Source organism: Ambystoma mexicanum, chromosome 1p (genome assembly GCF_040938575.1).
Source record: "Ambystoma mexicanum isolate Mex_15411 chromosome 1p, UKY_AmexF1_1, whole genome shotgun sequence".
NCBI classification, from domain to species: Eukaryota; Metazoa; Chordata; class Amphibia; order Caudata; family Ambystomatidae; genus Ambystoma; species Ambystoma mexicanum.
In genome coordinates this window covers 215,037,518-215,325,875 of record NC_090921.1, presented here as the reverse complement: position 1 = coordinate 215,325,875, position 288,358 = coordinate 215,037,518, and the positions used below count along the sequence as shown (strand labels likewise).

General features: G+C 47.7%; 1 protein-coding gene across 1 annotated transcript; it reads right to left on the bottom strand.

The window, feature by feature from the left end:
* Nucleotides 1-210,907: 210,907 nt before the first annotated feature.
* MBLAC1 (metallo-beta-lactamase domain containing 1) lies at nt 210,908-211,835 on the bottom strand. Its single transcript, XM_069646391.1, has one exon. It carries the CDS (start codon nt 211,698-211,700, stop codon nt 211,062-211,064), a length of 639 nt encoding a protein of 212 aa, XP_069502492.1. The 5' UTR covers nt 211,701-211,835; the 3' UTR covers nt 210,908-211,061.
* Between the last annotated feature and the right edge of the window lie 76,523 nt (nt 211,836-288,358).

Genomic DNA, 288,358 nt, shown 5'->3' with positions numbered 1-288,358 from the left:
AACATTTCTATTGTGTCAACTTTGGCCTGGACGTCAAGCACCAACTCTGCTCCCCATAGTGACACAATCCCTGAACATTAGGTCAGTGTGTTAGAGACTTTTAAGCATGGGAAAAATCCAGATGGGTCATGTGACAAAGTGCACTTGCTCATCACTAACTTGGTGATAATGTTGGCTATTAAACTCTTGCCGTATTGTTGTAGGGTGATCTTCCAATGCACCTTATATGGAGATAGGTGTAGGTGGGTACACAATATACAGCTTAACCCTTCACTTAAAACTTGACCCGCCTTTTACCTGTCTCCAAACCGTGCTCTCCTGGGTTCTAGATCACCCTGGTGTACCTCGCTATGAAGGTGGTAAGGGTACGAAGATCGAGAGGTTAGGGCAGGCAGGTTCCCCAAATACCCCTAAGAAGAAAACCCAAGGTTAGAGTAACTGGAGCACAAAAGGAGAGGCGGACAAAAGGATTGCTGGTGTATGGTTCTTTTTAGCTGTTAACCGCTTACTTATATACTTTTCCGGTACACCAGCAGGGTTTTGTGAGTTTTTTTACAAAAAGGGGCAAAGCACAAGTCCCTATACACAACTTAAGTTCTCCTATGTAGCTGCGTAGCTAAAAAATATGACACAAAAATATAAAAAGAGTCCTTTAAAAATATCAGTGTCTTTAATACATTATATAAAGTCTATACACTGCACTGTATTAAGAACTATTCACAATGACCTTACTTGCAGGATAACCTGACCAGGGTTGTCGCAAGGTCATTGCTGCTGTTCTCTGGTTCTCCTTTCCCCCTACGCTCTACAGTGGTGGTTCTTGTGGCAGTAGGCGGCAGGTAGCAACAGCAGCAACAGTGTGGGGGTCCCCCAAAGTCTTTGTCGGGCTGGGCTGCTTATGTCAGGTGCAGCCCAGCACTTAGAGGGAATGTAGGGGGCCCTACACTACTCACACCACCTGGGCCACATCTGCCAGGTGTGGCCCAGGGAGGTCTGGTGCACCACCTGTAAGGGAGTAGGCCCTTATTTTTAAATTAAGCCCCCATGAGGGCTAAAACACATTTAAGGCGCTCTTCAGCTATGGCGAGCACCAGCAACTAAGAATATGTGCCCCGGACCCCAGCAATCAGTGGTCACCTGGAGGGGCAGCACAACAGTATTTAAAGTGCTCTCCTAATAAGGTGAGTGCCAGCATAGAGGCCCGGACTGCTGCGGTCATCGGCATTGAGCAATCGTGCCAGTGACTGTTTTTTTCTCTTTAGAGTAATAGTACTCTTGCATACTCACGTGAGAGGCTCCCCTACTCTAATTAATTTCCCGTTCTTCCGGGAACCCGGCGCGGCAGGCGTTGGGGACCCCATTTTCATTTTTTTCATTTTGGGATCCCCAGCGCGGCTCACGGGCTGGGGATGCTTTCTTTTATCCCCCAAACCGAGGGTTACAGTATTCTATTAAAAAAGAGATATGTTGGTTCATGGGTAATGTCAATCACAACTAGGAAGTTACCAATCAACATAACTTTTCATGCCAGTGTGATGAAACCAGTTATTAGACTCAGACACGAAGCGTTCATGGTTTTGTTCAAAGACGTGTTAAAATAAAAGGGGGTGGAGAAATGCCTCTCTGACCCTGCACTAGAGGTGTTTCCCTACCTAAAACAAAACTAAAGGTCTGTCAGGGTCAGAATGTCCAAAGTAAAACCGTCCCGTGACCAAAGTACTGTTCTGGCCCTCACACTCTAACAAAATAAACTCTAAGGTGAAAGGGATAATGTCTTTGGCCGTGCGTGATGAATACATCTGCCAGTGGGTGCTTCTTTTCCCTTGGATTTCTCCTCCTTCTGTTGTAGATGTAAACATATCAGTTTCTTGAGTTTATCTTGCTTCACAACACTGCTGATACATAAAACCTGTCACTTTGGGTTTTCCTTGTCAGAATACCTGGTGTACTCTCCTGCCAGGTTGTACTCCTCTTCTCTTCTTGGTTTCGCTTTGCCTTTTTACTAGTCCTGATTGTATGCTTCTCAAGACCCCTTTAACATAAGGTGTTTCCTATACACTCTTCAGTTTTTCTTTGCCTGGTATACTCTCCTGCCACGACTTTCTCAAATGTACTTTCCTGCAACTGCCTGGTATACTCTCCTGCCAGGGCCTCCTGAAATGCACCCTCTTACAACTGCATTGTATACTCTCCTGCCAAGGCATTTTCTTGTGTGGGCTTCCTACCCACTCCGAAAGGTAAGATTTCTGTATATTCCCTTTATATGATACGCTGTTTGTCTGGAATATTACTTTGACAGGGCTATTCTCATATATGTATTGCATACACTCATCACTTTGAAATTTCCTGGCTTTCGCCCTGTTTTCTCATTAAGGAAAAGCTCACAACTTCTTTCTCTCTCGTTTATTTCATGTGCTTTCTTTGCAGTAATTAGCTTTTGGCAACATTGGCCATACACCCCAGTGACTCTGCTTCCCTTGCTGGGGCTCACCGGCTCTTGCGGACGTGTTTCTTGTGTCTCATGGTAAGCCGGTGGCAGGCATCCAGTGATGCTTCTCGTCTTGCCACCTATATGTGGCTTCTCACTCTCTCACAGTTGGTGCTGGGCTGCTGTGCCCCGAACTGAGTGTCATAAACGTGAACGCCATCCCGTAACAATTGCGATTGCCCGGAGCCATTTTCTGGCTTCTGGCATTCCTGCAGCAGTGTGTTTTCCCATTCAGTAAGCCTTACTTTATGAGCCGGTTGGCTCTATGACACCTTTTTCAGCCCTTCTGTTTCCTGGTCCGACCCGAGAGCAGCAGATTTCTCTCTCCAGCAGCAGCGTGCCACAGTCAGCTGTGACTGGGGTTTAAATCTCCCGGTTACAAGTACATGCTCAGAACAACTAGAGCGCAGCCTGTACTCCTGGTCTTTTCCGATCTGCATTACTCGGCCTTTCTTCCTCGTCTCATTATTCCTGTGATTATGGGAATGGTAGTCCATCTTTGTGTCTGTTTTCTCAGAAGTCTTTGAGGGCAGGTTGGTTCTGAGTAACTTGTAAGAAGAGTATGAGAAGATTCTTACATGCATTTTAGGGCATAAGACAGATCTTGATGCTTCACATGCAGGTCTTGTTTGAAGGTCTTCAGTGTCTTTCCTAGGGAAATGAGGGAATAGGACAACAATATGCTATGAGAGCATGGTGTAAGGATGGGGAATTCTCAAGAGAGGAAGGGGAATACTATGCCTTGTTTGATGGTGTTTCACTACTCCTTGGGAGGCTGTCTACCAATGTGATCCGCCCTCATATAGCCACGCTCAGGATCAGGTAGCGGCTGCCGTCCCATGGCCACATGGGGAGAGGTCACCACCGGAAAAGGGGTGATGACACCATTGGATTCAACACAAAAGGCTGTACAAAAGTTGTACAATGATGTGCTTTAGGCAGTTTACTAGGCACTAGACTACTTTGAGGGGCAGAAAGTCCACTTCACGGGGGACATGTGGGTCAGTGACGAGAGCATTGACTACATGGCTCACACTGCATGACCTTCACTTTCCTTGGCAGTCAAGAGGAGTCTGGACCCCTTACCAATCTTAGAGACAAGAAAGTGCATTCAGTCTGGCAGCTGGTCTCAATGCATGCAAGAAGTTGAAGGCAGAGGCCAAAGGGTGTTTGGCATCTTGGAGAAGGTGGGAAAAGTGGTAAGGCCAATGCACTTATAGGCAGATATTGTTGCTACTGAAAATAGGTCACATACCTCTGCTGCTCCAACAATTGCCACGATGATGCAGGTTTCTTGCTTCGAGCAACTACTTCACCCTGTGATGGCATCTTTCATCAGCAATTACCAGCCCATGGAGGATTTGAATGCCATGTGCCAGAAGCTCAGTGCACACTTTAGCTGGGCATACAGTACAAGGTAGTGCATTCACTTGCAGGTATGCCACAGACAGCCACCCCGTTGAATTCTACTTTGTTCATATTGGACCGGCTAAATTAACAATACAGTGCCATCACCGATTATTTCTTCAGTGACAGCCGAGCTTTACATGGGGCATTCCTTACACAGTGGGAGCTGCTGTCTGATGTTTGCTGGACGCTATAACCTTTTGAAAAGGTCCCATGTTTTTTAGCCTTCACGGTGTATCACTCAATGAGGTACTTCCCCTGGAATATCTGCTATAACTCTACCTTTCAAACATGACAAGTGCCGAGGATTCGGCTGGCGAGGTGGGTATAAAGCAGCTGGTTAGTGATGTGCCGTCAACATTGCGTGAAGAACTAGGTATAGCTTCAAGCAAAGAAACACTGAACACCTGCTGGCCTGGTTTCTTCACATATGCTTCAAGATGGGTGTTCAGCTGCATGAGCGCTCTGAGAACCCAGCAAGAACGAGACACAATAGAGAGGTGCAAAGATTCACTGATGCAGCGGGTGGAAATGAAATTGCATGAACAACAGAATCGAGAAGAAAAGACACGCCACAACAAGAACATTGTCTTCCTCGTCACAAGGCTAGTACATTTCTCTGGTCTTCTACACCTTCTTCTGACCCATCTTCTGGTAGTGATATAGGCTGGAGACAGAGAGCCTGTGGGATACAGTCCTCAGTCAATCAGGGACCCTAAATGTGGATGGGTTTAAAAGAACAGACAGCAGACCTTCATCAGCTCAGCAGGTGGACGCACACCACCTATACGACACATCTCATGTGTGTAGGGATGATGCTCCACTACAGTACTAGTTCTGTAAACCGTCTGTTGGGCCAGTGCCACCTGTGAGAGTTGCCATAGAATTCTACAGCTGCCCCTCTATCAATGTTCAATCTGATCAACTCTTCCATGCTGACTGGGCAATAGCATCTGGCCACATAAGAAGCTTGGTGGTGGCCCCTATTAATCAAATAACCTTAATGAACCAGCCCATCTTTGAGGAAGACTATAGCAGGTCACCTAGCCATAACCAATGCACCAGCTCCGACGATGACGACTTGTTGTTTACTAAAAATCGCACACTAAAAGTGACGCAGGGCGGTTAAGTGGGGCATGTGGTTGTGAAATGGATAGCTCTTGTGACTGACCACTGGTGTTGTTGAGGTGTGACAGTCATATTATGAGAAGACATTAGCATTTGCTTTATTATTTTTTTGTTCTTAAGTTCTGCTCCTTGGCTCTGGTCCTGCTATTTTAAAGCCACAGTAGTGGAGAGCTACTTTTCAATAAGGCCGAGATCCACCAACACATGCATTCTTTTGGTTCTCCCGGATATCAACATCAGAGAATTTTGGGTCCCCCCTGAGACTCCAACAGCAGAATGTTTTGGCTTTTTCCTAAACTACAGGAGGGAGACACAGACATACACCTTTTTTCTAAGGCGTGTAGGGCCAGGACTGGGGATAAGGTCAGACCAACATGGGAATAAAGAGGAGTATTTACAGGGAGATGTCAGCCAGCATAAAGACAGTGGCAGTGGCGGAAAGATGATCAGGAGGGGGTGGGGAAATGTTGGTAAGTCTAGGAGCCCCATCCAAGTGTAGGGGATGGAGTTGGAGAACCAGCTTAAAAAGCAGATATGTTTGAGGTGTTTTAGGTGGGGACAGGTTCCAATAATAGGGTTGTGCCTGGAAAGGCTGATGCTGGTGGAGACGTAGTCTGCACATGATGCTTCATATTAGTGCTATGCATTCTAGACCTGCATGGCCACCAGTGCAACCCCCTGCAGGGAGTTCCGAAGTTGCCTGATGTAAGATACTATCAAAGCCAGGTCGAGAGATGTGCATGCAATTTAGAGATGAGACTGTGCATGGTTTTGTGTCACATGAGTGACGCGATATAATGTTTTGTTCGTGCTATTTCTACAGACGTAGAGGAAGATACACCCTCTGCTATCTATCTACAGTATTTTTGTTTTATTGGCACTGCGTTCCCAGACAATGCATGTGGCGTCACTACCCTTGCAGTGCCAAGATTTGTAGGTCGGACTGTCGGACACTTCACCACTGCATTATATTTGCTGATGAAAAATAACAAACAGCTAAAGGTGAAATGTCCTATTTTGGTACGGCTAATCCAAGGGAGAACATTTGTATTGGTTCTTAGAGTTTTAAACATGCACACCTTTTAACATTTTCAAAATACTATCAGAAGAAATATCCTCTCTTTAAAAAACAAACACATTTTTTTGGTTGTCATTTTTAGGGGTGGAGGGGGCAACAATGCTTCCCATCTGGGGTGCAATCTGGTGTAAGACCGGCCCTGGGTTTGAATCCCGGCAAGGCCCACTCAGCCTTCCATCCTTATGAGGTCTATAAATGAGTACCAACACTTGCTGGGGGATATTGTAGGTATATTTGTTCTATATAAAGCGCTTAAGCGTGAGTGCTATATAATAACACATCATTATCATTTGGCCTCATACATCTGCTTGCAGTCACAGTAATTTGGTAATATGGGCCTACACACACTGAGCTTAACGATACATATGGCGATCCATTCTTGTATGAAATGTATACCACATTACAGTGATATTGTAACCATATTTATCATAGTTTACTTAGGAACAATGCTATGTGATGCCACTTCCTGTTTTGTCAAATGGTGAACGGTTATGTTCCATCGCTTCCGGTGATGTCTCTTCAGGGTGGGGTCAAATTACATCACACCCTGTGATGTCATTAGAGCTCAAGGGTCATGTAATGTCACTTCTGCTATCCCTGGCATTTTGATAAAATGACGTCCCTGCAGTTTAGCCTCTGATGTTGCCGTTAAGTCCTATGGCAAGCATCCCCAGCCAAACTTAATTCAAAGAGCACTCAGTACAATATTTCGTGCAACAACATTAACTTTTTTTCAATAAATATTCAATTTGCATTAAAAATTATTCAGCCAGCACGGATCTACTAATTGAATGAGCAGCCAAAGTTTGCTCCAACTTGCGCCACACGTTCAACCCCTAACTCAGGGACTTCTTCAGGTGAAATTTACAAACATGTAAAAGGGCTTTTTTATTTCTACATTTTCTGGGAGTCTATGTTCTGGGAGTCTATGTTCCTAGTCATGTGACTGTCGTTCCAGCTTCCTCAACTATACCTGCCCAATGCAGGCGGCCATCTTTGACTGGCTATAGATTCGTCGCAACCATTGTATTTCCCTTCTTGTTCATGCATACAATCAATATAACATATGTAAATTGTGTCAATGCTGTACTCTCATTCAAGAGGTTTTTACATAATTAGTTCTGTCCATCTGCCCTCATGGCCAAGTGGCCAATTACTTCTAATAAAATCGTGAGATCCTGCGGTAGAGTTTCAGACTACTCAATTGTATCCAAACAAACATAAGCGATGGACACTTTACCCAGTAGGACATTCACCACTCAAATAGTGATGTGATCCTTTTTCCTGCGAATTGTCTCTGCCCATATTACACAGTACTGCCCCAGTGGGTTAGATGGATATGCCTTAACCAATCAGCCGGTCATAAAGTGCTTCTGTGCGATAAGGTTCTAGCTCTAGTGCTAGTAAAGTGCTAAATCGCTGTGCAAATATATTAATATTTGCACCATTAAAATTCAAACTGTTGTAACATGCTCAGTGTCCAGTGCTATCAAAGTATGCAAAGTTGCAGGTAAACATCATCAAATTTCTTAATCTAAGGTCTAAGAAATTTAAAATAATTATTTCATTAATCCAACATTTCCTTGTGAACATCATCAATGTTTTTAGATTTTTCAATATATAGACTAAGAACATGAAAAACACGTATTTCATTGGTCGAACATTTCTTTAAGCGTGTATTGCCCATATTGATAAGTCTACCCAATGCCAGATTGCTGTTTAAGGTGGCATCAGGGTTCTATAATCTGTTCTATGTTCAACCTTCTAATAGATGTACAGATAGCTCTTCTCCCACATTGTGACCCTTATTTCCTTTAGTATTAAATATCACTATTAGCCTAGATTCTAGATTGCATAGTTTTCTTTCTCTGTACCATCTTCATTTATGCATTGGTATATGTGGCAATGCAAAGAACCGAATCAGTGAAGCATCACTCTTATGTTTGTCTGCAAAGTGTACAGCTAACGGGTAATTTCCAACCATATTGAGCATGGCCCTATAGTGTTGCAGAATACGTATCTTCAATTGGCAAATTGTCGAGCCAATGGACATCTGCTCACATGGCCGTACAACTGCATACACCAAAGAAAAAGTATGGTATGGCACGAATGAAAAACATTTTTGTGAGCATCAAGCAGAAGATTACCTGCCTCACGAAATTTCATATTAGTGCCATACCATACATTTTCTTTGGTGTATGCAATTGTATGTTCATGTGAACAGATGTACATTGGTTTGACAATTTGTCAATTGATGATATGTATTCTGCAACACTACAGGCCAATTCTGTCCAGGTCCTCACACTAAAACTAATTCTCTGAGCTTCAAAGTGCACAAATGTTCAAATCCAGCACTAAAGTAAAAATCCAACCAAAAAGATCCAAGTGGCAATATTCACAGTTCCAGAGAATTACTGCCTTCCACCGTTTCATTTTCTTCCAAAATAAAATGTTTAACCAGAAAATTAACCAACTTCCTTGTAACTCAAAAAGACAATACATTCCTCTTGAGGGGTTCATGGGTCCTGAGGAAATGGCTCCCTTCCGCAGGATTCCTTTCACATTCACAGTTCCAGGGAAGGATTCCTTTCACCAGTTTCCTTTTCTTCAAAAATGAACAGTTCAAATAAAGAATAACCAAGTTCCTTGTAACTCAAGGACAACAGGTGGTCCAAATGGCTCCTTTCCCCATATTTCCTTTCACATTCAAGGCATTTCAAAATATTAAGGGTATTGTCTTCCTTGTTAGTCTCTTGTCGGTGTCTTACACTTTGGTTACAGTTTCCAGACTCACAGGTCACCTGGTATATTTCTCTGCCAGGCTCTTTTTCACATTCATAACACTTCACAATCATAAGGGCATGGTTCTTCCCTGAGATTCCATTCTTACTATTATTCATCACACATTCTTGACTGTGCCTGTAATACTCTCCTGCCAGGTCTTAGTTGCACACTCTTTCAGTTTCTTGCAAAATACTTGGCTTTTCCTGTTATACTACTCTGCCAGGATTTTTATACAGTTTCTTTCAAACACTTGACTTTGCCTGGTATACACTCCTGCCAGGACATTTATGCAGTCTCTTTCAAACACTTGGCTTGGCCAACCCTTGGTATATTTTGTTACCAAGTCATAACATGCAATGTATCCCTGGTATCAGCTCTTGGTCCCTGCCAAGCTTGTACTGAGGGTTCCAGGCCCCAGTCCCACTGGCTAAGGCTTTCTTTCTGCCTCCTAACAGTGGTTCGGCATCCTGCCCACTGTCCAGGGCTTTCGTTCTGCTCCCCGACAGTGCTTTTGGCATCCCAACCCTTTCCCTGGGATCACCGGTTTTCTCTTTGTGCCTTTGTGGCATTGCCAGCTCCAAATCAGATATTTCTCCAGCTCTCGTATTGCTTTCTGCCCTTGCCGGCATCAGGTGCTGGGGCTTTGGACAACTTTCCAGTCTCTGCAGCACTCCGGAAGCATGGCTCACATTCTTGTGCTTCTTTCCGGTCTCCACGGAGCCTCCTCAAGCGCGTTGCTCCCTGTCTGGCTCTCTTGCTCTGTGTAGCTGCTTGGCTCCGGCTGGTACTTCGCTCTGCCCTAAGCTTGAGAACTCCATGCTTCTCATCCTGGCATGGTTTTGAATTGGATTTCACAAGTGACTAGACCGCTGACCCTGTTTCGCATTAGGAGTAATCCTCTTTCCTCCTTGCCTCTTCCACGTCTCAGTTGTTGTTATACTGTTCCTTATGTGATGTTGGGGAATACTTGAAGCAAACATGGCAAGTGGTTGCGGGGGAATATTGCAATAAGCCATCAAGGTAGGAGGAAGAGAGAGAACATCCCTAAAAGGGAATGGGGAGAATGTGACTTTCTCTGACGAGATTGTGCCAACCCCCTGAGGTTTGACTCCCCCATGTGGTCCTCCCTCATAAATCTGCTTCCAAGATCAGGTAGTGGCTGCTGTCCCCTGGCCCCATGAGCAGAGTCTACCTCAGGGAAAGGATTGATTACATCATCAGATTCATCATATATGTTTTGTAAAAAACATATGTGCGTGATACACTGTTATATTAAGATGTTGTACTCATTGGGAGAAAAATCAAACGTGGATAAAAAAAAATCATTTCCTACATTTACTGTTAATCGAATGTATATTGTCTTCAACTTTTCTTAATTTATTTTCAGACTGTTACATTTATGAAAGGGAGACACATTTTGCACGTGTAGAAAGTAGTATAGTGGTAGCATGGATGTATTAAGTAATTACATAGGTGATGGCATGTTTTCGGTGTATTATAATTAAGGAATATTTGTTTTGTGTGTTCATGTTTAAAGTAGTTAGATACTCATTGGCGTATTTTCACTACATATTATTGTAATTGTGAATTTAAAATGTAAATAAATTACTACATTTGGGGTTTAAGGAATTTCAAGTAGGCATTTGTTAGATTTGTTGGTAACCTATGTTTTTGAGTAGTAAAGTGGCATTACATTCAAACTTGCTTTGTCACCCCGAGTGGGACGGGTATGCCCAGACGTGGGTCCCGTGCCTGCTGGCCCTAGAGACCCAAGCTACTCCTCACTGATGAGCCTCAACAAGGGCGAAACATGTTTGGGGATGCTTGTGGTCTCGTGCAGAAGGGATGTGACCTAGCAGTTCGGGCTGGTCTGCCCCTTTTGGGGTGGGGCCAAGCCTGATTTGCATATGGTCTTTCCCCTTCTGTAATGGCTTGGCAGGCGAAGAACGGTGGTCTGGAGGGTTGCCCAGAACAACGCCAGTGGTTAAGATTCATTCTAAACCTTCCAGCCATCACCTCTTTGTTTTTGCTTTGTCACCCCGAGTGGGACGGGTATGCCCAGACGTGGGTCCCGTGCCTGCTGGCCCTAGAGACCCAAGCTACTCCTCACTGATGAGCCTCAACAAGGGCGAAACATGTTTGGGGATGCTTGTGGTCTCGTGCAGAAGGGATGTGACCTAGCAGTTCGGGCTGGACTGCCCCTTTTGGGGTGGGGCCAAGCCTGATTTGCATATGGTCTTTCCCCTTCTGTAATGGCTTGGCAGGCGAAGAACGGTGGTCTGGAGGGTTGCCCAGAGCAACGCCAGTGGTTAAGATTCATTATAAACCTTCCAGCCATCACCTCTTTGTTTTTGCTTTGTCACCCCGAGTGGGAGGGGTATGCCCAGACGTGGGTCCCGTGCCTGCTGGGCCTAGAGACCCAAGCTACTCCTCACTGATGAGCCTCAACAAGGGCGAAACATGTTTGGGGATGCTTGTGGTCTCGTGCAGAAGGGATGTGACCTAGCAGTTCGGGCTGGACTGCCCCTTTTGGGGTGGGGCCAAGCCTGATTTGCATATGGTCTTTCCCCTTCTGTAATGGCTTGGCAGGCGAAGAACGGTGGTCTGGAGGGTTGCCCAGAGCAACGCCAGTGGTTAAGATTCATTCTAAACCTTCCAGCCATCACCTCTTTGTTTTTGCTTTGTCACCCCGAATGGGACGGGTATGCCCAGACGTGGGTCCCGTGCCCGCTCTGCCTAGAGACCCAAGCTACTCCTCACTGATGAGCCTCAACAAGGGCGAAACATGTTTGGGGATGCTTGTGGTCTCGTGCAGAAGGGATGTGACCTAGCAGTTCAGGCTGGATTGCCCCTTTTGGGGTGGGGCCAAGCCTGATTTGCATATGGTCTTTCCCCTTCTGTGAAGGCTTGGCAGGCGAAGAACGGTGGTCTGGAGGGTTGCCCAGAGCAACGCCAGTGGTTAAGATTCATTCTAAACCTTCCAGCCATCACCTCTTTGTTTTTGCTATTACATTCAAACCAAACACTTCTTTTTTTCACATATGCAGTATAGTGCCCTGAAGTGGTTGTGGCACCAGTGTGGTATATTATGTCTACTGTTGGGAAGGTTTTAGTGCCATCTGCATTGTGCCTTACAAGCATTAATATTACATATTGGTCATATGAATCTTTTTGTGGAGAGATTGAGCCTCATCAAGAGTTGGGTGGTATCTGCCTGGGATACCGCCCAGGCTAATAGAGATACCGCCAACTGATCCGGCGCTATTAGCGCCAGATCAAGGGTTGGGCGGTAATGGGCATTCCCCATTCTCCATTGGGTCAGCTGGACCCAATGGGGCATTTTCGGCGCAATTAGCGTGCGCTAATAGCGCTGCGCTAATTGTGCCTGAAAATGGGTTTTAAGTTGCCGCATTTACCCCCAGCTAGAAGCTGGGGGTAAATGCTGCCAGACTCGTGATTGGGTGGACCCTTAAATGTGGCGGTAATAGCGTTACCGCTGCATTTAAGGGCTACCCCCCACCTCGTTATGAGGCCCATTGTCTGAATTGCAAAATGAGCATAATATGCCATGATTTGCAATTTGCAGAAGCTGTTGAAATGGAATTGAATTACAATTTGGTATAACTACAATTCATTAGGGATATGCTCTTGTGAAACATGGTTGCAGAGACTAAATATATGTTGCCATGTTTATGAAATGTGTAACATTACATTTTTCGGGATGTGTTTTGTCTCTAGTATTTGTTCTAAGTACATTAGGAATTCCTGTGGATCCTACTGTGTGCGTATGGTGAATTTAACCATTCATGCACTGTGGACCAATTCCTGTCTTACCCCTGAGACACTGTATATAGTGTGAGGGTTGTTAGTGGCATTTCTGTGCAGGATGAACATTTGTAAACTGTGATCAATCCAATGGAATCATCAGTAATTCCTAGGTGGTAGCCTCTTCCCATGTAGCAAGGAGATGGCATCCGCTGCCTAATCCTGACCATGGGTACGTCTATATGAGAGAGAATTACATGGGAGGAGATAGCAAGCGGGGAGATGTCATGGCTTCATTGGATAAGATACGGTATACCCTATTTCCCCATGAGGAAGACTCCCTGTTGCCCAATACCCTAATGGCCTATTGCCATGCATCTGTTCCCCCCTACAGGGAAAGTAAATAAATCTTTTCCCAACACCGTTTAGGCCAAACTACCATTGATAACCTGAAGAGTAAAAACTCAACAACAAAATCCTTTAGTTCTAGTTTTATTTCATGTAGGGCTGATCTTGCATGTGGAATCATTAAGAAAAACCCTACAAGGATAGTGCATCAGAAACCACCAATGAACTTAAATTCCCACAACCACCTAAATACTGAGATGAGGAGGATGAAGGAATTGATAAAAAGCAACAAGCGTAATGAGCGTGCCAGTTGTTGGATGAAAGCACCTGTGCGTGGGACTTTAAAAATGTGAACGAAACTATGAGAGAGAGAGCACAGGAGAAGACGTGGCATCTCCAGTAACGGCAGGAGCTGCTGTGCATAAGCTGGAGGTGCGAGTCAGTGTGCGGCAGCTGGACACACGAGCCAGTGTGCTGAAGCTGGAGACACAAGCCAGTGTGGCGGAGCGAGAGAGCTAGCCGACAGAGAAGGGCAGAAATGTGGTGCGAGCTAGGCATGCTGTGGCGACGCCAAGAACCGCAAGAGGGTCCACGGGCGTCCGTCAGCCAGGAGAAGCAGCATTGTCCTTATCGGCAGCATGCAAGAGCAGAGCTGCGAGAGATGCTGGAGACACGTCAGAGCCATCCTGAGTGGGAAGCAAGTGGCATAAGTGCAAGCAAGCCCTAAAATGCTACAGAGAGCCGGTGATTCTCCCAGAGCAGAGTGTGGACTCCGGGGCATTTCTGCAACCACACCAAATATATTTAGAACATTGTGAAATTACGGAAAGTGAAATGACAAGAAGATTGTTTGTAAATTGAAAGGGCAGAAGAATTTGAAAATTGTGAAATCACGGAAAGTAAACTAACAAGAATATTGTTTTGTGAATTAAAAGGGCAAAACCCCAATAGGAAATGAAAGTGAATGTGAGGAAAAGCTTTAAAGAACAGTGAAACAAATAGATACCCCAAGCCACTAAGAAAGGTATATGCTTCTTTTAAAGAGCAATTCTTGCAGGGGAGTACACCACACAGTTGTGAATGGAAGAGAGGTCTTGGTAGGGGAGTTACACCAGGCAGTTGTGAATACAAGAGAGGTCCTGGCAGGATAATACACTGGGCAATTGTGAATGCAAGAGAAGTGCTGGCAGGAGAGTACACTAGGCAGTTAAAAGTGCCTAGTGTACCTAGTGTAAAAGTGCATACAGAGTCATGGCAGTGGGGTATACCAGGCAAATTGCAAACCTACAAGTAGTGTCAAGATGAAACTGTATTTGTTAAGCCAAGAAGGAACTTGTGTTATAAGAAGGAACATTTTGTTAAAGGAGAATTTAAAAGGTTGAACAGCTTTTATTCAAAAGGATTGTTTTGGTCCAAGGAAGGCATAAAGAACTGCTAGACCCAGAGTCATTTGTAATACCAGTGAAGAATCCAAGGGAAGAGAATCACCCACTGGAATTAAGATCTTTTCCATTTAGGAGAACATTTACGTTGGAGCCATTCTATTTTTAGTTAAGAATGCTTTTTGCAAATACCAGGTTAAAGAAATGTCCTTTGTCACATTATTGTTTTATTTGTAGGGTGAGGGTCAGGATATAATGTTTGGACACAAGGACAGCATTTGATTTATGACATCCTGACAAAGACAGAGCCTTAGTTTTTGGTTTTAGGTAAGGAGACTTGTCTTTAGAATAGGGTCAGAGATGCATCTTCCAACCCATTTAAGTTAATAAAAGTCTTTAACCAAAAACATGACAACTTTGTGTATCACTTTCATTTCTAGCCCTTCAAAAAACACAGCTGGTCTGAGCCATTTCAGTAAATATTGTCCACCATTGGTGGCAATTGGAATAGAAGATTGATTGCTTCGTTTGCAAAGCAATACACTACAGTTTTGTTGCTGAATTTAAAAGGACCACATAATTTTGTCTCTGGTTTGAAGGACCTGTTTATTTTGCTGGGATTATGGGGAGATCTGCTATGGGTTCTGTTTGTAGTAGTTGTCTTTTAAAAGCTATTTTAAGGTACAGGGTACATTACCAGATGTGGAGTGTACAGTTCACACAGCCTGTTGTATTCTAGGATGCAAGGAATGTCAGCAGTGGCGTTGTTTGCATCAAGGTTAACCTATGATAGATCAGTGGGTGTACGAAGGCGTGCTACGTAACTCATACTTTCTTTGATGACTTTGCTGTCAATGTCAACAAATGCGTGGTTGAGGATTAAACCTTGTGAGCTATGAATGGTAACAGCATATGCAAGAAACAGAGAGAATGGTTCTATGCGTACATACATATCATGCTGTGGTGCGGGTGATTTATTTAGTTTGTTCAAGTTTATCAAAACTGATGATGACAAACTGGATATTGTTTTCGTTTGCATATGTTTGGAAGGCAACCACTGTTCAAATTGCTCCAATGACTAAACCTTGTTCTATGTCAAGTTTCTGTTTCAGCATCACTTTGCAGTTTAGGCACAGAGTTAAAAGTTTTTCCAATCCAGCTGTGTTTGAGGTACATTTTCCTAGGTTATTTTGTCATGTGGTTGCTTGTTGACACATAGGGAGGGTCATGCAGTGTACTTCTCCTTTGTCTGTGATGCTGATATGGACTATGGGTTGCATCTCTTTTTTCAGCATTGTTGTGTTGCATTAGTTACAGTTTGCAATGATTTGCATTAAGCACATGCATTTCTGATTTGATGAGTTCATGTTTTCATTACATCTGGGCAGATGTGTTTGATTCATACAGCTCATGTTTTAATCTACTTTTCTAGGATGACTTTGTGTCTTCAGTAAGCGCAAAAGTTCAAATGCTTTTTAAAATATGAGCATATTTTAGATCTGCAGACTGCTGCATGTTTTGTGCAAGTTCTCTGTAGCAAAAATGATATGATATGATATGATATCATATGATAGTTTATTTATATAGTGCCTATACACAATGTGTTCAGAACGCAAATGCATCTCTGTCCGTAAATTGCACTTTGTGCTTATAGAAAGTGTCTTTTAATCTCCAACTTGCATACTGCAAAGACACTGCTTTTTAAGGATTAATGTGCCAGTATATTTAACTTCCGAATGAAAGTGGGCTTGCCTGACACTGCCAGTGTACTTAGTGTTCATACATTGGCTGAAATACAAAAAACCTTCTTATACATAATTACCTCAGTAGCAACGTCTATACTGACAATATCATGTTGCCATATACCATTGGTAAAACCATGATAGTGTGGTGAAGATAATAACGTATGCCTACCTCGTGGGTGTAAATGGTGCTCATACAGGATTTACTTTCACGGAAGGCTGTCGGCGTGTGTTGCCGTGCTTTAAGCTGACACTGTTAATAGAGAGTTGTGTCAAGAGTCTCTATGTCCGAAACCTGCTAATGTGTACACTTTCTTTGCTAAATTGAATACCGACTTACTTGTCAATGGCTGTGTGTAGTCGTGCAAGGTTCTCCAGCGTCTCCGCCTCTCAGCAAGAGTGTTGCCCTTGGTGACGAGACGCTAGGATCTCAGGCTCGTTCAAGTACTGCAACCTCATCGCGTAAAGCGCGCTGACATGTCGGGATGATGGATAGTACTCAAGGTGGTCTTGGGAGATGTAGTGTCTGAAAAGGGGGAAGTGAAAAGTGGTTACCTCCAAGAGTGGACTTCAGTGGTACATTTTATCAGAATTAGGCAAAGGGGTTACAATATAAATTGGATGCTGGTTGCCTACAGTGTGTATGCATCTCGTTTAATGATAATGATCCTCACTCGTGTAGCCGTACATGATTACAGGTGATTATAGAATGTTAGATCATGAGAGGCAGACACAAGGGCACCGCAAGTATGTTTCTGTTTCACCCTAAATACGTATGGTTACTGTCTGTCTTATCTGCTTGAAAAAACATTGTGAATATGTGTCATGGTGATAAGCACATGGTTCACTGCTCTCTCGCCATGTATCCGATATTGCCGCATTTTAACAATGCGTGTGAACTCACTGTGGTTTCTGTGTGTAAGATGTACAATTGCAAATAAAATGGAAGTTTGTGGACAATTGATGTGAATTTATGTTCATGCCGTGCATGTCAACACAAAAAGGGTAACCTTCAAATTAATAAACAGTTATTAACTGAGGGTAGTTACTGCTCTAAATGCCAAAACAAAAACTCTTCTATTATGCTCTCTAATGCTGGTAACCATACCATGTTGATTGTTACGCAGGTCCTACTCATTACTCATTTGTTACTACATATCTTAACTGATGCATGTGGGCTACCTGATTCTTACCATTGCTACATTATTACTCAAAATACAACGAAAATGTCAACAAAGTGTTCAAAAAAAAAATGTGTGCATACCATCTGCTGTTCATCAGGGCAACACATTAGTTGTGAAAAACAATACAGAACCTACTTGCTGCCTGTTTGTCACTTTCTCACATTCATTTTCAAAGTTCTAGTATAGAGTGTATGTACAATACACAGTGTTGCACTTTGCAACATATTAATTACAGGAAACAATGCAAATCCAGTTCTTCGTTTAGGCCTGATGGAGCGACAGAATCAAGTTTGTCGATCCAAAAGGGCTCCCGTTGTTCGAGTCTCTGGGTGAAACTCATACACAGATTTTCGGTGCTGATCACTTCAAGTATCTGAAACCGGATCTGTGATAGCTGATGCTTACATTCTTGGAAATGCCTGGCAACTGTGGAATGTCGATTATTGGTCCTTATATCTGATGTATGTTAATTCCGTCGTATTTTGGCCTTATGACTGGTTTGTCCTACATATGTAAGCCCACATAGGCATTTGATGGCGTAGCTGCAATTGTGGGTGTCGCAGGTTGCATAGTCTTTCAGTATTTTTTTTCACCAGTCTTGGAGTGTGTAATGACATTCCCGTTTCTTACATTGTTGCAGTTATTGCATGCAAGACACAGGTATGTTCCGGGGGATGTTTACTTGATTGTTTTTTCGTTGGATCCGATTGAGTTTTCACAAGTAGGTCTTTAAGATTGTTGCTTCTCTTGAATGCAAAGATTGGTTTTGAGCAGAACTGGTTTGTGAGTCTTGTGTCGCATGAAAGTAATGGTCAATGCATACGAATGTTTTTTTTTATCCTGGCAGAATGTATACTGTATTTGGTTACAAACACTAGTGGTGCTTCGATATCGGTCTTTTGTTCTCTAGGTATCAAAAGTCAATTGTGTTGTTATCAAAAGTCAATTGTGTTCATGGGTGTTGACTTTAGTTCTTGCCTCTGTTAGTTCTGCCTCATTGTATTCTCTGGCTTATTTATTGGGAGTAATTTTTGGGAGTATTGATGATGCGTTTTACTCTTAAAAGTTGACTGAAAGGTAAACATTTTATAGTTGACTAGCTGTCCCCGGCAACGCGTTGCTCTGGCTCAGTCTAGTTAAATGGAAAAGAAAGAACAGAGAAAGTGCACGTTTCTAATATGTTTAATTTCACAATGCTTGTGGGTAGTTTTTAATAGTTCTCCAAGTTGAGGCAGTTTAATTTTCATGGCGGCGCAACACATTCCTTTAATTTCTTCATTAAATTTCAGAACCTTGCAATAAGGACAAACTTCAGTCATGGTGCCGATGAAAACATGCCGGCTCAAACTATAATCATCAGCTCTGGGTTGTACTGGAATGCAAGACGATTGTAATCGTGTGATTGCTGAGCACGGAGTCGTGTTTGACGCTGATCTGCTGTTTCTCGTTGATGTCTTTCAGCCACACTCAGCCTGTCGCGTTAATTCTGTTGAGAACGAAGCAGATCTGAAGCTGGAGGACACGATCGCTGTGCTCGCAAACTGTGCATCCTGAATTCTGGCTGCATGTCGCTCTGCTGCATCTTCGGCATGCATTTGAGCCATTCTAAATCGGAAACATTGAAATGGAATCGTAAAATATTTAGTATAGAGTGTGTTGCTTTTATGTCCAACAGATGGCACTGTTTTTCAGTAAAATAGCCTGTCGCGCTCATTCAGTTTCAGTTTCAACCACGCCCCACATCCAGTTTTCCACCTTATACCTCACATCTGGGGCATTGCGGGCAGCCCTGTTTACCGGCTGCAGCAGACCCCTGCACTGTCGGAGAGGACGTGGAGGAGTGCGGACCGGGAACAGAGAGGCTGCGGGGCGCCTCCCGATGTGGTAAGAGTCCCGTCTTTTCGGATGTTTGTGATGCCTGTCCAGTGATAGTTCGTCCCACACGGAGGTCAGGATGACAGACCCCAAGAACCAGGAGGCTAATTTTATATCAAAGCAAGCTCTGAGGGGGTCAGCAGACACCATGGCCTTATCCCCTACTACTAATAGGGATCGGGTGCTGGAAGTCGCAACTCTCAAGGAGCGCAGGAGATTGCGAGTGCTTAGCAAGCATTGCAAACCCCCTCCTAAAAAAACGATACATGTACCACAAATCAATATGGAAATAACTGGCCCTAAAATCCATCCGACAGCACTATTGTCTACCGATGCACCACTTTTAGCAACAGTGGAGAACCCTGCAACTACACAATCCTCCACTCTTCAAGAGAGAGCTATGTCTAACCCATATCAATCGGAACCCATAAGCCTTTCCACTAGTCCTTCCCAATGGTCCGAGCATATGGCTAACATTGCCAAAGAACTTCTGGCATGTAAAGACCCATTCGACCTCGGCATACTGGCAGAGGCTTTGAACAACTGGGCCTCTAGCTCACGGCTGCCCATGGTGAATACAGCCTCCCAGACACTCGGGCCCACCTGTACAGGCGTCTTGCCACAGCTTTCCTTTGTAAATGTTTCTTGTCAAGCCACCATTCAAAAGGAAATTACAGATCAAGGGTCCCAAACCGATTGGGGCAATATGGACACACCCAAACTTATTGGATCAGTCAGTGACTGTAAGGAAAAGGTCCCTATTCCTAAGATAGCGAGTCCACTGGAAAGTTCTCCCTCGATGCCGCGACGTGGGTCGAACATCGCACACAAAGAGGAAAGTCAGCCATTAAATCTGAACTCCAAACTGAAGAGAACCCTTTTTAGGAATCTACAACAGAACAAGCTACACATGCCAAAGGTAAAGGACGCAAATCTACATGATTTCGTATAGGATCATAGAAACTTTATTATAACCAATGTCCAGAGGATCGAAGGCAAAGAATCCAAAGAAGCCTTGCGTAACAAGGTTCTAGCCTGGTTACGTCAAAGAACAGGACCAGGGGTGGTTAGACGCCTGGACTTAATCATCACACGGAGGATAGATCAGAGCGATTGGTGCTCACAATCTAATAGTGATTGCATCCTAGTTGGATGTGGGGATAGCACCCTACCTACCTTTCTTAAACGCTGTAAATATCTGCCCAAAGGTGCCACGAAATGCAATTTGATTCTTTAAATGCCATAGTCTTTCCTTTTATTGCTATTCTGCTGTTTAATGTATGTTATACAGTCTTCTCTGTTAAGAGCCTGCTTTTTATCACCATTGTTCCTGTATCTTCTCTGTTTTTGTTTTGGGCTTCTTGTTAATCGTCGTGTTGTTTGGATCTCATGCCAAGATGTCTATCTGTATGTATTATGTAACATTGTTCTGTTTTTTGTGGCACCTATAAGCCATTGGGTACCCTGTGCGCGGTATAAATAATAAATCAAATCAAATCAAATCATTCTGTTGAGAACGAAGAAGAGCTGAAGCTGCAGAATGTGATCGCCATGCTCGCAACCGTGCATCCTGAAGTCTGGCTGCACGTCGCTCTGCTGCTTCCTCGGCACAGATTTGAGCCATTCTAAATCGGAAACATTGAAATGGAATCGTAAAATATTTAGTATAGCATGTGTTGCTTTTACGTCCGACAGATGGCGCTGTTTTTCAGTAAAATATTTGGTATAGCGTGTGTTGCTTTTACGTCCAACAGATGGCGCTGTTTTTCAGAAAAAGCATGTTTTTATCTGTCACAGGTGTGACATCTATGTATAGTAGGTATGTAAAAACACGCGCCTATTCGAATGCAACGTTGTGTCAAATGTTCAAAGCAATCAGTGAAGAACTTTCGGAGATTTAAGATTTTGAACAAACAAACATTTACATTTTTATTTATATAGATGGTGGATGAAAACTCATTCTGAGCAAAATGTTATTTCTGTCTGTAGGTTTGTGATAGATGTTTGTGTCGAAATTGGGAGCTTTGGGTGTAACTTGTACATCCAGGAAAGTGCAATCCTAGGTCGCCGATCTCTGATTTGAATTGGATTCTGGCATCAATGCAATTGAGAAATATAAAAAATGTAGTCAGAGTCTCAAGTGTGTCGTTTGAAATGAAGAAAATATCATCAATGTATCTTCCCCAATGTTTAATGTACTTGTACCATACGGGATGATGTAGGATGTGATCCTCCTCCAATTTTAACATGAAAACATTGTCATATGCCGGGGCCATCATTGACCCCATCACTGTTCCACTTGTTTGCAAATAGAACATTTTACCATGTTTAAAGTATGAATTTTGCGCAATCATTTCCAGCATAGTGATGATGAATTCTGCCGAGGCACCGATATTTTGTTCGCTTAGGAGTATCCATTCTACTGCTTGCTTGCCTAGATCGTGAGGTATTGACGTGCATAAGCTACACACGTCTATGGTGACCAGGATGTCATTTGGTTCAATTGAGATGTTGTGTATTCTGTTGAGAATATCGGTTGTGTTTTTGATATGAGCAGGACATTTCTGAATGATTGGTTGAAGGATCTTATCTATATATGTTCCCAACGGTTGTAGTAGTCCATTTGTAGCTGCTACAATGGGTCTTCCTGGTAGATTATGTAATGTCTTATGCATTTTGAGCAGTAAATAGAAATGAGGAACCTTTGGATACTATGATGTTAGAAAAGTTCTGTTTTTTCTGAGTTCCAATCATTGTATTCTGCTGTTATCAACATGGTATCTATCTGTTCCTTAATTGTTAGCATTGGATTGCCTGGCAACAACTTGTACATTCCTGTGTCACTTAATTGTCTTTGGCATTCTTGTTCATAGTCAGCTGTGTTCATTATTATAAGTGTGCCCCCTTTGACAGCCGAGCAAATCATAATATCATCGTCCTCATACAAATTTCTGATTAATGCCATTTTGCTTTTGCTCAAATGCATGTATTTTGCTGCTTTGAATTAGATTTTTCTCAAGTCCTTTAATATTGCCTCATGGAAAATATCCATCGTTCTGTGTGATACTGGCAGTGTATAAGTACTCTTTGGCTGTAATTCAAGATATTCTGTGTCTGATTGCTGTTTTTCCATCTCGATATCAGCAAAGTGTGACTTCAACTTCAATTTTCATATGAATTTGAATAGTTCGACTTTGGTATCTTGCCAACCCAGGAAAATCAAAAATAGTGGTATTTATAAGGGTGGGAAGAAAGATCATGTGCTAACAGTGGTCACTGGATGGTCAACGAATTCCAAGAGTGGAGGAAACAACACACCTGGGCTATACAGTGTATGCACCACCGACCATTGCACAAGTAGAAATGGATTTAAATGGGAAAATCATGCGCTTGGTATCCCAAATGAAGAAACTTTCAGTAAGATATTGTAAATTCTCAATCATTCCCCTAATCAAATACTACATAGCTAAAGTGGTACCATTGATCCTTTATGGATTAGAGGCTATAAATGGTCCTTGGTCTCCTACAAGGTCTCTCAACCTCCCGTCTAAGGTATGAATTGGGGTTCAAATCTTTGGGTACTTTAGCTGTTACTCACCGGTGAGAGAAGCACGTGACAACAGACCAGGATTTCGACTGGGCATTTGCTTGAAGAGTTCGGGTTGGAGCCTCCACCCGAACCTCCTCTTTGTGAGGGTAAATAGCTCTTTACAATGATATGACCCTCTGCTGTATGGGATACCAGACAAAGGGACTGATCACTCAAAAGAGTGGGGAGAACGCACCGCCACGGACCCAGCTGCAAAGAAAGGACAAGAGGTGAGTTATCAGGTAGGATAGACCCATTCCTCCCCAACTTCCTATTCTCCAATGGAATACCTTATCAATTTTCCCCTTAACCAATGAGAGACTGGAAGCAACCTACAGAACAGAAGAAAACATTAGGTACTCATCTAATGAGGAAAATTAATAAGAATGATAGACTTGAAGCAAGGCCTTACCACTGGTGGAGGTAGTAATGGTTAAATGAGTCCAGAACACAACGAAAGTACAACACAAAAAAGTCGGATTGGTTAGTAAGGTAACTATTACAAAGTAGGGGATTGCCCCAAATGTGATACAGCTATTGAGGGGGTCTCAAATAGTCAACCAAAAAAATACAAAAGCTGTAAAGCAATGAGTTAGTGGACTATAGTCTTAATTTGCATAGTTAATGATCATGGTATCAAAAGATATCCTCAAGTTCTTCCTTAAAGCAAGTAAAGATAATCTGAGGGAATCGAACACAATGTAAAGCCAATGTTATAAAAACATTTTTAAAGGTTTATTTAACAGAAAAAAGAGCATAATTTTTCATACAGTCATAATAACAAATTGATATACAGTTACAATGAAAGCAAGGTGCATGTAAAAATTCAAGCACCAAAATTTAAACTATTGAATGAAACATAGACAAAATGTTCAGTACATATAAGCAAAGGTATCTATTAACAAATTTGCCAAACTATACCCGGGCGGCAGGAGGGTCGCGATAGATTCTGGGTGGTGCATATGCAGCAGAGCGTCCCAAAATGCACTTATCCCTGGAGACTCAATTCAAGAAGAGAGTACAGTCTGTGAGACAGCAATCAGGAAATATGCAGTTTAGTCTTACCAGTGTTGCTAGATGAAGTGCAGGGGTTATCGCAATTCCAGGAGACGAAGTGCACACCAGGGCTGCAGGTGCAAGAGTTTGGCAGTCTGCGAGCAGGTAAGCGTAGCGGATGCAGGGGTGGCCAGTCAACAAGAGCACAATCAATGGCAGGAAGTCCTTAAGCAAGCCAGAAGGTTTGGTACACGGACGGGCAGAATTCAAAGACAGAATTGCGTAGCAGGAAGACCATTTGGCAGGCAAGAGGGCCTGGTGCACTGTCCGGCGGTATCCAAGACAAAACCGAATGGCAAGAAGTTTGTGAGCAAACAAGAGGGTCCGGTACACAGGCGGGCGGTATTCTAAGCAAAATCAAATGGCAAGAAGTCAGTGGACAATCAAGAGCGTCTGGTACACATGAAAAATAAGAGTAAGCAAAAAGGACACAGAAGTAGTAACTTCAAACAGTGCCGGCTGTAACTATAAACAGAAGCAGCGTTCTACGAGCCACCACAGATTAAATGAACAAGGAGGCGGAACCATAGTAAAACGAGGCTCCCATGCTTATGCATCTGAACTACACAAAATTACAGGTTTTCTGGGTAGTGTAGTTTAAACAGCTAATTTCCATGGCAGTTGCCATTGTGAATAGAAAGGTGCAGAAAAGCGCCGCACACCCTTGTGGAGAGCTATAACTCTCCTGTTCTTCTTGTAATGAGTGTTTGGGGGGTCCCTACTGTTTTTTACTAGGAAGGGAGTCCAAGGCGACCCGAGGCAAATGCTGGAGTAAGTGACGAGGAGAACGTCGGGTTGTAACATTAGCAGACTGGAAGTTAGTCTCTCTTTATCGGTTAATCAAAACATCACAAGCACATACACTGTAGGCAGATGTCAAAGATCATCTTGAGCAATCTAAATCAACTACATTGACGAATTTGGATTCCAGGGTAAGCAAGATTCTTTTGAGAGCAGATACAGATCTCGAAAAACCGGTTGCTAACCCATTGAAAACTAAAAAAGCACTAGAAAGAACAGACTGGATAAAAACAATTGAAGGAATGTATATCACATCTTTGGAAATCTTGCTCTCAGTGTATGATAAGAAACTGGGGTTTGTTCCAAAATATCGCAAGAAATTTCCCAACTGGAGGGTGAGACAAAATTATCTAAGGGTTCGTCTAAATCTAGTGCATACTGGAGAGGTTCTCTCTTAATTGGGGAAAGGGGAAGATGATCAAAAATGGTGTTCTACTTGTAAAGTCCCTAGAAAGCCGACATTAAGACATTTACTGATGGAGTGTGAGGGTAATTGGGATACAAGAGTAACTCTCCTACAAATATTTGTGGATAGAGAGGATGGTATTTTGGCAGAAATGTTTTGGGACAGATGGATTGCTGGCCATAAAACAGCTCTCACGATAAAAGTGATACAATTTCTCCAAAAATGTAATGTTATCACTTCAGCTTGATTTCTGTTTCTCTATTTTTTTGACAGTGTTTCTTCTTCTTGGTTTTTTTCTCTCGCTCTTGCATCTACTTTTTCGGACCTCTACAACATTCCTTGCTTAGTTTGGATGGTAATTACCGTGGCTTGGTTAGGTTGGGGGGCTGTTTAGTTTATTTTTAATGAGTAAATTATGTTTGATTGAAGATGGCAACTGAAAGTAATATGTATTTGTTGTTTTAAATGAAGTTGTGTAAAAAACTAATTTGGTCAAGTCACAATAAAATCAATTTAAAAAATGTTGTATTCTCACGCCACAGCGTGTGTGTGCTGTTTGCTCGGATCAGCGCCTCCCTGACTGCGTGCTCCCTCCCAATTCCTTATCGCATGTGCCTCGCGCCCCCCTTCTCCAGCCTCCTGCACGCACAAGCCCCCTCTGCTCTTCCTCATTGACTGCCCTGGTTTGCATTGTATTGCTTTGGGTTCTGCTGCATTCTTCCTTCTTTTAGGTTTACATTTGTCGGCTGCTTTGTTCTTTTGTATATTGTTCTGTGTTCTGCTGTGCTCCACCCTCCTCTAGGTTCTCTTTTTAGTGACTGCTCTGTTCCTGATGCCCTAGTAACCTGATTTGCTTACCGGACTGCACTGCCACCTACCTTCTCAGTCATCTGACCCATGAAGCGTGAGTCAGTGGAGGCTTTCGCCACCACTTTCTCTCCCCCTCCTCTGTCTGATTCACATCCTGACACAGCACGTTCCATGCTCCACTCTTCTATCTCTGATACTTTTGATGTTCTTGCACGGGACAAGGTGGATCTCCTGAGCACAGCACACACTCAAGCTTTCCCAACACTAGTCGACAGTTCTGCACCAGTTATCAGGTTCTACAATGGTTAAGTCTCTTTTCAGTAAAAGTCTCAAGCCTCCGAGGGCCTGATGTATTTAGCAAAACAAACAAACAAAAAGTTCCTTTCCAAATGAACATTGGGGTGATGACTTTCCACCCCTGGATCTCCCTGTCTCGGGCTCAGACTCCTAGGCTTCCCTCAATCGGGCTCAGGTCTGTCTTTCGGGATCTCCCTCTGCCAGACTCGGATCCCAATACCAAGGGGGACAATCCACTTCCCATGGTCTTACAATACTTCTTGTGTTCGCAAATCTTAATGTCTTTTTAAACAGTTCTTCAGACTTCGCCCCTTTTTGTCAGCCTCCCTCTGCCGGGTTCACTCTTGTCAACTTCTGCAAAACAGTTCACTGTGGACATGCCTCGGTCGTGTTCACTCCTGTCAACACACTGTTCATAGGGACGTCAGGCCTCGCCCCTTTTTGTTAGCATCGCTCTGCCGCGTTCCCTCTTGCCAACCTTTGCTAAACAGTTCACTGCATTTCAGGAATTTAGACTTCGTCCCTTTTTGTTAGCATCCCAAGGCCGGGTTCACTCTTGCCAATCTTTGCAACTCACTGTTCATGCGCTAATTTCACCAAGTGGGATTCATTTCCCTTTCCTTCACAGTCATCTGTCTATCAAAGACTTTCTATGGTACAGAGGATTTTACAAGATCTCTTTATGACCACTTTGACCTCTTTTCGCCTCTTCCCAAGGCCTTCTGGTTCCAGTAGTTTCTACCATCAGGTGATCACCCAGGATTTCCTGCGTAAGCACCCACCTGGTGCAGCACTCCTCCGCTGCTGGTTTTCTCCCTTTTTCATCAATAGTATCTTTAAGCTTTTCACAGTTCAAATCATCCATTTGCTACATTTCTTTCAAACAGTTCGGTTTCTTATCGGCTCTCCCCTCGACTCATCGGCTGTGATGAACCGTTTAGCTTTCTTTTTCTTTGGAGTCAAGGTTGGTACCACAGAGACAAGCATCTCTCCTCGGCTTGGTAATCATTGGAGGAGGGTCTTGTGTACTGTTGACAACTGCTGCACCACACGCTGGCTATTGTTCGTGGTCTTATGATCCCATCTGCAGAGGGCTCACGGGTCTTCGTTGGAATGGGCAAGGTTGCTTCTCTCCTTGTCACCCTCTCGGTATGCGCCGACTTTCTCCTCCTCTTCAGCTGCCGTGCTGAGTTAGCTCTCACATCTGCCTTGCTCATTCTGTGATCTTGTGCTCCACCTTTTAGCCCTCGGGGAAGGGAAAGGACTGTCAGGTGTGTGTTTCTGGTCAATTGCCTGACTTTACTTGACCCTTGTATTGGGACATGTCAGGTAAACGGCTCTGGTGTTAGTCTGTTGTATATTGTGTTGTGCAAAAGTGTTTGTGTCGGAAAGGGGGGGCAGTGTTTTGGAATATCCTACATGGTAGGATTGGGAAGAGGTGTTGAAAGAAAGGGGATACTAGATCTCACCCGTCGGTGTCCAACTCCCAAAGGACCCCATCCAGGTTATCCTCCCTCACTGGTCCACCTCCAGGAACTGGATCCAATAGCGATGGCCGTGTCCTGGCCACCTGGATAACAGATCCCCGGGGACTAGCCAGGGAGACACCGTCAGGTTTCTCACAGGTCTGGCAACTGCGCCTAGACCGAGGAACCTTTCCTTGAAGGAAACCAAGGGAAGTCAAGAGGCCAAAGCTGGTCAGCCTAAAGATGTTTGAGTGATAAAAAGAAAAGGCAAACTAAACAAGGTGATTTGACTGTGAATTTGTGGCCTGAAGAGCTGCTTATTTGGGGAAGGGAAACCCAAGATCTTGTGTGAAACTGTGTTGAACTTGGGGAAGGGAACCCCAAGACCATTTGGTGGAACTGCGTTGAAGTTAGGGAAGGGAGCCAAGAACAAGCCTGGAGCCGGAAGAAGCTGAGAACTTTAGTTTGAACACTGTTTCTTTGTTTGCTGACATCCCTACACATTGTTCAGCTTTAGTTTTGAGAGAAAGTATACGTTTTGGACACAGACAGACTTTTAAGTTGAATTTACTGACTCAGACTAGCCTTAGTTTATTTAGGTAGGTAAATCCCATTTTAGTATAGGGCAAATTAGGCCTTAATCCATCCTGACATTTGAGTTAATAAAGATCTTTTGTTTGAACTTTGAATCTGTTGTCTGCGGCCTGCTTCATGATACCTTCACAGTTCAAATTGCGCATGTTTAGAAGTTGGTTTTGTAGTTTTTTTAAATTTATTTAGTTAGTTGTTTCATTCTGTTTAAAACTAATATAAAGAATTTTCTTTTTAGTTTGGATGAGATTTCCATCTCCCAAGCCTCTCCGAAGGAAAGGAACATTGTCTTGAAAAATAAAGAGATTATCTGAAAAGACTGGACCACTGCCAAGCTGGTCATAAATGCCTTTATCCCTGAACTGACAGCTAAAGAACTAAAGACATCAGATGCACTGTTATTAACTATAAAATGTATAAAGAGAAAAATAAGTATTTTAAAAGTGACATAGGGACTGACAATTTTGCCCATAGTTCGGAAACGGAATGTACCAGCACAATAATTATTTTTGTATCGCTTACAGCTTGAGATGCCCTATTTGGTGATATAAAAAGATTTTTTGAATGTGACTTTTAATTATGCGAATAAGCCAAATTTGTGTTTTGAGGCACAAAAATGGCGCACGTCAGTGTATCATATATCATAGCACCCACAGGGACAAGCCCATCACTTTGGAAAATAATTTGAATGTAAATTTAGGATTGAGTTAAATGGACAAATGTGAGAGGGAGCAAGGACCTCCTCCCTAATTGTGCTGTTTTTGGGAGAGGGATGCCTGGCCTATTCTATCCTTCTTTCGTCTCTTGGCAGAGAGTGGCCCTGGGTGGCCTGCAACTTGAAATTTCCTTCCTGCTCCCAGTAAACAGCATAGTTTGGCATTGTGACTCCATGAACCATGGATAATTGTTCTCCAGTCCTGGGCTATCATGTATCAAACCTGTGCATTCTGGGAGTTGTAGTCTTTTTTTAAAATAAAAAACTATATTAACATATGTTGGGCTGGTCAGGAAAGGTGATTATAAAGGTTTCATGTTGCACGCACCGTATTGCTAACTGCGGGTGGCGGTGAGCTGGGCACCATGTTGCATTTTCATAGGTATCAAAGTGTAGCTAATTATGTATTAATTTAGGCAATACTTTAAGGTGTTATGAAAAGTGTTAAGATTAAGGGGTCGATTCATGGAACAAACGTACGCCGAAAATCCCAGCGCAAGCAGGCGCAAGGAGGAGCAAGCGTGAGAAATCAAGCGCACGCGTGCAATACAAGGAAGGCGCTGCGCTAGTTTCCCGCTGGTAGTGCGCCAAATCCATGCATGTCGCACACGGGCACACACGTCATCAAACGGCGTGCGCTATGCGCACATAGCGCGGCACACACAACAAAAGTGGGCGGAACAGTGGGCGTAACATGCAGAATGGGGAACAACACGTGAAAAAGAAGGTGTAACTGGGGAAGTACTGCAGGGAACTACACGGAACGCCCACACGCACGCGAACAACCCGTATTCATGGATTCGAATACGGGAAACCCGCGCATGGCAAAAGACGTGCACAGGCGTCAACGTGTCCGCCACACGAAGGCAGACGGAAGCGTCCCCGCGCACAGTATAAAAGTGCGCGCAAACAACAAACACGTATATCCAGCTACGATGAATGCCCCATTTGTCGCAGCACTGATCGTGGGACACCGCAGGAGGAGGAGACTAGCCAGGGCACGCATTTTCTCACCACGGACAAGCCTTTTTGGGATGCCTGACGACCAGGTCTACGGCAGGTATAGGTTTCCACCCCACATCATCCTAGACCTGGTCAGGGAGTGGGAAGATGACCTTACATCACCCACCCTTTGCTCCCAAGCATTGAGCCCCTTGGAGAAGGTGCTCAATGTCCTGCATTTTTTGCCCACTGGGTCATTTCAGCGGACCACTGCCATAGTGTGGGGGGGTCTCACAGGCCACGCAGTCACGCTGCCTACACCAGGTCTTGGCAATCATGACAGCGCGCCCCTCAGTCCGCAGGCACATATACATGCCCAGAACACCTGCAGAAAGGCAGGCCGTGGTCCTGGATTTTTACAGGGTGGCACACTTCCCCAAAGTGCTCGGTGCCATAGATTGCACCCATGTGGCCCTACGTCCACCTAGGGCCACTGAGCACATCTACCGAAACCGCAAGCACTGGCATTCCATCAACGTGCAGGTGGTATGCGATGCAAAGGGAATCATCACCTCTGTCTATGCAAACTACCCTGGCTCCACCCATGACAGTTTCATATACAGAATGTCTGCCCTGAGCCGGGCCCTGGAAGCTGGGCAGCATGGTGACACATGGCTCCTAGGTGAGTACAAATACCTGTGCACATGCATGCAAGTCACACACAGACAAATACCCAAACCCTAATAATCTCTACTATTATCACCTCCCCAGGGGACAGTGGCTACCCTCTGAGCAACCACATGATGACACCAAGCTGGAACCCCACCACCCCACCCCAGGTAAGATACAACACGGCCCATATTGCAACCAGGGCCATAGTGGAGCGCACATTCGGAGTGTTCAAGTCACGCTTCCGCTGCCTTGACCGTTCTGGCGGGCAGCTACTCTATGCACCCCCAGTAGTGTGCAGGATCATTGTGGCAGCATGTGTCCTGCACAATGTTGCAACACGGCAGGGCATACCGGTGGACATGGTGGTGCCCCCACATCTCCAACCACAGGCACAGGTGCTGCCCATGGGAGGGGATAGGGCACGTGGCGAGGAACCCCGGACCCAGCTTGTGGCCACATTTTTCACCTAAACTCCCACCCCTGCGGAGTGCACACAGGCCTGGCACATACCAGGTGACAATCGATGATGACAAAGAGACAGTCAACTGTCACAACCTTACCACCCTGAGATTGTTGCCATGGAAGTGCCACATTGTGTGCATCCCTAGCTACTTAAACACAAGCTATCATGTGTGACCAAAAGGCACACATATGATATATGATATGATATGATATGGCATTTGTAACACGCCTATACACAAGTGTTGCAAGGAGCAACGAGGCAGGGAGGGGGGGAACAAGGGAAGACAGACAATGATCCTACTAGGCCAGGTGTCATTTAGATTGCGCAAGTGCAGGGGTAGGTGGAAGGAAAAAGTGCAAGGGGAAGGGGAGGGGGGGTGCAGTACAGGGTAAGTAGAATAAAAAATAAATAGGCCAGCTGGTTGCAAGTGCAAAGGTAAGTGCAGACAAGTGCTGTGAAGGGGGGGCTGTAGGGTTACAGAGACAGTCCCGCAGTCCAGGGGTTGCCAGGGAGGCAGTGCAAGTGGAGAGTGGCTGGGCCAGGGACCGAGGTCGGTGAGAGTGGCCCAGTTGCAGATTCAGTGCAGTTTCAGTGAAGAAATTAGCAAGGGAGAGAGAGAAAGCAGAAGCAAAGAGGAAGGTGTTGAGGTGCTTCCTGAAGTGGAGATGGTTCTCCTCAAGTTACAGGGAGGCAGGAAGGCCGTTCCAGAGGGAGGGCCCTGTCGCGGAGAGAGATCTATCCCCAGCTTGTTGCTTCAAGAAGCGGCTGACCCTGACATGCAAGGTGTGAATCACACACACCTGCAAATCAGGCCATGACCATCACTGTTATGTCACTCAAACCCTCCCAAACCACAACGTGACATGGCAAGCAATAGCCATACACCAACACAGTACCAATAAGGTACACATTGCCATGTGAAAAATGTAAATTGGCATCAGACAATGATGCCTGACATGGAATCAGATGAAATGACTGACCAACAACCTCCCACCCAAAATAAGTCATTCCCAAATGCATCACAAAAGTAGTAGCTGCAACATAACAAAGAATGCCTGTCTACATGCACATTGTGCATTGCAGAATCAACACTGCAGCTTCTGTGTGCTGTGTCCAACTCCTGCAACACACTGCTTAGCGCACAGCACAGTGAACAGCCATTGTGTGTGATGCACACCCTGAGCATCACATCTAAGCGACAAACCACATCAAAAAGCAAAATAGGCATGTACAGGATCCATAATTGGTCACAGAACATGTGCTACAGGGACACAGTGGGCAGCAGAAGGCAAACAGAGTGTACATGTGGATATCGAAGGGTGGTTGTACATGTAGTGCATCATAGTGCGAGTGTGCGGGTCAGCAAGGACATGCACTCAACATATGCATGTGCAATCAATTGACCATCAGTGTCCTCTACACATCACATGTGAACATTCACCATGTGTACACCCCAGCATGTCAAACCACAACTATCCCCTCACACCTGAAAGGTAAATACAACACATGAACATGCATTGATAAGCAGAACACATCATGTACATAGGATACCACAATTACAATGTCAGGGTTCCTATCACACTGCAGGGCAAGGCAACTATCAACAACAAAACACCCCCCCTCCCTCGCAAATGACCATGACCCACTGAACAACTGCACCTGGGTCATTGAGCCTTCAACCCTCAATTTCACCTGACCACAGGATCACCATTCCCCTTTGTCACCATCTCCCACCTTGTGTGTCAAAAGTTGCCTGCACCCTCAGAGTCCACCTTCATTTGCATAGACACAAAATCCAAGGCAGAAACATGAACCTGAACAGCCTCCAGTAGATGACCTGAAGTAGCAGTACCTCACAAAGTCCAAGTACTACCACAATGATGTAACAACCAAGGTAGCACAGTAAAACAATGTCACAACAGGATGTGAGCCATGTGTGGTACATAACATACAATGATGCACCACGAATGGATGTGTACTGTCACATCTCCCGTGTACAGGCGCAGGAGTGGCATGAAACAACCAACCCCACCGTGGCCTGGGTGCCTGCAAGGCCAAACTCACACAGGCCTCTGAGACCCTGGTGGGGAAGGAGGGTCAGGGATATGCAGTTGGGACAGCCGTTGGCATACTGGATAACTGGAATGAGGGGCAGGAGAGGGGAGTATGAATAACACGTGAAAGTAGGGAATGCACTAAAATGGAGTACTTGCATTAACACATACACAATCATAACAAACTTGTGCATCATTGTGAGGGCCTTCCGGAGTCCAGGCGCAGGAGTGGCACGAACCAACCACCCCCTCTAGGGTTTTGGCACCTGCAAGCTTGGGGCTTACACAGGCATCCGCAACCCCAGCGGGGAAAGAGGGTTAGGGAACGTTGGTTGGATAGGTACGGGAAGCAGGAACACCGGGTAGAGGGTACAGGGTTTAGAATTGGATAGGACTCGCGGTGATTCATGGAAAAAAAACATACCAAATTGAATTACACATTCATCCATGCAACAGTGCACCCCCCAGCAAGCCTATGTAGAGCAGTTTGAAAGAAAAACAACAAGACACTCGGCTCTGGTTTTGAGTGCTGGCCTCCTGCCTGTGCACTCTCAGGTCCGGTTACAGGAGCACTTCAATGCTGCAAAGAGAGCCACAATTAATAATCTGTGCGTGCCCATAACACACAAACACACCACCAAATATGCCCCATAGCAACAAACTACTGTACAAACAGACAATCTGGTGTGGATGCTTCGTACCCATACGTAACATTCCCCCTGTGATGGTTCATACACAGTCAATGCACTAAGTCAGGCGCCGGTGGGTGCGTGGCAAATGGAACACCAATGTGTCACGATTCACACAACATGCAATGTTATCTGGGTAAGCAGACAGACGCATATAGCAAGGTATGACTTCTGAAAAAGTCGTGTCCCACCATGACCGTTAAAAAATAGGCAGTGCATGTTTCAAAATGTACATGGAAATGAAATGCACTGCACCCGAGTCTGTCCCTTGCTGTATGTCCCTGTGAGCTGCTCTTTTCCATGACTCGGAAGGCAGCATGGGTGATACAAGTGCCTCAATGGCCCTGCAGGTGCCCCACACAACCTTACAATCAACTAGCCATCAGTCCGCCAACACATCTGAGCTGTATTGTGTGCTTCAACACCAATATTCGTCCAAGCTCACCCTCGGTGCTGCTACTAAGCCTGCATGTGCAACTGGCCTGGTGGAAGCTTTGCTGTGTTGTGGCCCCCCTGTGCTGCTCACCTTGCCTGGAGTTCCTTGGAACACGTCAGCAGTTCTAGGATGTAGGTCTGCAATCCCTGAGCCTCTGTTTGCGCACACATGTGCATGTGGGCACCAACAAACTTGTCCAGAATCCAGAAGTCAATTGGGCCATGTCTGCTGGCAAAGGTGGTCTGGAGGCTCATCCCCCTGCAGAAAGGGCATGAAAGACATGATTAATGCTTTAGAGTCATCTGTGTGTGTCTCTTCTCTTCAGGAATCTCATTACTGGACCATGTCAGAGACGTACATCAGAAATCACAAGATCAATCCGTCTTTCACATCCAAAGTGTGGAACACACTACCTACGGCATGAATTGCAACAAGCACGTGTACAGTAAAGATAAGAAACATACTACACAATGCACAGCAATGAATGTACACATTAATCATGAAACACCCCATCTACCAAAAGCAGAACAGTGTTCAATAACACCACAATCATCCCCACTAGAGGTGTTAACACAAGTTACACAGCACCAGACATGCCACAGATATGACAGTCCAAAGCCCTTGTGTAATAGGCTGTTACACCGAACCATCCTTGCGAGCCCATGGATAAGGGAGGCAGGAGTGGAATATGTGAGTCAAGGACCGCAAGCAGCAAACACATACACAAGACAAGCCTGAAGGGCCCAGCTGGAACAGACAGTGGATGCTTTCAAAAGCCACAAAGCACTGCACCGTCACATGAAAGCACAATAGACAAGTAATTTTAAACTATATTAACTAATTACACTAACTATGAAAAACCTACATTACCTAATTAAGCTAACTATCAAACAGAAACTTAACTAACTAAACTAAAAGAAAAATCAAAAATGGCCACATACGACCCGGGGTGGAGGGGAGGCACCCAGGAGGGGGGAGGTACAGGGTGCTGCTCAACACCCACATGCAATGATGCTGAGCCAAAAAAAAAACTTCCATGGGCTCAACGCCTGCACAGCCCTACCTATGTGGGAGATAGATGGTCTTCTGAGTCTGGCTCATCCTGGAAAGGAGAACGTGGCACAGTAGCCTGGCCACGCCTAGCTGCAGCTTGCCCCTCGATGGCAGCAAGTCTGCCCGACGGGTGAGCCTGGTTCTGTGTGGCGATGTAACGTAGGTCTGCATGCAGAACCTCACGTGATACACGTGCTTCCTCTTGCAAGGTAGCACGTGTAACACGGAGTTCCTCCTGCAAGGCCTGGCTGGACAACCGCTGCACCTCCCAGCAAGCCTGTAGCTCAGCCGAGATGGTACGCTCAAGCTGTGCAAATCTCTCCTCTGCCCGCTGCCTCTGGGACATCATAAGGACACCCAGAGTGGATTTGAGGGAAGCATACTCCTCCCTCAGGGCATCCATATGCGCCTCTGCGTAAGCAGCAATTGCTTGACACAGAGACGACATGTCAGCCTGGCGTGCCCTGTCTGAGGCCACCATGCTCAGCCTGAGCGAGCGGGCCGTGGACCGTGCTGCCTGCTGCTGGAGAAGCACCTGCCTAGCAGGGGGGAGCACAGATCGGGCCACACGCTCCATGCTCTCAGCGATGTTCTCCATTGCTGCCCCCTGCCGTTCTGAATTGGAAGTCATGTCTTGCTCCCACTCAGTATACTGTGGTTACGCGCAGTGACCGCGTTGCTGGGCTTGACCGCTGCGGGACCCAAGGACCGGGTGTCCTCGCTGTGATGGCACCGCCCGCGGCTGCACAACTACATGCCCCCGTCGACGTGATGGCCCAGGCACATCAGTGACTGGTGTGGAGGGTGACCCTGCGTCCCGATCCACCACGGGCGGAGGAACCAAGACTGTCTGACCCCTCAGTGCAGGTGTCGCGGACAGAGGAGTGTCCACATCAGAATCACTCACCCCTGACACATGGACTTGATGCTCATCCAACTCGACATGGACGTCAGAGTCGTCATCAGGGCTGGACTCATAGGCAGCCAGAGACAAGATGGACTGTAGCACTTGGGGGTTTTCGTGGCCTACCACCCCACGACCCCCACTTGTGCCGGGTTGATGTATTGGTAACAACCCTGTGTCTGGCATGACAACACCATCCTCCGCCTCCATTGCGTCATCACCTGAAAAATAGAAAGAAAAAAGGTCACTAAACATGTCAGAAGCACACAACACACACACACACCGACAACAAACACATCAGGCAGACCTGTGACACACAAAATAGAACCTGGCATGCATGCTGGGTCAACTTTGAATTGCTTCTGTGATCAGACCTGTTGAAAGGAGGCAGTTTGCATAGAAGTGGGTCTATGCAGTGTAGCAAATGTGTATGTCACTCACTACCTACATGTACAAGGACTCCATGGTGTGTGTCAGGAAATGTGAAAGCAGTGCAAGGTCAAATTCAGGCGTCACGTGCACTGTGCATTCAATGAGTAGCATATCTACAAGCAAAGCACCCCACCACCCAAGTACAAAAGCAGGGATGCCTACCATGGTATCAAAAGGCTGACCATAGACCTGTGTATTGACAGGCAGTGTTGACTGGCATCAACAGCTTAATGTGATTCAAGTGACAACACTGCAAATGATGATGGGACAGTAAGCACGACACATGATGAAAACTCTGGAGGCCGCCCACGTGTGAAGAAGACACTACAACAGTCGGACAGAGCCATTGGCCATTAAACAGGCTGAGGCCTGTGACCCACACAGATTGTCGGACCCTAAACATGTATGCAACGCAGTACTGAGCCACAGTTGACATGGGAAGGCTGATGAGATGCCATGCAATGTATGTCACCCAGGACTTGTATTACAGTGATCATCCAGTCAAGGACACATAGGGGCATGCATGCAATGCACATGGAGCATGAATGGGCACTCATGTCCCTGCGGGGCATCTGACCTATGCACAGTACAAGTGAGATACCCTGCATCAAGTACTAAGGCTGTACCACACAGCATATGTCTGGCAGATTGTACGCTGGACGTTAGCATGTACACAGGACGCATGAACAGGAAAGTACACAATGGCAAGATTGAAGCAGACTAGTGCAAAGATGGAACTGGGGTGCAGAGTGGCGGAGGTGGGGGCAAGGGAGCATGACTACATGGAGTACCCACATGCAGGCAGAGGACACATGCACGTCAGTCATGCTATGACATTGTGCCTGGGCTGAGAGGAAGGTCACCCCACGCCGCATGCAGAAGGGCCAGTGAGCTGGAACATGGACCGGAGGGGTATACTGGTAACCAGCATGTGAGTAGGGTGCAATTGTGGTGATGCAGACAGTCCCCGTCTGCTCCACATGTCCACCATCCAGCAGAGCAGACATGCATCACGGAAGCATTGCATTACTTACACATCAGAACCATGTACACGTCACATGTAGTGGCAATCATGCACAACACATCCCACAAGTAAAACGCACATGTCCTCAACAAACACGCATCAACACTCACTGGACTGGGCATCAAAGTCCAGCATCTCTCCCACTCCTTCGACCGATTCAGGCGGTATGAACTCCGCAACGAGTGACTCATGCGGGGTGAGCTCTTCCTCCTCTGGTGCAGGCCCACCGCCAGTCACCAGAGTCAAGTTGTAATTTGAGGCACGCTTAGCCTTAGCGCTGCGTTTGAGGTCATTCCAACGCTTTTTGCACTCTTGCACCGTGCGCACCTCATGGCCGAATGAAGTGAAATGTTCTGCAACATGCTTCCAGTGGGTGTCACGGTGGGCAGCCGTAGTCTGACTATTGGCACCCACTATTATGTCACGGCTGTGGCCCCGCACGTAGTCCACGAGGAAGTCCAGTTCCTGCTTGCAGAAAGGCTTCTTCCTCGATGTGCAGGAGGTCGTGGCTGTGTGTGGGGTCCCAGCCTGTGCTGCAGGTGCAACCTTCCTCCTCTTGGACTGTGGCGCAGACCCTGGCTGGCTAATGCCGCCCTGACCAGTATGGCCAGTGGGTTCGGTGGATTGAGCCAAGGGAGTGGCAGGTGGAGGGACGACCAAAGGCCTGACTTGTGTCAGTGGCAGCTGGGTGCCCTCTAATGGACCCTGCGCAGCAACATCCGCTGTGGCAGGGTCATTGACCGCAACGGTCCTGGTTGGCAGACTCACAACCGGGGTGTTGTTGGGTGCATCTGCCCCTGCACTTGCCAACACCCGGCTGTTCGGGGCAGCAGATGACATAACTGCCTCAGGGACACGTGTCTTGGTCAGAGCAGCCCTGCATGCCCCTACGGTATCCCTCCTGGCCTGTTGTAAATCTCCCAAGGGCTCCTCAAGTGCCAACGCAGCCTGAGCTGGCAGATCCTGAGCCTGGGTGACGGTGTCCACAGCTCCACCTGCAGCTACCACTACCCTTGGGCCCGTGGCAGTCGATGGAACGGACTGCTGGGTCACACGGGCGCCAGTGCCAGATGCAGAAGCTGCATCTCCCGGAACCACAGGGGGTGGTGGCATGACTGCACCGACACATGGCACAATAATGTGCTCAAGTGGCACACCCCTGCCTCTTCCCCCTCTGTGGCAGCCCTGGACACCCTGGAGTCCCCCTACTTCCTGGTCACCACGGCCATGTCACCGACCACGCCCACCACGAGGAGCACGCCCAGCTGAGGCGCCCCTCACCTTTGCTGGCCTCCCAACCATGGCACAGATGGAGTAGTGCCGGCACAGATGGAGTAGTGCCAATGGGAGGTGTACAGAACAATTGACCTGGGCAATTGGGGTGAAGGGGGTGGGAAGCAAGATGTTGACAGCCCCCCTGCACCTGCAAGGCTGTATGTGACCCCGGTGATGTAGTGACGGGTCACGCAACGCTCAAGCACCCCAAAACTGCAGTAAAACCGTGCCCACAACCCTGCAGCCTACGTGCGTGGAATCAACCTCCCGCAGTATGCGGTGGAACCCAGTAACACGAATAACGCGTACGCGTGGGACACGCAGGCTACTATGACCTCGAAAATGGGTGCGATACACAGGGGCACCCGCAGTGGGAAAAATAGCGTGTGCGACTCACCGTCTGACTAGCGCGATGCAGAAAAACACGCGTAGCCAATACCCCCGCCAAAAGAAGAGATACGTCCTTGATAGCTGTGAAGTTGTGATGGCGCGCGAAACAACAGGAAGAAGCAACACACGTCGGTCTCCATGAAAGGCACGAACAGCGAGCTGCTGGCCCCGCTCCCCTTTAACCCGTGCTGAGGGAAAAGCCCGCGCGCGTCACCTCACTTACGCGCATGGGCCCTTTCCTCGGATTACATGCATTCACATGCGGGCGTGCAGTTTTTCACGCGCGCTGAACCACTATGCTAACGTCACGAGGGAAACGGCCGCGCACGCCCGCACACATCATGTCACAGAGGCGTTGACGCTTGAAGGGCCTTTGGTCCAATGAAAGCGCGTACGAGTGCTGACGCGCTTACACGCTAGGGGTCTTTCCTCGAATCACACGCTGACGTGCACATTTTTCACGTGCCAAATCACTTCGTATCAAGCTGGCCACAAGTTCACACACGGAAGACCACGCTCCTGCCCAAAAGGCCGAATCACTGCCCCCCAGAGCCCCGAGCACGCTCCCACCTGCCATCTGCTGCTGCCTGACTGCCTGCTGCCCACGTGCCCTGCTATTTGCTGCCTGCACATCAGCCAGGGGTGCAGTTGCTGTGACCACCCCTGCTGGAACAGAAGACTCCCGACTGGGATACCATCGCTCCACAGCCCAGCCCCAGGACCCAGTTGCCCACCCACTCCTGCCTCTGGGGTTGCCATGTCGGGCACTACACCATCTGGCACCACTGGCAACCCCCAGCCAGAGAGGCAGAGGGCCACCAGCTTCACTGCCACCGAAGTTGGTGTCCTGGTGGAGCAAGTCCTGGGGCAGTATGATGCCCTCTTTGGAAGTTCCCGTGCCGACAAGGAAGGACGGACTCGGATCTGGACAGACATCGTGACTGCCATCAACGTGGAGGGGGTGGCAGTCCGAGACTTCCAACATGTCAAGAAGCGCTGGGAGGACTTCAGGTCAAGGACCCTCAACAAGGCCCGGCGTCTCTTGAAGGCAGCAGATGCTAAGGGGCACCGGGGCCACCTGTCGGAACAACAGATGAGGGTCCTGGAACGCATATGCCCAGCGATCCACGTCCAGGTCCTTGAGAGGCAGACCTGTCTGGAGTCGAGCGGTAAGTGTACATGCATACTGATTGGAAGCTGTGCATGTGGTGGTGTGCCAGTAGTGTGCAGGTTGTACATGTGTTTTTCTAGGGGCATGTATGGATGTGTATGTACAGGGCTGTGAGGCAGACACATGCAAGTCCTTTCATGTGTGAGACACATGGATGGTGTATGTGTGGGCAAGCATGCAAGCCAAATGCAGATGTGTGAGCACACATGTTTGGATTACTGTGTATGTCAGTTGGCATGGTTGTGGTGTCACACATGGATGTTGGTTCCAGCTGCATGTATGTGCATCGTGTACATGTGCATGTGTGTCTATTTGACAAGGGTGCAACAATGATGCAACATGGATGCATGTGACCCTGATATGTGGAAAACTGATTTTCAGATGTGACATGGATGCTGATCTCAAAACTGCGAGAGTTGGCGGAGGTGTACACATGCATGTAAGTGTGGTGCACTCCCTGTGTTTCATGTGATGTCTGGCTCACCTTTGGCTGCTCATGCTGTTGTATGTGTATGGATGGTGCTGGCTGTTGCAATATGGCTGTGGAATAGCTCATGTGTGTGAGTCAAACTGACATGTGTGTTGGGGATTGTGATGCCATGTCTGAAGTTTGACAATGCCACTCATGTGGAACTGTCATGTGTGTATAAGTCCATTGTACAGTGCCCTGATGCCTGTGTTTTATTTCTCCCTGCCTGCAGCGTCAACTGATGAAGAGGGCGGAGAAGGTGCTGTGGAGCACAGCGGCAGGGATCGCACCGCCAGCCGGAGACGCAAGGCCCGGCTCCCCTCCCAGGTTGTCATCTCGTCGGGGAGTGAGGAGTCCGGTGTCCGCGTCCCAGGCCGCAGCTGCCGAAGGGAGGTCCAAGAGGCGGAGGTCGGAGTTGGACTCCTCGACAGCAGAAGGGGCAGCTGAGACCCCACAGGGCCCAACAGAGGAAGATGGCATGGAGTCATCCAGGTTGGTGGGGGGTTTGGTGGAGGAGGGGGCCGTGCAAGGGACAGAGACGGGGTCTGGAGGTGGGGATTCCACTGGTGCTAGTGGTGCAGTGCAGGACCAGGGACAGGAGGCAGCACAGGCCGCCGCGGAGGTGCCTGTGTGCAATCCTGTCCCTGATCCTGTCACTGCATTATCTTGCACCAGCAGGGCTGCCTACGTCCAGACTCGTTCTCAGGGAGGGGATTGGCTTACACCAACTGGCCTTCCTCTCCCTGCGGATGTGGCTATCTGGCACCAGGTTGAGCCTGTCCTGGGTGGGGTGGTGTTGTGTCAACGTGCCATGCGAGGTGACCTGCAGTCTTTTCATGAGGAGACTGCACGTCTTCTTGCATGGTTCGTTGACCGCGGTGACCCACTGGGACAGCTCACCATGGCCGGATTCCTCCGTTTCCTGGACCTTGTTCCGACCCCCTCCTCAACTGAACCCCCTATGCCCCAGTCGTCCTCCATGCCATCTTCCCACCCATGTATCACCTGAGTGCCCTGTGGAGCTGCCTCTGACCCTGCGGCCAGGCTGGTGGACAACATATCCCTACCACAGTCGGGAGTCGGACGTCCAGCAGGGGTGGCCACCTCCACAACTGCACCCCAGCTGGAGGAGGATGTTCAGGCAGCAGGAGCCAGGGCACAGGCAGCAGCACAGCAGCAACAAGGTGGGGGCCATGATGGCTCGGGGCCTTCATCATCGGAGGGGCAGGCATTGGCCAGAGGGCAGGAGGACCCTGGACGGGAAGTGTCTTCCGTGTGGCAGCGGTTGGGCCATGTGATAGATGCAGAGCGGCAGCGGGCGGAAGAGGCACGGCTCCGGGACATTGATCAGGAGTTTGATGATACCCTGGCCCGGGACATCCAAATTGAGCCGTCAGACTAGCCCACTGCCCTTGTAAATAGTTAGATAGTGTTAGGTTTCCTTTGGTTTTTTCTTTATTTTGGACCTTTAGGACAATGGACCACATTTTGTATATAGTTTTTTTTATTAGGTAGGAGTTTTTGATAGGTTTCATTTCTTCAGTTCACTTTTTTCTTGGGATTTCCCCATGGAGCAATGGTTTTCACTTTTGTTTTGTCCTTGGATTTCATTTTTGGAACTGTGACTTTGGACACCTTTCCTTTGGATTATGATTTATTGTTTTTCATTATTTTACAGACATGCAGCTTTTCTTTTTTAATTTCCATTGACGTTTGTTTGATTTTAATTCCATTCATGTTGCTTTTAATACATTTTTTTCATCAAACTTCGATGTGTGGTATCATCTCATTGGTTTTATGCATGTCATGATATGGGTTTTGACATTCACTTGCACCCATTGTGTGTATGTGACGGACATGTGTTCATTTAGATACTTGCCATTGGGGTTGTATCATGTAATTGGCATTTCTAAGTGGGTGGATGCAATACTTGGATGGGTGTTTGGCATGTGGAGGCTGCCCATAAGGGCCAGGGATCTAGATTGTGATGACATGTTGGCTGGGGGACATGTGTCGGGGCCTGCTGGCAGGTACCCCGCCCTGCTTGGGGGGTGGGGTTGCAGGGGGACATGAGTGGGACATGAGTGGGGGCCTGCTGGCAGGTACCCCACACTGCTGGGGGGTGGGTGTGCAAGGGGACATGAGTGGGGGCCTTCTGGCAGGTGCCCCACACTGCTTGGGGGTGGGGGTGCAAGGGGACATGAGTGGGGGCCTGCTGGCAGGTACCCCGCACTGCTGGGGGGTGGGTGTGCAGGGGGACATGAGTGGGACATGAGTGGGGGCTTGCTGGCAGGTGCCCCACACTGCTGGGGGGTGGGGGTGCAAGGGGACATGAGTGGGGGCCTGCTGGCAGGTGCCGCGCACTGCTGGGGGGTGGGGGTGAAAGCGGACATGAGTGGGACATGAGTGGGGGCCTGCTGGCAGGTGCCCCACACTGCTGGGGGGTGGAGGTGCAAGGGGACATGAGTGGGGGCCTGCTGGCAGGTGCCCCACACTGATGGGGGGTGTGGGTGCAAGGGGACATGAGTGGGGGCCTGCTGGCAGGTGCCCCGCACTGCTGGGGGGTGGGGGTGCAAGGGGACATGAGTGGGACATGAGTGGGGGCCTAATGGCAGGTGCCCCACACTGCTGGGGGGTGGGGGTGCAAGGGGACATGAGTGGGGGCCTGCTGGCAGGTAGGTACCCTGCACTGCTGGGGGGTGGGTGTGCATGGGGACATGAGTGGGACATGAGTGGGGGCCTGCTGGCAGGTGCCCCACACTGCTGGGGGGTAGGGGTGCAAGGGGACATTAGTGGGGGCCTGCTGGCAGGTGCCCCGCACTGCTGAGGGGTGGGGGTGCAAGGGGACATGAGTGGGACATGAGTGGGGGCCTGCTGGCAGGTGCCCCACACGGATGGGGGGTGGGTGTGCAAGGGGACATGAGTGGGGGCCTGCACGCACCCCTGAAATACACGTACCCTGCTGAAATTGCGTGTGAAACTTCCTGCGCACCCCTGATATACACGTACCCCGCTCGCACAGGGCCAATCGCGTGTGAAACTTCCTGCGAACCCCAGTAATACACGTACCCTGCTGAAATCGCGTGTGAAACCTCCCACACATCCCTTATATACACATACCCTGCTGGAATCGCGTGTGATACTTCCCACATACCCCTGAAATACACGTACCCTGCTGAAATCGCGTGTGATACTTCCCGCGCACCCCTGGAATACACGTACCCTGCTGGAATCGCGTGTGAAACTTCCCGCGCACCCCTGAAATACACGTACCCTGCTGAAATCGCATGTGAAACTTCCCGCGCAGCCCTGTAATACACGTACCCCGCTTGCACAGGGACAATCGCGTGTGAAACTTCCTGCGAACCCCAGTAATACACGTACCCCGCTTGCCGTGGTGGTACAGGGTTAGCGCAGCCCTTTGCGCTGGATTGGGGATTTTGATGGCTTTTCCCTGCGCGAGGGGCGTTCTTGGGGGCGTAACTGGCGCTGCTGCAGGGTCGCTGCGCCACTCTGCGCCACGGCTGGTTTTGGTAGCTGAAATCCATGAATACGCTGTGCGTGGAAATTGATTTTAGCGCACGCGGCTGGCGCAGAGATTCGCTCGCGCACACTGTGCACCAGCCGCGTGCGCCACTTGTGCGCTAAATTCTATGAATTACCCCCTAAATCTTCACAGGTTGTGTCTTCTCACCATCAGACAACAGGAGAAAACGGCGAGACTACCGACGGTCAGCCCAAGACACAGCTTCTCCACGGGGATCTCATTGATATTTGTGCCTTTGTGCGTCACTGGAATGAGCAGCATTTCCATGGGACGCATAGAATAATCTACACGACTCCGACTTCCGTGAAGGTGGAGGGCAACAAGAGTTGGATCCACTCATGGATACTCAAAGGGATACCGGCAGCCCTCCACCTGCACAGGAGCAGGAGCAGGCGTAGAAGTTAAGAAGTCCTAAGGATTCCCCGTTCGTTTCAGTGTTAAGGGGGGTGCAAATAGAGATCTGGAATTTAAATAATTTTTACGTAGGAAAAAGAATGTCTAAGATTGTAAATTGTGTCAAAATTAATGTTGTTTTTTTGGTCCTTGGGTCATCATGCCTGATTATTGTATAAAAAGGCGAAATTGAAAATTGCCAAGTTTTATAAAGTCTGAGGAGAAAATGTTAAGAGTAAAAAGAAAAGTCGATAATCTTTTTGATAATGACGATGATGAATGAAATCCTACAATGAATGCACATGGTTTCGCAGTGGATAACATATGGTATACCTATACAAGGATGGTGGGGAGAGAGAGATCTGTAGGATATTGCTACATCTGCTCTCTCATTCCCCATGCTTCTGGTGTTCCAAGGGTATTTATTCCGCGTGAGGTAGAGGTAGCATATGTGCTGTGCCTAGTGCACATAGCCCCATATAGGGTTCAATGGCAGTTTAAAGGACAGTCAATTACGGTATCAATCATGCCAAGTGATGATGATTTTTAAGTTGTTGAGCATGCAGAACACACAAATATTAGGTGTTCAATTGACCCTGGATGGAGCTATTTTTTCTAAAAAATCTTTGAATCTTTGGGAGCAAGGAGTAAAGAGTTGCAGAACAGGAAGAATGAGGGGATTCTCCGAAAAATGGGTGGTAGGAATAAATCATGATGTTGCTCAAAGAGCCTGAAAAACCTGTTAAGATAGAGACACTTACCCATTTTTCTCTGTGTTTTAATGGTGATGGCACGGTGCCTGCTGGCAGAAATGGCAACTGCAGCCACAAGCTTCACATCGCAGACCTGGCTGGAGGTATGGCTGCTCTCCTAGCCAACCATTGGACCTGTGGACAGAATGCGTACAAACAGTTGACTCCAGCCTGGCGAGTGTGTGCAGTTTCTCTACCATTCATGTGCCCGTTCTCGTGAACCCAAAAGAGCACCTGATTTTGGCCCATTCAATGCCCAAAGGTACATCGTGCCCCCTTTGTCGCCTGTGCCTCTTGCATCCCTTTCACCACCTTATATGGATAAATTAAAGACTATGCTTGACAATGAAAAAAACCACAAACAATTGCAAGGCAGGAGACGATCAAAGTAACTTTCAACAGCATCATCACAGGCTTTAGCAGACATTCCTGATTGATATCAGCTGTTTAGCCACACCAAGATTTTCTTTGCGGCACTCCTGGTGCCCAAGCAGTGGCCAATGCCAAATAGCTCCAGATGAACAGGTATGAACTCCTACTCTTTATGAACACATCTGAGTCAGCGTTCAGTGCCATTAGGGGAGAATTAAGGGCACTCAGGGTTATGACTGTGCAAAACCACTATATACTCGACCTCCTAACAGCAATGGAAGGTGGAGTATGCTGGAAGATAGGGAGAACCTGTTGCACGTTTGTACCTCCCAATAGCACTGAAAACTGGATACTTACCAGCACTATTGCTTCCCTATATAAACTGAAAGTGATCATGGACTCAGGGGCTGGGATCACCAATGACTCATGGATTGACTCTCTGTTCTCTTGGGTGCCTTCTTGGTTGAGCCTCGCTGCAAAGATCATGTTACTTATTTTTGTCTTTTTTCACATTCTGTTTTGTTCTTGTCAATTGCTCCTATGGTACTGTTCTGGCCAGGTACGAACAGATGCTGCCATGTGTACCGTAACCGGGCCAGGACTATGGCCACCACCACTTCATCCCATATGGTTACTCAAACTGAAGGTGTCTTGTGTCCTTCACCACTTGTGCAAGTATCTAGCAATGGTGCGAGTAGTTTACTGTATAATGACAATACCTGGAATATGTTATAAGCATGTGAACATACACAGGCAAAACCTAGCAGATGATGGTAACTTGTACATGCAACTGCAACACTAGACAAATAATGGGGGTACATGGGCATGTAATTTCAATACCTACAGTATGAACAAAGAGACCATTATCGCTAAATGCAAGCCAAAACGGTTGGCTTTGTTAATAAGTGTGTGCTACCTGTGCATTGTCACCCCCTGAGATCTGCGAGAAGAAGTACTCTGAGATCAAGTGTGGATTTAACATGGTTTTTATTTATTACAGCACACCGTTCACTTCTGGGTCTCCCGTAGTCCGGTGTCAGTCCTGGTCGATGTTGCTTCACAATGACCGTATTCTCCCCCCCGACCAGTCACCCTTTCAATTAACTGGATGGGTGTAAAGACCGGAGGGGGGTGTCTGTACTTCTGCTCTCTATATGGTAGAGGAGAGGCACAGAGGACCTCAGCCAAAATTCTCTATTATTGGTGCGTGGTCGAGCAATCAAGGCCTAGCTTCTCAGGAGGTGATGTGGCTGGTTCTTAAGTACAGTGTAGTCCCCAAGCCCCCACAAAGGAATGTCCGCACACTGTATTAGTCAAAAGTCAAAGTGGGCGGGAGCGGTCGGGAGTGGTGTTCCTATACTTTTTATTTTTCAGTTTCACTGTTCCTATACTTTTATTTTAAAAAGAAACCGTTCCGGAACAGTTTAGTTTTAAAATAAAAGTGTAGGAAGAAGTTGAAGCTTGCACTTCAGTGCACTGCACTGCACATTTTCTTAAATAATAGGTGTGTTTGTTTGGGGGTTTGGACTGTGTGTGGGAGAGGGCGCAGCGATGGGGTTTGTGCAGAGTGGGGCAGACTGGCAGGGAACATAGATCCACTACTTCTTTTCGTACACTTCAACCACTGGTATTAGTTAAAACACAGTCTTTATATAATTAATATTCAATGTTATGTACAATATCACGATAACTCACTTTTGTACTCAGCTATCTATAATGGCAAATATACAGTTCTACGTGATACCACAATTACTATTAGATCTCTTTAAAGTGCATCAACTGGACGGTTAAATGGCACACAAATCAGTTTGTAACAGAAACCAACAATAGAGGTAAGAGATAAGCAGTTAGTGAGAACAATTGGCAGAATACTGGCCCTGCTACCGAGACACATTTCTGTGTGGAGATCCCCCCACCTGGGCAACCTGTAGAATAAAGAAATATCACAAGCCCAGTCCATATATCGTTCACAAGAGACTTCCCAATAGTTCTCCAACCCCAAAGTACCTGGCGTTGTAGCGTTCCTCATCGGGGAATCAACGGCCCTTCTTGAGTGCCCTCCATTTAAGGCAGGAGTCACGGGTCGTCGAACGTCCGATGGAGAACAGGGTGAACTACGGTGGTGAAGTGGCAGCTTTGTTCCTAGCGGTGCTCGTCGATGACGGAGCGTTGGCGTCCTGCAAGGAGGAGGCGTGCGGGGAGCCTCGGTAACGATAGTTCTGGACCACAAAGAGATGATGAAGAACTGTGGCCCAGCAAGGGTGTCGAGTCGTCAGTGTCTCTGTGGTCTTTAGGTGCCGGGAAACCCACCAGCGATGCTCCTCGGCGCGTCGACGGTCAGGCCTTCTAGAGCGGGATAAGACGGGCGACGATGCAGATGAGAGTGTCCTTGGATCAAATTAAGTTCTTAGGCAAACAGGAGAGCTGCGGCTCCGGTCGGCGACAGCGGTCGTCGACGGTAGCAGACAACAGCCCGGGCACTTCTCCTTGGGATTCCGCAGCAGTCCCCATCTCGGGTCGGCAGCCTGTCGAAGGTCTGTCTACCAGGGAGCTTTGGCAAAGATCAGCTGGTGCACGATGGTCCCTCGTAGCTCGGTAAGATGGCTCCTTACCAGGTCCTCTCTGGGTCAGTCCTTGGAGGGACAGCAGCTTTCAGATTGATGAAGGAGAGCAACAGCAATTCTTCTCTTCCAGCAGGGCTTCAAGGTCAAGCTTCAGTTACTCCAGTTACTCGTTGTAGTGGACTTCAGCTTCTGAACACGAATTCTAGCAGTGAGAGGGCCCCAGATATTCTGCTGGGTCACACTCGGGCAACCAATCGGTCAGAAGGGCATTCATGCAGGCAGGCAGCCAATCAGGTGCATAGTGCATTCAGGCCATTCACTTATCTCCAGACACTCACAACAAGTTCTGTGTATTGGGACAAGTACCCAGCCATTCATCACTCCACACTGCATTCATACCAGTTTCGGGCAGGGCTATCTCAGTCATTGTGTCAAAACACCAGATACTAGACATCCACAACACAGAATGCGTATTCGTCACACACTCCATTCACCCAGGTCCCACCCACAGGCGTACCCACAACATACAGTCATTGGGAAGGCTCCAGCCAGTCTGGTCAGCACTTCACAACCACACCATATATGGAACTTCCACCCAACAGCCAGTCAGGGGGAAGGGACAGAGTCAGGGCTTCCCAGTACTTTGGGGAAACAAGGTAACAGGCAATAGAAAGCAAGAGGCCACAGGGGCCATCTTGTTTCCTATCAGGAATCAACTGATTCCAATGGCAGGGCCTGGGTATCCCAAAATGGAGGATACTCAAGGCACCTGTCAAATTCAGCATGGAGCTGCCACCAGCCCATACCCTGCTCTGTGGGCCACCTACAGGTACCCAAAAACATACACTAGGGGCACACAGTTGTACCCCCACCCATGGGTGCCATAATGGTATGCCATGGGTCTGTTCACCAAACCAAAAGAGAGAGCTGCACTGCCAGGAGTCCCATATGAACCCCTGCACAGAAAACATGTCAGAAAACACGATAAAAAGCAGTAAAGGACAAGGATACGGAGGCCCTGTCCGTCCGATGCATTTCCAGCATCACACTGGGTGTCCCCTTAAGAAGGAAAGGCCCATTTTTGTTTATGCCAGAGGCTCCCTCGGTGGTGGCGTTCCACGCTTACCCTAGCTGGCCCACGCAAGTTTTCCTACTCCCTCGGTGGCAGCGTTCTGCATCAATAGTCACCTGTTCAGGCCGGCTTAACCTCTCCCTCAGTGGCAGCATTCCGCCTTTAGCATAGTATGTTCATACAGGCTCAACTTCTCCCTCTGTGGTGGCGTTCTGCATTTAGCATAGCATGTTCATACAGGCCCAACTTCTCCCTCAGTGGCGGTGTTCCACATTTACAAATAGTCGAGTTATGCCTTCTAATTCCTCTGTTAGTCTGTTTTCTTACAGACTTTCCCTGCTCGTTCAGTAGGCCCACCGAAACGCTTAACCGGCGGTGTTCGTTTCCGTGTTCTCCTCTTCTACTCACTCTTCCTCGCCTCTCTTCTCCTGCAGCCCAGACACAGCCACCAAAAAAAACAAGGCTGTCCTTAATATAACGTTTCTCCCCAACGTTCACACCTGTGCTGGCCTCTCCACTCCCTCGCTGTCATGCCAGCCACACCCCCTCCAGATTAACACCTGCCTCGACTTTCTCTTGCATGCTGTGCTCCTTGGCCCTGGTGGACTGTGTCGCTCTCCTTATGGTGCTCGGCCACTGCATCCTCACAGGTCCCTCTCACCAAGCCCTGACATTCGGGAAGGTCATGAGCTCGAAAAAGAAAATCTACCTGAACCATCAATTTACCCAGCCGATGAATAGTTGTAAACGAGAAGGGTTGCAAGGCCAGAAACCAGCACAAACTCTTGGGATTTTTTCAAACTTATTTTAACTAGCAGGCATGGTCTGACACCAGGGTGCACACATGCCCCAAGATATAGTATTGCAGAGACTCAATAGACCACTTAACAGCCAAACACTCCTTCTTAATGGTGGCATAGGACTGTTAATGTGGCAACAGTTTCTGACTGCTGAACAGAATAGGTTGTTCCAACTCATCCTTGTTCTGGAACAGTACGGCTCCCACCCCTACTCAGGATGTATCCATGTGTAGAAAGAAAGGCACCAAATAATGAGGACAATGTAGAACGGCCTGGTCAGCCAAGGCTTTCTTCAGACTCTGAAAAGCATGTACAGCTCCTTTTGGTTCTCCGTAGTTTTCGGGGTCCGAGTAGTCTGTAACAGATCAGTGAAAGGTACCACCAAAGTCAAAAAATGGGGAATGAATCTCCGGTAGTATCCCACGGACCCCAAAAAAGCCTGGATTTGCCTGGCATTGGCAGGAAATGGTAGTTGTTTATGGCCTCTAGTTTGTCTTGCTAAGGCAGAATGGTACCCTGTCTCACGTAGTATCCCAGAAAATTGGTATGTGACAACGCCACTGATGTTTTCTTGGGATTAATATTGGAACCGGCTTGCTGTAACATCTCAAACACAGCCCGCAGATTCTGCAGGTGTGTATCCCAGGATGTGCTTTATACAAAAATGTCATCTAGATATGCTGCCGCTTACCGTTCATGTCCTTCTAATATGGAATTCATTAGAGGTTGCAAAGTTGCAAAAGCCCCATACAATCCAAATAGAAGTACTGTGAACTGGTATAACCATGAGGGTGCAGCAAAATCTGTCTTCTCCTTATCACTCGGACGTAGCAGGATCTCCCAATATCCCTTTGAGAGATCAATGTGTGTGCGGTACCTGGCTGTGCCCAGCTTATCCAGGAGATCCTCAATTCATGTCATTGGCTAGGTGTAGAACTTGTTCACCTCATTCAGTTTCCGGAAATCCATGCAAAACCTGATGCTTCCATCCGGTTTTGGCACCAACATAATTGGGAGCACCATTGACTGTGCAAGGGCTCTATTTCCCCCATTTCCAGCACTGATTGTATTTCTTGGTTGACGGCTTGAATTTGGGCCTCAGGGATCCTATATGGCGACAATCTCACTGTGGTACCCGGCACCGTGTTTATTTCATGGTAGGCTTTCGTGGTCCGTCCCGGTAACAATGAGAAGAACTTCTGAAACTTCTGGGGGAGTTTGTCCAGTCCTTCCATTTTCCCTGGGTTAAGGTCTGAATTGATACGTGGGGCCTCAATCCCCAGTGCATCTCCACAGAGGAGTTGTGTTCTGTGCTGATGAGTGCTATCGTAGGTGTCGGTTCCACCCACTTCTTGAGGAGGTTCACATGGTAGGTTTGCACCGGGAATCTTCTATCCTCCTGCCGTACTTTATACGTGGCGGGTCCTAGAACTTGATCTATCATATACAGGCATCACCAGGCAGCCAACATCTTGTTCTCAGATATTGAGATTAAGACCAGGACACTCTGACCCACCTGGAAGCTCTGCAATTGGATTCCTTTGTTATACTTGGCTTCTTGTAGCCATTGGGCTTGCTGCAAATGAGGGTGAACAATGGCCTGAAGTTTCTCAACCCTTTCAGCCAATTTGTGAGCATACTCTGTCAGTGGGAACTCTTGCTGGAGTTGATCTTCCCATTCCTCTTTCAGAATATCCAGCAGTGTTCTTGCCTGTCTGCCAAACAACAGTTAAAAGGGGGCGAGTCCTGTGGAAGATTGGGGTGCTTTCCGAAGGGTCATGTGGGGTCATGAGGTACTAGTCGATCCCTGATGGTCTGGTTATATCTCTCCACCAGACCATCTGTTTGGGGAAGGTAAACTGAGGTTTTGAGATGGTCTATGTGCAGAGGTTGGCACACCCGTTTGAGGATGGTGGACATAAAGTTAGTTCCTAGATCCGTGATGACTTCTTTGGGAATTCGCAATCTAGCAATGAAAGGCACTAACACATCACAGAATTTACTGCTTGGTGATGCTCGGCAGGGGAAATGCTTCAGGGTATCTGGTGGCATAATCCACAATAACCAGCAGATACTTATGTTCTCGACTAGAGGAGTCCAGAGGTCCCACGATATCCATCCCGATCTGGTGAAATGGCTCTAGAATCAGAGGCATAGTTTGTAGCAGGGCTTTCGGAATGTTAAATCTATTTTTCTTTTGACATTCACTGCACTGCTGCCAGAACCGCAGGGTTTAACCGTATGCCCCGGTTCAAAAAAATCGGGCCAGGATTTTATGGATAGTCTTTTCCGAGCCCAGATGTCCCTCCTCTACCTGTATATGAGCTATATCTAAGACGGTGGGTCAGAATTTGGCGGGTACCAGTAACTGTCTAAGAGGCTCTTCATCAGCTTGTGGCAGCACCCAGTAGTATAGCCCTTTGTCCTTAGAAAAATAAGGTCCTTGCCCTTTTCTTTCTCCCTTGGTGTCCAATCGTGCATTCCTTAGGGACGGATCCAATTCTTATGCCAGCCGGTAATTGTCGCCTTGATCATCTATTCTCCAGTCCATGGCGACTGGCATCATCACTTTCTCATGCCACCGCTTCTGCAATTCCCTTTTCTCAGTGCAACCTTTGTTGGGTTGGTCTGGTCGTGTTTCGACAAACTCGCCATAAAAGGGGGAGCTACCCAACCAACTTTCTTCTATTCAGTGTATCATTTTAGGCCTTTAAGCCACATCAGATCCCACCACCAGAGGTTCAAGGAGCACAGGTAGCACGGTTGCTCTGATTTTTAATTGTTGCCCAGCCAATTTAACCTTGATCTATTTGGTCGTATGCGCCTTTACATGCCCATTCACACACCTGATCGCAATCATTCCCCCAGTACTTTCGTTCCACCTACCAGGTGTGTGCTAATGGCAGTCTGCAAACTTCTGGAATCCACCATTGCTCTCATCGTTATTCCGTCTACTTCCGCCTCACAGGTGTACGGATACTGTGGCCTTTTTGGGCATCGTGGCTCAACTGGGTAATTCCCAACCTGGGGTGTGTGTCAAGACTTGATGGTCGTGTAGGCGATGATACCTCTGTCCCCAAGTTCCACTCGAACAAACAGTAATTATACTGTCCGAGCAGCCCTTGAGACCACAGGTGTTGAATGTCGTCAACCAGAATCAGGAAATGCCGGAAGATGTTTCCCCTGACCACTGTAAGGCAAACACGTGGGTTAGATAACAATTACACCCTGTGCACAATCCTAAATGTTTAACTATAAAGGAGCTTACCCTGAGTGGTTGTCTGGAATGTGATGTAGGTGTCTGTCTGAGGGCCGACAGGGTTGACAACAAGGTTGAAGCCTGGCAAACGTTTGATGGACGGAATCAACACCTGATGCAGAACCTGGTACTGTGAGGCAAACAAAGTACGTGATGCAAAGAGTTCAAACCAAAGGATAATCCAATTGCAGTCCAGGAGAAAAGCCAAGGTCGGGTCCAGGGGGAGCAGTTCAAGACAAGGTACCAAACAAGGGAAATCCAAGAGGCAGTCCGTGGGAATAGCCGAGGTCAAAAACCAGGAAGAAGCAGATCCATGCGAGATACAAGAGCAGCGTCCGTAGTCCAACCAAGATCAGCTGTGAAGCGTGGATGGAAGTTCGCGCGTCACTTTTGAATGCTCGCTCCAGTGATCACGTGACTTACACACGTGATAGGCGTACACGCGATTGGACGCGTGGAGGAAGAACGTCCAAGCGTCGGCAGCGGAGACGCGGAATGCTTATGGCGCGTCTCCACGGCAACCGCCAATGCAGGAATGGAGAGCGATGCATACCCCAGCGTCGCAGAGTTCGGCCAGCCCCCTGTCGGCAAACCTGAAGGCGAGAGTGTGCAATGGTGCGTGTAATGCCTTGTGGTGTACAAAGATTCTGCCGGGATGCAATAGGGGGGCTTGTGGATGTGGATGGGGGCGTGACGGAGCCCCCCCTCAAAGGCCCACGACCCCGTGGGCATGAAGGGTTCTCCCTGTGGAACCGAGCCACCAACAATGGAGCATGGACGTCAGGAGACGGAACCCAGGACCGTTCCTCCGGACCATAGCCCAACCAATCAACCAGGTACTGCAACTGTCCCCTGACAACCCGGGATCCCAAAACAGCGTTAACCTCATATTCCTCCTGGGAGGCCAGCGGAACAGGACCGGGAGTGGACGATATGCGAGTGGCATCAGGGCAGGGTTTGAGAAGGGACGTGTGAAAAACAGGGTGCAGCCTCCACGAAGTGGGGACAGCAAGACGGTAAGCAACCGGATTCAGGACCTTGGAGACCCTAAATGGGCCGACGAAACGGGGTAGTAGCTTACGCGAACCCGGTATGCGCAGGTGACGCGTAGACAACCACACCCGATCGCCCGGTGAGTATGAAGGGGCCTCCTTTCTCCTTTTGTTAGCGGCTGTCCGCATCAACTCTTGTGCTTCTCGGAGATGGACAAGGGTTTGAGCATGTACAGAAGCGAGATCCCGGGCACAGTCGTTTGCCGCCGGATTCCCGGTCTGTAGGGAAAAGTCAGAATCAGAAAAAGGGAGAGTACGTGGATGCTGGCCATAGAGTGAGTAAAAAGGAGAGAATCCAGTGGATGAATGCATGGTGTTGTTGTAGGCAAATTCTGCGTAATGTAGAGAATCAAGCCAGGTGTGTTGAAACTGTAAGGCTAAACAACGTAGGTATTGTTCCAGGGCCTGGTTAACTCTTTCGGTCTGACCATCGCTTTCGGGATGGTAAGCCGATGAGAAACGTGCGTCAATACCCAGCAGTTTGGTAAGGGCCACCCAGAAACGTGACGTGAACTGTGTTCCACGGTCTGACACAATGACACATGGCAGGCCGAACATACAGAAAACAGACCTGAAGAACATTTGAGCCAAAGAAGGAGCGGTGGGGATACCTTTACATGGTATAAAGCGGGCCATTTTGGTATATGAGTCCACTACTACCCAAACTGTGTCAAAACCTCGAATACGTGGTAATTCAGTTATCAAATCCATGGACACCGTATGCCAAGGTTTTGGGGGTATAGGCAGGGGCTGTAGTAATCCCAATGGATGGCCTCTCTGTGTTTTGCACTGTGCGCATATAGAGCAAGTGTTGACATAAGACTCCACATCTCGTCGCATCGAAGGCCACCAGCACCAGCGTTTCAACAATTCCAGGGTTTGTCGTTGACCTGGGTGACCATTGATGAGAGCATTATGGGACCACTCCAAAGCCTGGTTACGTATATCAGTGGTGGGTAGGAATAGCTTCCCTTGAACAAAAGGCAAGCCGTCTTGTATGTCAGGATCCCAGTCAGCTAGTATCTGGGGACGTTGTGCAACCCATTGTCGAATAGCAGTCAACATAGGTGGGGGTGGTGTGCAAGCACAAACTACATGGCCTTCGCCTAGAAGCATTTCAGGATAAGAAGGAAGGGGTACCCCCCCGGGTGAACGAGACAAGGCGTCGGCTTTTCCATGGATCGTCCCAGGTCTATGCTTGACCATGAAATCATAGGCAGAAAAGAAAAGGTGCCAACGAACTTGTCTACTGTTAACACATTTCAATGACGCTAGGTCCTGTAGATTTTTGTGGTCAGTGTACACAGTAGTTTGGTGCTTTGCTCCCAGGAGATGATGTCTCCAGACCAGCAAAGCATCCCTGATAGCTAGGAGCTCTTTTTCGGTGACCGTATAGTGTGTCTCGGTCGGTGTGAATTTCCTGGAATGGTAGGCCACCGGGTGTAGCGCTCCGGTGGAAGGACATGATTGGGACAGAATGGCTCCCAAAGCAAACGAGGAGGCATCTGCTTCCACAACATACGGGAGTTCTGGGTCCGGGTGTTGCAGGACAGGAGCCGTGGTGAACGAGGTTTTGAGGGTATCAAAGGCTACCTGATGTTTAGAGGTCCAGTCAAACAACACCGCAGGACTGGTCAATGCGTTTAGGGGTGCCACAATGGAAGAGAAATTCGCAATGAATCTCCGATTAAAGTTAGCAAACCCCAAAAAAGACTGCAGTTGTTTCACAGTGACAGGGATCGGCCAGTCTATGATAGCTCGGACCTTGGATTGGTTCATAGTCAGCCCTCCAGGGGATATATGAAACCCCAGGAATTCGACTTCGGCTGTGTGAAATAGGCATTTTTCAGGTTTGGCATATAAGGAATGTTGCCTAAGTCGTGTGAGTACTTCCCTAACATGAAGGACATGCTCGGCCATAGTCTGGGAAAAGATTAGTATGTCATCTAGATATACTACGACATATATGTCCAGAATATCATTGAATATGTCGTTTACGAACCGTTGAAAAGTGGCAGGGGCATTACAAAGGCCAAAAGGCATCACCATATACTCATACAACCCCTGACGGGAGCAGAATGCTGTTTTCCACTCGTCACCAGAACGCATACGGACCAGATTGTATGCTCCCCGTAGATCCAACTTGGTATATACAGTAGCATTGGTCAACTTGTCTAACAAGGTCGATATGAGTGGGAGAGGGTAGCGGTTTTTTATGGTGACCGCATTCAGACGTCTGTAATCTATACATGGACGGAGGTCCCCCTCCTTCTTCGGAACGAAGAATATGGGACTGGCCACAGGGGATGAAGAAGGCCTGATATGACCTAATTGCAGAGCATGACCTATGTATTCTTTCAGGGCCATTTCTTCTGATGGTGACAGTGAATATATGCGCCCCTTGGGAAGCGTTGCCCCATTGATCAGATCAATGGGACAATCATAAGGTCTGTGGGGCGGTAGTGTTTCGGCAGAGGCTTTGTCGAAAACCGAATGAAAATTGTGGTATTCCGAGGGTACCCCTGACATAGTGGCTCCCACTGTGTGTGCCCCTTCAGGAGGATTCTCAACCTCTATGCGTAGCCCCCCGAGTGCCCTTGCGGGACTGATGAAAACACCGTCGTCAAGTAGACAAAAATGTTGGCATACCTCAGATTCAAAAAAAACCTGACCAGAACCCCAATCGATGAGAGGGTTATGTTTTTTCAACCAGGGAAGACCCAAGATTATCCCGAACTGAGGTGTGGATATCAGATCAAAGGAAGTTGTTCCTTATGGTTGCCCTGGATGGTCACGTCCATTAGGGTGGTTTGTTGCTTGATCGGACCGGATACGAGGGAGGACCCATCCACTGTCTGGACCGGTTCGGGATGTATTTTGGTTACTAAAGGAAGGTCCAGTGATTTGGCCAACGATATGTCAATGAAGCAACCAGTAGCTCCTGAATCTATGACAATGTGGACTTCATGTGAACGCTCTTTAGCTGGTTGAAGAACCGCTTGAACGATTACTGGCCTTATTGGACCGAATGAAGGAGCCCCGGGGTTAACAACCGAGCTCGCCTTGTCCCCCGTACTCAAGGGCGAGCTTTCTGAAAGCCCGAAGCCTTGTTCTTTGGACGACGAGGGCACTCCTTGACAAAATGTCCACTGAGACCACAATAGAAGCATGCATTATCGGTTCTTCGACGCTCTCTTTCAGTTTGGGTAATAGGACTTCGGAGACCCCCTATTTGCATGGGCTCCCCAGCACCTTCTGGGGTAGAGGGCAAGGATTTCACAGAAAGGCCCGACTCCATCCGGCGTTCAGACTTCCGAGCGTCTACTTGTAGGGCTAGGTCTACCAGATCGGAATAGATGTCAGGGAGGGAAGGTACAACAGAAAGAGCGTCCTTCATAGCGTTACATAAGCCTTTGTAGAACACCACGGCTTTCTTGTTTTCTGGCCATGAGGTTTCAGCTGACAACTGGTTGAAATGTGTGATGTATTCTATCAAAGACTGTCTGCCTTGGGATAGCTCTAGCAGCTCCAGGTCCCGGGACTGGGTTTTATACCTGGTGTCAAATATTTTTGCCAACTCACTCACCAGGAGGTCGAAATCATAAAGGGCTGGGTGATTGCTTTCAAGGAAAGGATTAGCCCAAGTAGCGGCAACCCCGGACAGATGGGAAAGCAGAAAGGCGGCTTTCGTGGTGGAATCATGGAAGACTAAAGGCCGACAAAGGAAATGAAGCTTACATTGATTGATAAAGGTACGGTATTTTCTGGGGTCCCCCTGGAACTTCTCAGGGGGTGCCAAAGGAAACTGAGAGGGCAATACCACAGGAGTAGGTGGTGTGGGTGGTGCAGAGGGCCCCGGGGTAAGTGGTGCTGGGACCCCAAATTCGGCATCTGGCTGTAATGGGTTGCGGTTGCTCTGGATGTTGTCTAAGCGATGATGAATAGCGGTCGTGGCAGCCGCCACTTCCGTTCTAAGAGTTGCGACCGCTTGCATTAGAGCAGCCACGGGATCCCCGGCAGCGGATTCCATCGCCTGAACGACCAGAAGAGGCTTCACAGTCTGTCAAGACTTGATGGTCGTGTAGGCGATGATACCTCTGTCCCCAAGTTCCACTCGAACAAACAGTAATTATACTGTCCGAGCAGCCCTTGAGACCACAGGTGTTGAATGTCGTCAACCAGAACCAGGAAATGCCGGAAGATGTTTCCCCTGACCACTGTAAGGCAAACAAGTGGGTTAGATAACAATTACACCCTGTGCACAATCCTAAATGTTTAACTATAAAGGAGCTTACCCTGAGTGGTTGTCTGGAATGTGATGTAGGTGTCTGTCTGAGGGCCGACAGGGTTGACGACAAGGTTGAAGCCTGGCAAACGTTTGATGGACGGAATCAACACCTGATGCGGAACCTGGTACTGTGAGGCAAACAAAGTACGTGATGCAAAGAGTTCAAACCAAAGGATAATCCAATTGCAGTCCAGGAGAAAAGCCAAGGTCGGGTCCAGGGGGAGCAGTTCAAGACAAGGTACCAAACAAGGGAAATCCAAGAGGCAGTCCGTGGGAATAGCCGAGGTCAAAAACCAGGAAGAAGCAGATCCATGCGAGATACAAGAGCAGCATCCGTAGTCCAACCAAGATCAGCTGTGAAGCGTGGATGGAAGTTCGCGCGTCACTTTTGAATGCTCGCTCCAGTGATCACGTGACTCACACACGTGATAGGCGTACACGCGATTGGACGCGTGGAGGAAGAACGTCCAAGCGTCGGCAGCGGAGACGCGGAATGCTTATGGCGCGTCTCCACGGCAACCGCCAATGCAGGAATGGAGAGCGATGCATACCCCAGCGTCGCAGAGTTCGGCCAGCCCCCTGTCGGCAAACCTGAAGGCGAGAGTGTGCAATGGTGCGTGTAATGCCTTGTGGTGTACAAAGATTCTGCCGGGATGCAATAGGGGGGCTTGTGGATGTGGATGGGGGCGTGACAGTGTGTCAAACTGCTCTAGCTCCATAGGTTCGGTTTTATTCTTCTTCGGACAAATTCTAGCTATCTGCCCCCATTGCCCACACTCATAGCACTGCGGATTCCTGGGTGGGAACCCATTGGTATGGTTCGCCAATCCTCCCTCCGCCTCTCGTTTTCGGGGAACAGCGTTAGCCCCCCTTGCGATTCTAGGTCGTGTTGGCCTGGCAGGGATCAGACCCAGGCCTCGATTAGTTGGCCCATAAGATATTACCCGTCCATGGCCAGCTTTCTGATATGCCAAGGCTATATTAACTGCTTCTGCCAAGCTTGGCCAATGATGTTGCTTCACCCACCTTTGCACTGGTATCGGCAAACCTTACACAAATTGTTCCAGGACGATTCTCTCCGCCATCTCATTGGTAGTCCTGGTTGCCCTCTGGAGCCATTATCTGCCAATTCCTTCACTCAGTAAAACAATTGTCGGGGCGTCTCATTTGGTAATAATTATGTCTCCCAGAACGTGACCCAGTAGGTGGCTTCATCGTGGCCAAAGTCTCTCCAGTACTACTTTCTTCATATCTACATAATTAGTATCTCCTGTGGGAATGGCAGCCTTGTAGATGCTCTGCATCCCCCCCGTCAACAAGGGGGAAATGTATTGGCTCCATCTCTCTTGTGGCCACTGTGCATTCCTTGCGACATGCTAACAATTGAAAAAGAAATAGTATAATTTTGAAACACAGTGGCAGGCACTTAAGCCTGTTCCCTTACAATGACGGTATCTACTAGCTGCGCTTGTTGCACCAGCAGTGCCTGTTGAAAGGTCTGTCTACCCGCCTGAGCCTGCTGGCTCTATATCTGTATGGCATCCTCCAGTTGCTGCTGTTCTTCCGTTAGGGCTTTCAGTATGGCTTACATGGTGTTCTCTTCTCAATCCCACCGCTGCCACCACTTGTTACCCCCTGGGGTTTGCGAGAAGAAGTACGCTGAGACCAAGGGCCTCATTACGACCCAGGCGGTAAGTTACCGCCTGGGCCGTGACTTTACCACCATGGCGTAAACTACGTTTACGCCATGGTGGTTGGCGGACTTACCGCCCCATTCCGACCTTGGCGGGGCGGTAAGTCCCCAATCCCCATTTACCCTTCCCCATTCCCATTTTTGCCCCATAGGGCATAATGGGAGTGGGGAAGGCGTTAATTACGCCACCGTAAATTAGGGTGGCGTAATTAACTCCATGGTCCCTTAGCGCCATGGATTTTAACACCTGCTAAAAGCAGGTGTTAAAAGCGCCATGGCGCTAAGGGACCTCGTAATTGGCGGTAAGGGGTCGGCGCAGCTAACGCTGGCGTAAACCCCTTACCGCCAGGGTCGTAATGAGGCCCCAAGTGTGGATTTATCGTGGTTTTTATTTACCACCGTTAACTTCTGGGAATTTTGTGGTCCGTTCACAGTCCTGGACATTGTTGCTTAGGAATTACTGTATTCTCCCCCCTCCAGTGCACTCTTAAGAAGGAAAGGCCTGCTTTTGTTTATGCTTTAGGATCCCTCTGTGGCAGCGTTCCACGCTTACCGTAGCTCACCCATGCAGGTTTACCTACTCCCTCGGTGGCAGCTGTGTTATGCATCAATAGTGACCTGTTCATGCCGGCTTAAACTCTCCCTCATTGGCGGCGTTCCACATTTAGCATAGCATATTCATGCAGGCTCAACTTCTCCCTCTGTGGCAGCGTTCCGCATTTAGAGGAGCATGTTCATGCAGGCTCAACTTCTCCCTCGGTGGCGGTTTTCCGCATTTACAAATAGTCGAGTTATACCTTCTCAAACCTCTGTCAGCCTGTTTCTTACAGACTTTCCCGGCTCATTCAGTAGGCCCACCGAAAAGCTTCTCCGGCGGCGTTCTTCTCTGTCTCCACCTCTCCTACTCGCTCTTCCTTGCCTCTCTTCTCCTGCAGCCCAGACAAAAACAAGGTTCTCCTTAATATAACGTTCTCCCCAATGTTCACACCTGTGATGGCCTCTCCACTCCCTCGCCGTCTCGCCAGCCAAACCCCCTCCAGATTAACCCCTGCCTCAACTGTCTCTCACATGCTGTGCTCCCTGGCTCTAGTAGACTGTGTTGCTCTCCTTATGCTGCGTGGCCGCTGCATCCTCAGATGCACATTAATTTTTTTACAGCAACCAACATACATATATACACATTATTAATTAATCTGGGTTCATGCAACACCAAACAAAAGCAGTTGTCCCATCCATTAACTGCAATTCCCTAAACAATCAAACTGTACTCTGCTTTAAACCATTTATCTTTTACCCTCTCTTATACCCTCCCATTTCTCCAACTATTGGCGCCTTTGCCTAAAACTTAAAGGGCAGCTTCAAACTATGGTTAACAACTTTGCTTATTTTCCTATGTATGCAAACTTTGTTTGCTTCCCAGTCAGGGCACGAATTTCACTCTAGCCACTATCCATTGGCTAGTGAGATTTGCCTTTTAGCGAGTACTGTTGTGTGCTGTCTGTATGTGTAGAATTGAGGTGGAAAGTGACGTTTTTCGGGCTGGCTTGTAGCATGCAACTTGAAATTTCCCCCCTGCTCCCCAAAAAAATCATAGTTTGACATTGGAACTCCATGACACCTGAATAATTGTTCTCCAGTCCTGGGCTATCATGTATCAGATCATTGCATTCTGGGCGTTGTAGTCTTTTTTTTTCAATTTGAACTATTTCATAATTTTTTTAATATCATTTGTATAGCGCACTACAGCCCGTAGGCATTGCGGCGCTGTTTCATAAGACAGAATAGCTTAGTTACGATGGCACATACAAAATAGCCAGGTCACAGCAAAATGGTACAGTACAGGGTGGGCATGGGTTTAGACAAACAGCCAGGTTTTGAGGGCTTTGCGGAAAGCCGGGTGGGACGGTTCAGCTTTCAAGGTAAGCAAAAGAGGGGAAGCTGGCACCACCAACTCTAGCACGTTTGACTCTAGTGACTATGAGTCGGTGGGAGTAGGTTGTTCTGGTGGGTCTGGCGGAGTCTGTTCTGATTACTTTCTGGGAGAGGTAGGGTGGGGCTGTGTGTGTGATGCACTTGTGGGTGAAGGCGAGTGTCTTAAATAAGATCCGTTCTTTGATGGGGAGCCACTGTACTTGCCTTCTTGCTGCAGAGGTGTGTTTTTTTTTGGGTATGCCAAGGGCTGCTAGGAGAGCATTATTCGGGATTATTTGAAGTTTCAATAGGTTTTTTGCTGAGGTGCCAGCGAAAAGGATGTTACATTAATAATATCACTCTGATGATAGATAGGCGGCAGTTCTCGGTGAACAGGAGGGGGTTTGTTGCGTTGAGTAGCTTAGTGGAGTAGGCTGCAGAGGAAGCGATAGCGCTGACTTGCCGTGACATACATAGAAAGAATGGCAACTATGTGGACTCGTAGGGTCTTCACCGCGGATTATACAGGGATTTGGATGTTGTCGCTTGTAAATGATGAGTATTAGCTTTGGAGTTTTTTTCAGGGTTTCTTGGGGTCCTACTAGTAGAAGTTCCGTTTTGTCTCCATTGAGGCAGAGCCAGTTGATGTCATCCAAGCCTGAATGGTGGAACAGGCTGTGTTGAGGGCTTTGGGGTCTGTTCCATAGTTTCCTGAGAGGGCAAGGAGGACTTGAGTATCGTCCGCATTGTTTGTGTAAGCTATGCCGATGGAGTCCAGGATGTAAAAGAGTGGTCTTGTAAATATGTTAATAAAGAGTGGGAGACATACAGGATCCCTGCAGAACTCCATACTGTATGGTGGTTGGGGCGGCGCATGCCTGGTCTGAGAACACTCTCATGGCTCTGCCTTCGAGGAATGAGGTGAACCAGACAGTCGCATTGGGTGAGAAATGAGCTGAGGTGGAGAGCTGATGACAGAGGGTTTTATGGTCTATTAGGTCGAATGCAGCTGATAGGTCTAGGAGGAGGAGTAGAGCTGGTTTACCTGCATCCTTAATTTCGTCCAATTGGTTTTTTAAGTCAAGCAGGGCAGATTCTGTGCCATGCCCTGGGCAGAAGCCGGATTGACGTAGACCAAGGCTGCAATTAGTTTCAACGAATTGTTGGACCTGTAGGTATGCTGCTTTGTCTAGAATTTTCAGCAGGAAGGTGTCTGTTGTTATGGGCCTGTATTTGTTTGGGGATGTGGGGTCAAGTGAGTTTTGTTTTAGGAGGGGGCGTACCCAGAGTTCCTGGAGGCACGAGGGGTCGAGGCCAGAGGCGAAGGAGGCTTTTATGAAGGCGGTGAGAAAAGGCACCAGGGTGGCTGCACAGTCCTTGATGATCGAGGCGGGGCAGATGTCACCTTTGCAGTTAGATGGTTTTATCTTTTTCATAAGGGTGAGAACTTCAAGTTCAGTGAAATCCGTGAATGGGAAAGGTGGGATGTCCTGTGTGGATGGGTTTTGTGTGGCTGTGGCTATGGTTTGTTGTTGGGAAGTGGTCAGGGTGTTCTGATTAGCCTGGATTCTGCTCTGCAGTAGCTCTATTTTGGTGAGCATGGCCGTTTGTATGTTGGAGCACCAGGGTTCGTCCTTAATGAAAGCCTGTGGTGTTGGTGCGGGAGATTTGAGTTCCCTGTAAATGGCGAAGATCTCTTTGGACCTTGATTTGGCATTGTCAATCCTTGTATTGAAGGTGGAGGCTTTGGCCAAGATGATTGCCTTTTTATATTGATTGTTTGTTAAATTCTGACTTAGAGGACTCTAGGTGATTTGTTTGCCATGCAGTGAGTGTGGTGTGTTTCTTGTTTCAGAGTTCTAGTAGCTCTGGGGTAAACCATGAGTGTACGTGTCTTATGGGTTTAGCTTTCCGCTCGGCTAGATGAGGCAGTACATTGTTTATTTGGTTAGCTTGCGGGAGCTGCTTGCTATTGCAGGCAGTAGGGGAGGGGTGGAGGGTTTCTGCTTAATCGGTAGGGAAATAGAGAAAAGAATGACATGGTGGACTGACCAAGGACAGGGGGCGTTCAAAGTGATGGATGGTGGGCAGTTGTGGTCCGCTATCCAGTCCAAGATGGGGCCTTTCATGTGCGTAGGGTTAAGAATGGATTGTTTAAAGCCCAGGGTATCTAAAGCGTTAGCAAGAGATTTGGCTTGTGAGTCCTGAGAGTCGTTGAACCCTGGGTTCAGGTCTCCTTTCAGGATGGCTTTGAAGGCAATGTTTAAATTGCCTGATAGGAGGTGGAAGAGGTTTTCGTGGAAGTCTGCTATAGGAACTGGGAGCCTATAGACAATGTGGAGAGTAATAGTGCAGTAGTGGGAGATGGTGAGTTTTAGGACTAGAATGTCACTGTTGCCTTCGGGTGTCAATCTTTCTGATTGGCAGGGATTCTTTTGCTATGAGGGCTTCTCCACCCCCTTTGGCATGAGGGTGTTCTTGCCTGTAAATGGTGTACCCTTGGGGGAGAGCTAGGGAAATGGCAGGGCCAGGGGCTTCCTGGAGCCATGTTTCTACAATTGCTAGGAGGTCCAGTTTATGGGTAGTTTGAGCACATTGTGTATGTCTAGTGCGTGAGCAGGGAGGGATTACGCCTTAATTAGGGTGCAATTTAATAGGGTCTGTGCGTGGTTGGGTTCGCAAGAGTGTTTAGGGGTGTGACCCCTTTACTCAACTGGTATGGTTGTGGTGAGCTGTTTGGGAGAGATTGGGGTGGTAGAGCTTCTCTTGAGTGCTGAGTGAGTGTGGTGGGTGTTGTTGGGAGTATGCGAGATGACCTCTGTGGCTAGAGCAACAATAGGGTGCAGGGTATTTGCAGTGGGGAGAGTTAGGGCAGTGGCTAGCACATCTAGGTTTGGTAGGGTAATTATTTGTTGGGATCGTGGTTGGCAGTGCATGCTTTAGGCACTGTGACAATAGCCGGTAGAGCAGCATTGGGAATAGCAGGGACGGGGCAAATATTGTTAGTGTTGAGATTTGGCATGGTAACTTTCCTAGGTATAGCAGCATTAGTGACAACAGAGTTACATTAATTGGTTGTGTTCATATTAAGCAATAATACATTCACTGGTAAACCACAGGGTAAACCAGTGCCTAAGACTATTCAGGAGTTTCAATTGTGAGATGAAGTGGACGTTTTGTAGATTGGAAAGTTTCAATGGAACAGTGACCCGGGGAATGAGATAGCATTACTAACTTCAAGTGAAATCATTCACCCAGCCTTCCTCATATCGCCGAGAATATTCATGCGAGCCATGTGCAAATCAAGAGTTAGGGTTTAAACGGCTTAGGCCAGTTATTGCTAGTAATGAATTATTTTTCAATACCAATGTTTAACCATGATAATTTATTATATGATTTGGTATTTAAAATGTGCCTTTATACAAGTGTTTCTAGGTGCTACAAGACAAAGAAGGGGGGACAGAGGGAACACAGGACAAACTATCCTACTAGGCCTTATATGTATATATAACCATGTGCTGACGTCATGACCTACTAAGGGCGAATCCTAAGAAGAAGTGTGTTATGAATATGATCTGAAGATGCCTATTAAGCTACAACTGGCCAACGGAAACGGAGGAATTGGGAAAAGATGGGATTTCTTTGAAGAGGGCTTGTCCAATCATATTTGGGATGTGGATTGCAATAAAGTATTTGGGAGTAATTTAACTATTGCAAAACTGTATAAAAGATGTGAACTGATGTGGTTTGTTGAGACTTGGGTTCGTTTGGTCCTGCAACACCATCTAACTGCTCCCTGCAGAACTGTACAATAAACTTTCTTTATGTACAATTGTGCACTCACTTCTTAAGTGGTGGGCCTGTTTGGGTTAAGGTGATTAATGGCCCCTCCGCACATTTACGAGAAAACAATTATATTCAAAATGTCCACTTGACGTCAAGTCACCCTTTTGTTCAACCGAAAACATCACACGTACAAGAAAATGAGCAAGTCGCCTACTAAAAGTCCATAAATGTATGGCAATTCCTCCCCTCCTCATATTAGACCTTTCTTTGCCATTTAATTTGTCTACCACGCCTGCCGCCACAACCTCCTACTCTTATAGGCAGTGCCTAGTCCTTTAGATTAAACCTGAAATGAAAACAAAGGGTGATTTTAGTCAATCATGAGCCCCAACCATTCAGTCAGGCATGCTAGCATTCCTAGGAAATAATTATCATGCATCCAAGGTGGTGGGGCAGTTTGAGGATGTTTTGTTTTATGAAGAGCTGCTACGTTTTGGGGGGTGTAAGCCTTTTAAAAAACCTTTGAGCATTATAGTAAGACTTTGTCTGCATCATGGGGGGTTTATTGATATGGGCAGGGCATGCTTCTGACCTCTGCCGCCATCAGCGTGTTGCCACTGCCTGTTGATTGTCAGTATGCAAATGGATGCTGCTCTCAGTGGCAAGAGGACTACTGTATATCCCTGCTACACCCCTCCTGCCCCAGCTGTGCCCTGGCCCATTGGCAGCCCCTAGAAACGGCTCTGTCCCAGTCCAACGTATTTGTGAACTCTTACTATTAACAGGCACCCTGTCTCCACTGTCTAGATCATGTGTTCGCTGTGGTGTTAGGCCTGGGTCAGGGAGCACAAAGGAGCAAATTGTTCAAGCTAATTTTGACAGTCACTTTGGTGCATGGATGTGAGTTACAGAGCGAGCTTAACTCCCTCTCCTCAGACATCTGTGAGTCTGATGGGGAGAGTGGGGCGGGGGGGATCAAAAACAGGCTCACTTTCTCCCTCCCTGTTTCCTGAAACTAGTAATTTAATTTCCACTCACCTGAAGAATAAGTCACCCCTCTACCCTATAAATGAATTGGGCGCATTGTCCCACTGCTCCCCTACTCCTCAGCCCCGTTATCACACACTTTCACCCACATGTGGAAAGACAGAATGAAACTGGGCAGAAGGAAAGGGAGAGAGAGAGAGAACGAACGCGGGCGAGGAGAAAACGAAAGACAAAAACCTAAAGAGAAATCAAGAAAGAGGAAAGCAGAGAAAGAAATGCGAAAAGGAGAGAAGGGAACACCTGAGGGCAAGGACGAGAAAGATAGGGAAACAGAAACAAAATAGAGCAAAAAAGAAGCAGAGCGACCAGTGCGAACAACTGTCAGAGAGGCAAAGAGAGAAAAAGAAAGAGAGCGAGGAGACCGCCATTCTCAGAGGGGGAGGTGAGATCTGGAAAGATGGGAGAGGACCATAGGAAGACGAGGAAGTAGTAAAACATGGAGGCGGAGGGTTCGGCTACGGAATATGCTTGGGCAGAGGAGGGATGCAAAGGGAGGGCAAGTTGCGGACACTCAGAGGTTAAAAGACAAGCATTGGCAATGCCAACAGTTTTGGCTTGTGTGTAGGCATGGTAAAGGCATTTGCTTGGCACTGCCGGAGTGGTACTAACTGACCACCGATGGTACCAGCTACAAAATGGTGTGAGTACCTTGGCATATAAAGACGTGCCTGGCAAATGCTTAATCCTTGGCCACAAGCCAAAACTGTTGGCTTTATCAATGCTGGGTTTAAACAGGACTGCTGCGAGGGCTATGCACAAAGCATATAAATAGATTGGCTGAAGGCAGACCTGGTTAAGACATTTGTATCAGACCAGTAGTTTGTTTACAGCTTCAATTAAGTAATTGGGCCTCATTGCGAGGTCGGTAGTAACCCGCTTGTGCTAGGTGGGTGGGGGGGGGGGGTTGCTGCTGACCTAGTAACACCATTTCCGGCACTAAGCTAAATGCCAAAACATGTTAGTCCCCATTCCCGACTCCACTGAAGCACCGGCACCGTTGCTAAAGGTGCTGGTGCTTCCGTGAAAAGTCTGCCTTCAGGGGCCGTTGTGCCAGGCAGGTCTGACCCTGACAGGCGCAGCAGCCCCAGCAGGCAGTCTCGTAGTGTGATGGTCCAGACCGCCACTATTGTAATGAGGCCCATTAACTCTCAGAAGACTGATTTGCAAAAACACTGCCAGGCACTTAGAGCACCCAATTTGAGGTAAGGCTTGTTTAAAGCTAGCTCAAATAGTTCCCAGGAGGATGAGTTTTGGGCAGGGAGGGGCAGGAAATGAGTGGGAAAGGCCATATGGTTTAGCAAGCCCATAGACAGCCAATGGTTGGGTAAATATCCAAACAACACCTACCAGGCGTGTGTCCCTCCTCATACGCTATTTCTACCTAGATGTACTGGCCAAGATGTGTCTACATGATGGTAAACCGCTGGGAAATGGAAAATATCTTGCAAATTCCTATACAAAAGCCCAATTTATTGACTTTTTCTGCCTACCTTACTCGGGATTGGCGGGTTTCCTTAAGCCAAACAAGCATAGACCCTCTGTTCTACTGCACACTCTATACTTTCTCGCGTGGATGGGAAAGGGGGGTTAAGGAAACGTGTCCTTTGTATTGTTGGTGTAATATGGATGCCATGCTCTATTTCTCAGTCTAGTGGCTGTACCCATTGCCACAGAAGCACGGATCCCTACTTTGCTGGTGTAATATGGATGCCATGCGCTACTCTGCACCCCATTTCTCAGTGTAGCGGATGCACCTATTGCCACGGGAGCACGGATCCCTACTTTCCTGGTGTAATATGGATGCCATGCACTACTCTGCATCCCTTTTCTCAGGGTAGCGGCTGCACCTATTGCCACAGAAGCATGCACCCCTACTTTTCTGCTGTACACATATTAACACCCCCATGGGTGGCAGAAGATGTGTGTTATGGCAGTGTGCCCCTTTTTCCTGGTGTCATAAAGTGCCCAGGCACCCCAGACCCCATATCTCAGGGGAGAAGCTGCACCTTTAGTCCCAGAAGGTCATATCCCTCCTTTTCTTTGGTGCCTGACATACCTGTGAGGGCGCGGTGCCACTCTTTCCTGCTATCATAAAGTGTTAAGGCACCCCTACTCCCCCCCATATAATTTCCCCTGGGTGGCCGGAGGTGCGCCCCGCATTCCCTTCTGCCCGCTGCCGCCTCCCCCTCCGCGTCCTGGGCTGGAGGGTGGGCACGCCGCGCCAGGAGTGTTGTGTGTCTCTCACCGGGCTCGCAGGCTGCCTACCCCTTTCCTGGCCACTCACTGCCTCTGACACAGGATTGTTGCAGCTATGGATCCAGGCTGTTTTTTGCGAGCCTCTATTAAGTCCCAGTCCTACCCGGTTCTGCTAGTGGGAATTCACAATATGTTAGCTCTCCCATATCCGCCAACGTTTGCGAACCCAGGAGAGGGGATATTTGCTGCAAAAAGGTGTGATTTTGACTTCCATTTTCATCCGTGTCAAGACTTTTGTTAATAAACACTGACTGTATTAAAAGCGAGAACGCACAAAAAGTGGACGACTTGAATAAAGTGTTATTATTTACAAGCTGGTGCATTGTGAAAGTTGCATTTGGGTTCACATGAAAATGAAAACGTTGCACTTTGGGCAATAATGATTTGCAAATGAAAGGTTCAGCATTGGGACATTGCTGTTCCAGTCCCAGGGGGGTATTTGGAAACCCTTCATGCTCTATACAATGATTGTCTTCACTCCCACTTCCCCCGCCGCGCACAGCTCTGATCCTGTAACGTGTTACTGCCAGCTGCAATCCCCCAAGTCTACCCCTACTGTACTTAAGCACTCCGGACTAGATGGAGATTGCGGGGTGTGTTGCAGCTCATGGATCCTTGCTGTGGCGTAGGCTGTCTAAACACCCGTCAGCCTGCTACTCCACTGTGTGACCGAAAGCGTGGTCCAGGCAAAGCAGACCAAACAGAGATCACTCTGCTGTGGACTTTAAACCTAATCTGACAGGAGTTCAACTAACAAAAAGTATTGGTGCATACAAATGAAAATCTAACAACCATCTACTTAAGTGCAGTCATTTTGCTCCTACTTTGTAGCACGCTCAGCTCCCTGGCAACAACAGCAGGCCGGCAGACTTCAGCGTGCGGGTGAACGGCTGCTAAGGCCATTTCATTGCCAAGCATCGGCATGTTGCCATGCCAACGCTGTACACTGCTCCCGAACTCCCCTTTCTCCTTTTCTTTTTTTTTTTAACATTTACAGTACCAATGCTTTAGCGATTAGGTGGCTTACGCCACCAAAGCGCCAAAACCAAAAAGGGAGGAAGGGCTGGGGCAAAATAGAAGAAACCAGGAGAGACGAAGGGCCCGCAAGAGATGGAGAGAAAAAGAGAAACCAGGCCCAGCTCAAATGAGTGGGGGCCCATTTCCACATGATGGTTGGGACCCCTCTGCTTAGAGCAAAAACACTCTGAAGCACCCTTGGGGTGTATACATTACAATGGCGACAATAAGGTTAACAGCCGCTGATTATCATGAGCCATCAGGGCTCTTAAACACTAAATGCCCACCGAAGAGCTAGAAACCCTTCTTTCTCAGCAAGTGGCTGCTATGGAGGATCCCGTGTTAGAAGGTAATGAGGTGATAACACTTCTGTATATCCCTTGGAAAGAGAAAACACAACTTGTAATGGGAGCTCCTCAAAGCGCACATTTTAAACCCCAGAATGAAAACAGAGAAATTAACACATTGCCGTGATACAACACAGCTGACTGGCAACACGGGCAGTTATTTGAGGACCCTTTCAATTGAAAACATTGAAAGGCCCTGACGCCGCACCTGAGAGACACAGGCTGATAAGGAAAGAGTGGCAGAAAGCCGGGCTCAGCCAGGGAAACGGGCAGGTACCGGGACGGAGCCAGACGTGCCTCTCGTGCTCTGAGGGAGCGGCTGGTGTGCAGCAGAACAGGGCCTCGACCTCTGAACTCTGGTCATGGAGAAGGCTTGCTATGTCCTCATAGCAGCGCCTCGTCTCACTGAGCCTCTGCCTATAGCCCTCATGTTTAAGTACCAATAATACGAACATTACGACATCAAAGAGGTCTGCGCGGTGGATAGGTGACAGCAGGACCAGCAGCGAAGACAGGGTAGGGCCCGAGCGTGCAAGGCCCACCCAAAATCCGTAAATGCCCACTCTGCATAGCTGTGTGGGCATTTGCAGATGTTCATGTGACTGCCGCGGGCTCAAGTACATTAGCTTCAGGCCCCACTTACGCCTCTGAGCAGGACATGGGCGCCACCTTCGCAATTGTATCGGTGGAAACAGGCAGCGACGTGAAATCATCAAAGGGGGCGGTGTTACAGAAGTGATATAAATCACCCTTTGACCCCGGTAACATCACGGAAACTGAGACTGTGTGGTATATGACCCAGAAGAGATATTGTATGGCCCTGGGCCTTTGACCGCGCTGGCTTTTCTGAAGTTAATACACAATCTCTCTCTCTCTCTCTCTCTCTCTCTCTCTCTTTCTGTATCTCTCTCTCTGTATCTCTCTCTATCTCTCTCTGGCTTTTCTGAAGTTAATACACAATCTCTCTCTCTTTCTGTATCTCACTTTCTGTATCTCTCTGTATCTCTCTCTATCTCTCTCTCCCTCTCTCGCTCTCTTGCTCTCTCTCTCTCTCTCTAGGCAGTGACACAGCGGCTCTCGTGTATAATGTAGTCAGAGCTGGCCAATTTTCCAACACAAAGCACGGCTGTAAGAAATTACATGCCCACAGACCTCATGTCTAGCGACCGTGCGTGTTCATAGAAGATTTTCCTCTCTCCGTAGCCCACTGAGGGCAGACTCTACACTACCCTACTCTACTCCAACCTTATAGAATCATTACAATTTAAACACAAGCTAGTTGCATTACCTTGTAAAGTACTTATAAGATTTGGACATTTAAAAAAAGACAAACATTGCAGAAAGGTGGTCACGCTTTTTATCCCCTCTACATGATATGTGTCTGACGTTCACCCGCCTAGATTTTGCACCTGCAAAAGCATTTATCGCCGCTGTGTTAGCTATTTTTGTATTATGTCGCTCGAAATTGAAAGTAGAACTAGATCCATTAGCTTCTCTTCAGGCAATAAGGATACATAAATACATGATTATCAGTTTAATCTGCTGACAATCCTCTCAACTATCAGCAACAGCAATTGCCACCAACCTAACGAAGGTGGGCCACCAACATAACGAAGGTGGGCCACCAACATAACGAAGGTGGGCCACGCACTGGGAAACAAATAGTAAATAATGAGTGAGATTTGTTTTATTAGTGTGCCCTGGAATATAATAACTCCCATGCACTCACAGTTTTGTCATATTAGGTACAATGATTTAATGATTTTCCCAAGATCACACACAGTGGCTACATAGTGAAGTCAGGATCTTTGCTCCAGGGATTAATATTAGTTTCTAAACCATCAATCAGCCCCACACCTCTAGTACACCAGAAGGGATCCAAACAGATTGGAAACACAAATTATGAACCTCCTTGTCCAATTTTGGTAACGTAGAGGGAACGGCAGGCTTATCTCCGAAAGGAACGGCAGGCTTATCTCCGAAAGGTCGTGGATCGTTGATTAGTTGCAATTCCGCGAAAATACAATTATTACCCAATGATAAAAGGGACTTTCCAGTCAAGGTTGAATAAAAATATCAACTTTATTGTTATCACAACAGACAGTTCTAGCAACACTTCGAAATATAACCCACCCTAGTAAGGAATGTAGAGGACAGACAGTTCAGTTTCAAAGAAGGAAAAGGGATGCACTCTGGATACTGACAGGAGGCTAGTCAGCAGGGACGTCATTTCACCAAAATGCCAGGGGTAGCAGGAGTGACATCACACGACCCTTGACCTCTGATGACATCAAAGGAAGTGATGTAATTTGATCCCACCCCGAAGTGACATCACCGGAAGCTATGGAACACAACCTTTCACCCCTTGACAAAACAGGAAGTGGTATCACATAGCATTGTCCCTAAGTACACTACGATAAATATGGTTACGATATCACTGTAATGTGAAATACATTTCATACAAGAATGAATCACCATATACATCGTTAATATCAGTGGGTATAGGCCATATTACCAAACAACTGTTAATGCAGCAGACGTCCAAGGCCAAACGATAATGATATGTTATTATATTGCACTTATGCTCAAGCGCTTTAAATAGAGCAAACATACATGCAATATCACCCAACCTGTGTTGGTACTGATTTCTAGACCTCAGAAGGATGAAAGGCTGAGTTGGCATTGCCTGGGATTATAAACCTGCAACCCTCATATCGCACACACATCGCAGCCGTGAGCGCTCAAACCACTGAGCTATCTTACCAGGTATAGCTATCTTACCGGCTATAGTAAAATGATCAATTACATGTCTGAATGTTCTCAAAGTCAGAGAGCAAATGACCCCCTGTAGTGGATACCATTAAACTGGTAACTGAGATTTAACAGTAGGTCAGTTCATCTGCAGGTCTGGTGCAAAGTTGTCCACATGCCAAGCCTGTGTGGATCTACGTTTCAGGCTTCAGAGGTTGGCTAAACACATACCACTGGGAGGGTTCATAACTGTGTATTTAATAATTTAGAGTAGCGCAGGGAAAGCAGTGCACTCACATGGCATCCCCTACTCTGGGCACTCGTTGTCTCATACATGCAAACAAACATCCTGAACAGCATGCCAGGGAGATAGGAAAGATAGACACATTACAACAAAGCATTAATTGTGGCACAATGAAATCAAGTGTCACTTGATGTGCTATGGCGAAACATTACTACACTGTACACAAGCTTTTAGACACAAGGATTTTGCCAAGTGACCGAGGACACCGAGATGGAATGTCTTCTGATGATCCTAACAGAGACAACAGCAGAAAAAAAACATGCTATAAATGCAACTTTTGAAAATTAAAATACATATAGTTGCTGTCTGCATTGTGAATTTGAAGTGATTAAGAACAGACTAAATCAGTGACTCAGTGCTTAAAATAAACCTTTAATGAGTCTAGCAATTATTGTATAGAATACCAGAAAGACTATTATTCCTATTCTTTCTTATTTAGGGTCACTGCTCAAAGTGTTACACTTGTGGAACCGCCTGCTTTTTTTAAGAAGCCTGAACAATAAAGCCAACCACTCCAGAAACAAAGAGCCACATGGCACTAGCCAAAGCCTAGGAGCTTCCATTTAAAAAAGAAAAAAACCCAGTTGCGACTCCTGGCGACCCCCAAATGACGTCCCTGGTAGTCTGTATGGTATAATGCTATACAATCACAACAGTTCAAGGTTACTTGGCTTCAGGAAAGACTAGGGGTACAGAACCACAATGTACCGCCTGCTGTAGGTGTTCTTGGTGCTCGACAGGGTCGAGTCTGCTTCAGTGCGCTTTGCAGGCTTCTGTGACAGAGTTCAAAATGGGAGTCAGCTGCGGGTATCAGACGGCAAGAATGTTCGGCGCGCGAAGATGGACGAAGGGCTGCAGGCTGGCCTACACAGCGGCTCAGGGTCAGGAATCGTCGTCTCAGTGCTGGTCGGTAGTTCTGAAGCACTGGTTGAGACATCTCAGAAGTCGTTAAGCGACAGCAGCGTAACAACGGTCAGCGTTGCAGTAGGTTCCAGCTCAAGGAACTCGACTGTCTCGAAAATGTCCTTTGATGCTCGTTGAGGCACATCTCCCAGTTTCTTCACTGGGCTCATGTCATCCTTGAAGGTAGACGGCCCAAAGCTGAGAAGTGTGTTGCAGGTAGCTGCCTTGTCATTGGTTTCGGGATCAGAGAACTTATTGCACTTCCTACCTAGGAAGCTTGCGCCAGAGCCTAGCAGTGCCCAGTGTGTGCTGGCTGGGTACCAGTTCGGCAGCTGCTGGGTGGCCCTCTGGAACTAGTATCTCCCTCTGTTCCCTGGGAGATGTTTAGGGGAAGGATCTTGCTTCCCTTTTTGAGGTACTGGCCTTCTGCCACTGGCAGAAGATGTAAGGCAGACTGCACCTTCAGCCAGGGTCCAACAATGAGTTCTTCCTGCTACTCCTTGCAAAGTCTTCAGATGGTCTGCCAAAAGAGGGGCTCAGACCACTTTTAAAGTCAAAAGGGCCCCAGTGATTGGTGTAGGCTAAGCCTACCTTAATGAGCCAATCCTACGGTCGCCACCAACAATCCCCTGTACGCGTGAAGTCATATCCAGAGTGATTTTCAACAGGAAAGGTAAATGGGTGAAAACATGTGATTCTAAGTCCCACCCATCTTTTTGTTTGCTGTGGATCAAAAAGTCTCTCTGGTTAATGGATCTCTATGTGGTTCCTGATTAAAGGGACAGGTCTCCTTTGAAGCTGTGGTGAGACCGGACCCTCTGGCTCCTGCAAACCACATTCTCATACCTTATCAATGGGGTCCCCCCTGTGAGGTGGACTACTGTAAACATGCAGTCCCACACATGACAGTTCACTGTCATCGATAATGAGGGAGGGAGCTGGCTACAGGTTGACACAGTTGCATATGAAAGGTTGTTGGGGTTTCCTGTCTCCTTTTTTAACCTCTGCAGCCAGGCCCCAGTTGGGTTTGTTTATAATTGTCATGCTAATACTGCCACCAGCTGTAGGGCCAAACAAAAGTGCAGGGGGGGATCCATGGAGTTAGTTAATCAGGCTGGCCATGGCAAGGGGAAGGTTTGGTCCTCCCCCTTCTGGAGATGCATTGTGTACTCCTGCTGTCATTGTCAAACTAAATATGACATGGTGGACTGTGCCTGTAGGCTGTATCCACCCAGCGTGCACAGGTCTATGTGTTTGTCGTGCTGTGAGCATAGGAAAAAGTATGTGGATTAGCCCCACACATTTTCATGCGGTTGGTCTACCATCATTCAATTTAATTATAAATTTCAAAAAATCCCAGGCGAGTACAAACACCCACCGTGCGGATGGTCGATTTCCTCAAAGGCCAACTTGGCCAAATGGCTTCCCAGCTATAGGTGGCACAGGTGTGTGTTAATGTTGGGTATCCCAGGGAAACAATAATGGTCTGCTTTTTAGAGATGAGAAGAAATATAAGGGCACCTGGCGGGGTCCTGATATACCCAGGCGGGTACTCGTGTAATAATAAAAAAAAATCAGGATGAGAGATCCTAGAAGCAATGTGCGGTTCTGAACATATGAATTTATTTCAAGAACAACAGTTTATCCTTTTTTAGTATACATAATTTTCGATAAGCATGAAAGTACAATAACAACGGACAGGTGTGATTCTAACAAATGGAGATACCAAGTGTGTATAAACCTCTATGTTGTTGAGGTAAAAGCTCCACGATTTGGCACAGACATATATGACAGTCGGGTAGACCTATGGTTAGACAAAGGTGCACCCAGGACAGGGGATGGTCCGGGGCGTGGTTAACACATAGTGTACACAACAATATCTACATAACATACACAAGGAGGTGTTTGGTTGTGTCACGGAGGATCGACACAGGTGTGTTTCGGCCAAGGAGGGGTGGATTGTAGCCTGTCTGGATAATGGCCTTCTTCAGGATGGGTACCGATTTGAGGTGCTGTCCGTAATATCTGCAGCTGTGTTTGCAGTAGTGATGCTGTATGAGGGACAATCCTTAATTGATTGTAGGATTGTTGGTGCACAACTGCACCTTGGAGTAAGCCGTTGGTTCCACGGGGCTTGTATACAGGGAGTTTCAAGTTTCCCCTCTATCACCCCCTCTTCTCCTCTCTCTGATGGCATCAATTATTCTGTGAACTGCTCCCCTCCTGCTCTGCGCACTGTCCTCCTCATTGTGCCCCACTCTACCCTTTTGCACTTGCCTGCATCTCCTGACCGTTATACACTTTCCGCTTCTTTCTTCTTCTTACTGACAGATTTGATCGATCAGTGGTGATTATAGGATAAAGAGGCTTGAGCCTCATTACTCCATCCTCTGGGGTTGAGGATGTAGTCATGGATTCTTCATGGTCTGAGTGGACTTGTCATTGTCAGGCTGGTTTCACAGGGCCTTCGCAGTGATGGGCCACGGCTAGCGGTCAAAAGGGTTTGCATTGGTGGCAGTGAGTCTCCTGATCAGCGGGTTCTAATCCAGTCCTTGGCAGATGTTCTTGCTCAGCTTCGCTAGATGTTCGTCCAACATCTCAATGTGATGTCACACTTTCCATGTCTCCCACCCCTTTTAATGCACCCGGTCACTGCTCAAAGAGTTCAAAAACCTCATACTATTTTGATTCGCGAGAACTGAGATTGGTGCTCTCATTGAAAGAAGACACATTTCCCAACTGTGTTTACTTTGGAAAGGCCCCAGCATGGGTCCTCTTGCAGAGGTATTTATCAAGCTCACTGCCAGCTTTGACCAAGATGTCTAACCGCGGCATTCACCGGCACATGGCGTTGCTTCCTGTGGCATTCGTTCCCTGTCAGGTACGTGTGTGAATCATTGGTTTGCCCGGGATTCAGTGCTCTGCATGGAAACACCCATTGGAGGCCACGCTAATCCTGCTTTCTAATTCCCAGCCTTTATCAAATCACGTTCATGTTCTTCTGTCCTGATCTTCATGGATGCCATGAGAGGTGGTCTGCGGCCCAGTACGTTTCAAAGAGAAGCTGGTCTTTGATGATTGTGAAGGCTGTGTTTCATGCAGACTAGCAAATTCCCTTACTTGATTTCTCTTGGAGTATCTGAATAAATGGATAACTTTCAACCCTTCATAACGGTTACAGGTGTCCTCTTACCTGACAAGAAAAGGTCTCTTAGGGGCCAGCAAAAGCACCATGTAAGTGGGGAGCAGGAGCATCTGCTTAATTTTTTTTATTTGAAGGGCGTAAATATTTTCCCCAAATAGACCAGAGCGACCGATTGTAGAGACGTAGCTTGATCCAACCAAGAGGGGTTTACGGGCTGTGGCATGGGGAGAATGCGGTCAAAAGCCAGACAATTTGGAATTGTTTTTGTTGGGGTGCTAATCCAATAGATGCAAGTCACCAATAGTGCACTGGAGCATTCCCAATGTTTTTTTTATGATGCCTTTGCTCACTATATATGTCAGTATAAAAACATGTCCACGCTGGTTATGCCAATGCATGCCAGTATCCCCACATAAGAACATACACCAGTTGGCTTTCCTGTTAAAAATGCCATGGCACAATATGAAAATTTGTCCAAACTGGCTGCCAGTGTAGCCAGGTAATTAAGGTTTATAAATAGTTGTTGTAAAAAATAATAAAAATTGTTTACAAAAAAATAAAAAGGTTTATAGACATAGCCCAAGGGCCATACAGGGAGTTACGGGTCCTTAAGACAAAGTTAAAGGCAAAAGCCCAGCAAGGGCATTTATCGAGGTCTTCAGGTCTGTGATGAATCCACTGATGTCATCACTCCTTTCCCTGAGGTAGCCTTCCCCCATGTGGCCAGGGGACGGACGCTGCTACCTTATCCTGACCCTGGGAGCAGCTATATGAGGGAGGACCACCTCTGCGAGGTAATCCTCAGGGAGATAAAGTGACGTCATTGGGAGAAACCCCATACACCCCTGTCCCTTATAAAGATGTTCCTTTAATCCCCCAAACGTTAATAGCATAATGTCAGATCCCTTTCCAACCTGAGTAAAACTACTTTTCTTCCCCCCAAAATCCCAGGAGAGACCAGTACTAAACACTGATACAAGGAAATGACTAGGAATAGTAAAGACTACCCCCAATAAAGTTCAGCCTTTAATTCCTCAATACCATGCAAGAGGAAAATCCATGGCCACTGACATGAGGAAGAATGGCGGAGTAGTGATGATTACTGGGACCGAGTACCAAGTGCAATGGTTTAGTTGTTGAAGAAATAGCCAAGCCGGGAAGTTTAAATACAACCCAAACTCAGCTGAAGGAGATCAAGGCAGTCACTGGAAGGAGAAGGAGCAGAGAGAACTGCAGACGCGGGTCTGCCTGCCAGTCGGGAACGCTGCCTAATACCATGTGGAGGAAAGATGCGCTGTGGAAAACAGCAGAGAAGACGACGCAACCTCGAAAAGGTAGGAAGGAGGTGTTGGTGGTTTACCGCAGAGAAGGAAACTGCTGCAGGAACCTTGTGCGGAATAAGCAAGAATGGTTGCAAGAGTGCGCTTGTCCGGGGGCACACAGAACCAATTCAGCAGAGCCAAAGAAGAACAAACAATGCAATGCCGAAGGCAACCGGTAAGCCAAGTGAAAGAATTACCGGGTTGCCCCCATACCAATACCATTATTTAGAGGCAAATCGAAAGGAAAGTAACAATATCCAAAGGAAGCCCATAGCTATTCAAGAATGCAATATAAATAAATGAGAAGGCAGATGGTGTAGAAAACTATAGAGCTTCATGGAAACAAAGCAAGAAAGCAATTGAGAATCCATTAAATAGATGGAAGTAATTGCCAGCTTCTCTGCTGTTTGCCACAGCACGTCTTTCCTCCGTGTGGTGTTTGGCAGCATGCCCGACCAGCAAGCACACCCGCATCTGCAGCTTTCTCCACTCCAACGTCACCTGGCCACTTGGGGATAGTCGATCTCAGGAAAAGGAGTGATGACATAATTGGATTCATCACATACCCTTCCTCTAATGCTCAGGCTTACCGCCAAAGGGTCTTTGACTAGACTATGTCTCAGGGTATACCAGGTGAAGATAAGTTAAAGTGTTTCATATGAAAAGTCCTGGCAAGGGAGAATACCAGATGAACATAAATTCAAGTTTTTCATGTTCAAGTTCCTGGCATAGGAGTATAACTGGTGAAGATATGTTAAAGGGTTTCAATTATAAGGTCCTGAAATGAAAGTACACCAGGTAAAGATAACAAAGTGTTTCATATATAAATGTCTGGCAGGAGAGTATGCAGGTGAAGACCAGGGTGTATGAAATAGTGTATAAACTGTTTAAAGGAAGAGCAATATATGAACTGTGTAGTGATGAGAGAAGAAGTTAAAGAAAAGCAATAACGTTTTGAAGGGTGAATTGTGATCTCTGAACAAAGTGCTGAAAGGAAATAAAAGGTGCTGAGAAGATAGTTATCTTTGAAACTGTATGTAAAGAGAAGCCTTGGGGAAGGGAGCAAGTCCTGCAAGCTACATAAACACTCTGAGGGGAGAGAAAAGACCTATTGGAACCTTGGTAGTTCCTTTTGAAATTGGATGTTGAATGCAAAGAACCCAGGAAAGGAGGGCCTTCCTAGAACTGTACACTTTGTCCATGAAGAAAACCTTTTGTTGGATTTTGAACTTTTATGTTGAGCTTTGCCCACTTTTGAATACTTTATGAATACAAAGATATTACCCTTTACACAGTATAGTTGTTTTAGAGTATGAGGGCCAGAACAGGATTACGGGCTCAGGATTTACTTTATTCGGACATCTTGACACTGACAGACTCATTAGCTTTTGGTTGAGGTAGGGAAATCCCTCCTAGATTAGGTTTGTAGCCATGTCTCATTCCTGGCTCCTCAGACGGCCCATAACTCAAGGTAAAAAAAAGGGAACTCTACCTGGAGTGCCTACTAAAAACTGCCTAGTTCCCAGCAACAATGTCCAAATGTAATGAGGAGAGAGGGGCATGGCTTAATCAGCAGCCCGGCCACGTCTGCCAGTTGCGGCATGTCATAGACTTCAGGCAACAAGGGGTGGGGGTGGCCTCCCCACACCCTAACAAGGTAAGGAGTGGAAGGAGGGGCAGGTGATTTCCCATGCCCACGCTGTGTCTGTGAGGTGTGACCAGGGCAGGGTGAGAGTGGCCTCCACTCCCCTCCCTAATAAGGTACAGAGAAGGTGAAGGGGACCAGTAATTTATCATGCCCGGGCCACACCTGTCAGGTGCGACCCGGGCAAGGTGGAGAGTGGCACTCACAACATGTCTGTCAGTGTAGCACGCCCATGATGAGAGGGAGTGCTGTGCTGACAACCATGCCACCAGCAAACCTGGGCAGTGGTGTGCCTTCCCACAGGCCAAATTCGGGTCTACGGGCAATACTGGTTTTCCAAGACATAGCAGCTCGTATAGCAGAGAAATTGTTGGATGGTGGGGTCATGTCACTCCCCTGGGATATAATAACACTTATCATGCTTGCTTCATTATAGATTCTAAATAGAAAATGCCATACCAAGCAAATAACTAAACTGGCTGCACAAAAATGCCATTCTAGCAACATAACAACATGTATAATGCTTACTTTATTATAAATGCCCAGTAAAAATTGAATGCCAAATAAATAGCTAGACTGGCTGCACCAAAGGGCCAGTTTAGCCACAAAATACCTCTTATCGTGCCTGCTTTATCAAAGAAGACCTGTAAAAAGTGTCCTGCCACAGTAAGAAATGTCTAAACTGGCTGCGCCAAAATGCCTGCATAGCCATGTAATACCAGTATCATGCCTGCTTCATCAAATATACCCAGTAAAAAATGTAATGCCACAGTAAGAAATGGCTAGACTGGCTGCATCAAAATGCTACACTAGCCACGCGTAATAATACTTAGCATGCCTGTTTTATCAAAGATGTCAAGTAAAAAATGATGCTGTCCCAGAATCATTTTTTAATAGGGATATTTGATGTTGGCCCTCTGTGCCCTCTACCATATCACCAGCCTGGCTGGCACAAATATAGAAGTACGCACCACCAAACACATCCATGCAACATTCACTCTCTCATTTACACAGCATTACACAGCATTAACTTGCACACCCATACACCATACACTTGCTCATTAATGTGTGCATCCAGCACACACCCCATGCACCATACACTCATTTATTCACACATTCATACATAATAAAATGCATTATTCTTCCGTACAGCCCCGGTCTGGACTCTTCCTCGTTCCTGGACATGCGTACAAGAGCTGGAGTGATGCCATAGCTCTGCCCTGGACCGTTTGTATGTGCATGGAGGCAAGGAATATCCACACACACATTCGAAGATGAGGTTCCCCAGCCTGCACCCCCAGTGGACCACGCAATGTTGGAGAAAGAAAACGCTCCCGGCTTTGCATGGTCCATAGGATTGTAAGTGACTCCAATCTAGCACTCCAACTAAGTCAATGCCTGGTCTGGGATGCCCAATGGAAGCCCTTATTTATATATGTTCATGACAAGTTCATAAATCTGGATGATGAACCCTTATATAATGCCCCTCTCTTTGAATCCCCCTGACCTCACTGAGCCGAGAAGTAGGTTTGTTTTGCAAAGTAAAAGATTTATTTGATAAATGAAACAATATATATATATCACACTTTTATGAATAAATTAATATTTGATAGCACACTTATGAATATGACAATGATCAACAATGGATAATACTATACTAGCACACTTCTTTAATTACTTAGGAGTTGGTATAGAAAGGATAAGGTAGCAGAGAATACTTTATATGATTTCAAGGAAAAGAAATGATGGGAAAGAATGCAGAACAGAAATAAACTGATATGGTTTCAACAAGAGATAATATGATCACTTTTCCCCTTGTGGCAATTCACTCCCCCACTTAAGCAATATAAGAGATGGAAGGAAGAGCACACAGTTCTCAGGAATGCAATCAAAATGCAATTAACATTCCAGTTCCTCCCTAGCAAGCCTAGAGCAACGGGTATGCTTTTAAACAGGCAAAAATACTTTTAAATGTGATTTGCAATGAAGTGAAAAATATGCTAAAAATGATTTTAATTCCCTATAGGAGATTTAGGGTAGGTGATAGCTACTTTGAATTAGTTCAGGTCAACACTAGCAATGATTCAGGAATGATTATCAGAGTGAAAACGAATTTCAGCAGTTGCAAGCAAGAAGCAGCTATTTTTTACAAGTGGTGAAATGGAGTCAAATTGCAATTCGCGGCACTTTTTCCGAGTGCGTCGATCGCAATTACAGGAAAACTACAATGACTATAACTAAAATGAAAGTTAAATCTCGCTTCTAGGCCAAACGGTTCAAAAGATACGGACATTTTTGAGGAGGTAGATTTTCAGAAATGAAGTAAAGATTCTGAATGACAAATGACACTTTCACATCTTTGAAATCACAGAATGGACACACGATTTCTATGCAGTTCTGGACAGGTGGATACTCACTCCTAATTTTGGACTGGAATAGGCCGCCACTGGTTCTTCTCACAGCGTGGCCTCTGGCCTGGGTCTGGCACTGCACAGCGGTCTAGGTTTGTCTGCTATCGGCAATGCACAGCGGTCTGGTCTGGTCTGCTATCGGCACTGCACAGCGGTCTGGTCTGACGGGTTCTGGATACAGCTCTGCTTTCTAGGTCTGGTTCTGGCACAGAGTTCTAGCCAAAAGCAGAAGCAGCACAGCCCGGCTGTTTTATTCTGATGTGCCCTTTGGACTTCTGGGGTAAAATCAGTTTGCAAGATTGGAAGGCCAGCTGAGAAGAGTTCAGCTTGCAGTAGGCCATCTGCTTCAAAGTTCTGGAATCTGGAGTCTGGTTTTCTTGTGCAGAGCGTCCCGCCAATGTTCAGGTGATGAGTGAATCTGGAAATCCTCCCACTAAGGCTTGCCATCCTTACTTACAGCAGAAAGTGCATCACCAAAATGGGTGTGTGCGTGGGTATAACTAAGCCTACCCCTCACAACTTATCATTGGCCAAATTCTCCTCTCTCCCTTGATTGGGGGAAGGAAATGGAGTGTCATCGTGATGAGGTATATTTATGGGTCAGAGAATCCTCCCCTTGTCACTTTGCGCACAAATCTATTTTTCATTTAAATGCATATTTATCTATGTACAATTCTTCTAATATTATATGTCCAGTTTACTTATTTTCTGTAGCACCAAACCATTCGATCCCTGTCTTTGTAAGATGTTGTGTCCACTTCTGACAGGATTCTGCCCTTTTCATCCAGAACACAATATCTACATTTTTCCAGAATTTACACAAATGTGTGCAAGGAATATGGGCATCAGATGATGAAGTGTCAGATTTTTAACATACAGACATTTGGAGTAATACCGTATTTTCCACTACTACCCCCCAGAACATACCACAGGGTCCTAGCACCTCTTAAAATGTGCACAGAAAAATCACAGGAATAGTGATATTATTTATATAATTTTGACAATTTTGTACTATGAATTATCCATCTTTTTAAAATTATACTCTGGCCCAGATGGGTGTGGTTAAGTCCCAAAGCACATGGGGGAATTTCTGGTTTGTCCATTTACGACCTCCTGATTTAGCAATTGCTTTGAGCCAAGGGAAGTTCATTGTTCTGTTTCCCTGCAGTCCCAGGTACCCCTCCCCTGATTCAATCAGAGTGGTGTAATCTCCTTTTGGTGGGGGCAGCAGAAGGCAGGCCAGGCCTGTGAATGCAGTTGCTGGGCAAGTTTCAAATCCTGTCGGGGTATTTGCCGGGCAGAATTCAATCCCTTTAAGCCAGGCTTCAGCCAAAGGTCACTTTTGTTCCAATTTTTCTTCATTCAAATCAAACTTACAATTTTTACACATGCAGCTAGAACGCTGATTCTAAGTTCAGAACTATGACATTTAAACAGTTGCAACCTATGTGACACTCAAAAGTAGGTCACTCATTTATTTTAAACATTTCGATTTCAGTGGCTTTAAATCCAATTTCACTTGAGCTGCTGACATCCACAGCTCAGCCAGTTTTGTTATGAACATTATTTTAGGCTCCTCATCTTTCCAGATTTTGTATGCACACAAGACTTCATTCTATCAGACGTCTGCTGGTGTTCAGTAAGATTTTTGAATATCTTGCAATGTTTGAAATAGGCATTTTGAGCTTGCATTCAGAGAAACAAAGGTGATTTCAAAGCGCTTTTTGAGCTAACAGGCACTGCTGTTTTTCCTTTGGCACCACGTTTCACTGATGGCGCTTCCGGCCCATCATGCTCGCACTGGTGGGTGGCAGGTCAGGCGACCATTTGGTGTGCGCAAAAACTGCACGGTTTTCCTGGATTCTGGCGCAAATGTGGGCTTTTCGGCCATCTTGGATTTTCTAAGCCCACAGCACCAAATGTTGCAGCATAATAACTCGAACATGGGTCAATACACCTGACAATCCCCCCGCCCGACTGCGCTTTGATTTCGAGTCAAGGGGGAGTAGGGTGCAAAGGATGTTTTGATCCACGCGAAGAGGGTCATCTGCTTCTTCTCCTCGGTGCTGGATCATCTGGTTCTCCCAACCGGTTCTGACTGGGAGTACTGGGCGGTACCCCAGGCCCCTCAGATCTTTGCTCCCGGTCCCTGGGTCGTCCTCTTTGGGCAGTCTCCATGGTTTATCTCTCTCTCTTCTCACCTAGGATGACAAAGCAAAAGCGGCAGAAACATATTCATAGACATTTCCCCACCACTATTAATGTAGTGGGGTGAACATATACATTTTATAAATCAGGAGACATTTGCATTCTTATCATAGTATTTTAGAGACTATATGTGGAATATTTTAGGGTTGGAAATGTATTAATCTGGAGCGGCCCCCTCTGGGATTGCAGAGGACTCCTCCAGTTGCTGCAAAGTGTCACTGGGATGGCAACACTTTAGCTGATTAATATGGACCCACTTGTCTTCCCCTTCCGCCAAACTGCCTTTGGGGATGCAGATCTTGTAGGCGACCGGTGAGATCTTGTCTACAATTTCAAACGGTCCCTTCCATGTAGGCAGAAATTTCCGCTGTTTGGCCTGGTTCCTTTGGAAATTGTATAGATAGATCCAGTCTCCCACATTGCATTCTTTCCTAGTAGTCTTCAAATCATATTGAGTCTTCATGCTATCGGCATTTAAACAGTTGCAACCTATGTGACACTCAAAAGTAGGTCACTCATTTATTTTAAACATTTCGATTTTAGTGGCTTTAAATCCAATTTCACTTGAGCTGCTGACATCCACAGCTCAGCCAGTTTTGTTATGAACATTATTTTAGGCTCTTCATCTTTCTAGATTTTGTATGCACACAAGACTTCATTCTACCAGACGTCTGCTGGTGTTCAGTAAGATTTTTGAATATCTTGCAATGTTTGAAATAGGCATTTTGAGCTTGCATTCAGAGAAACAAAGGTGATTTCAAAGCGCTTTTTGAGACAGGCACTGCTGTTATTCCTTTGGCACCACGTTTCACTCATGGGTGCTTCTGGCCCATCACGCTCGCACTGGTGGCTGGCAGGTCAGGCGACCATTTTGGTGTGCCCAAAAACTGTGCGGTTTTCCTGGATTCTGGCGCAAATGTGGGCTTTTCGGCCTTCTTGGATTTTCTAAGCACACAGCACCAAATGTTGCAGCATAATAACTCGAACATGGGTCAATACACCTGACAAGCCCCCCTGCCCGACTGCGCTTTGATTTCGAGTCGAGGGGGAGTCAGGTGCAAAGGGTGTTTTGATCCACGCGAAGAGGGTCATCTGCTTCTTCTCCTCAGTGCTGGATCATCTGGTTCTCCCAACTGGTTCTGACTGGGAGTATTGGGCGGTACCCCAGGCCCCTCAGATCTTTGCTCCCAGTCCCTGGGTCGTCCTCCTTGGGCAGTCTCCATGGTTTATCTCTCTCTCTTCTCACCTAGGATGACAAAGCAAAAGCGGCAGAAACATATTCGTAGACATTTCCCCACAACTATTAATGTAGTGGGGTGAACATATACATTTTATAAATCAGGAGACCTTTGCATTCTTATCATAGTATTTTAGAGACTATATGTGGAATATTTTAGGGTTGGAAATGTATTAATCTGGAGCGGCCCCCTCTGGGATTGCAGAGGACTCCTCCAGTTGCTGCAAAGTGTGCCTGGGATGGCAACACTTTAGCTGATTAATATGGACCCACTTGTCTTCCCCTTCCGCCAAACTGCCTTTGGGGATGCGGATCTTGTAGGCGACCGATGAGATCTTGTCTACAATTTCAAACGGTCCCTTCCATGTAGGCAGAAATTTCCGCTGTTTGGCCTGGTTTCTTTGGAAATTGTATAGATAGATCCAGTCTCCCACATTGTATTCTTTCCTAGTAGTCTTCAAATCATAGTGAGTCTTCATGCTATCGGCATTTAAACAGTTGCAACCTATGTGACACTCAAAAGTAGGTCACTCATTTATTTTAAACATTTTGATTTTAGTGGCTTTAAATCCAATTTCACTTGAGCTGCTGACATCCACAGCTCAGCCAGTTTTGTTATGAACATTATTTTTAGGCTCTTCATTTTTCTAGATTTTGTATGCACACAAGACTTCATTCTACCAGACGTTTGCTGGTGTTCAGTAAGATTTTTGAATATCTTGCAATGTTTGAAATAGGCATTTTGAGCTTGCATTCAGAGAAACAAAGGTGATTTCAAAGCGCTTTTTGAGACAGGCACTGCTGTTATTCCTTTGGCACCACGTTTCACTCATGGTGCTTCTGGCCCATCACGCTCGCACTGGTGGGTGGCAGGTCAGGTGACCATTTTGGTGTGCCCAAAAACTGTGCGGTTTTCCTGGATTCTGGCGCAAATGTGGGCTTTTCGGCCTTCTTGGATTTTCTAAGCCCACAGCACCAAATGTAGCAGCATAATAACTCGAACATGGGTCAATACACCTGACAAGCCCCCCTGCCCGACTGCACTTTGATTTCGAGTCGAGTGGGAGTCAGGTGCAAAGGATGTTTTGATCCACGCGAAGAGGATCATCTGCTTCTTCTCCTCAGTGCTGAATCATCTGGTTCTCCCAACTGGTTCTGACTGGGAGTATTGGGCGGTACCCCAGACCCCTCAGATCTTTGCTCCCGGTCCCTGGGTCGTCCTCATTGGGCAGTCTCTATGGTTTATCTCTCTCTCTTCTCACCTAGGATGACAAAGCAAAAGCGGCAGAAACATATTTGTAGACATTTCCCCACAACTATTAATGTAGTGGGGTGAACATATACATTTTATAAATCAGGAGACATTTGCATTCTTATCATAGTATTTTAGAGACTATATGTGGAATATTTTAGGGTTGGAAATGTATTAATCTTGAGCGGCCCCCTCTGGGATTGCAGAGGACTCCTCCAGTTGCTGCAAAGTGTGCCTGGGATGGAAACACTTTAGCTGATTAATATGGACCCACTTGTCTTCCCCTTCCGCCAAACTGCCTTTTGGGATGCGGATCTTGTAGGCGACCAGTGAGATCTTGTCTACAATTTTAAAAGGTCTCTTCCATGTAGGCAGACATTTCTGCTGTTTGGCCTGGTTCCTTTGGAAATTGTATAGATAGATCTGGTCTCCCACATTGTATTCTTTCCTAGTAGTCTTCAAATCATAGTGAGTCTTTATGCTATCGGCTGATCTTAACATCATGCTTCGGAAAGAGGTAGGGACCACCCACTGATCATGGCCATTTTGGGATTTCCTTACCAACAAACCGTCTTGGATTCGGAACATTTTTGGACATTTCATCAACACTCTGAGGTCCTCCTTCCCAATGTAATCAGTATCCGTCAGGGGAAAGTTCTCAGGGTCCTCAATATGTTGGTAAAACTTACCAATTATTGGATCCCCCTTCTGAGCCGTAATCAAATTAGTATCTGGGGTCTCCTTACTCCATTGTGCAGTTGAAAGATCATTGTGAGCATTTTTCTGGGACCTAGTGATAGCAGTGACCTGGATTTCCCCCAACAGCGACTCAATCTCTATTAGATTCCCTTGGATGGCCCCCGTTTTGGCCAGCTGATCAGCTAAGCCATTTCCTGTTTTGTCTGATCCCTCTACTTTGGAATGACCCTTGATCTTTTTCCAGTAGATGGTCATCCTGTTTGAGGTGACCAGATCATCAATGTTTTGGATTAACTTCCCATGTTTCAAGGGTTTGTTATTAGCACATAACATGCCTCTGGTTTTCCAATTAACCAGGTGCTCCACGACCCCGTTCCATACATAATCTGAATCTGTGATTATGACCAGTTCGTGGAGCTGTTGTTGGACAGCAGTGAGGATGGCTTGATGCACAGCCATCAACTCTGCCACCTCACTACTTCGGGGACCAATCTTGTACCCAGCGGAGGGTTCTGGGGACTCATTCCCCCATGCATTCCCTACGCTGGCCACAAGTTCCTTTTCCCCGTTGTTGTCAACATGGTAAGAGCATCCGTCCACATAGACAGTGGGCATTCCCTCACACTTGTCTTCTTCAAAGACTAAGTGTGGGGAATTAAGGTATGCCTCCATGTTGTCCTTGATTTTTAGACTTTCGTCCTTGAGACAGTTTTCTCTGGCACAATCATGCAAGTCAGCCAGACCTTGCACGAGGGGACTCTTCTTGTTTTGGCCATATCTGACCTCCACAGGAAAGCCTTGCATTGACAGAATCCAGGAAGTAATTCGGGAATTACTCACATTTCCGGGCCGTATTCTGTCACTTTGAAGATATTGCAGAGGCTGGTGTGGAGTCTCCACTAAGATGTGTTCCCCCTGGATAAACGGGCGGTAATTCTTCAATGCCCACACCGTTGCCAGGAGTGCCTTCTCACAATCGTTGAATTTTTCCTCCACAGAGGATAAAGTTTTGCTCGCATAGGAGATTACTTTAATGACCTTGTCATGCTTTTGATATAATACTGCAGTCAACCATGTATTAGAGAACCCTGTCTCCAAGAAAAACTCCTTGTTTCTGACACGGTAAGCTAGGCAAGGCGCTTGTGAGAGGCTTCTCTTGAGCTGTCTTACTGCCTCAGATTGTTCTGGACCCCATTCCCACTTAACCTCACCCTTCAGGAGATGAATCAGGGGTCTGGTGATCTCTGCGTAGCCCTCAATGAACTTTCTGCTGTAATTAGTCAGTCCAAGGAGGCTCCTTAGTTCCCGCAGAGTTGTGGGGTCTTTCAGTTTCTGGAGTGCTTCTACTTTCTTTTCCTGGGGACAGAGACCCTGAGGAGTAATCTCATGCCACAAGAAATTAACACGGGTTCTACACCACTGTGCTTTCTGAAAGGAAAGTTTTGCTCCGGCGGCCCTCAACTGGGTCAGAACATAACAGATCTCCGCTATGTGTTCCTCCACAGATGAACGTTTGATGAGGACATCATCTGCATAAGCCAGGTTACCCCTTGCACCCAGGTCGGGCATGGCCTTGTGTAGAAAAATGTTGAATTCATTGCCGGAGTTGAGGTATCCAAAGGGAGTACAGGTCCATGTGTACTGCTGGCCCCCAAATGTAAACGCCAGTTTGTATTGGTCCTCCCTACTGACAGGCATGGTCCAATATCCATTGGTCAGGTCTATTGCAGTGAATACCTGTGACCCCTGGATCTGGGCCAGCCTAAGGTCAATGTAGGGAAGAGACCATCGGGAAGTATGGACCCGTTTGTTGAGCTCCCTAAGGTCGGCACAGAGTCTCCACTGGCCGTTTGGCTTCAATATTCCCAGCACCGGATTATTGAAGGTGCTGTGAACTGGACGGATTATCCCCCGTGACTCAAGGTTATTAATTATTTCAGTAAGGGACTCAATGGATGCGAGAGACAAGCGATATTGCTTCACAAACACTGGAGTCATGCCAGGGGCCGTGGTAATTGTTGTTGTGTGGATGTCGGTGCGACCACAGTCATATGAGTCCACCGCAAAGAGATCTTGGAAATCCAAGAAAACTTGTATCAACTTTTGCTTCTGCTCCAGAGTCACACAGGCACCTGCTTGGCAAGAGATGTTTGGAATTGGGTGTTTCCAGATCCATTTCCCATTTGTCTCTCAGTTTGAATGTGGGAATGGCTGGATCTTTTGGGAGTTGGCAGAACATGGCTTCGCTGACGCAATCTATTAGGGGTGACAACCTTCTCAGGAGGTCATTCCCTAGTAAACAAGAGGTGCCCTCTGGAGTCACTACTATGACCGGGTGTTTCACCTTGTGTCACCCAATTTTAATTTCCAGATCTGCAGTCCCCTCGACAGGAATTTCCTTCCCGTCAAAGTTCTGAAGTTGACCAGGAAGAGAGGTGAGAGGAATACAGTAATTCTCCCCCCTTCCTGCATTTAGTTCGTTAAAGGCCCTTCTGGACAGAAGGGCAGCTTGGGATCCAGGGTCCACAAGTTGCAAAATTGTACCCTGCCCCTGTACTTGTACCGGGGCATAGTATCTTCGCTCCTTCTCCTCAAGGGGACACAGATAATGCACATTTTTGGACAACTGGTGGGCTAATTTTTTTGTTTTGGACATTGCGAGAGAAGAGATTTGGGCAGAATTCTGTGGAGAGTCATGGGAATCTGCAAGAAAAAGTTGGCAACTGGAAATCGGAGGAGCTTTGGGTTCCCCTGGTTCTGGCTCTGGGCAGCCCCCCCTTTTTGGGGGCAGTCACCAGAATGGGTTTGAACCAGGGGATTTTGATGCTGTTGGTTCTGGGACGAGATGATGGGCGGCACTAGCTCAGTCCCCACATTTACCCAGTCTGGATGTGGATCCATTGGGACATAGTTCCTCCATCTCTGAAGGAGAAGATCCTTTTCCCAGGATCCTCTGAGGATCCCTCTCCCTCAAATTGGAAGATCTGTACCTCCTCCACAAACTGAGTCTGTTTGGGTGCTTTGTTTCCCCTACCTCCTCTCTGCTCCTTGGGTGGCAGACTTTCAGGGGTAGGAGATTTTGTTTCCAGTTCCTGGGTTTCCAGGGGCTGTTTACAAGTGGGGAAGGATGCATCCTCCAAGGTCTACATCCCCCCCCCTCTTGTGCCTCCTCCCTGGGAACCAGTGGGTTATCGGGGTGCTGCCCCCGTCATTGTTCTGGAGCACCAGGCCCAGAGTTAGGGGCATTCTGCGCTGGCATGCTCACCTGGGGGTTCTGCTGAGCCCTTAGCACGCGACCCAGCTCCTGTGCCAATTTTGGACATGGCGCTCTAACTGTGGAACCCGCTCAGGCTGATACGGGGTTCTGTTTTCTCCCCTGGGCTGATCCCGGGAAGGGTAGCTGTCCCTTCTCTGGTAGTACCCCGGATTGGGAAGATTTGGGTACCCCTCCACCCTTGGCATCCCCTCGCCCGGATTAGGTTGTCTGGGCTCAGGGAATTGGGGAAAGAAGGATGGATGGTTTTGGGGCTGGAAGTTGGGTGGCTACCTGGGGAAAAAGTTCTGCCCAGGATTTGGGGAATTTCTGCCCTCCTGTGGGAAGTTAGGAGGGAAGTACCCTGGGTTAGGTGCTTGGCGGGATCCCCCCCTTGGGCTGGAGGAGTCCACACATAACCCAGGATGGGTCGGTTTCCCTTGTAGCGGGGACTTACATAGTCAGGGGAGTGAGGGACCCCATTTGTGGGACTACCTCCTTGGCTCCCTGTCTGTGGCTGGCCCAAGGGCCTTCTGGGCTTGGAATTATTCTGTGCAGGCAAGTTTTTAGGCTCCCCCATCTCCAAATCCAAAATGGGGGCAACCTTTACCTCTGCCACCTTGGCAGCAGCAGGCGGTGCTGGTCGGTTTGGGGCTTTTCTGCGTATTACTTTTATTTTCTATGGGCTTCTGCACCTCATAGATTCGGGTGGCCTGTTCAATGAGCCAGTCTAGCGACCTTGTCTCATGAAAATCTCTCACTAGCTGGGTCATGATGTATTTGAGCAAGGCATGGAAAAAAGTGGTAACAAATTCTTTGCTGTCCGTGCGCACCCTTTTGGTAGTCTGCGCAAAGGCACGCTTCAACTCCTGCACAAATTCTTGTGGGGCCTGATCCTCCCCACATTGCAAATTGTAGGCTGCCTTGCGAGCCTCTTGGGGATCCCGGTGAACAGAAAAATGTTTCAATATGGCCGCCCTATATGTGGACCATCTTGAATGGTTTTATTCCTCCAGCCCCGCAAAGAAACTGGAGTATTCTGGGGAGAATGTCTATTTGACATACTGCATGCAGCTACTGCTGTCTTTAAAATGGAAAGTCTCCATCATTTGCTCAAAGAGCTCCAAGTATTCCCACATAGAATACTTGGCGTTCTTGTGATAAGGCGTGATGACACTCCTTATTGCCTTAATTTGTTTTAAGGGGTCCTTAAGCAAGGCCCTTTTTTGTCTTATTGGCCTTCTTGGTTCGGGTAACCCTGGTCCATTCATCCTCTGTCTCAGAAGCACTGCTCCCAGAGGTGCCCGTCTGATCTTCCAGGTTTTCCTGAATTCTGCGAGCCTGGGAATGGCCGGCAGAATGTGGGGACCTAGTCTCTTGTGTCCTGGGACACGCGGAGAAGTCTTCAGATTCCTCCTTGCTGCCCGGATTTGATGGGTACCACCCCCACGGGCCTAACTGGGCAGAGGTTTTCAGAATGCCCTTAGAGGGCCTAGTCTCCCGGGGTTCCCCACTAAATTGCGCCGTACTTGGGTGCCCATACCCGGATGCCCACCCATCCATTCCTGGGAGGTACTGGCCTATGAGCCCCATACTTTTGGCTGGATAGTAATCTGCCATCCCCGTGGCCCTGGGCTCATGTGCTCAGGTTTTTCCCTTTCCCAGCGAACCTCATCTCTGTCAGCCCCTGCTCCCTGTTGCCACGCCAGAGCCTGTGCTTTCAGTTCCCTAATCAAGGCCTTACTAGACTGTATTAGTCTCTCCTGCATGGCTACCTGTTGCTGGAGCCTATCAGTGTGCTGTCAGAGAGACTCATTCTCTCTCTGTGCTTCTTGGTTAGTCTTGGAGTACTGGGCCAGTCTTTGCTGCAGGAGGGTTACCTCCTGGGTACCGTCCCTACTGGCCTGCTCCTTTCTTGCCAGAGCATCTTCCACCCTCCTGGTGTGCTCTAACAAGTTCTGATGCTCTTATTGGAGGTCACCCAGTCCCTGGAGGGCCAGGTGATTTTCTTCCATTTTCTTTTTTAAGTGGCAGACTTCCTGGCCTAAGGTATCCCTTTCCTGAGTAAGAGCCTGCATCTGTGCCGCCAGGTCGTCCCTCTGCCTTTGAAGGGCACTAGCTTTCTGGGGCTCTTCATCAAACTCTGCCTGGGTATCCAGGTCTTTCAAAATCAATGTATTGCTCTCCTTTTTGTCTCTATCCAATTGGCTTTGCAGGGTGGCTACCTGCTTTGTGCATGCCCTGTTGAAATCTATCTGTTGCTCCAGCTTTTTCTGGCTATGCAGTAGGGAGTCCAAACCTTCTTGTTACTCCTTCTGCACGGCCAGAAATCTGGTATCCTGGTCTGCCTTTTCCTGTTGCAGGATACCCATATCCTCTTTTATTTTAATGAGATACTGTCCACTATCATTTTCTGACTCCTGGCTCCTGTGCAACCTTTGCTCAGAAGAGTCCAGGTCAGATCGGGCCTTCTCTAATGCCATCAGTTGCCTATTTGCCAGATCTTGGCCTTCAGCACATTTGTCCTGTATGGCTCCCATATATAAATATAAATATGCCGCTATCCTGGCAATCTTTTTGTGCTCATCTTTGGCTTTAGGGGCCATGCATAGTTCACTCAGGGCCACATGTAAGGGACCCTGATCTCTCCATTTATCTGACCCTGTTGCAGTGATCTGGGGTGTGATTGCCTGCAACCACACCGTCGGATCCTGTTCCGTCCATTCACCTCTCAAAAATAGCTTATGTAAGAGGTGCTCTCTGGCTATTTTGATGTCTACCAGTGTCGTCATTCTGGAAACTGATTTCCTTCCTGACTTACAGAAGTTAGCATTTTATTTTGCCAAACAGACCATTTCCTTAGAGCGTTCCTTTGAGGAGTGCTTTTACAGCGTAACACAGCGTGGTGATCCAACAGGATTTATGTATCCTGTCAGTTAGCACACTGTATTAAGCTGCACAAGTGGTAGATCTAATCCAGACGTCCCGGCTTGAGCCCCCACTCTGTAAGTGACTCCAATCTAGCACTCCAACTAAGTCAATGCCTGGTATGGGATGCCCAATGGAAGCCCTTATTTATATATTTTCATGACAAGTTCATAAATCTGGATGATGAACTCTTATATAACGCCCCTCTCTTTGAATCCCACTGACCTCACCGAGCCGAGAAGTAGGTTTGTTTTACAAATTAAAAGATTTATTTGAAAAATTAAACAACATATATATATCACACTTTTATGAATAAATTAATATTTGATAGCACACTTATGAATATGACAGTGATCAACAATGGATAATGTTACACTAGCACACTTCTTTAATTACTTAGGAGTTGGTATAGAAAGGATAAGGTAGTAGAGAATACTCTATATGATTTCAAGGAAAAGAAATGATGGGAAAGAATGCAGCACAGAAATAAATGATATGGTTTCAACAAGAGATAATATGATCACTTTTCCCCTTGTGGCAATTCACTCCCCCCCTTATGCAATATAAGTGATGGAAAGAAGAGCACACAGTTCTCAGGAATACAATCAAAATGCAATTCAAATTCCAGTTCTGTCCTAGCAAGCCTAGAGCAACCGGTATGCTTTTAAACAGGCAAAAATACTTTTAAATATGATTTGCAATGAAGTGAAAAATATGCTAAAAATTATTTTAATTCCCTATAGGAGATTTGGCGTTGTTGATAGCTACTTTGAATTAGTTCAGGTTAACACTAGCAATGATTCAGGAATTATTATCAGAGTGAAAACGAATTTCAGCAGTTGCAAGCAAGAAGCAGCTATTTTTCACAAGTGGTGAAATGGAGTCAAATTGCAATTAGCGGCACTTTTTCCGAGTGCGTCGATCGCATTTATGGAAAAACTATAAGGAGTTGGGATATTAGGTTCGTTGGCAAGCTTAGTTTCTTAGCTTTAAAATGAAAGTTAAATCTCGCTACTAGGCCATACGGTTCAAAAGATACGGACGTTTTTGTGGCGGTAGATTTTCAGAAATGAAGTAAAGATTCAGAATGACAAATGACACTTTCACAGCTTTGAAATCACAGAATGGACACACGACTTGTATGCAGTTCTGGACAGGTGGATACTCACTCCTAATTTTGGACTGGAATAGGCGGCCACTGGTTCTTCTCACAGCCTGGCCTCTGGTCTAGGTCTGCACTGCACAGTGGTCTAGGTTTGTCTGCTATCGGCACTGCACAGCGGTCTGGTCTGCTATCGGCACTGCACAGCGGTCTGGTCTGGGTCTGACGGGTTCTGGATACAGCTCTGCTTTCTGGGTCTGGTTCTGGCACAGAGTTCTAGCCAAAAGCAGAAACAGCACAACCCGGCTGTTTTATTCTGATTTGCCCCTTGGAATTCTGGGGTAAAATCAGTTTGCAAGATTGGAAGGCCAGCTGAGAAGAGTTGAGCTTGCAGTAGGCCCTCTGCTTCAAAGTTCTGGAAACTGGAGTCTGGTTTTCTTGTGCAGAGCGTCCCGCCAATGTTCAGGTGATGAGTGAATCTAGAAATCTTCCCACTAAGGCTTGCCATCCTTACTTACAGCAGAAATTGCATCACCAAAATGGGTGTGTGCGTGGGCATAACTAAGCCTGCCCCTCACAACTTATTATTGGCCAAATTCTCCTCTCTCCCTTGATTGGGGGAAGGAAATGGAGTGTCATCGTGATGAGGTATGTTTATGGGTCAGAGAATCCTCCCCTTGTCACTTTGCACACAAATCTGCCACTATTCTATGTACAATTTTTCTAATATTATATGTCCAGTTAACATATTTTCTGTAGCACCAAACCATCCAATCCCTGCCTTTGTAAGATGTTGTGTCCACTTCTGACAGGATTCTGCCCTTTTCATCCAGAACACAATATCTACATTTTTCCAGAATTTACACAAATGTGCGCAAGGAATATGGGCATCAGATGATGAAGTGTCAGATTTTTAACATACAGACATTTGGAGTAATACCCTATTTTCCGCTACTACCCCCCAGAACATACCACAGATTCATAGCACCTCTTAAAATGTGCGCAGAAAAATCACAGAAAGAATTATATTTTTTATATAATTTTGACAATTTTGTACTATGAATTATCCATCTTTTTAAAATTATGCTCTGGCCCAGATGGGTGTGGTTAAGTCCCAAAGCACATGGGGGAATTTCTGGTTTGTCCACTTCCTCCAAGCTCAGCTGGCTCACAGAGGCAGTGCCCCTCCTAGTTCCTTCCAAGGGGAAACCATTTACGACCTCCTGATTTAGCAATTGCTTTGAGCCAAGGGAAGTTCATTGTTCTGTTTCCCTGCAGTCCCAGGTACCCCTCCCCTGATTCAATCAGAGAGGTGTAATCTCCTTTTGGTGTGGGCAGCAGAAGGCAGGCCAGGCCTGTGAATGCAGTTGCTGGGCAAGTTTCAACTCCTGTCGGGGGTAGTTGCCGGGCAGAATTTAATCCCTTTAAGCCAGGCTTCAGCCAAAGGTCACTTTTGTTCCAATTTTTCTTCATTCAAATCAAACTTACAATTTTTACACATGCAGCTAGAACGCTGATTCTAAGTTCAGAACTATGACATTTAAACAGTTGCAACCTATGTGACACTCAAAAGTAGGTCACTCATTTATTTTAAACATTTCAATTTTAGTGGCTTTAAATCCAATTTCACTTGAGCTGCTGACATCCGCAGCTCAGCCAGTTTTGATATGAACATTATTTTAGGCTCTTCATCTTTCCAGATTTTGTATGGACACAAGACTTCATTCTATCAGACGTCTGCTGGTGTTCAGTAAGATTTTTGAATATCTTGCAATGTTTGAAATAGGAATTTTGAGCTTGCATTCAGAGAAACAAAGGTAATTTCAAAGCGCGTTTTGAGCTAACAGGCACTGCTGTTTTTCCTTTGGCACCACGTTTCACTCATGGTGCTTCTGGCCCATCACGCTCGCACTGGTGAGTGGCAGGTCAGGCGACCATTTGGTGTGTGCTAAAACTGCACAGTTTTCCTGGATTCTGGCGCAAATGTGGGCTTTTCGGCCATCTTGGATTTTCTAAGCCCACAGCACCAAATGTTGCAGCATAATTACTCGAACATGGGTCAATACACCCGACAAGCCACGTTGTATTCTTTCCTAGTAGTCTTCAAATCATAGTGAGTCTTCATGCCATCGGCTGATCTTGAAGGTGTTTCCTTAAATTTTCAACATACTCATGAGTTGTGGAGGCATTGATCAATGTCTACTCTTGAGTGCAGTAGAGCAAATACTGGGAAAGCACCATCCTGCGTCCAGTCATCAGCTCAAACGGTGACATTTTAGTTGCAGATGAAGGGGTAGATCTGATGGCCATTAGGATAAGAGGTAATCGAATATCCCAACTTGGCCCCGAATCTGCCACAAACTTTTTTAAGATGCTCACAATGGTTCGGTTGTAACGTTCTACTGCACCAGAAGAGGCTGGCCGGTAAGCAATATGTAGCTTCCTTTTAACCCCAAGTATCTCCCACATCTTTGTCATTACTTCGCTGGTGAAATGGCTACCTCTGTCTGACTCAATACTTTGGGGTAGACCAAAACGCGAAAAGATGTGGTTGATCATCAGGGTAGCTGCTGTTTCTGCCTTGCAGTTTGGGGCCAGGAGACATTCCACCCATTTGGTAAATAAGCATGTCACAGTCAACATGTACTTATTTCCCATAGAGGAGCGAATCACGGGGCCTATGAAGTCGACTTGCAAATCTGACCATGGCAGGGTCATCCCTCTCTTTTGGAGAGGCGCACGGTGTGTGAGGGATGTTGGCTGAAATTGTGCACACACAAGACACCCCATCAAGTATTGGTCGAGGTCCTGCCCCATGTGTGGCCAGTAGGCAACCTCTCTTAAGATCTCAAGTGTTGTATGAAACCCCCTATGACCGGCGGTGGCCGCATCATGGGCGTGACTTAACATCAGGCTTCGGAATGAGGTAGGGACCACCCACTGATCATGGCCAGCTTGGGATTTCCTTACCAACAAACCGTCTTGGATTTGGAACATTTTTGGACATTTCATCAACACTCCGAGGTCCTTTTTCCCAATGTAATCGGTATCCGTCAGGGGAAAGTTCTCAGGGTCCTCAATGTGTTGGTAAAAAATTATTGGATCCCCCTTCTGAGCCGTAATCAAATCAGCATCTGGGGTCTCCTTACTCCATTGTGCATTTGAAAGATCATTGTGAGCATTTGTCTGGAACCTAATGATAGCAGTGACCTGGATTTCCCCCAACAAGGACTCAATCTCTATTAGATTCCCTTGGATGGCCCCCATTTTGGCCAGCTGATCAGCTAAGTAATTTCCAGTTTTGTCTGGTCCCTCTACTTTGGAATGACCCTTGATCTTTTTCCAGTAGATGGTCATCCCGTTCGAGGCGACCAGATCATCAATTATTTGGATTAACTTCCCATGTTTCAAGGGTTTATTAGCACATAACATGCCTCTGGTTTTCCAATTAACCAGGTGCTCCACGAACCCGTTCCATACATAATCTGAATCTGTGATTATGACCAGTTCGTGGAGCTGTTGTTGGACAGCAGTGAGGATGGCTTGGTGCACAGCCATCAACTCTGCCACCTGACTACTTCGGGGACCAATCTTGTACCGAGCGGAGGGTTCTGGGGACTCATTCACCCATGCATTCCCTACGCTGACCACAAGTTCTTTTTCCCCGTTGTTGTCAACATGGTAAGAGCATCCGTCCACATAGACAGTGGGCATTCCCTCACACTTGTCTTCTTCAAAGACTTTGTGTGGGGAATTAAGGTATGCCTCCATGTCCTTGATTTTTAGACTTTCGTCCTCGAGACAGTTTTCTCTGGCACAATCATGCAAGTCAGCCAGACCTTGCGCGAGGGGATTCCTCTTGTTTTGGCCATATCTGACCTCCACAGGAAAGCCTTGCATTGACAGAATCCAGGAAGTAATTCGGGAATTACTCACTTTTCCGGCCCGGATTCTGTCACTTTGGAGATATTGCAGAGGCTTTTGTGGAGTCTCCACTATGATGTGTTCTCCCTGGATAAACGGGCGGTAATTCTTCAATGCCCACACCGTTACCAGAAGTGCTTTCTCACAATCGTTGAATTTTTCCTCCACAGAGGATAAAGTTTTGCTCGCATAGGAGATTGCTTTATTGACCTTGTCATACTTTTGATATAATACTGCAGTTAAGCATGTATTAGAGAACTCTGTCTCCAAGAAAAACTCCTTGTTTCTGACAGGGTAAGCTAGGCAAGGCGCTTGTGAGAGGCTTCTTTTGAGCTGTCTTACTGCCTCGGATTGTTCTGGACCCCATTCCCACTTAACCCCCCCCCCTTCAGGAGATGAATCAGGGGTATGGTGATCTCTGCGTAGCCCTCAATGAACTTTGTGCTGTAATTAGTCAGTCCAAGGAGGCTCCTTAGTTCCCGCAGAGTTGTGGGGTCTTTCAGTTTCTGGAGTGCTTCCACTTTCTTTTCCTGTGGACAGAGACTCTGAGGAGTAATCTCATGCCACAAGAAATTAACACGGGTTCTACACCACTGTGCTTTCTGAAAGGAAAGTTTTGCTCCGGCGGCCCTCAACTGGGTCAGAACATAACGGATCTCCGCTATGTGTTCCTCCACAGATGAACTTTTGATGAGGACATCATCTGCATAAGCGAGGTTACCCCTTGCACCCAGGTCGGGCATGGCCTTGTGTAGAAAAATGTTCAATTCATTGCCGGAGTTGAGGTATCCGAAGGGAGTCCGGGTCCATGTGTACTGCTGGCCCCCAAAGTTAAAAGCCAGTTTGTATTGGTCCTCCCTACTGACAGGCATGGTCCAGTATCCATTGGTCAGGTCTATTGCAGTGAATACCTGTGACCCCTGGATCTGGGCCAGCCCAAGGTCAATGTAGGGAAGAGGCCATCGGGAAGTATGGATCCGTTTGTTGAGCTCCCTAAGGTCGGCACAGAGTCCCCACTGGCCGTTTGGCTTCAATATTCCCAGCACCTGATTATTGAAGGTGCTGTGAACTGGACGGATTATCCCCCGGGATTCAAGGTTCTTAATTATTTCAGTAAGGGACTCCATGGATGCGAGAGGCAAGCGATATTGCTTCACAAACACTGGAGTCATGCCAGGGTCCGTGGGAATTGTTGTTGTGTGGATGTTGGTTGGACCACAGTCATATGAGTCCACCGCAAAGAGATCTTGGAAATCCAAGAAAACTTGTTTCAACTTTTGCTTCTGCTCCAGAGTCACACAGGCATCAGCTAGGTTGACTCTCTCTTCCACCATCTGCCTGAAGCCTGGAAAGACTTCTGGTTTCGCTATTTCAGCGGCCTCCTCCAGCTGGGTGGAGAAGTCCCTGGTCAGGGTGCTGAATTGTACCGGTGGCTGTAGGTGGGAGAGGCAGCCCGCATGGACCTGGAAAATCACCTCATCCCCTCTGAAGTCACAAGTCACATCTTCCTTACCATAAGGGCAGGAAGTGTACACCAGGAAGTTCCCCCCATGTCGGGTAAAGATCTTGTCTGGTGTTGTATTGTCTGGTGTTGTACTGGCACTGTCAAAACAGTCCTTGGGGATTGGTCCTAACAGTTCATTTCCTAAATCAATGGAAAAATGTTGGTCATCAACCGCCATTCTAATAATGGTGCCTGCGGCTAGGGTAATACTCTTTAAGTCACTGTTATCCACCTCTAGTGGAATGGTGTCAGGTTCTAGATTGACTAACGATGTTGGGTTTACCCCCAATCCTTGCTGTTGGAGAGAAGCATTTAGATGAATATAAGCATCAGGGTTTTTCAATTTTTGTCCTCTTTTAACTTTCACTTCCAGGGAAAATTGTCGGGTCCTTTCTGGGATGGTGACTTCCTCTTTAATCTGAATTTCAACTGCATAAGGTAGCAATTGAGCTGACCTAAATGCTTTTTCTGGATCATCAAAGCCCATGGGATTATCTGCTAACCGGGACCAAGCTTTGAAATTTATTAGGTCCAAACTAATGGCAAAGCGATTGAGATTGTCACTGCCTAAGTAAAAGGTGGCAGTGACGTCTCGCATGACCCAACAATTATGGACTATACTCTTGTTGCCAATGGAGATTTTGAGCATACACCTGCTTGGCAGGAGATGTTTGGAATTGGGTGTTTCCAGATCCATTTCCCATTTGTCTATCAGTTTGAATGTGGGAATGGCTGGATCTTTTGGGAGTTGGCGGAACATGGCTTTGCTGATGAAGCTCTTACCATTGTTCACACACACTCGGGCGAGAACAGAGTCCTTCCCATCAATTAAGTGAACAGGGATGAACAACTGCTCTCCAATTTGCTGAATATCAGCCAGGCTCTGAGCTGATTTAACCTCTTTCTGGACTATTGGATTGGGAATGTCTGATTGTGGATTAGTAAAGAATTTCAGAGTGTTTCCTTCTAGTGTGGAATACCACCTTAAACTGGGAGGAAGGTTGATTTTCAGAAATAGAGAGGACCCCCCATCACCAGTCTGTTGTCCTACTGCTATTACTGTCACGTCTGCAATTTGGTTATTCTGGAAGTGAAATTCTACTTGGTCAGATTTTTGTTCAACCATGTGGCATGTGCCGTTTAAACTAACATGGTTGACGCTCTGTTTTAATTTTATTGGTTGGCTAGTCTGGGTCCAGAGGACCTTGTTTACGCAATCTATTAGGGGTGACAACCTTCTCAGGAGGTCATTCCCTAGTAAACAAGGGGTGCCCTCTGGAGTCACTACTATGACCGGGTGTTTCACCTTGTGTCGCCCAATTGTAATTTCCAGATCTGCAGTCCCTTCGACGGGAATTTCCTTTCCGTCAAAGTTCTGAAGTTGTCCAGGAAGAGAGGTGAGAGGAATACGGAAAATCTCCCCCCTTCCTGCATTTAGTTCGTTAAAGGCCCTTCTGGACAGAAGGGTAGCTTGGGATCCAGTGTCCACCAGTGCCAAAATTGTACCCTGCCCCTGTACTTGTACCGGGGCATAGTATCTTCCCTCCTTCTTCTCAAGGGGGCACAGATAATGCAAATTTTTGGACAACTGGTGGGCTAATTTTTTGTTTTGGACATTGCGAGAGAAGAGATTTGGGCAGAATTCTGTGGAGAGTCATGGGAATCTGCAAGAAGAAGTTGGCAACTGGAAATCGGAGGAGCTTTGGGTTCCCCTGATTCCGGTTCTGGGCCGCCCCCCCTTTTTGGAGGAAGTCACCAGAATGGGTTTGAACCAGGGGATTTTGATGCTGTTGGTTCTGGGACGAGATGCTGGGCGGCACTAGCTCAGTCCCCACATCTACCCAGTCTGGATGTGGATCCCTTGGGACCCATTTTTCTTTGGGAGGAGTTCCCCCATCTCTGAAGGAGAAGATCCTTTTCCCAAGATCCTCTGAGGATCCCTCTCCCTCAAATTGGAAGATATGTACCTCCTCCACAAACTGTGTCTGTTTGGGTCCTTTGTTTCTCCTACCCCCCCTCTGCTCCTTGGGTGGCAGACTTTCAGGGGTAGGAGATTTTGTTTCCGGTACCTGGGTTTCCAGGGGCTGCTTATAAGTGGGGAAGGATGTTTCCTCCAAGGCTTTACATCCCCCTCCCTCTTGTGCCTCCTCCCTGGGAACCAGTGGGTTATCGGGGTGCTGCCCCCGTCATTGTTCTGGAGCACCAGGCCCAGAGTTTGGGGCATTCTGCGCCGACATGCTCATCTGGGGGTTCTGCTGAGCCCTCAGCACGCGACCCAGATCCTGTGCCATGTTTTGGACCTGGCGCTCTAACTGTGAAAGCCGCTCAGGCTGATACGGGGTTCTGTTTTCTCCCCTGGGCTGATCCCAGGAAGGGTAGCTATCCCTTCTCTGGTAGTACCCCGGGTTGGGAAGATTTGGGTACCCTCCACCCTTGGCCTCCCCTCTCCCGGATTAGGTTGTCTGGGCTCAGGGAATTGGGGAAAGAACGATGGATGGTTTTGGAGCTCGATGTTGGGTGGATTCCTGGGGAAAAAGTTCTGCCCAAGATTTGGGGAATTTCTGCCCTCCTGTGAGAAGTTAGGAGGGAAATTCTCTGGGTTAGGTGCTTGGCCGGATTCCCCACCCCCTTGGGCTGGAGGAGTCCACACATAACCCAGGATGGGTCGGTTTCCCTTGTATCAGGGACTTACATAGTCAGGGGAGTGAGGGACCCCATTTGTGGGACTACCTACTTGGCTCCCTCTCTGTGACTGGCCCGAGGGCCTTCTGGGCTTAGAATTATTCTGTGCAGGCAAGTTTTTAGGCCCCCCATCTCCAAATCCAAAATGGGGTCAACCTTTACCTCTGCCACCTTGGCAGCAGCAGGGGTGCTGGTCGGTTTGGGGCTTTTCTGCGCATTACTTTTATTTTCTATGGGCTTCTGCACCTTATAGATTCGGGTGGCCTGTTCAATGACCCAGTCTAGCGACCTTTTCTCATGAAAATCTCTCACTAGCTGGGTCATGATGTATTTGAGCAAGGCATGGAAAAAAGTGTTAAATTCTTTGCTGTCCGTGCGCACCCTTTTGGTAGTCTGCGCAAAGGCACGCTTCAACTCCTGCACAAATTCTTGTGGGGCCTGATCCTCCCCACGTTGCAAATTGTAGGCTGCCTTGCGAGCCTCTTGGGGATTCCGGTGAACAGAAAAATGTTTCAAGATGGCCGCCCTATATGTGGACCATCTTAAATGGTTTTGGTCCTCCAGCCCCACAAAGAAACTGGAGTATTCTGGGGAGAGTGTCTATTTGACGTACTGCATGCAGCTACTGCTGTCTTTCAAATGGAAAGTCTCCATCATTTGCTCAAAGAGCTCCAAGTGTTCCCACACAGAACACTTGGAGTTCTTGTGATAAGGCGTGATGACACTCCTTATTGCCTTAATTTGTTTTAAGGGGTCTTTAAGCAAGGCCCTTTTTGCCTTATTGGACTTCTTGGTTCGGGTAAACCTGGTCCATTCATCCTCTGTCTCAGAAGCACTGCTCCCAGAGGTGCCCGTCTGATCTTCCAGGTTTTCCTGAATTCTGCGAGCCTGGGAATGGCCGGCAGAATGTGGGGACCTAGTCTCTTGTGTCCTGAGACGCACGGAGGAGTCTTCAGATTCCTCCTTGCTGCCCGGATTTGATGAGTTCCCCCCCACTGACCTAACTGGGCAGAGGTTTTCAGAATGCCCTTAGAGGGCCTACTCTCCCGGGGTTCCCCACTAAATTGCGCCGTATTTGGGTGCCCATACCCAGATGCCCGCCCATCCATTCCTGGGAGGTACGGGCCTATGAGCCCCATACTTTTGGCAGGATAGTAATCTGCCATCCCCGTGGCGCTGGGCTCATGTGCGCCATGCGACATGGGGGTGGCAGAGTCCAAGGACTGGGAGAGATGAAGCCCACTAGGGCTCCTGAGGTTATGCTCAGGTGTTTCCCTTTCCCAGTGAACCTCATCTCTCTCAGCCCCTGCTCCCTGTTGCCCCACCAGAGCCTGTGCTTTCAGTTCCTCAATACAGGCCTTACTAGACTCTATCAGTCTCTCCTGCACGGCTACCTGTTGCTGGAGCCTATCATTGTGCTGGCAGAGAGCCTCATTCTCTCTCTGTGCTTCTTGGTTAGTCTTGGAGTACTGGGCCAGTCTTTGCTGCAGGAGGGTTACCTCCTGGGTACCGTCCCTACTGGCCTGCTCCTTTCTTGCCAGAGCATCTTCCACCCTCCAGGTGTGCTCTAACAAGTTCTGATGCTTTTATTGGAGGTCACCCAGTCCCTGGAGGGCCAGGTGATTTTCTTCCATTTTCTTTTTTAAGTGGCAGACTTCCTGGCCTAAGGTATCCCTTTCGTGAATAAGAGCCTGCATCTGTGCCGCCAGGTCGTCCCTCTGCCTTTGAAGGGCACTAGCTTTCTGGCGCTCTTCATCAAACTCTGCCTGGGTATCCAGGTCTTTCAAAATCAATTTATTGCTCTCCTCTTTTTCTCTATCCAATTGGCTTTGCAGGGTGGCTACCTGCTTTGTGCATGCCCTGTTGAAATCTATCTGTTGCTCCAGCTTTTTCTGGCTCTGCAGTAGGGAGTCCAAACCTTCCTGGTACTCCTTCTGCAAGGCCAGAAATCTGGTATCCTACTCTGCCTTTTCCTGTTGCAGGATACCCATAACCTCTTTTATTTTAATGAGATACTGTCTACTATCATTTTCTGACTCCTGGCTCCTGTGCAGCATCTGCTCAGAAGAGTCCAGGTCAGATTGGGCCTTCTCTAATGCCATCAGTTGCCTATTTGCCAGATCTTGGCCTTCAGCACATTTGTCCTGTATGGCTCCCATATATAAACATAAATATGCCGCTATCCTAGCAATCTTGTTGTGCTCATCTTTGGCTTTAGGGGCCATGTATAGTTCACTCAGGGCCACATGTAAAGGACCCTGATCTCTCCATATATCTGACCCTGTTGCAGTGATCTGGGGTGTGATTGCCTGCAACCATACCGTCTGATCCTGTTCCGTCCATTCGCCTCTCACAAATAGCTTATGCAAGAGGTGCTCTCTGGCTATTTTGATGTCTACCAGCGTCATCATTCTGGAAACTGATTTCTTTCCTGATTACAGAAGTTAGAATTTTATTTTGCAAAACAGACCGTTTCCTTAGAGCGTTCCTTTGAGGAGTGCTTTTACAGCGTAACACAGCGTGGTGATCCAACAGGATTTATGTATCCTGTCAGTTAGCACACTGTATTAAGCTGCACAAGTGGTAGATCTAATCCAGACGTCTCGGCTCGAGCCCCCACTCTGTAAGTGACACCAATCTAGCACTCCAACTAAGTCAATGCCTGGTATGGGATGCCCAATGGAAGCCCTTATTTATATATTTTCATGACAAGTTCATAAATCTGGATGATGAACCCTTATATAACGCCCCTCATTTTGAATCCCCCTGACCTCACTGAGCCGAGAAGTAGGTTTGTTTTGCAAATTAAAAGATTTATTTGAAAGATTAAACTATATATATATATATATATATATATATATATATATATCACACGTTTATGAATAAATTAATATTTGATAGCACACTTATGAATATGACAGTGATCAGCAATGGATAATATTACACTAGCACACTTCTTTAATTACTTAGGAGTTGCTATAGAAAGGATAAGGTAGCAGAGAATACTTTATATGATTTCAAGGAAAAGAAATGATGGGAAAGAATGCAGCACAGAAATAAACTGATATGGTTTCAACAAGAGATAATATGATCACTTTTCCCCTTGTGGCAATTCACTCCCCCCCCCCCTTATGTAATATAAGGGATGGAAAGGAGAGCACACAGTTCTCAGGAATACAATCAAAATGCAATTTAAATTCCAGTTCCCCCCTAGCAAGCCTAGAGCAACCGGTATGCTTTTAAACAGGCAAAAATACTTTTAAATGTGATTTGCAATGAAGTGAAAAATATGCTAAAAATGATTTTAATTCCCTATAGGAGATTCAGGGTAGGTGATAGCTACTTTGAATTAGTTCAGGTCAACACTAGCAATGATTCAGGAATGATTATCAGAGTGAAAACGAATTTCAGCAGTTGCAAGCAAGAAGCAGCTATTTTTTACAAGAGGTGAAATGGAGTCAAATTGCAATTCGCTGCACTTTTTCCGAGTGCGTTGATAGCGATTACGGGAAAACTATAAGGAGTCGGGATGTCGTATCCCGCTTCTAGGCCATAGGGTTCAAAATATACGGACGTTTTTGTGAAGGTAGATTTTCAGAAATGAAGTAAAGTTTCAGAATGACAAATGACACTTTCACACTTTGAAATCACAGAATGGACACACAATTTCTATGCAGTTCTGGACAGGTGGATACTCACTCCTAATTTTGGACTGGAACAGGCCACCACTGGTTCTGCTCACAGCGTGGCCTCTGATCTGGCACTGCACCGTGGTCTGGGTTTGTCTGCTATCAGCACTGCACAGCGGTCTGGGTCTGATGAGTTCTGGATACAGCTCTGCTTTCTGGGTCTGGTTCTGGCACAGAGTTCTTGCCAAAAGCGGAAACAGCACAGCCTGGCTGTTTTATTCTGATGTGCCCCTTGGAAGTCTGGGGTAAAATCAGTTTGCAAGATTGGAAGGCCAGCTGAGAAGAGTTCAGCTTGCAGTAGGCCCTCTGCTTCAAAGTTCTGGAATCTGGAGTCTGGTTTTCTTGTGCAGAGCGTCCCGCCAATGTTCAGGTGATGAGTGAATCTGGAAATCTTCCCACTAAGGCTTGCCATCCTTACTTATAGCAGAAATTGCATCACCAAAATGGGTGTGTGTGTGGGCATAACTAAGCCTGCCCCTCACAACTTATAATTGGCCAAATTCTCCTCTCTCCCTTGATTGGGGGAAGGAAATGGAGTGTCATCGTGATGAGGTATGTTTATGGGTCAGAGAATCCTCCCCTTGTCACTTTGCACACAAATCTATTTTTGATTCAAATGCATATTTATCTATGTACAATTTTTCTAATATTATATGTCCAGTTAACATATTTTCTGTAGCACCAAACCATCCGATCCCTGTCTTAGTAAGATGTTGTGTCCACTTCTGACAGGATTCTGCACTTTTCATCCAGAACACAATATCTACATTTTTCCAGAATTTACACAAATGTGCGCAAGGAATATGGGCCACAGATGATGAAGTGTCAGATTTTTAACATACAGACATTTGGAGTAATACCCTATTTTCTGCTACTACCCCCCAGAACATACCACAGAGTCCTAGCACCTCTTAAAATGTGCACAGAAAAATCACAGGAATAATGATATTATTTATATAATTTTGACAATTTTGTACTATGAATTATCCACCTTTTTAAAATTATGCTCTGGCCCAGATGGGTGTGGTTAAGTCCCAAAGCACATGGGGGAATTACTGGTTTGTCCACTTCCTCCAAGCTCAGCTGGCTCACAGAGGCAGTGCCCCTCCCAGTTCCTTCCAAGAGGAAGCCATTTACGACCTCCTGATTTAGCAATTGATTTGAGTCAAGGGAAGTTCATTGTTCTGTTTCCCTGCAGCCCCAGGTACCCCTCCCCTGATTCAATCAGAGAGGTGTAATCTCCTTTTGGTGGGGGCAGCAGAAGGCAGGCCAGGCCTGTGAATGCAGTTGCTGGGCAAGTTTCAACTCCTGTCGGGGTTAGTTGCCGGGCTGAATTCAATCCCTTTAAGCCAGGCTTCAGCCAAAGGTCACTTTTGTTCCAATTTTTCTTCATTCAAATCAAACTTACAATTTTTACACATGCAGCTAGAACGCTGATTCTAAGTTCAAAACTATGACATTTAAACAGTTGCAACCTATGTGACACTCAAAAGTAGGTCACTTATTTATTTTAAACATTTCAATTTTAGTGGCTTTAAATCCAATTTCACTTGAGCTGCTGACATCCACAGCTCAGCCAGTTTTGTTATGAACATTATTTTAGGCTCTTCATCTTTCAAGATTTTGTATGCACACAAGACTTCATTCTACCAGACGTCTGCTGGTGTTCAGTAAGAATTTTGAATATCTTGCAATGTTTTGAAATAGGCATTTTGAGCTTGCATTCCGAGAAACAAAGGTGATTTCAAAGTGCTTTTTGAGCTAACAGGCACTGCTGTTTTTCCTTTGGCACCCCGTTTCACTCCTGGCGTTTCTGGCCCATCACGCTCGCACTGGTGGGTGGCAGGTCAGGCGACCATTTGGTGTGCGCAAAAACTGCACTGTTTTCCTGGATTCTGGCGCAAATGTGGGCTTTTCGGCCATCTTGGATTTTCTAAGCCCACAGCACCAAATGTTGCAGCATAATAACTCGAACATGGGTCAATACACCTGACAGGAAAACAGCTTTCGATTTGACAGTTTTAGGCCTGCCCAGGAGCAATCCCTTAGCTGCAGAAAGCAGCTGTGGGAGCACTCAGTGTTAACAGCAGGGTAGCCTGGTTCTTCCATAATATAAGACACGGAGTGTAAAAGACTTGCTGGTTCGCCCTTACCGCTTACCTGACACATGTTGGCAAGTGGAACAGGAAGAAGCCCAGAAAATGTTACACTTGAAGGTTACAGAACCCTCTCAAAGTCATTGGGGATCCCCTATTGCACAGGCGTGTAAACCAGATGGCAGTTCGAGGTCCTGCTTTGACTTTCAAAAGGCAAATTAGATCTCGCATTTTAACGCATACCTGATGCCTGACTTGATGAAACATTTAAGCGGATGAAAGCCTCCGCTTACATATCAATGTTGGACTTGGTGAAGGGAAACTGGCAGATGCGGCATAACCTAAACACCAGGGGGAAAAGTCATTTCTACATCAAAGGTGTTTTGCCAACTCACTGTGCAGCTATTTGATTCACATGGTGCACCTGCCACATTCCAAGGCGCTATGCATCAAGTGCTATGGCCATATTACGCCTATGCTGGGGCGTATTTAGAAGACAAAGTTATGAAGCAGGTACTAGAGGTGTGTGGTGTAAACACTCTCAGTAAAGCATTAGGAGGGACCAAAAAAGGTTAAAAAAGCCAATATCAAATTTTAATAATCAACAGTCCGTCAAGATTAAAACATCAATTAAATAAATAGATCAGAAATACAGATATTGTCAAGTCCCATGTAGAAAGCAACAATAGGAAATACGTAACAGGCTCTGAAGGCCAGTTGAAAGTGGTGTTATAGCAACAATACGACCACTAAGGGTACTTTTCAACCTAAATAGCAAGGTACCCATCCAAGTATGGATAAATGTGTCATAAATTATACTCTCTGTTTAAAGTTCAGAGATACGTCTCAAGACGTATCTCTGAACTTTAAACAGAGAGTATAATTTACTCAGAGCCTGTTACGTATTTCCTATTGCTGCTTTCTACATGGGACTTGACAATGTCTGTATTTCTGATCTATTTATTTAATTGATGTTTTAATCTTGACGGACTGTTGATTATTAAAATTTGATATTGGCTTTTTTAACCTTTTTTGGTCCCTCCTAATGCTTTACTGAGAGTGTTTACACCACACACCTCTAGTACCTGCTTCATAACTTTGTCTCCTTATACTGATATCACTATCCTCCCGGATATAGACAAAGTATACACTGCTAATTTTGATTAGACAGTAGTATACCGGGTTTCCTCTCCTTGTAAGTATTTAGAAGACATCATGATTCAGTCATCACTGGGAAGGACACATGTGGCACCTTTACTTAGTGACACAAACCTTGCAGACGGCAGGTCCAAAAGCGAATCCTGCCAAGTTTCACTTGGTTTTGTCGACTGGCTATTGCATGTGCTAGAATTTTGGGAAGGGCCTGCTTCAACCCCATAAAGAACATGCTGTGGCAGTTCAGAAACATCCCCATCCAATGAGGAAGGATGGTAGAACATTATCCGAGATTTATCCAATGGTTCTCTAGAGTAGTCAGACTCTTAAAGGGACCAAATGAGGATGCATCAGCCGAACCAGCTGGAGTTGACTTGCCAGAATAAGGAGGCCTTTGAGGAGCGTGAGTGCTCTTTGCCAACCTCCTCCTCACTATGCCAATATTTTGCCAACAATTATTTATGGAGAAGAGAGCCACCCGAGTGGGACTTCGGGCAGCCCTATCTCAGGAAACAGCAAGGCAGCGAATGTCTAATTTAACACATTACTAAGGTGTTCCCTAGGAGAAAAAACGATGCTACTATCACCCTGGAATTCTTTGAAATCAAGTGGGTGATAGAGCCCCTTAGTTACTACTTACCAGGAAGACAGCTCCGACTCATTACCATCCATGCCCCTCTTTCCTGGCAGGCCAGGAACAAAGAAACAAACCTAAGCATGTGAACAGAGGATAGCAAAGGGGCAAGGCGCTGACCTTGGAAACAAGACCACACAGAGCAACATAGGTTTGAATACCAGATCCACGCTTAGAAACCGAACTCATGTACAGTATTAGGCACGTCATAAAAATCAATTAAATAAATAAATAAAACGTATTATGAGGTGGTTCCTGATCCTCCAGGCATTTACTTTTACAATTAAACCTTGGGAAGGCGGACTAAAGGCAAACATAGACTTCTTGAGTGGGCAAATGGTAGAAATGGTGAAATATGTGACAAAGTCCCATGAATCAGGCTAGGGAAGGTGACTGGGGAGACCATGGCCCACCGCCTGCTCCTTGAAGTGGGCTGTCGAGGAGGTACATAAAGGATCCCCCAGGATCCCCACTCCAGAAATAACCTTCTTTGCCTTAAAAACCTTACAGCCTTGGCCAATCTGGGTGATGACCCTATCCTCAGACAGGAAGTTGCTGTTACTCATGAAAAGAGGCAAGCTATTGATAGGGAGCGAACAGATGCTACCAATATGACTGATTTTGGAAAGATGAGGGATGTGTTTGAAGGACAATGTGGGTCTAAGATTTCATCTGCCTGGAGTGCTGCTATCACGGGTTTCCACGAGCTAACCAGTAGCACTTTGACAGCTTCGTTTGTGCAGAGGCTGGGCTCATCAGCTGCTCTGCCTTGGGCAGCTACCTGAAAACCTTTGTCGCTGGAGTTTAAAGAGTCTAGCTGAACGAATAAAAGCGAACAAACACCCACCACATGGAAACAGGATCACGAGCCACTGCGGAGTGGCCTTAGATGCCAAGAGGAAGACACCAAGATGGGGTCCAACCAAGTTAAAGCCTCAAACCACATGCCCCCACTGCAGCGTGCACAACATTTTTTTTTCATAACAACATTTTATTTGATTTTACATATAAGCAATACATAGATCGTAACAGCAATCGCAGATTGCATTAATTAAGTATGACAGAGCAATAGCGTCTCTCGGGAGGGCCAGAGTGAGGGGAGCTAAAATGTCAGAATGGCCACTACTGACCATGGTCTGTCCTGTCCTTATTCGCCAAGTGGAATATTGAGTGACGGGTAGCTATAGTGTGAGGCAGTGGTTCAATAAAGCTGGCTGCTTTGGAGTCATCTTGTTAACGGAGGCCTCCTGGTGAGGGCCGGGAATTCAACATTTAAGTACAGCTAGGGGTTTGGAACTTCTCAAGCGACCTGCCCAATCACAGAGCTCACTTATGACAAAACCCCAGCAGAGGTCAGTTATGCACTTTGCTGAAGTCCTATGTCTGCTTTTGGGGGCCGGTAAGGTAGTGACACAAAATCCCAAATGCTTAGGATTCAGGATAGTAAACAACATTTCCAAAGAACTGCTCCCTGGAAAGAGATTCTTACACTGAGCTTACAACCATGCAGTTTCCCACAAACATAAAGGAGTATGTGAAGCAAAGTGTTCAGGACGTTTAGCAAGTGTGGTCCAGCTTTCAAATGCACATGTTGGAAACAACAAAACCTCCATCTCAGCACAGACAGCAGCTCGGACAGCACAGACCTGGCGCAGCACCTTGAGCACAAAGCAGGCCCAGGTGCAATCAAGGAGAACAGTAAATCTCAGCTTTACCCAATTACCAGTCACAGGTGTTGTAGCCCTTCACTAGAAACCTCAGATATTGAGAGGGTAGAAAGTATTAAAACACACATCTCTCGGTGTGAGTTGTAGGAGCAGAAGGTTCATGTTTGGAAAAGGATGGAGACTTGAGAGTGGTCAAAAATGCAGAGGCTGGAAAGACAGAGGAGAGTAGAGAGGTTTCAGCAGTGAAAAGTAGGAGGAAGTGGTAGGAGCTAAGATGGTCAACGAGGGTGTGGTGACAGAGTGTGCGAGTGAGCAGAAGGAGCTGGTGGGAGTTGAGATGGAGTAGGTGATAGCAGGAGAGTCAGCAGAAGGAGGTGGTAGGAATTAAGAAGGCAGAGGGGGAGGTAGTGACATCCGAGGGTGAGGGCAGACAGGAGGAGGTGGTGCCCAGAGAGGAGGTGTTAACAATGGCAGGAGAAAACTAGGTGAGGGGTGAGGATTAAGGGAGGAAGTGATGGCATCAAGCGAAGGACAGTGGCAGGGGTAGATAACATCAGGGCCGCAGAGTGGCAGGCAAGAGGAGATACTAGGAACAGGGGTGCAGAAGGAGAGGATGAGACTAGAGGAAAAGGAAGAGGTGACAGCACCAAAGCCCGGAAGTGACACAGAGGAAATATCCTCAGGGGGAGAGGTAAGATATTGGAGAGGGTGAAGAGAGAACATCCCAAGGAGGAGGTGGTAAGGCACTAAAGCTGGTACTGAGTAGACTAAGGAAGTGACATTAGGTGGGCAAAGTAAATCTGAAACAGGAACAGTTGCGAGGAAAGGGACCAGGAAGCGAGGAAGACGCCACACCTAGTTGGCAAGAACAGGCAGGTTCCGGCTGGTCCAGTTGGCACTAGGCAGGACTGCACCCTCTGAAAAATTCGAAGCTGGGATCAGAGAGATTTCTGTAAGTTTCGAGAGGCGATGAAAGAGAAATCAGAGTAAAGCCTAGATCAGGGGTCTGCTAACTGTGGGTCTCCAGATGTTCTCCACTACAGCTCCTATTAGCCTTAATCAGCTTAGCCAATAGTGAGGGATCATGGCAGCTGAAGCCCAAACCATCTGGAGAGCCATAGGTTGCAGGCCCCTGGCCTAGACAGTCCACAGTGGCCACTCTCCAGCTCTCCCTGCTGGCAGCAGTCGCTGATCCGCCTGATCATAATACCATCAACAGTGTGAGGTGGCGAGTGGTGATGTTACTCCTCCTGAAATTAACAGTCTTGGACACTTGCTTCTGAGTCAATGTACCCGAATCTGTGGACGAGACATTGGACAAGGGGGAGGGCAAGTACTCCAAGCCACAATTGTTTGTTTTGGTAGATCTTGTTTAATTTTGAGTTGCTCAACCAATCAATCAATGTGGCCTTTTTTTTTACGTGTGTCATAAAAGCAGAATACATCATCATATAGTCATAACCATTAAAAAAATCATGAATCTACAATGCCCATTCATGACTAGAAAAATCCAATTTTGTGCACACACATTGAATAAATAATATACATTTCATATGTATATCCGTTATTTCAATTAGTCTGTAAACAATCTATTTCACCAGAAAACTGGTCTACTCTGTCTACGCCCCAAAGCTCTGTAACCTCCTCTCCATCAACATCTGATTCCCCCTAGCACTTATACAGTTCAGGAAGGAGCTCAAGACCCTCCTCGTCAAGGAATGGCTTCTCCCTAACAGCTAGATCCCTTGCGGACAATTGCCTTCCCTCCCCCTGCTGTTGGCTCCCCGCCCTGTTTCTCTACTCCCCTCCCTCACATTGCTATGATTGTAAAGCGCTCTTTTGCTTCCCAAAGCTAGGTCCACGCTCAATAAATATGATATGATAGGTTATTTATAACGCACTTAATACCCAGAGGTTTCTAAGCGCGGATCCAGGGATCAAACCTGTGTTGCTCCATGTCGTCTTGCTTCCAAGGTGAACACGTTGCCACTGAGCTATCCTCCCGAGTCCATAATAATAATAATAATAATGATAATAAAAATGGTTTAGTCAAGCTTCAAAAACTGTTGATGTCTTGATTCATCCAACTTAATCTCAGTGATACACAGATTTATATCATGACAGAATATAAATTCCTTTATTCCATTATTGAGTCTAGTTAGTTGAATTAATTGAAATCACCTCAATGCTATTTCTTTTTTGTCAGCAATTCATATTTAAGAACTTAAAACTGACAGGTTACGTTTTGTTATTATCTTAACAGCTGCCTAATCTCTTGGAGCACCCCACGTGTCTCTTGTGTGGACTGCCTCTCTTGCCTCTCTGGCACGACACACATCAGCTGGTGGTGTATATCTTAGACTTCTGGGACTTCGACTTCTGCAGCAACTTTAATCATCTTCCTTAAATTATATTTTCCACTTCCACGAGTTCTGTAAGGTTTTATCTCTCCTGCATGGCCCTGCTTCTATCAGGGGCTCTTTCTCCAACCATCACTCATCGCCAAAATGAAGTACCTGGGCCCAGGTAAGACATAGGGGTTCATTACGAGGTTGGAGGTAAGTAAACGTCCTTACCGGCATGGAGCAAATACCGTGTCCGTGTAGTAAAGATCCTGCTAATAGAGGGCTATTACGAGTTCGCGTGCACAAGCTTAGCGGCATGCCGCTAAAGTCCCAAAAATGCCCCTTAGCGGCATCATGGAAAGCGCAGACAGCACTACCGGCATCAATGGATATGGCATTAGCGGACACCGCTATTAACGGGCACCGCTAATAGCGGTGCCCGCTAATAAGTGGAACCGGAAGTAACGTCATCGCTTCGGAACAGGAAAGCGCACGTCTGCCATCTTGAAAATCACAATCCATAGCAATCCCATGGCTACAGGCACTGAAATCCAAAACCGAGATCCGAGCCTGCCAGAAAATGACAGTCCACCCTCAAAGGCACACCTCGTCTGCGCAAACAACGTTTCTGCAACGAGGAGCTAAACATGCTTGCTGACACCCTGGCCCAACATGCAGATGTGGTGTTCAGCACAGACCTGCACCGTGCGACACAAATCAAGAAGAAACAGATCTGGGAGGAGGTGGCCCAGAAGGTGTCCGCAGTGGGGACAACCACACGCAATACAAAGGAATGCCAGAAAGGGTGGGACGGCCTGTGGCTGCGTGTCCGTAACCTACTGACTACCAACCGTCAGCAGGCCCAGGCAACAGGAAGCGAACCATCCACGCCCATCAAGGTAGCACGGTAGGAGGAAACGTGCTGCTCCCTGATACACATGGAGTCCATTGAAGGGGTGAGGCGTGCTGAGACAGCAGTAACATCATCGTCTGACGAAGGTGAGTGAGCGTTGGCACTACACAAAAGTGAACACACACAACCAACCCAATTTCAATGGCTGAGTCCAAGTGGCAAGTTGATGACAGCAAGTACATTGCCCATCACCACCCACCTAATGACTGCCCAACAAAAATGCCACACCCCTGTCACGGACACAACCCCACTGACACAAACCACCAGTGTCCAATTCAAAACCCATTTAACATCAGCATGCAGCTACACACAGGCAGCACTGCAGAGAAACAGGCCCCACCAGTGTCACATCCCACTTCATGGTGCAGGCATCTCCACCACCAAGTGTACACCAGAGCCCTAGAGACACATCACATGGCACGCACACCCTGATGCATGTACACCGCACGCAATCCACGACACACCCGTAATCCACCAAGCAAACTGCATGCACAACATGGATGCACTGGAAGGACGCACAGACACTGCACCACACACCCAACACCTGTAAGCACCATGTCTGCCCCTCCAACATGCAGACATCAATGCATAGGACCCAAAATGTACTTACATTAATATATGTTGGATCTCCCTACACCCATGACTCATGCCCTGCCTCTCCATCCCACACAGGCACAGTATCAGACAGTGATGACAGGCCCACCGCAGAAACAAAGCCAACAGCACCAGGCAGAAGCAGAGGGGAAGATGATGGCACCAGGCCGTCCACGTCAAGGGCCGGGTGGATGAAAACCAGCACCCCCATGCCACAGCGGTCCGGTAAACAGGGGTCATAGGCCATAGGACCTGAGGAGCATCCACCCCCGACACATGGGAATGTGCACCGGCCTGGGAAATTAGGTGCCATCACTGCACACCTGCCACAAGGAACACCGACCCCCAAGCCCACAGACCAAACGACCCCTGCCCCACTGCAGCCAGCTCATGGGGATGAGGAGGGTACACCAATGGCCAGCAATGGTGAGGCTCCTCAGTCACCGGCCACTAGTGACCTAGGGGAGGTGGCCCAATCCGCAACAAATAGTGCAGAGGATTATGTCCAACAGGACGAGGCTGACACGGCAGGGCAATGCATGTCGGAGGACACTGAGGGAACACCATCCATGGGGAACACACCACAGCGCTCCCTGGGACATGGTGGTAGCTCCTGGGAGGAGATGGCTGGACCCGTATTCAGCCCTCAAATCAGTTCAACCCCAGCTCCCATGCGACCACCAGCAGTCAATGACATACGTGACCTAGAAGCCCGCATCACCCGCATGGAGGAGCATCAGCAGTCCATGGACGAGATGTTGCGACAATTCATCACAGGAGGGGAAGCCACACGCAATGCCCACTGTGACAGCAGACAGGCACTAACCCGTGCTGTGAACCGCGTTGCCAGTCGGGTGCGCCAGGCCATGGAATCAGTCACCCAGGCACTCACACATTTGGCTGCCACCATGGCAAAATGCCCTGCAGCACCTGCCGAGTCAAAACCCCTGCCATCCACTAGCAGTACCCCTGTAAGCTCAGTTCAGACAAGGCCAGTGCGTAGGTCGCTAGGCACCATGCACCGGCCAGGAGAGCCACAACCTCCATGCAAAAGAGGCCGACTGCAGCCGGACAGACAAACGGGATGGAGGCTGTTAGAACTCATAATGTGTGCCGGGACGTGGGTGTGTGGGGGAGTTGAGGGATGGGAGGTGTTTGGGGGGGTTAGAGGGATGAGTGGTGGAGGGTGGTGGGAGGGGACATCTGTAAATAGTTTAATTAATAATTACATCTCATTTGGAAACAAATAAAATGACTGGACATTGCTTATTGAGTGTGTCAGAATGTAATGCCAAACAGTGTACACTGCCCAGAATCCCCTGCACACAGTGCACAGCGAGTGGGAATTGATGCACCCTCTTCATCACAGTGCATCAAACGTAAATGTCCATCACTGATTGGCGCACAGCACGTCCCTCATGGGCATTGCCACATGGTTGATGTACTACTCTTATCCCTCATCATCCCCATCTTCACCCGGTAGTTGCTGGTCAATGTCAGGTGGCAGCAGGGGTAAGTTCCACCGGATGCCCATGTTGAGCAGTATAGCACAGACCATGGTGATCTTATCCACCTTCTCAGGCCCATAAAGGAGTGCTCCACCAGACCTACTGAGGCAGCGGAAACGTGCCTTCAACAGGCCAAAGGTCTGCTCGATCACAACATGGGTGCAGGTATGAACCCGATTAAACTCCTCTTCGTGCCTGGTCTGCGGGATCCGAACAGGGGCGGGGAGCCATGGATTCAAGGGATAGCCACCATCACCTGCATGGGAGCATAATTAGGTATGTGTGACTCAATTACTGGCATTACACTTGTAGTAATCACTGTCATGGCTGCAGCTATTTGGTGTTCACATGCACATGTCCCTGGATGTATGCATACAGGTACATTTGTCGGTCGCAATGTGTGCTGGACAATGGCCTGCAGGTGTGGATTGCATTGTCCAGATGTTGCAGGGTGTTCACTTGCATGCTCTTGCAGATGTCCTGTATTGTGCTTTGCTGCATTCATGTGCGTTAGGCATACTCACTGCATGTTGCTGGATTGTGTTGCATAGGGTATTCTCAGTTGATGTGCAGTGGACGCATTGAGGGATGTGGCCTGCTTCTACGTATGGTGTATCGTCATTGGTGTGAAACATTGGTGTAATGAAAGGCATTGTTGGGTCTCGTTCAGGTCGGTAAATGTATGGCCACAGTGTTATGCTGTATGTGCTGTCTCCACTCACCCCCCAATCACACCCAGGTGGAGTATTCACCCCTCCCTAACTGCACTGCCATCGGCCTGTCAGGCGACTTACCGGGCAGCCAGGCACGTCGTCCAGCATGTCGCTCCATGTAGCGGGGTAGCAAGGAATTCCGCAGCACCATGGCATCATGTGTGGATCTGGGATATCAGGCACAGCAATGTGTGGTGATCTTGCTGCAGTCACATACCATCTGCACATTGATGGAGTGGTATTGCTTACGATTTCGGTACACAACCTCTATGGCATGTGGGACCACCAATTCAGCATGGGTGCAGTAGAGGGCACTGATGCAATTGGCCATGCCTGCCACTGCATGTAAGCCAACTTTAATGTCAGCGACCTCCTGGCCACTCCGTGGTAGGGATATGTGGTTGTGTGCATGCTTCAGGAGGGCATCCAGCACTTGGGTCAGCATGCATGGAAGGAGAGGTTGTGATATGACATGCAGCTGGCACACTGTGTGCTGGTAGGTACCTGTGGCCAGGAAGTGGTGCACAGACACTACCTTCCGTAGAGGGGGGATGGCTGTGCGTATTTCAATCAGGCTGACGCTGTCGACGTTTATCATGTCCACTATGGTGGTGATGGTGTCCCGGTCCAGCCAGTACAGGGTGTGGATCTGCTCAGGGGTTAGGTTGTAAGGACTGGCTCTGATGCGAGGGATTGGTGGCTGCCTATGTGGTGCCTCTGTCAGCACTGGTGGGACTTGCTGGGCATGTCTCAACCTCCTTCTCCTCCTGCGTCTCCTCTGTGGTGCCTGTTGTTGTTGCTGGTGTAGCAATGCAAGCATCTTCTCCAGCACCAGTATTGCTACAACTAGTGGAATCATTTTGGTGTGGGAAGGGGTGTGGTGTGTGGGTGTGCTCCTTTTGTGCTGGCCCAGACTCCATTGCCTCCACCTGTGCTGATTGTGTGCACCTGTGGCAGTTGGGAACACTGCACATAGCAGTTTACGGGTGGTTCGCGATGCCGGTTTTGCCGGCATGCCAGTATCCCGTATTAGCGCCTTCATGATGCCGGTATTTGCATGTCCGCCTGACTTGTGATGTCCTCCTGTTAGCAGCATCCCGGTATTGCCAGCCTGAAGGCCCGCGTGCCCGCGCCCATACCACAATTAGCGGCAACGTTATTAGCAGCGCCTCTAATACCGGGTTCTTGGGTCGGAATAGCCCAGAGCCCAAACTCGTAATGACCCCCATAGACTTGAAGCAGAAGCTAGACTGGACCCAGGTGGAAGTTCTCCAATAAAGCCATACTATTGTAGTTGGTGGTGTTTAAGCGAAGTAGGTGTCTTCAATAAAGGAGCAAAATGGCTCCAAACTCTGTTGTGGTAAGGTACACAGCTTTATATACATATGTTACAAGGTATCAGTTACTCTTGAATATAGGTTGCACATCCACCGACCATCGTCAGGCATCTCCAGCTCAGGCGACATACAGAGAACTCTCATGCATAATCATTCACTGAGCTGTCAATCACAAGACCAGCATTCTAACCACCCTTGGAATAGCAGGCAGGGAACCTGCTCAGTACATATAATGTATTAGACAGGAACATCACACAAAATTGTACTGTAGGGATCTGCCAATGACCATTTGGGATATTTTAAGTAGGTTTGGTTAGACTTACGTTACATTCAAACTGCTGCGGCACAGGTATTACTAATTTGTTGTTGTTTTATGCACAGTTTTAGGAGTTTCCCAATCATGTAACTATCTCTGAATAGGTGCCCTCTTTTAATCCTGGTGGAACCCTGTAGTAGCACTTAAAATGTCAGTGGGTGGACCTGCTAGAAAATAACATGGGATAAAGCATTAGGAAAGGTGTGGGAGTAGAGAGTTGGTGGCAAGAGGAGAGAGCTAAAGGGAGTGGAGGCGAAGGGGTAACAAGGGGAAAAAAGATCAGATTAGAGTGTGGTGAATCATGGAGGAGGAAAGGAGAGCAAGAGAAAGACAGAGGAGGGAAGACACGTAATAACCACCAGAGAGTGTGACAAATCAACTTCCGGGGCACCAGTGGTCCAGGGATGAATATCGGTTCCTAAACTATCAATCAGCCCCACACCTCTAGTACACCAGAAGGGATCCGAACAGATTGGAAACAAGCAAATGATAAACCTCCATGTCAAATTTTGGTAACATGGATGGAACGGCAGGCTTATCTCTGAAGCTGGATGAACGACTACAGTTGGGCCTACACAATGGCTTGAGGTCTGGAATCGTTGTCTCTCAGTGCCAGTCGGCGGTTCTGAAGCACTGGCTGAGACGTCTCAGTTGTCTTTAAGCGACTGAGGCATAACAATGTTCATCGTTGCAGTCCGTTGTAGTTCGAGGAACTCAACTGACTCGGAAATGTCCTTTAAGGTGGATGTAGGTAGGTGCTTATCAAGGCACTTCTCCCAGCTTCTTCAATGGGCTTGTGTCGTTGTTTAAGGTGGATGTCCCAAAGCTGAGGAGTGTGTTGCAGGCAGCTGCCTTGTCCTTGGTTTGGGGTTCAGAGACCTTCTGGAACTTCCTACCTAGGAAGCTTGCTGCAAAGCCAAGTAGGGCATGCTGTGTGCTGGCTGGATACCGGTTCTGGAATGGCTAGAGGGTCCACTGGGTGTGGTATCGCCCTCTGTTCCCTGGGGGATGTTTAGGGGAGGAATCTTGCTTCCCCCTTTGTAGACCCTGGCCTTCCTTCACTGGCAGAAGATGTAAAGCAGACTGTACTGTCAACCAGGTTCCAATAATGAGTTGTTCTTGCTACTCCTTGCGAAGTCTTCAGATGATCCACAGCCAAATGGACCACAGGGATTGGTGTAGGCTCGTCGCAAGAGCTGGGGGAAAATCTGCAGCGATTTTGCCGATTTTCAGCGCTACTACCACTGGCAGGAAATTCCAGAATGAGCCCAATAGGGAATGGGGATTTATCGTTTCACCAAACCCGTGAACCAGCGCTAATAGCGCCAGGGGGTTTAGCGGTAGGGCTAATAGACCCAGCGGTAATACCGCCGGGGTTAGCGCCCAACTTGTCATGAGGCCGACTGTTTCTATCCTACTCTTTCTTTCTCCATCCTCTCACCTTTTTTCCTCTTTCTTTCCTCTAATGACCATGAACTGTTTACCCCGGGTGGGGGCACAATATGCCGCTTTCCAGACAAAGCCACGGCACTTGACCATAACACAACCGGCCTGCAGTAATCAAAATAAAAGAACATGGAGAGGGGAAAATGGGGTGAGGATGCTAACGGGGGAATACTTTTATAACTTAGGAAAGAGAGGAGATCAACACAATTGCATTTGGGACGGAAATAAGGGGTACATGCCCAATAAGTCTGTATTCGTGTTAAGAATGGCTCATTCTAAAAATTCATGGGGAATATAAAGGGGATTTAATGGTGGCGACAGATGCTGTGGGGTCACTCAGTCCAGGGGGGCAGTGTAAGGACGGCACTCTGGGGAGTAGCTCGTCAGGGGGCAAGGAGGGGGCGCTGCGTGGAGCGGGCAAGAAGGGTAGCAGGGTTACTCACCAGATCAAGAAATCTTGAAAAGAAATTAAACTTGTTAGAAACGGAGGGAAGTCTTTCCAGGGCAAAAAATAGACTTAGCCAAATGGGAAGGCTTGTCCAGAGGGCACCCGCAAGGAATATGTTTTACTCTGAGAGCGGGCATGCCACTCCATGTAGTTCCGGAGGCCAGGCAGTCAAACAGAATCACCTGTCAGTTAATGCCTGCCCTTCCCAATAAAGTCGCTCCAGCCTTGGTAGTCCCACTAAATTGGGGTCTGGTGGTTGCCACTTCTTGGAGCTGTGAAGGGATAGGGACAGCGCTAGACAGGGCCCGGGCAACAGCCATGTGTGCCCTGTGAGTGCTGCGTGTTGACTATCACTCTCACTACTAGAAAATCAGGAACAGAGTTGTCCTGGGTCACATGGTGGCCCCTCAGCTGCTACAGCTCTCTGAAGGCGGTTCCCCGGCAGGCCTGTCTAGAGACTGTTGGCATAGTCCAATCTGCATAGTACAAGAGCGATGAGCACAGGGTTCTTATGTGGGAAGTCAAATAAGGCATCATCCATCAGATAACGTTAGGGGGAAGAAGCCGGTTCTGGGCTGTCCTTTAACTTGTGAGTTGCCATGATGGTTCTGAGGGTTTTTACCATCTTGTTGGACCGAGGGTGCACTCCCGTCTCTTCTGTGAAACAACAGGGCTGTGTGGGGTTGTTCTTATCCAGCATATCATTATTAACATTTAGTCTGTGTTGAGTTTTTGTTTTTGTGTTTTTTGTCATCTAGGAGTTATTTTTAGAGTTTGGCTAAATCATGTTGTGTAATTTGTATTTGTATTTATTTTATTTGTAAAGCGCAGCCGAGCCCTGGGGCAACTGGGCGCTGAAACTTACATATTGCACAGGCATAAACTATACAATTGTTAGTAACTGTTGTCTATGTTTAGTTTTTAGCCTATGGGCATCATTACATTTGGTTGTATTTCAGCAGTACCGTTACTACCACTTGGCATTGTGAATTTACTGCAGGATTACAGACGTGGGATACGGTGTAAGTCCCCATTTTTTGGAGCCCACAGGGCTCCATGTGGATTTCGGTAGAATTACTGCCAGCGGTAATTCCGCCTGTGGTCATTCTGTCGATTTTTGGCAGTACAGTGGCAGATTTCCCTCCAGCTTTTTGCTGGAGAGAAATCCTCCACTTCACCGCCAAACCTGTAGGACAGCGGTGCAGTAATGCGGCAGTGACAGAATTACCACTACGTTACTGCATTTTTTTACTGCAGCGCCGTACCTGTAACGAGGCCCTATGTGTTTGTCATCTGTGTAGTTTTAACAAGTAATTCCCTTTTTGCTGATTATATCAAAGAAGGTAGCCATGGGCACGGCAATCGTCTCTACTAAGAGGGACTGGCTGGGGCTGTGGTGGACTTTTATTCTATCAGGAAATTATTCTAGCCAGAATCTCTACCCTAAGGAGGGAGGGGAGACTGTCCCTGTGTGGCGTTGTTATTTATGTCTGTCACTATTCTAGAAATCCCCTCTTGAAAAGGGGAGCTCCCTGTGGCAGTGGGTAGCTGCTCTTCTCTGTGAGAGGTTGTTAGTAGGCACACCACTGGAGAGACGCTGTAGGTCTGGGGAGCTGTTCTCGTCTGTGGGGGCTTGTTATACCATTAACCCACCTCTGTGGAAGGACACTACGCTGTTCTCATTTTATAGAAAGTTATTATAGCAGCAATCCCCTCTCAATGGAATGTGCAGTGGGGCTGCGGGGAGTTTTTCTTAAAAATTGTAATCTCCGCCCACTTTCGACCATGAAGAGAGCATGAAGGAATTCCTCTGTAACAGGAAGAGCTGCTTTTATAATCTTCTTATAAAACGGGCGCATCCGCTACGGGAATCTCTGTTGAAGCAGGAAGTAGTTCGAGATATTCATGCGCGCCCACTGCTCCCACGTGTTGTTTCTCAACTGCCTGTCCTCGCCCCTCCAGCTTGAGTCAGTTCAGGGGCAGGCCACTGTCTTTTGAGTAAACACCTGTGCTTTACTGCTCAGCCAGTACCAGCCGCGCGAAGAGCTGATGACATCACCCAGCACACCTTGCAGCTCCTTGTCGCCCGTGCCTCTTACAGGGCGGAAGGAAAGCATTAGCTATTAAACACAGTGACGCATCGACGTCACCAGCTCGCTCTCTAGCTGATTACTGCTTATGGGGAGTGATTGATAACTTTGACTGTCTCCCTCGGTTGAGTCGACCCTCTGGGGACATATAGGGCCTCCTTCCTCTGTTTTCCAGTTCGGAAATAAGAGTGCTCGAAGAAACCTATCAGCAAACTGCAACTCTGCCTGCCAGTGCCGTTGCAACAGCCCCGGAAAGCAGTGGTGTCCCGGAAGCACTGGCACCATTAGCAGTGGTGGCAGTGCTTCCAAGTACCCATTCCTATGGGACTCCACGGGAATGGGGATGACCATTTTCGAGGCACCTGATTTCCCAATCCGCCAAGACTTGTAATATCCTGGTGGCACCGGGAAGTCGGGTGCCGGAAATGATGTTACAGTGTTTGCGGCAACCCGCCGCTGGCACCGGTGGGTTACTGCCAACCTCATAATGAGGCCCTGATATAAGGCTTCCATGACGGGCTTGTTGTGGGGAGTTGGGTATTCAGTTTATCAATGCGCGCTCCTGGCTTCAAACATTGGACATGAGTAGTCCTACTACAAGGGAATTTCTTAATTGGGTCAATGGCCAATAGCGAGCATGGGCAGGATTTTGACTCTCGGATCCTTTGCGAACGGGAGATCTTTGTGAGATTAGTATGACAGGGAGGGCGCTAGAGGGCCAACCAAGATGGCCACCTTGGTCTGAGCTCCCGAATAGCCCCGCATCAATCCTGCGAAATCCTGCTGTTCCTTGCATGTCAATGACCCAAATACCTGATTCCTGGCTTCCTCATCTATCCAGCAGCCATCCCCCGAAAACCAGGACAAAAACGGCCTCTTCCAACCCATAAACGACCCACAAGGCCTTGGGGCCGAGCGCTAATCAGATTGCCCGGCGGGGCGATAGAGCACTCATAACCACCCTCAACCGGCTGAGACTCAAACACCTTGGATCCTGTGAAAGCGCCGAGAGACCATAGCAGTGAGGCGGGTGGGAGGCAGGTCAGCGGGTGGCGGCCTGCGGCGGGTCTGCGAGGGACTTCTTCCCCCTACACCCTGCCTCTGACTGGCGAGAGGACCGGGAGTGTTCCGCCGTCTGCTGGCGCCTAACATCGCCGCCGGGGGCTGTGGAGACTCAGTGGGGGACGGAGGACCTTCCCCGCCACTCCGCCGGCGCCAGGGCCCATCCGCCCTCTTGCAGGGCTGGGGCGAGGGCTCCCCGTGAAGACCCGGGGCTCCGTGACAACTGTGGAGGCCCCCCCGGCGCCAGCAGCCTGCGCCTGTCGGCGGAGGACGGCGGACCAACTCATCGAGCACAGAGGTACGGAGAGGGGGGGCGGTCGCACTCATCTCCTGAAGCTGAGCCGTCCAGGGCCGGCTCCCCCCTCCGTCCCCTGCCGAGCACACAGCCATGCGCGGCGGCGCCGCCCAAGGCCTCATTGGGCGAGAGGTGGCTGCGGCTCACGGCACGACGCGGAGCGGCAGAGTTCTGCGCCACAGCGCCACCACGAGAGACAGCAAGATCGCCCGTAGCCACACACAGGAACCCACTCCAACAAGTAGAACGCAGTAAGAGACTCGCTCCGGCAGCCTCATAGACCACACTCCCCTCTCCCCCCCCCAAGCTTGAATGAGATGGACATTCCCCACTACACGAGACCCAACCTGATTCTACAGTAAGGAGGGACAGCATTACTACAGGAGGGGGCTCTCCCTCCCTGCCACCCTTCCCCTGCCCCGGGCACTGCATCACTTAGCTCTCTACCGCGCTGTCCGCGGCTAGGTGCACCCACTTCCCGGCACCATCAAACGAAGCATTAATTGACTCAAGCAGAAGCCCAATGGAGGCACTACAGGCGCGGTGGGTGCCCTGCTCCAGCTGCCATAAGCGCTAATAGGCCCCCCCCGCAGGACCAGGGAGCCGAGAACTGCCCAGTACGCTGGATTTATCCTCCCCCATATCACGGAGTGTCGGCCGAATCTCGAGAGGGGGCTCCCCCCCAGTCACTGCAATATTCACCTCTCCACCACGCTATTTACAGCCAGACACAGCTGCTCCCCCCTTCCAAACACGGCACAGCTAAAGACCGGTAACATAAGGCAGCCGCTATAAAACAACCGCCCGAAGCCTCTCACCGAGGCACTCCGACCTGGGAAGGAGAGGGAGCAACAAAGCCTCAACTACTCCAGAAGCAATCTAACACTCTCTACAGGGAACCAGGAGAAGGCCCCCACGAAGGGTCCAGCGAGCCACTCAAGACACCCCTGTTTTGAAAATATCCACTCGGCCAAACAGCTGCGCTCCCACCAATCCCACCGGACCAGGTACTGCCTCACTCCCCTAGGAAAGTCCACAAGGCGCTCTAGATAAGGCGGGACACATCCTGACACCACCAAATCAACATTGCCAAAATCGCATGAAAGATGGGGAAAACTGACAAGTCCCAAAGGAAATTGACGTTTGAAAATGTCACGACTCCAAAGGCGCCCTTGCAGAGAGAAGACCAGGTGCCCTCTCCCGGCTGCTCACACCAGATGGAGTCAGATGGTAACCTGTCCGAAATCAAAGAAATTCTTTTAGACTTGAAAGCTGGCATAGGGAGCCTGAATAATAAAATGGATGGCCTCGCCTCTAAAGTCGACCTCCTACAACATTACATAGATACACATTCAGAACGCCTGAACGAGGTTGAGCAAAGAGTATCTAACCTTGATGATAATTCAACGACCCTATCAAATAAAGTCTTGCAGTTAGAAGCACAAATGAAAACGACAATAGCTAGGTGCGAGGACTTAGAAGGTCGGTCAAGAAGGAACAACATCAGAATCATCGGGGTGAGAGAACACCAGCCACAAGGGAAAATGGAAGATTACGTGGAATCAATTTGCACATCCCTCTTCGGCTGAGACTCCCCATCGCAATTTTTCATAGTAGAAAGGGCACACAGGCTACCAGCAGCCAGACCTGCTCCCGGCACACCGCCTAGACCAATCATCGCAAAGCTACTAAATTATAAGGATCGTGACACCATCCTTCGATTAGCCAGAGAGAAAGGAGACCTCTTCCACGATGGTGACAAAATTCACTTTTACCCCGACTTCTCTCCCTCAGTTCAATCACAGAGGAAATCCTTTACCTCCATCAAACAAAGACTCACAGCCAATCAAATGCCCTACCCGATGCTCGTTCCAGCACGGCTCAGAGTGCAACACGGCGAGAGGGTCCACTTCTTCCAAACACCAGACGAGGCAAACATGTTCCTAGACCAGATAGGCTTCCCTGATCAAAACCCCAATCGCCACAGGCCCCAAAGAGACAGAAATCACAGGAATCCACCATAAACTGAAGAGACCAGAGTCAGGTAACAGGTCTGCAACAACGCACTAATAATTGCAGGAACAATCAAGAAGAATACAACACGGGGCTGGGACAATTGGGAAGCCCCAAGCGCCCCTAGCACAGCACCAGTTTGGTTAACAAAGTTCTGTTAAAGGGTGGGACTTCCTTTGGCGGCCTGGCGACGCCAGGGACCGCAGCTTGCTCAAGTATACAAATGGGCCAGTTGGGGGTTGCCCCTGAAAAGGAAGAAATATGTACAAGGGGAGGGAATTGCGCCCCCGACCCTCGGTTCCCCTCCGACCCTCCGGGTCTCCGATCACCTACGCCTCTACGTCCGCAAACCAATAAAAGACCACTGAATGCCTCCCAAACTTCTGCATTAAATCAGACTACGACCCCCTCATACAGCAAGAAGAAAAGCACAGCGGAAACAATGACTAGGACACGCAATTCAATGTCGCAACTTGGAACATAAGAGGAGGCAACCTCCCGGCTAAACCCAGGAAAATCCTACAGTATCTACAAAGGCACGAAGTAGACGTGGCAATGATTCAAGAAACGCACCCGATTCCTGGAAGAGAACATCTCTGGGCTCAGAGCTGGGAGTGTCACAGATATTTCTCATCCTACTCATCCTATTCCAGAGGGGTCGCAATCCTGATTAACAAGAGAATCACTTTCCGGCTAGTCCATACGGATAAAGACTCAGAGGGAACAGCACTCCTAGTTAGCGGCATTATAGCGGGCCAGCAATTCACCTTCGTCAACTCCTATGGGCCCAACGTCGACGGCACCAACAATTTTGACTGGTTCCAGACCCACTTAGCTACCCAAGACACATAATCTGGGGAGACGAATGAACACAGTACTTGACCCGCTAAAGGATAAGTCGCGACCCGCATCCCAACCGCAATCCAAAGCCAGCCTTCAAATAAGGGAAATTTGCAAGGCTCTTGACCTCAAAGATGCATGGAGATCCACAAACGGCGACCAGCAGGCATACACCTTTCATTCCGCTGTACATAACACTAGCTCCAGGATCGACTATTTTTTCACATCAGCGAACGGCCGGATGATATGGGGCCCTTGCCGCATCCTACCAAAACCCCTCTCCGACCACTCCCCAGTGATCCTCAGCTGTAGACCTCCCGGTTTCAACCCGCCACTATAACGATGGCGATTCAAGACAGGATCCATGCTAGACCAGGTCTTTGCTTCTGAAATAAGAGAGGAGATCGCCGCATTCCTCGACTCCAATATAGGATCTGTTGCTTCAATGGGCACAATATGGGAGACACTGAAAGGTTTCACCAGAGGGATATGTTTGGCCAAAGAAAACAACATACTCAAGTTAATTAGGCGAGTACTAGCCAGCAGCGAAGAACGACTCAAAGGCCTGGAACCGAAATGCACAGACGGGACCGAACCAGCCTCGCAAGCAGCCTTAAAGGAAGAGCTACGAAACTTCAACGCCACGGCAGACCATGAAATAAAATTCCTAAATCGTAATAGACAAGTCTGACAATACGGCGAAGGCCAAAAGCCGGGAGCCCTTCTGGCCAACGTGATAAAAGCAGACAATAGAAGGAATACGCTCCAGGCGGGGCGAACTAATACACGCTGACGAGGGTATGGTAGAGGAATTCAGACTCTTCTACCAAGAGCTATACAGCTCTAAACACAATACAAACTCTAATGCCCTGCGAGAGTACCTCGATGATACAGAACTGTATTGGGTAGAAGGACAGCTACGGGAACCCCTCAATGAACTGATCACACCAGAAGAGATCAAGGAGGCAATCAAGTCCCTCCCCAACACCAAAGCCCCCGGCCCGGACTGCCTAACAGGAGAATTCTACAAAGCATTCACTGATACCCTGGCCACCCTCCTAGCCGAGGTCTATCGGGAAGCGCTGGAAGTAGGATGTCTCCCACAATCCACCGGTGAAGCCAATATAATTCTCTTACACAAACCGGGTAAACCCCCGGAAAATTGCGCGTCTCATCGCCCTATCTCTTTACTTAACCTGGACAATAAAATCCTGGCCAAAGTTCTCACAAACATGCTGATTCCATTGATGCCAGCTTTGGTATTGGCAGATCAAGCAGGTTTTGTACCCGGACGCAATACGACCTTTGGTATCAGGAGACTATTTGGTATCATCGAGGCAATAGACACCTCCCAAAAGGCAATCGCAGTTCTTCTCGATGCAGAAAAGGCATTTGATTCAGTGGAATGGCCATTTCTATTCGCAGTGCTCAGTAGGATGGGATTGGGAGCCCGCTTCATTAAGTTAGTATCGCTACTATACACCAAACCCCGTGCCAACATTCTCACAGGTGCAGCAAAGTCCACCCCGCTTGAACTACAACGTGGAACCAGACAGGGCTGCCTGCTTTCGGCCCTAATATTTGCCTTGATAATGGAACCATTAGCGTCTAATCTACGCGAACAACGAGCCCTAAGAGGCCTTAGTATAGGCCCACACAAACTAATAATATCATTATACGCTGACGACGTTGCCTTGTTTATACGCGATCCCGAAGAAAACTTGAACCCAGTCATGAGGGAGGTTATTAAATTCGGTGCAGTATCCTGTTTAAAAATCAATCAAACAAAATCCATCATATTCCAGTTGATGCCAGCCACCCAGCCGTTCACGGATGATTCCCAATTTAATTGGCAAACGTTCCGAGTTCGCTACTTAGGGATCATGATGTAACTAAACTACCAGGACGTATTCCGTGACAACTACGAAGAAGTGGCGAAGGTACTACAGGATAACATTTCTCGTTGGAAAACGCTGCCACTGTCATGATCTCTGCTTCCAAAAGGTCAGGGTTTTCCCAACTCCCTTGGAAGCAGATCCATAACCCAGGTTCCGAGTGCCAACCAGTCCCAATTGGGACCTTTTGGACCCAGTCCTGGCGCCAGTGGCACCAGGCTCATAAATATGCCCAGTCCCAGCGCTGGAAGCGCCGGGCTCATAATGCTTGGGTGGATTTACCTTCATCAGACCATGCTGCTTACTTGCCTGCCAGTTGAGCCTCTGATCCTCTTCTGTTTGGAACTACTTTTCCTGTTGGGTGGGGCTGGAGCCACTCCCTAGATTCAGAACACTGGAACTCTTCTGGAAGGCAGGAACTCTTTTCTTACCAGGAACTCTTTTCTTACTTAGGCGTGGCTGTGGAAGGAGACACCTAAGCACTACAGGAGGCTATTTAAACCACACCCGGTGGATGAATCTTGCTTTGCGTTATTCTGCAACCTCTGCAGCAGAACGCTCATCGTGTCTTCTGCATCCGGTTCTGGGCCTAAGGAAAAAGGCTTACCATCCTGAATCCAGTCTTCAGCAACACCTATAAAGACAAGAAAGAACAGGTTAGCATTCCGGCATCTGAAAGGCAAAGGCTTACCATCCTGAATCCAGTCTTCAGCAACACCTATAAAGACAAGAAAGAACAGGTTAGCATTCCGGCATCTGAAAGGCAAAGGCTTACCTACTCTTCGTGCGCTCCGGAGGTCTTCACACTGCATTCCGGCATCTGAAAGACAAAAGTTTACCAACTCTTCGCACGCTCCGGAGGCCTTCGGCGCTGCATCCCGCATCTGAAAGACAAAACAAGGTGCGTTTAAAGACATTGGGGAACTTTAATACTCACGTGCCATTACTCCTTTCCACATCTAATCCAGTGGGTATTCCGGCACCCTGCAGCCGCTCCGAACTCGTACCTGCAAAATAAAAAGACAGTTAGAGCGCATAGTGAAGCAGGCAACAAGCGCTTACTTACGTGCTTCCAGGCGCTTCTATTCATCACACGGGCTCCATCTTCAACTCACTTCAGCCCGTCATCCACCATCGCCGGAACCCTGCAAAACAAGAGACATCATTACTAAAGACTTTAAAGACATTTGAATGACTCGAAACTTACCGTTCGTGCAGTAAACGACGGACAGCAGTCCTCTGAAGTCAAGAGGCCTGCGCTACCTATCCAGTGAAGAAACTGGTTACAGCACCCTGCCCCGAGGCAGATGGAGAGCTCGGCATTCACTTACCTAAGGTGAGAGCGTTAACCTTTGGGGGTCTACAGGAGAGGAGAAGAGGAAAGAGATAGGGACACCCCAATAACCCCAGTTCATTAACCCCATATTTTCTATCTGCAGACATCTTACTCTACACGTCAGGCATACAGTGCACAGAGGTCCAGCCCAAAGAGCCAACCGGGTGCTGCACATCACCTTTGAAGATACGGTAGTCGCCTAGTCAAGACCGGCGCCTCTGCGAGAATCAGGTGAGCGTTACAGCCACTCACCCTCTGGGGGAAAGCCTCCTTGGTAAAGATGGTGATCCTACCAAAGCTCCTGTACCTATTTACCAACATCCCAATCCTGGTGCCTCAACCCTTCTTGAAAAAACTAAAGAGTATGGTCCTGGAACTGCTATGGGCAAACAAACGCGCCAGAGTAGCCTATTCAACACTTACCCTCCCAGTGACCAGTGGAGGACTGTCCCTCCCAGACCTCGAAAGATACTTCTGGGCGGCACAAGCACACTTCCTTAGCCACTGGTATGCCGAGCAATTTGTCAGACCCCACGTCCAAGTGGAGCGGGCCCTAGCAACTCCCAATCTACTCAGTGCAGTCATCCTCAGCCAGATTCCGGTTCCCAATAACACAATGAACGTTGTGCTCTCCACCTACAAAATCTGGAAGAAGATTGCCTAAAAATATGAAGTACAAATCCGATACTCGCCCCTCCTCCCTGTCAAATTCATACTGGGCATACCACTGACATCGGAGACAGTCTTCCATAGATGGATTTAGAAATTAAAAATAAACACATTGGGTGACTTCTTCATTGAAGACTGCTTTATGACAACCCAACAAGCAAAGCAGAAGGGAGGTAACACCGCCATAGACACATTCATTTATTTCAGGACACGATTTACCCTACAAGCAATCTGGCCCAATTTTCCCATCTCAACCACCAACCTGGCAACTTCTCCACAATGTGATCAAGGCACAAGGTGAGGACAGGCTGGTTTCACAAATATACAAATCTATCATGAGCGATACGGTCCGCGTCAACACCAGCATCAAAGCAAGATGGGAACATTCCCTGCAATCAACCATCTCAGAAGAAGACTGGACATACATACGACGACAAACTCAAAAAATAGCGCTTAACTCTCGCCTCAAGCTAATCCACTTCAACTATCTCCACCAGACCTATTACACGCCAGCGAAAGCGTATAGACATCACTCCGAGGCCTCTTCCAACTGTGAAAGGTGCAGAACCTCCGAGGCTGACTTTTTCCACCTTGCATGGGACTGCCCGAAGCTAACTACCTTCTGGAATCAAGGTCTGGAGACAACCGCGAAAATCATAGGGGAAGAGATACAACCCACTGAGACCGCAGTTCTACTAGGGATGACACGACTCATCTCACCACCGATGAGAAAACTTACAGGGTTACTATTGACACTTGCCCGCAGGAAGGTAACCATGTCCTTGGGCCGTGGGCCCCCCCCTCTTTCTCCAACTTGCACCAAGACATCCTCTATTGTCAGGACGTGGAAACAGAGTTCATTAAGCTTTTGCCCCAGCACGCTCGCCCACCAGATATTTGGGGTCCAGTGGTACTATTCTTGATCTCAGAAGCGGAAGAAACCTCCACCTCCCTCACAAATTCCCAATAACTCCAGGGTATGGACTATCAATCAGCACAAGCCAAGGGCTCGACAAATTGAAGGAGGCGACCTGAACTCGAATATAAACTCACGGAGGCGGGGGGAGGCAGGACTGGTGGGGAGCAGGGGGGAGTGGGCAGGAGAGGGGGGGTTGAGGGATTGGCGCAAAGTTGAAACCACCCTAATATGGGCGTGAATGTTTGTAGTTACATTCTCATTTGTCACAAAAACCAAAAATAAAGTCTGTAAAAAAAAGAGATTAGTATGACAGGTGAAGCTGGTGATCTTAGAAACGTAAGTCTCTGCAAAGTTGGGTGGTTAGATCCTGTTGTGGTCCGATGAGGAAATCAATAGCTGCACCAATGTGTCATTAAATGTTATGGCTCATACAGGCATTTACAGGATTTATGTCAATAAGGGCATTTGTCAAGGCTACATGAGCTATATTATTAATGTTCATAAACTGCTTGCATAACAGGAGGAGGAGTGCTGCGTGTGTTCATCCGCACTCCTTCCGTGCCATCTCCCTTCTCCTGCACTTCTCATGCTCGTGCAGCGTTAAGCCTTGCAAGATCTCTGCAGCTGCCAGCCACGCAAAAGTAGTGCTCCACATACCTCCTTTTCTTCAGCAGATGGTTTCTCATGACTCCATCACTTAACTATGCTGGTCTTATTTTAATTCGCTGAGGTCACTCACCAAAGGTTGCTTGAGTGTTCACCAATTTGTCACCGTCCTCTTCTGTAATCTCTGTTTTTAGATGACCTTGCACTGAGAACACTTCTCGACTAATGCTCGACTCTCCTTCATTGTCCATGTCTTCACTGACTGGCACTTGACCACTTCTCTTTCTTCTCTCTCTACTTCCGACTCTCGTTCTCAATTTCCTTGAACGTAGGTAGGGTTCACTACTCCTTTCCAGGGCACCCTTCACATATACAGCTACTCTATCAAGATTTAATTCTTTCCCATCTTTAGTGCAACCATGGTTCATGCCATACTTCACCACTTTGAGTGAATGACTGTAGCGGGACCATGTTAGCCGGTCCTTATGAAGTAGTCTGATCTTTACAATATCTCCCTCTTCAACTTCTGTTCTTTGGGCCATCCTGTGGCTGTCATACCACCTCTTCATTTGATCTTTGCTCTTCTTGATCCTCCACACCACCTCTTCCATGTTTATTGCTTCATCCGCCCTTATACAGGATAACTATGGTGGAACTAACGTAGATGCTGCTTTCCTTTTGTGACAAATCTAAGGGGATTTGTCCCATCTCCCCAAGTGGGACCCCCCCCACGCTCCACTGGGAGATCAGGGAGGTGAGCCCGCTCTGCAATGCCCTCCCTAGCGGTAGAGACAAGCGGGACCTCACCAGGAGAGACTCCCCCTTTGGGGACAAGGACTGCAGTTTCTTTTTTGTTCTTAAAACATTTATTGCTCACGTGTGTACAAATACTTCAAAAATATTTTACTGTTTGAATTTTTCAGCAGCAAATGTTCCAATTCAGAGTTCATACACATGGACTATTTACTTGCATGCTGTGAATGGATTGGACAATAACCAAACAAGTCGAACAAGAGAGAAAGTCAGTTTTGCTGTACGGTCATAGAAATCGGCGAGCCTTCTTAGAAAAGTTCCTCCCGTTACAGTTTGCGGATAGGCTGCTTTTCCGAAATGACTGGGGTTAAGGCACAGTTTCTTAATCCCTTATTACCTTCACCCGGGCTGATTCTACTTCTAAACAGCGTATAATGTGTATGTCAGAGAGTCCCTTGTAATTTCTAGCTCCCTAAATAGAAATAGAATCCCCTGCCCTGGAGGTGTGCTGGGCAGGGGAGGGGATTTCAATAGTTAACAAAAAGGTTGGAATAGGATGGTTGAGGAAAGAGAAGAAAGCAGAGGAGAGAAACTGTAGGCTCACTGGGTGGCCATTGGCCTTGAACACCCCCAGCCCAGTGCAACCACAGGTCCGGGCTGCTTGCATGGAGCCCCAAGAGGCCCCAAGAGACACCCACAGGGCCGTGATGATGGTTGGCTCGGGGGCTAGACTGGACAGGCCTATTCTTAAAGGCCCCAGATCGCATCCTCTGTGCGGTCCGAGGTGAAGAATGAAGAAGCACACAGTCTGGGCTATGTGCATGGGGTGGTCTGAACTGGGCGATCCAGCCACACTCCCTGACGGCCAGACCCATGGGCAGCTTGGGCAGGCCTTGGAGTTAAGCCCTCCAAGGCCTCATGCCCGCGCTACCTTGGAGGTGAAGCGGGAGAAGAAGGCCTTCCCTCCCTCAGTGGGCAGGGCGGTGAAGGGAATCCCTGGGCTGCCAGAGCAGCCGAGGTGAAGAAAATCTCTGGTCAGCCAGCGACCCAGGTGAAGAGAAGTTACAAGTCGCTTCATCATCACAACCCGGGTGAAGATGAGGGCTCGTGCACATCGGCCGGAGCCCCCAGGTTATGTAACCAGCCCCTTCCCCCACTCAGCTGCAACAGAGAGGGAGTACGTCCGCAAGTAAACCTTGCCGGGAACGTGGTGGTTGATGACAGTGGTGTCCACGTAGTAATGGTGGACGTCAACTGAAGAAATAATGGCACCAGGGTTGCAGCACTGATCGTGGCCTGCCATCAGGGTATGGGCTAGAGCACATAAGGGTCTGCCCCTACTCTGTCTGAGACTAGGGCAACCCAGAACACAAGAATAGTGCTGTGGGAGCAGTGCCAAGTGTAGCCGGCCTCCACACGAACATGAGGGTCGCCTAAAGACAGTTTTGTATGCACTGGGGCACAGTGAACAAAGCCACCAAGAAGAACAGATTGGGGGACAGCACCATTGCATCAGTAGCATACACCCACATTCAACACACCAACCAGCATCAAAGACTAAAGGTACAGAAAAGGGGTGGCTGACTGCATCAGTCACCCCTATGTAAAATAATATATTATGTGTTTTAGTTGTTATTGTGTTTATTTAATGTATAGTTAGGTGAATGTTTATAGTATAGTAATAGTTATATAGTACAGTAGTTATGAGAGATGGTGAATATTAGTAGTTAATTAGGCGGACTGTATATAGAGGGGACAGCTGTTTTAAAAGTGTAGGGGGGGGGCACACGGCCAAGATGGGCTAACTCGGATAAACGGACGATTGGTTTAATTATTTCCTCAGTATCCCGAAACTATCTAGAAAATGTGATGGCCAGCAAGCGAGGGTTGCGAGGAGTCAGGGGTGGGGTGCTTCCAAGCATTGACGCAGGAAGAGAATAACAGTGGCGGGATCGAAGCCAGCGAGGAGGTGACGCGTGGGACACCAGCATCTCTGTGGTTCCCGCACCATGTCCGGGCGCCATGTTGTGTGCATGGGTGGATCCAGGCGGTTGCTGCACAGAGTGGACGAGCAGTGCACCAGGAAAAGAGCACTGTGAACAACTTAAAGAGGAACAAGACAGGTGGCGGCTCACCATGGATGATGACTGAGGCAATCAGAGAATGATGGCAGACCGGAGCGATGGGGGGGCTTGAACTGAAGAACCCTGCAGTGATCATCTGAAAATGAGGCCCACTGAGGATGCCTCTGATAGGAACCCGAATTGAGAACTCTTTTCGCTACATCTTTACTGTATTGGATGGAAGACATTCAGCAGCAAATAAAAGGACGATAGACTATAGTGCTGCCATGTTGGAGTCAGGCATATATATGCCAGAACAGTGCTTCTTTGGTGAATTAATGTAACCCCTGCTTTCTACAAAATGACACAATTGAAGTCAAGAGGCACAACAATTTGAGGACACTTGCCATATGACAAATCAAAAGAAAATAGGCCAATATGAAAGGGCCCTCTCACTGGGTCCTGATGAGGCAAACTGACACTCAGCCTCTGAACTGAAAATATTGCAGGGTTAAAAGTCATGAAGGAGCAGTAGGGCAAAAGGCAAGTGTAATAGGGTGATATTTGATTTCTCTATGAATCCGGTTGATCAATTCAATACCTAAGCAGTGAAGCGACCCTAAAGGGCCTCTGTGAAAGGTGATAAAAAAAAGAAAAGCTAGCAGAAGGGGACTTTTTATCACTCCACGGACCTCGACGAACAAGCCGTACCTCCGACATTCATTCAGAGCTTCATCACCAACCCAAGAAAGTATCATGTCGGTTCTGGGTTGCATTGATAAAACAGTGACACGGCTTGAGGGTACACTGTATCGCCTGAGTGAAAAGGGTGGCCCAGTCAGAAACGAGGAATGCAACCCTGGAACAGAAAACCTCTGAAATAGAGAACTAACATTCACAGACAGTCCTAGCGGTAAGGTAGGTGGAGGCAGTGATTCTGGCAAATTAGGGCATAGAGCGGAGAATAGAATATCTTGAAATTCTATGGCAAGACAGGAGGCTAATATTATGCATTAGCAATCTTTACTCTGAACCACAGCAGCAAAGAAATAAAAACTTTGCAAAAACGAAATTCTTTGCAATAACACCAAGTTATGAAAACAATGCAATGGGAAACATCCCAGTCCAACATGATGGGCAGGTCATACCCTGGAGGTAGCCAATGGGGTGCGAGCCATTCCTATATAGGTCCATTCCTTTATCAACTCCTCCTCTTTCTTTGCTGCTGTCCCACAGCTAAGTCACACCTCCAGTCTTACTTAGCATATATCGTGTTACATTGTAGCCTATGAATATATTTCAATGTACTAGAACGCCATTCGCTTAGGAAGCATGTTTTATTGTATATCTTGATATTTGTTAACATAATTTTGTTTCCTCAGGCGAGCGCAGCCTGGTTCTTAGGCACGCTCCTGCCTGTTACATTGTTGTGCATGCTGCCTGAGGGTGCCGCGTTTCCTAAGAGTGTATTGCATGATTGTTTATGTCGAACGTTTAAACGTTCTTTTTTACACTCGTGACCCTGTACGGGCCGCAGCGTTCTCTTTGTTGTTGGCGCGCCTGGGCCGTGTCAGGAAGATTAGCTCTGACTGGCCGTGCGCGCGTATTCTCCTCAGAGCTTCCCTGGAACACGCAGTAGGTGTGCAGCTCTCGGCTTACAGTGTTGGCGGTTCGAGTTTCCTCTCCGCCTGATTTGATTTGATTTAATTTACTTAGTGTGACAGAATTATTAACATTACATTCCCGAAGGTACAGCTTTATATGTATATAAAAATGTTTTAAGGTGTTTTCTTATCCTCACGCGTCTGCTAGACTTCAGGCTCTGCCTGTTTATAACCTATGTGGCCCTTCCCTGAGGTTTTGTCACGCGTGGGGTTACATGGTTGAGCCTGCTCGGCTTAAGTTGTTATACAAAAATATATTAAGAAGTTTGAGATACTGTTGCATGCTGTCATGGACATGGGGGCGCTTCCCTCCTCTGCAGATGCCAGCACTCAAGTACGCACTGCCAAGAAAAGTGATAGGTCGGGGGATAATATGGGGGATCATTCCCAGCCTTTGGTGGCGCAAGCTATTCAGTACTCTTTGGACACAGCCTTAGCTGGTTTAAATAACACTTTGGCTTCTGCTTTTGACAGATTAATAACCCGCATTGCAGACTTTCATCCCTCACAAGATGCTGCCCCATCTGTTTCAGTTCAGGCCCCTAAAAAGTGCACAAGCAAGACTAAACATATCCAGGGACAACTCAGTCCCCTTGCCATATCTCCTGTGTCTTCCCCTAAGAGGAACCTAAAACGCGGGTGGGAAGAGCCCAGACAACCCATCTCTTCTACCACGTGACCAGCCCCGCCACTTTTTCTGCGGTAGAACGTAGAACCTCCTATTACTGTCACATCCTCTGAGAGTTCGGATGATTCAGATTCGCCCCCAAAGAGGCGGAAAAGGAAGGTGACCTCAGTTGTCCCTCCAGAGGGTCCCCTCCTTGATGTTATTGGGGTACCATTCTTTGATCCTGCCCTGATACAACACCCCAGGTCAGCTGAGTGGCAGCCCTCTGAGGAGGTTTCCTCGTTCCTCAAGTTCTGGATCAGACGCCCTATGCCCAAGGAGGAATGTAATAAGTTCTGGTCAGAATGTCCCAGACCTATGCTCGCCGACAAGGTGGCTTTAGCGCCAGAGATAGACCAATCTATGGCAGCTTTTCTTTCCCAGAAGGGGAAAGACCCCAAGAAAGGGGTCGATAAAGTGTGCCGTAGTTGTCAAGATAGACTGTTGGACATCCTGGGTCCAGTCACGCAGATTTTTGAAATGGCAGAAGAGGCGGCGTCCTCTAATACCCCGGTAGATGTTAACGCATTAAGGGGGTGGATCCAACGCACGGTTTGCCTGCTCGGCAACGCTAATGCCTCCATATGTAGGGAGAGGAGGAAATCATTGTTAATGAGGTTGGATTCCAAACTGGCGGACATGTCAGAAAGGGAAGGGAGCCCTTCGGCTCAAGGTAATTTGTTTGGGGATTCTTTCCTCAAGGATTTGTCAGCGTATGTTCATACATTTACGGCGCTGGACAAAGTACAAACTAATATTAAAAAGGTATTTGCCCCAAAGGTTTTTAACAAGGCTGGACGTGGTAGGGCCTGCTCTTCCGGCCGCTTCCCCAGGGCTCCTCCCATCCACGCCAGTTTGCGCCCCGTGGCGCATACAATCCCTCCTCTGCTCGAGGAGCACACAGCCAGTTTTACCCTCAACAAACCTCGAGTTGGAGAGGATGTGCCGCAGAGGCGCCGGAAGATCAAGAGGGCCACCAGGTACTTTCTCAGGTGTTAAAAGTTTTTTCCCTCAAAAGTCTAGGGGGCAGACTAGCCAGGTTTCTTCCACAGTGGGAGGCCCTCACTTCTGATCCTTGGGTGTTACAAACGGTTCAAGGTTATCAGATAGAATTGTATGCCCCTCCTTGCCAGTTGTCTTGTCCCCTTCCTTTGGTGTTCAACGAGGTCAAACAATCCCTCATAGATGTGGAAGTAAGGGATCTCATCTCCAAGGGGGCGGTAGTCCCGGCCTCTTACAGAGCCTCTCAGTTTCTGAGTACCATCTTCCTAGTCCCGAAGCCGGACCAGGGGTTTCGCCCAGTAATCAATCTGAAAGCCCTCAACTCTTTTGTGGTATATCACCTCTTCAAGATGGAAGGAATTCATTTGCTCAGGGACACCCTTCTGCCGGCAGACTGGATGGTCAAATGGTGGTTCCTGTGTTTCCCCCTCACCAGGAGTTTCTTCAGTTTCAGTGGGGGGCCGAGTGTGGCAGTTTGCACCCCTTCCTTTTGGACTGTCCTCGGCCCCATGGTGTTTCACCAAACTCATGAGGCCTGTGATGGCTCTCCTCAGATCCAGAGGGATTCGGATCATAATGTATCTGGACGACATGCTTCTGCTAGCCCAGAATTATCAAACTGTGACCCTTTTACAGGATCTAGGTTTTGTGATAAATGTCAAAAAATCCATATTGAAGCCTACGCGATGTATCCAATTTCTGGGCTTCAATATAGATTCAAAGCTTTGCATCCTTCTTCTCCCGGACAACAGACTTTCCAAGATAAGGAAGGAGATTCGTCTGCTCCTCAGGAGAGGGAGGATCTCGCTCAGGCAGTTAGCGAGGGTTGTGGGAATGCTCTCGGCATCCATTCAAGCTATCTTCCCGGCTCCCCTACATTACAGAGCGCTACAGCGCTTGAAAGCCAAGCATTTGAGCAAGTGTCTCTCTTACTCCCATATGGTGGAGTTACCTCCAGAGGCCAGGTCGGAACTCCTGTGGCGGTTCAGGCACATGGAGGCCTGGAATGGCAAGGCAATATTTGGGCCATCTCCGGATGTCATTCTGGAGTCAGATGCAAGCAGAGCGGGTTGGGGAGCCAGATTGGGTCAGGTTTCCACAGTGGGGAAATGGTCAGAGTCAGAGAAACAACTACATATCAATTGTCAAGAGTTGTTAGCGGGGTCCTTTGCTGTTCGAAGTCTCCTCAAAGATCAGGGGAATTGTTGTGTTCTCCTCCGCATGGACAAAATCTCTGCGGTGAGGTACATCAATCACCTGGGGGGCACCAGGTCCAAAGCCCTGGCGGATTTGGCAAGAGAGTTTTGGCACTTTTGCCTCGACAGGGATATTCTATTGAAAGCAGAATACCTCCCAGGAGTCAGCAACGAGGTTGCAGATTGGAACTCCAGGCACCTGCAAGACAGGAGCGATTGGATGTTGAACAGGTCCCTCTTTGCCCGCATAGCATCCGTCTGGGGTCCCTTGGCGATAGACTTGTTTGCCTCGAGGCTAAATTGTCAAGTTCCCAGATTTTACAGTTGGAGACCAGATCCCTTGGCTCTGGCCACCGATGCGTTCCTGCAGGATTGGTCGGGTCAGTTGGGGTATGCCTTTCCTCCCTTTGCCATGATAGCTCGGGTTCTGGTCCAAGTTCGCAGGCAGGCGGTGTCTCTGGTTCTGGTTACCCCCTTTTGGCCCTCTCAGGTTTGGTTCCTGGCCCTTCTGGAATTGGCGGTGGATATTCCCCGTCTTCTCCGTCTCAATCCCCAGTTGCTGGTGGATCCGGGGGGTCTCCCTCATGAGTTGGTCTTGCAAGGACACCTTGCCCTTATGGCTTGGAAGATTTCAGCTCTTCCTGGTGCTTCAGAGGACTTTCGCAAGACTCTATGTCGGTCATCAGGGACTCCTGGGCGCCCTCTACTAAGTCTGGGTATTCCTCAGCATGGAACTGCTGGGTTAGCTGGTGTGCGGCTAGGCACCTCAATCCCATTTCTGCCTCTCCTGTAGAAGTGGTTAATTTTCTAGTGGAATTGTTTATGGAAGGGAAAGCCTACAGGACTGTTAATAGGTTTCGGTCAGCTATTTCAGCCGGTCACCTTTTGGTTAAGGGAGAACCAGTAGGTAGGCACTTTTTGGTGCGTAGGGCCCTCAAATCTATTCATATTAAAGTTCCTCCAAAACCAAAGTATTCGGTTCTTTGGGACGTTAATATGGTACTTCAGCTCTTCAGGTCCTGGCCTCCTAATGAAGTTTTGTTCCTGCAGCAGTTATTTTCCAAACTTGCTATGTTACTATGTCTGGTATCTATTAAGAGGGTGTCTGATATCAGAACTCTGGATGTGGATAATAAGATGTTCACCCCTCAAGGGGTCACTTTCTTTATCTCACGAAGGACTAAATGCTTGACTTCCTCAATATCCTATCCAGCTTTTCCTGAAGATTGTAAATTGTGTGTGGTCAACTGTTTGAAATGTTTTGAGTTTAAAACTGAAGCTTTTAGGCCTCCGAGTACCTCTCAGCTGCTGATTTGCTACAGGACACCCCATAAACCAGTCTCCCCTTCTACCTTGGCCAGATGGATCAGGTGGGTTATGCGGGAGGCGGGGGTTGACACATCCTCATATGGTCCCCACTCAGTCCGGGGCGCTATGGCCTCTAAAGCAGCCTTTCTGGGGGGTAGTTTGGAACAGATTTTAAAAGCAGCTGACTGGTCAAGGGAGTCAACTTTTAAGACATTTTACCATAAACGTATTGCTTATGTAGCTGTGAATGTAATGCAAGGGCTTTGAACTTGCATAATATGAGCCTCCTGTTTTGCCATAGAATACCTAATCCCCCACACTAGCGTGAGAAGGAGGTTTAGATTCTATAAAAGACAAGGAGGCAAGTATTATCCGACCCACCAACCCTTACTGGTGTTTGATTGCTGTTTCAGCTTTCGGTTGATGGCTTCGCTACAGGAAGAAGTGGGATGTTTAGCTCCAGGTTACAGAAGGTTCAGTATCTGCAGTTTTCCATGGGAGTTTGTTCTTCGTTCTGCATGGAGAAAATGTTCGGTGGGTGTGTGGAGGAGGAGTTGATAAAGGAATGGACCTATGGGACTGGCTCGCACCCCATTGGCTACCTCCAGGGCATGACCTGCCCACCATGTTGGACTGGGATGTATCCCATTGCATTGTTTTCATAACGTGGTGTTATTGCAAAGTTTTTATTTCTTTGCTGCTGTGGTTCAGAGTAAAGATTGCTAATGCATAATACTCCCCTTCTTGTCTTTTATAGAATCTAAACCCCCTTCTCACGCTAGTGTGGGGGATTAGGTATTGTAGTGCACACAAAGCAAATCAGACTACTTGGCCTTTGAGCGCAGAAGCTGAAGACCCAATAGCCTTCGCCTCTACCTGACTTCCAGAGGTGGTAGGCCTATACAGGAACAATGGGCCTCATTACACGTTTGCCGGTCCATAAACAACGGTACCGGTAAGCTCGTCGGTACCATTGTTTCTGGACCGGTAAAGTACGAGTTCTGTGAGCGGGAGCATTTCAGAACGGCACCTGCTCGCAGACTTCGACGGATGCACCGGCACCATTCATGAATGGTGCCGGTGCATCCGTCCTCCCCTTTCCCATTGAGTTCAAAGGGACTCAAATGGGAATGGGGAGTAATATTTTCTGGCGCCCGGGAATGGGCAATTACCGGGTCCGCCAGGGCTGTAATGCCCCAGTAATTGCCCATTCCCGGGTGCTGGAAAATTCATGACTCCGGTGGCAGCCGTGCCGGTATTTACCGTCATGGCTACCGCCAGAGTCATAATGACCCCAAATGTCTCAATAATATATTGAAAAGAGCTACAGAATCGAACAGCGATGGAGGAATAAAGTAGGAGACCCAGAAGCAGGCCCAATATTAATGATCAAGGTGTCCGATGCAAGGGATAAAAAAAGGTTTTTAAAAGTGACTAAAGAGAAATCGAACCTGGCGTACCCACAACAGAGGATTCTTCTTTTCCCTGTCTTGGCACCTGGGACTGAAAAGAAAAATAAATTGTTGGAATACCCTGAAAAATAGTTTTCTTGCCCGACGGATAAAAAGCAGGCATCATGCGCCCGTTCAAACTCAGTCGCCTGGGAGGGTATGGAATTAATTTTTTTGGGACATGGAGAAGTCTGAAGAACTCCTAAAAATTAAACCAAAACTGTCGAAGAGGAAGATTGAACCTGAAACGGGAACAAACGATTTCCTTGATAAGGAGAACTGTTAAGTCTAAATATATGTTTGGTTTACCTTTTGTATTGGCCTTGTTTTCTCCATCCCTTTAACAAGTTTTGTTTAGGGCTGATAAAGGGCCATGAAGTTCACAGTAGCCGGATGAGTGCACAACCTACGAGGAGATATTTAACTATTGTTCTCTTTGACATGGGGAGTGGGGGAAATACAGCCTTACCAGTGGCTAGGCAGGAAAACGAGGACTTCAGAAGTGCTTGACTGGCCCCTAGAAGCCCCGAGAAGCGGCCCTGCAAATATCAGCGATTTGGATACCTTTGAAAGAAGCCCATGAAGCAGCCATGTGTAAACAGAAGAAAGCCAATCGAAAGCTAGTCAAAGTGTGGAGAAAACACTACAGTGAAAACCATACAATCAGGTATCAATAGCAGATCTGTATGTATAATGCAGCAGTGTTAAAATCCAAATAATATCAATATCACTAGTCTGAAAGGATTCGATCAGCAACAAACTCACACATGGAAATGTACACACTCATCAATGAAATAAAAACACCCAATTTCATGCAACCATACGCATATACCTTCCCAAAAGCTATACGGCACAGTAGACCACTTCAGAAACAAAATACAATAGGCATCGACACAACTACCTCAAACATAATCAACAACCTATAGGACATGGCAAAACAAACAGAACAAACAGAAATCAAATATTTCAGACTAATCTCAGGAGAAACCTTTAACAAACTAGTAAAAGTGAGTAGGATCAGCAAAATACCCTTGTCCACCAGACGTATACACAAACCTACTCACCAAAGAAACCCCAGTCCACTACATCCAATTGCAGACCCATATCTAACATTCTCGACCACGTGGAATCGAATGGACTAATGGTCCAATCCCATGTAGGTTTCAGACCAATCAAAGGAACAAAATGATCACTCCTCCTTCATCCCTTCAATTAATGATGAATGCTGACCACAGCATACAATCAGCAATCATTCTACTGGATATATCAATAGCTTTGACACATCACAAAACCTTAATCAAAAGACTACAAGAATCTGGCATTCACAAACCCTGACTGCAATGGTTAAAACTAAACCCAAAAAAAACAGGAATACTGATCACTGTAAGGAACTCATGGTGGCAACAGTAAAGACAGACACAAGTGATCACAGTAAGTTCAAGGGTGTGTATTAAACTGTAAATGTAGAGTGGAAAAACCCCTACCCTAAACCTAAATCTAAGATGGGAGCAAGCGTCGACCATCAATAAGGCTGACCTTGTGGCGACTTGTCAAAGTAAAGGCCTATACCTAAACAAACCTATTGGCAAATCCTTACAACTAATTACAGAAAGAGTGTGGGATAGGGTTTTCATTAAAGAAAGAAGTGTTCACAAATAATAAGTCAGGATGTGAATGCCAGGGGTCTCCCTTCCCCACGTTTCCAACATGGGACAAGGTGGCTCTCCTGAGCACAGCACACACTCATGCTTTCCCAGCACGAGCCGACAGTACCGCTCCAGCTATCAGGTTTTTCTGATGGTTAAAGTCTCTTTTCAATAAAAAGTCTCTTACCTTCGAGGGCCTGATTGTTTTAACAAACCAACACAAAAGTTCTGTTACACGTATAGCTCTGGCAAACGGCTTCACCCTTGGGCCCCTCTCTTCCAAGCGCAGTCCCCTCACAGTCGTACTCAACAACTCAATAAAGGAGTTCCTTTCTGAACAAATTTTGGATGCTGAATTTCCACCCCTGGATCTCCCTCCTTCGGGGTTGATCCCCTTTTAAGTACCAGTCTGCCTCCTTCGAGTTTATTTTGCCAATTGTTGCAAACCAGTTCACTGTGGACATCCCTCCGCCAGGTTCACTCCTGTCAACACAATGTTCATGGGACTTCAGATGTCGCCCCCTTTTGTTAGCATCCCTCCTCTGGGTTCACTCTTGCCAACACAATGTTCATGTACTTTTCATACCATGCGGGATTTGTTTCTCTTAGTTTCCCTTTCATCTGCCGGTCAAAGACTTTCGACTGTACGAAGGACTTGACAAGACCCCTGTATGACCAATTTGACCCCCTTTCGCCTTTACCTAAGGCCTTCTGGTTATTGTAGTTCAATAGCAGGGTAATCGCCTAATGTTTCTCAAGTGAACACCCACGTGGTGTTTGATTCCGTTTTGCTGGCTTTACCCTTTTCTTATATCAGCAGTTCTTTGTTATTTCAAAGTTCAATTAGCTGCTTGCTACTTTTGGTCAACACAGTTCAGTTTCTTTATCGGCTCTCCCCTTGATTCACCAGCTGTGATGAACTGCTTTGCTTTCTTGTCTGTAGAGTCAAGGCCGGTACCATTGATATGATATGATATGATAGTTTATTTATATAGTGCCTCTACACAATGTGTTTCAAAGCGCCAATGTGTTTTGGGCCATGCGTTTCTCCTTGGCTTGGCTGTCAGCGGAGGAGGCATCCAGCTACCGTTGACATCTGCTGCAACACGCGCTGGCTATTGTCTGCGGTCCTACAATTCCTTCTCTTGAGGCTTCACAGGTCTCTGCCGATAAGGGCAAGGTCACTTCTACCCTTGGTATCCTCTCGACTCGTGTCATCTTTCACCATCTCTTGAACTGCCGTGCAGAGTTAGCTCTAACATCGTGTGGTCTGCCTTGCTCGTCCTGTGCTCTTGTGCTTCACCTTTTATCCCTGTGGTGATGGAAAGGGCTGTCAGGTGTGTGTGATTCTGGTCAATTGCCTCACCTTGCCTGACCCTTGTATTGGGACATGTCAGGTAAACAGCTCTGGTGTTAGTCTGTTTTCTTTCATGGTGTAAGAAAGTGTTGGTGTATGAAAAGGAGGGGTAAGAGGGTGTATAGCTTCTAAACATCCTTTGGGGTAGGATAGGGAAAAGGTGTCATAAGGAAGGGTATACTGTGTTACAACCTTCTGTGTCCCACTTCCACTCCCAGAAGATCCCTCATCCAGGTGATCCTCCCCCACTGGTACACCCACAGGAACTAGATCCAGTACGATGGCAGTGTCCGGCCCACCTGGATGACAGATCTCCGGTGATTAGCAGGTGAGGCATCTACAGGTTTCTCACAGCACCCCATTCAAGGCTGCTGCGTGGAGGAGCAACAAAAACAAGAGGCACCATCCCCCATTGAAAGAGGGACCTGGGGTGAACTGGAGTTGTTCCAGATCAGTCTTTTGAAGCTATTTGCAGCTACAGACAGATCATGATGTACCAGCAGGTACCTTCTCTTGTATTTTATGGGTGGGTATTGAAAGAGTGGTGTGGGTATTGAAAGAGTTGTCATCCTTTGAATGTCAGAAGATAGTTGTACACAATACCTTACCAAGAGTTAGTGCTGCATTTTCAGAGGTGACATGAAGAGCTACGGGGGAGACTGATTCCAAGATGGAGAATTTGGGCTTTGGAGCCTCGGCTAGCTGAGCTTCAGGACACCCCGCTAACCAGTTCATGCTAATTGGGAATCAGCTTACACAGGCTGTACCCAATCCAAGGACACGATCACAGCACATACAAAGTAGATCGTCCCCCAGCAATTATGCAGCCCAGCCCCAACTGGGGACATGATCAGAGGGCAAAGGTGAGAGTTAGGAGTTGGAGTGTGGTGTAGATTAGAGTGGGGCAGTGCTGCGAGGAGGAAAAGGAGAGCAAAAGGGAGGAGGAGAATAGTGAGAGCTGAGAGGAGAATGACATAATAAACGAAGGAGAGCGAGGAGCAAGACAAGAGAGGAGGGAGAGTGAGAGGCAAGAAGAAGGAAAGAACAGAGAGCAGAGAGTCAGAGCAGAAGAGAGAGAAGCAAGAAAAATATACATTTAAAAAGTGGCTTCATTCCAGATTAACAAGAGGATTTAACTCTGTGATAAAAGAGGATGTCTTATCCTTAGGTTGGCAAACAAGGAACCATGTCTGGATGGCTCCTCCTGTGGTTTAAACGGCGGGTAATAAGGCACGTTCTTTAGAGTTAAAAAGTCTCAGTGCAGGATTCACTGGCACAGCAATCCACAGGGGATGGATGCTCTTTGTAGAGAGCAAGGTGCTGGTCTTTATACGCCTTACCATTAGACATTTCAACATTGTCTTTTCCTATTTAGTCCCAGATGAGAGGCGTCCAAGGGCGACACCTAACTACCTTCGAGATCAGCATGATCAGAGATCGTTGGCTTTAATTGCCCCGTCTGGCTTAGTACTTTCACACTTCTGGTTGTTTGGCTGGGGCATGAAACCGAGCAAATGGACCTTTGCCTGTGCTGTTGGGGTTCACTGGTCACCCTCTATTCTTGTGCCATCTCCTGTCCTCATTGGCCTGCGAGGGATAAGGTGTATTGGCAGGAATATTCCTCTTTTTCTCTGCCTGTCTGAGATTCTGGTTCCTTTACTTTGACCACTGTGATCTTCTCCTACTTGGCCTCTGGAGTATCTCTCTGCCCAGATCTATGGTTATCTCTCTCCAATGCTCTTTGGGCCTCATTGGTGAGGAGCAGCTTGGATCTCTAGGCTTCGCAGGCACGGTCTCCATGTCTGGGCATAGCCGTCCCACTAGGGGAGACTACAGCAAAATAAAAGAGGTGATGGCTAGAAAGTTTAGAATTAATCTTAACCTCTGGCATTGCTCTGGGCAACCCTCCAGACCATTGTTCCTTGCCTGCCAAGCCATTACAAAACAGCAAAGACCATATGAAAATCAGGCTTGGTCCCAACGCAAAAGGGGCAGTCTAGCCTGAACTGCTTGGTCACATCCCTTCTGCATTAGACCACAAGCATCCTCAAACATGTTTCGGCCTCGTTGGGCCTCATGAGTGAGAAGTAGCTTGAGTCTCTAAGCCCAGCAGGCACTGGACCTCTCCCACTCCGGTTGATGTAAGGGACCAAGAGTAAGACTTGGACACGTTAGGTGCTTGCTATAGATTTTTATTTATCAAAATAATGAGAGGGTTGGGGGAAATCCTATCTATTCCTAATCAAAAGAGGGGTTTCCCTGCCTTAACAAAACAAAGGATAGTCTGTTTCAGAATTTTAAACTAAAGAGCGTCCTCTGTCCTGTGTCCAAAAACCCTTACACTCTAAACTAAAAATAATGTGCACAAGGGGATTTCTGTAGGCTATACACTTATAGCTTTCTTTCAGAGTTCCAAAATATAAAGTTCTAAGTGCAGAAAAGAACAAAGTTTCACTGGAGAAAACCGTTCCCCCTTCCCCTATGTTTCCCGCTGGTCTTTTAGTGTGTCTCTGGCACTTCCGGATAAAGACCAACAACGTTCCACTGCTCAAATAGATGGTGGGGTTCTCATCCCCTGCATTTCACTTTCCTTCCAATGTTTTGCTTTTCGATTTGAAGGGAGACTACCTCTTCCTTGAGTTTCTCCACCTTTTTATACTTCCACAGTTTGTAAAGAAAGTACCTCTTTCCCTGGGTACTTTCCACAGTCCAAGGTTTACTCCCAGTATTTCACTTCACTGTTACTGCCACAGCTTATAAGGAAATACTTATTTCCCTTGATACATTCTACTTTACTCAACAAAGTCCAGGTTTGTCCAAGGGGGATGAATCTTCCCGTAAGCTACATTTCAATACACAATTCTCTTAAATGTTGAGTTTCTCAAACTTTATACTTCCATTAGCCTCTTTATCTCCCTGAAATACTCTCCTGCCAGGATAATTGCGACTTTCACACTGATCCTTAAAAGGGGGCTGATTCTTCCCTTTTATGTACGTATGCACCTGTTTCACAATTTCATGTTTACTTCCCTTCTCACTCCTCGTTTACAGGATGTCACATTACTGTTTCACAAATTCAAATTCACTTCTCTTTCCACTCCTGGTTTACTCTCCTGCCAGATGTCACACTACTGTTTCACTTTATCTTCCTGTATGTGTGCGAGTTCCAGACTCACTGTTTGCCTGGTTCACTAACCTGCCAGGGCTTTTCTGTTCCCCAATCCCTTTCTCTTTCATCCATGTAATAATGCTTTTCTAATATTTGGTCACCGATCCTTTCTCAGTAAAGTTTGTATCTATTTCAACTCTTCATTTCAAATATTGGGTCACTGACCTTTTCTCAGCAAAGTTTGCATTTACAATACTTTTACTGAAATATTGGGCCGTCGACCCGGTCTTACTATTGCTTGCATCTGTATCAGTTTCTTTAATGGCATCACTTTGACTCTCTTGTGCTGTTAGTGCGACACAACATTCACCTTCTGGCACTCTGATAACTCATTCACTTTTGCTGAGCTTACCGGTCAGCTTTGGTTTTCTTCGTGTCTTTCTATCTCATTCCTTTTCGGTCTGATGACTCATTGTGCGTTCCGTTATATGGTTAGCCCTCGCTTTGCCTTCTTCTGCTCTTTGTGGCTTCAGCTACTTAAGGCCATCAAGCGGTGAGCTTCCTTCAGTTCGGTCTCCATGCACACCGTTCATGTCAGCCTCTGGACTGCTTTTTACAGTCTGTTCGCCTCAGCGTTCTGACCGGCGTCAGAACAAGTTAGCAGCCATTTCAGTCGCTGTCTCTCTCTCCCATTCTGGTCAGCTTTGTCAACTTTAAACGTCCCGGCATTGCTTAACATTTTCCAAAGACTAGAACGCTGTGTTGGCTTCCCGCTTGTGGTCATCTACATTGCACTATCCCTCTTCCTTGTCTCAGTACTAGAAAGGGTGTGGTGGGGATGTTTTGGGGGGGTGAAGGGGGTAAATAGGTTGGTTGGTAGAGAAAACCTGGTCATTTTTTTACTTCATAACAATAAGCCTTGTAGGTTTGTTTCAGGGGCTCGTGAGTTTCACTAGGAATAGTGACTGCAAGAGTTTTTTGATCCACTCGTTTTCTGCCTCTCTGGAGTTTGTCTTTCCTCACGTGGTCCTCCCACAGATAGCCACCCTGCGACCCCGGGTCAGAGCCAAGTAGTTTCTGCCTTTTCCTGGCCATGTAAGAGACGCTTCCCTCCAGAAAATCAGTGACGATATTGCTTGATTCGTCACAGTGAAAACAGCAAAACAAAAAAGGTGATGGCTGGAAGGTTTATAATTAATCTTAACCTCTGGCATTACTCTGGGCAACCCTCCAAACCATTGATCTTCGCCTGCCAAGCCATTACAAAATGGGGAAGACCACATGCAAATGAGGCTTGGTCCCACCCCAAAAGGTGCAGTTCAGCCTGAACTGCTTGCTCACATCCCTTCTGCACGATACCACAAGCATTCCCAAACATCTTTCAGCCTCGTTGGGCCTCATAAGTGAAGTGAAGCTTGGTTCTTTAGGCCCAGTAGGCACATGACCCACACCTGGGCATACCCGTCCCACTCAGACTGACTACAGCAAAACAAAAGAGGTGATGGCTGGAAGATTTAGAATTATTCTTAACCTCTGGCATTGCTCTAGGCAACCCCCCAGACCATCGTTCTTTGCCTGCCAAGCCATTACAAAACGGAGTTCTGAGGAGAGTTGGAGTCTGCAGAAGTCCCTACAGTCTTTCTCCCCTGTCTACTACCAGTGTGGGAGGACTTGAAAACTCCCACCCAGAGCGAAGCAGTGAGCGGAGTTGTGAGTAGAGTTGGAGTCTGCAGGAGTCCCTACAGTCTTTCTCCCCTGTCTACTACCAGTGTGGGAGGACTTAAAAACTCCCACCCAGAGCGAAGCAGTGAGCGGAGTTGTGAGGAGAGTTGGAGTTTGCAGGAGTCCCTAAAGTCTTTCTCCCCTGTCTACTACCAGTGTGGGAGGACTTAAAAACTCCCACCCAGAGCGAAGCGGTGAGCAGAGTTGTGAGGAGAGTTGGAGTCTGCAGGAGTCCGCGGAATTCGCGGTGATCAAGGACGTAATGGACAGTAACGTAAAATCCTCGCGGCACACTAATCACACAGAGAGGAAGTGTGTAAGAATGGAGCTGCCTGAAGACGCAGCAGTAGACATTGAAGCGGACTTAAGCCGCCGCCGGCTTAGAAGCACCAAAAGTACACCAAAGGTAGCTATCTCAAAGGATCTCCACATGGCCCAGAAGAGCCCCGTGCAGGCACTAAGCCAGACGCCTTACGGCACACAGAGTACTAATGAAGATACCCATGAAAAACAAGAAATTCAAGACTTTCAAGAACAGCAAGAAAGCAGCCATGATGCAAGTCACTTACCCTTGCGCGATGCGTGCAGCGCCCCGCTAACCACCATTCTGGTGAGTGGGTCTCCGACGAGGGCTGCTGAAGGGTGGCTCCTGTCGAACCCTGAGCGGGAGATGGCAGCGGAGGAGCTCGCAAGCCGGCACCCACGCTCCTTGCCCCGCCTCGTCCCGCGCTGGACCCGGAGTCAGCGAGGCTGGAGGCAAGGGGGGGAGGAGCCTGTGCCACACAAGGGCCGAGGTCCTCTGAGCCCAGCCGAGCAACAGAGGAAGTCCGACAAAGTGGTGGAAAGGAAGAGTTTAGAACCGCATGCAAATGAGGCAGTCCGCCAGGCAACAAGCCACGAGATAGAAGCTCAAAACCAGTGCGCGGATCACCACAAAGAGAACAGGAAAAAGATAATTACGGCATTAGTCCACATGGAACTTAGAGTTCCACAGAGCACAACACCCCAGTTCATAGAAAAGAGCCGACAAGACGCAAATGAGTCGACAAGCAGCAACCACGAAAAGAAAAAAGATAGCCCTATCATTGCGCAAGACAACGAGGAGAGTGCTAAAGACCAGGAGATGAATGAGGAAGAAAACTCAGAGTCTGACTCGGCCCCAGAGACGAGTCAGGCTTCTGAAAAAACAAGAAAAAAAAACCATACGAAAAGCACTACACAAAGAAAAGTTCTAATGAATACCACCAAACCAAAAATTCACAAGAAAATCAAGAAAATGGTGAATTAAAACAGACAAAGAGACAAAGAGTAAAACAGCAGCAAACAGGCATCAAAAACCATACAAAAGAAGCGCCGTACAGCCGAAATGGCTGCCAACCCCCCTGATGTTGGGCACCTTGAAAGCATTTTTCTGCAACCATCAAAAACGAAAACTGGATGCAGAACCAGAATTGTCTGATGCAGAAATTCTAGAAAATTACGCCAGCAAATAAATTACCCACCTCCATTGGAAGCCCGACCCCCCCCAGAGTCCACCATTAAAAGAAAAAACTACAGACATTAACCAAGCGCAAAGAGGGCCAATCCTGCCGCCTACTCCGGCTAGGAAACAACCGCTCTTGAGCACTCAAAGGGACAAGAACTGTCCACCAAATAAACCAATCCAAAAAACGGAGTGACAGCAGCAGGAAGACCCACACTCAAAGATCCAGGAGGAGGTAATTAATCAACACGATCAGACGCCAAGAGCTGGAATTCCACCATCCAAACAAGCAGACAGATCAAAGATCTCACAGCCGAACGACAACCGCTTTGACTGGACCAAAATCCACCTCAGCACAAGTCAAAAACCAGGTACCCCAGCCAAAACGGGGGTTCAGAACCCTAAGAATCACCTGAGCCACGCGAGCACAGGATCAACACCACTGAACATGTCAGAGGAAGAACAGTGTGGAAACCACTCAGGTGACAACATGATCTTCGAGGCACCAAGAACACCGGGTAGACCAATGACAACCAATGACAACGATACCATCTCTCCAGAACAGACGGTTGAGCGAAATATCCACAAAAACACAAAAAGACTCACCAAGCAAAAAACCCGACATGTTAACGGTTATGTCTGCTATTACGATCGCCTTATCCCCATTCTGCAAACTCTATGAGGCGATAAAAGAGGGAGTCCATGACAACACATCGATCCTGGCTAGCCTAGCATCTAAAATGACCCATATTGAAGGCTATATCACCGCCCTAGAGGAAAGAAACAATATCCACCAAAAAGGTTAGGAAAAAAAGTAGAAGAACTAAACAAACTGGTAGAATCGCTACAAGCAGAGAAGAAAAACCAATTGAAGAAGGAGAATACAAAGCAGGCCCAGAGCAATGGCAGAGACACACAGAAAGAATCAGACGCCCCGCGGGAGGCAATAGAAAAGGCATACGAAAAACCCAGCGCAATAGCTAGACCGAGCACTACTCTATCAGTGAATCCAGGAGCAACAAAAATTCCATTGAGAAGAAACCCGGTGGTACTAAAATTAACCAGCAAAGAAACGGGGATCACAACGACACAAACGCTCACACAAGAACAAAAGAAGGCAAACAACAAAAAATTAACCCAAGAAAGCAAACATTCGGAATCCACAAGGCCCCCGAAAAAGACGAGCACCACCAACAGCTCCCCAAGAACAGTAGAGGACTTCTTGAAAGATAAGGAGTCGATGAACCTCTCGCAACACTGGGAAGGTTCCTCTGATGACTCAGATCAAGAGGTGTTCAACATGGGACCAGTAAAAAAAAACTACGCCAACCTCAGACCAAGCCACCACTAGTAAAGATGACGGAATGAAGGAGCAAGCCGCCGCAAATGAGCCTCAAGAGACAAGTCCACCTGCCCACGAAAAAAATGATACGATTTAACAGTGATAAAAAAACTAAAGAGGACACGAGAAGATTAAGTTGGCATGCATCTCCAGAACAGAATAAAGAATCGAAAAGAGTAAATGGCCAGCAATACAAAAACTTAAGGGCAGAAGAAAAGGAACGTATCTTCAAAGTAGAACAATCTAAAAGACGTGAAGGATACATGATTCTGAATAGGAAATCAATCCTAAAAATAACAAGTAAAACGTCAACATTAAAAGGTATCAAGTCGGAAGACATCAAATTAGTCGAACCATATCATAGAGGAAACACAGCAAAAGCATACCTTCACATCAAGGCTGACGGAATCCAACAAATAAACTCGAACGCAATCAGTGAATTGGAGCAATGTGGCTTCATACTGTCAGAAATAAAACTGCCAAACACGAAAGAGGAAAAAGGACGCCATTCAAAAGACATGGAAGAGCAGAAACATCGATTCATATCCAGAACGGAAGAGCTGTACCAAGCGAAATGGGCAGACAAAGCACGGGGAGAAAAGACACATTTCCCCGTAAACAGGCACTTCCGTCAAGAGTTCCAACACCATCGACGTCGCCAGTCCAGTTATGACAAGGAAAGTAAGAAGGCACAAGAAAGTAGTGAAAGATACGAGAAAGGACAGCATGATCAGACTTCGTGGTGAAGACCAGAGGGGCACCAGAGTCATTTTTCTCACAGTTCCAAGACGTCCATACGCAGGCAATCCGACAATACCAGAGACGGAAACCAAAGTAAATCAAAAGCTGTGAAAACATTGCAAGACCCATGGTCATGGCTCAAATCAGCCCTGAACCCGAAACCAGAGAGAGAGCAACGCAATTGGACACCGGAACCCACTTCCATAGGACCTGGCATGACATCTACAAAGCCAGCCATCGAAAGACACACCGTGGGATCATGGAACACGAGAGGTCACGCACATTTGACTATTGTGGGTGAGGTTGACTTAGGCGCCCCCTGGACATTGTTTGCCTTCAAGAGACATGGCTGTCAGAAAAACCAACCCTAGTTGGTTTCGTAGTGGAAATATCTCCGGCAGTAAAGGGCCTGCTGGGCCGTCCATCATCGGGTCTCCTGACAGCAATAAAATTGGGTGCAGGCTTATCTACACCGAGAAAGCTAATGGAATCATATGAGATGCTGGTCATTTTGACAACATGGTGCTACCAAACCGCAAGGCTGGAGCAGGAACTCACCACACAACTAGCAATAATAAACACTTATTGGAATCCCCAACGGATAACAAAAGCATACTGCAGGAAAATGGGAGAAACTATAGATTGGATTTATGTGGAGTTTGAAAAGATAGATATCATCGTCTGCGGCGACCTGAACGCAAATTGCAATGAACCCCTCGATGACGGAACGGATTGGGCAACACAAGGCACCACAGTCGAACGAGGAATGGCCTGGGGGCGGTGTGTAAACCCAGGAACCTGCAGAACATAGCAGCATTGTTCCCGAAACAAATTAACATCCCGACGTGGGAAAACTCGAGCTCAAAAGCTACCTTGGATTACATCTATGCTTCACAAGGTCTCCTGCCCACTATTCTGGAATACAAAGTCCAAAGAACCGCGCACAGCGACCATAACCTACTGATTTGCACATGGCAAGGAAAGCAACCAGCCAAACAGTCATACAAATTTAACGTAGAGGTAAATAATCAATTATCCAGGTTACGTCTGACAGAACCTGACGTGCAAAAGATAACCGCGAAATATGGGCAACTCGTCGAAGTAGACACATCTAAAGGCGGGGTAGAGCGTCCAAACTATCTGCCCCTTCTATTACCATACAGAAGACCAGCAGCCGGTCAACAAAACAAGGTGGCTCGACCGAAGCATACATACGACAAATTGCTGGTTGAAAAGAGGAAAGTGGTTCGGAAATGGAAGAAAACAGCAAAATAAACAAACGCATGGGAAGCATGGGAAAAATGGCAATATAAAACAAAGGTGTATAAACACTGGCTAAAACATCACAGACTTCTGCTTTATCAACAAGACGCCAAAGAGATGCTGAGCGACTTCTGGGTACTAATCAAAACAACTAACTCGCCCCAATCTACAGACATTTCGAATGCTGTTTCAGAGGAAAACTGGGAAACATACTTAGCGGCCCAATTCGACCTCCCTCAGGGCAGTGCACCGGAGGAAGAGGAAGATAATAACGCACCATGGGTGGACGTATCGAATATGGAAGACATTGAAAAAGCTATCTGCAAACTCAAAACATCGAGAGCCCCAGGACCGGACGGTCTGACCAACTTAGACCTGAAAAAATCACCGAAAGCATGGGCGGGGGTAATCAGCAAAACCTTCAGCCACTGCAGAAACACAAAAATTATTCCCGAAACCTGGCTCAATGCCATAATTGTCCCAGTATATAAAAAAGGTGGGAGAGAAGAGCCAGAAAGCTACAGACCTATAGCACTACTGGACATTGTGGGTAAAATCTTTGCGACACAGCTCCTAGACCATTTCAGAAGATGGGCCAAAAACGCTCCGTGCAGCGACACCTTCCAGACAGGCTTCCAAAAAAACGGTAGCACGGCCATAAATATCCTACTGATAAACATCATGAAGGCGAAAGGTAGAGAAGGAGAACCAAGAGTGTATCTCGCATTTGTAGATTTATTGAAAGCTTTCGATAAAATAGACCGGACAAAACTGTGGGCCAAGCTAAACAAATGGAAATGTCCAGCGTCGATCTTGAACCCAATACAAGCTCTGCATGTTGAAACCAAGATCCGAGTGAAACTAAATAAACAACGAGTACTGTCTGAGGAGATCCTAGTAAAGCGAGGTGTCAAACAATGATGCCCCTTAGCTCCAGCCCTCTTCAGCGCTTTCCTCTGCGACTATCAAACAGATGAGGAAAAAATAAGAGCGTTCCCACCTAGAATAGGGAAAGCGACAATATCGCGACTCCTCTGCGCGGACGACGCCATCATCATTGACCAAACACCAATCGGCCTACAACGGAAACTAACAAATTTGGCGAGATACACTAAAGAGAAAAACCTAGAAATGAACATAACAAAAACAAAAGTACTGGTCCTGGACAGAACAACAAAGAAGACGCATAGACCACCAAAATGGTTTCTGGAAAAAACAAAAATCGAAGTAGTCACTCAGTTCAAATACTTAGGGGTGACCATTGACCGGTCGGCCAAAGACAAAGCGATGCAAGAACAGTTATGGAGCAAGGTGAAACTACTAACAGCACAAACAAGATCTGTGGACAATACATTTGGGAAATTTTCACTCTTGCCGTCTATCAACTTTTACAAGGCCAAGGTTGTACCGTCCATTATACACGGCATGGAAGCATCATTAAACATCCCAAACTCGATATGGCAGAAGCTGGAAGGCCATGTCTGGAAATCGGTACTGGGCTTACCAAAATCGACATCTATGCCCGCGATCAGGCGAGAACTGGGCCTCGTTTCCCTAGCATCGCTGGTAGAGCAAAGCAAGATGAGACTATTCAGGAAAATCCTGATGGCAGACACTCTGCCTATCTACAGCATCATAGCAGAAGAGCTCAAGAATGGTACATGCGCGGGGGCATGGCCAGCGGGCTCAGCATGAAGATATAATCTCTGCAAGCTCCCGGGCCACCAGCAGAATCCTACAAAATCCTGTAGAAAATCACGAGAAAACAAGCGTACACTTCGTAAGCATCAATTCGAAGCATACAGCTACTGCCATAGCCTGCGGGAGTCTGGAGGTGTATTGGTGGCCAGACTCGAAGAAAATCGCTGGAGGAAAATAAGGGAACCAGCGGCAGAGCATGTCTAAGATGGCCGCCGGGCGCTGGGACGGAGAAGCTGCCGCGTAGGCCGACGCCTCCGGAGGCCGACCGAGCCGCAGTGAGACAGACGCTGCGGAGCTAGGCGGAGAAGGTGTGGCACTGTCCTTCCCGCAGCGCTTCACTTTGCTCCCGCTGAGGAGGCCGTCGTGGGTCAGGAGTGGAACCCTCTGCCTCATACTCCGTCATTGTTGGGACGGGCGGGGCGAGAGATAAGCGCCGGTGTCCGACTGCAGATCCAGCAGCTCGGGGCGAAGGTGCATGCCGGCTCCCCGTGCTGCGTCTGAGGAGTGGAGGCGGAGATTAGAGCGACGCCGGAGGATCGGGGTTGCTCCTGGGGGTGTGCTAGGCTCCGGCCTCTCAGCCCTCCGCTCCGGTAGAGAACGAACATTCGCGGGCGCTCCATTTAACATCGAGCACCCGCTGACACCCAACAAGCTGCAACAGTGAAGACACACCTGGCACAGCAGTGAGAAGCCGGTAAGGAGAGGGGAGGACGCGGTACACGCACCGGACATTGGAGACAGATTGCAGCCAGGGAAGAGAGAAAAAGCGGGTCCCCCCGCACCCTCTGCCTCATTGACTATACCAGCCCAATTCACGGGCTGAACATCAAGCGAGTAATGCTATTGAAGTAAGGTGGGGGGATTGACTCAAACCCACGCCCAGATAGGCTGCAATCAACGAACAATCTGTTTTGGGAAATACTCCAATTCAGATTGCTGGACACACAGGAGGCAGCCTAGGTGAATGGAATACAACTGAGGCACGGAAGGTACAAAGTGGGGTAAGGTGAGCCACATTTATCCTAGACCTTGAAAGATAAGGAAAGGAGGTAATCTCGCCCAACCCAAAAGACTGGTAAAGACACCCCCACTTAACAACCACAAGCAGATCATAAACTGGGGCAACCCCCATATGCAGGAAAGAAGGGAAAGCGAGATCCTGTTACTGGAAGTTGCACCATTGAACCAGCGCTATAAGGGCAAGACATCCATATTGGGACCAACAACTCACTGCAGCACACCCTTGAGGTGCTGGATGCGTGCAAGTCAAGGAAGCTAAATGTTAAAAACCGCACAGCATCACATAAGCTACACAGACTCCCTATAGGAACCTGAGGGTGCTGGACGATGGAATAAATAAATCGGAAACTGCGGCCACCTACAGATCACCTCACCAAGTGTAATTGACAGCAATAAGCAACATTATCACTCACCCCCCAGTGTACATGCCAAGCTCCCACAACCTAGAAAGCACGTTGCATGTGGGCTGCTCGCCAACCAGATACCTTGAAGGGTCCCGTCGCAGTGTATAACTGATAACCCACACTGCAGGCAGGAGCAGAGAACACTTTGTAGTGGGAAATGAACAGAACAGAACGATGTGAACAGTGAAAGCATATACATTTGGCTCCAAAGCAGAGAACACAACTGCATACACAGTCCTGTGAACCACAGATGCTTCCATTGAGAGTAGTAATAATAAAGTTAGATCCCACTCTGTGAAACCCCGCAGCACTACCCTTCATCAGACGCCACGACCCAGAAGCATTGAAAATCCAAGTCTCTGAAACGCTCCTGCGTGTCGACCCTGTCAGACTCCCTTCCCCTGGGACAAAAGAAACCTCTATACCGTCACGACACCGGACCAACAAGGGGAAGGACAAACCAAGGAAAACCTCCACACAAAGCAGGATTGAACAATACGCAACAACACCCATGCCTCACTCACCGGAGCGTCCAGCATCAATTGAATCTGACAACATGGAGGATGACATCTCCCTTAGGGACGTGATGAGTGCTATTGCCAGCTCCAGAACATCAATGGAGAGGAAAATGGACAGTATTGGTGCTGATGTGTCCCTATTGAGACACGACCTACAAAAATTGACCTTGCGTACAGGGGAGGCCGAGGCCCGCAACTCAGAAGCAGAGGACAGCCTGCAGGGGGTCAACAGACGTATGTCCGGAATGATAGACCGCATCAAAACCCTGGAAGCAAGAATCGATGACAATGAAGGGAGATCCAGGCGCAACAATAGCCGCATACTTAGCCTCCCCGAAAAGACAGAAGGGGCAAGCATGGAGCTGTTCCTCGAGGAGTGGGTCACAGATATATATATTGCAAAATCCTTCTCCAAATTCTTCTCCATTGAGCGGGCACACCGTATCCCAACTGGTAAAGTCAGGCCAGGGGCACCACCGCGCGCAGTCATTGCAAGATTCCTGAATTACAGGGATGCTGTACTACAGATGGCAAGATCGAAAGGGTCAATCACCTACAACGGATCGAAAATCGCTTTCTTCCCTGACTTCACCAAGGAGGTGCAAAAAGCACGCCAATCATTTGACCTGCTCAAAAACGGCTGCAGGCACTAGGAACAAAATATGGCCTGATCTTTCTTGCCCAGCTCAAAATATTCCACAATGGAACCCACAGTGCACTTCACAGACCCGAAAGAAGCGTGGAACTGGGCGGAGAGATACATAGCAGGCGATTGGAGTGTTAAAAAGAGAACAGGGGGCGAACGTAATGAACTACACCCCGAGAGACCGCCAGAGAACAGACCCCAGCAACAACAGGAGGGAATACAGCCATAATCAAATGAACAACAGCAACTTGATAACAACCGAAGCCGACACAATCACTGTAAGCTGAAACGTAACAGAGCTTCTGCTCCAAACAGCAACATGCGGACGGCCGCACTAGAGCCGCCCCCCCTGACGAAGTAGAGACCCCATAGTAGTTATCCAGTTTAGTTCGGATCAGTTTTTAAGTTATGAAGGGGCGACAGATACTTCAGTTGGGGGTGAAGTGTGGGGAAGGGGGAGTTGGATATAAGTTCAGAAGATGGAAAAGGCTCAACGGAATATCGAAGCATACGAAAAATAGAAACTAAGCAAACACTAGCTGATGCCTCCTGCCACAAGATGAGCGGGGGTGACACCACTATCCCACGAAACCTCGATGCCATCCGGAATCACGAGCACTGAAGTACCTCTGCAGGATAGCAAGACCCGAACCCTAAAGCTTCTCACCTGGAACGTGAACGGCTTAGGAAACAGCCTGAAAAGACGATTGGTACAACAGCTTTTGAACAGACATAGCCCAGACATAGTCTTCCTAACAGAGACTCACTTAGCGGGTACAACCAATGCACTGTTCAACCGCTCCAACTATCGCACAGCAACACAAGCGGGCTTTACGATGGGAGCCAGAGGAGTACTGATACTGGTACTCAAAAGATTGCCACTCACCCTCACAAAAACAACACAGGATACTGGGGGCAGAAGCACATGCGCCACAGGCACACTTTGGAATAAATCAATATCCCTATTGGAGATCTATGCCCCACCTGCACTACAATCTAAACTAATTGAGGACATAACACCTTTGTTGTCCGATGAAATCTCTGATATCCTGATCCTTGGCGGTGACTTTAACGATGTCATGAGTAATATACAGGATCGCACACATCTACGCAGCAGAGACCCCAATCGCCAAACCAACCTGGCCTCATTTGTGGATGCATTTGGCATCAGAGATGTGTGGCGAGACCTGCATCCCGGAGAGCAACAATACTCCTATCACTCTGGGGTACATGCATCATTATCACGCTTAGACTACTTCTTTGTACCAGCAGCGATAATACACACAGCAACACAAGCGGAATACCTCTCAAGAGGCATCTCGGATCACTCCCCTCTACTCATGTCGATAACGACATGTAAACCAACCCCTCCACCGACATGGAGATTGAACAGTTATCATCTGGGTTACCCTGAACTAGTAGAACACCTACAAAATGCTAGCACAACATATTTTGAACTAAATGAAGGATCGGTAGACTGTCCCATTACACTATGGGAAGCCTACAAACCGGTGATACGAGGGGAAATAATTTCCTGGACTGTAGCACAAAAGAGAAAACATCTCAAATCAGTGGAGGAGGCAGAAGCGAATGTAAAACAAGCAGAGGCAACACACCTAATCCAAGACTGCGCTGACACGAACAGAGCCCTGATCCTGGCTCAGAAAAAATTGCAAAACATTGCACTGGACAACGCAAAACAAGCACACAGCAATGAAAGCCAGAATCTATGAAACGGGTGACAAAGCGGGGAAGATGCTTGCCTGGCTCGAACGGAGGGACGAGGGGCATAACCAACTAAGAATGATCGCATCCCACCAATTGGAACCATGCCTGACAGATGCGGAGATAGCTGAAGAGTTCGCCGGGTACTACGAGAAGTTATATCGAGCATCTGCGTCTCCCCCTGAGGTCTCTTTGTTGGAGGAGATCTCCCTCCCCTCTCTAAATACCGAACAAATTGCGACCCTAGAAAAGGAAATCACGGAAGATGAAATTATAGCTGCTATGATGCAGCTACAATCCGGGAAAACACCCGGGCCGAATGGCTTTCCCATAGAAACATGGAAAAAGATAGGAGGTAACGAACTGGCCACCCACCTGCACAAAATGTACCTACAAGCCCGAATCACAGGCAGCCTGCCAGCGGACCTAAGAAAGGCCACAATAATTGTAATACCCAAAGCAAACAAGCCCCCAGACAAGTGTAGTTCATATATACCAATCTCCCTTATTAACACCGAGGCGAAGATACTGGCCAAATTATTAGCGACACGCCTACAACAGGTCATACCATCTCCGATTCACCCAGACCAATGTGGCTTCATGCCTGGCAGGTCTACAAGGATGAATATTCGGAGAATACACTTAGCCATTGAACGCGCCCAGACCTTGAATGTTCCCCTGGGTGTCCTCACAATAGACTTTGAAAAGGCGTTTGATTCTATCCACTGGGAGGCACGCTGGGAAATCATGCGTAAAATGGGGTTTTGAGAACAATTCCTATCCTGGGTACAACTACTGAACAACACACCGATGGCCGAGGTTAGGGTGAATGGCTGGATGTCGCGATCCTTCACCTTGGGAAAAGGGACGCGGCAAGGTTGCCGCCTATCAGCCATCCTTTTTGTATTAGCCATGGAAACACTTGCCCAGCTACTGAGAGATGCACCCACATGGAGAGGAATCCCGGGGGGACCAGACTGGGAAGACAAAGTTTCATTATACTCAGATGACCTGTTGATATACATGCATGACCCCAAGATGGCATGTGCGGTAGTGACGCAACTACTCCAAAAATACGGGGCTTTTAGTGGCCTAAAGGTGAACTGGTCCAAATCCACTATATTCGCATTAAACCAACTAGGCATGGAACCCCCAGAGCTCTGCCCATATAAAACAGCCCCCGACCACTTTCAGTACCTGGGCATCAAGATCACAAGAAACCTTAATGATTACACAGCCAACAATTTACAACCCATCACAGACCGGTTTGAGGGGGACGTGCACCATTGGATGTCTCTACCACTGACCCTGTTGGGCCGAGCTGCGCTGTTTAAAATGCTAACACTCCCTCGCTATCTGTACATACTTCAGAATGCCCCATTCCACATACCTGGGAAGACGTTCCAAAAATTAGACTGCACACTCAGAAAACTTCTATGGGGAGATGGACGACCGAGAATAGCCCTCCGCACACTGCAAAGATCGATATGGGAAGGCGGTATTGGCTTACCAAGGCTACAGTCATACTACTGGGCTAGCCAAATGTCAGTAATAAATGATGCATACCATGCAGAAACCACGCTACAGCACGTGCGAGCATCACCCCCCCTGAAGTTATATGCTGCAACACCCAGAGTAGGTCCCAGAAAAATGGCATCACAGACACCTCGTATTTGGAGGGAGTCGCACGCCTTTATAGGGTAGGAAGACAAGGTTACACCAATACAGCCGCTATGGAACAATGGGAATCTCCCCGAGGTAACCAAATTGCCGGAATGGCCTACATGGGTGAGGTGTGGTATAGGCAAGGTGGAGGACATCGCAGAAAATGGCAATATTAGACCCTATGATGACCTGGCTCTGTCCTTTAACCTCTCAGAGGCGGAAAGATACCATTATACACAGCTTCGACATGCACTACAGCAGCATCTCCCTGCCCTCTCCGACATGTCAGATAGTACCCCACTGGAACGAAACATAATCACAGACCATATTAAGGCAAATGTCACCACAGTAATGTACAATGTTATAACCTCCTTTGCCACACCAGAACTGACACGGCTGAAGACAAAATGGGAAGAGGAGGTTGGGGAAATCATGACAGAAGACTGGGTCCAGATCCTAATGTAACCCTGAGAAATCGCCATCTCGACTAGACTAAGGCTAGTCCAACTCAAAATATTACACAGAATCTACTACCCGAGAGTAGCCTTATACCACTGGGGTAAATAGCAGAACCCAACTGTTTACGCTGTCATGGGGAGGCGGGAACCTTTTTTCATATATTATGGGAATGCCCACCTATCAGTCATTACTGGCAAGAGTGCTGCAATATCCTTACGAAGGTCCTACAACAAACAATCCCCAGAGACCCTAAACTACTGCTACTAGGAGCAGACAGCGACATAGATTTGTCAAGATATGCAAAGCTATGCTTTATGACTGCAACTGCGATAATCAAAAGAAATATAGCCCAACTCTGGGGAGCAGCACAATCGCCACAGGTAGACCAGTGGATCACTGATGTACAAATCTGCATAGCCATTGAAAGGAGAGTGTATAAAGCCAGGGGATGCCCCGAAAAGGCAGACAAGATCTGGCAACGCTGGGAAGACACGATATGAACTCTTAAACTCCAAAGTCTTGACAGCAGGGGATGTGGGATATGAACACTGCAGTGGAGATTTCATCATAAGACACGTTATGCAACGTATGCAATCTGTATGAGCACGTATTCCATCGAATGTTATTGTTGTTGTTATTGTGATCTGGCCCGGTAAGGACCAGCAGTTGTATGTTATAAAAACCAATAAAATATGATATTAAAAAAAAAGAATGGTACATGCAAGGCACTAAATATCCGGACAGCAAGACTTCAGGAAATTCTAAAGGAAATAGCATGCTTGGAAGAAGACCTGAAATCCAACCCAGACAGAGTGACCATTGACACAGCCAGCGTCACCAAACTACTGGCTCATCTTCCACCGACTCTCAACAAAGTAAAAAAACCCTTGAACTATTGCATGAAATTTCCGAACAAAGGTATGCGACGCGCGTTCCTGAAAGCAAGGCTCAATTTGCTAACAACGCAGGAAATCCTGGCGATGCGCTGCCCATCCACGGATAACAGTTGTCGTCTATGCAAAAACAAATATCAAGTGGAAACACTGAAACATCTGGTGCTACAATGCCCCAAGACGCAACTAAACACGGACATATACCTCAAATCGTGCTTGCAGGGAGCGGTAACGCTGGACGAAGAAGCCTTCTGGAACAGGCTAATTTCAGGAGAGACATCAAGATGGACACTGACCACGGTGAAGTTAATAGACCTCGCCTTCAAAACAATAAACCATACATCTCCACTCACAGGGCCAGTGTTAGCTGGGCAAAACTCTGAACAACAGACCCCAGTCGTAGCGTAAGACGACTACACACAACGAATCTGGAAACCCACAAGAGAAGTTACACTTACACTTGCCAGGAGTCGCGGATCCTTACGCTTCGAAGACCCTTGTAAAAATCAAAAAACTTTCATTGATTAAAAATCAAGAGAAATAAAAAAAATAAAAATAATTTCAAAATGAGTAAGACCATATGCAAATCAGGCTTAGCCTTATTTAAATGACCATAAAACTGGCAGCAGGGAACACAGAGAACATTATTCACTGAAAACCATTCCCATTTCGAATGACCTTATTCACACATACTTGTTGAATATGATGGGGGTAATTCATAGAATTCAGCGCACAAGTGGCGCACGCGGCTGGCGCAGAGTGTGCGCATGCAGCAGTTTGCGCCAGCCGCGTGCGCCAAAACCCATTTCGGCGCACAGCGTATTCATGGATTTTAACATCCCTAAGCAGCCGTGGCGCAGCGACCCTGCAGCAGCGCCAGTTACGACCCCAAGCCTGCCCTGTGCGCCATGAACAGCGCACAAATCCAGTACATGCTAGTGGACCAGCATATAGCCCCCCAACCACGAAAACACGTGTAAAACTCCTTGCGCACCCCTCGGAATACACATACCCCGCTCGCGTTAGGCCAATCGCATGTAAAACTCCCCGCACACACCTCGAAATACACATACCCCGCTCATTCGCGGGAAGTTTCACACGCGGTAGGCCCTGTGCGATCGGGGCACGTGTATTTCTGGGGTTCGCGGGGAGTTTCACACGCGGTAGGCCCTGTGCGAGCGGGTCACGTGTAATTCTGGGGTTCGCGGGGTGTTTCACACGCGGTAGGCCCTGTGCGAGTGGGGTACGTGTATTACTGGGTTTCGCGGGAGTTTCACACGCTGTAGGCCCTGTGCAAGCGGGGCACGTGTATTTCTGGGGTTTGCAGGGAGTTTCACACGCGGTAGGCCCTGTGCGAGCGGGGCACGTGTAATTCTGGGGTTCGCGGGGTGTTTCACACACGGTAGGCCCTGTGTGAGTGGGGTACGTGTATTACTGGGGTTCGCGGGAAGTTTCACATGCGATTGGCCCTGTGCGAGTGGGGTACGTGTATTACTGGGGTTCGCAGGAAGTTTCACACGCGATAGGCCCTGTGCGAGTGGGGTACGTGTATAACTGGGGTTCGCAGGAATTTTCACACGCGGTAGGCCATGTGCGAGTGGGGTACGTGTATAACTGGGGTTCGCGGGAATTTTCACACGCGGTAGACCCTGTGTGAGTGGGGTACGGGTTTTACTGGGGTTCGCGGGAAGTGTCACACGCAATTGGCCCTGAGCGAGTGGGGTACATGTATAACTGGGGTTCGCAAGAATTTTCACACGCGATTGGCCCTGTGCGAGTGGGGCACGTGTATAACTGGGGTTCGCGGGAAGTTTCACACGTGATTGGCCCTGTGCGAGTGGGGTACGTGTATAACTGGGGTTCGCAGTAAGTTTCACACGCGATTGGAGCGGGGTACGTGTATTTCGGGGGTGCGCGGGGAGTCATGGGCATGCCGCCAAGCCACATGTCACCTTGCACTAGTGATCACCAACTCATGTCCTCCAGCACCCCCACCCACGCAGCATTGACGGGCACCTGCCAGCAGGCCCCCACTCATGTCCCCCAGCTCCCCCACCCTCCAGCAGTGAGGGGGCACCTGCCAGCAGGCCCCACTCATGTCCCACTCATGTCCCCCAGCACCCCCACCACCCAGCAGTGAGGGGCACCTGCCAGCAGGCCCCCACTCATGTCCCCCCCACATGAAGTAAAGATGCACAATCATGGCCCACTTCTACACCAAAATACCACAGCACGCCACCCCATACTTGAGACGCAATGACTTCCCAATCCACCCCACACTGACATGTCTATCTCAAGACCCAAACCAAAAGTCAACTATGTACATCAACACATGTCCGTCTCACACACACGCACTGGTTGTCATTGATTGTGTAAACCTACATTTTCACATGCATTAACCTAATGAGCGAATCCCACACATGGAACTAAAATATGAAAATGTATTATGTACAAAAATAAAGCAATGAAATGAAAGCATAACAAAATAGCAAACATGAAATGAAAAGCATGTGCAAAAGATGAGTAAATGAAAAGTATAACCAATCCAAAGTAATCCTAAAGAAAAATAGTCAAAACTCTCCCTCCACCAACGCAAATCCAAAGGAAAGGTAAAAATAAAAATCCATTGATCCATGGTGAAATCAAAACAAAAAGTTCAAAATAATCCATTGTCAAACTATGTACAATCCATTGTCAAGAGTCCATGAGCCCAACGAAAGAAATGAAACCTACCTAAGAAACTACCTAATAAAAAAAATATATACAAATGTGTGTGGCATAGTCCATTCACCACAAATCAAAGGAAAAGGAAAAGGAAACCTAACTCTAAAAACTATTTACAATGGCAGCGGGCTAGTCCGACGGCTCACTTTTCGATGGTCAGGGCCAGGGCATCATCAAACTCCCGCTCAATGTCCTGGAGGCGGTCCTCTTCCACGGCCCCGAGGGTTCGCAGGGACGATGACATGTTCACCTCCAACTCCCTGCGAATTGCCTAGAGGCACTCGGCCCGCCGCAGTGCCCTCCGCATGGAGTTCTCCGCCTTGACCATTGTGAGCCGTGCCTCTTCCGCCCGCTGCCGCTCCTCATCTATTGCATGGCCCAACCGCTGCCACACGGAAGACACTTCCAATCCTGGGTCCTCCTGCCCTCTGGCCGATGCCTGCCCCTTCGATGTTGAAGGGCCCTAGCCATCATTGCTCCCACCATGTTGCTGCTGCTGCTGTGCCTGTGCCTGCGCCCTGGCTCTTGCTGCCTGCACGTCCTCCTCTGGCTGGGGTGCAGTTGTCGTGGTGGCCACCCCTGCTGGACGTCCGACTCCCGACTGTGGCAGAGATGTGTCCCCCACCAGCCTGGCCGCTGGGTCAGAGATAGCTCCACAGGGTACCCAGGTGATACATGGGTGGGAAGATGGCATGGAGGATGACTGGCGCGTAGAGGGTTCAGGTGAGGAGGGGGTCGCAAGAAGGTCCAGCACATGGAGGAATCCAGCACTGGTGACCCGTCCCAGTAGGTCAACGCGGTCAAAGAGGCATCCGAGATGACGTGCAGTGTCTTCACGAAAAACACTGCAGGTCACCTTACATGCCCCGTTGACGCAACGCTATCCCAGCCAGGACAGGCTCAACCCGGTCCCGGATAGCCACGTCCACAGGGAGAGGAAGGCCAGTTGTTGTGCGCTCATCCCCTCCCTGAAAACATGTCTGGACATAGGCATCCCTGCTGGTACCGGATGATGCAGTCACAGGATCAGCGACAGGATTACACACAGGCACCTCCGCGGCGGCCTGTGCTGCCTCCTGCCCCTGCACTGCACCACTAGCACCAGTGGAATCCCCACCTCCAGACCACGTGTGTGTCCCTTACACGGCCTCCTCCTCCAACAAACCCCCCCACCAACCTGGATGACTCCATGCCATCTTCCTCTATCGGACCCGGTGGGGTCTCAGCTGCCCCTTCTGCTGCCGAGGAGTCCATCTCCGACCTCCGCCTCTTGGACCGACCCTCGGCAGCTGCGCCTGGGACGCGGCACCAGACTCCTCACTCCCCGACGAGATGACAATCTTGGAGGGGAGCCGGGCCTTGCGTCTCCAGCTGGTGGTGTGAACCCTGCCGCTTTGCTCCACAGCACCCTCTCCGCCCTCTTCATCAGTTGACGCTGCAGACAGGGAGAGATAGAACACAGACATCAGGGCACTGTACAATGGACTGATACACACATGACAGTTGTACATGATTGGCAGTGTCAGACTTCAGACATGGCATCACACTCTCCAACACACATGTCATTTCAACTCACACACATGAGCAATTCAACAGCAATATTGCACCAGGCAGCACCATCCATACACAAACAACAGCACCAGCAGCCGAAGGTGAGCCTGACGTCACATGAAACACGGGGATTGCACAACACATGCGAACAGGCCACCAGACTTACATGCATGTGTACATCTCCACCAACTGTCGCAGTGATGAGATCGCCATCCATGTCACATCTGGCATTCAGCCTTCTACATGTCAGTGTCGCATGCATCCATGTTGCATCACAGTTGCACACTTGTCAAATACACACACATGCACATGTACACATGCAGCAGGAACCACCATCCATGTGTGATACCACAACCATGCCAACGTACATACACAGAAATTCAAACATGTGTGCTCCCACACCTGCACTTGCCCAGCATGCTTACCAGCAAATACACCATCGATGTGTCTCACACCTGAGAGGACTCACATGTGGCAGCCACACGCCCCTGTTCATACACATCCCTACATGGCCCTAAAAACACATGTGCAACCTGCACACTACTGGCACACCACGACACGCACAGCGTCCAATCAGTATGCATGTACACTTACCGCTCGACTCCAGACGGGTCTGCCTCTCAAGGACCTGGACGTGGAGCGCTGGCCGAATGAGTTCCAGGACCCTCATTTGGTGGTCGGACAGGTGGCCCCAGCGCCCCTTGGCATCTGCTGCCTTCAAGAGGCGCCGGGCCTTGTTGAGGGTCCTGGACCTGAAGTCCTCCCAGCGCTTCTTGACATGTTGTAAGTCACGGACTGCCACCCCCTCCATGTTGATGGCAGTCACGATGTCCATCCAGATCCTGGTCCGTCCTTCATAGTCGGCGCGTGAACCTCCAAAGAGGGCATCATACTGCCCCAGGACTTGCTCCACCAGGACACCAACTTCACTGGCAGTGAAGCTGGTGGCCCTCTGCCTCTCTGGCTGGGGGTTGCCAGTGGTGCCAGATGGTGTTGTGCCCGACATAGCAACCCCAGAGGCAGGAGTGGGTGGGCAACTGGTTCCTGGGGCTGGGCTGTGGAGCGATGGTATCCCAGTCGGGAGTCTTCGGTTCCAGCAGGTGTGGTCACAGCAACTGCACCCCTGGCTGACGTGCAGGCAGCAAATAGCAGGGCACGTGGGCAACAGGCAGTCAGGCAGCAGCAGATTGCAGGTGGGAGTGTGCTCGGGGCACTGGGGGGCAGTAATACGGCCTTCTGGGCAGGAGCGTGGTCTTCTGTGTGTTGTTGCGTGGCCAGCTTGATACGGAGTGATTTGGCACGTGAAAAATTGCACGTCAGCGTGTAATTGGAGGAAAGGCCCTTAGCGCGTAAGCACGTCAGCACACGTACGCAATTTAATTGGACCAAAGGCCCTTAGCACGTAAGCGCTTCTGTGACGTTACGCGCATGGGCGTTTCCCTCATGACGTGGGCATAGTGGTTCAGCGCGGGTGAAAAAACTGCACGTCCGCGTGTGAATGTGTGTAATCCGAGGAAAGGGCCTATGCGCGTAAGTGACGTGACGCGCGTGGGCGTTTTCCTCAGCACGGTTTAAAGGTGAGCGGGGTCAGCAGTTCGCTGTACGTGCCTTTCGTGGAGACGGACGTGTGTTGCTGCTTCATGTTGTTTGGCGCCATCAAAACTTCACAGCTATCAAGGACGTATCTCTTCTTTTGGCGGGGGTATTGGCTACGCGTGTTTTTCTGCATCGCGCTAGTCAGACGTTGAGTCGCGCACGCTATTTTTCCCACTGCGGGTGCCCTTGTGTATCGCACCCGTTTTCGAGGTCATAGTAGCCTGCGTGTCCCACGCGTACGCGTTTTTCGGGTTACTGGGTGCCACCGCGTACTGCGGGAGGTTGATTCCATGCACGTAGGCTGCAGGGTTGCGTGCACGGTTTTACTGCAGCTTTGGGGTGCCTGAGCATTGCGTGACCCATCACTACATCACCGGGGTCACATACAGCCTTGTAGGTGCAGGGGGGCTGTTAACATCTTGCATCCCACCCCCTTAACCCCAATTGCCCAGGACAATTGTGGTGTACACCTCCCATCGGCACTACTACATCTGTGCCATGGTTGGGAGGCCACCAAAGGGGAGGGGCGCCTCAGCTGGGCATCCTCCTCGTGGCGGTCGTGGTCAGGGACGTGGCCGGGGTGACCAGGGAGTAGGGGGACTCCAGGGTGTCCAGGGTGGCCACAGAGGGGGAAGAGGCAGGGGTGCGCCACTTGAGCACTATGTTGTGCCATGTGTCGGTGCAGTCATGCCACCACCCCCTGTGGTTCCGGGAGATGCAGCTTCTGCATCTGGCACTGGCGCCTGTGTGACCCGGCAGTCCGTTTCATCGACTGCCACGGGCCCAAGGGTAGTGGTAGCTGCAGGTGCAGCTGTGGACACCACCACCCAGGCTCAGGGTCTGCTAGCACAGGCTGCGTTGGCACTTGAAGAGCCCTTGGAAGATTTCCAACAGGCCAGGAGGGAAACCGTAGGGGCACGCAGAGCTGCCCTGACCAAGACACGTGTCCCTGGGGCAGTTATGTCATCTGCTGCCCCGAACAGCCGGGTGTTGGCAAGTGCAGGGGCAGATGCACCCAACAAACCCCGGTTGTGAGTCTGCCAACCAGGACAGTTGCGGTCAATGACCCTGCCACAGCGGATGTTGCTGCGCAGGGTCCATTAGAGGGCACCCAGCTGCCACTGACACAAGTCAGGCCTTTGGTCGTCCCTCCACCTGCCACTCCCTTGGCTCAATCCACCAAACCCACTGGCCATACTGTTCAGGGCGGCATTAGCCAGCCAGGGTCTGCGCCACAATCCAAGAGGAGGAAGGTTGCACCTGCAGCACAGGCTGGGACCCCACACACAGCCATGACCTCCTGCACGTCGAGGAAGAAGCCATTCTGCAACCAGGAACTGGACTTCCTTTTGGACTACGTGCAGGACCACAGCCGTGACATGCTAGTGGGTGCTAATTGTCAGACTATGGCTGCCCACCGTGATACCCACTGAAAGCAAGTTGCGGAACATGTGAGTGCATTCGGCCATGAGGTGCGCATGGTGCAAGAGTGCAAAAAGCGTTGGAAGGACCTCAAACGCAGCGCTAAGGCTAAGCGTGCCTCAAATTACAACTTGACTCTGGTGACTGGCAGTGGGCCTGCACCAGAGGAGGAAGACCTCACTCCGCATGAGTCACTTGTTGCGGAGTTCATACCATCTGAATCGGTCGGAGTGGGAGAGATGCCAGACTTTGATGCCCAGTCCAGTGAGTGTTGATGCGTGTTTGTTGAGGAAGTGTGTGCTTTACTTGTGTGATGTGTTATGCATGACTGCCACTACATGTCACGTGTACATGGTTCTGATGTGCAAGTAATGCAATGCTTCCCTGATGCATGTCTGCTCTGCTGGATGGTGGACATGTGGAGCAGACGTGGACTGTCCGCATCACCACTATTGCACCCTACTCACATGCTGATTACCAGTATGGCCCTCCGGTCCATGTTCCAGCTCACTGGCCCTTCTGCATGTAGCGTGGGCTGACCTTCCTCTCAGCCCAGGGACAATGTCATAGCATGACTGACGTGCATGTGTCCTCTGCCTGCATGCGGGTACTCCATGTAGGCATGCTCCCTTACCCCTCCACCCCCCGCTCTGCACCCCAATTCCACCTTTGCACTGGTCTGCTTCAATATTGCCGTTGGGTACTTCCCTGTTCATGCGTCCTGTGTACATGCTAACTTCCAGCGGCCAATCTGCCAGACATATGCTGTGTGGTACATCCTTAGTACTTGATGCAGGGTATCTCACTTGTACTGTGCAGAGGTCAGATTCCCCGCAGGGACATGAGTGCCCATTCATGCTTCATGTGCATTCCACGCATGCCCCTATGTGTCCTTGACTGGATGATCACTGTAATACAAGTCCTGGGTGACATACATTGCATGACATTTCATCTGCCTTCCCATGTCCACTGTGGCTCAGTACTACGTTGCACACATGGTTAGGGCCTGACACTCTGTGTGGGTCACAGGCCTCAGCCTGTTTAATAGCCAATGACTCTGTCCAACTGGTGCAGTGTCTTCTTCACACGTGGGTGTACTCCAGAGGTTTCATCATGTGTCCTGCTTACTATCCCATCATCATTTGCTGTGTTGTCACTTGATTCACATGATGTGGTTGATGCTAGTCAACACTGTGTGTCAAAACACAGTTCTATGTTTGGCCTTTTGATACCATGCTAGGCATCCCTGTATTTGCACTTGGGAGGAGGGGTGGGTTGCTTGTAGACATGCTACCCATTGAATGCACATTGCACATGATGCCTGAAGTTGACCTTGCACTGCCTCCACATTTTATGACACACATCATGAAGTTCTTGAACATGTAGATAGTGAGTAACGTACATATTTGCTGCACTGCATTGACGCACTTCAGTGCAAACTGACACCTTTTGACATGCCTAATCACAGAAGCAATTTCAAGTTGACCCAGCATGCATGGCAGGTTCTATTTTGTGTGTGACATGTCTGCTTGATGTGTTTGGTATCTGTGTGTGTGTTGTGTGCTTCTAACATGTGTAGTGACCTTATTTCTCTCTACTTTTCAGATGATGACGCAATGGAGCCAGAGGATGGTGTTGTCATGCCAGGCACAGGGTTGTTATCACTACAGCAACCCGGCACAAGTGGGGTCGTGGGGTGGTAGGCCACGAAAACCCACATGTGCTACAGTCCATCTTGTCTCTGGCTGGCAATGAGTCCAGCCCTGATGACCACTCTGACGTCCATGTCGAGTTGGACGAGCATCAAGTCCATATGTCAGGGGTGAGTGATTCTGATGTGGGCACTCCTCTGTCTGCGACACCTGCACTGAGGGGTCAGACAGTCTTGGAGCCTCCGCCTGTGGTGGATCGGGACGCAGGGTCACCCTCCACACCAGTCACTGATGTGCCTGGACCATCACGTCGACGGGGGCATGTAGTCGTGCAGCCGCGGGCGGAGCCAACACAACGAGGACACCCAGTCCTTGGGTCCCGCAGGGGTCAAGCCCAGCAATGCGGTCGCCACGCGCAACCGCAGTATACTGAGTGGGAGCAAGACATGACTGCCAATTCTGAACGGCAGGGGGCAGCAATGGAGAACATCGCTGAGAGCATGTGGCCCAATCTGTGCTCTCCCCTGTTAGGCAGGTGCCTCTCCAGCAGCAGGCGGCACGGTCCACGGCCCGCTCGCTCAGGCTGGGCATGGCGGCCTCAGACAAGGCACGCCAGGCTGAAATGTCGTCTCTGCGTAAAGCAATTGCTGCTCACGCAGAGGCACACATGGAGGCCCTGAGGCAAGAGTATGCTTCCCTCAGATCCACTCTGGGTGTCCTTATGATGTCCCAGAGGGAGAGGGCAAAGGAGAGGTTTGCGCAGCATGAGCGTACCATCTCGGCTGAGCTACATGCTTGCCGGGAGGTGCAGCAGTTGTCCAGCCAGGGCTTGCAGGAGGAACTCTGTGTTACACGTGCTACCTTGCAAGAGGAAGCATGTGTATCACGGGAGGTTCTGCATGCAGACCTACGTGTGATCGCCGCACAGAACCAGGCTCACCCGTCCGGTAGACTTGCTGCTGACGAGGGGCAAGTTGCAGCTAGGCATGGTTAGGCTCCTGTGCCACGTCCTCCTTTCCAGGAAGAGCCAGACTCGGAGGACAGTCTATCTCCCACATAGGTCGGGCTGTGCAGGCGTTGAGCCCATGGAGGTTTTTTTTTTCCTCAACATCATTGCATGTGGGTGTTGAGCAGCACCCTGTACCTCCCCCCTCCTGGGATGCCTCCCCCTCCCGGGCTGTATGTGGCCATTTTTGATTTTTCTTTTAGTTTAATTAGTTTAGTTTCAATTTGGTAGTTAGTTTAAATAGTTAATGTAGGTTTTTCATAGTTAGTGTAATTGGTTAATATAGTTTAAAATGGTTTGTATATTGTGCTTTCATGTGACAGTGTGGTACTTTGTGGCTTTTGAGAGCATCCACTGTCTGTTCCAGCTGGGCCCTTCAAGCTTGTCTTGTGTATGTGTTTGCAGCTTGGGGTCCTTGACTCACATTTGCCACTCCTGCTTCCCTTATCCATGGGCTCGCAAGGATGGTTCGGTGTAACAGCCTATTACACAAGGGCTCTGGACTGTCATATCTGTGGCATGTCTGCTGCTGTGAAACTTGTGTTAACACCCCTAGTGGGGATGATAGGGGTGTTATTGACCACTGTTCTTCATTCGCTAGATGGGGGGTTTCATGATTGATGTGTACATTCATTGATATTCATTGTGTAGTATGTTTATTATCTATACTGTACATGTGCTTGTTGCAATTCATGGCGTAGATGGTGTGTTCAACAGTTTGCCTGTGAAAGACAGACTGATGGTGTGATTTGTGATGTACGTCTCTGACATGGTCCAGTCATGTAATGCCTGAAGAGAGACACACAGATGATTTTAAAGCATTCATCATGTGTTTCATGCACTTTCTGCAGGGGGATGAGCCTCCAGACCACCTTTTCCAGCAGACATGGGCCATTGGACGTCTGGAAGCTGGACATGTTTGGTGGTGCCGACATGCGAATGTGTGCGGAAGCAGTGGCACAGAGATTTCGCTCATGCATCTGAAAACAGCTGATGTGTTTCAAGGGACTCCAGACAAGGTGAGCAGCACAAGGGGGCCACAACGCAGCAGACCTTCCACCTGGCCAGTTGCACATGCATGCTTAGTAGCAGCACTGACGTTGGGCTTGGACAAATATTGGTGTTGAAGCGCACAATACAGCTGAGATGCGTTGGTGGACTAATGGCTAGTTGATGGGTAAGTTGTCTGGGGCACCTGCAGGGCCAGTGGCACATACCCTCTGGTCCACCATGGTCCATTGAGGCACTTGGATTAGCCATGTAGAATTGCAAGACATGGAAAGAAGCAGCTCACAGGGACAGACAGCAAGGGACAGACTTGTGTGCAGTGCATTTCATTACCATGTAGAATTTGACACATGCACTACCTACTTTATTTGGGTCATGGTGGAACATGACTTGTTCTGAAGTCATACCTTGCTATTTGCATCTGGCTGCTTATCCAGGGAACATTGCATGTTGTGTGATTCGTGACACATTGGTCTTCCATATTGCAACGCACCCAGCGGCGCATGACTTACTGCACTGACTGTGTATGAACCATCACAGGGGTGATGTTACGTATGGGTACAAAGCATCCACACCAGATTGTTTGTTTGTAGAGTATTTTGTTACTTTGGGGATATGGTGTGTTTGTGTGTTATGGGCACGCACAGATTAGTAACTGTGGCTCTCTTTGCAGCATTAAACTGCTCCTGTTACCGGACCTGAGAGTGCGCAGGCAGGAGGCCAGCACTCACCCCAGAGATAAGTTTCTCTTTGCCTTCCATTTGAGTAATTTGTTACTATGTGCATGATGATCAGGTTTGGTGTACTTGTGTATGTGTAAATGTGAGGAGTACAGTTTTGTGCATTTCCTACTTTCCCGTGTGAATCCTACTCCCCTCTCCTGCCCCTCATTCCGGTTATCCAGTATAGCAATGCCTGTCCTGACTGCATATCCCTGACCCTCCTTCCCCACCAGGGTCTCAGAGGCCTGTGTGAGTTTGACCTTGCAGGCACCCCGACCACGGTGAGGGTAGTTGGTTCGTGCCACTCCTGCACCTGTACACGGGAGCTGTGACAGTACACATCAGTTTGTGGTGCATTATTCTGTGTTATGTACCACACATGGTACACATCCTGTTGTGACATTGTTTTACTGTGCTACCTTGGTTGTTACGTCATTGTGGTAGTACTTGGGCTTTGTGACGTACTGCTACTTCAAGTCATCTACTTGAGGCTCTTCTGGTTTATTTTGCTGCCTGCAGGCTTTTAGCTTGGCTTCTGTATTGGCCTGCTTGCAGTTCTCTTTGATTTGGTGTTTTTGCAAGTCAAGGTGGCCTCTGAGGGTGCTGGACACTTTTTGCGCACAAGGTGGGAGATGTTGACAAAGGGGAAGGGTGATCCTGTGGCCAGGTGAACTTCAAGGATGAAGGCTACATAACCTAGGTGCTGTTGTTCAGTGGGTCATGGTGATTTGTGAGGGAGGGGGGGTGTTTTGTTGTTGACAGTTGCCTTGCCCTACAGTGTGATGCGCACCCTGACATTGTAATTGCGGTATCCTATGTACATGATGTATTCTGCTGATCAATGCCTGTTCATGTGTTGTGTTTAGCTTTCAGGTGTGAGGGAATAGTTGTGGCTTGACATGCTGGGGTGCAAACATTGGAATGTTCACATGTGATGTGTAGAGGACACTGATGGTCACTTGATTGCACATGCATATATTGAGTGCATGTCCCTACTGACCCACACACTCGCACTATGATCCACTACATGTACAACCACCCTTCCATGTCCACATGTGCACTCTGTTTGCCTTCTGGTGCCCACTGTGACCCTGCAGCACATGATCTATGACCAATTGTGGATCCTGTACATGCATATTTTTCTTTTTGATGTAGTTTGTCACTTAAATGTGATGCTTAGGGTGTGCGTCACACACAATGCTGTTCACTATGCTGTGCGCTGAGCAGTGTGTTGCGTGAGGTGGACACGGCACACAAAAGGCGCAGTGTTGATTTTGCTATGCACAATGTGCATGTAGGCAGGCATTCATTGTTATGTTACAACTGTTGGAATGCATTTGGGTATGAGTTATTTTGTGTGGGAGGTTGTTGGTCCGTCATTTCATCTGATTCCTTGTCAGGCATCATTGTCTGATGCCACTTTACATTTTTCACATGTCAATGTGTACCTTATTGGTACTGTGTTGGTGTATAGCTATTGCTTGCCATGTTCTGTTGTGGTTTGGGGGGGGGGGGTTTGGGTGACATAACAGTGATAGTCATGGCCTGTTTTGCAGGTCTGTGTGATTCACAACTTGCATGTGTGCCTTGTGGTCACACAGGATTGCTTATGTTTAAGTAGCTAGGGATGCACACAATGTGCCACTTCCATGGCAACATTCTCAGGGTGGTAAGGTTGTGACAGTTGACTGTCTCTTTGTCATCATCGATTGTCACCTGGTATGTGCCAGGCCTGTCTGCACTCCGCAGGGGTGGGAGTTTAGATGAAAAATGTGGCCACAACCTGGGTCCGGGCTTCCTCGCCACGTGCTCTATCCCCTCCCATGGGCAGCGCCTGTGCCTGTGGTTGGGGATGTGGGGGCACTACCATGTCCACCGGTACACCCTGCCGTGTTGCAACATTGTGCAGGACACATGCTGCCATAATGATCCTGCACACTACCGGGGGTGCATAGAGTAGCTGCCCGCCAGAGCAGTCAAGGGAGCGGAAGCGTGACTTGAGCACTCCGAATGTGCGCTCCACTATGGCCCTGGTTGCAATATGAGCCGCGTTGTATCTTACATGGGGTGGTGTGGTGGGGTTCCGGATTGGCGTCATCATGTTGTTGCTCAAAGGGTAGGCACTGTCCCCTGGAGAGGTGATGATGGTTGTTATTATTGGGGTTTGTGTATTTGTGTGACATGCATGCATGTGCACGGGCATTTGTACTCACCTAGGAGCCATGTGTCGCCATGCTGCCCAGCTTCCAGGGCCCGGCTCAGGGCGGACATTCTGTATATGAAACTGTCATGGGTGGAGCCAGGGTAGTTTGCATAGACAGAGGTGATGATTCCCTTTGCATCGCATACCACCTGCACGTTGATGGAATGCCAGTGCTTGCGGTTTCGGTAGATGTGCTCAGTGGCCCGAGGTGGACGTAGGGCCACATGGGTGCAATCTATGGCAATGAGCACTTTGGGGAAGTGTGCCACCCTGTAAAGGTCCTGGACAACGGCCTGCCTTTCTGCAGATTTTCTGGGCATGTATATGTGCCTGCGGACTGAGGGGCGTGCAGTGATGATTGCCAACACCTGGTGTAGGCAGCGTGACTGCGTGGCCTGTGAGACCCCCCCCCACTATGGCAGTAGTCCGCTGAAATGACCCAGTGGCCAAAAAATGCAGGACATTGAGCACCTTCTCCAAGGGGCTCAATGCTTGGGAGCAGAGGGTGGGGAAGTAAGGTCATTTTCCCACTCCCTGACCAGGTCTAGGATGATACGAGGTGGAAACCTATACCTGCCATAGACCTGGTCGTCAGGCATCGCAAAAAGGCTTGTCCGGGGTGAAAAAATGAAGGCCCTGGCTATTCTCCTCCTCCTGCAGTGTCCCACGATCAGTGCTGCGACAAATGGGGCATTCATCGTCACTGTATATACGTGTTTGTTGTTTGCGCGCCCTTTTATACTGTGCGCGGGCCGCTCCCGCCTGCCTTCGTGTGGCGGACGCGTTGATGCCTGTGCGCGTCTTTTGACGTGCGCGGGTTTCCCGTATTCGAATCCATGAATACGGGTTGTTCGCGTGCGTGTGGGCGTTCCGTGTAGTTCCCTGCAGTACTTCCCCAGTTACGCCTTCTTTTTCACGCGTTATTCCTCATTCAGCGTGTTACGCCCACTGTTCCGCCCAACTTTTGTTATGTGCACCGCGCTATGTGCGCTTTCCCTGTGCGCATGCCGTTTGATGACGTGTGCGTCCGCGTGCGCCATGCACGGATTTGGCGCACACCCAGTGGAAAACACGCGCAGCGCCTTCCTTGAATTGCACGTGTGCGCGTGCTTTCTCACACTTGCGGCAGCTTGCGCTGGGATTGTCGGCGCACATTTGTTCCATGAATCAGCCCCAATATGTCTTCGAAATTAGGCACAGGAAGTCTTAAAGTGGGCGCCGGTAAGTTCCTAAAATGGATGTTCTTTTAGAAACATATAAAAGTTAAAGATTTAAAAACACTCAAGTGGAGAGGAAAGCAAGGTGTGTTTTGCATTTGCCTCATACAGATTCTAAAGACGTGTTGGAAGCCTCTATAGCATGGGTGCACAACATACGGCCCGCGGGCCAGTTGCGGCCAGCCATGCTGTTTTTTCCAGACCACAAGGCACAAAGACTTTCCTAATTGAGGGTGGCCCGCAAGCAGCATCGGCCGCCCTCCATTAGGAAAGTCTTTGTTGTCTTCCGGGCCGGACAAAACATGGGCCGTCATTGGCTCAGCACACAAGCACCACGTCACTCACTCCTACGAGCCACGTAGTGCGTGTGTGCTGCATCAATGGAGTGCCAGCACTACGGCGGGCGTGGCCAGTAAGGCTTGATGCCGGAAGGCATTTCAGCCTTGCTTGCCATGCCAGCCGCAGTACGATTCCACTTACCTCGCCAGCGTTCCAGCTTACCTGCCTTCCAGCACGTCTCCGGTAAGTGGTCTGTGTGTTTGTGTTTGTGTGTTGGGTCTGTTCTGCTGTATGTTTGTGTTGTGTATGTTGAGATGGGGGGGCAGGTGGGGGGGGGTGTCGGATGTGTATGAATGTTTGTTTTTGAGTGTTTGTGTTGTGTATGTTGAGATAGGGGCGTGGGGGGCGTGTCGGATGTGTATGAATGTTTGTTTTTGAGTGTTTGTGTTGTGTATGTTGAGATGGGGGTGGGGGGGTGTCGGATGTGTATGAATGTTTGTTTTTGAGTGTTTGTGTTGTGTATGTAGAGATGGGGCGTGTCGGATGAGTATGAATGTTTGTTTTTGAGTGTTTGTGTTGTTTATGTTGAGATGGGGGTGGGGGGGCGTGTCGGATGTGTATGAATGTTTGTTTTTGAGTGTTTGTGTTGAGATGGGGGTGGGGGGGTGTGTCGGATGTGTATGAATGTTTGTTTTTGAGTGTTTGTGTTGTGTATGTTGAGATGGGGGGGCATAGTGTTTGGTTGGTGGTGAGGGGGCTGTGGGGCATAGTGTTTGGTTGGGGGTGAGGGGGCCATGGGGCATAGTGTTTGGTTGGGGGTGAGGGACAGGGGGCATAGTGTTTGCTTGGGGGTGAGGGGCAGGGGGCATAGTGTTTGGTAAGGGGTGGGAGCCATTGGCATAGTGTTTGGTTGGGGGTGAGGGGGCCATGGGGCACAGTGTTTGGTTGGGTGTGAGGGGGCCATGGGGCATAGTGTTTGGTTGGGGCGGGAGCCATGGGGCATAGTGTTGCACTCCAAGAGTGAACTCAATAATAAAGCTAAAACAGGCACAGTTAGGAGATGTACGTCCTTTGCTTTTTTGAGGAAACCTGACTCAACGAAGGCCATACTCCTCTTGGGCAACCCAAACAGCAAACTATAGCAGTCCAAAATAACGGAATGTCCAATCAAGTGTCAATAAAATATATATAATTGAATTAAACAGACGATATACAATAATTACATTGAAATAAATCATAACAATGGAAAATGTATAGTACAAAATGTAAGTTTGAAATGCAATAAAAATCGTTACCCCTCAAAAACATTCTTTTTCCATGTGTTTAATACAAATTGGGGGTTGAAAAAGCCTCCTGACAGGTCCCGCCTACCGCCCCGCCCACTTTTACTTTTCGGCCCACTATAGCCCTCATGTAAGGTACTTTCAGCCCTCCGTCAAAATCAGTTGTGCAGCCCTGCTCTATAGGGTATGTCTTCTCTGGTTTTCAAGTGCGATTGTTCCCTTATCACTGATCTTGGTTCTTATACACAGGATGAACCATTGAATCACTGTATAAGGGAAGTCAAATTCCGCTTCTATAGAATTCGTCGAGTGTGCTGTTGGCGTGCCCATAAATCATCTATCTACCTCTTCTGGGGACTTTTTCCTGTGGCCTGCAAATTCTCCCTCCTCTAGTACGGTCGATTGTCCTCTTCCGATTGCCATCTCTGCTGTGCGGCCTCTCATCTCTCCAACCCTAGTTGCTGCTCCTTCCTCAGCCCACCCCCATATCCCGCCCCCCCCAGCGACCTCCCACCTGTCCAATAATGTTTGCCTCTCAGTGATCCTAATGTCAGAAAACAAACGTTTCTGGCTGGTAAACCACCTATACTTCTTTATGCATTTAATCCCGTTCAGTCCTATTTTTATTATTATTGTGATGCATCCTCAGAAGCATTGAGCTGGGGAGGCACGGCTGCAACAGGAAAACCAGGCATGTCCACTGAACTCAGATGCTTCACTGTTTTATTGAACATTTCAACAGATGTTAGGATGTTTACATGTTTCCTCTGCAGCAGGCTATGTGTATTATGCGCCAAACACTGGCAGTCGAGAATAATTGATTTGTTTCGGTGTAATTTGGTATTTTATCGTATCATATTGCATTGAGAATTCTATGTTTTATTTTATATAAACTACTTTCCCCAGAGTTCACTGAGGGGCGAAAGCAGAGACTTAAGAACATCTGTGTTAACTGCTTGGGAAACATGCATAAACCACACTCCCTCGCCAGTGCTCGACTTCCTGCCCAAATGTGTACGCCCAAAGATATTATAGTGATGACTTTTGCTAAAATGGAGCATGAAATATACTAGGCACAAAAATTGCAAGCTGCTAGCCAGCCATGAAAAAGTCACTCGCCACTGCAATGATATGCATGCACACAGCACACAATTTCTTACTCGCCAAGAGTCAAATATCACTAGCCGAAAGCTAGTGCAAATTTTTCACCCTGTATTTATATATATATATATATATATATATATATATTTTAATAAGAAAGTCAATTTGAGCCAAGTCACACATACCACAACGTCAACCAGTAGCCATCGCTGGAAGTTCACCTTCAGTTCTGAGCCACAACAGCAAAGCATTATGGGTATGCAAATTAGCTCAAATGGAACCCTTTTCCTCCAGGAAATTGTCTTTGTCTAAGAGTGCAGTGCGGTTGTATACGAATTGTTCGAGTTACAATTGCTCGAATTACAATTGACTTTTTCACAATTGAACGAATTGTGAAGGTCAATTGTAACATATATGCGGGGGAAACCCCCGCAACCCCCCACCCAACGCAAAACCCCCCAAAAACCTATATATTCGGTCAATTGTGAAAAGGTCAATTGTGACCCTTTAAAATCGGTCAATTGTTCATTCGAACAATTGTAAACGAACAATTCGGGTAATACCGGCAGTGCTACTTTATACATAGCTTAATCAACTCAAGGCAGACATTTAGAAGGCTGCCAGGACAACTACATACCTGGTTTCACCCGTATTAGGGATCATCGGTGCAGTATAGTCCTGACAGCCTTGTGGTAGAACCATTTGGCCATGTTTTCACACCACGAAGAAAGTTATGATGGATTTAAAAAGGTTTGAGAAAAAAAGTATGGGGGATTGAAGTAGGGGAGTGGGGTAGTAGGCAGTGATAAAGACTGGGTGCTGGGAGAGAGTAAGGGTAGTAGAGAGGGGTGTAGGAGAAGGAGGCCGGTGGGAGGTGAGGGGGCTGTGAGAATAGTGAGAGTGTGTATTTTAGAAGGAGTTAAGAGTAGTAGATTGAAGAAGGCTGATAGTAGTATCGTGAAGAGGGGTGAGAATAGGGGCGAGAGAGGTAGAGTGAGATGGGAGAGAAGGTGAGGGGAGAGAAAGGGGGAGAGTGGATGTTGGAATAGAGTAGCTGAGGCAGGAGAGCAGAGTATTAAGATCAGCGGAATTAGTGAGGATGTCTGTAATTAGCATGAATCAAAACATAATAACAAATTGAGTCAACACTTCCTGCCCAAGTTGTTTTATACCTGGCCCAATTCCGTCCAGCGGTTTTTTCTGTGCGTTGTGCTGAAATTTGGACTTTTTCTCTATTGGAAACTAATGTAAATAGGCCGAAAACAGTGTTTTTCTGATTTCTTGATAAGGTTTTAATTTTTTAGTGAATCTTTCCCAAAATGTCCAGTCTGGGGGTGGGGGAGAAGGTCGTGGGGTATGAAGGGGGATGTGTGACAATCCTTTTGTTTGCAAAATATCAGCCAAATCCGTCATGCAAGTCAAAGGTTATTAGCAATTCTATTTTCGGGTTGCCTATAGAACTTGCTACACACTTTAACTATAGTGCTGCGACTGCCTCACTAATATTAATATATATATATATATATATATATATATATTGTGCATCATTACAAGTTTGGTGGTGCAGGAAAAAGTGGAGGTAATAATTCAGGTAACTCAATTTTTTCTGCACCGCCAAAGTACAAGTTTTGGCGTAATTACTACCGGTGAAATTACTGAGTGGTAATTCCGCCGATTTTTCTAGCAAAAGTCGAGGCTGTACCTTCCGCTTGATGCTAGAGGTGAATCCTCCACTTTTCCTCCAAAAATTGTCGGAATCAACACTTGGTAATTCCACCAGTAGTAATTCCGCCAAAAATGCCTAATGGAATCCTATGGACTTCAGAAAATAGATATTTACACCACCTACCACCACTTGTAATACAATGGTAATTCCACGGGACAAAGTGGTGGTAACTGGAAATCCATTTTGTGTTATCGCAGAGGATTTACCTCCGAAATACCACCAAACTTGTAATGTGGCCCAACAACAAACAAGATGATACCTTAGTTAGGCTAGCAAAGTTATTTATTTGCAAGTTTTCCTAATCTTCAGATTATTTCATCAGGCACAGGAAGAGAATGAGGCTTTTGGAATAGCAGGGCAGCCCATGGATTCCCCACTGGAAGGTTTTATCTGTTTGTGTCTGCTTCTGATTGGTTTCCTTCACAAGTAGCCTCACACTTCTGAAGTCCCCCCACCCCCATGCATTCCAGACACAAAGGTTTCAGTGGGGCACTGAAATCGACATACAAGCAGCAAGGGACAAAAAAAGTGCTGGGCTGCTCTCAGAGAGGCATGAAGGAATATGGTACTGTCAGTCATAGCATGTGTGAACCTACTGAAGACTGGTATGTTTAAAGCATAGTTTTGCTTACCATCTCCACTAAGCCCGTTTTGTCACCATTGCCACCTATGTTTAAGCTTGGAATAGGAAATGCAAAAAGTCCCTTGTTGGACAGTTGTATTTAGAAAAATATTCAGCCTGTTGGTCCCTTTTTCAGTATTGTATTCCCAGAAGGCCAATAAGGAGGGGGAACCATTAGTTATATTTTGGCCCTTTGGCTTGTGAAGGCTGGTGTGAAAAGGATGCTGTCATATTGAGAGTGTGCTTCTCTACATATGGTGTGGGGGCGGGAATGTTTTAGTTTGGCATGGAGCACTAACCAGCCTCTAGTTATTTATTTTTTATTTATTGCATTTGATTACACGCCCACACCCTTAGGTATCATGGCGTAGGTTACGTACATAGGAGGTATCTTAAGTATTCGGTTACATACATGGTAGGCATCATTAAGCAATCGGTTACATACTTAGAAAGCATCTTAAGTGTTCGGTTACAGAAATATCTTGGGTCTCATGGTCAGACATGACTACTCTCATGGTCAGACATAACTACCTTCAACATCAGAGAAGGAGCAGTACATTTACCTACAGTCAATCTGAGGCTTATGCCTATACCTTTAGTATTTGTTAAACAACCAGGTTTTGAGTTGTTTCTTGAATTTAGGGAAGAATGTTTCATTACTCAGGTGGGTGGGAAGCGTGTTCCAGATGCGGGGAGCTGCTATGGGGAAGCTTGCGTTACCTGCTCTGGGTGATGTGAAACGTGGGATATGGAGGTGTGTGTTGGCATTGGATCTGAGAGTTCTGGTGGTAGTTTTGCGAGAGATGCTTTGACAAAGGTAGGTGGGGCATTATCGGAGATGCATTTATGGGTGATGGTAAGAGTCTTGTGGAGGATTCTCGCTTGTATGGGAAGCGAGTGTGCATTCTCGCTTGTATGGGAAGCCAGTGTGCATCTCTTCTGTGTTGAGAGATATGGTCCTTTTTGTTAATACCCCGGGCTGCTCTGAGGGCATTGTTTTGGAGAAGTTGCAGTTTCTTCAAGTGCTTTTTTGAGGTACCTAACAGTAGTATGTTATAATAGTCCTGCTTTGTAAGGATGAGGGCTCTACCCAGTGTTAAGCAGTTTTCAGCGGAGAGCAGGGGCCTACTTAGTGTGATGAGTTTGGCGGTAAAGGCCGTGGAGGAAGCAAGGGCGCTGATGTGGTTATTCATGGTGAGGGTAGAATCAAGGTGAACTCCTAAGGTTTTGACTTTATGTGATATGGTGATGGGGGTGCCGTCTAGCACTATGGAGGTGTAATCTGGGTGGTTTGCTGAGTTTTGCTTGGGAGCCGACTATGGGGATCTCTGTTTTTTCCCCATTAAGGCAGAGACAATTGTTCGCCATCCAATTCTGGATGAGGGAGTACATTTTGTTGATTCGAGCTGTGTATTGTTCGAGGTTGCCTGTAATGAGTATGAGAATTTGAGTGACGTTGGTGAAGTTTGTATAGATTACGCCCATGGCATCTAGTGCTGCGAAGAGTCATTTTGTATTTGCATTGTAGAGCGTGGGGGAGAGGCAGGAACCTTGCGGTACTCCTAAAGGTACCGGAATGGGGTCTGCTGCCTCATCCCCTAGGGTGAGTCTTGGGGTGCGATCAGAGAGGAATGATTTAATCCAGGTAGTGGCTTTCTGTGCGCAGTGGAAATTGGTGGTTAGGGTGTGTCATAATTTGTTGTGGTCAACTGAATCAAAGGCCGTAGAGAGGTCTAGTAGTAATAGGATGCATAGTTTACCAGAGTCTCTAATAGAGTCCATCTGGTTTTTTAGATCCAGAAGAGCGGTTTCGGTACTGTGCATTGGATGGAATCCTGAGTGTCTTTCCCCTAGAACCCGGTTCTGTTCAAGATGGGTTTGTACTTGGGTGTATGCTATTTTATCGATTATTTTAAGGAGGAATGGAACTGTGGTAATGGGCCTATAATTAGTTGGAATTGCCGGGTCTAGGGAGGGTTTTTTGAGGAGGGGCGTGACCCAGGCTGCTTTGATAGATGCTGGAATTTCATGGGAGTTGAAGGACTCATTTACAAAGTCAGTAAAGATAAGGGCATGTGTGGTGGCACAGTCTTTGACCAATTTATCTGAAAAGCTGTCGCCTTTACAGTTGGACGGCTTGAGGGAGGATATTGGTGTGAAGGCCTGGTCATAAATGACTTGAGTAAAGTTGAATAGGGGTGCATCAGACATTATGGTTATGTCTGCAGTGTAGGTGGGGTGGCTGAACGGTCTAGGACTTCTTTTTGTGAGGCTATTTTGTTTTGGAGAGTATTCACTTTCGCAGAGAGGGCGTCCTGAATGGTGGTACACCAAGCTTTACTAGTATTAATAGGACCAGAGGGTAATATAGGGGATTCTAATTCTTTGATAATAGTAAAGAGTTCTTTGGTGTTAGAGGCTGCGCTGGTGATGCATTTGTTGAATGATTCTGCTTTGTGGGAGAGTACACTAAGTTTGTAGGCTTTGGTGGGTTTTTGTAGTTTGGTTTGGAGTACTGGAGAGTTGTTTTTTCTGGCTAGATGTTCTAAGGCTCTTTTTCCCCTTCTGAGGTCTATTAGTTTGTCATTGAACCAGGGTGCGCTGCGCTTGGGCTTAGGCACCTTGGTTTTAAATGAGGCTACTTCATCTATAGCTGTTTTCAGGCACAGGTGGTAATGATCCGATATGCTTGCAATGTTTATCACGTTTTGTGGTTTGGTATATAGAAGGTTGTTAAGTAGAAGATTCAGATTCTCAGGGGTGAGTTTGCGAGGGTTTCTGACCTGAAAGGGTGTTAGGCTGTTTATTTTGGATAGCGGGTTTGTGTCTAAATGTATATTAAATTTAATTAGGTAATGGTCTATCCATTGCATCTTGAGGATGTCTATTAAGGTTACTACGGTATTCCGGGTGAGTATCCAGTCAAGGATTCTGCCTTTGGAATGGGTAGGGGAGTTCACAATTTGAGTGAATTGCATCTCTTGGAACGCATTGTGGCAGGCTGTTGCTTTTCTGTCCTTGGGGTCATTGTAACCTAGGTTGAGGTCTCCTAGTAAGATGTACTTTGTTTTGGGTTTGATGATGGGCATGACTAGGAGGGGTAAGTCTATGTCTGGATTATTTGAGGCACTTGGTGCTCTGTAGACTATTAGGACATTGATTGTTACTTTAGGGTTGATGGCTAGTTTAAGGGCTAGGAGTTTGTAACCTGGGAGGGATTCTATTTTGCATTCCCTGAATTGCATTGTGGTTTTATGGATGATGGCTACTCCACCACCTATAGCATCTTGGCGGTCTGTTCTGAGGAGGGTGTACTCTGTGGGGACAGCAAGTGTGATCTGAGGGCCTGAAGCTGTGTGAAGCCAAGTTTCAGTGAGCACTAGGAAGTCAAGTTTAAGTTCTAGGATACTGTCGTGTATATCAATGGCATGGGAAGTTTATGGGGCAGGGCTTTTAAAGAGCAGGCAGCGCTTGGGCAGGAATAAGTAGCAACATAGCATTGCATCAGAGAAGCAGATGGGGCTGGGGGAGTGTCAGTCAAGTATCAGTAAAGAGCCGTAGAAAATGTAATAGGAAAAAAACAAACCTATCTGTTTTGACCTCTGGTTCTCTATGGCTGCAAAGAATGGGAATGTGTTATTCGGGATAGTGACTCATGAACGTCTGCTTAAATGGTTTATAGTCATTGCATCGAATGCAATACCATCGAATGCCACACCATAGAAAAAAAGCATCGAAAAAAAGCATTGAATGCATTATTTTTAAAGGGGGGGTCCCCCCTAACCCCAAACCCTTTACTTTAAAAAAAAAATGCATTTGATGCTTTTTTTCGATGCATTGTTTTCTATGGAATGGCATTCAATGGTATTGCATTCGATGCAATGACCAGATACCACTTAAACCATTGTTGAGTGCATTGAAAGTCATCCAGGATATGATTTAGCTCATATATATGTAAAGTTTTTTTTTTTTATTTTAAAGTAGGTTTATTTTACCCTCAGGATGTACGTATACATCCTAAATTTGAGCAGGTAGGCAATATGTCTGTGGTCGCAGCTCCTCCTAGCCTAATGGCCCCCAGTGTAAAAGGTAATGTTTTACTGCTGCATTCTGGCCCCTCCAAGAAGCACTGCGGGGGCATTTCCAGGGTCAAATGTGGCCACATATGGCCATCTCAGTGGTCAAGCCGCCATGCTTTTGCTAACTGCTTCATTCAGATCTTTACTGAACTTGGGCCTGGAGTGAGGTTTATCTCAGATCATATCAAAGGTCTGCAGCCTCAGCTGACAACAGACTCATGTGAAGGATGAGGAAGTCAGTGATATTTGTAAAACCTAGAAAAACACCTGAGAGGAAACCTTTGCCTGTTTACGGAGTATTTAACCTTCATCGGGCGAGGGAGATAAGGTGGCTACCAGGGACGCGGCACAGATCATTCCTCATGCCCATTTCCGTGGTAGACCAGGCTCACTGCCATCCCCGGCTCACACTGATCAATCTCTCTTTCACGAACAGCCGATGAGACACTGTCTCACACTCCGGCCCTGTCCCAGAGTCCTCCTCCATTCTCACACTCAGCACTTTGGTATCTCCCTGGACTTTAGCAGGCCAGGCCCTTATCAACCCAGCATACGCAAACTATGGATGACACAGAGCAGCACAATTAATACCCAATACACTGCAGGATATTTTTAGAAGGTCAATGTCCTTGGTGTCAGCCAAAGGTCTGTGAATAATAGAATCTTTTCCTCCCTGGAGGTCCCTTTGATTGTGCTACAGGCTCCATGACAGGCTGAGTTGCTTCCCAGCATATTAATAGGCACAGAACAGATAAAAGTGAAAAGGTGCCCCAGAAACTAGGTTAAATGTTGCTTTTGGAACTATTAGAAGTATCAGAGTCTTAACCCACTGGTCTGTACTCCTTGGTTCTCCAGATATGTTGGCCTACAACTCCCAACACTCCTAGCCAGCATAGTTAATGGTGTGGTAAAACAAAAAGGCGATGGCTGGAATGTTTTGAATTAATCATAACCACGGGTACAGCTCTGGGAAACCCTCCAGACCATTGTTTTTCAGCCTGCCAAGCCATTACAGAAGGGGAAAACCATATGCAAATCAGGCTTTGTCCTACCCCAAAAGGGGCAGTCCAGCCCGAACTGCTAGGTCACATGCCTTCTGCACAAGCAGCTCCAGACATGTTTCAGCTTGTTGGGCGTCATCAGTGAGGAGTAGTTTGGGTCTCTAGTACCGGCAGACTCAGGACCCACGTCTGGGCATCGGGGTGACTTTAGCAAAACAAAAAGGTTAATGGTGTGGGATCACGGGAGTTGTAGTTCAAGCAGCTGGTCACAGTTCAAAGGAAGCTAGGTCACTAAACAAGAATGAGCAGAGACCATGAGGCCACCTGCAGTGAGAAAAATAGCACTTAAAAAAAAGACCTGTCTCCTTGCCAGTGCCACTAACTCTTAGAAACCTACAAGCAACTGATGGCGGTATGAGAAAGCGTGCGGCCAGATTTTAACAATCTGCCTACAGAACAGGCTTCTTGAGTGCCAATATGTAAGTCGATCCCCTTTTCGAGGCCAATAACTGTTTTATATATCTCAAGCTATGTTTGGGAACCTGAAGGCTAGCTTACTGAAAAACTGTGATTCTATCACTTACATGGATCTTTTCCTACCAATAAAGTATTGAAGCCTACCCTGAGGAATTCTGCCACATCATAGAAAAAGAGGCAGCCGTGGGTCTGTTGTCAGGATTTGGAGATAATATATTCATTCACCTGCCCTATGTTGCTCTATTTGCCAGTGGATGTAGATTATAGAAAATTCCAAATTAGGAGTTTTCTTTATATTCTGCTGGTATTAAAATACACCAATGGTCTTCATTAGTTTTCCCAATGAGCGATTTACATATTTTATGGCAGCCAAATACCATTCTAACATTATTGACAAAGACACTAATGAGTGAAGAAACAAGAGGGGAGAGTGAAATACAGTTGCAGGAGTCCGAAATAACACAATGATGCAAGAGAACAATCAAATGCAAAAGTAGGATTCAAGATGAGGATGGTAACAGTCTGAATCAAGGGCCACTATGAGTACGAGATGCTGTGGAAGTCTAGCATAAATGTTGAGAAAGGGTGAAGCACCATGAGTCAATGAGTCCTTAAAAGTCAAAATCCTAGTATTTGCCACATGACGGTGGTGATAAACAAAATTCTATCTAGACAGCTCCTGCAGTGGGAGGGGGGCACAGTGGAAAAACATGGGAGACAAGAGGGGGCTATGGGGGCACAGTGGAACTACACGGGGGACCAAAGGGGCATGGGGGGCCACAGTGTAATAACACGGGGACCAGAGGGGGTGGGGGTCCCAGTGGAACAACACAGGGGACCAGAAGTGGTGGGAAGCACACCTGAAGCGGACAGGGAGTAGACAGGGGCCTTAGAAAGTGGGCCTTTGGACAAGGGGGCCAGCTACAGCCTGCCGGTCCCCGATAGGCCACAAGACAAATGCAGGTCCCAATCATCAGCAAGCTTGCTGGAATGAATGAAAACAGAGGATTCTTCTTCCGGTGCAGCAAAGCCAATGTCAGCTATTGCTGAATACCCATGAGGCCAGACAAAAACATAAGGCCCACAAAGATTTATATGCAAATATCAACAAAGCAGATGGGCAATGGGCAACGAGCTAAAAAGAAATAATGCCCAGATGAAAGCACGCATTAACAAAAATAAACACACAATTCGGAAGATAGTTTTCTTTTTTCTCTTCACTTGCGGGTCACGCAGAAATAGAAGATGGTGCTGGAGGCAGGGATCGCTGTGTAGACTGCATCAGGCTCAGCAGTTCAGGGTTCCAGCTCCATGAGCCTTGTGTGCAGAGGGTCAAGAGGGACCAGATGAAAGCACGCATTAACAAAAATGAACCACACTTCGGAAGATGCATATTTAGTTTTCTCTTGAGGTTCATTATATTAAAGATGTCAGAGACAAGGGAACTTCTTATATGATACTGTTTTTTATGATTGCAGATAAGGGAATCAGGATCAGCTATAAGTAAAAGTGTAGAGAGGAAGGACACAAGACATAACTCACTGAAGGTAATCACAGGTGAGTGGCTAGGATCAATATGGTTTACCTGTGTAAATTCTATATATTATGGTGCCTATTATATGCTCACAATACATTACACACCCCCAGGATGGGTACTATGTACAGAAATGGTTCATAAGAATGGCCTTTAATTACTTTGGAATATAAATAGTTTGGGGTTTCAAGGACCATATAAATGTATTTGATTGAATTGTGGTTGTACATCATTATCAAAGTGTACTACTTAGTAGACATTGGGGTTCAAATATTTCAAACATGTATGCATGATTATGAGAAGTCGTCATTTGAGGGATTCATTTCATGTTGTATAATATTTCCTACACAGATGAATCAAGAAATATTTATTATGTCATTACCATGAAGACGCTCATTAGCCTCCACCAAAATGAAGATGGGGGCTAAGCGAAACATGTGTCGGCCGTTGGAAGCAAGTTCTTTGAGAAATTGATTGGAATAAAACTATTGACAAGGGGAATTGATCCCTCCATTTGATTTGCTGTTTTTCTGAAAATGCAATTTTGTAATATCTGATGAAGTGGATAACATTATGAGTGCAATATTTGGATATTGGTTGTGGTATTTCTGGTGGTATTTGCAGGCGCAATAGGTGTGTGATTGTATTAGTAGTGTTGGGAGACAGTTCAAACAGGTTAGGACTTCAACAGACCTTTGCTGCCTACTCATTTACTAACATGAATCACTTGAGCTAGAAGCTTATCCTAAATAGGGACGGTTTCCATATAATTAGTGCAGTGAGGAAAAGTCATAAGGAACCTGTATCTTTTTTGTGGTTTAATATTATCTAAGGTATCCTGGCCTGTGATACCTTCTTCCATATCTCAAGCTGGGCGGTTCTCCACCTGTTACATCTGGCAAGGAAAGCTCTCCTACTCCAGCAGTGTTATCCTGTCGCAAAGCACACTCTACAAACCCAGAATTCCTCCTCCTCAAAACCCCCACTCTCTTCATGGTCCACACTCTGTTGTTTTCAGTTATTACCGCAAATCTGAAAACTTCCTTCAAGGATAGGATTTGACCATTTACACCCTCCATTTACGAGAGAGAAATGGAGTTTGAACCGAACCAGGTCTCCCACTTTCGAAGGTACCCTCAGTCGGACACCGCTCCTCTCATGCATCCCTTTGTTCCTAAATGGACTCTTCCTAATATTCTCCTTTACACTTTCCATCAGCAATGACAGTCCAACCCATCCATGGGGGAAACATCTTTGTATTAGCCTTCTTCTTCCTGTTGAGCTCAAACAATGATACCCCAGTGGAGCTGTGGGGAGTGAATATGTGAGCTATAACACACTTTCTCACTCCAATGCCTGCCATTTGACCAAGCCCACCTTATGGTCTCTTTCAAAAACCCTATTGAAATGTTCCACTACCTTGTCATCTGGGGGTGGTAAATAGCACGGGTTTTGTGTACTATGGAATGTATGTGGCAGTACTCCACCTCTTTCAACCTGAACTACGAACCATTGTCGGTCATGATGGTAACCCTCTCAACTACACAGCTCTTCCCAGAACTCAATCACGCTACTCATAGTTACATTAGGCATCACGAAAACCTACACCCACCTAGTGAGCAGGTCTATCACCACCCAAAGAAACGACTGAACACCATCTCTCCAAATCGGACCAGTAACACCCATTCCAATTTTGTCCTGTGAGAAACCTGAATGTGTGTCGCCCGCTAGTCCCCAGGGATCTGTCATCCAGGTGTCCAGGAAACAGTCAACGCTATTGGATCCAGTTCCTGGGGTTAGACCAGTGTGAGAGGATCACCTGGATGGGGGGGATCTTCGGGGAGTGGAGGTGGGACATTGAAGGGTGAGACGTGGCATCCCCTTCCTTCTGAGACCTTTACTCCAGCCTACAAGGTAGGATATCTAGAAACTCAAACACTCCACCCCTCTTTTCCGACACAAACACTTTCTCATGTATAGTTCATTGTGGGCGAAAATGGACTAACACCAGAGCCGTATACCTGACATGTCCAAACAGAAGGGCCAGGCAGAGTGAGGCAACTACTGATAACCAGCTATTCTGGGATGGCAGTTTAAACCGAGGAGAAAGGCGGCGAGACCAAGGAGGGAATTACCCGTGCCATTTTCAAGAAAGGATTGCGACTTTCTAGAAACCTCAAGGAAAAGAACATAACCCCAGGAATTACAGCTGACGAGTGGTGTAGCATGTCAAAGGTACACAGTTCCCTCCCGCATTTCACAAGTGTAATGTTCAATTTGCATATGAAAGTTTACTCAATTCTTGACTTTGTTGTCAGATTCTATCAACACTATACATCCTCTTTGTCATGCATAGACTGTTGCGTGAGAGGTCACACATCCTGCTTTTAGTGAAAATAAGAAGGGAAAACAATTGATTAAAGAACATTGGCATACAGGGTTTATTAGCACGAAGCTCTGCTCACTGCGGTGAATGGAAGTTACCTTGGAAGCTAAGGGATCCGTTGCTAAGGAGACGCAACGTTCACCTGAGATCACAACGTTAGCCATGTGATTTTGGTTATTTAACCACGCCTTCGCAAGTGTCCAGTGCTTCTGATCGAGCATTTTCTGTGGCGTTCGGTTTCTAGCCTCTGTGTGTTTTGATAACGTTCGTGCTTTGACCTGGTTTTTGGAATTATTCTTGCATCTGGATTGTCCTTGTCTGTTTAGGTAATTAACTCTGTTTTCCTGGTTTTCAGACCCTCGCTATCGCCCCTGGACTTCATCTGGTATTTCCACTTGTCTTTGGTACTGCTTGCTTGGTTTATTGACCCGGACTGAATTTTGGATTGCTTTTCTCTTGTTCACATTTTTTTGCTGCTTTGTTCAAGTACTTACCTTCAGGATCTGTAGTTCGGGACAGCCGCCGCCCTGCCATGGGACAGCCTCTGCTGCGCAGTGGGACAGCCTCCGCTGCATCGCGGAAGTTCTCTGCTGCATCGCAAGAGATTCTCTGCTGGAACACAGAACTCAGACTACCTCCGCACTCTTTAGACATCCCTGAGCCATATTGGTTTTCAACTGCAGAACACCTCAAGTTTTCATCTTAGCCAACTATCTCTTTGGAAGTGTTTTCGCACTTCATGAGCCTGACGGATGGAAATCTTCGGGTAAGAGGATCTAGTCAAAGTGTATCTATAATTATCGTTCACCATTTCGCTGTGAATAGTAGTATCATTAGTGCCTAATTCTTTTGCAGAAAAAGAAAACTAGTGGATATCGCCTTAGACGTAGTTTGTGGCTACTCTTCATAGTTTGTCATTGCTATTCAGGTTAGTTGAATTTACGGAAAGGAACTGCATTGTGAAGCCTTAGTCAGTATTGTCCTAAACTAATCTTGTTTGTTGTTTGCTCCCTACAGTCACGAGGTCTCGGTGGGAATCCAATCCAATCTTTCAATTAATAGATCACTTTGTATGTGTATTCCGTCATTCAGAGTGATACATTAGTGGGAAGAATTCTTCTTCTACACTACGGGGTCAAGTTTCAGAAGTGGAATTCTGACACTCTTCTCCAGTCACTCTTCTCAGTGCGTCACCCCTGCGTCATCTCTTGTGACATCACCAACCTCGTCTTCCCTCATCTTCATATTCCTTCGGATGTCTTTTCCAAGAGATTGTCATCTCTTTAGGGATACATCAGATAAGGTTTTCTTAATGGATACCTTTTCTCAAGGACTCTCTGCGGAATAATCACAGTGACTGGTGTCAAGCATACACAACCAAAAATAATGTGCCCTATTGCAATTATAGTCAAAATCAGACTCAAAACGTATCATGTACTTTTATGATAATAAAAATTGAACTTATCAAATACAATTTTTTATATACAAAAAGGACCTAAAAAAACAACCAATATATTAATCACACGGAGCACTCTAATTGCTCCCACACCCCCTAACCTTTCATTCCTCTGCAAATTTAATCTCATATATACCACACACATACCATACGTTCAACCGTAATAAGAAACACTAAACTAAACCACCAAGAAAATGAACATCTTTTAAACAAATATTAAAAAAAGGGTAGGACACTGTCTATATGAGCACCTATAGGTTTTTCAAACAGTGACTTCCAATCACCAGCAAACTACACACAATTAACGGAGCTACCCAGCAGCCTGCGCTGCATCGGCCCAGTATTGTAGTATATTGGGCCACAGCTCACATCCGTCCTTGCCTTCCTTCCACAACCACGTCGTCCTGATGAGGCTGGTCCCGAGTTAAACATCCAGGACCCACTTCTTTATAGCCGAAACTCGAGTAGGCAATGACAGAGGACACAGGAACATTTTAATTAGAAACACTAATGATTAGGACTAGGAACTAGTTTAATTAAGGTTCCAGCCAATTTATGAACCTTAAAAAATTGTAGACAACTTTTGTTTTGTCTTCGCTGTGTCCTACACTTTTTTTTTATTTGTTTAAAAGATGTTCATTTTCTTGGTGGTTTAGTTTTGTTTTTCTTATTACGGTTCAACGTATGGTATGTATGCGGTATATATGAGATGAGGTCTGCAGAAGAATGAAAGGAAAGAGGGTGTGGGAGCAATTAGAGTGCTCTGTGTTATTAATATATTGATTGTTTTTTTATTAATTTGTGATAATGAGATGCTTAGCTAGATCCTTTTTGTATATAAAAATTGTATTTGATAATAAAAACTGAACTTATCATAAAAATATATATGATACATTTTGAGTCTGATTTTGACTATAATTGCAATAGGGCACAATGTTTTTGGTTTGTATGTTAGATTCCTTTTGGTTTCTCACTGTACCTTAGCCAGATAAATGCTTTAGCTACACCTCCTCTTTTTTGCGTGACTGGTGTCAAGCATGGCACGATCTCTGGCTTCCAGCATATAGGTGTTACGCTCACCTGACTCCCACGGAGGCGCTGGCCTGGTTCGCGCTGCTGTGACCTCTTCTAAAGGTGATGCGCAGGGTTCGGAAGACGGACTGGACCGGGCCCCCAAATCTGGCTTGTCTGGCTCGCAGAAGTATCCTTCTGTAGGCGAAAATAGGGGATGAACTGTCTGCGGGGTAATGCAATCGGCCTCCCACCCTCCTTGAAACCCTTCAGTGATTTCTCGTAGCGTCTCACCTTAGGGTCTGGAAGGACGAGCTCTCCATCCTGCTTCTGATGCAGGGGCGCGTTGGTATCCAGTTACTTCACTGGATTTTCTGATTGGTGAGAACCAAACTTGCTTGGCTTCCAGGTAAGTTTTTTGATAAGAGGTTCCCCTTGTGTCCATGCATTAATGTACTAATGCTAGTGTCTTTTTCCCCATAGGGGCCGGGGTACGGAATGCCGGGGAACAGGCACCGACCCGAGATGAGAGGTGAAATCCTTGTAGAAATCAGGTAAGTCTTTAATGAGCGTTTTTTGGTAATGTCTTTTCATTCGCTCATTAAAGCTGATGTCTCTTTTTCCCCCTTAGGATAGTATTATGGTACGACATGCTTCTGGTCACCGGTGGACCAAGTTATTTGTCACTGAAGGATGTGAATGACTCCACTGCTTACTTCCATGACCTATTAACAAGTCAGGAAATGGGACCACAGTGTCAGATGTTTCCTAAAACAGCTCCTTAACGCCATTTCTCAATGGTATGCTGTCCTGCCAAACATGAGATGCAAAAATGATCTGTTTAAGTACACAAACGTAGAAATGACACTTCCTTACGTTTGCTGCTCAATGAAAAATGCCTCGTACCACTATCATTTAGCCCTTTTTCTATGATCATGACACTTCTATTTCAATCTTTAGTAAGATTAAAATATGGTATTTTTACTTTGTAGAAACTCATGCTTGGCTATGTAAAGGCTCCAAAAGCACTCGATATGCACCTTCACCTCAAAGCAAGCTGTCCTGGGTGCACCTAGGACTTCCCAATGCTCATATCCTGATCGAGTGACGCCAATTCAAGAATAAAAAAAAAAAATCATGGTGCTTCTAACAAAGTCACAGGCAAGTGCAACAATAGTCCTGTATCAGGAGTGCTAAACTAAGAGATAACAGCACCCAATGATTCGAGTCCAAACCTTACCCTAAGTAAATGTTATGTCATTTGTGTAGCGCCTTTTCCCATTGGTTTGGTCTGAAAGCGCTGTGAGGTGAATGCCCTCTGGGGATCGTAGTCAAAGGTATGGGAAATTCGTCAGAGGAGTTTAGAATGTGTATTTGCATTTTAGCCAGTACGAAGGTGGGTAGGAGAGACCAAGTCCCTACTAGCTACCAATATCAAGCTGGCATGTGGATGGATGCTGTGAGGTCGTCTGGGGAGTACGTGAGTGCGAGACTCATTACGTGTCCAGCTGTACCGAATTTATGTCGTGGGGATAGCTGCATTCTTATGGCATAAGTGGTGTGCGATGTGTCTTAAAAGGTGGTGTGCTAGCAGTTGCGTGCAGGTGGGTGGCCTTGCCTTCGGCTATCTTCCATAAGCATGGAGTGCGATATGTACCCGTGTGTTCTGGCTGGATCCTTGGTTTTGCACATGTGATGTAGATTCTGTCCTGTGGCCTGTTGGGAGTTTATTCTCTCTGTCGCTTGGTCCATTTCATGGTGGGTTCATTTCTGCCCCGGCCTAACTGAAAGGTGGTTGAATAACCCGAAGTGTGGCATGGGTTTGTGAGGACACAGGGAAGAAAAGCCATATCTTGAAGGTGATCCCCTATGCGGCGGATGCCACGGAGAACTGAATTCCAGATTCAAGGGGATTGTAAGAAGTAGAATTTTCCCTATTCTTGTTGATTTGAACAGAATGATCACAAGGAGCAGTGTGGTACCCGATTGCAGGTTTCTGATGGGTTGGTAGTGGACGAGTTCCTGTTGAAGGTATTCTGGGCCTGTCTTGTGAAAAGTGCGGTGGCAATGCACATGGCTTTGAAAATGTCCTCACCCGACAGGGAGCCAGTGGAGGGCAGAGAGGGAGGGTGCAATGTGATCTCTGGGGCCAAGGGTCAGGATGATCCTAGCTGTGGTGTTTTGGACCCATTGGAGCTTCCCGAGGTGATATGCTGGGGAGCCCAGGTAGAGGGAATTGGCATAGTGTAGGTGGGAGAGGATGATGGCCATGATTGCAGGGACTCTGAGGGTAAGAAAGGGAAGATGCATCAGAGAATTTGTAGGTACCAAGATTCAGACATGTGGTGTGAGTGTCGGATCAGAGTCTATGGAGCATCCCAGGTTCTTTACTGCGTTGGATGCAGTGGAGAGGTGGGCATAGGGAGGATGGCCAAGGGGTGGGTTGGGGGTGGGGGGGAAGAGCCAGGGGTTGAGGAGGATGGGGTTAGCCGTCATCCAGTGGCTGATGTCTGAGGCCAGACGCCTGGTCGGGGTGGGGGATGATAGAGGACTCGGGGGAGGGGGGGTCTTAAAGATGATCTGGGCATCATCTGCGTAGTTGCAGCAAGTAAGGTTATGTGAGCGAATAATGGCAGGGAGGTAGCACACCATGAAGTCCAGACCGAATTCCCTGTAGTCACCCACTAAAACCGTACCAAGTAAAATAGTTTGGCACCATAATCCTCTTTTGGGTCATCAAATCCAGAGTTCACCATCAGGAGGGAAATCTGCAGAGGAGAACCAACCTGCTATAGAGATGAAACATAACTGAATCCCCAAACGAATGCCAAAAAACCTGGAACAGACCTGGCTATCGTTATATAGACAGCAAAAAATGGCTAAACCCAATGTTTCATTAGCCTTGGTATGCTGGCCAGTGGCATCAACTGTAGAATTTAAAAGCATCATGAAACAAAGACTTACTCAGCTTAGGCCACAAAATTCTCACACACAAAGGTTGAACTGACCTAGTAGATGATCCCTTAGTGTCTCGTAAGGTATGCAGGAATTAGCATTTTTGGATTCTGTAACTGTGTGACAACTGGAAGCACGTTGACGATCTCCAGTAGAACTCATACCAGCTCCCTTATGCTTGGAGACCGCCTTAGATATTCCTCTAAAATTAGACCCATCACTCCGAAACATTTTAAAACCATGGTGTTAGGTTCCATAAACTCCTCATGCCAATTACCTGTAAATCTAGCCACAGCGTGTAAATAAGTCCAGTTAGATTAGGCTCATGAAACATTGGGAAAGCCCTGGTAGAAATATCCACCAAGAGAACCTAAGGATGGTCCTGTGGAAACACATCTAGAAACATTAGTGTACAGGCGCGTTATAAATGACTTATAACATACAAGTAGAGGATCTGGAACCAATGAAATCCCAGCTCAGGGAGGCCTTTCCTGTGTGTTGGGACAAACCTAGAAAATAATACATCACCCGGTAGATCAGGAATAGAGAGGAAGAGTGGTTAGCAAAGTGAAGATCCAGGGGAAAAAGATTGTTTTTGTGTTTTTTTTCTTCTAAAGACTGCAGTAATTCTATTCTCGCTGGGAGATACTTGGATTGGACATTGTGAACTATGCCTGCCATATTTTACTGCATTTGAAATCTCCATTACCTGTGAGGAAGGGAATTCTTAGGTCACAGAGTATGTCTGCGTAGGAAAGGTAGCCAGCTACTTTTGTCTTGCTTCAGGGAGGCCTTCATCCGAGATGTGATTAGAAATGAAAATGCATTATTTATACATTCTAAGTGTACATTTGTCATGGAATGAAATGGTAGCATGTTGCCTTTTTTTTATTTTTAACTGCACACTTCTTTCTGGTTTTCCAGAATACTGCAAACAATGAATTACATTGCAAAGACAAAGTATGGAGTGTTAAAAGTGACAAAACAGGATTATTACAACTATACCTTAAATTTGTTATTGATGGCTGCAGAGGAAATGATAAAGAAATATCAGGCTGACAACATAGCAGGACAGTGGTGAAGTAATCTTAGTTCAGTAACCCAGGTATCAAAGACGCCATTTGACCTATGGTCACCACCACTCTACCAGATCTCTTCACCCAATTGCCACACTAAACATGGCAAGCATTGGAGACCTGCCCAACCTGGACCATGCCAAATACACCAGATAGTACTAATATATAAAGCCCAGAAAACCGTGAACGGAGATGTGGCTGGAATTAGGTTGTACTAAAATGTTCCATGAAATTGGAAAGAGCCTGCAAGGGTGGGCCTGGTGAGAGTCACCAGTTGAGAGACACTCTCTGTTCAGCCAGGTCCAAGGTCAGCCCCATACACATCCTTTATGACTTGGGTAGTGAGCTTCTGAACACCAGGAAACATAGGGGCAGTAAAGCAACAAGAGTGCTAAGAAATTAGCAACCCCACCCCACAATGGAACACCGGTCAGACCTGTCCAGGAAGATCGTAGACTGCACAGCATGTGGTACACTAGAGGTATATACTTCAAGTGGATAGGTTTGTGTTTATAGTTCGTGGATATATACCATCTACTGGAAGATGTAAACCACCGAGCATCATCAGAGGTCATTCCCAAATTCCACATTCTTCTTCACTTGCATGACAAAAAGCTAATCCCAGGAAACCACATCATAACATGGACAGTCACTTGACCTCACCACTCAACATGATGAATGCTGTACAAAGTCACATTAGTGTATCCCTCCATATGAAATACGTAAACACCTTCAGGGGGGAACAACTTCAATGCTCAGCTTAAATTGTTCAAGTGACTTGAACATGTCATCTACTAACAAGCCCCCCCCCCCCGCAACATCAATGACATTCTTATAAAACATTGTGAGCAAAAGTGTTCATGTTTGGTGTGCAACCTTGGAATCCGGGCGTGTCCGTAATGGGAGTCCCTGTAACTAGATTTAAGGATCTTAGCAATCATTAGTCTTAGTGGGGCCCTAAATAGTGGCTTAAGAGCAAGGATTGGTGTGTTCGGTCCACCAGAAAGAAGGGGGCGAGAGACTGTTCTAATCAAACAGATCCACCAAAAAATCCTCACTGCAGAATGGCTAAATGTCAATATTAAAGTGGCAGGAACGTCCCAAAACCCCTCAAATCCTTATTCCTAGCAGTGACTGTGCACCTTTCAATTTCCTGATGGCCGCACTGTTGTTGGCTTGCGTGTTCTCCAGATATGAAACAGTTGCTCAACTTCGACAAGCCTTTGCCCACGGCCATCGAGGCGTGCCTAAATAACTCTACCTTAAGAGTAAGAAGGTCCTGCTTTGCCCCCCAGAGAGTCAATGTTGATTTTAGCCCACTACACATAGCCCTGAGCTCAGCACTGACCTAACATTGCTTGCAGGGGCTGTAAAGTGCAGGAGGAGGGCTCATCTAGAGGCATGCTTCTATGTTTCTTGATCTCTACAAATGTAGAAATAAACAAATGGAAACCAATGTTTATCTGCCCCAGCCTGGCAGGGGCAGATAAAAAGAACACATTTCAGAGGCCAGCTATACCCAACGCGCCAGAAGCAGACAATAACAGCCAGCACCTTTGGGCCTCCACCAGGCCCTCACTCATTCCCTTTCAGGCTTCCTCACACCACAATCCAGGAGAGAACAGAAATAACACTCTTCTTCACAGCCGCACTACCAGTGACAAACCACCATATGTTCATCCCTTGCGAGGTAAGAAAAACACTACTAGTATCCATCAGTTCGCAAACCTCCACTTCCAATGCCAACCGCAGGCTAGCTGCTGTCCGTGCAACGCTTTGTACTGAACACCCTGCGCACACCAGGTTCGAGATGTATCCAAACTCACTACATCCAGATGATGGACCACTCCCAGCCAAGGGGCAATGAAACCTGTGGCTCCTATCTCACTGGCGGGCAGCCCCAATCTCATTACCAGCCACGGAGTACCCTCAGTCCGTCCACACACATCATGTAGTTAGTGCTGCAGCCCATGGAACATGAGCCAGGACAGACTTTATCCGTCTCTGGTATCAAACACGATTTTTGACAATTGTCGCAAGCTAAGGTCTGTGAAGGTGTAATGTCACGATTTTGGCCAGGTGGATGGGGCCAAAATGAAAGCCAGTTTTAGCTTACCTATCTGTAATCCACCCAATACACCCCCTTGTAAGGGAGAACTTTCATTTCTGTGCTATTTTCCTCCCACCTTAGAGACCCCCAGCTCTTTTGCTGGACTTATGAATATTTAATTTTTACTCCTGAGTGAGTGGGACCTTTTTCTCACTCGTGTTTTTCCTGATTAGGATTTTATGTTTTCACTGTGTTTGGAGTCTGACAAACTCCATAGGCATCTGCTTTTTGTATAGTGTCACACAGCACCTTCATTGCACTGTCACTGAGAAGTCCATTGGATTTCTCTTAAGGTTTAAATACCTTTTCTTGGGTGAACTACCGTTCCCAAGAATAGTAAGGTGAAATTGATCTTACTTACCTTTTGTAGGTCCAGCACACACCATCTTAAGTAAAGTGCTGGGGTGTTACTTAGTAGCTCCTTATTCTACTTTCTCATTTAACATTTTTTTGTTACCCTCACTAGTTTAAATGGCAGGTGGCAGTGGTTTAATTTCTACTAACAGTGCACTTTTTTTTTACCGCCGGCTGAACCCCCAGCTGCATTAGAGAACCCATGTGTGTCAATTTTGGCAATATGGCCTGTCTTCTTTTTTTGCCATTTTCTGTTTGTGAGGTCTTTCTTGGCTTTTGCTCTGTGCATTGAGAGAGATTTGAGCACTTTGTGTGTTTTGCCATTGGCGGGCTTTAACACCCTGAAGCGCACCTCTGGCTCCAGTGTGTCTGGAAGAGCAAGTAGTGAGGGAGGTTCCCGAAACTCCCCTGTCCTTTGTCTAGGAGTGCCTGCACGAGACCAGTCCTGATTGACCGGCTATCCTACTGTGTGATTGACAGCAGAGGCTCTGAATTAATGGGAAACCTGCTTAAAAGGTAAGAGATTTGGACTAGAGACAGAGTCGCCCACTGGACGAAACATCCGAAGTAGTAACCGTGAAGAGAAGCCCACTGCAACCTCCTGGACCTCGAAGTACCGGTGAAGCCCTGCTGCTGGGCTGACTTTTCAGAATCTACAGAGAATTTCCGGAACGGACGACTTCTTCCCTTGAGTTAGTGGGACCAAGTAACCCTGAGACAAACTACACTTTGGCGCAATCCCCGACTTGCTGTGACTCTCCGTTGCTGCAAAAGCCTAATGCCAGGAGTCGAGTGTGCAACGTCTGCCGCGGAACGAATCCAGCCAAAAGCTCCAGGAGCCTCCAAAGGAAACTCCAGAAGCAGGAAATCCGAATCCAGAGTCCCCTCACCAGAGTCCAGCACCGAGGGAGCAAGGAAAGTAAAACTGCAAAATTTGATCTGCATCAGTGCCATTTGTGGGGTGCTGAAACCGCAAAGTGCCATTGAATCGAAGAGAGCCTGTAGCTGCCAAAGTCCTTCCCGAGTACTGCTCTAGGAGCCTTCCAGAAGTTCTCCCTCTTGTTCCCACGACTGAGGCTCAGGAACCAGGATCTGCTTGGCTGTAGCAAGACGACATCTAGCTGGACCACTTTTCTTCTAACCAGAGGTACTGTTTGGGCTTGGGGGTACTTACATTCTTGCCTTAAGTCGTGCTGGCTCACTTGAAATTTGCACTTGCTTAACTTTCTTTTTTTAACTCTTTATTTAGGGTTATCAACATTAATTACATTTCAAAACAGGCAATTATAAGATAAACAGTTAGAGCATAACAGAACATAAAATGTAATAACTATAGCAAGTCAACTACAGTGCTGAAAAAACACTAGAATCCTTAATTGACAATTCACCACTAATCAATTATGCTAAACACTGCTTTCACAGTTAAACAAGAATACAACATCAAAGACATCACAAACATCAACCCTCGCCTCCCACCGCCCAAAGAAAATAAACAAGAGATGAAGAAAAATTCATTCTGACGGAGCATCAGGCATAAAACTAATAACTAATTGAATTTACTCCATTGTTCATTGTAAATATCCTCTTTGTATAGTCTACTCACTTGCTTAACTTTCTGAGTTGATTTAAACTCCCTTTTGCACAGGTTTAACAGCTTGTGTTCCTACAGTGATTTTCTGAACTATCTGACTTTTGTGAAAGACTTTTCATTCAAGAAGTGCATCAGAACTATTGGCTTTGGCTGTACTGGCTTCCTAAAGGCACCTTTCTGAATCCATTGACTTTGGCATTGCTTGCCCCTCATATGTTGAAATGTGTTGAATACTTTTTCTGCTGGGAAAAGCCTACCTAGATTTCACTGGAGGATTCCAATTGTCCTCACATTATAATTAAATGTTCTAGCCTTTCTATTTGTCCTTAACCCTTCCACAGCTTGCTTGATTTTGAAAATGACTTCCAAAGTTTGTTTGACTTACAAACAGTTGCCTTTTTAATGAATGCTTTACTCCAACCGATGTTAAATAAATAACTATTCATAACTGAACCCTTGAGTGCAAGTGTTACTTGGTTACTTGTATTGACAGATTTCATTTGCATAGCTCTACAGCTCACATGTACCCCTCTTGAGATAGGCCTGGCTGCTCAGTCACACTACCAACTTGTGTAGTACAGACCTATACCGAAAGGTGTGTTACGTAATACCAAGCAGATAGGTATTGTGTAGTCTCACATAGTGTGACTGCACCAATTCTTACTTAACACCCCAGCCCTTAACGGATGCGTTTATTGATGTTCAGAAGCAAAAAAGCAGTGCCTGCAAATAGCAGAGAACCAGGACCGCAAACAACAAATTGTTCACTAGCAGCACCCATGAATTTGCATACCCTTTAAAACATGTTTAAGTGAGGAATAGTGTTATTGTTCTTTACTTCCTAAAATGTTTCTTATAACTATGCGATGGAAAGATGTTAATGTACGACTAGAGTTCATTACAATTCCTGTAACCCAAGGGCATGCAGTACAGTATTTCTGCATTCAGGTGGCGCTGTCACTTTCTCACAGGAACCAAGATGGTTCTAGTCGCCGTTTTGCTTCTGGACTTCCAACTGGTTGTTGAATTAGGTTATATTCAAGACCGGCTGAGTGAATATCACAGTATTTAATTTGGCCTTTTGTTAACCAGCAAAACTCAGTAGAAAACGCTAGTTCACTTAACCTTATGGAACAGGAATTCCCCAGCAAAAGAATTACTCTCCCTTAACATTGTAATAATATTAGCAAAACAAGTTATACAGAATACATTTTTGTATTCTTAAAGTGGCAAAGTGATTTTACCTCTGCAATGGGTGCTTAGAAAAAAGATTAGTGTATATTTCTAATGTTTCCAGAATGTTTTTTTTGCACAAAAAGGGAGAAGAGAGGGAAACGTTTTACTCAATGATATCAAAATTCCCAGAAATTTTACAGTGACAAGATTGGCATTTGAAAACAAGGGTTTACTCACTCAGCGTTTTGATAGCCTCTTCCCCGTTAGGGATCTCAGAGAGCCAACCCAAAAGAATGAAAGCCACCGGACTAGCTTTGTATTAAGAGAGGAAAAAAGACGACGAGTCCCCAGAAAGCAGGCATGCAACGATACTCAGGCCCAAGGTCCAGAAGCCAAACATGAAGATATCGCACATCTGCAACTCAACAGCATCAACTAATTCGGACAGCAGGCAATCATAGGTTTACTCTGGAGAAAGGGGAACTGGATGCACCAGTGCTCAAATCTTCACTCCTCTTATGCAAGCTGCTTATTATCATGTCCTTGTAGTTTACAAGTGGAGGAAGTCAAATGCAATGGTAAGGCAAGGCAACTTGCCTTACCATTGCTGCTATATTAGGTACAGCCCAAAATTCCCACTTCATTAAAGGGGAAGTTCACTTAAAAATGTTATTGTCTCAAAAGATGGTCCAGAATAAAAAAAAGACATTAAAAATATTTTTAAAGAAAGATCCTATGTAATATTTTGAGCAAATGGTCTCAAAGTTTTGTCATGGGGGCATCCATTTTGTGTAAGCCCCCTACTGGGAGATTTTGCTTACTGCGGCCAGAGAGCAGGGCTTAACATGGAGAAGAGTTTGCCTCAGTATTTACAACTGCCTTGACTCATTTTATGTTTGTGTTCCCCAAGCCCAAGGAAGCACTGAAAACATACAATGAAAAGCACAGCAATTATAAATAGTTCGCCAGCCGAGTTTTCATAATTGCTGCAACTTTTACTAGTTTCCCCGAGCATGGGAAACTGATAAATAAAGTTGCAGCAATTATGAAAACTCTTCTGGCGGCCGGCGAAGTATTTATAATTGCCTGGACTTTCTTTTTAAGTCTCTCGGGCTCCTCCAGGCTCAGTGGGTCCTAGGAGACTTAAAAACATAGCCACGGCAATCATAAATACAACAGAATTGTATTTATAATTGTCGGCACTTTGGCTTTAAGGCTCCCCCCAAAGTACCAGCAATTATAAGTACGATGTTGTATTTATGATTTTAGGCACTTTCGTTTCAAGTCTCTCAAGCTCCCCTGAGCCGGGTGAGTCCGGGAGACTTGAAATGAAAGGCACTGTGATCATAAATACAACAACGTTGTATTTATAATTGCAGACACTTATGCTTTTCTTCTCCCGTGCAGCCCCCCACCCCCAATCGGGGGTGCCCGGAAGACTTAAAGCCAAAGTACAGGCAATTATAAATAAAATGTTGTTTTTATAAATTGCCAGTATTTTCACTTTAAGTCTCCCGGTGTTCCCTTGAGCCTGGGACACTTGAAACGAAAGGCACGGCGGTCAGAAATAAAACAGCGTTTTATTTATAATTTGTGCTACATTCTTATTAATTCTCCCGGGCTCCCCTGAGACGGGGAAGCCCGGGCGACTTAGGAAGACCGCCACAGCAATCATAAATACAATGCTGTTGCATTTATAATTGCCTGGATTTTAGATACAGTAAAACAAAGAATCACTCACCAGCAGGGCAGGAAGGAACCGGACAGCATTCTCTGCTCTACGGCTGTAATAAGCAAAAGCTGCCAGTAGGGGGCTTTTGCTTCTTTATCACCACAAGAGAAAAGCTTAACACAAGGCACAGGAGGCTCATTCATTTCACAAAATGGATGCCTCCTAGTGCTTGACATTTTTGACGTTGAGCCTCATTTGCTCAAAATTTTACATATGAACTTTCTATACAAATGATTTTGTATATTATTTTTATCATGGCCCATCTTATGAGACAATAACATTTTTGGAGTGAACTTCCCCCTTTAATAGCACCGATCTACCATTCTTAACTCTGGTGTAACCCCCACCCCCGGGAAGGAGCAGGCGAGGAGGAATGCTGCTTGACCAAAACCTCCACCCTCTCCTACTAAATCATAGAAATAATACACAATGGCACGAGCTGGAAGTGATGTGTCTATAGACAAATACAGTCATAAGTAAATGTCATTCTTTTATACTCAAACTGCTATACGTTTCAGGCTGGGTTCTAAAGCTTTGAAATGAAAACATTGAATCACGTATAAATTAGACCTATTACAAATGTTTGCTGTAGCAAAGTTAGTTTTCCAGCACCCCAAGAGAAGAAGCTCTAGAAAACATTTGTGTGAGTAACTAGAAGTATATATTCCTGCTTGTAAGGAATCAGATCCCCTTGGGAGTAGATTTTAAAGTGAGGCAAAGGAGCCAGAGCGTGTTGTTACGTTATCTAGCACCTTCTGGAATAGTTAATGGTGCTGAAGCGCTTCCATTGTAGATATATTGGTGGAAGACTGTTGAGAAACACATGATGCAGGCCTCGTAGGATGCGAGTGATCTAGAGGTCTGGAATGAATCCTTGAAGCAGGATTATTTCGGTAAACCTGGTTGGATCTGGGAGATGTGGTGCCTGAGAAAAGAATCTGGGGTAATACAAATGCGACTCGCCATGTTCACTCGCCATGTTCACTCAGATCAGCTTCCCAAAAGCGAAGGCTTTGAAACAAGATGCGTCTGGTTGGATGCAAAATATTGGATACCCTAAGAAAGACATTAAGGTGAGAAATATGGTTTAGGTCAAGAGCGTTCCCTCACTTGCTCCACTGAATGTTAGTCATCGAAGGGTAGACGCACGGAGAAAGAAAGGACAATCAAGTATATTTTATTTTAAGAAAACATTTTGACCAGAATATACTGCACTGTGGATGTGACGAACATTTGTGGATGTAATGTTGTCGGTGCTCACATGACACGCTATTCGTGCCTTGTGCAGATATAATGGCTCACTTCATCTTGTTTCCTAGGTGCTTCGGATAACCCGGAAAGGTGCACCATGGCCAGGAATCACCACATCAGCCAGCCGCAGCACCTTCTGTCGGTTCTCTTCCTGCAATGTGGGGTTTTCACTCAGCTCCTGCCAACTGCCGTCATCCCTCTCCCGCTCAAATAGGTCCCCTGCCACCACCACAGTTCCCAATGTGCTGCCCCTCACTTGCACACTGGTGTCGCTGCCTGTGTGCCCAGGCGTGGGGAAGACTTCTACCCAGCTGTCAATCTGGAAGGGATGCCCGCTGCGGAAGTCATGGGAGAGGTAGCAGTCCCCTTTGCAGATGTCATAGGATACCAGGATAGTGGCCGTGGGGAAGAGGTTCAGATTACCGACGTGGTCAGAGTGGCCATGGGTGCAGACCACGTAGGTGACATCAGTGGGCTGAAGCGAGTGTCTTACTAAATGCTGCAGAAGGAATTCACGGTCCCAAGGACCTCCCGTGTCCACCAAAATTATCTGAGGACCCTTAATGAGGGTGATCGTCCCATCGGCCCTTGTATTGCCTTCCGCATCTGTATTCACATATCCTTCCTTCAGTACAAACAGCGAGTAGGGGTGGCCCGGGATCTCCGTTGCACCAAGTGCTTCGGTCCTCACAGATGAACTCATTACCACTGACCACACTTATCTCGGTAGACTGTGTTCTCCGTCCCTGGCTCCATAGGCCACCTGGCACTGCACGGGAGCTCTGCTTTATGACCAAGCCTCTGAATCCATACCGTAATCTTCAAATGAGTCCAACCGTCATAAACCTGTACCATGAACACACACAAAAGGAGAGGGTTAATCTAGCAAGTTTATTTTTCATAATTGCTTCCTGACTAAACAGATACTATATGATCCTGTAACACTACGATGAAAACTCCTTCCTCATAACTTTGCCTTTGACATACCTACACTGCATCCTTATATGATTTCTTATTTCCCACTCAACAATATTCACAGTCCTTTGGTCTTCTCCACCCACAAGCACAAGGAAAAGTGTTGCTTTCTTGCCACGCTCCAGCCACTTCTAACGGTTGGAAATACCACCACCTTCTTGGAACTACTGGAAAGAGTCCAATTCATAGTAGAAGCCAGCGGCACCCAGTTTTAATTTATGTAAAGACCAGAGGCCGCCTACTATGCATTACATTTTCTGTACTTTGACTAGTACGAGCAGCCCCACAGAGCTAACTTTACTCGCTAAAAAAGGCAAAAGCTCACAAAAAATAAAAATATGGAGTAAAAATACTCCCAACAAAAAATAGGAAACAGACGTCGGACCTTGCACCCCTGCTTTCACTCACACAGCTCAATTGATATGTTTACCAGTAGAGCACGTAGCACTACAGAAAGAAAAGACCATCATAACTGCCTGATCAGAAGAAGTAAACATGCATTTTTTTAATGTGTATGAGTAACTAGGTGCAAAAGAAATAATGAGTACAAAAAATTTCCATTTTCCAGTTAAAACATATTTTTGCTCTTATAAAATACTCCCATTGGGCATTGTCCTTATATTTTTACTCTCTAAAAAATCATTTTACTCCCAAATTTAACAAATTGGGGCACAAAATAATCACCTCTACATCCTATGTGGAACACTGAGTACAAGTATATTTAAACTACATTTCCCATGAGCCTTAAGTGAACAAAGGCTGCAATCGTAGTGTCTTTCCCCTAATCAGGACCCATAGTAATTACCACATTTGCAGCCCACTTCACTTCCTCCTTCTAGCTCGCTAACTCCCAGTCTAATCACATTATTGTCTTGCTCCTCGAGTTAGTGGCTAGCATACATTGCTGATGGAGATTAGATTTGGATATTTTAACATATTGGTTCATTTCTTTTTTTTAACCATCTCCTTATTGCAGTTTTCAAAGATTTACAACTGCATCAAAAACAAATAAGTAGAATGACAAAAAGGTACAACTTCCCACACCTCCCCCCTTCATCTCTCGACTGCATTAAACATTCTCAATAGGATCTTCATATGTAATATCATACAAATTCAAAGACCGAATAAACCACTGCATCCACTCTGTTCTATCCCGTTTCGATAAGAAACAATGCCATTGGTACATTATTTCACCGTGTTATCCATCCCGCCCTCCCTTGCTCGCTATCCTGTCGTCATAGGCTGCTGTTGTTGACCTGAAGTATGTCCACTCTCTAAACATAATTCTGCTAGCCTGATTCCAATGTTGTATGACAATGCGCCCAGCTACTGCCAGGGCCACACACCACCATCTAATCCCCTCCCCCCTATTGTTATGTAGCAATACCAAACAGTTGTGGCCCTCCGGGAACCCGGAAGCACTGTTTAAATCATATCCGACGCTTCCAACCAAAACCTGAGTCTGCTGGAGCAAACATACCGCCTGTACCCCACATTCTCTCCAGCAACATGAGGAAAGAGAGCTGCGCATATAATGTAGGTTTACTGCATACTATGGAGGATGGTACTTGAAATTAGTTGTGTGTCTGGGATCCTCAGAGCTATGATGCCATTCCACTACATATTTCTAGGCCATTCCAGATTCCCATTGTAAAGATTCCACCAGCTGACATGATGGGGGTTGAAGCAAAGCATATGCCCAATAAAGTCCACGTTTCCTCAACCCCAAGTCCTCAAAAACATACCTGTTGATCCAGGTCACTAATGTCAACCAATCTGGACAACACACAGCCCACACAAAATTCAACCACTTCACCAAAATCCTAGTTAATGCTCACATGCCCCTAAAGTTGAGTCGCGCCAAAGCCACCCTGTACGCACCCTGGCACAAACTAAGCTCACCACCAACAAGCGTTTAATCAGATCCCTTGACATGCTTTGGTGCGCGGACCGCAGCATAGAGGATCTCTCATCCCTCAAATCCCTGTGCGCTTATCAAAGACATATGATCTCAGATGCCAAAACAGCATATTACTTCGCCATCATCGACAGGAGGAAACCCTTATTCAAAGTAGACGAGTACTACGCGCCAAGCCTACACCTGCCCCAGATGTGCCAGCTTCACAAAAGAAACGGAACGGAATCAATACCTTCTTTATTAACAAAATGTACAAGATCAGCGGTCTCATCACGCCACAAAACTAGATGATGGCCAGCTACCCTCCCCCTACTATCAAGCACTGCCCTCCTGGACTATTTTCACCCTCCTCTCTTCTAAAGGATCTCTCAGACACACTTCATTCCCTTAAATGTAACGCCTATACGGACAACCTCCAGCAGTTCTCCCTCATTAAATAAATCGTCACCCCACTGCTCAACGCACTCCCCTGTATTGGGAATGCCTCTCACAGCGAAGGTGCATTGTCAGATACATTGAAGACATGTCGCATACTGTCCAGTCTAAAAAAACATTGCTTGACCAACCCTTGCATGACCCAAAGGACCTTGCTAACAGGATGCCCATCAAAAACCACCTGTTCATCCAGAAGCTTAATCGAGAAAATCCACCAGCTTGACCTCTCTGATCACCAGTCCAGTATCAGTCGTGAACCATATACATTGAATCACCAACAGAGGGGACTTGTGCCTACTAGTCCTTTTCAACCTCTCTGCTGCCTTCAACACATTCAAGCACCAAACACTACTCTCCTTCCTTGCCAACAGGATGGGGTTCTCCGGAACTGTGCTAAAATGGTTTGTGACCTCCTACCTATCAGGCGGAAAACAGAATGCACACATGGGCTCATTCAGAGCCAAGTTCTCAGTCACCTGTGAGGTCCACCAAGGTTCCCATTCTCTCAAATCTATACAGGGAACCCCTTGGGAACTTTTCTAAACGATCACAACATAGCCATCCATCAGTACACTGAGGGCACTCTGCTGTACCTTAAGGTCAGCGGCTCCCAGGACATTGCTCGCATCCTGAAATGTCTGGCTACCATCCAAACATAGATGACAAACGCCTACCTTAAACTGAACTCTACCAAGAATGAATTCGTCCTCATCGGTTCCCCACCACCCACTTGTGCAACCATGGGTGCACGGCATGCCCCTAGAAGGATACAACCTGCAGCTGTCAAACTTAACCCAATACTTAGGCTTCATTGTAGACAGTAGCCTTCCATTACAAATAAAACCTTGGTAGGACTGATTTTCTATACGCTGGTCTGGTGGACAGATGTATAGAAGGCAAACCTAGTTTAGGGAGCTGTAGCCAAACCAGTTCAAGGTAGGTGAACGAGTGGTCTAGGTTAAGTATCAAGAGGTGGTGAGCTTGTAAGGGGTCCTCAATGAGCACACATCGAGAAGACAATGTTATAAAAATACTAATTTATGGCCATATAACACTAAGAAAAATCACTACGAGCATGTAATATCACATAACTAAATAAATGAAATATACACACGAACAAACAAAAAAAAAATCACTGGAGTAGGGCAAAATACTTAAACCCCTGAAAAGGAAGGATCATAATATTATTCAGCACTACAGGTCCACAGAGATACAAAACTAACTTTAGAAGTCCATCCCTAATATGTATGGGACTTGTGCCCAAACGTTCACCAAAGTTCCACACAGTTTCACGAGATGAGAAGAAATTAGTGTAGGGTTTCTGGGGTCAAATGAAGAGTTCCAAGTGGTAGAGGACAAGTTATTCCAACTAACAAAAGTGTCCTCAACTTTCGGAATGCTTGCGCGAGCAAGCAAGGGTAAAGCCAAACTCTTGTAAAAGTTTCTAAAAGTTATTAAACTTTTAAAAAGGGATTATGGGTTTCAGGTCAGTATTGTGACAACTCTGTCCCCCCCCGTACACCAATTCTTCTCAGAACTTGCCAGGTCTTCTGAAGAGGGGCCGAGGTTGCTTTTCCCACCTTCAGCTCCGGTCTCCGATGCCCAGGGGTTGCAGGATCGTGCACTTCTGCGGTCAGCGACAAATGCTGGTGCGAGGTCTTCAGGTTGGAGAATGCATGAGAAATCGATGCAGGGCCACTCTCAGCACAGATTGGATGCAGGGAAGCTTATTTCGGACGATGCCCATTGATGCACGGCGACGCAGGAGGAGAAACTTGTCGCGGTAAGACTGCCTCCTATCTCGGGTCCCCTTGAAGCTGGAACCACAACATTTGGCAGAGGTGAGAGTCTCGTAGAACAGGCTGGCAATCCCCCCCAAGTCCCAAGCCTTAACGCGGAACGGCGGTGTCTGAAGCATGCTAGTCCAAACTCTGATCTGGTCAGCCACTGGTGGTGCAGGGGCATACCTCCCTACTTGAATGCATTACTATTCCCTTTACTCATGCCCTACCCTGTGACTTTTAACTCATTCGAATACAGGCTTCAGCTAATTATACTATTCACCAACTGATTGTCTGCCATCGTCTTGCATTTCTTCCTCAGGAATTTCATTTTTTTGTTTTTCTTTTTTTTTTTTTAGGTTTCAGCAAGCGATAGCAGACCTCACTCTATCGCGCTCAAATCTGGTTCTTATGGGGGATTTCAGTGTGCACGTAAATGATACTGATGACACTCAGGCTTTTAAGTTAACATGTGGCCTGAGTGACTTTAACCTGCTTGCACGCAATAATTTGCCTACGCATAAGAAAGGCAACACTTTGGATCTCATTTCCTTGGCGGATGAAGTAATATTTACTTTTCAACCGATACCGGTTATTTGGTCTGACCATTTCCTCCTTCTAAACCAACAGAACAAGTTTCCGGCTGTCTCAAAGATAATATATCAACACTGATGGATCGATGGATGGGAAGGCTCTCTCAATCCCTGCTCTGCCCTCATTTCTATGGCGGCCACGGCTAATGTGTTGGCCCCCATGCAACTGGGTGTTTCCCAGGCAAAAACATCGGCTCTGTGGTTCACAGCCGACTTGAGGCCACTGAAGCAGGCGTCCATGAGGGCTGAACGTAAATGGCTTCTGAGCTCAGATCTAGAATCTAAAGCTTACTACGAATCAGCTCTTCTCATCTATCAGAAATCCATTAAAAGTGCCAAGTCTCGGCACTATGCGGATTGTCTTACTACTGCCGTCTGCTCGTCACATGAGCTCTGTAAGATAGCTAAGGAGTGGTCGGTTCCACAGCCTCTGCCGAAGGATCCCTCTCGCTCTCAAGCAGTACACTATCAGGTCAGCTGTTTTTTTTTCCAGGAGAAAATTGCTAAGATCAGGAACGCCATTGTAGCAGCGCAACCGTGTGCTCCAAGTGGTACTTCTGTATCACCAGCACACTCTGACGAAATGTTTTCTACTTTTCTATCCTGTGACTAATGAGACAGTTGCGGATGCCATTGGCAAATTGAAATCTGTGTCCCCTTCGGATTCCATCTCTCTACGTACGATACAAATCCTTGCGTCCTTTTTTTTTTACTGCTGCCCTTAGTTACTATTTCACTAATGGTGTTATTCCGGTTTCTCTAAAACACGCCGTTTCCCCCTTGCTGAAAAAGCCCCAACTTAATTCAGCCCTTCTGGACAGCTATCGTCTTATTTCGCTGCTGCCTGTCCTCATGGAGACTATCCTTACACCTCAGGTTTCCAGTTTCTTAGAAGCAGGTGGTCACCTACATTCCTGTCAGGCAGGCGTCCACGCATGGGAACCGAGTCAGTTATGATTTCGGTACTCAATGACCTAGCACTAATGCAAGAACGCGTAGAGGTCGGAGTCTTGATTCTCCTTGACCTCTCTGCGGCATTTGACACGATAGATCATGCTATTCTACTCCAGTCTTAAACAGACTGGTATGACAGGCATACCTCTGGCCTGGTTGGCTTCTCTTTTAGCAGAGCACCAGCAGACTTTATTTCCATTTGTCTCTGTCCTTTTTTCAGTGTCATGTGGGGGTCTTCAGGGTTCCTCTCTTTCCCCATCTTCCGTTTAATATTTAATTGCGTTTTCTTGCTGACCTTGGACCCCTCTTTGAAATTGAGGGGATGTCTCACTGAGATTGGGGTATGGAAGGCGGAGAACTGGCTGCAGTTAAATGGGGGGAAAGACTAGAGGTCCTGGTGGTGGGCTCCATTGACCCTTTGCCCTACTGAAATTCTGATTTCTGGCCTGACTCGTTCGGCCCCTGTCCTGCCCCTAATAGCTGTGTGAAAAGCCTAGGGATAAAACCTCTCCCCTCTGGCTCACGGGAGGCTCAAATTTCCTCAATTTGTAACACTGGTTTCCTTATGCTGAAAATATTGAGGAAAGTCCTGCCTTTCTTGCCGCCTGCCCATCGCTCCCTGGTGGTTACGGCTTCTGTCATGAGCTCTCTGGATTACTGTAAGGGCATCTACTTGGGCCAAACTGACTTTCTGATCCAGAGACTCCAGATTCTTCCGAATGCATCCACGCATCTGGCTCGGAGGGCCCCCAAGCTGTCCCACTCTAGCCCGTTGTTAGCTAAGCTTCATTGGCTCCTGGTTAGAAGCCAGATTAAATTCAAGGTCCTGTGTATTGTGCACTGTTCGGTTCAGTGCACAGGTCCTGTCTTTCTTCGCTCTAAACTTACCAACTATGCCCCGGCACGCAGGCTTCGCTCTACAGGTACAAACCTCTTGTTGGTTCCACGCTTTCGCAGGGCTAGGCTTGGATGTCGCTCTTTCTCCGTCTTGGCTCCCACTTTGTGGAATTCTCTCCCACTGAGATTACGTGACATACCTGACCATTTAATTTTCTGTTAAGCTTTAAAAACGTTCCTCTTCTAGGCTCTTGACATGCCCCTTTTCCGGTCTTCTAGTAGCGGCCAGATGCCTTCGGCCAGGTTTTTCTTGCGCTTAACAAATTTAAATACATACATGCAATACATAAAATACTTCCGAAGGCACTTCTTCGCAGACATTGAGAATGGATGTTCCCTGCCCTCCAAGGGTTCAACAAGACAGGGCTCTCACAGGACAGCAGCAAAGGTTGGTCGTCAGGCCCTCTTCCAGGATCTCTGAACAATGGGTGCAGGGATCCCCTTATCCAAAAAGCCAGTGAAGAGCTCTCACTAGCCAATCAAAGATATCACTGACAGACACACTGACAGACACACACACACACACACACACACACACACACACACACACTCCCCCCCCCCAGAAGTGATACAATCAGGAGCACTGGTGGCACAACTCATGAATACAATTCAGACACACTGACACAAGTTTGCGGATTGGGTCCCAACCCACTTCTTGGCAGCAAACACACATGTCCTTGCAGTAGCCCACAAAATGCCTCTGCTTTCTCAGACACTGGAAGTCCATATAAAGATTTTCCCGGCCTCACAGTCCAGGAAGAAGGGTTAGTGACAAGATGGCCAAGGGACAAACGAAAAACCTTGTGGCACGGTCATTTTTCAACACTAGCCACACTAGGTAGCCAAACGCAGTAGGCTAAAGTAAAATACACTAAATAAATAGCAAAAAGTAACTGGTGACACCAGCTTGTCCCTTGGGCACACCTAAAGTAACCACAAATCCTCTTAGTGTTAGTATAGGGGAAAACAAACGTTTTACCCAATTGTACAATGATAAAAAGTGATAACAATGTAACAAAACTAAGGGAAACAATGTTTCTCAATACCGACAGACTGAAGAACATCAGTCAGTCAGTCAGTTTCCCCTGGACAAATTAGCAAAAGCCAGTGTAGTGAAGATGAAGTCTGCACTGCACTGCAGAAAGAGCATGTCCGCTTCAAAAATAAAAGCAAAACATTTGGCGGGCCATAAAAATGGGAGAAATATTTTCTAACAAACCTTATCTCCCCGCCCCATATGATATCCGTACTGCGTCCCAAACCCTAGTTATCTTACACATCCAAGGTGGACACTCCCTCCTCACTGGGCTTCCAGTCACATTTCTGGCCCCCCCCTCAAGGCAGTCCACCATGCCTCAGCTCACTTTTACAGGGATCCACAAATCCGTCTGGATCTCTCCTACACTGGCTCCCTCTCCCCGCCAGGATCAGATTTTTAGAACTTTATCCATCACCCACAAGGCAGTCTTAAACGGAACACAAACAAACTTGGCGCATAAAATCCACACCTCTAGACACTCTCACGCCTCACATGGCAAAACGATCAAAAGGTTGGACGCCAAGCTAGCATGTAAAGACTTGCGAGTTGTCCTTCTCCTGCAATGCTCCGACCATCTGGAATTCAAACCCGGTAGAGGCTTGAAATGCCACCACCATCCTCTAGTTCCATAAACTACTAAATATGTAGCTCTTTACAATGTAATGTAAGTGGTCTTGTATAAAATCTCTACCTTACAAACCAAAATCAACAAAACAAGTAGTCTGCTACCAGACCTACCAGCGAATTCCTTTGCTAATAAACCACCAGCACCTAATCATCCCTTCAAACCTTTCTGCTTCTCTCCTTTAACTATCTATGAAGTAGAAAACATCATTAACAAGATCAAACCTAACGGACAAGGCGATTCCTGCCATGCCCCCATCATCAAGGAGGCAGCCCATGACACTGCCCCCTTTATCACCACATTTATTAACGCCTCATTCAAATCCGTTATTGTCCCTGACAATCTGAAAGACGCATGAGTCATCCCTTTAAACAAAAAAGCCAAACCTCGATTCGAGCAACCCCTCAAACTACAGACCCATCACCACAGTGCCATTTCTCCTGAACATTCTTGACCGTGTTGCCTATCTACAAATTCAGGCCTATCTTGAAGATAAACTCCTGGGTCTTCGTCAGTAAGGCTTCCGACCAAGACACGGGACGGAAACTGCTTTGATCGACTTAAAAACGCAAATTGAGGACCTAAAAGACAAGGGCAAACTGGCACTCCTTCGGCTTCACCTCTCAGCAGCTTTTGATTTGGTCAACCACCAAAACCTTTGCCATCACCTCAAAATCGTTGGCCACTTCTCAGAAGATGCCACCTCATGGATTAGATCCTTCCTGGTGAACAGAATGATGAGGGTCTTCTCACCATCTGCTACTGGTGGGCCCTCTCCAGTCAGGTGCAGGGTCCCACAAGGGTCATGTGTTTCCCCCACATTATACAATGTATTTACAAAGCCGCTCTTTGATATTCTGGACTCTCTGGGTGTCACTTACACAAATTATGCAGATGGATACTGATCCCCATCACTGGTGACTATGCAACAGACTCAAAAGCGCTTAATGAGGTCTATACCGTCATTCAAGCCTGGATAGCGCATCATGGGCTCTGCTTGAACGATGATAAGACCGAGTTACTTTTCCTAGGTTCACAAACTAGATTAAATAAACTTGACACAGTATTCCAATCGTTCATCAATGATGGGAACACCATTAAGGTGTCCAATGATACCAAAACCCTCGGTATCTATCTAGATTCCACCCTATCACTCCATCGACAAACTAACGCAGTGGCTTCTGCAGCAGCTTACACATGCAAGCTGATAACAGCATGCAGACCATTTCTTACAACTAATAGCTATCATCCTGGCCAGAACACTCATCTTGTCAAAGATCGACTATTGTAATGCGCTTTACCTTGGGACTAGCCAAGGAAACATTAACAATCTTCAGGTTACCCAGAACAATGTCATTAGGGCTGCTCTTAACTTCCCTAGGATATTACATATCTCAGACACTAGACGGAGGCTTCATTGGCTATCGGTCGCTTCAAGAATTTCACTGAAAACACTAATGATGACCCACAAGTGCCAAGCTAAGCTTGCCCCCGAATACCTGGCCAACAGCTTCACCATACACACTGCCCTTCGACCATTGAGATCCACTTTTACTCACTCGCTGTCCATTCCTAGATTTAAGCAACAAACAGTAGGAGGAAGCAGTTTCCCCGTCCTTGCGGCCAAACTCTGAAACACCATCCCCATCCAACTAAGAGAGGAGCCTTCCTTCCCTGCCTTCAAACGCAAAACTAAAAAATTGCTCTTTGAGCAGGACACAGCTGCATCCCGCTGATAATGCTCGTCTGTCTATGATCTGTATCTTTGCCCACTGCATTCTTGAGTACCTGCACTTTTGCTGTAACAAATGTACCAGCTAATATTTGTAACATTTGTATCATGTAAGAAATACGTTGTATTGTAAGCTTTACCTTGTAAGAAATGCACCCAGATGCCTCTGGGCCAGGCACACAATATAAATAAACTAAACTATAGCACCTATCTGCCAGTATTGGTGGCCTTGCTGCGCTTTTTGAACCTGTTGGACAAATACAAATCCCACCCTTCCTCCACCAACATTACTGTGCTACTGTATAGAATGCCAAGGCCAATGCTGGGGCCCTCCCGTTGTGAAGTCTCAGCCGATTTTAAGCTAGATGTATTTATTTATTTTTAGATTTGTAAAGCTCTGAAACCTTGAGGCACCGGGGTGCTGTTCCAACCAGTTACATGACACAAGCTTAGATGAAAAAGTACATATTGCGACAGATTAAATGAAACAAGACAAGGGTGAGGAGGGGTGCATATTGAAAGGATAGGGAATAGCTGTTGCAATTAGTTATGTAGCCGTTACACATAGCAGAAAACAGTGTACATCTTGGCATAGGTAAGAAGGTGAAAGTTGATGCTCAGTTTCGTTTTAGGGCCTTGTGGAAGGTCCAGTAGGAGGTTTCTGCTCTCATGGAGGTGGGCAAGGCGGTCCACTGGTGAGCTACTATCGAAGGAAAGCTAACCCCACCGCCTTTGGCTTTCTTGATTTTGGGGCAGATGAGCCTATGCCGATAGGTAGATCTGACTGGCTAGCAGAGATTGATCTCTGAATTTTTTGGACTAGGTACGGTGGGGTGGTGTTACTCAGGCCTTTGTGTAATCGAGAGAGTCTTGAAGGTGATCTTTTCTTTGATTGGGAGCCAGTGGGCATTTTTCTTTGCAGCGGAGATGTGGTCTCTTCTCTGGATATTCAAGGCTGCTGGGAGGGCGTTATTTTGAATTGTCTGCATTTTGTTTATGTTCTGTTTAGAGGTACCGGCATTCAGAACGTTACAGTAGTCAAGTTGAGCCCCTGTGATATCTCCGGCAATGGTGAGGCAGTTCTCTGGTGTGAGGAACTGTCTGGTGGCAGTGAGGAGCTTGGCCGTGTAGGCTGCAGAGGAGGCCACTGTGCTTACTTGTTGGGTAAAGGAGAGTGTAGAGTCGAGGTGGAAGCCCAGCGTTTTTACAGAGTCTGAGACTGGCATGCATATTCCGTCTATGGTGAAGGAGGAGTATTGTGAGCCGAGTTTCTGTAGACAGGTTGGTGAGCCTGCGAGGAGGATTTCAGAAGATTTGTGCCCATCCAGGTTTGGATGGGAGAGATGTTGATGGCGCGGGAGTCTTCTTCGTAGGAACCTGACAGTGGGATGAGGATTTGCGCGTCAGCGGCATAATTGGTGTAAGTTATGCTGATGCCATCAAGAACGTCAAAAAGTTGTTTAGTGAAAAGGTTATATATAGATGGCGAGACGCAGGACCTTTGGGGGACACAGCAAGGAATGGAGATGGGTGGAGCGTTTGCTGCGTTCGAAAAAACTCATGGTTCTACCATTGAGGAAGGAGGCCATTCAGGCCGTGGCATTTTCAGAGAAGTTGGCTGAGGTGGTAGCATGATCGACCAGGTCAAAGGCGGCCGAGAGATCGAGGAGAAGGAGCAAGTCAAGCTGGATTTTCAAATCAAGAAGGGCAGATTTTGTGCCATGCCCTGGGCGAATTCCAGATTGTCGGATGCCTAAAATGTGGTTTGTTTCGAGTTAGTCTTGGATCTGGTTGTAGGCTGCTCCATCTAGGATCTTGAGCAAGAATGGGCCAGTGGTTATGGGGCGGTAGTTGTTGGGAAGGGCAGGGTCCAGGGATGGTTTTTTTCAAGGTGTGGGGAGACCCAGGATTCCTTAAGGCTAGCAGGTACTTGGTTAGCTGCGAATGAGGCGTTGATGAAGGTGGTGACGAAAGGTGTAAGGGATTGTGATTGAGGATGGTTTTCTCCATTAGAGATGTCTCTAAATTGGAATGAGGGTGCAGTGTGAGTTATGACAGCAGGGTGCACTGCGGTGGCCGACGTTTTGACTAGTTTGAGTTTTATCTTTTGCTGGAGTTGGTGAATTTTGTCTCTCATGGCACTCTGAGTGTTGCTGCACCAGGATTAGTCTTTTTCAATGGTGTCGGGGGGAGAGGTGGGTTTCTCAAGCTCCAAGAATTTTTAATAGTTCTTTGGTGTTGTTAGCTTCTTGGATTCTAGTGTTGTAGACTAGGGCTTTGGCTGTTGTGATAGCTTGTTTGTAATCTTTAGCGAGGTCCAGAAAAGCAGTTTTGGAGAGGGGAGATGTCCTCCCCACCCCCAACCCGCCCATGACAATTCAGCTTGACGCGTTTTAGTACGTAGTGCTCGTAAGTCTGTGTTGAACCAGGGGTTGAAGTGGCAGGTAGGTTTGGCTTTCCTGGGGCGGAGTGGGGCTACCTGATTAATGGCATTGGAGAGTGTGATGGTATAGAGGTTGGCTAATGCTTCTGGGTCGGTAGTATGGCAGGATCTTGAGCAGAGGGGATTGAGTTGGGGGAGATGGAGTCTTTAGGCATTTTACATGTGCTACGTGTATAGGTAGGAGGCAGGGAAGGCCGAGGCACGGGTGGCTCTTTGAGTGTGGTGAATGAGAATGTAATAATATGGTGGTCGGACCACAGACAGGTGGAGTTGGAGAGGATGTTGATCTGGTTGTTGAGGGCTGCAATCCAGTCGAGGGTTCTACCCTTGTCATGAGTGGGAGAGGATATGCAGTGTGTGAAGCTGAGGTCAGTTAGGCCGACAGCTGTGGATGTGGCAGCTGCATCTGAAGGGTCTAGATAACCTAGGTTAAAGTGACCTACAATGATCACTCTGGAGGAGGGTTTGATATTGCTTAGAGTTTTCCTCAAAGGCTTCGACAAGTCCCGGCTGGCAATAGAGGATGTGCAGGGTAATGGCGCCTGTGGGGGAATTGGTCAGTTTGAGAACAAGATATTCGCAGTGTTCATAGGTGGAGGTCTGGGTTTGTCTAATTTGAAGAGTGTCCGTGTAAATGATGGCAACACCGCCTCCTCGGGGGACGAGGCGGTCACATCTCAGTATGGTGAAACCCTCCGGTATAGCAAGTGATAGTGCAGGGCCAGATGCTTGTGTGAGCCATGTTTCTGTAATGGCAAGCAAATCTAGGTTTTGGTTCACTATCAAGTTTTTGATGTCAAGTGAGTGGGCTGGGGGAGACCTTGTGTTAATGAGTGCTCCCAAGATGCGAGGGGGGGGGGGTTTAGCAACAGGCGACGCATTGGTAGAGGTGGTTTTAGTGGGGCTCTGGGGGAGGTTGGTGCGTAGGACTTGGGGGGGGCTCTTGGCGTTTGTGTAGGTGGCAGTGAGAAGCAATGTGGGTAGGTGGTATCTGATGGGAGTGTGGAGGGAGCGTGATGGGGGGCCTGGAAGGTGTGTGCTGGTGTGTCTCTAGGTGATTGAGGAGTAGGATAGTGCCTAATCCAGTTGGAACGTGAGCCAAGGTGGATGTTTCTGCTTTCAATAGGGGCTGGGAAATGTTCTGAAGTGTGTGTTTCTTAGAGATAGTGGGCGAGTGTAGGAGACATTTTCAGGTAGTGTAGTTAGGTGGTCGATTGCTGGATGAACACTAAGGTGTTAGGAACTATTTGCCTTAGGGGGTGTTCGTTGGTGGAAAGGTGAGTATCCGGGCGAGTTCAGAGCAGCCGGTGTGCGCAGCGGTTCGGTGATGAAAGGTAGGGGTGTAGTGTGTATGCCCTTCCAGAGATGATTCAGGAGGGCATCGGAAGGCTGTGGACCTCAGCTGGCAGGAGCTGCTGCACAGGAGTGGGGGTTTTGTGCTGAAGGAGCGTACCAGCACTAGTCAGGGGTGAGGGGTGAAAATAAAAATCGGGTAGGAGTAGCGGTCGGACGGGGTGTGTATATGGGCAAAGCAGAGGGTTTCAGTGTGGTCACTGGGTGATTCTCCATTGTGGGGGAGAGAGGGTTAGTGGAAGATAGGCGTGTCGTGAGGCTGGCGTCTGAAATATGTTGTGAAGTGCGCTAAGAGCTGCATTGCCGAACGGGGGACAAAAGCGGTGGGGCATGGGAGTGTACAGTCGTATGGTTGTTGTGTATGGGTGGGATGCCATCAGGTAGTGAAGGACAAGAATCCGGGTCGCGGTAGGCTTACCTTTGCTGTGAAGCAGCTGCTCGGGAAAGACGGACCGCCGACCACTGACAAAACACATGCCGGTGTGTGAATAACTGGGCTACGCATGGTGAACTTCTGGATGGTGCAGGAGTGACGGCGTCAGGGATCGGTGCGGATGAGATAAAGAACACCGGAGACGAAGGACGACACAAAATGGCCGACCAGGGCCCGGAACAAAGGAAGAAGGGAGCCGCACAGTGACCCAGCGGAGGCGGCGCACTGCGTGCACATTTGTCACTTGAGCAAACTACAGGTTCCCTGGGTCATGTCGAATAGGAAGGTGAGGCCGAAGGCGAAACAGCCCACCCTGGACGACTTCACTAAGACGTCCCCGGGTCAGGACATCACCATGAGCAGGGACAAGCTGGCTGCGAGCGGCACGATGACTTCGGGCGCCAACCAAGAAATCCTGGCGGTGATTGCGGACCTAAGGGCGGCCTGGGAATCTAAGCTCGAACTGGCCGTCACCGAACTAAAAACAGCGTTGGACCTTAAGGTCGGAGAGGTACAAGAGGATGTTAACCTACTCCGACAGGATGTCAGGGCCTTGGCGGAGCGCACAGAGTCCCTTGAGAAGGAAGTCGGCCCGAATACTGCGGATTGCGCCTCCCATAAAGCCGAATTGCACGCCCTGATACAAAGAGTGGGCAACCTAGAGAGCAGAGCGGAGGAGGCGGAAGGACGAGCCCGTCGCAATAACATCTGCATCGTGGGCCTGCCGGAGGGGATGGAGGGCCGTGATCCTACGGAATTCATTGAATCCATGTTATTACAAGAGATACCCGGAGGAGCCCTATCCAAAGGATTTGCAGTAGAAAGGGCACACAGAGCCCTAACGAGGAGGCCGCCGCCGGGGAACCCGCCTAGCCCTATGATCGCCAAAATTCTCAATTACCGCGACCGTGAGAGGATACTGGAACACTTTCGTAAGGGAGGAATGATCACACTAGGAGCGGCAAACATCACGGCTTACCCGGATTATACCCTGACTGTGCAGCGTAGCCGCATGAATTTTGGGTCAGTAAAGCGGAGATTGAGGGAGGCGGGCCACAAATATATGTTATTTTATCCCGCAAAATTGAAAGTCATTCATGAACATAAAACTCTGTTTTTTGAGACCCCGGAGGATGCCATGGGATGGCTCGATGCACAAGGATGCCCCCAGGAATTAGAAGTTCGGACGAGAAAGAGCTCGGAAGAGATACGGGAGACATGAAGATGGCGTCGCAAGATGGCGTGGCACGTGGGGCTTGAATATAGTTGTTTGCGCAGCCTTCGGTAGAGAAGGTCAGATGATTGCACTATTTGTCATAAGCACTGTGGTTAATGTTGACTTAACGGGAGCCTTACGGAACGGTTCTCTTTACCCCAGGATAGTCTTAGTTGGGTGGCCATTAGGGCGACCTCACCCTACTGAGCTCTGTGCATCGGTCGGTGCTTGCAGGGCTAGATGTGGGGGTGCCTGAGCTCCGAGGCTGGAGCTGGGCAGCAGTTGGGGTGTGTGATGTGGGGGAAGGGACGGGAGGGAGGGAAGTTGGGGTTTTGCTGTGTACATCGTTAAAGGGGGTTTGAGCTGGTATGAGAAGCTACTAGAACGAGATGCTATCTGTATCATGTGGGCAAAGGGGAGTCGCTACATGGGAAGCAAGAAAATACTCATGAGCCATGGGAGACCTTAAGATCGTAACATGGAATGTCAGGGGACTTAACAGCTATTTAAAAAGGAACAAGGTCATGATGTACCTTAAAAGACAGAGGATTGATATTGCGCTGCTGCAGGAAACACACCTGACCCAACAAAAATTGGAACTGGTGGGGAAAAAGTGGAGAGGCACAGTAGTGGGCTCTCCGTACTCAGCCTATGCTAGGGGAGTGCTGATCTGGGTGGCACCGCATGTTCCGCTCCGACTCATACAGGAGGCGGTGGACACGGAGGGCAGGCTGGTCATGCTGAGGGCCTTGGTAGAGAATAGGGAGGTGTGCATTATAAATACATATGCCCCCAACCAAAACACTGCCACGTATTTCAGAACCCTATGTACTCACCTGGGCGCGTGTGTGGGGGGAGCGGTTATTTGGGGGGGGGGACTTTAATTGCGTGCTCGACCCAAAGGCAGACAGGTCTGATGAGAAGATTGATCGGCCCACCCCGGCGGCCAGGGTATTACAGGCATTACTAGAGGATTTTGGGCTGGCGGATGTTTGGAGACTGAAACACCCTAATGACGCGCAGTACTCTCACTACTCTGCTCCGCAGCACTTACATACGAGGTTGGATTATTTTTTTGCCACGCCAGATGTGGTGACAGAGACCACCCAAATAGAATATAGAGCAAGGGTTCTGTCGGACCACTCGCCCCTGGTGCTGACCTGGCAGTACTGTCGCCTTAGGGCGCGGATACCGACGTGGCGCCTCCGTGCGGAGGCGCTTAGAGAATCAGTCTTCAGGGAAGACATCAGGGATGCGATCTTGCAGTACTTTGAGGTGAACACGGGCAGTGTGGATTCAGCGAGTACACTATGGGAGGCTTTTAAGGTTGTGTTGCGGGGTACTGCCATTTCTAAATCAAAAGGCCTGCAGGGTGGGGTCCTAATGGAACTAGAGAAGGCGGAGAAGCAACTGGAGCGCGAAAGCGACAGGGCAGGAGGGGACGCGGATCTTGTACTCGAGCTGCAATAGAGGTGTGCGGAGCTTTGGGAAAGGCTCTGCAACCTTAACTACAAAACATATGTCGAGAGGCAACATGCAGGTGGGGACAAAACTGGCCGCTTGTTGGCGTGGTCATATAAGAGCGAAACCCCCAGGCCCCCAATTAGGATAATAACTAGAGAGGACGGGGAGGTGGTTGACACCCAGGAGGGAGTCAATGGGGCATTTCTTGACTATTACAGAACACTATGAGGACAGAGGAGGGGAAAATCAGGAGGAGATTAGAGAAACATTGAAAGACATATAACTACCTAAGATTAGTGATGAAGAAAGGGAGGAACTAGACGCACCTATTACCCTGGATGAACTAGAGGAGGTGGTGAAACAGCTGCCCACCTGCAAGACCCCGGGCACGGACGGATTCCCGGGCGAGTTTTATAAAGTATATGGGGCAGAGGTACTCCCCCCCTATGCTAGAGATGTTTAATGAGTCTTTTGAGAAGGGTCGGCTGCCGGATACGCTTAGAGAAGCACTAATCGTACCGCTCCCCAAGCCCAACAAGCCAGGGCATTGCTGCGGCTCGTATAGGCCGCTGTCAATGTTGAACCAGGACAGCAAGATCCTGACGGCGGTCCTGGCTAATAGGCTACGAAGGGTCATCAGTAAATTGATACACCCGGATCAGACAGGCTATGTCCCCAATAGAAATATAACTCACAACCACAGGCGACTCCACCGGGTGATTGAAGAGGGGAACAGAAGCGATGAGGAAATGGTGGTGGTGTCCCTAGTTGCAGTCAAGGCTTTTGATTCGGTGAGGTGGCCATGGTTGCTGGCGGCCCTGGAAGAATACGGGATGGGGCCGGGTTATGTTAGGTGGGCGGAATTGTTGTACAGCGAACCACTGGCCAGAGTACGCACGGGATCAGTGATATCTAAGAGGTGGCAACTCAGTAGAGGCACTAGACAAGGGTGCCCCTGGTCCCCGATGTTATATATTCTAGCCCTGGAGCCCTTAGCAGTGTACCTCAGACAACAATATGACTTGGTTGGCATTGAAGTGGGGGGAGAGAAACACCTAATATCCCTATATGCTGATGATTTGTTACTGTATTTGAAATATCCGGAGGAAAACCTCCAGTATATTTTAGAGGTCATGGAAAAGTATGCGGGACTGTCCGGCATAGCGGTAAACCCCCAAAAAAATCGAGCATGTTTCCATTGGGGAGCTACACAGGAGTCCCTCTGGAACGATTGCCAGTGTTGTCCGTGCCTTGGGCAGCTGATTCTTTCCGCTACCTCGGAATAGATGTATATCATACTGTGGAGGAGGAACACTTGCACAATACCGAGGTGGCTGTGAAGAAAATCTGCACGAATATGAAGTTTTGGGAGAAGCTGCCGCTGGCGATGATGGGGCGGGGGGCGATGCTCAAGATGGTGGTCCTGCCTAGGCTGTTGCATTTCTTCAGTAATATACCACACCTGATACCCAAGAAGTTCTTTGCCAAACTAAACAGCATGTGTAGGGACTTCCTGTGGCACGGCACCCGCAATAGAGTGTCGCTATGGAAGCTACAGAACTTCCATGATAGAGGGGGCATCAAGCTGCCGAACTTCGAGGCCTATTATGTAGCCAGCCAATTGCAATATGTAACCAAATGGCTTTCTGATGAAGAAACTTCTGAATCTAGGCTGTTTGGGCAGGACTGCGCCCCGTTTTACCTAAAAGAGATCATCTGGGTTCCTAGACTTGAACTGAATGAACGCCCGAGTATGCTGTTGCTTGGGTGGAAGATGTGGCACAGAGCATGCCAATTGATGGAGAGCCCGTGCCCGTGTTCCCCACAGGTGCCGCTAGTTGCCTTAACTAAGGGAGACAGCCAGCTTAGGATGATAATCAGGACCTTTTGGGAATCGGTTGGACTGGCCACATTGGGAGATATATGGCAAGAAGGGGCTATTAAAGAATTCGAAGACCTGGGAGAAGAGACAGGGTTGCATGGGGGCCAATATGTTACGTATCTTAGGCTGGTGCAGACTATCCGTAAAACCTGGCCGGAGACTGTGCTGGCGGAAGAACCAGACGCTCTAATTGGAACGATATATGACATATCGGAGGGAGGGCACGAGATCTCTAGATTATACGAGGTGGTGATGACCCGAGTGGGGAAGGACTTGATGGAATTGAGGCTGGACTGGGAAGCGGAGGTGGGGGCGCAGTTGACCGATGGGATGTGGGAACGGGCCATGGGGTACCATAAGAAAGTGTCCAGAAATGCTAGATTGCAGCAAATACAGCTATACATAACACATAGAGCCTATATGGCCCCGAAAAGAATATCAAAGTTTGCGAACACAGGAAGACAAGCATGTCCGAAATGTGATGAGGAAGACGCAGATATGACACACATGTTCTGGTCTTACCCAGTGATCGAAGCTTTTTGGGGGGAAGCGGCACGGAAACTAGCAGACAAAGGGGTCCCGCTACACATAGATACGGCCTGGGCCTGCCTGTTGGGAGGGTTTCCCAGACCACGGAACACTAAACACCTTGGGAAACTGAGGGCCCTGGCATATGTGCTTGTTAAAAGAAGGATAGCCATGAGCTGGAAGCAATGCAACAAGCCGCGGATAGAGGTATGGTGGCGGGACCTGCAAAAATGGGCGGAGGCTGAAACGGTGGTATGGCAGGAGGCATGTAGCAATTGCGGGGAGGAAGATGTAGGTAACCTGACGGCTTGGAGGATGTTAATTACAGGACTGTTTGGCACGGTAGTGGACCCTGCAGCTTCGGAAGGAAGCGATACCCAGCCACACGCAGTGGATACAGAACCGAAATGTTGATAAGCTCTTGAGCGGGGGGGGGGAAATTGGGGGGCAGTAACGAGTGTTAATTGATGTTTACGAGTCTATTGTAATTAATGCTGCAAGTTTGGTTTGTATTGTTTATTTTCAAAATAACATTTTTTTTTAAAGCAGCTGCTCGGGATAGGTTGGCAGGCTTGTAGGCAATGGCGGTAAGCAGCGGGCATCTACAGACAGCTCCTTAAGCCTTACAAGACTGCCTTGGGAGGATGCCGGCTCCACCATCCAGCGGACCTCGGCAGGGGCAATAGGATGATGTTGTTGTAGCCTATCAGACTGCTTGTTGGAGGCCAGAGCCTCTTGTGAGGGGCTAATACAAGTAGAGAAGTGGTCAGCCATCTTACCACGGGTCGGTGCGGGCCCAAAATAGGTAGCTTAATACATTAAAACTCCCAAAAAGGAGCAGTGGTGAAATCATGTTTCTTCCAACTCAGTCTCTATCGAAAGTCCTCACTTTCATCCGAGAGGAGAATCATGCAGGCATTGCAGTCTCACATGTAAACTCTTGTTTAGCCTACACAAACAAACTTCACTCCAACCTCCCTGCCCATTAAATTAAAAGACTAACTGGTTCAAATTCGTCAGGCAACCTCATTGCTGGCATGCAAAAATATCTTCTCATCCCGTTTCCGGAGAGAACTCCGCTGGCTCATAGCAAAACATTGAGGGCACAATTCATGAAATCCAGTGCAGAAGTCCCGCAAGCGCCTCACGCAGAGAGGGAGCGTGCGCCAGGCACAGCGCAAAACAGCATTTTCGCGCACTGTATTCATGGATTTCCCGAGCCATTAGCAGCCGTGGCGCAGTGAACATCCAGCAGTGCCAGTTACGCCACGAACACCGCCCCTTGCGCAGGAAAAAGCCAGTGACATAGGGCTAAACGGTGCAAAGGCCCAGAACTATCCTTGGGCCAGCACACAGCCCCACTCCACCGTCATTGTGTGAAAAATCGGAGCATACCCCGCTCGCGGCTATGAAAACGCATGAAAAGTGCCTTGCGAAATCCTGTACCCAGCTCGCGCCAGTCAAATCAGGTGAAAAGGGCCTACCGTACCCCCGCGAAATCCCATACCCTGCCCGTGCCAGCCAAATCGTGTGGAAAGGTCTGCGTGTGTGGTGACGGGTGTTGGGGGGGTCCTATGTGGTGTGGGCTGCCTGCGGGGGATGTTCATGGGAGTTGGGGTGTCCCCTGTGGTGTGGGCTGCCTGCAGGGCATGGCCATGGGTGTTGGGGGGGGTGTTCCCCTGTGGTGTGGGCTGCCTGCAGGGCATGGCCATGGGTGTTGGGGGGGGGGGGGGTGTTCCCCTGTGGTGTGGGCTGCCTGCAGGGCATGGCCATGGGTGTTGGGGGGGGGGGGTCCCCTGTGGTGTGGGCTGCTTGCAGGACATGGACACAAGTGATGGGCTGCCTGCGGGGCATGGGTGTTGGGGGGGGGGGAGGGAGTTCCCTGTGGTGTGGGCTGCCTGCGGGGCATGGACACGGGTGATGGGGTTCCCCTGTGGTGTGGGGTGTCTGCGGAGCATGGACACAGGTGTTGGGGGGTCCCCTGTGGTGTGCGCTGCCTGTGTGGCATAGCCATGGGTGTTGAGGGGGGTCCCGACTCATGTCCCCCACCAAACACATTGTCGTAAACATACAATCATGTAGCAAATGTCCACCCAAATGCCTCCCCCCGCTGCCACCCCCAGTGCAACTCCACACCCATCCATTGGCCCCACGGCATGGTATTCACAAAAGCACACACGCATGCACCCAAAGGCATGCCCAGCATAGCTACACAGCAGTGACACATGACTAAGCCAATGACGATTGACACATGCACCAAACAATTGAGAGCAGACAACACTAAGATTGGACTATATGAAAACGTATTAAAAAAAGTAAAATACACCAAATGAAAATCAAAGATGAGAATGAAAATGAAATGAACATAAATTGAAACGAAATGCAAATCCCAAAAGGAACATGAAAATCCAGAAACTGGTCCTTGTCCAAAGTAATGTTTGCAGTTCCAAATGTAAAACAATAAAAAACATTACTCCATGTGAAGAAAAAAAAGCCAAAAAATCCACCAAAGTCCAACTATATACAAGAAAGGATGAAGGGTCCATGATCCCAAAAGTCAGATCAATCCTCCAAAAACACCCTATTAAAAAAAGAACTATATACAAAAAGTGAAGCAATGTCTGTGTCATCCAAATAATAAATAAACAAAAAGGAAATATAACACCAAAGAACTTTATACAATGGTGGTGGTCTAGCCCTACGACTCACCATTGTTACCAAGAGTTTTGGTCAGGGCATCATCGAACTCCGTGTCTATAGCTCGCAGGTGGGACTCGGCTCTCTCTCGAGGACGCCGCTATGCTCCTCTCCAACTCCCTGCGAGTCTCCTCGAGGAACTCTCCCCGCCACTCTGCCCGCCGTAGGGAATTCTCCGCCCTGACCATGGTGAGTCATGCCCTCGCTGCCAGCTCATCCGCTGCCACACGGAAGACATACTTTGTCCTGGGTCCTCCTGCCCGTTGGCCGATGCCTGCCCCGTGATGTAGTTGGCCCCGAGTCCTGACGCCTCCTACGTCGAGTCTGCTGCTGCCTTGATGCCATGTGCCTATGCCACCACGACTGCCTCCGTGATGATAACCCCCAGGGCCGTCGTGCACGTGCCCTGCTCGAAGGTGCCTGCACAACCTCCATTGCTAGGGGTCCTGTTGCTGGGGTGACCACCTCTGCTGAATCTCCGACTCCCGACTGTGGCAGGGATGTGATCTCCACCAGACTGGCCGCGGTGGCTGGGGCAGGTACACAGGGGCCCTGGTGGCATGTGGGGCGGAAGACAGCATGGAGTACGACTGGCGCATAGTGGATGAGGAGGAGACGGGGGGTGGGGGAAATCGCAGCAAGGCCCTGCACATGTAGGAGAACCGCGACAATGAGCCGTTCTAGTCAGTCCGGGATGTCAGATATCTGTTCGTGATGAAGTGTGTGGTCCCGCCAGGAAGCCCGCACATCATCACGAATGATGCCTGTGCGCATCGCGACACCGACTAGGACGGGCTCAACCCTATCGCAGATTGGCTGGTCCGCAGGTAAAGGAAGGTCAGTTGACGTGGACTGAGGCATGCGGAACGGCCTGGACTGAGGCATGCGTGCCGGTGCACAGTGATGCAGTCACAGGATCAGGGCCAGAATTAGGCAAAGGCCCCTCTGTGGGAACCTGGGCTGCCTCCTGTCCCTGCCCCTGGACTGCATGCACCAGTGGCATCACCCCCTCCAGGCCCAATGGGCGGGTCTGATGCGACCTCCTACACCTCAACCACCACAGACCTGGATGCCTCCGCACCGTCTTCCGCACCACAGTGCCCCTGTGGGGGCTCACCTACCCCTTCCACTGCCGAGGAGCCCACATCCAACCTCGCCCTCTAGGGCATACCCTCGGCAGCAGCGGCCGTAGTCGCGGACACAGCACCAGTGCCCTCACTCCCGGAAGATGTCGTAACCTGGGAGGGTGACTGGGCCTTGCGTCTCCGGCTGGTGGAGGCATCCCCGCCGCTTGGATCCACAGCGTAGTCTCCGCCCTCTTCCTCCATCGTCGCTGTAGATAGGAGACATTGAACACAAGCATCAGGGTACTGAACAAAAGTCTGCTAGACACAAAGCAAATGCACACGAGTGGCACTGTCAAACGTCATAACCATCATCACCCTCCAACACACGGGTCAGTGCAAGCAAAACGACATTTGCATCCATGTCGAAGGCACTGTGTGAACATCAGAAGGTGAGCTGAACCTCACATGCATCATGGGACATGCAGATCACATAACACACACCACCGGACAGTCATACATCTGGGCAGGTCTACCTCCCGTCACAGTGCATTCATGGACAACTAGGCCGCATCAGTCAATTCATGCATCGTGATGGTCATGTGTCATGCATCCATGGTGTTTTCCAGACACACACACACACGTATGTGTACAACATGCATGGCCATGAAGGTAACATAAGCATCCATGTATCACACCCCAAACATGGCCAAGTCCAGACACAGCCATGCAAACATGTGTGCGTCGTCACATGCTGGTGCACATCATGCATTGCAACACAGACACCATTGATGTGGAACACGCTTGACTGGACTCGATGCAGCACTGTCATGTCCCTGCACACAGATATCCATACATGGGGCATGCCAGACATAAGGCCAAGGTGCACACTCCAGCCACACCTCAACATGCACTACACTGGACAAGAACACATGGACATTTACCACTCGACTCCAGACGGGTCTGCAACAGTAGGACCTGGTGGTAAAGCGATGGGCGTATGCATTCCAGGACGCTCCTCCGGTTGTTGCTCAACAGGCCCCGGCGTCCCACTTCATCCTCGACGAGACACCAGGCCTTGTTGAGTGTCCTGGACCTGAAGTCCTCCCAGCGATTTAGGCCATGCTTGTAGTCACGGGGTGCTACCCCCTCCTCGTTGATGGCAACCATGATTCTCTCCCAGATCCTCCTCCGTCCTTCCTTGTCGGTGCGCGATGTTGAGAAGAGGGCATCATAATGCCCCAGGACTTGCTCCACCAGGATGACAACTTCATTGGCAGTGAAGGTGGCAGCCCTCTGCCGGGAGGTTGCCACTGGCCCCAGATGGAGTTTGGTCCGACATGGAAACCCCCGAGGCAGGTGTGGGTGGGCAACTAGGTCCTGGGGCTGGGCTGTGGAGCGATAGAATAGCAATCGGGAGTCTTCTGTTTCAGCAGGACCTCTGGCAATGTCTTCTGGGCAGGCACCAAATTGCATGGCACGTTGGCAGCAAGCACACTGAGTTGGCCGGCAGCAGCAGATGGCTCGTAGGAGGCAGCTCGGGGCATTGGGGGGGCAGGTAAATGGCCTTGTGGGCAGGAGCGTGGTCTTCCGTGTGTTTTCGCGTGGCCAGCTTGATGCAGAGTGACTCCGCACGTGAAAAAACTGCGCGTTAGCGTGTAATTTGAGGAAAGGCCCTTAGCGCGTAAGTGACGGGCGCAGGAGTTGCCTTCGGTACGGGTTAAAGGGCCACGTCTTAGTTAGTTAGTTAGTTACGTATTTATAACGCGCTTAAACACTCAGAGGTTTCTAAGCGCGGACCCGGGGATCAAACCTGTTGTTGCTCCGTGTCGTCTTGCTTCCAAGACGCGCACGCTGCCGCTGTGCTATCCTCCCGAGACGTAGGACACCAGTTTGCTGTACGTGCTATTCGTGGGGACCAGCGCGTGTTACTTCTTCTTGTGGCTTCACACACGATATCTTCACTGCGGTTACAGTTCATACTTCTTGTTTTGGCGGGGGTCGTGCGTGTGTTTTTATTTTCCATGCAAGGCAGACAGTGAGTCACGCACAATTTTTTTACTACTGTGGATGCCCCTGTGTGTCGCGTACCCATTTTCGAAGTCAGAGTAGCCTGTGTGTTGCACGCGTACGTGTTTTTTACGTTCCTGGGTGCCACGGCACACTGTGGGTCATTTATTATATGCATGCGGGCTACTGGGGGTTGCGTGCATGTTTGTTTTGTTTTTTGGGGTGCCTGAGCGTTGAGTGACCGATCATTTTTCCCCAGGGGTCACAGACAGCCTCGCAGGAGTTCAGGGGTGCGTCTAACATCACATACCCTGCCCCCTTCACCCCAATTGCCAAGGACAATTGTGTGCACCTCCCATTCACACTTAGTCCATCAGTTCCATGGTTGGGTGGCCACCAAAAGGTAAGGGCGGCAAAGCTGGGTGGCATCCCAGAGGTGGGCTTGTTGGGCCAGGTTGGCCAGGGCATCCAGGGATGCCAAGGTGGCCGCGGAGGGGGACATGGTCAGGGTGTTCAACGGGGGCAGGATGTCCAGCCACAGGCTGGAACAGCCATGCCACCACCCCCCGCGGCTCAGGGAGATGCTGTTGCTGCAGACATCTCTGGCGCCCATCTGACCCGACAGGCAGTGTCATCTGCTGTCACGGCCCCCAGGTAGTGCAAGCTACAGGTGCAGCTGCGGCTACCACCACCCAGGCTCGGGGTCAGCCAGTGTGGGCTGCATTGGCACAGAAGGACTTCCAGGCAGATTTTAAGGTCAGGAAGGTCAAGCCACGTGTGTTTAAGGTTGTCGTGACCAAGCCATGTGAATCTGGGGCAGTGGTGACATCTGCTGCCCCGAGCAGCCAGGTGGTGGAAGCTGCAGGGGCAGATGCAGCCAACACCATCCCGGCTGTGAGTCTGCTAGCCAGGACTGTCCGTCACAGACTTTGGCATCGGGGCAGTCGTGCCGCTGGGTCCTCATGCCATTGCCTACTCACATTGGCCTGTCCACCAGTGCCCCTGCCCCTACTGACCAGAGCGGCAGTAGCCACTCAGGGGCCGCACAACCCACCAAGAGGAGGAAGCGTATTTCTGCGCAAGAGGCTGGGACCCCAGACACGGCTTAAGCCTCCGGCACGTCAAGGAAGAAGATTTTCAATAAAGTGGAACTGGATGCACTTGTGGGCTACGTGTCGGGACAAGACTGCAAAATGCTGGTGGGGCCAGGGTGCCAAAATATGCCTGCGCAGAAGGCCCACTGGCAGTGCATTGCGGAAAGTGTCAGTGCCATGGGATTTGAGAAGCGCACAGCTGATGATTGCTATATGTGTTGGACTGACCTCCGACGCTGTGCAAAAATCAAGCCGGCTTCTAATTATGCCTCAACTCTGTGGCAGTGGGCCAGCATCAGTGGACAATGTACTCACTGCTCATTAGGAGATAAGTTCAGGATTCATCGATGAAGCTCTAATCCAAGGAGTGGGAGAGATGCCAGATTTTGATGCAACGTCCAGTGAGTGTTGATGCGTGTGTGTCCAGCCCATGTGTGTTTTGCTTGTGTGATGTGTTGTGATTGACTGCCAGTTCATGCTATGTATTCATGAGTGCCATGTGTGACCTATGCGATGCTTGACTGATGCATGCTTGTTGTGATGCAGCCTGCAGGCAGACCGGCCATGGGCTGCACACAGAGCCAATCCTCCTCTACACACCTGCACCCTCCTTACATGCAAGACACTCGGCAGCCTCTCTTGTCCATATCGTTGCTCCCAGGCATGTTTGCGGATAGCCTATGCTGATCTTCCATGCAACACTCAGCCTGTCATCACATGACGGATGTCTCTGAGGTTACCTTACGAACTAGTTTGCTTCAGGGGCATGCTTCCTTGCCTCTCTATCCCCCAGCAGCTCACTGTCTCCATGGTACTGGCAATTCACATATTGGGACTGATGAAACGGCCTGTCCCACAATTCTGTGTATATGCACACTTCCCTCTGCAACTCTGCCAGACCTGTACTGTGTGGTACATCCTTTGTCCTTGATGCAGGGTGTCTCACTTGCAATGTGCAGGTGGCATCAGCTCACAGTGGACATGAGTGTACATTCATGGCCCATGTGCATTCCCAGCAAGCCTCTATGGGTCCGTGACAAGCTACTCATTCTACTCCATCTCCGGTATTTCATACCTCTCATGGTATTTGGTCATCCCTTTCATGCTCACTCAGGGTCAGTGCCTCATCGCGCCTGTTTTTTGGGTGTCCGCATCTGACTCGAGTGTAGAACTCCCTCTGGTACAGCCTCCCTGCCTCTGGCGTTGTAGCTTCTCTGCGTCTTGGTGAACTTCTGATGATTACTCATGTTTGTGCTTTCTGTCCTCCTCTCATCTGCTGTAGTCTCAGATGACTGAGGTGATGCAACAGACACCTGCCCACATAGTCTGCTACAACACAGTACTCTGATCCACCATTCCGAGACATGCACCGACTCCCAGCAAGGGGGGGGGGGTTACTGTATCCCGACAATCCCCTGCCAACACTTTGCACATAATGACTGCATTTGCCCTTACACTGCTATCATCACACAACATTGACATGACTGCCTTTGTGTTTCGATTGACAATTCAGACCATATACATGTACTGCACCCACACACACTTCTGAGCCCCGTTACAGCCTTCTACATGCCTATTCACTTGTGTGATGTCCAGGTGACCGAGCATTTATGTATCCATGTGCCTTCCTTCACTGTACTGCAACACACAGGCATTGTTGCATCCTGTGACACATGTGATTTTTGTCATAGTGATTGACATGTAATGTATGGTGACATGCTTTCTACATGCGCCACGGACAGTACTATTTGACTTCCATCTTGGGCTGGTTGACAGTTTTTCCATTCCTATGCTACGTGCCATGAGTTTGTTGGCATCTGTCATTTTTGTGTAAGGTCTATGCAATGAAGGAGCTTGTGTGTGATGCAGGTGCTATGCAACATGCAGTACATGTGTAGGCTTCACATTTGACATGCAACTCGGCTTTCAGGGCACCTTCCATTTCATTTCCACTGCATGCATGCCAGAGTTTGTCTCATGTGTGACATGGCTGCTTCATGTGTTGGCAGTCAATGTTGTGATGTCTGCGTGTGTGGTATATGCTGGTGACATGTGTGCTCCTGTGTTTTTTGTTTTGTTACAGGTGATGAGGCACTGGAAGCAGAGGAGGATGGGCGATGACACAGAGGGTGGAGGGTTCAGGGCACCAACCAAGCGCCAGTGGAGGACGTGGTGTGGTAGGCCAGGAGCATCCATTGGTGCTCCAGACCATCCTGTCCCGGACTGGCTCTGGGTACACCTCCGAAGATCCCTTTGACTCTGATGCTGAATCGGATGTTCATCAATGCATGCCGTCGCAGGTGAGGTATTCTGCAGTGGATGCTGTTCTGCCTAACACACCTTTAGTGGGGGTAGAACCCTCAAGGGGCCAGTCAGTGTTGGAATGTCCGCCTGTGGGGGTTACGGGTGCAGGGTCACGGTCCACACCCGTTGCTCCTGTTCCTGGGGCAGCAGATCAACGGAGGAATGCAGTCCTGCAGCCAAAGACAGCACCTGCGCGGCAAGGACCAGGGCTGCTTGGGCCAAACAGGTGTGCTGTCCGGCAACGCAGTGGCCGTGCACCACCGGGGAACACTGTGTGGGAGAATCACATGTATGCCATTGCACAGCAACAGGGGGCAGCTATGGAGATGATGGCTCAGGGCATGGAACATATGGCCGATCCCATTCTCACCCCTGGTAGGCAGGTGAAGCTCCAGCAGTAGGCAACGCGGTCCACGTGCCGCGCACACAGGCTGAATACGTTGGCCGCCTACAGGGACCGACTGGCTGAACTGGAGGCTCTGCGCACAGCCATGGCTGCTGAGGCAGAGGCCCACAGGGAAGAGAACATCTCCATCAGAAATACTCTGGCTACACTTTTGATGGGCCAGGGTACATGGGCAGAACAGCGGATGGAGCAGCTGGAACACACCATCTCGGCTGAACTCCATGGAAGCCGTGACGAGGTTCATCCGTCACATGAGGCCATGCAGGCAGAACTCTGTGCTACACACGAGACCTTGCAGGAGGAACTCCGTGGTACGCGTGAGGTGCTGTATGGGGACCTCTGTGCCCATCTTCATGCAGGACCAGGCTTACCAGACCTGAATGCTTGCTGCCATGGAGGGGCATGCCAGGGATATGCCTGGGCAGGCACCCTTAACACGCTCACCTCCTAATATTCAGCTAGAGGGGGACAACAGCAACGAATGATCTCTCACTTCAGCCTAGCCGTGCAGACCACGAGCACATGGAGGATTTTTTTTGTCTCAACAACAATGCATGTGGGTGTTGAGGTGCACCCTACACCTCCCCCCTCCTGGATGCCCCCGCCCCCCGGTCGACGATGGCCATTTCTATTTTTATCATGTCACAGTGTGTTGCTTTATGGCATCCAAAGGCATCCACTGTGTGTTCCGGCTGGGCCCATACAGGCTTGTCTTGTGCTAGTGTTTGTGGGTTGGGGTCCGGACACATGCCACTCCTGCTTCCCCTTTCCATGGGCTCGCAAGGATGGCACTGTGTGACAGTAACTTACACAGAGGCATTGGGCTTCTGTCATATCTGTGGCCAGTCTGAAGTCCAACATGTATATACACACCTAGTGGGGATTCATGATGGTTTCTCCAGTGCATGTTTGGTCAGCATTTTAGTGAGTATATTGTTAACTGTGCATATTTTCATGTTGCTTATTCATGTATTGCCTTGTCCGTCTACATTGTTGATGCACTTCATGCTGTATGCAGTACCCTGGCCCCTTTAGCTGTCAGAGCCACACTCAAGATGGAAGGGGGCCGTGTGGTGGCAATGTCACATTGTGGCACTTGTGCTATAGCGATTGGTCACTGTCCGACATTGTCACTGTTGGGTCCTGTGTTAATGATATGTTATGCTGGTAAATAGATAGTCCTGTGTTGGGTTTGCTTTTGATGCGTCAGGGGATCGGGGAGATTTTTCTGTTGCCGATAAGTCCACAACAGAGTGGTTCACATGGAAATGTACGCAACACTGAAGGTTTGTACATTTCACATGCAAACATGCATTGAATACCCCTGGAAACCCACAACGCACACACAACACAGCCCCACCCCCAACTCCACCCCAACATACCCCCACACTACTTACCTTCAGAGACATGCTGTGTCCCTGCTGAGCAAGTTCACTTTCACTTTCATGATCGGGAACTGGCGCCACAGTCATTTATTTTGATTATTTTTTCTGCAGCTGCAGGGGTTTCCAGCCAGCAACCCTCGCTCACTTTAATGTGTAGTGTAGCAAGCAGGGTGTTGGGGGAAAAGGGGGGGGGGGGACACCCCTGCAGCAACCGCAATCTTTTTTTTTTTTTGGACTTGCCTAAAATGCATGCCACCAAAAGGTTAAAACTTTGGTGTTCTGACCTTTGGTGGCATGCATTTACATCCTTTTGGTATTGGTTTGATTTTTTGGATCTGTCTTTTCGTCGGAGTCCGTGGCTGAGGGAATGGTCTCTGGCCCGTTTCCATTTGTCACGGTGCACTTTGTGACAGTTGTGTCATGTGTTGTGAATTTATTTTGGAGTTTTCACATTGCATGCCATAGCATGGTGTGTCGGACAGGTGACTTGGAGTTGAAGGGGGTTTAGGTGACATACCAGGATTTTGCTGTGCTGTTTTGCATGGGGGTGGTGGTATCTGTAGCTTGCATGTGTGCCTTTTGGTCACTCGGGATTGTGTTTCTTTCAGTGGCTCGGGATGCACACAATGCTGCAATTCCGAGAACACATTCTCAGGGTGGTAAGGTTGTGACAGTTGACTGTCCCTTTGTCATCGATGTCACCTGGAATGTGCCAGGCATGTGTGCACTCTGCAGGGGTGGGAGTTTAGGTGAAAAATGTTGCCACAAGCTGAGTACGGGCTGCCTCGCCACGTGCCCTTCCCCTCCCATGCGCAGCAGTCGTGCATGTGGTTGGGGATGTAGGGGCACCACCATGTCCACCGGTACGCCCCGCCGTGTTGCAACATTGTGCAGGACACATGCTTCTACAATGATCCTGCACTCTTCTGGGGGCACATATAGTAGCTACCTACCAGAGTGGTCAAGGAAGTGGAAACGGGACTTGAGCACTCCGAATGTGCTCTCCACTATGCCCCTCGTTGCAATATGGGCTGCGTTGTATTTTACAGGCAGTGGTGGGGTGGGGTTCCGTATTGGCGTCATCATGTAGGTGCTCAGAGGGTAGGCACTGTCCCCTGGGGAGGCGATAATGGTTGTCATTAGTTGGCTTTGTGCATGTGTCTGTGTGTGACATGCATGCAAGTGCACAGGCATTTGCACTCAACAATGAGCCATGTGTTGCCATGCCTCCCAGCTTCCAGGTCCCGGTGTAGGGCTGACATTCTGAATATGAAACTGTCATTGGTGGTCCCAGGATAGTTTGCATAGACAGAGGTGATGATTCCCTTGGCATCGCATGCAACCTGCACGTTGATGGAATGCCAGTGCTTGCGATTGATATGCTCAGTGGCCTTAGGTGGATGTAGAGCCACAGGTGTGCAATCAATAGCACCAAGCACTTTGGGGGGGGGGGGAAGTGTGACACCCTGTAAAAGTCCTGGACCACGGCCTGCATTTCTGCGGGTGTTCTGGGCATGTATATGTGCCTGCGGACTGAGGGGCATGCAGTCATGATTGCCAACACCTGGTGTAGGCAGCGTGACTGCGTGGGCTGTGAGACGCCCCCAACTATGGCAGTTATCCGCTGAAATGACCCAGTGGCCAAAAAAATGCAGAACATTAAGCACCTTTACCAAGGGGCTCAGTGCTTGGGAGTACAAGGTGGGTGATGTGAGGTCATCCTCCCACTCAGTGACCAGGTCTAGGATGATATGGGGTGGAAACCTATAGCGGCCATAGACCTGGTCATCAGGCATCCCAAAACGGCTGGCCCTGGGTAAAGAAATGCAGGGCCTGGCTATCCTCCTCCTCCTGTGGTGTCCCACGATCACTGCTGAGAGAAATGGGACATTCATCAGAGCTGTATATGCTTGTTTGTCGTTTGCGAGCACTTTTATGCTGCGTGGGGGCACTTACGCCTGCTTTCACCTGGCGTACGTGTTTCGGGCTTTGCGCGTCTTTTGGCATGCGCGGGTTTGCCCTGTTCAATTCCATGAATACGTGTTAGTGCGCGTGTGGGCGTTGCGAGGATTTTGCAGCGGGTCTTCCTACGTAACGCCCACCTTTTCACGTGTTGTTCCCATTCCACATGTTCTGCCCCCTTTTCGGTGCTTCCGTGATGTCGCAATGACATGGGGAAGCCATGCAGATTCAGCGCAGGTCGAGGGTAAGCCATGCGCAATGTCTTCCATGAATAGGGAAACAGGCGTTTGCGTGTCCTGCGATTTTCACGTTCACGTCCCCAATTTCGGCACAAATTATTTCCATGAATTACCTCATGAATCTCTTTCATATGACAATGCCTCAAACGTAACCCCTCCAAGACTGAATTCATCTTCATCAGTCCCATCCACTAAACAACTTGTCCAACATTGGCTTAATGATATGAGCCTAGGAAGATTTGATCTGCAACTCTCGAAATATCCTTGCTCCACCATCGACAGCAGACTATTCTTCCAGAAACACATGGCCGAGACGGACCAAATAATATGACTTCCAGATTGTAGTGCAGGCCCTTGAATTCTCATGAACAAGGGAAACGACCTCCTGATGGAGCTCCCAGCCACTTGCTTGGCTCCCCCATCAGTCCATCACACAGCAGCACGCCTTATTATGGGCGCAGGAATGTGTGTCCGAATCAACCCCATCTTACGCAAACTACATTGGCTTCTTCTCCTTCTTCTCCAGGCAAGGATACTTTCGTTTTTTCGGCCAACATACCTCCATCTAGCTGGAGGTAGGCGGTCATCTGTCAGTCTTTAAACAAGGTAATAGAGATCAACCTTCCAACTATAGGCCCATTTCTTTGACAGACTCCTTGGAAAAAATGTATTAAATGCATTTCTCCTCCATTCGATTGCATGTTCAGGCGTGCTTTAGGCCAGGGGTTGCAAATATGTGACCTTAAGCTCCAAGAGCTTGTATCTGGCATTTGTGGATCTCCAAACTGCCTTGAACACTGTGTCAAGGGATCTTTTATGGACAGTCCCAGAGGAAGTGGGTACCCCCAAACCTGTTCAAAGCCATCAAGTCACTTTATTTTGATAATAGTGCACGCATTTGATGGGGGTCTACATGGAGTGACCACAGACCCAGTTTCCATAGGCATTAGGGCCAGAAAGGGAGGCATTTTGGCCCAGCTGCTATTTTATTATATATTTAATAGTCTCAGGAGGATAGCTCACGGGCAACGTGCTTGCCTTGGAAGCAAGAAGATGCAGAGCAACACAGGTTCGATCCCCGGGTCCACGCTTAGAAACCCCTGGGTATTAAGCGCGTTATAAATAACCAATTACAATTTCAATAGAATGGTTCCAGCATGGCATACAGCAGTCATGGATGCCCAGAGATGGGGGGGGGGACTATAAATGGAGCCTCCTTTTGTTCACAGATGATGCAGTTTTGTTGTCCAAAATCCCAATCGGGTTGCAGAATCAATTGGATGGCTTTGATAAGCTGTGTTCCGCAAAAGGACTGTGCATTAATTATTCCAAAACAAAAACAATGCAGTGTCATCAGTTTGGGCGTAAGGTCTGCACAGAGGTGAGCTTTCATCAGAACTCTCAGTTGTTGTAGTCAGTGGAGACTTTGTTATTTGGGGATAATCTTTACTAATATATTAAAATGGTTTAGTTAGATTGAAAATAGCTCATTGAATCATCTACGCCAACGTGGGTTAATCGTGAGTCTCATCAATCGTCTTGACGGAGAGGCACTCAATTCCCCTCTAGATCTATCGGGCCCAAACAATACCTGCAGTAATATATGGAACCGAACTATGGGGTTATGGTGATTGCACCTACATTCAGATTGCCGAGAATATATTTTTGAAAACTCTGCTCGGCCTTCCATCGAGTGCACCATCTACCCCGGTGGCGGATGAGTTGGCTATAATAGAAATGTAATAGGCTATCATGCTTCAGTGTGTCTTATACTGGCTATGTATTTAGAATACTGAAGCCCTTATGATATATTTGGAAGGTTTACTGGAGGTATTTCTCACACTGGGTCGAATGCAACTCCCTTGGTTTAGACATGTTACAAATATGCTAACCAGGATCGTGCTTGTGGACCTATAGGCAAACCCCAAAATGTTTGGGCCGGATATAAAGGCTATGCTAAGAAATGTTTCACTGAGTGGGCTTGGAATAAGATGTGACAGCTCTCTGGTAGGGAAAAAGTCAGTAGTCTTTTGCAGTTAAAAAATGAGTGGGGTATGGAAGCATACTTAGATTATCAGTTGCCCCCCCGCCCCCCACAACCATAAAGAAGGCATGCAAAATTCTGTTTGGGCATTCTCCCAGTGGCCTATTATACTGCCAAATAGAGTAAGGGTAGTACATCAACTGTTTTCCCGCTCCGTTTGGAATAAAATGAAGACGACATGCATATTTTTATCTTCTGCCCATTTTATCGTGTGGCGCGGCTGCAGTGGCTTAGGCCATTATGGATTCGTCAAAAAGCACCATCTGTTCAGTTGGACCTTGATGCAGGAAAATGTTGCCCTTTTCACTCAGCTGTGTTGGCTGTTTCTGTTTTCTTAACTTCTGCTTTAAAAAAAAAAAAAAACTATTGTCAAGGTATGTTTAATACTTTTTATTATTTATGGGGATTTGTTTGTACTATTTTCTTTTTTGGTGTTTATGCCAAAATAAAGATATAAATGGGATTGAATTTCCGGAATGTAGTGAAGGACCTTGAATTCTCACACATGCATGAGGGAAACATCCTCCTAATGGGGCTTCCAGCCACTCGCTAAGCTCCCCAATAACCAGTCCTCCTGCTTACTTTAGAAAGAGGATGCAACATGTGAGCTACATTGACCCACTCAGCAGAATCCCTATCCATGATCAAGCTGTAGCAGTTAACAGCAAAATGGCTGAGCTGGCTCTTTGGAGCACCACCGCATCAAAACTGCATTTTGCAGCTGCAAAATGATGGCTGCAACATCTTGCCAAACACCTATTGGGCGAGTTGAAACAGGGACCATAACGAGAAAGGTGCCAGTGTGTGTTCTTAGGTGCACCAAAAGAAGCAAATTGCAAAGCAGCGTTGCTCTGCTGCTTGCTAAAAAGTTCCCTTTGAAAAGAGAAAATTTTACATGAGAAAGGATGCTGCCCTGACGCTATGTTCATCTGGTCATCATCACACTACTTGCCCATCCATATTCACATTATGCTCCAGCAGAAGAGAGCAGTATCCCTGAATGACGGGCTGTTGTTCAGAACTGGGAAATCAAAAGAAGTTTTACTTTCAGCCGTGTGGGAAAACGCTTGACATTTGGGCTACAAAATGTCAAAATAAAAAATGCTTCAAAGAAGCCCTGGATCTCTGGGCCTATGTCAATTTCACTGCATCTGTGTTTCAAACAAATTGCTGTATAGAAGAAACGGACTATGGCTGCAGAACAATGTGAGAAATTCAGATGCAACCTTTTGAAAGGAACATGCCAGCAGGCTTCATTACATGTTTAAATGTACTTTTACAAATAAGAAAAAAATGCCTGTTTTAAAAGTGTATGTTGGATAAGGCCCTGTCCTGGACCAGCAATGTAAAGGGGTTTGTGCTGGGAAACAGATATGGGATGTTTTACTCAACAGACTTGCTTCTGATGCAAAACAAAAAAAAATAAAATCAAGAAATAATGGCATTGGCTACACTGGGGAAATCTGCCCAAACAGGTTTTCTGCTGGGGGGTTGCTAACAAACAGGAGAGGCCTTCTCCCCCACCCCCAAAAAAAGAAGCCACACTAGATTCTAGGACACCCACCGGTTAACTGCCACCTTTGAAAACTTGGAATGGACCAAGACAAAGAAATGTCACACGCTCGTCAAACATTTGTCTGGGCTTCAGCTTGAGACAATAGATCTGGGACACCAAGATGTGAAGTGGGGGAAGTGACCATAAACATTCAATCAAACTGGGAAACCCCCATGGCCACCCTGGCCTGAAACTGACAGTTGGTGGTAGCTGAAGAAAAAAATGGCCTCAGTTGAAGGACAAAGGCTGACCATCTGTCTCAAAATACTACTGGAGGAATAAACTTAAGACTGTTAATTCTGTAACCGGACAGCACAGAAATGTAAAAGTTGTACAGTTTACATGTGATTTTCGTGGCTTCTAAACACGATATTGCGTCTGTCCATAGCATGTATGGCACACAAACGCCAGGAGAATGTAAATCACGGGGAAAGTAGATATGGTGGAGCGTTAAAAATGTATAGAAATATGCCCTATGAGAATATGCACACACACCTAAAAGTGTGGGATTTTGGGTGAAGCGGTTCTCACTAAAATCGCGATTAGAAGTGCAAAACAATGGCATACAAACGAGAATTGGACTGCCATGCTCTGCGTAAAATATGTAATCTGCCTATGTAATTTGTTAAATTGCCACAACTGTAAAAATGTGCTATTTATGTCAAAACTGGATTTTACCTAAAGTGACTGTGGGATGATCCTAGGCATTGTAAAGCCACATCATAAAGCTGAGGTCATATCTCTAACAGTCCATCCAGCTGACAGCAAGGCGGTAACAATCAACCATGGCCAATCCAGTTGTTAGAGGCCTGCCTAGCTTAAACCTGCCCCACCATATAATTGTATGATGTCACCATGCCTTATAAATAAGGGTGGCTGACAGAACTCTAGAGGACACACCCTCTACTGAATTTGCAGCGACTGCGTATTCAGATCCCACCTTCACTCTGCAAGATTCCAGACCTCACTGCCAGAAAAGGGATAGTTGACCCAGGCCTTCCTATCTAGTCAGAACTACCCTTCAGCACTAAAACCCCATAACGAAATCCCACTAACTTCAGGGTGAAAGGGGGAAGGTGGCTGAGCCCGCTTTGGGGTTCTCTAGTGCTGCCTGCTTGCCCTGCTTAGCCGCTCCATCCAGCTGAGGCGTTGCTGTGCCATGACCAGACCTTTGCCCAGCTGTCTTTTGCCAGGAGAGCCTGCTGCCGGTGACCAGAACCTTTTGAGCCCAGAATCCGGTTGGCTGTCCAAAATCCCAAACTCAAGCGTGAACTGTGAGTATTTCCCCATCCCATAGCAACACATAGCATACCCCATCTTGGCCCCTTTGTCTTTGCCCTATTTTCTAAGTAATCCTATCGGTTCCCTGATAACTTGTCTAAACTGTTCCAATTCTCTGTGCATCTAGTCCGCGATTCCTAGTGTTAGCGCCATTCTTTCATTCGCCCCATCTTTTACTCCTTAGCAATATTTTGAATGATTTAATTAGTTTCCACATAAAGATACACGCGGCATGGACCGTGTTAATGCAGCCAACTTAACCTGTTTCATGGGCAGCGCTATCTTCTTGATAAACTAATATAAGTAAACTTTATCTTTCTTTCCAAACCGATTTTCTCTTTCTGTGTCCGTCTGTCTTCTCTTCCTTCCCCGCTCCCCCCCCCACCTCCAGTGCGAGAGGATCACCTGGGTGGAGGGATCTTCAAGGAGTGCGGGTAAGGCAACCAATGGTAAGACGCAGTATTTTTCTCCCCCCTTACCCGTGCCCATATCCTATTTTATAGGATTCTCCAATGTTTCAACCCCCCGCCACACTTTTTTTTTTCTACAACAACACTGGGCCGAGGAAGAGGAGGACTGAGAGTAAAGAGACAAACACTTGCATATCCCATTGGACATATCCCCTTAATAAAGGTCAGGGAAAGTCAGGCACTTGACCTTAATCACATACATCCGATACTCATTAGCCCCCCCCCACACGGATAAGAGGCGGAACATGTAGACACACTCTGAGAAAGGTGAGACACGAGAAGCAGCAGATCTTCCTGGGGCGAAGGCGAACCAACCGGAGCAGGACGACCGAGGGACCAGAGCGAGGGGTAGGGAAACCCTGAAGATCCCTGCAGGAGGTTTTTGCCTCCGGGAAACCATGTAGGATATGCAGGGAAAGCCAAATCTCAGACAAGAAGCCTGCTTTGTGTTTCAAGGACACAAGCGACCCTCCCGCGTGAAAGGCAGAGTTTGGGAGGTGTGACCAAGCCTGTGTTATCAACCTTGACTCGTGAATCAAAGCCGCAGAGAAAAGAAAGGAATGCACACAACCGTTGAGTTCACGAAAGACATGAAAGGCCGGTTTGCATCAAGGAAAGATTAAAGCTGCAACAGTGTATCCCACAATTGATGGTTGCACGCGTGCTGATGAGACTCGGAAGAAAGCAAACCTGTAGTGAACTTTAAAGTTACTGACAACTCTGAAGCCAGTGAGACAGAGTAGCAGAGTGCTCAGGTGAAAGGAAATAGCCCACTCTAAAGTCACTGTGAAATGTTTAATGTTTTGTTATAAAGCAACAAAGTGAACAAACTTTGAAATGAGCAATGTTCAACATAACCCACACGAAAGGGGAAGTTAAAAGGCTATAAGAGAAAAGATTCCTTTGAACTTTTCTGATTGTGTTATGGAACTACTAAGACCAAGAGACACTGGAACAAATACCATAAGGGAGGGCTGAGGTGCAAGTCAAAGTGGTCCTGTGGAGGTCTATGGGAAAAGCCTTGCACACTCGAAAGTGTTCGACATCAGTGAAAGGTCCAAGCATGACTGAGAGGAGACCTGGAATATGAAATAAGTTAGGAGAAGGGGACGCCTAACTAATGTGAATAAAGCTTGGGGAAGGGAGCCCCTTCAAGTGATTTGTAATTCTAAATTTGTACAGCGCTTATACACAAGTGAAGTGCTTCAAAGACGTTCAAGGCAGGAAGGGAGCAAGGGAATACAGTAGTCATTCTTAGGCCTTGAAGTTTCCAAATTATTTCACAAAAAAGTAACTAGCATACTAGACCTGATGGCATTTCTCCTAGTTGAAGAGCATGCAATGTATCAGGCGCAGCAAATAAGGGAGGGGAGTCAAACAGGGGACAAAAAAGAATTTACTAGGCCTAGTAAATTCAGGTCATGCAAGTGTACAGATGGAAGTGCAAAGGAGACGGGAGGGGAACAAGTGCGCCCAGTCCAGCAGGGCCCTGGGTTAAGTGCAGAGGTTACCCCTCTCATGGAACGTATGCTGAAAGTGCAGTAGTGCTGAGCATAGTGCAGAGGTCCGGAGGCAAGTGCAAAGACTGGCGGGGGAGCCTGGGACCAGTGTGGCTCTGGAGGGGGACCAGTGTGGCTCTGGAGGTGAACCAGGCGACCAGTCAGCAAAAGATGAATAGAGTTAGCGGAGAGATGGAGGAGTGAGGTTGGAGAGAAAGAGAGGAGGTTAGCAAAAGAGAGGGAGAGAGAGAAAGAGGAAGGTATTGAAGAGTTTCTCTCAAGGCAGAGAGAGATAGGGAGGCTGTTCCAGAGGGAGGCACCTGCAGAGGATAAAGATCTACCCCCAAGTTTCTGCTTGGAAAAAAGTCTCACCCGCAAAGAGTTAGAGGAGGCCGAGCGGGGGACTCTAGAAGGAGAGTATTTAGGAAGAGAGCATTGTAGATATCTAGAAACCCTTGTGGACTATGCAGAGGGTCTTGAACTTAATCGTAGCATCCATGGGGAGCCAGTGGAAGGATTTCAGAGCCGGGGAGATGCATTTCCTGGGCTTGAGGCGAAGGATAAGTCTTGCGGTTCTGATCTGGATGAGTTGTGGAGGACGGATAGTAGAAGAAGGCAAATTGAGAAAGAGGCTGTTGCAGTAGTCCAGCCTAGAGAGAACCAAGGCTCTGGAGAGGGTATGCCTTTGGGGGAGGGGGGAGTGAGAAAAGGTAGCATACCTCCAAGGAGGTGTTCAGACCTACGTGAACTGTTGATGCCTCGAGAGGTCCGGGCCTGGCAGAGGGAGACCTATGTGAACTTTTGGTGAACTAAAAATAAATAACTTTAACGTGGAAGGCCAAGCGGGCCTTGACCCACGTTTTGAACTGCCTTTTTTGATAACCTGAGCAAGTGTGTCATCCTGCCTATTGGGGCTGCCTTACTCCGCGCTGTCCAACGTGGGGAGAAGAGCTGACTTAGCCATCTTGATCCTTTATGTTATAACACTGACAGACTGACTAGGACTTCGTTTTCATTACTATTTGATGGTAGAGACTACTCCCAACATGGCTATAGAGCAAAGTAGGAGTTTTTCCAAACCCTAAGAATTGAATAAAGGTTTTGAAACTTGTTGCTCGTGTCCTGTCATACTTGTGATACCATGCCTCCCTTACAACATCCACATCCAACAAGCAACTTTCCTCCTTCATTTCAGTAAACTCTTAAGAGAACTGGCTAGTCTGTTAAAGCGTTAACTGTCCCCGTCCCCTCTTCTCTCCCCTCTTTGGTCCCAGTTGTGAGAAACCTGAAGGTATATTACCCCCTAGTCCCTGGAGATCTGTCATCCAGGTGCCAGGACACAGCCATCGGTATTGGATCCAGTTTCTGGGAGGGGTTGACCAGTGTGCGTGGATCACCTGGATGGAGGATCGTTCGGAGAGTGGAAGTGGGACATGACGGGTGAGGCGCAGTACCCCCTTCCTCATAACACCATTTCCCAACCCTACCCCGTAGGATATTTAGAAGCTCTATCCACCCCTTTCTGACACAAACATTTTCTTACACCATGAAAGACAACAGACTAACACCAGAGCCGTTACCCGACATGCCCCAACTCAAGGGTTCGGCAAAGTCAGGCAATTGACAATAACTACACACACCCGACGGCCCTTTCCCTTCCCCACAGGGATAAAAAGCAGAGCACACTTTGAGCTAGGCAAAACGCATGAGGAAGCAGCTATTCCAGGACGGCAGTTCAAATGGAGGAGAAAGGCGGCGAGACCTGAAAGGACGACAAGGAGGGAAGGGCCTTTGCCCCTTTCGAGCCAGACCTGCAAAGCCTGCGTGAAAGGAATCATAAGACCGGGAACTACAGATGGTGTGTGTTGAAACAGATGTCAACAGTGCACAGGGCCCTCACGCACTGATAACCAAGGCCGGGAGACACTCTTGTTACCGTGGTACCATCCTGGACTCCAGAGACAAGAAACACCAAGGAGTTCAGTACAGCCCGTGACTCAGAGATAGAACCGATAGTAAACCGGACTGTGCGGAGCAAAGGTTGCAAATGGCAACATGATATGAATTGAAAGAACTTATGAACAAAGAACTTGTGCGGTACTGAACTTTTAATAAAGCTCAGGGAAAGACCAGCTGCATAGTGGTCCGGAGCCACGTGGGCGCTCATTCGAAAGACTCTGGCAGGTCCCCTTCTTTTGAAACTACAAATACCATGAGGCCCTAAAAGAGCCCGCTGTAAGGTGTCAAAGTGGTCATACACAGGTCAAGTAAAACCCCTTGTACAATCGAAAGTCTGACACGTGGTCAAGAGGAACGCTAAGGGAAGTGAATCCTGTATTGTGATAAAGCAAAGTGAACTGGTATCTGGCCGTAGTGAACCCGACTGGGGGTGGGGGCTAACATTAAAGAAGGATCGGAGCCCGGTTGAGGGGTATTCGGGGGTGAAGAGTCATCACCCAACGTAAAAGTATTTTTCCCTGGAGGAGCGAAAAGACAATGAGCGATTCTGCTGCAGAGTGCCAAGGGAATGTGCCGTCTCTTGTTGGGTCTTTATGGCTTGAAGGGATTCGTCGACCGCCTTCACGAACAGATTCTTGCCATCGGAAGGCATGTCCGGCACCTCGCATGAACGTACTGGTGAATGTTTACGGCCTTCAACCATCCATGCCACCGCAGGCAAACTCTGTTTCCCATCTTTTTGAAGATTGTGTCAGCGATGTCCACTGCTACCGTAATGGCATGGTCTGACGACACCTCCTCTTCCTGAAAGAGGGCGAGAGCCTCTTTTTTCTTGTCGTCGGGGAGGAATTCCAGGATAAGTTCCAGCTTGTGCCAAAGCTTCCGGTCGTATCAGGGCAAGATAGCCAGAGCATTTGCTGCCTTGATCGTGGATGCCGCCGTGTAGAAGACTCATCTTCTTCCCCTCGTTGTCCAGGGAGACTGATGCGGAAGACGGGTTGGCTGAACGTTTCCTTGCGGCAGCCGACACGACAGAGTCTGCCAATGGTTGTGACCTCAAGCACTTGGGTGTAGAGTCTGGCACCCTGTATTTCTTCTCCAACCTGTCTTGCTTGGAGCCGTTCATGGGTTTTTCATGAGGGCTAGGCCTTCCACCCAAATGTCATCCAAAAAGGATACCGCCATGATCGCCTTCCTCTTGGACTCCCGTCGCTGATATAGGAAGCCCTCCTTCTTAGTTTCCTCTGGCACCAGCTGGAACAGCTCAGAGGCCCTGGAGATCATCGAGTGAAATGATCCCACCTCATTTGGTGAAGAGCCTCTATGTGGGGCTTCCAGGTGCAAGGATTCGTCTTCTGCCGGGACAAAGTCTTCATCTTCGTCAGTTTCTGTGGCTGTCTCCAAGCCAGGGTCCATGTGTGTATATCCGGGTCTGCTTGCGCAGAGGCTGGTCAGGGGCCTGCGGTACAACAGGTGCTGTGCTGGGGGCAACCTCTGCTGGATCTCCGCCACTAGGGTGTGGAGAGTTAACAGGATGTCCATGGATATGTCCCTCAGCTGTAGAGGGAATGATGGAATGCTAGGCCCTGTGCTGCTGTCTTCCTCGTGGACTGTATGGATGGATGGATGATTCGTCGTCATCATCCGTGGATGGGATGTTCATTGACTGAACATAAATCTTGGAGGGCTGCTTCGGGACCCGAGCCTGTGTTTCTCCCCCGCCCCCAGGGTTGCCTGCAAACTACGCCACTGCAGCTGTTTCACGCATGGGAGGCTGGAAGGGACCACACTTAGGGGGTCGGTACCACCCGCCATAGCAGTCGCCCTAGAGGATGTCAACAAAGTGGACTACAGAGTCTTTGGCTCTGCCTGATTTGCCTGCTGTGAGACCTTCTTCTCTTCCTCCAGCTTATGTTTCTCCGATTTGTCGCGTAACTTGGCCGGAGTGAAGGACTTTCTCCTTGAGGAGGAAACTAGTGGCAGACTGGCTAAAGAGGCGGACGGCGAAGGCGATCACGGTCTATTCAAACTGGGAGCTGCATCAGCGGTGAACCCGGTCTTGCGACTCTTGGCCTTCTCTTGGACCCCCACGGATGGGTGTCCTCAAAGGACTTCGACCTCCTCCCAGAGGGAGACCGTTCCTTGGAGCAACCAGTCCTGGGTGAGGCATGACCCTTCTCGGAGCATGGGTCAGAGGCCTTGCTCGACTTGAGCCATGCCGCCAGCCTGCTATACCGTCTTTCTTCGAAAAGGTCCAGGCATATCTCGCACCCATCCTGTTCCGGGTGGAGGTAGTACAGACACTTCTGATGTTTGTCTTCCATGAAAACGTTCCTTAGCCCGCATTAGGTGCAGGGCCTGAAAAAGTGTCCTTCCCTCCTTTTTCTCCTCTGTCATGGTCGTTGGGTGCAAAGTTGCCCAAGATGGCCTTCCAGAAACCTCAACAAACCATCGCCTTTGAGGGGCGTGCAACTTCACCGACAACGGATCCCCGTTGCCCGCCGAAGAAGATGGAACATAAAATGGAACTTTTCAGTGAAAAAAAAAAGTACTAGATAGCTCAGAGAGTAACTCGAGGATCCCCAACACTGAAGCTTGCAGTCAAAATCTGAAGATGACTGCCAGAGGTGGGGTTTAGGGAGAGGACTGTCATTGGATGGGAGCAGTATGACCCAGGAGACAGTGATTGGTATAGAGGAGAAATACAGTTTTAAAGTGAAAGTGAAACTGTTTTTTCTTTTACCGAGGTTTCCCAGCCTGACGACAGGGAATATTCATGAGCATGTGAATCCATGCCAGACCCCATGCTGGAGAACAGATTAATGCAGTTGCAGATGTAGTGGCAGAGTTATGATGTAGCAACATTGAAATATAAAGACTAAATGAGAGGTAGCAGCAAGACTGAGACAAAAATATAAAAGTAACAAAGGGAAAGCAATTTAAAGAGAATGTCGGAAGTCTAAAGTAAAATGGACAGAGACTGAGGATTCAACAGGAACAGTGAGTAATAGTGCACAAGTCACAGCAATCTAAAGATGGGTTCCAAGCATGCATGCCACAGTTTGGGGAAAACGTAATTTCCTCCATCTTTCCGACCCTCCGTTCATGCATGAGGATGTACATCACCAGCTCCTGGTCAGAGGAATATCCTATAACCCAGGAGCTACTTCCAGCTCCTGCTCCATGAATTCCAATGTATATCCCTGTGTGCAGGAGCAGCAACTTTATTTAAATTCTTGAAAGTTGTTATCAAACGTTTGGAAATCAAAGGACTTTGGGTTTAGTTTATGCTGAATATATCTTTCCTGCTAAAACGCGAAGAATGTATGCAGAATGCTCCCCTCAGTGTCCTTTGCAGGATCAGTAATTATAATTCTAGTTCTAGCAAGTTAAACAAAAAATTCTGCTGTCCTTTTACCCAAGAATATATGGTCTATGGCTTTATTCTTACACATGATAAACCAGATCCTTCCACTCAAAATTCCAAATTCAAGCTTGCCCTCCGTGCAGTCGGGTGAGTGGTTGTAGGCTGTGGAACTCGATGGGGTGATTTTATATTAAACAACCTAATAGTGGACATTCCAAAGCTTGCTGAACTGACAGAGCATTAATAATACTAGGTCCTTCAACATTCCACCTCAGTTAACCATTTCTCACTGAGGAACACGGCCCTGCAATCCTTCACCGGGGAGAGGCGAAGTAGCAAGTACAGCGACAAGGAAGAGTAGGACTATGAGTAACGAGGATTACAGTAAGTAATCTAGACATTACCTCAGAGTCCCTCTTCCCCATCCCACAACTTACTTTTTGAGGAATACCAAATATTATGATGAAAGATTCCTATGAAACACTACACAACACACATGTATGCTGTAACATCCCACCACAAACTTCATGGACAAACTCCTGGTGGCCATTTCCTTCAGTGCGTTGTCCAACTTACGAAAACATGCAATCCTGTTAATGAGTGTGAGCACCGCTCTGCGGATATCCAGAACATACCACCTTGTCACCTCCCGAGAAGGGATTCAGATGAAAAGACATTAACACAATGTCCTGAGACCTTCGGAATGTTGACACTACCTTTGGCAGAAACTCAGGCTCACATCGAAGCACCAAAGCCTCCGGGAGAACCCTTAAAAATGGCCCTATACAAAAAATTAGCCAATGCTCTCCCCCAAATAGCATGCAGGCATGATAGCTACCAAGAAGACAGTCATCAGAGTCAACAATTTCCCATCCGTCTCTTCCACTGGCACAACACGTGGCCGTTAGAGAAATGTCAAGACCAGTGGGAGATGCCAGGGAGAGCCCCTGAATAACACCCTAAATGGGAAAGAGCAAAGCTCTGCAAAATGCGCCCTATGAGACTGGCCTTTTTCATAGATATCCCTCAAGGTTCTTCACAGCCACCCATTGAGCTCTCAAATGAGACACAGCAAGATCCCTCCAAAAACCAGATGACTCAAATTGCAGTGTAGCCGACATGCCACAGAACATGGCCCGAACCCACTTTTGTACACACCAAAGCACAAAATGGTTCCAGTGCCCGCTATAGTAGAGTTGACGCCCTTCTGCAAGGGAGTGAGCCACTTCTAGATTAAAGTCTACATTTTTGTCAGCCTCTCCTCAATTTCCTCACCAACCCATTGCGCCAGAGGCAGTCTCTGCCTGCCCCATGGCGACCTCAGTGGAGCGGACCTCAGTGGGGACAAGAACCGCTACAGAACCCACACTGAAGCCATTGGTAAACTCAACGCAATCGTTGTGGCCCGTAGGGCACCATCTAAATCAGTTCCGACTTACAGTTCCAAAGCCTGTACAACACTCCCGATTTCTTTGGTCTGTGCCTGGGCCAAGGTGTTATGAAGGATCCTAAGTGCTAGGGTGGAGCTGGAATCCCATTTTGTAACTCAGCCGCACCACGTGATGGCCCAAGGTATCAGACGACCAAAGTTCTTATGGGTCGCAAAAAGAATGACACCCTCTGCTTACTGTCAGGATTTCTGCTTCTCCTGTGTGTGACAGAACTTGGAGGACTTCTGATCCACCCCTCCTTCACCTTCCATTGATGCCATGACTGAGACCAAGTCACAGGCCTAACATATCTGTGAAACATAGGTCACTGAGAACGAGAAGATACCTTGGTCGTACACCTAAAAGTATCAGTACCCTTGACTGCCTTAAAGACTTTATGCACCTTATCTTCCAGCAGGTCCCCAAACAACTTGATCCCTTCAAAAATAAATCTTCGAAGCAGTTGCCTTTGAGAGCGTTCTGAGTGACAGTGCTGGATATGCAGATGCTGTCTTCCAAAACCCATCTCTTCTAAAGTCATGGCCTGAGCCTTTAATAACACTCACACGAGCAGACACTGAAGTACACTGTACAGGGACAGAGTGGGAACAAAAGCCAGCCTGGTCCCTCACACCGCTGGCACTTCAGCCTTTCTTCTCAGGGCAGCAGAAAAATCCACACTGCAAACCAAGTGGAATTCCCTTTGAACCTGCTCTGGACTCTAGCCATAAACATGACCAGATTGGCCACCTCCTCCGAGGCACCCAACCCATTGAATAGAACAGCCACTGGGCCAGACGCGGGCTGAAACTCTCACTTGCGCCATAATGCACAATTTCCACACCACGCAGCACCTGCAACAAGACAGGGCTGTGTGACATGTTATCCATTTCTGAATCTCTGGAACCTATAGGCGGGATACAGTATCCCCGGCGGGCCCACAGCCAGCCCAGGAAACACCACTTATCTCACCCAGGCACTGGGCAACTCCCCATCCTGGGATGTGCCTGTGCCTCAAGGCCCTCATGTCAGAACCTCGACCGGACGTCCTCTCCCAGCAGGGATCCCTGTAGTATTTCTCAGAGTTTTCCACCTTCCCCTCATCTAGGTGCAGGGTAGGGCACACATCAGGCTCACCAACGTTGCCCCTCAAAGTCTAGCAGAGAGAGAGGATTAAGATCCTGGTCCAGGCGACAGCAGCATAGCAAAGGGAGGTATTTTACCAACTGGAGGGAAGGGCGGACACGTGGACCGAAAGGAAGGTTGGAGGCAGGGCCTCAAAGGTAAGTACAAGGAAGAGGAAAAGGGCTATGGAGTTAATATCTCACCATAGACATAGCTCCAGCTCACACCCTGAAGAGCCTCCACATAGCCCAGGACATGCATCCTTCAGATTCTTAGTGCATGTAGCCAGAAAAGAAAATCTATTTCATTGAAAAAGTGAAGTAGGAGGGGGGGATCTTTGTCCCACACCGGTTCCCTTATTGGCCCTTACTGTCAACCATAGTTCTTCATACTTGTTCCTATTTTGGCCCTCGATATTACCCATATTGCGAGTATTTACTCATAATGCCTTGCACATTTCCCACTTTGTACCTTGGTGGCACACATAGTAACTTGCCCTTCATTCTCTACTGTTCCTCAGTGGTACCTATAATGCACTGTACTCCTACACACAGCAATTGCATGTTTACTTTTAAACCACTTGATTCCTTGTGGCGAGTAGGGGGATGTTTTGAAACTTTTTGACATGCACTGCAAATAAACTTTGTTTTCAGTAAATGGTAAATAAGTTTAATTGGGCATGACTGGACTTTAGGGGGCGGAATTGCAGCAAATATGAAGCATGCTCATGGTGACATGCATCATTTTACAGAAAGCATTAGTAAATATTTAGTCACCCATCACCATGGGGTGAGTGAATTTCTCCTAGGTCGAGTATGTAAACTAAGAACTCGCCCTGCAAGTTTGGTTGAATGTTTAAGAATTTGCAAGGCCTGTTCAGTGATACTCCTACTGCCTCACACTTTGTACTTGGTGGTAACCATTACAAAGTCTTGGGAGGATAGCTCAGCGGCAACGTGCTGGCCTTGGAAGCAAGATGACACGAGCAACAGAGGTTCGATCCCCGGGTCCGCGCTTAGAAACCTCTGGGTATTAAGCGCGTTATAAATAACCCATTATCCCATATCATATCATACATGCCAACATTTGCGATCACTGAGATTTTGAGAGGAGCGGAAACAGAGCTTTCAGCCTGCCCAATGACTTGCATTGGGTTGAGGGTTATTTTAGGGATAAGAAATTTTTGAAATAATACAGCAAGAGTCTCATCCAAAACAGAGTTTTGCTACTGTGACTTCTTGTATATCCTTAGAGGAACATTTAGTGCATTGCACGCGTCATTGTGCCTTCCTTGTTCTGCATAGGAACCTTCAGTGCCTTTGACTTGTACTGTATGGAATGGAAAGATCAGGCAGTGCCAGTCATAGATGGGTAGTCAATGTGGTGGGCCAGGCCCTGCCCCATTCAGGGCCCTGTAGGGAGCAGCTGCTCCACCAAAACTACTTTTTCTGGTCAAGAGAGTGGAGAGTGATAGAGCTGCTTCTGCCGCAATGCCGGTCTTCTTTCCCCTACACCCTGCGAGGCTGTGTTGACTGACATGGTAATGTTTATTTGTAAAGCGCCTATACACAAGACTAGTGTTTCAAAGCACTCAAGGAGGGAGGAAACAATGGGAACAAAAAGAGTCATTCAGAGCCCTCGAATTTCTGAACGATACAAGTCTGCTCAGGCAGAGTAAGTGCATATAACACAATTAACAGTGTAGATAACAGCAAATAGGTCTGAGGACGATTCTGCAGTTCTTCCAAGAGCATAGAGGCGCAACCTTGCAGGGAGGGGAGATAGGGAAGAAAAGATAGATCTTCAAGGCATGGTACGTTCAGATCGTTCAAGCGCAAAGACGTAATTGTAGAGGGGGCGGGGGAACAGGACAAGTGCAGTGGGGTTGGGGGGAATCCAAGTGTGCCCAATTAGTCAGAAGGCACTGAGAGATGCCATTTTCATTGGTCATTGGCCAAGTGCAGTGACAATGAGGCAAGTGCAGGTCCTGAGGCAAGGGCTAGATGAATGGCGAGGGTGCCCGAGACGTGTGAGACTCTGAGGTACGCCCGGCGGCCAGTCGGCATGCTGTGTGGAAAAAAGGCGGGAGAGGGAGGGATAGAGCGGTTAACAGGGTAGAGGGAGAGAGAAGAAAGAGAAGAGGAATGTCTTAAGGAGCATCTAGAACTTAAGGAGATCAGGCTCAAGACAGAGGGTAGCAGGGAGGTTATTATAGAGGGATGCCCTGCTGAGGATAAGGATCTCCCTCTAAATCTCTGCTTAAAGAACCGGCTCACTCGCAGAAGGTTGGAGGTAGATGAGTTGGGGGCTCGGGAGGGACAGTATTTAGGAAGGCATTGATGCGTATAGCCGGGTCCCAGGCCCCAGAAAGCCTTGTGGACAATGCAGAGGGTATTGAACTTGATACTTGCGGCCAACGGGGAGCCAGTGGAGGGATTTCAAACTGGAGAAATTAGGTCCCTGGGCTTGAGGCTAAGGATAAGTCTCACAGTTCTGTTCTGGATGAGTTGCAGAGGGCGCAAAGGAGAGGCAGGGAGGTTGAGAAAGAGGCTGTTGCAGTAGTCCAGCCTTGAGAGAACCAGACTCTGGAGATGGTGAGCATCTGGGGAAAGGAGAGGAAAGGAAAAGTACCTCTCAGGAGGTGCAGCTGTTAGTTAGACTTTTCGGAGATGTCTGAAATGTGAGTGGAGTCGAAAATGACCCCAAGGTTTTTTTCCTCTCAGGTGGGTGCGGGCTCAGGCCCAAGGGAGGCCGGCCAGAGTGAGAGAGTGAATCCGAAGCGCCTTGCAGAAGGGGGGGGGGCGGGATTTGTCCCCCAAGTGTGATAAAAACAGAAATGGTACCACGTGCACATTAAATCTCCACACAGATCCAATCAGCTTCTGAAATGTGTGCTATTTATAAAAAGACAGCTAAGCTGATTCCTAACAAAATACACACCACTTTTTAAACCACCTCCAGCTACTTTTTGTATGCTTGTTGCCACTCATTTATTTTTGTATTTTTACAGAACTTCAAATCTGCAGGTCTGTGCCAAATAATTCAACAAATGTAGCAGGCGCCCCTCTCTCGGAAGAACAAGGCATGATAACCTGTTCAGTGGTCGTTAACCACATTGAGAGTTTGCAGCCATCTGCTTTTTGCTCACTGTACCTTTCACAGATGGGAAATATCCATTTGCATATCAGTCTTTATCCCACCCACATGGGCAGTCCAGCACCGAAATGCTATGGCAATTCCTCTCTGAACAAGAGTACCAACAGCAACCCCATACACGTGTTTCAGCCTTGTTGGGCATCATCAGGGAGGTGAAGCTAAGCCTCTCTAAGCACAGTGAGCAGGGAGTCCATGTCAGGTTACCCCCAGGTAACCTAGGGTGACCAACCCCAAGTTCTTTCAAAAGAATTAAACAAAGGTAGCAAATAATGACTACAAGCAGGTTATCAGCCTACAGGTTTTGATGGGTGTTAGCAAGCCTTAAAAACCCAGTTGCAAAATTCTGGGAGATTGGGAAGGCTTATGTTACTTTCACAGGGGAAATTGAATAATACAACTAAAATCATAGACGATAGTGTGGTTCCAGATATATTATAACAAGGTCAATGACTAATCAAAATAATGTAACTATCCAGAAGGCCACAAGAATAAAATAAGTCATATCACTTTCTGTGATTTCACTTCCAGTGATGCGAATATACAAGTGAAAGAGTCCCAAAAAAACTTTGTGCAAAGGCCTCCAAAATCCCAGGAAGGGTCCTCATCTGAAAGTGTGCCAGGTAAAACGTGCAAACGTTATCCACTCCTGGTTTTCTCCTTGTATTCCACAGCGAGTATTCCTGCTTTGCAAATGGGAGAAGAAAAGCGACAAACACCGAAATACCATCATGTCCTGCACTTGTTCCCTTTTGGTCGTCTATCAGTGGGACTGTGCACTAAACCTGCTGCCATTAGGCAAAAACATTCCCCCTTTTGTCTGGGCTATTACAGTCGGAGAACTCACCGTCTTGGGTTCTTTGAATGGGAGCGCAGAAGCACAAGAATGGCAAATGCATTGTTCGTTCGCACGTGAGATGGCGCTTGCGTGGTGTAGACAAATCATACAGACAGTTACGTTCCCGGTCAGGTGGGAAAAGGCCAGCGCCTATGAAAAGAAACCCAAAACACGCCCAAACTACAAAACGAGGCAAGCTGGCCTCAAGAGAGCATGAGAAGATCGCTGAGAAAAGTGACGTTCCTGTACTTGAAAATTGCAGCGCATCAACTCGAAGCTTATATGACCTTGTGGCGCTGTGGCATACCTGCCTACATTTGAAAATCAAAAACCCTGTGAGATGTATGCCCCGCCCACAGTCACAAAACACTCCGCCCATTTGCACACGGCCCCGCCCACCTGTCAAAAAGGTAAACTCGGCTGTTACAGCGTCATAAGAAACACGTTTGCAGTTTGCACTTTACAGTGGAATGCAATGTGTGAATGTCCGAGGACATGTATAATTTCCCAAATTGCATAGGACGAATGGCATTCGCTTTCCATAAAAGCAATGCACACACAAAACCAAGAGAGGATATTTTCTTCAAAAATTGAAAACGTTAACGTGTGCATGTTTTAAACTCCAAGAACCAATACAAAGGTTTTCCCTAGAACTTGCAGTACCGAAATTGGACATTTCACCTTAGTTGTTTATTTTTCATGAGGTTACATAGTGCAGTGGTGAGGTGTTCAGCCTGCAAACCTGATGGCTGTGGTTCAATCCTTGAGGTCAGCTAATTCATGCATTCAAAGAGGACCGTCAATGGTTCTCATTTTAATTGGGGGAGGGGGGGAGTCCACCCTCTGAAAAAAGTGGGTGGACTCCGTCCACCCGCGTGTACCCTCAACTTGATCCCTGGCAAACTGGCCAAAAAGAATGGAAGCTGAAAAACGCAGAATAGTGCTTTTGTTTTCCTGCAGCTTTCATTCCTTTTGGCCAGTTTGCCTTATGTATTAGTCGCCCTTCAGTTTAAGGCGACTAAAACGTAAGGCAAACTGGCCAAAATTAATAAAAGTTTAAGCAAAATAAATGCGGTAATAATGCATATGCGCCGTTTCCGGGTCCCGTCCAATCCTCCATCCGATTGTCTGCAAAAGACCGCTGCCGGTGTTGTATGCTATCCTGCCTCCCATGGTAGCTTGTAGGAGGCAGTGTTCGGCAATCTTCGGAGTCACGCCCACTTGATGGCTACAGCCATACATGCAGCCCGAAATGAAAAGCTAATGTCATAGCTCGCCCTCCTACATTTCTGTTCCTGGGATTGGCCAGTGATCTGCGTAGCTCCACCCCTGTCCTTGAGTGCCCATGTCCATCATTTAAGCAGTTCTCATATTTTCTTCTTTTGTAGCGGCCGCAGTGTTGCCATGTCCACTTATTATATTATAAGTGACTTTGGGCTTGTTTTTGCCCAAAGTCGCTTATAATATTAGCAGGTTGCTTGTCGCGGTTTTTGTCCGTGTTTTTCCTTAATTGTGTGCTTATTGTTCTGCTTGTTTGCCAGTCTGTCTGACTTGGCCCCATTTACAAAAAAGAAAAATGAATATGAAAGGCGAACATGCCGTCCTGCCATAAGCAGTTATGCACACGCTGTGAGGCTCGGGCTGATTGCCTTCCTGATGTGAAGCCCCATGCAGCGTCCTGGACGGGGCTGTCTGCAGCCCCTTAACGACCTGCAAGTACTCCTTTCTTTTGCATTGATGGGCTCTTTCAATATGAGAGACCCTTTGAAGACGCATTACCTAGCCAAGAGGTAAACACAGGGTATTTACAGCAACATGTAGTTTAGTCATGATGGAAACAAGCATAGACAATGACAATAGTTTAGGGTTTTGTGTAGGCATGGGAAAGGCCCTTGGTAGGCACTGCTGTCTTTAGTTGTATGAACGGCACCAGGTGCAAAATGGTGCAAGTACCAGGGCATCTAATGGCAGTGCCTGGCAAATGCCTGGTAAGTTTGCAAAAAGCCAAAAACTGTTAACATGACTTCACTGAAGGACACACACAGTGCTTTTAACTTGATTGGCTGAACGCAGACCAGGTTAAGATATTTCTATTACGCCAGTAGCATTTACAGCTCAAATTAATTCAGCATTGAGTGCAAAGTTTAATGTTAAGGCTTGATTAAAGAAAGCTCAAAGAGTTCCCATGAGAAGGTGTTTTGGGCGGGGAGGGACAAGAACAGGGTTGGGGATTAGCATTACAATGAACAGTCAATGGGTGGGCTAGTGATTTACTAGAGGAGTAAGTCATGAGGGAGCCAATGACCAGAGGGGTGATGGACTATATGAACCAAGGACCAGATGACAGCAATCAACCAGGTTTCCCAATACCAGAAGGACGACAGTGGGGGGGCCATGTCACGCTTGTCGCCATGAGCTAGTCCTGGATTTTCCCTTTGCATACTGGTCCTTGTAAGCCCATACTTCTAATGGGAAGAAATAAAATACCAGTCCTAGCATTTAATAGGAAATGCCTGGACTGGCTCAGTGTCATGAAGTACATGGGGCTACTTGGCAGGTACCTGCAATGGAGCCAAGGACCAGAGGTGAGCGACGAATCAAGGACCAGAGCAGCCAAGGATCCAAAAAGCCAATAAAGTTGCTTTTATAAGTCGCAAAAATAGACACCAATTGTTAGAAAATAACAATTTTAATAAATGCTTTTTGTTAACATATGTTTGAGCTCTCTGTATGTATTCTTTGCGTTATAGTTATTTTTCAACTTCTGAGACCTTTCCACCTTATTTTAGAGGTGCGCTTGTTTTTGCAGCTTATTTGGTTGGGAGTCAGCTTGTTTTGGGCTTGTTTTAAAGGAACATTCAGCTTATTTTTTCCTTCTGACCTGGCAACACTGAGCGGCCGTGGAGAGAGGAAGGGGAGACTGGGAAAGATGGGGTTTGAAGAAATTAAGTTGCATGGAGTAGAACCGAGCTCTACACTGCGGGGCTGTGGTGGGAATACAGGAGCTCGAGGCACACACGGGACCCTTCTGCACCGACACAACGAAAGCACAGTATTTGAAAGGCTACCAAGGATTACAAAAACCCTGTACAGTGGTTTAATTGCTGGGATCAAAAAATAATAAAAATCACAAAAATGAAAAACATTTTGACTTTTCTGTTTCATGACACCAACGTAACATTGTTTACTCCCCCATGTACGTAGACACATCAACACGGAAGAATGCCATATTAAGAGAGGGCTAATCACCATATTGCTGAAACGAAGCACCTGAATGTTTTATGGAAATGCTTAACTCAAGGTGGTCTGTTTTGGGGGCTTCGTGCATGGACAACATTGTGTGATGAATGTCAACTTAACTATTTCATAACATGTGTGTTTTATCACTGTTCTATCGCCAAAACATTAATGTAAAGAAATATTATACCAAGCAAAAGGAGTGTTTAGCGAACAATGGTTTCACACCTGTCTGCATCAGGCGTGCCTGTAAATAAGTGAACACAAGGTAGGATGCAGTCTTGTGGCAGGATGGATGCCATACTCCCACTTGTCACGAATCTTCCTTGCATGTTAATTCCACTCTCTTTATCACAGAGAATGGTCATCATGGTTTCCACAGTTATGTTGCCTGTTTGAAAACCATTATAACGCACTTCAGCAGGGCAGTTTCTAATCCATTTGGTGCCCAGAGCGAAACACTAGGAATACACCCCCCCACATCCCATCCCGCGCCCCAGCCCCACCGCACCCCACGCGCCAGCCCCACCGCACCCCGCGCCCCAGCCCCACCGCACTGCACCCCGCGCCGCGCCCCAGCCCCACCGCACCTCGCGCGCCAGCCCCACTGCATCGCACCCCACCCCACTCCCAAACTACACCATTAAGGGACTCCTACCCAAAGTCAAACAGTCCGTTACACAAGGAATGAATTGCCATTTGCAACAGTGGGCCACTTTTTCATTGGTGCCCAAGACAATTGTATGCTCTAGTCCCACTTAGGCTGCAGATAATGAGGACTGGGCACACCAAGAGAACATGAATATGGCACAGGATGCAGTATATGCAACCATCAAAGAACACAAGATGCTGAAGGGGGTTTGGAGGCAACCTAAGCCAAAAGGGCAATGACAAGGAGACACCCGAACACAATAAACAATCACTTTAAAATTCTTTCAATGGGAATCAAGTGTATGCTTTGATACAGTAAAGTCTGACTGTTGACTTGTTATAAGGAGACATGGAACCGGATTATTTATTTATTCATGCAATGTTTGTTGGGTACCTATTTATTTATGCAATGTTTGTCGGATACAGGTATCCGACAAACATTGCATAAATAAATAATCTGTGTCCATGTACCCGACAAACATTGCATAAATAAATAAATGAACCGGGTCATGGCTTAAAGAATATTTACTCAGCAACACTGATCAAAACTATTATCAGCATAATGAAGTAACTCATCACCAGTGCCATGGAAGTGGTTTAAAGTGGAATTGATATCAAGTTTGGAAAAGAAGCAGCATGAAAGAAATAGCGCCGCTTTAAACTATTATTTTGGGAGAGGCAAAGCTGCCTACAGTGCACGCCCACGCCCCACACTACCTCCCCTCCCAACACAATGTCAGCACGAAACCATTCAGTGACTAATGGCCCACCATTAGCAGTTTCCTGCCTGCATTGTGATGGTAGGAGCTGGTTTTAGCTGCAGGGGGACCTGAAGTGTTTTAATTGTTGTGCTTATACCCCCACCCGAAGTGGCGCAAAAGTGGTCAGAGGAAGCCTCTGACTTCTTTAATGTTACGTAGTACTTGTGACATTACAGTCGGAAGGGGCAGCGCCAGTACCTGACCCACAGAACTTTCCCCACGGCAATGCGACGCCCCACAAACTGGGGAATTTTATCCCCTCCAGAGGCTCCAGTGTAGCAGGGTAATTGCGAACCCCCCTGGCGGTTGCGCCCCGGGCAGCTGCCCGCCTCGCCCGGGCCAAGAAACGGGCCTGCACCTCAGGGTTAACAATTTCTTCCAGTGCATGGATTAGCATTCTTTTTTATTTATTTTTTCATTTGTGATTTGGTTTCCAACAAACCTTGCACACGAGCATGAATATTTAAAAGTCTCCTATGCACAATTAGACAAACAATACAGGCCATAAATATAAACCATCTCCCCAGATAATACAAAATCATACACAAATATAAACTAGTCAAGTCACACAGCATTCTTGTTGCAGCTCAATTAAGCCTACACATTTCACAATATCAGAACAATGAAGTATCTGTTAAGTATAAAAGCAAAATTCTATAACTTTTTTCCCAAACCTTTTATTCAAACAAGGATGCGAGACATACATAGACAGTAAAATATGGCTGAATGCATAATGCACAACATTCCCGGGTCCAACAAGCCATCCCACCACCGAGGCGCTAATGCGAAAATGCATAACCCTGTTAAAATAACAAAGTACCACACCAAGGGCATCACATCAGGGAATAGTTTGAAAGTAGAGACAGTTTAAAGGTTAGGGAGGGAAAATTCTGGTAATAGTCAACAAATGGGAGCCAGAAATCTAGATACCAAGGCAGCGCATTGTTTTACACATGCTGTAACTTTTTCGTCAACCAAGATGTCCCATACCTCCATCCACCATTGTGCCAATACTGGGCCCATAGGAGCCTTCCACGATCGTGCTATTGATATTTTAGTTGCTAAAAATTGGTGTGTCGCCGATTGTGCTCTGCAACCCGATTTAGGGTACACATCTTCCACTGAGCGACGCGATAGGCCAAGTAGTGGAGCCAGGGGTAGGTCCACTGCAGTTCTCTCCTTAATGTGAGACAGTACAGCAACCCAAAAAATGTGGATCACATGACAGGACCACCACATATGAAAGTAGCTTCCCGAGGCCGCACCCCCTCCAGCAAGCCGAATTCAAAGCAGCATTCATTTTATGTAAAGTTAGCAGAGGCCGGTACCATCTGTAGCAAAGTTTATGCATACATTCTCTGTTGGTTACACATCTAGAGGAGGCGTGGTTTCTAGCCCAGATCTCTTCCCATAAATCCTCGACAGGAGGTCCCACATCCGCTTTCCAAATGGCAATGTAGGAGGATCTGACGGTTAGTAAGTTGCCTCCCAAAAGTTTATAAAAGCATGAGATTCTACCCCCATCTATGCCATACTGTTGGGTACATTCCAATACTCTCACCTTCGCGGGTCACCTGGCTCCTCACAGTTGTGAAATCCAGTGCCGAATATGACCCTATCTAAATCGTTCGCCTTCGGTTAGTGAGAATTGAGCCTTACATTCGGACACGAGAGAGGAGAGCCCTCCTGGTACAGCTGATGCAAGCTATGCAGACCCCCATTATGCCAATTTGAAAAACTATTCCCTAAGAATCCTGGGGAGAATTCTGCATTACCAAAGACTGGAGAGCACGGTCTGAATCCCGATTCACCCACTTCTTCATAAAAGCCACGTGCCAGTAATACAGCAAGATTTTTGTCGAGATCAAGTGTGTGTCAGATCGGGGAGTTTAGTATTGTCGATAAAGGGTAAGAAAGATAACCGGCAGGAGGAGTTGGCTTTCTCAAGAGCTACCCATCTGGGAGGGGACCTCCAAGCCAAGATGTGCGTAACCCGAGCAGCCACATAATACCTGAGGAGGTCCAGAGCCGCCATTGCTCCCCTCCGGGCATCGCTTAAAACCTCAGCTTTTGGAACTCTAGGCTTTTTGCCCGCCCAGATAAATTGTAGGACGCTACGCTGCAGCATACATACTTCAAGGTTTGGTATCTTAACTAGCAAGGCTTGACAAAGATACAAGAATCTGGTTAAAAGATTCATTTTTACTGCAGCGATTCGTCCCATCAGTGATATTTCCTGCTTACTCCAACGTTTAAGATCTTCGGCAAGATCCTTAAGCAACCCTGGGAAGTTGACCCAATATACATCCTGCGGGGAAACAGGAATCCTCACCCCCAGGTACTCAATAGTGTCAGATGCCCACAGAATTCGACAGGTGGATCTCGCAGCGGCAATGACTTGCTTGGGCAATTGCACACTTATGGCAAGGATTTCTAGTAATTGACAGAGAAGCCAGTTCAAATCATCTTAATTCAGAAATGACAGCCTCAAGGGAGGTTGGTATATTAATTAACATGAGCATGACATCATCGGCATAAAGAGGCATTTTGTGTTGCACCCAAGCTACCTCAGTCCCTGTGATCTCCGAGTTGTCTCTGATCCTTTGCGCAAATGGCTCCATTACAAGAGCAAAAATCAAAGGAGACAGTGGACAACCCTGCTTAGTTCCATGAGCGATAGGGACAGGGGCAATTAACCCTTATTCGAGTAAAAGGTCAATGGTAGTTAGCCAACGGGCCAAATCCAAAAGCAAGCAGAACCTCACAAAGGTAGGGCCAGGGCACTCTGTCGAATGCTTTAGTAGCATCCAGTGTGAGTACTCCCAGGGCAAGACTATCACCTCCTGGCTAGGTCAAGGATATCCAAGACTCATCTGATGTTGTCTTGTGTGCTTCGCTTTGGAATAAACCCAGCCTGATCCGGATTTATCAGTTGGGGTAGAACCGTCCCCAACCTCGAGGTCAACACCTTAGAGTACAACTTGGCATCCAGGTTCAAAGAAATTGGCCTGTACGGGTGACAATCCTGTGTGGGATTCCCCAGCTTAAGTATTAAAATTGTAGTTGACTCCATCGAAGGAGTAACCCTCCCTAAATTCCGGGAACAAGTTGAATCAGTTAGTCAACGGTTTGAGTAGTTGTGGTTGAAAAATCGTATAAACGATGCTGAGAAACCATCCGGACTAGGGGTCCTGTGTTTAAGAGAAACTATTGCTATTGCCACCTCTTCCGTGGTTACAGGAGTGTCTAAGGTCTCCTGAACAGTAGACGAGAGCCTGATTTGGTAGTCTGGCGTAAGTCGCAGAGATGGGGGGGGGCGGGCCTGCTGCAGATTCTGTGGGTAAATATCATTCAGAAACCTTCCTTTTCGCCGATTCCCTGTACTGAATATTTATGTCAGAGTCTACCAGCACTGCTGTAGTATTTGTTGTATGTATGGCCTTCAATTTATGAACCAGAAATGTATTCACCATATTACCCATGGCATAATAAGATTGGTTAGCACGAATAATCGATTTGGCCGTATGTCCTGCTAAGTGTGCTTCTAGTTTATTTCGCGCTACCCGTAGGCCCTTCCTGGCCATGACAGAATTGAAATGCTTATGAAGCATTTCTGAAGCGCGCATCTCCCCCTAAAGTGCCTACCTTAGGGTTCTATTCCTATAAGTGCAAGCAGTTGTGTGAGCAATCAGTTCCCATCTAATCACTGCCTTCATAGGGTTGCATACCGTGGCAGTCGGAACGGTATCAGTGCTATTTTCCCTAAAGAAATCAGTTATTGCCTTAGTTATGGAGTCCTTTGAACACCAAATCTGAGAGGGCCGGGTCGTGCAGCTTCCATGGGGGCCTGCTAACGGGGGACAACCTATCAACTGAAAGTGTACACTCAACTGCTGCATGATCTGAGAGTACATGGGTAGCAATGAGTACCTCTGATACAAACGGAATCAAAAGGAACAAGTTACTTACCTGTAACTATTGTTCTCCAGAATGGGTCTGGCATGGATTCACATGCTCATGAATATTCCCCGTCGTCAGGCCGGGAATCAAAAAGAAAAAACAGTTTCACTTTCACTTACAAACTGTCTTTCTCCGATAAACCAATCACTGAGCTCTGGGTCATACTGCCCCCAGCCAACGACTGCCCTTCTCCCCAAGCCCCTCCTCTGGCAGCCATCTTCAGATTTAATAGCCCATAAAGTGGCAGTATGACCAAGAAGAGCCACAGAGGGGCAGGAGAGAGGGTTTGCATGTGAATCCATGCCAGTCCCATGCTGGAGAACAATAGTTGCAGGTAAGCAACTTGTTCCTTCTCCAGCATGGGGTCTGGCATGGATTCACATGCTCATGAATAAAGAATACATAGCAGTACAACATTACACAACCACAGGAGGTGGCAAGGCTAAACAGAAGCAAATACTCTTCCCTCCGGAACATGCTCACCTTCAAGCGAACAGGTTGCGTAGCACTGCTTAGCCAACCCTGGACTCCTCTCTGGAATCCCTGTGGACGCAGTAGAATCCTGTAAAGGTGTGCGTGGACCTCCACGTAGCAACCCTGCAGATGTCCAGCAGGGGCACACCAGACTGGAACCCCGTCGTCGCAGCGATCGCTCTGGTAGAATGTGGGAGGCAGTGTTCGGCAATCTTCGGAGTCACGCCCACTTGATGGCTACAGCCATACATGCAGCCCGAAATGAAAAGCTAATGTCATAGCCTGCCCTCCTACATTTCTGTTCCTGGGATTGGCCAGTGATCTGCGTAGCTCCACCCCTGTCCTAGAGTGCCCGTGTCCATCATTTAAGCAGTTCTCATATTTTCTTCTTTTGTAGCGGCCGCAGTGTTGCCATGTCCACTTATTATATTATAAGTGACTTTGGGCTTGTTTTTAACATGTGTGTTTTATCACTGTTCTATCGCCAAAACATTAATGTAAAGAAATATTATACCAAGCAAAAGGAGTGTTTAGCGAACAATGGTTTGACACCTGTCTGCATCAGGCGTGCCTGTAAATAAGTGAACACAAGGTAGGATGCAGTCTTGTGGCAGGATGGATGCCATACTCCCACTTGTCACGAATCTTCCTTGCATGTTAATTCCACTCTCTTTATCACAGAGAATGGTCATCATGGTTTCCACAGTTATGTTGCCTGTTTGAAAACCATTATAACGCACTTCAGCAGGGCAGTTTCTAATCCATTTGGTGCCCAGAGCGAAACACTAGGAATACACCCCCCCACATCCCATCCCGCGCCCCAGCCCCACCGCACCCCACGCGCCAGCCCCACCGCACCCCGCGCCCCAGCCCCACCGCACTGCACCCCGCGCCGCGCCCCAGCCCCACCGCACCTCGCGCGCCAGCCCCACTGCATCGCACCCCACCCCACTCCCAAACTACACCATTAAGGGACTCCTACCCAAAGTCAAACAGTCCGTTACACAAGGAATGAATTGCCATTTGCAACAGTGGGCCACTTTTTCATTGGTGCCCAAGACAATTGTATGCTCTAGTCCCACTTAGGCTGCAGATAATGAGGACTGGGCACACCAAGAGAACATGAATATGGCACAGGATGCAGTATATGCAACCATCAAAGAACACAAGATGCTGAAGGGGGTTTGGAGGCAACCTAAGCCAAAAGGGCAATGACAAGGAGACACCCGAACACAATAAACAATCACTTTAAAATTCTTTCAATGGGAATCAAGTGTATGCTTTGATACAGTAAAGTCTGACTGTTGACTTGTTATAAGGAGACATGGAACCGGATTATTTATTTATTCATGCAATGTTTGTCGGGTACCTATTTATTTATGCAATGTTTGTCGGATACAGGTATCCGACAAACATTGCATAAATAAATAATCTGTGTCCATGTACCCGACAAACATTGCATAAATAAATAAATGAACCGGGTCATGGCTTAAAGAATATTTACTCAGCAACACTGATCAAAACTATTATCAGCATAATGAAGTAACTCATCACCAGTGCCATGGAAGTGGTTTAAAGTGGAATTGATATCAAGTTTGGAAAAGAAGCAGCATGAAAGAAATAGCGCCGCTTTAAACTATTATTTTGGGAGAGGCAAAGCTGCCTACAGTGCACGCCCACGCCCCACACTACCTCCCCTCCCAACACAATGTCAGCACGAAACCATTCAGTGACTAATGGCCCACCATTAGCAGTTTCCTGCCTGCATTGTGATGGGAGGAGCTGGTTTTAGCTGCAGGGGGACCTGAAGTGTTTTAATTGTTGTGCTTATACCCCCACCCGAAGTGGCGCAAAAGTGGTCAGAGGAAGCCTCTGACTTCTTTAATGTTACGTAGTACTTGTGACATTACAGTCGGAAGGGGCAGCGCCAGTACCTGACCCACAGAACTTTCCCCACGGCAATGCGACGCCCCACAAACTGGGGAATTTTATCCCCTCCAGAGGCTCCAGTGTAGCAGGGTAATTGCGAACCCCCCTGGCGGTTGCGCCCCGGGCAGCTGCCCGCCTCGCCCGGGCCAAGAAACGGGCCTGCACCTCAGGGTTAACAATTTCTTCCAGTGCATGGATTAGCATTCTTTTTTATTTATTTTTTCATTTGTGATTTGGTTTCCAACAAACCTTGCACACGAGCATGAATATTTAAAAGTCTCCTATGCACAATTAGACAAACAATACAGGCCATAAATATAAACCATCTCCCCAGATAATACAAAATCATACACAAATATAAACTAGTCAAGTCACACAGCATTCTTGTTGCAGCTCAATTAAGCCTACACATTTCACAATATCAGAACAATGAAGTATCTGTTAAGTATAAAAGCAAAATTCTATAACTTTTTTCCCAAACCTTTTATTCAAACAAGGATGCGAGACATACATAGACAGTAAAATATGGCTGAATGCATAATGCACAACATTCCCGGGTCCAACAAGCCATCCCACCACCGAGGCGCTAATGCGAAAATGCATAACCCTGTTAAAATAACAAAGTACCACACCAAGGGCATCACATCAGGGAATAGTTTGAAAGTAGAGACAGTTTAAAGGTTAGGGAGGGAAAATTCTGGTAATAGTCAACAAATGGGAGCCAGAAATCTAGATACCAAGGCAGCGCATTGTTTTACACATGCTGTAACTTTTTCGTCAACCAAGATGTCCCATACCTCCATCCACCATTGTGCCAATACTGGGCCCATAGGAGCCTTCCACGATCGTGCTATTGATATTTTAGTTGCTAAAAATTGGTGTGTCGCCGATTGTGCTCTGCAACCCGATTTAGGGTACACATCTTCCACTGAGCGACGCGATAGGCCAAGTAGTGGAGCCAGGGGTAGGTCCACTGCAGTTCTCTCCTTAATGTGAGACAGTACAGCAACCCAAAAAATGTGGATCACATGACAGGACCACCACATATGAAAGTAGCTTCCCGAGGCCGCACCCCCTCCAGCAAGCCGAATTCAAAGCAGCATTCATTTTATGTAAAGTTAGCAGAGGCCGGTACCATCTGTAGCAAAGTTTATGCATACATTCTCTGTTGGTTACACATCTAGAGGAGGCGTGGTTTCTAGCCCAGATCTCTTCCCATAAATCCTCGACAGGAGGTCCCACATCCGCTTTCCAAATGGCAATGTAGGAGGATCTGACGGTTAGTAAGTTGCCTCCCAAAAGTTTATAAAAGCATGAGATTCTACCCCCATCTATGCCATACTGTTGGGTACATTCCAATACTCTCACCTTCGCGGGTCACCTGGCTCCTCACAGTTGTGAAATCCAGTGCCGAATATGACCCTATCTAAATCGTTCGCCTTCGGTTAGTGAGAATTGAGCCTTACATTCGGACACGAGAGAGGAGAGCCCTCCTGGTACAGCTGATGCAAGCTATGCAGACCCCCATTATGCCAATTTGAAAAACTATTCCCTAAGAATCCTGGGGAGAATTCTGCATTACCAAAGACTGGAGAGCACGGTCTGAATCCCGATTCACCCACTTCTTCATAAAAGCCACGTGCCAGTAATACAGCAAGATTTTTGTCGAGATCAAGTGTGTGTCAGATCGGGGAGTTTAGTATTGTCGATAAAGGGTAAGAAAGATAACCGGCAGGAGGAGTTGGCTTTCTCAAGAGCTACCCATCTGGGAGGGGACCTCCAAGCCAAGATGTGCGTAACCCGAGCAGCCACATAATACCTGAGGAGGTCCAGAGCCGCCATTGCTCCCCTCCGGGCATCGCTTAAAACCTCAGCTTTTGGAACTCTAGGCTTTTTGCCCGCCCAGATAAATTGTAGGACGCTACGCTGCAGCATACATACTTCAAGGTTGGGTATCTTAACTAGCAAGGCTTGACAAAGATACAAGAATCTGGTTAAAAGATTCATTTTTACTGCAGCGATTCGTCCCATCAGTGATATTTCCTGCTTACTCCAACGTTTAAGATCTTCGGCAAGATCCTTAAGCAACCCTGGGAAGTTGACCCAATATACATCCTGCGGGGAAACAGGAATCCTCACCCCCAGGTACTCAATAGTGTCAGATGCCCACAGAATTCGACAGGTGGATCTCGCAGCGGCAATGACTTGCTTGGGCAATTGCACACTTATGGCAAGGATTTCTAGTAATTGACAGAGAAGCCAGTTCAAATCATCTTAATTCAGAAATGACAGCCTCAAGGGAGGTTGGTATATTAATTAACATGAGCATGACATCATCGGCATAAAGAGGCATTTTGTGTTGCACCCAAGCTACCTCAGTCCCTGTGATCTCCGAGTTGTCTCTGATCCTTTGCGCAAATGGCTCCATTACAAGAGCAAAAATCAAAGGAGACAGTGGACAACCCTGCTTAGTTCCATGAGCGATAGGGACAGGGGCAATTAACCCTTATTCGAGTAAAAGGTCAATGGTAGTTAGCCAACGGGCCAAATCCAAAAGCAAGCAGAACCTCACAAAGGTAGGGCCAGGGCACTCTGTCGAATGCTTTAGTAGCATCCAGTGTGAGTACTCCCAGGGCAAGACTATCACCTCCTGGCTAGGTCAAGGATATCCAAGACTCATCTGATGTTGTCTTGTGTGCTTCGCTTTGGAATAAACCCAGCCTGATCCGGATTTATCAGTTGGGGTAGAACCGTCCCCAACCTCGAGGCCAACACCTTAGAGTACAACTTGGCATCCAGGTTCAAAGAAATTGGCCTGTACGGGTGACACTCCTGTGTGGGATTCCCCAGCTTAAGTATTAAAATTGTAGTTGCCTCCATCGAAGGAGTAACCCTCCCTAAATTCCGGGAACAAGTTGAATCAGTTAGTCAACGGTTTGAGTAGTTGTGGTTGAAAAATCGTATAAACGATGCTGAGAAACCATCCGGACTAGGGGTCCTGTGTTTAAGAGAAACTATTGCTATTGCCACCTCTTCCGTGGTTACAGGAGTGTCTAAGGTCTCCTGAACAGTAGACGAGAGCCTGATTTGGTAGTCTGGCGTAAGTCGCAGAGATGGGGGGGGCGGGCCTGCTGCAGATTCTGTGGGTAAATATCATTCAGAAACCTTCCTTTTCGCCGATTCCCTGTACTGAATATTTATGTCAGAGTCTACCAGCACTGCTGTAGTATTTGTTGTATGTATGGCCTTCAATTTATGAACCAGAAATGTATTCACCATATTACCCATGGCATAATAAGATTGCTTAGCACGAATAATCGATTTGGCCGTATGTCCTGCTAAGTGTGCTTCTAGTTTATTTCGCGCTACCCGTAGGCCCTTCCTGGCCATGACAGAATTGAAATGCTTATGAAGCATTTCTGAAGCGCGCATCTCCCCCTAAAGTGCCTACCTTAGGGTTCTATTCCTATAAGTGCAAGCAGTTGTGTGAGCAATCAGTTCCCATCTAATCACTGCCTTCATAGGGTTGCATACCGTGGCAGTCGGAACGGTATCAGTGCTATTTTCCCTAAAGAAATCAGTTATTGCCTTAGTTATGGAGTCCTTTGAACACCAAATCTGAGAGGGCCGGGTCGTGCAGCTTCCATGGGGGCCTGCTAACGGGGGACAACCTATCAACTGAAAGTGCACACTCAACTGCTGCATGATCTGAGAGTACATGGGTAGCAATGAGTACCTCTGATACAAACGGAATCAAAAGGAACAAGTTACTTACCTGTAACTATTGTTCTCCAGAATGGGTCTGGCATGGATTCACATGCTCATGAATATTCCCCGTCGTCAGGCCGGGAATCAAAAAGAAAAAACAGTTTCACTTTCACTTACAAACTGTCTTTCTCCGATAAACCAATCACTGAGCTCTGGGTCATACTGCCCCCAGCCAACGACTGCCCTTCTCCCCAAGCCCCTCCTCTGGCAGCCATCTTCAGATTTAATAGCCCATAAAGTGGCAGTATGACCAAGAAGAGCCACAGAGGGGCAGGAGAGAGGGTTTGCATGTGAATCCATGCCAGTCCCATGCTGGAGAACAATAGTTGCAGGTAAGCAACTTGTTCCTTCTCCAGCATGGGGTCTGGCATGGATTCACATGCTCATGAATAAAGAATACATAGCAGTACAACATTACACAACCACAGGAGGTGGCAAGGCTAAACAGAAGCAAATACTCTTCCCTCCGGAACATGCTCACCTTCAAGCGAACAGGTTGCGTAGCACTGCTTAGCCAACCCTGGACTCCTCTCTGGAATCCCTGTGGACGCAGTAGAATCCTGTAAAGGTGTGCGTGGACCTCCACGTAGCAACCCTGCAGATGTCCAGCAGGGGCACACCAGACTGGAACCCCGTCGTCGCAGCGATCGCTCTGGTAGAATGGGCTCTCGGACGGCCGGGCAGCGGTTGGTTTGACAACCAGTGACAGTGTGTGATGCAGCCAGAGAGACACCTGGAGATGGAAGCCTTGGACAAGGCCTTCCCATGGTTCACAGGACCAAAGTTCATGAATGGTTGAGATGTCTTCCGGAAACACTTTGTGCGTGCCACATAGAACTTCAGCGCACAAGCCACATCCAGCCAGTGCAAAGTCCTTTTAGCCGGCGACAAAGGTTTTGGAAAAAACACAGGCAACACCAAAGGCTTGTTGAGGTGGAATTCCGACAGAACCTTTGGCATGAAGGAGGGGTGCATCCGCAGCACCAGCGTTGTGTTGTGAAAAGTCAGCTAAGGCTGTTCGCAGGAAAGGACCTGGATCTCACCAACCCTCCTGGCAGAGGTGATGGCCACGAGAAAAGCTGTCTTCCACGAAAGGAACTTGAGAGGGGCATGATGCATATGCTTGAAGGGAGCCCCCATGATCCTCGTCAGCACCACGTTGAGTTCCCACGCCAGGGTAGGGGCCTTCTCCGGCGGTAATGATCGAAACAGTCATTTGAGGAACTCCTTGACTAGACGGTGGGACCAAAGAGAAGACCGTCCTGGAGACCTGGTGTAGCGGGAGATAGCCGCCAAAAGCACCTTGATAGAGGCGTTGACCAAGTACAAGTACGGAAGAATCTGCGGAGCTGAGATATTCAGAGAGTTGGTCTTCTGCGTCCGGCACCACGTTGCAAAATGTTTGCACTTGTGCCCTTAGCAATGAAGAGTCGACGATGCTCTGGCCCTGGTAAGGACCTCCCTGCAGTCCGCCGGCAGCTCATACACTCCAAACCCTAAGGCTGCAGGAGCCAAGCCTTCAGGTTCAGCGATCCTGTGTCGTGATGTAGGATTGCTCTTCCTTCTCTGGCGAGCAGATCCAAACCACCGGCAGCTTGACTGGGGGTAACACTGACAGGCTGAGAAGATCCGGGTACCAAATCTGACTCGGCCACGCCGGGGCGATGAGGATCATCTTGCATCACCACCGTTTGAGTTGATTGATGACTCGCAGCAGGAGAGGCAACGGGGAAGGGGAATTCCGGCAGAACAGGCCTTCCCACAGAAAGGAAAACGCGTCCCCCATGCTCCTCGGCTGGTGGAACCTTCTGGCGAATCTCTGGCATTTGGAATTCATCGCTGTCGCAAACAGATCGATCTGGGGTCTGCTTCATTTGAGGAAGAGGCTGTTCACTTGATCATGTCGAAGTTCCCACTCGTGGCAAGAGCGGAGCTCCCTGCTGAGGGAGTCGGTGATGGTGTTCTTGACTCCAGCCAGGTGAAAAGGAATGAGGAACATCTCTTGGCTGACGGCCCAGTGCCACAAGTCCTGCGCCTCTCCGGAGAGTGCCGGGTATCTGGTACCTCCTTGCTTCCTGATGTAGAACATTGTGGTGGTATTGTGAGTGAAGACCCCACCACCTTGCCCTTGAGTGACAGAAGGAACGACTAGAGGACCCAGAACACTGCCCGCAGCTCCAGGACATTGATGTGGAGAGCCCTCTCCTATGGTAGCCACAGCTCTCTGGCGTGGAGACGTCCGGTGTGGGCTCCCCAGCCCTCCAGGGACACGTCTGTGGTGACTGTCTCTTGGTATGGGGGGCTCTGGAAATCCGTGCCCCCGGCAATGCTGGAGCGCACGCCCCACCACCTTATCGCTCGACGGAACTCCTCGTCGAGAACAATCTTGTCTGCAAAGCTTCCAGACACCTGGATCCACCAAGCGTCCAGGAATTCCTGAAGGGGTCCTATCCGCAACCTGCAGAGCCGGATCAGGTTAACGGCGCTGGTAGAGCTGCCGGCGCCGTTAACCCTCTACCGCCTCATTACGAGGTCTGCTCGTGAGTCCCTCTAAGGACGTCTGGTAAAACCAGGCGTCCTTAGTGGGACCTGTTACACCCTCGCCTGAGGCGCGGTCTACGTGGGCACGCGCGCGCAGCAATGAAACACGGGAGCCGATGCGTAGTGCTTCTTACTTTATTGGTAACATCGTTCCCGTCCCTCCTCTTCCCCTGACGTCACATCCAGGCGTCATGTCCGTGGGGCCTCAACGGAGGCCCACCCACACAACGATGTGGGCAACCCGACATCTCCCCCCTTTTTAACATGTAAATCCTAGGGCCTCATGCTTACCCCATTTCTTCAATGAGTCGCATTGGCTTCATGTGGCTCCTCTGGGGTCTCTTTGCCTTGCTCGGGGTCGGTCTTTCTCCAGTGGGGTTTGGGAGGTGTGCTTCTTCTCCTGACTCTTCCCCGTCTCCTTGATACGCCTTTTCACCTGGCCTGTCGTTGTCGCTGTCTCTGTCCATGATCCATTGATCTTCCTGTGCTGGACTGACGCGCTTGAAGTGCGAGCTGTTCCTGGTCACCACCGACCAGTCGTCCCTTTGTGCGGTGACCATGGTTCCTTTCTTGTGTGTCACTATTAGGGGGGTGGACGCGAACGTGGCTTCTTCCTTACGATTCTTGGGTTGCTTGAGCCATACTTCGTCCCCTGGTTGCATTATGCTTTCACAAGCTCTTCTTTTCCTGTCCGTGAATTCTTTTGTCTTCTCTTTCCTCACAGTGTCATTAGCTTTCGCTTCCTGCTCCAGCTGTGTCGGCTCTTGCGGTCTCGGATCCTCAGGCAGCCTCGTGGTGATCGGCCTCCGGAATAGCAGGTCTGCAGGGCACACTCCCGTCGTGCTATGGGGCGTGTGCCTGTAGTCTCGTAATAACTGATTGAGGGCCTGTTCAAACGGCTTATTTTGGACATGGGCGATTTGTAAGGTTCTCTTTATGTTGGCCATGAACCTCTCGACCATGCCATTTGCTTGGGGCCATCGGGGGTTATTCGTCGGTGTCGAAACCCCATGTATTTTGCGAAGTTTTGGAAGTCTTGACTTATGAAGGTGGTGCCATTGTCCGACTTTATGATCTTTGGGATGCCATAAGCGGAGAGCATCCTATCGAGGGCCGGGATGTCGCTCGATGTGGCGCTGCTTTCTACTATCTGAGCGTCTAGGTATCTTGAATGTTCGTCCATGAGTACGACCACATGTGTTCCGTTGTTCAGTGGTCCAAATAAATCTACCGCTAGCTCCTCCCACACTTTGTGCGGCATCGGTGACGATTGTAGTGGGTTTGGATGTGGCGGGGGCGCCACTTGCGCGCAGACATGGCAGCTCCCAACGATGGATTCTACTAGACGGTCAAGTTGTAGGAACCAGGCTTTCTGTCAAAGGAGGCGCTTTGTGGCGACTACTCCTCTGTGCCCTTCGTGTGCCAGGTGTACTATTCTCTCACGGAGTGATCTTGGGATGACGACCTTGCATCCTTTTAGTAGCACGTTGTCTTCCACTACTGTCAGCTCTTCTTTTACTTGGTCCAACCACCTGACGTCCTCCCTTGTTGTTTCCGATTCCTCCCTGGCCTGTTGTCTCATGAGGGTCATCTTGTTGGCCTGTAGACAGTGCCTTGCAATTCGAAGCGCTGGGTCCGCCTCTGACTGCATCGACAGTTCCGACCATCCTACTGGGAGCGGTTGCAGGTGATGTATGATGTAGTTAATGTATGCGTCCGCTATGGACGGCTGTGAGACGGTTGTGGACATGGGGTGTCGTGAGAGGTAATCCGCGGGGTTCTCCTCTTTCCCCGGGCGATGCTGTATTTGAAATCGGTAGTCCTGTAGGTGCAGGCCCCATCGGGCTATCCTCGGCGGCATCCTGGCTTTCGGGCTTCCATATATGGTGAGCAGTGCCTGATGGTCCGTGATGATGGTAAATTCCTTGCCAAACAGGAAGAGGTGGAAGTATTCGCAAGCCCAGACGACCGCCAGGCTTTCCTTTTCCGCCTGCGAGTAGGCCTGTTCTGTGGTCGTCAGGCTCCGGCTGGCATATGCTACCACGTGTGTGATGTGTGGCTCCCTGGGGTCTTTCTGGGTCAGTATGGCGCCGAGTCCGACCGGGCTGGCGTCCACGATGAGTTCGGTGTCACGGCTGGCATCAAAGTATGCCATGTCCTCAGCTTGTGATATGGCCTTTCGTATTGCCTCAAATGCTGCTTGGCATTCTTGTGACCATATGAATGGCGTGTCTTTCCGGGTGAGTAAGCGTAATGGGTTGCTGACCGTGGCATAGTCTTTGAGATATCTGGAGCAGTAGCTGGCTAGGCCCAGGAATGATCTTAAGTCTGTGGTGTTTATAGGGGGCGAGGCCGAGTTGAGGGCTTCAACTTTTTCTGGGTCGGGCCTCATACCTTTGTCTGAAAAGATGTGCCCGAAGAATCGCAGGGATCCTTTTGAAAAGTCACACTTGGATTTGTTCAGGGTTAGTCCTGCGCCATCTAGTGCCTGGCATACTCTGTGTAGTGCCACGTCATGTTCTTCCTGTGATTTGCCGTAGACTAAAACGTTGTCCGAATAATTTAGACAGTTGGGGACGTGCCTGATCACCTTGTGAATCTCCTCCTGAAAAATTTCAGCGGCCAAGGAAATGCCAAAACTGAGTCTTTTGTACTGAAAGAGTCCCAGATGAGTAACAAAGGTGGTGATATATCGGGATTCAGGCGCAATCTCAATTTGGTGGTATCCCTTGGTGAGATCTAGTTTAGAGAAGACTCTCGCGCCGTGAAGGAAGTGGATCATGTCGGTGATCCTGGGTGCCTGATGCCTCTCCCTTTCAATGGCGGTATTGGCTCTGCGCATGTCTACGCATAGATGTATGGATCCTTCAGGTGATTTCTTGGGGACGATGGGAGAAACCCAGGGTGTTGGACCCGACACGGGTTCTATGACGTTCATTTTGATGAGCTTGTCCAGCTCCTCTTCCACTTGGCGTTGGATGTTGAATGAAATTCCTCTATAATGTTGGGCCACAGGTTTGACTTGAGGATTGATATGAAGATGAACTTTCCTGTTTCGCAATTTGCCGAGGCCGGTGAAGAGTTTCGGAAATGAACTTTCGATTGCTTCCGGTTTGGCAAAGTACTTGTGGGCCATCAACCGGTATAAAATGTGCACTAGGCCCATGTCAACCGCTGTCCGGAAGCTCAAAATGCATCCGCTGTTGGCCTCCGTGTCCAGGAAGTATAACAGAATCTTGGCTGTGTGTTCTTTGTGGGTGCACCATGCCGTGATCATGCCCTTGCATGGCAGAGGAGTAGTGGAGCCATAGGGGTATATATCTACTGTGGCTTTCTTGATTTTGGGTGGCGTGGCCAGTGATTGGTATGCTTGTTCGCTTAAGATGTTGACCGTCGCTCCAGTGTCTACGAGAAATTTCACTGGGGTATCATTCACTTGAAGTGTCAATATGGGACTGTGCTGAGTCGCCGCGGTATTGTCCTTTAGGGCCCACACGTAGCCTTTCCTCCTTTGATCATCCTCTGATGATGGGGAGTCACTGCTGGTGGGGGACCGTGTTTCCACGTATCGTACGAATTGCCGTCTGTGTGAACGTCTTGTGTCCTCTGATGAGCGTTTGTCTTCCCGGGTGTATCGGCTTCTGCGGTCGCTGTCTTCTTTCCTGTTGTGTCTTCTTTCGCTATCTCCCACTGATCTGGGGGGGCTCTGACGAGTGTATCGGCGGCTGTCCTGATTTCGCTGTTTATGTGGCGTGTGTGTCGGTGCGTTCTTGCACGTGGCCCTGTAGTGATCCATTCCTCCGCACGCGGCGCATTTTTGTCCTATTGCCGGGCATTGCCCTGTGTGTGGGTATTCGTATCCGCATTTGAAGCATGTGGCTCCGAGGGGTTTGTTTCCTTGGGCGGGGTGGGTGTGCAGTTTGTTGATCGATTCGGTGTTTTCACTGTGTTGTTGTAGGGTCACCTTGCCCAGGCTGTCCAATTGAGAGTCCACCGCGGCTTCCATGCGGGCCAGCGCTAAGATCTCTTCTAGTGACCTTTGCTTCTGTAGGAGTTGCTTGTGAAATGGTTGCGAGAGGCACCTCGCTATCACTTGTGACCTGAGCGCTTCTTCGTTGGAGTATCTATGGAACTCACAGTGTTTGAGTTTAATACGGAGGCGCATTACGAAATTGTCTATTGACTCCCCTTTCTCTTGTCTGGTTATGTGGAACATGTGATGTTCATAGTCGACATTTGTATGTGGCGCGAAGTATTCTGATAATTTGGTGTGTAGCTCCCCATACGTGACGGTGTCAACATTTAACAGTTCTCCTGCAATGTCTCTTACCGCAGATCCCACTGCCATGAACAGTGTGTTTTTTAGCCTTGTGTCATCTGTTAGCCCAATGGCGCCGGTGTAGAATTTAAAATCTCGGAGCCATATGTTCCATCTGGGTCCCAGATTTGAAGTGTCTCGTATTTCAATGGGGTTGGGCATATGCATGACTTGGGATACCCCTCCCTCATTTTGTACCTGTTGGCCGATATCTTGCGCCGTGTCCGCGTTTCCAGGTGCAGTTGCCGCTGTTCCCGCCCCTCCAGAGGAGGATGCCGTGGTGCTTGCCGTGTCTGACATGGCTGCAAGCCGAAGATGTGCCCGTGTGTGGGCGAGTAAATGTGGTGCTTGTCTTCCCCACGCTCCTGGCTGGTGTCACGTGGTGCAGGGAAACGGAGCACTGTGTCCTTCAGCGTGTGGCGTGGGGATGGCCTTCCGGCGACACCCGCCGGGTGTGCAGCATGCACGTGCGTCCACTCCATCGTCAGGGAGGCGGACACGTGGTGCCTGTGTGCTTCTCCAGGCTCAGTCACGCGGGAGACGGGTTGGGTGTAGGATGCTTACAACAGGCCCGTCATCAACGGGCCCGTGGTTAGCATACTCCCTATTCCCTTTGAGCCCTATGAGGGCTCAAATGGGAATGGGGATGTACCGGATCCGGGTTTCTGGAATGGGGGAATACCGTGCCCTCCAAGGTCGGAATGGCCCAGTATTTCCCCATTCCAGGAACCCGGATCCGGTACCTGGTATGGTGGTAGCCATGCCGCTAAAAGCGGCATGTCTACCTCCATACTCGTAATGAGGCCCATGTCTTAATCCACTTAATCATATGAGATTGAAATACACCAGATAAGGTCTAGGAGAGTTCTAACAAAACAGATAGGTCTTCACGGCCTTCTGGAATGCCGGAAAGGTTTTAATCTCAGAGATTTCTCTGGGTAGTTTATTCCATGCTCTTGGACCGTAGACGCCGAATCTGCGGTCCCCTTTGCTCATATACCTGGTGTGGTGTATATGAAGCAGATTCTGATGTGCTGAGCGCAGTTGTCGGGTAGGAACATGTCTCCTGATTTTATCTGATAGATATCTTGTTCCTGTCTTGTTAACACACCTATAAACCAAGCAGAGTACCTTAAACTCAATTATCTCCTTTACTGCCAGCCAATGTAGGGCTCTTCTTAAGTTAGAGGTTGGAGCTGATTTTTTACCTATACGCCAGCCTAACCGCTGCATTTTGGGCCACCTGCAGTCTTCGCAACTGATAGGCTGGTATACCCGACAGCAATACATTTCCATAGTCTAACCTCGAGTTGACCAGAATGCCAATGACTACCGCTCTGTCCTCATTCGCAATGAATGGTAGGATATGTTTTAATAGGCGTAGTGAGTGGAAAGCTGCTTGTACCTTCGCACTAACTTGAGCTCTACTTCCCATGTTATCCTCCCAGACACAGCCTACATTTTTTATTTTCTTGGAGAAATTCAGCTGTGTCCCCAGGAAACATAGGGAGTGTAAATGCTCCCTCTGCAGATTGTGCTTTGAAGCGAATAGAGTCACTTCTGTTTTGCTGGCATTCAGCAGTAGCTGGATCGCACACATCCAAGCCTGTATTTCTTGTAGGCACCGGTCAACTATTTCGTACGTCTCCTCTAGATTCTGTATCCTCAAGAACACCTGCGTATGTGTGAAACTGTATGCCGTGCTTCCTCAGAATGTCCATGAGTAGTTTAACATATAAATTAAAAAGCAGTGGGGAGAGGGATGTCATGAACCATCAGACATGCCCCTTCTGGACCTCCTGGTCCTTGACGCGTCGGGGCTTACACTCTGTACTACTTCCAACATGGCCGTACACACAGAACGCTGCCTACCAGTCTTTACGTCCGAGGCAGCATGTTCTATAAAATGGCCATGCCCCCGCGGCCCGTGCGTCTCAACGCTACTGTTGCTGTGGCTAGACGTGTGCTCCGAAGTTCGCCTTGCGGAATTCTGTAGTTTCCTGATTCCTGGACCCTCCGCTTTCCCTTCTATCCTCCCTCCTCCTATTTAGCCTTCTTCCCGGATTCCGTGCACCCGCCTCCGAGTGCACTTCTCCTTTCCTGGTCTTCCTGGAGTTTCCTCATTTTTTCCCGGACGTTAAAGCTGAACGAACACTGGAAACCGAAGACGGCAGAGCAGGCTTGTACAAGATCCGATCCGTACAGAAGAAAACTCTTCTGGATTCCATCAAGCAGCGAAAGCAGGTGAGAAAGGGGGAAACCTGTGACAAGGGACGATCCCTGCGGGACTCCACAGCTTTGTAATCCTGAATCTAACAAGAAATCTCCAAATCCTACTCTTTGTTCTCTTCTAGAGAGAAAAGATTCAAACCATTGAAGAGCTTGTTTCACTACTCCACCCACTTCTCTCAGACGTTTCAGCAGGGTCCCATGGACAACCGTATCAAAGACGGCGGACAGGTCCAACATGACCAACAGGGACACGCCCCCCTGATCCGCCGTCTCCAATAGATAGTCCCAGACCGTCAGCAACGCCATCTCCATCCCAAAACCTGGTCGGAAGCCGGATTGCAGTGGATTGCAGATTCTCCTGATCCAGATGTTCCTGCAGCTGAGCTGTCACAATGTTTTCCAGAATTTTCGATGGCCATGACAATCCTGCCATTGGCCTGTAATTCTGGAAATTCTTAGGGTCTAAATTAGTTTTTTTTAGCAGTGGCGTGACCACAGATTTCTTCAGAATCATCGGTACTACCCCTGATGTAAGAGATTTGTTAACAAATTTTGTGATAAATGGGGTAATATCTGGAGCTATTAGTTTAGCTACTGAAGATAGAATAACGAAGAGTACATCATTAGTAGCCTTCAACGCAGAGAGCAAGGTGCAGACCCTTTCCTCAGATACTTTCGTAAACATAAATAGCTTCTGATCCGCCCCAGTGTCTTCATCATGAGATATGCATTCTGGGCTAATCTCCTCTGTTACTTCCAGATCCTCTTGGGGATGTAATGGTTTAATTTCCATAATCTTTCCTTGTATTAGCTCTATTTTATTTATGAAGTAATTATTAAAAGCATCCGCCTGTGCTTGTGATGATTCAGGTGCTGCTGACGCACACCCAGGATTTGCTAACTGGGAAATAGCAGCGTACAATTCCCGTGGCCTGTTCATGACTTTGTCAATTTTCCCCGTTATAAATTTAGCTTTGGCATCAAAAATGGCTTTTCCATATTCTCTTCAGGCGCTCTTGACCTGTTCTAAAATGCTCTCTGTACGATGTCTTCTCCATTTTATTCTCTAAAGATCTCACCTGTACCCTTTTCTTGGCCAAATCTGGCGAAAACCAAGGGTTACATGGCTTTGTTTTGTTGAAGAGGGGCCTGTACATTACATAGCATAGCCATAATTTACATGCCTTTATTGAAGAACTCCTCACATGGAAGAGCCTCTTCAATCTGTGCCAAAGCATGTTTCAGAGTTTCCCCTGAGATTTTCAATAAATCTTTCAGCTTGCGGAACTCCCCCATCCAATTTTCTGTGTGCACTTCCAGAGTTTTCTTATGCATTCTCA

Coding starts and splice junctions, on each gene's coding strand:
- MBLAC1 (XM_069646391.1), bottom strand. CDS start 211,700: ATGAGTTCATCTGTGAGGACCGAAGCACTTGGTGCAACGGAGATCCCG.